This window comes from Polypterus senegalus, chromosome 16, assembly GCF_016835505.1.
Source record: "Polypterus senegalus isolate Bchr_013 chromosome 16, ASM1683550v1, whole genome shotgun sequence".
Classification (NCBI taxonomy): domain Eukaryota; kingdom Metazoa; phylum Chordata; class Cladistia; order Polypteriformes; family Polypteridae; genus Polypterus; species Polypterus senegalus.
Window position 1 is genome coordinate 36,874,878 of NC_053169.1, and position 288,358 is coordinate 37,163,235.

Consider the following 288,358-nt stretch of genomic DNA (forward strand, 5'->3'; position numbering starts at 1 on the left):
GAACGGGGAAGTTGGCGAACGCACAGATTTATGCATCTGGATTTTTTTTGTGCGTACGAATATTTCCACTTTTGTCTGCATGCCATGTTATACTGTGAATGTTTTGCACGGCATTATGCATGAGGCCCCTGGTGTTTTGAAAAAATGTGTCTCAGCTGTTCTGAAACTCCTGACACATAAGGGATCACCAAAGGTTTTCGCTTAGGCAGCGGTTGTCCTTCCTCTTTTCTGGATTGCTTAGAGCATTCTTTAGGTGTCTTCCCTGCTTTGACAAAAGTCCAGCTAGGATAACCACATTTTCTCAAGGCCTTTTTGATAGGAGTTTGTTCTGCTTCCCTGACCGTTGTGTCTGTGGGTATGGTGTTTGCTCTGTGTTGTAGAGTCCTGATGACACCTATTTTGTGCTCTAGTGGATGGTGAGAGTCAAACCTTAAATACAGATCCGTATGCTTTGGTTTACGGTACACATCAAATTTCCCCCATTGCTGATGGATATTTTTACAATCTGGGGCTGGAGCCCGGCCGGGACGCCCAGGAGGACGTGAGGAGGGCTTGTGCCTCCTCCAGACCACGAGGGGGCGTCCGTCCTGGTTCTGTTGGGGGCCGCGGGTAGAGGGCTTGGAAGCCCAGCCCTGTAGGGACCCGTGGCCACCGCCAGGCGGCGCCCCGATGCCGGTTTATCCCGTGTGGTCACCGGCCGGGGACGCCTTGGAGGACCAGAGGAGGGCGTGTGCCTCCTCCAGACCGAGAGGGGGCGTTCGTCCTGGTTATGCAGGAGGCCTCGGGTAGGGGGTTTAGAAGCCCAGCCCTGTAAGGACCCGTGGCCACCGCCAGGCGGCGCCCCAGTGCCCAATTATCCCGGGAGCCCGGCACTTCCGCCACACCAGGAAGTGCCGGGGGGAAGACGACAGGGGACACCCGGGCGGCTTCCGGGTGCGCAGCCGGCACTTCTGCCACACAGGGGTGTGGCTAGTGCTAATTGCCGGGGAGCAGCTGGAGCCCATCTGGGTTCCAATAAAAGAGGCCGCCTCCCTACAGTCATTGGTGGATGTCGGGAGGTAGCAGGACTGAACTGGAGAGAGAGGACGGGAGGCGGCCAGGAAGGCACAAAGACTGTGGGCCCTGGACTTTGGGGAAATCGGTACAGAGGCACTGGGGTGTGAGTGCACGTGATTGGACTACTTTGAAACTGTGTAAATATTGTAAATAAACGGTGTGTGGGTGAAAATATGTTGTCCGTCTGTGTGTGTCCGGGCCAGCTTTCACAAATCTAAGAAAGCTAGTTTGAGCGAAGAGTCAAGGAGGCCATTTACGTGAAAAAGGAGCGACCACCTCTGAATCGAGGAAGGAGCCTAAAGGTACATCTTTCACCATCTTACAATGCTCTGATTGCAGGCATTCCCCAACTCTCTGTGAATGGTACTCATGGCCATTGAGCAATGGACAATTTGCATATCATTGATCACACGGCCCATTGTTAGTCAATGATGCTAGTTTTGGTCATTATGCAAAGGTACTGTTTATAAGGTTGGAGAAACCTGCAGTCAACTGAGACTGAGGAAGTCACTTGGATGAGTGATGTAACGGAACTCCCTGGAAAAGAACTATGTCCAGATGAACTGAATCAACTTCTTTTGAATTTCTAGAAAGTTAATTAGCAGCAAAAACAAGTCACTAATTAAGAAAAGGGTTAGAATGAAAACTTGCAGCCACGGTGGTCCTCCAAACCGGACTTGGCAACCCCTGTATTAGATGGTCATTTATAGGCCATGTAGAGAAAAAGCCTTTGGTTTTTACATGGCCACTGGTCTGTATTCTAAGGGCACTATGGGAGGACAGTGCCCTTCTTGTGTATACCATGACCAAGCAATCTCTGCAGGCTCTCCAGATTGTGAACATGAGATGTAGACACTGTGTGTTCTTACATTGATGTACTTAGCTCCTTTGAAGAAAAGATTAGATTACAGCAACCATGCCTCAGATATCAACACACTGTAGTGTTAAGAAAGTAAAAAGAAACCTAGCTTCATATTCATGACCTACAAAGCAACATGTTACATTTCTGGTATCTGAAAAAAATACTGTAACATAATACAGTGCATTACCACAACAAGTAGATTGTTTGTTAATAAATCTGTGTGTCTTGTCAGAGCCAAGTGAAAAGACAAACAAAGGAGAACAGACAACTTTCTTTGAAATGCCCAGTCACCATGCTGTGACCAACGCCCTAGTGAATTACAGCTAAGCAAACAAGACTGAAGACCAAGGATGGGTACACAGTTAATAAGTACTGTGGCTCTTCAATGGTCATTGAATGCAGGCCCCTTAGAGGGCTTACCTATCCCATGTTGCCTTGCAATGTTTATTCAAATTATGTAATGACAAAGTGTTACTGTGTTTTACTTAAAAACAGGTCCTGAGATGCTTCCGAGGAAAGCGTGGAGATTTACATTTCAGCCCGTCCTTTGGTGAACTTGCTCAATCCAGCTCTAGGCCAAGGCTGACAGCACTGGGCAAAAGGACAGAAGGAGGAGGAGGAGGTGCCTGGCCATAAGCAGGCAGATTCACTTAATCCTGGCCAGTTTTTGGGTGTCAATTTTCCTAGCATGAATATTTTTGGGATCTGGGACAAAAAAAAAAAAAAAAAAAAAAAGGGAGAGGGAGAACATGCAGGCTACCATATACAATTAACTAGGGCAGGATTTGATCTCAGCACATGTAAAGTCTGTCTATTTATTATACCATTACACATGAACCACTAGGGCTAGAACCTTGAACTTGCTCTTAATTGAAAGCTTATAACATGATATTTAATGGTGAAGAAAAAAAAATATATATATACATATATATTTGGCTAGCTGCAGACTCCAGAACGTATGAGGTTTGACCAAGAAGGTGACATGGCTGAGAGAAAAGGAAGAGCAGCAATATCTGCAGAGTGTGAAACAAGCTGCAGAAGCTGATTATGTGATGGGAATAAGACGAATGTCAGCTGCGGTATCTGCTGTGTGTGTTGCTGGATCCTGCTGGTGCTAGCGAACTACGGAGGATGGAACTTTGATATTGGGAGGACTGGTGTGCTTACTAGTTTAAAAATAATTTGCCTTCATACAGATCCGGGTTTTTTCCAACCTTGCACCATTTCCATGTTTTCTGGCTGCATCTCCAGATAGAGAGACTCAAATAGTCATCCATATTGAATTTAACATAATAACCAAACTATAAAGGCTCTAAATAATTTTGTTTTTATTAGCTGGTGTTTCTTATTGCATAGCCAGTGTGGTGGAGGTGGTGCACTGCTTCTCCACTTTAGGCATGGGAGACCCTCAGTGGCTGCAGGTTTTCATTCCAACCAACTCCTGCCTTAATTACGTTAGTGGCTCTTTCCAGTTTCCTTGTTCAATGTCAATCTGGAAACTATAAAACCAGGTTGACTAAATTTGTATTGAAAATTAGAAAGAATCTATGTATGATACATAAGGATAATTTTGTTTTCATTTTCATCATTCCTCTTTTTCAGGTGTTCTGGTTATTTAAGCTGTTGTTTACTAAGGAGTATGACACTGAGGTAACTGCAGCCTTCCAGTACTCAGTGTCTCCTGTGATTGTCATGACAAATGCTGTTAGGATACAATTAAGGGATACAACTCCAGAGAAAAAAATCAAAATTAATAGGAAAATGACAAAACAGATTAAAGCAATGTCAAAAATACAGATATTCCTAAAACTATTGTACATATAAGTATTGACCAACAGCTACTAGACAATAAGGTCAATCAGAAGTAAAATAATGGACTGATTGTGAGGCTGCTTCAAACTTGTGATGAGCAAACCCTAGAGTTCAGCAAAATCATGGAAATGAGCAGGAATTTCAGATTACTTGGTGAAATGCATTGATGGCAATGGGGAAGGAGACACTGAAGTAGTTTTGAGTGGATTATAATGGTCTCTTAGGAGCCCATGACAGTGTGAAACCATCTGCCAACTACTGTATACTGGGCCGATCACTGTGAGCAAAACTGTGATGTAGCACTGCTAACCAATGTGTCCCTCCCCAAGATAAAATTAAACTGTGAGACTTTTATCTCCTTCAGCATCTACTGAGTTTCTATCACTAGGACTACCTAACACCCACAGAGTCTGTGATGTAAGGGATACTCAGGCAGCTGACCCTGTCACTACCCAACCTGCGCTATGTATCGAGGAGCATAATATGCTTAATCCAGCAGTGAAGAAACAACATACAATGAATCTATGCAGAGCAAAAAAGTATTTTGATAATACTCCCATTATGGCTAGCTAATGTACCCCTCAGATGAAATAAATAAATATATATATATATTTTTAAACATATGTGGGGTGCAAATCCAGCTTGAGTACCGGGAACTGGGAAGTGACATCACAAATGCATGTATACACCATAAAGTTTTGAAGCATGTGTGAAGCAGATTGGCAGCACCATGAAGTATTACGTGGGTAGCAATATTCTCATCCAACATCGCTGCTACAACTCTGTGGGGTCACACTAGCCTTGCAAAGCATAATAGGGCTTGTCCAAGTCGGCCCCATGACAAATTTGCAGGAAAAAATTGGTGAACAAGATAGATAGATAGATAGATAGATACTTTATTAATCCCAAGGGGAAATTCACAAGGTCATTAGTGCACCCAGGAAATTCACTGTGAAAAATGCTTCTGCATATTTCACTGGTCAACACTAGATGGAACAAAAACGTGTTCCCACTGGGGGCCTCTTAGGACTTGGAAAGCACTGGGCTAGTGACTAAGGTACTGGACCTTGAACCCTAACGTTCCTGTGTTCCAACTGTATAAAAACACATATCCAGTTTTAAACGATCTATGTACTTGAAGTGCAGTTTAGAATGGTACTTAACTTTAGGAAGGTGCTATATAAAATAAAAGATGTCTGTAAGACTTTTCAGATTAGACTGTGGGCATTCATAATTGTGAATGTAACTGATTTCAGAAGTTCTCAAGTTACAAAAGAGTGAAACCCGATTAGTCACGCAGTAAAATCACACCACTTCTGTCATTTGTTGTATCCTTTGACTTGTATCCCTGGAACCCATATGCAAATCTTTATACAGACTCTGACATTACCATTCTGCAGAAATAACTGGGTTACAGCTGGATGCTTTTCATGCACCTTTGGGCTATACAGTCCTGGACAACTTTACTCTTCAGGTGCTCATGTGTCTAAAGAGGAACATTTTAGAACTTGAAAAATGTTCATAATTTGGAACTGAAGTATACTTGCATATCTTCTGTGCAATTCGGATGATGGTGACACACACAACCACACAGGTGGGATTACATGGACTTTGTTGTATAGGCAGAAAAGATGAACAGATATGCCTAGAATTGCCTAATTTGGTTAAGGTTTAACAATTGGTTGGTTTAATAATAGATAAAAGGTGTAATCATTTGAATAATGTATCTGTTTATTAATTATTCACTGTGTTTTTTTAAGTTTCAATTAGAATAGGGATAATAAGAAGGCATGACAGAATACTCGCAAGAAAGACATACTTAACAGATTGGAGATATAAACCAGACAATAACATTTTCCATCTGAAAATGATATAAGCTATTATGATTCTGGCTTTGGAGAGGCTCTGCAACTAATAAATATGCCACCAGGATAGAAAGTGAAGATCATCTTAACGCTACTGAAGCTACAAGAGTACAAGCTGCAAACTTTAAAGCAGTATTTCTGCTTATGGTATTATACTTAGACATTCTTGCCATGGAATTAGATGCTCATTATTAATTCTGGGTCAGAAGAAGTGAGGACAGACACACTCAATTAGGTCTGTGCGTAGTGTAGTCAGGGGTGAAACAGCACTACAGGCAAAGATGTACCTTAGTGGCTGAAGTCCCAACTGCCTAGTGGACACACTATGGCTGACAATCTTCAATCACCTCAATCCAGGAGAAGGAGCTATAGATTACCAGAGTATATGCTCCCAAATGGTACAGAACATAAGGCTTAGAGGCAGTGTGAAAAGCATATTTTTTCCATGATATTACAAAAAGGAAATACAGTTACAGAATTGTTTTGTCACTTGAATTTGGGGGTTCAAATGTTTAGAAATTACACAATTTGGTAGCATGTGAAGGTAAGGATGATTTAGTGATATCAGAACACTGGCTCTGTGTGCAAACAGAAATGTGTCACGCCTACTGTAAGCTTGCATAATTTAATTCTTCAAACAAGGAATTGAAAATATGCAAACATTTCTGGTTCCACAGATGGGAATCAGATGTACTGTACATTTATCAAAAGACTGCTGTCAGTCATATAATGTAACTGTATTGGTTTAACTGAGCAAAACCCCTTAGTGCCAGCCCTTTCTTTGGACTTAGCAGATCCAAGTACATTCCTTTGAGGTGCGGAGATAAAAAAAAAATGGTTACCTGCCCATATGGTACTCTCCGATGCTCACTGTGAATTATTTTCCAGAGTCCTGAACTGTGCACCATGGGATGTCTATCTGCCCAAGTCCTTTTGATTCCCATATCTTCTAAGTCTTCCTCCTGTCCACTTACGCCATGGACATCACTAAGCCAAATAACTAGTGCCACACAGCATACAACAGTAACAGTAATGTCAAAAGTAAAGAGCACAACGAGATTCTGAGCTGCATGTCCAAGCACTATGCAATTTCACCATTAGCCACCTTAATAAAAGGACAAGTGTCTGTATATCTGTGTGTGTCCAACCTTGATTGAAAGGGATAGCAAGAAAATTAAAGGAAAAATAGGCAAAACATGTAGAAGAAGGGTAAAAAACAAAAGAGCTAATAAAAATGACATAAATGGATCTAAAATATGAAAATTGGTTTTATTGGTCCAGTGTTATATGCTGGCAATGGCACCATGGTAGCGACTCTTTTACACCTGCTCAGGCCAAGTGAATGAGGTTTACAGCTGTAACACAACTGAGTGACAACTTTGTGTGGGGGGCAATGGAGAAGTGGAAATAATGATAAATTTATGTTTACGTTGGGAAACCAAGGCCCTGACATGACTAGCCTATAGTTGGTAAAACAGGCCAATGCGTTAATGACCATCACTTCATTTCCCCAGTAAAACACTTCAACTATTAGAGTGGTCAGTTTGATGAGTGACACCAAGAGGAAGTGATGAAAACGGGCAGCTCTATTAGATGAGAAAAAGGGAAAGGGACCAGTCAAATCAAGTTGGGGAGCATGTACTGGTACAGTGTGTTGCCGCACTCACTACACAATGAAACAACACGGGATCCCGGTTGGCAACCCCCCAGGCAGACACACGGTCCAGTCCCACCTTCCGGAAATGACCCTCTATCTGCCGCAGCCAGGTGTTATGTGGGCGATCCCTTGGCCTGGTCCAGCCACTCGGGTGGTCCCCAACAATGAGGATCTTACAAGCTGGATCACCCTCTTGGAAATGCACAATGCAGGTAATGTGCCTCATTCAGGACTCCATGAGCAACCGCTCATTCGACACAAAGTCAAACCAACGGTACCCAAGAAGTCCAGTCTTTGTCTCAGGTCAAGGCCAACGGTCAAGGTCAGGGTCAAGGGACCAGGTGATGATTATTATACCAGACTAATTGGACAAACCATATATCTAACAAAAATCATGAGGTCCACGTTGAGTACTTAGATTTCAACCCATCTTAGACAGATGGCACAGCTAGTCATTAATATAGTGATAATATATTCAAAAAGCGAGGGACAATTTTTATTAGAAAATTTTTTAAAAGATTCAGCTTAGTTCATCTGTTATACTCATCTTATGTTTTTCTCTTGACTTTTAACAGTTAGAGAAATGTTCTAAAGGTCACACAAGCTACAGTGTAATCCAAAGACAATTAGGCTGCTTTAAGTAGTCATGTCTCTAATTAGATTGACTAAGGGAGTTTGGCGGCTCTTACAATAGAGCAGAGCAAAATAGCAGGCCTTTAAAGCTGCTCTCCTGTTACTGAACTGCCTGTGTTGTCATTTCTTGCAAGACAAAACCTTCAGCTAATCCTTGCTGTATTCAGAACAAACTAGCAACAAGTTTATGTAATCTCCTTGATACCAACTGACAGAGCTGCGGCAGCCATGTACTAATTTTAAACTGCTGATACTTTTACTGTGAGGTAAAACAGTTCAGAGTTCTTCAAGTGTTAAACATAAAAATACTTTGTGTAGCAAAACTAGTGGAATGTCAATCCAGCATAGCAAGGTAACTTTTGTTATTTTTTATCTTTCTTAAGCAAATGAAGATCATTTTAATCATTTCATTCTCTCCCAATGCATTACTTCTAAGGGATTCACCGACTCCACACAACTTTTGTTAACAATACATGATTATCAAAAACTAAGACTTGTACTCTACGTAACCCTTCCTCCAAAACACCTGTGTGGACTTATTTCTTCCAACGTGGGTGGGTGCTTAATATAATATAATTAATTCTTATTAATTCTATTATGTGGCACATTGGACAGAAAAGGAAGTTTCTAAAAAAATGTACATATTTTGTTGTGGACAGTGTACTTACTGCACATAGCACACATTTTAGAAATTATGGGAGTGTGACTTTGTCTTTCACTATTACAGTGTTCTGTTTTGTATTTTTTTTCTATAGGTTTCCCAGATTTGTATGGCTCCTTTCGATACTTGCTTTCTTAAACCTTTCAGGTAAATGTTTCAGATCTCAAGGTGTCTAATAGTACAGCATTTGTTATATATATTGTTTACATTTTTAAATTAGCCCTGTAAAGCAGTTTGTGATATATAAGACAAAAGGTCATGCGTTTACTCCCCACCACTGGGTCACTCTGGGATCTTGCAGCCTTTACTGCTCATCAATAGTGAAAACACTGCATGCAGTTATTATAAATGTAAAGCAATTGCAAAGCATAATCACTCTAAGTGCGTTCTATCCAACTGTTTTGAACCACATTCTCCTTGTTGCAAGGGAGCTGTAGTACTACTGCACCACAATGCCAACCCATTCTAAATGTTACTTAAAGCAAAATTTGCTTGCATTTAGAGTATACATATACTGTATCAAAATGTAACACTGCATTAAATAAAGTAATATAATAAATTTGTTGTATATATAGAGAAACTCTTTTGCGGCTGATGTGGTGGTGGTTGGGGGGTGGGAGAATCCAAAATCAAAAGATTAAAGCTTAAGATATCAACAGAAGTCCTACTTTTTAGGCTGGGAAAAAATTCTTGAAAGGCCCTTAATTAATGAGGGATTATTATACAGAAAATGTTAGTGATCCAATTTTATATGTCTGAATGTATTCATGGTAACTTACTGTTAAGAAATTTCAACATTTCTTGAAATAAAACTGCAAGAGAAGTCTGCATTTCTTTGTTTATTTGAAAGCCTTTTGCAATTATAAAAATCAGGATAGATTTCGTCCCCCACTGATCCTGAAGTGGATTAAGTAGATATGACAACGTTAACATAATCTTTTCATGCAAATAGTTGGTTGCTGATGGTTTTGTATTTCAAGTTTGGCTGACACCTCTGAAATAGAAAAGTTCTGCAAATACTGAAATTATAACCATAAGAAAGGCAGTAGTTGATTGATCAGGCAAAATATCTTACATTTGGCTGAACCAGAAATTATTGTAAGGAAACCAACAAATTTATACTAGAAGATTTACACAAATTAATTTGCTTTAAGTTGTTTGGTCTGATAAGAGTCAATCCTTTAATTGTACTTGGAGAACAGAGAGTTGATACTTGTAACCCCTCACTGTTAAATAAAATGGCATCTGATATGTAATCATCTGATAAATTATAAGCAACTATGCTGGAACAGGAAAGATTTTCCTATAAACAAAAAGTGACCGGTGTAAAAAGTGATCAAAGCAACGCATGATTTACATAAATAAATTTAACATTCAGATGATCCTTACAGTTTAATCTTATTATAAGGAGACCATACTGTGGCCTTTTTCCTTTTCTTTGTGATCATTTTTAATTTTGAACTTAATAAGCAAACAACAATTACAGGAAAAAAAATGTACTAATAGTCGGCAACAGCATCTCCCCCACGCCAAAATTACCCTATAAGATGGATCCCTGTGACTTTTAATTTATCGTTTTGTTGTCCCTTCTACATCACTCAGTGGCACTGAACTATAAAGCAGAGTGTGCCTGCTTTAACCCCAACTTATGACTTACTGTGTAACCATACAGGTACACAGCAACTGCACATTGATTCCTAGGAAAAATGCCAAATAAATACAAATTAAAGTGAAAATAAGGGCACATATATTTATTAATAGTCTACCTGTTCTAATAAATAAGAGCTTTGCTTTCACATGCACAAATTTTAACAACTGCATCATTTTTTCTTGGCAGCAGTGTACAGTATACTTATGATTGATGTGGAAATTTCTTGACATATTTATTTATATTATCTAGCACTTGTTGTTAAATTTAGAAAGTACATGATTAAATCTGAATGAGTCACAATGTAAATAAAAATTACACATCACTGCTTTAAAGCTGCACCTGCTTTTTATTTGTATGTATATACTCCAAACTGATTACTTGAAATGATGCAATTTATTTGTCTTCACAACACCTCTTACATTTTCCTCAACTAAAATAAATAATGTAATTTAATATTGCTGTAATAAATTTGAAAATTAATCCACTTAAATAAATATTTGGAAAGCTGCTTTTATTCTTCCGAGTAGGAGGTCTCCAATGAATTTAATTGTGAGCTTTGAAAAAACTTCAGTGAATAAAATACTTCATAAGGTAAGCAGAACATAGGAGGATTAATTATATGAAACAGTTGGCAGCTGAAGGAGTGGCCAGAGGTATTTAAAGATGTAAATTACCCATCAGAATGAAATGGAATCTTCAGAACACACTATACACATGCTAATTTCAACCCAGCATGCCGACACATTTGAAAATAAGCTAATTGGCAGTATTACTGTATCCCAAAACAGATAAAATGATTTGACAAAGACAAGACCAGTCAATTATTCTCAGTATAACTTTGGGAACATGTTTTAAAACAGACCAAGGAATAACATGCATTTAAAATATAATAAATAAACAAACAAACAAACAACAATACAGGAGATTGCCTTCCCAATTGGCTAGTATATAGTTAGAATTATTGAAAGAAACAGTAAAATTAATATTAGCATTTCAAATAATAATATCAATTTGAAAATAGCACTTAAATAAAGGCTTAATGAGAATACAGTTAGAATTATTAAACAGTGAAATGAATCATTATTAAAATGTTGAATGACAATACATTGCCAATGAGGCAATAGCACTTGACTTTTTTTAAATAAAGACAAAAAAAGATATTTATTTATTTATTTGTAAAAAAGTACTACCTTAAGAGTCTGTAATTTGATATTGTGAGGTATTACTGTTCTTTTTGGAAAGGCAAACGTTAACAAAAAGTAACATTATTTTGCCAATTACCTGTTTTTTATATCTTTATAAATCATGAGTAAACCTTTCAATGCACTTCTATCAACAGGCCCATAAGCCTGATACTGTGAAGTTATATATAGAATATCTACATTTTTGGTTGGATTAAAGCAATTTTTTCCCCTACAAAAATATAGCTGACAGTGTATCATAAAAATCCTAAATTGGGTACAACACACCACACTTCTTTCAAACTAAAAAATATTTTCTAGACTTCACATTTTAAAAATAAATAAGAAAATAAAGAAAACTAAGTAATTTTCTATCCTGTTTGCTGTAGCTATTCCAAAGGCACAAAATGATGAATTATTTGTCTTTGTGGCATCTATACTCCATATACATCTTTTTATTCATAAGGTTTTTCTGATTAAAAAAAACACCTTATTTCATTCCAAATTATCACAAATATAAGCATGCAATTTGCTGAATTTACATTATTCTCACCAGAACTTGGTTATACTTTTATTAGTATATTTTTCTACTGAATACATTCCTTTCCATATACTAGCTTCTTTGAATGAAGCCCTAAGCATTTTTTCTTCCTTTTCGTAATGCAATCTCTTTGTTGTTTTGTGTTGAGCTTTACAGTTCATTAATATAATCAGTGCATTTACATGGATTACTGATTAAATAAAAATATTTACAATATTCTTAAAACTAAAAATGAATATTTAAAAAAAACTTAGTGAGCCTGAAAATCATTAGATATTAATTTGTAAAATCCACAATAAGAACTGAATGTACAGTGGGCCTGCAAACTACATTGTAATTTGATGCTGCCTAACCATAAAACTGCAAGTCAGAACCGCACTTTGAAAAAATTCTTCCTAGTCTTGAACGCTCTCAGGTCCCTGCTCAGTTCACATGGGTAAAAAATTAGAGGCTGGACTGGCAAGCCTCACTCAGTAATTATCAGACACTCTGATCACTTACTGTTTTATATATGACAGACATGAATTTCTCGTGAATACAATCTGTGTTCAGATCAACATGGTCAATTAATAATATAGTTTGAATAACAAAAAATGCAAATTTTTACATTATAGTTACACTTTCCAATTACTGTATTGAAAAGAGACTATCCCTGTGTAACTGGAAAAAAATGTGGATGGAATTGCAAAACTCACATTATGCTTCTAGGAAACACATAAATGCAAATAACTAATACTAACAGTAATTTAAAATGAAAAAAAGGCATAGACATAAGGTTATTGTATTCCTAATAGAAGAAAAAGAGGAGCAAAAATAAGTGCACAACTGAAATCAGCATAATTTGCATGCCTACTGTATAACAATACTACATGTAAAAGGCCATTACAACTAATTTCCAGGTGTTTTAAAACACAAAAAATAACACATGTATTTACTGCCTAACATTGTTTTCTTAAACAATATAAATCACATACTGGTTCTTTGTAAAATACATTTTACTAAGAGACTTTATAAACTGTACACCTTTAGCTTTTTTTATGCTGTTCTTTGAACACTAAGATGACATTCAGTTTAGGCTAAATTGTAACTCTAATCTGGTCTGGTCTGAGTGATTGTAAGATTACTGCCTAAATTGGAGGAAGCAAGTATGAATAGTTAAGTTTTTTCCCTTAAACAGTCTAATAACTTAAAAGTAAATGTATTTTGAACATTGTCAACCAAAGCATTACAAATAATTTTGTGAGATTTCACTTATACTGTAATGTATAAGAATACTATGGCAAGTACACAATTTTGTGTTGTATGTGTTTCAAAATATAATTCACATTATTACTCTCTGAAAGTGTTTGGTGTTATTTACTATGATATTTTAGAAAAATCAAAAAGCAAGCAAGACTATATTTCAAACAATTCCAAAAATATACAAAAGTGCAATTAACATACAGCAAAATACATAACATTAATTATAAACTTGTTTACTCAACATCTTTGGAATGAAGATATACTATATAAAGAAGTGTTAATAAAAAGGCACTTTAGCAATTAATATATGCTGTCTTTAGATATGTGTATTATATAATATTTACACACACATACTGTACAACTGAAACAGTTTCCTCTTCTGGTTTTGCTCATTCTGTGAATAATTTTATGCAGCTCCTGAGATTTGTTTTTTTTATTTAATTCATGCAGGATGTAAAACACTTTATGATCGCATCCCTGAAAAAGGAAAAACAAATGTTCTAATAGGCAGCACTACAACACAATAAAAACTAAAATCTGTAATACCTTATCATGAAACATTAAGACAGGAGATTTTACCCAACCTAAAGATTCCACACTGAACCAAAAACATTTTTTAAATACTGGTTATACATTTTTGGATTGTTGTTCACCATAAAATTTTTAATATGTTAATGTACATTTTGATATTTAAAAGCCAGAAAATGTGCCGAGAACTGACAGGTTTATTTTACCAGAATGGTACAGACAAAGGTTTACAATAATAATGAATAAATATTGAGCATGAAAAATGGGATGATGCAATATCTGCAAACACCCCTGCAACAGCCCAAACATTTCACTTTGAGTAACTGTAAAAGCAGCTGATCCGTGCCTGAAGTGATGTTACACAGTGGAATCACACAAGAAAAGTGGGTCAGTCTGAGCAGACTCCGGGAGCAGATTTAAAGGCACAGATGGTAATACAGACATTGCACCATATTAAAAGCATGCACCTTCCAGTTAATTTTTTCTAGTTAAAACTGAATTTTATGTCTAAATTTAATGAAAATACTTTTTTGTATTTTCTCCTATAATTTGATGCACACAAAATATCTGGTCTATCTTCAAATCGCAATTATGTCAAGAGGATATTGCTCATTTCATTCTAATGAGACCATTCTTAATTAAAATATTTACACCTTTTATAAACTAATTATAAAGTCAGCATGATATTTAATTCTAATGTTTATATATGCCTGTGTGGAGTTTGTGTGGCACTTCCTCCAAGAGCTTTGGTTTTTCTCATTCCTTTATATAAACTCCATGTACAAATTTTCACATGAGTAAGCATGGGTGAGTATGCCATGTGATCGACTGGTGCCACTGTGCTGCTGGTAGTGACTTCCTCTGACCCAGAATTGGATAATTAGGTTAAACTGTGAAAGAATGAAAATATTATCTAAACTATTATTCCAGCTTGATACAATGATCCTTGTAATACTGTAATTTAGAGGAGGTTCTGCAATAACTAGCATGAGAGAGAGGTTGGGAGCATGCACTAACTATACAAAAAAAAATCACCTCAGGATCCCAAATTAGCACCTGAGAACAGCCGTACAATGGGTGACACCTCAGCACCACACTAGTTCAAATGGAATGGAACAGTGTGACGTTTTTAACAGTAGCTGGAGTGCCAATCCTGCCACCAACCCCCGAGTTTTCCCTGCAAGCTGGAGGACTGCTTGCAAAGTGAGAAGAATTATACACAGCACTACAGATTGTATTATAGGGTAACGTCCCTTGATTTATACTTAGAAGTTCTTAAAATATAACCAACACTTCATTTGCCTTTTACATTGCTTGTCCACAGTGCTACAGTATACTTCCAGGCCATCTATCAGGTATCTAATAGTACATGTATGGCCCACACCTGTTTGCTTGTGTATTTTCCTCCCTTTCCTATAATGGCTTTACAATTAAGACTGACCGGTGCTATATTAGCGATTATCCTGTCACAAGCAACCTTTTACTAACCAGGCACCACTTCAAAACAGAAAACCTCATTGAAAATTGGAGAGCAGAATTATGGAAGTTCGTATGGATGACAAGTACTCTCAACTAAATCTGAACATCTCCAGATATGCATACAGTAGTGTACAAATGTACTTTACATTTATAGTATTTAAATGCGTCATCAATTAAAATAAAAAAAACAAAAAACCAGGACACCTGAAACAAATGCTTTATTATGTGATATAACCAAGCAATTGTTTGCTGAAACCATTTAACAACTAACATTTAATCAACATTTTTATTTATCTAATTTTACAGAGCTGATTTTGGCATATTTTCACAAGCAATATGAATCATACTTCCCATTCTTTCACTTAGTAATTTAATTTCATGTAATGTTTTTACTCTCGTTAACATAACATTCACAAACCTGGTTAATCCTCTTAATGTCAAGAAAAGTGTGTACATAACCTGGCAACAATAGGAGCAAGACAAAAAACAGTTCTGGACAGTCTGCCAGTCCACTGCAAGGCCCATTCACAAACAAACTCACAGTACACAGGACCAATTTGAAATTGAAACTAACGAAACCTGAATGTCTTTGGAATGTGACAGAAAAACTAGAGAACCTGGAGGAAAACCAAGTATACACAGGGAGAATGTGAAAACTCTTAATGGACAGTTACTAGGCATGAGAATCGAACTCAGGATGCTCAAATTCATTGCACTGTAGTGCCATCCTTTATGCTTTTGTTTCCATATTTTATTGCACTTTCAGTAAAACATATATGCTATACTATGGAAAAGTTAAGAACAACCCCTATATGATTATGCTAGTCAAATACTGTAAGCCAAGCTAAAACAAATTTGTCTATTCAGTGAAATTAAGAATCCATATACAGGAATTTATATATTTATGAAAATATTCATTTGTTTCAAGTGAAACACATAATGTGAAATAAACAAAACAGCTAAGCAGACATTAATCATCGGTTGTAAATGCACACAGGCTATATTAATATTGAAAGATATGAATTGGCTGTTAACATTTAACAAAAGTAAAATAGGACAATAAATGAGAAAAAGTTATTTTTAAAAGAAATGAATAAAGTAAAACGTCTATTTTTCTATTTTATCTTTATTTATAATTCTAATGTTTTAAACCTTAACATAATGAAGAAAAATAACAGACAGTGGGCAACTTCATAGTCCTCACATAAATATACTAAGGTAAGTTCTCCTTCCACCTTGTTCAGTAAATCCTCAGGTTTTACATGAATTTACTGAAGAATTTAGAATGAACCCATGTCTTGCAAGACTGGACCCACAAGAAAACAATGTAACTGCCTCCATATATTTCAGCAACATATTCTTATTATTTGCTCTAGGCATAATTTACAAAAATAGAATTGAAGAAGAAGTTTAAAATAGAACAGCACTGAAGCAAAATGGTAAGCAGTGCTGCCCCAAGTTCAAGTCATGGCCTGATCATTGTCTGTATGGACACTGCACATCATCTCCATGTCTGTCAGAACTGGCTTTTCCTTGTGCCCTTAGGTTTTCCATGCATACCTTGATCCTAAACACATATATATATATATTAAATAAATGAAATGTCCACTGTAAATTGATTCTGTATGTGCCAGTGTAGGTTTATGTTGACAAGTAATTTTCAATCACCTAGATCTGAGGTGCCCAGGAGATCGATCATGATCGACCGGTAGATCGCAAAGGTAGTGCAGGTAGATCGCGTTGCATTCGAAAAAACATTTTTTAAATGTTAGTCTATATATCCTCCCTATGGCATTTGCCACTTGATTGACATACAGGGCGGCCAGTCTGAGATCTCTTTTCTTCTAACACACTGGTCATCCCGCAAGCACGATCAAACGCGTGAGCTACTGCAAAACTCCCGCTGTGATAGTTAGCCTCCCAATTTAAATTGACTAAAGAAGGGATTTAAAAACAAATTGTTTTGGGAGGGTATGGGCTGGATGTGGAATTGGAAGAGGATTTTTTTCTCACAATGTCACAATCGAAGTGCGTTTGTCTGATCTGTCAATCTATCATTGCTATTCCAAAGAAGGAAAAGGTGGAAAGGCACTTTCGAAATGTTCATAAAAACTACGAAACTGACTTCCTTCCAAAAAGCAATCTGAGAAAGACAAAGGAGAGGGAACTAAAATCAAAGTTAATCGGACAGCCGTCATTTTTCACTCGGCAGAATTCAAAAGCAAAGGCAGACACACCAAAGCATCGTTCCGCGTGAGTCACTCAATAATTAAGCATAAGAAGTCCTTCCAAGAGCTACCTCCTTGACTGCATTATTCGGCTCTACTTATTTATGCGAGTCAGCCTTTTCCCCACATGAAGATTATTAAATCCAAATACTGTAGTGACCATAAATGTAATGAATTGTTATTGTGCCATAAAGGTTATTCAGTTATGCAAGGTAGGACAACATATATTTTATGTACAGTATAAAGTATACTCAGTATATATTTTATATATATATATGTAATTTTTAATGTAGGTAGATCATTTCGACCTGGTCATTTTAAAAGTAGCTCGCAAGCCGAAAAAGTGTGGGCACTCCTGACCTAGACGATGAGCAAAGGCAATTAAAATGATTTACTATATTGTAATGATCCTGAATATATGTTAAAAGATGTTATACTCAGACTGAATAACGTACTAGTGAGAATGCATTACAAGTAATGTATAAACTTCTGGTCAATACATTACAAAAAAAAAAAGACAGCATGTGTGGAAGCTGTGCAAAGAATAAGAGCTAAGTACATTCTGGCACTAGTGCACATATTCTAGGGATTTAAACATTTCAATAGTTGTCAATCTTGAACAGAGTAAGCTACACAGGAAAATATTTCTGGTCTTCAAATTATCAAAGGCATTAATAAAGCTGATCCCTTAGAATTGTTTCAATAAATACTGAATCATGTATTCAAGGGCAGAAATTAAGAGCAAGTGCATTTAGAATAGAAGCCAAAAAGCACTACTATACACAAAGGACCAAAAGAATTGGATACAAAACTACGGAGTCAAAAAATGGGAACCTTGACTTCTTTTAAAAAAATATCTGGCAGAGATATTGGAGAACTTAGCTTTTAGCTTGATGGAGTGAATGATCTAATCTTGGTTATCAAACTTCTTATTTTCTAATGTGTTAGTCTGAACTGGCACTGGCTCCGCACAATTCTAAACTTGACTAAATGGGTTCAAAAATGGATGGACAGGGTATTTTAAATATATAATGAAGTTGAGCATTAGACTGCTGTGTCCCTGTCAGTAACAGGTAAATTGAAGTTGAATATATACGAAGTCTTCTTCAAGAGTAAAACAATTCCAGTGTTTTTAAATACAACAATCATTTGATAATTAACAAAAACAGTTTTGTATTAAATGGCAAAGTTCAGTCTTTATCCTCTCAAATATATGCCAAATAAGACATATGTTTTACTTGTATAATTCAGTTGAGTCATGCATGTATCATCTGAAAGTTGTTACCCCCATTTTGTAAAAGAAATTGGAATACATCAGTCTTTCTTCCTTTGTTTTTATATTTTAGTACAGAATGTAAATATTAACCTAAGATATTTCAATAGTTACCATGGAGTACTTTAGTTGCTGTTATAGCCACAGGCATCTCTAGAAATTAAAATTACATCAGTGCCCAAAACATTATTTCCTTTCCATTAGAGGCTTTGTTGTAAGCAACTGTCAAACTAGATTAGCAAGGTTCATGCTGAAAGTTGCTAGAAGACAAAAGCATACAGTCGAGGGCGCCACCTGGAAACAAAGCTTTGTATAAAAACATCAGAGGAGAACATCTTCCATACTTCCAAAAGACATTTTCTTACAGCTTCTTTCACTTTAGAAAACTAAATACACTATACTGCTATACTGAAATTTTAGACCATTATATAGTCTTGCAAAATAGCCAATAACCAATAATGTAATACTGACAAACAAAAATTTGACTCTCCATATTTCATCCTTCATATCAAAATTTGCAATTTAAATCATCCAAAATAAAACTACATTGCATGATCATAATCTAAACATTGTACCGAGTCACTTTTCCTGCCCCAATTATACTATAAAGCTACCAATCCCTAGGATGGCAGTAAAAAGAAAAAACGAATGATCCAGTTTGGAACAGACACAAATACATTAATATGGATAATTTGCCAGAAAGAAAAAAAAAACCTTTTAAAGTCTTTTACAAAGTTGTTGTATCTATATGTTCACCAATCAGAAGCCTCTTCACAAGAAGAAATGATCTGCTACTTTTTCAGGGTCCTCTCTTTTTGCCTTTTCCTCTCATGAACATGGTTCACCTATTGGCAATTCTACAGGTAGAGTAGTTTTTCCAAGTGCCTCATCCAACTTTTCCACTGACACTGTTCACCACCTTCCTCTTATTTACCACTTATATCTTTTGACACTTTCCTTTCTGCATGAACGATTTTCCCTGTATTTCTTATTGGCCCTCTGAGTCATGTGTCCTCTTCTATGTAGTCCATAGGCTTCTATTTGACTAGACAGGCTCTATTAACCATTTACCAGAAACACTGAAAGGTACAAATACACAATGACCTCAAAATACATGATAGCTGTTACAACATATTCAAAACAAATTAAAAAGAATGTTTATTTATGAAATTTCAATGAAGAATGTGCTTCAAAAAAAAATACTTAAGTAAGCTAGGATTTTCTTTTATTTCATCTTTTCAGCATAAAATGAGCTTAATTTTTGTGGTATTTAGGCTTGGAGATCTCTGTGGCATGAGCAACAAGCCCCCTGAGGAATTTATGTAATTTTTATATTATATTGACTTATTTTAATTTGAGCTTAATTGATAGAGGCCCTGCCTAGCACCAACATATTTTCCTATTTTTAACATTACAAAGTTTTTTTGCTTACCCACCTTCATTAGTGGAGAATGCTGCTACTCACTGCTACATATCCTGAAGTCAGTGAAACTGAAGGGACCCAAGATCTCCCTGGTTATCAGTAGGTGAACTAGCCATTCTAAACTCTACAGCAGCCGTAAAGAAAGGTAAAGCAAAGGGTACTGGTGAAAGTTCATGTTTTCTTGATTGCACCACATGACTGGCAAAGCATAGAGGTTAAACAAAAAACACAAAACAAAACAGGATATAGTAGGATACAGAAATCTCTGACACTCCTGAATGAATGCTACCATTCATTATAGTACCACAAGCATATTTATTTCTACACATTATATCTTCTTGTACACATAAGAGTTTTTTTATGCAGGTGTGATGTTTCACTCATTACACTGAACAATAATGCAACACCAAACAGCTTTCAAGCTAAACAGAAAAGACACTGTGGAAAAGCTGAAGAAACATTTAGTGGAAAATCAGAAAGTGCCATTTAAGCTGTTTACATGCACTAAACCATGTAAAATGGCAAAAGATACATTGTCAATACGTCAAAAAGAGCTCACTACCAACTGCCAGGTTCAGCTTGTTTTGAATTTATGTCTTCGTAAAACAATATACTCAGTATTAATAAAAATTTCCTGTTTTTTTCTACTTCTCACAAAAGTGCTGTATGGCACCATCAAAATGGCAGTTAACTTATGAATTAACAGAATGTCACTGCTTATGGTTAACAAAAGGAGATTTCATTCTCACAAGGTGGCTTTATTGCAGTATGAGTTCAGTAAATTGCACTAATTACATTTAGAAAACTGAATATTGCAGCAAATTGCATTCTGATACTTACATTTTTTTTTAATCTTAGCAAAACATGTTTTGTTTAATGTACGTACACCCACACCATATGAAACCTGAGTGACTTGCTGGTCAGCACAGTGATCACAGTAAGCATTATGAAGTGAAGATTGGCTGAGATATTCCTGACCTGTTGGGCAGTTCTCTGAAAAGCGACAAGCCAATATAAACTAATAAAAAACAAAAACGTGCTTCTGTGCAAACACACAGCATTGGTCCTCTTAAAAGAGAACTAAAATACAGTAAATACATCATATATCACTTTTGAGGATTGATAGGTTTGTCACATCAACAAAACATTATGGTAATGGCTTGGTGATATGAATTACTATAAATGCAAGTCGTCATTTAGCTGTTTTGGCTGTGTTTTACTACTTGCTCACAAGTGTTCCTAAGATATCTGATATATATGCAAATATTCTGAAGTCAAAAATACTTCTGGTCCCACTAATTACGGATTAGGGATACTAAACCTGCACACACATATTGACTGTGCCATCTATTAAAAACTATTTTATCATTCTTTAATATGCGTCTGTATGCACGTTTCTTTTATTTTATTACACTATGAAAGATGTACTAAGATAAGTCTACTTGTTAACTTTTCCAGAGAACAACCTTCTGACTATACAATGTAAATGGCAAGAAAGTATTTTAACTATGCTTCTTTTTCTTTTCTTTCCAATGTGAGTTGAAGGAGGATCGAAGATTCAAGGTAGTTTTACTCAATAATCATGCTGCTTTAGTGAGTGGCAAGGTGTTACACGCTGATTAGTACTCTCAAGAACTTTAAAAGTTTTTAATGTACTCTGCAAACATCACAATAATGAACTTATAAAACCTATAGCAGGGGTGCCCAATACATCGATCGCGGTTGACTGGTAGATCGCAAAGTTAGTACAGGTAGATCGCGTTGCATTAAAAAAAAAAAACTTTTTAAACATTAGTCTATATATCCTCCCTATGGCATTTGCCACTTGATTGACATACAGGGAGGCCAGTCTGAGATCTCTTTTGTTCTAGCATACTGGTCATCCCGCACGCACGATCAAAGAGCATTTCCGGGTGAGTCACTCGATCACTAAGCATAAGAAGTCCTTCCAAGATGCGGAGATGATAAAATTGGCCTTCGTTGAGACAGGTGGCTAGGGAGAAATTCCAGATGAAATTTCAAGACTCCTGGCTGGGGAAAAAGGAGTTTCTCCTTGTCATTAAACATGCAGAATACAAGCAACTTAATAACGATCAATGGCCGCTAGACTTGACATTTTTTCCCGATCTGACCAACATGTTGAATGAGCTTAATTTACAGCTGTAAGGAAAAGAGAACTCCATGGTCAATATGATTAGCTCAGTTAATGCTTTCAAATGAAAAATGCAACATCTGTCCTCAAATCTGCAGCACCTTGATTTGGGGAACATCCAAAGCCTTGCGTCAGAGCTGGAGACGCAATGGAAGGCATGTGCGCAACTTGACAGCATTCACTACACAGAGCAGATTGAAAATTGCCTGACAGATGGTTTCAAGACGCAGCTTTACTTGAGCCAATTGCTACATTTAACTGCTATCCATTTAGGGAAGATGTTGAGGGTGATTCACCTGCATCAAAAATTGCAACACTGCTTCACCTAAAACTCCTCTACAGAAGAGGATGAGATTTTGACACTACAGGATGACATTCAGCTGAAGTCTGGGGCTCTTGGACAGTTTTGGAACTAACTCACAGAGGTAAAGTACCCAAACATGAAGAAATGTGCCACCTCCTTGACTGCATTATTCGGCTCTACTTATTTATGCAAGTCAGCCTTTTCCCACATGAAGATTATTAAATCCAAATACTGTAGTGACCATAAATGTATTGAATTGTTATTGTGCCCTATTTTATGTATAAAGTATACTCAGTATATTATATATCATTTTTAATGTAGGTAGGTCATTTCAACCTGGTCATTTTAAAAGTAGTTCGCAAGCCGGAAAAGTCTGGGCGCCCCTGCTCTAGTCCTTCTATGTTTACTTCTTTCATTTGAAAGAATGAATGTCTACTTTGAAACGGACACTTTTGGTTGAATACTTTAAATCATTTTTGTATAAAGATTATTTGACTAATGAGAAACATTGAGTTCTGTCAACACCAAACCAGTTTTGCATTTATAAAGCACTGTGTAAAAAGTTTCACAGATACATACAATGACTAGATGACTGATACATGACATTGCATTTCACCAGCAATCAACATCCATAAGATAACACTGAAAACAAATACAAATTGGTTACACTAGAAATACCACTTTACTGAATAACCTTCTTTTCAAAATGTTAATTATTCTACAGCTTTCCAAGAATGAAATGGTAATCTTCAAGGACTCAGCTCAAAAGTTAATAAAAATATACATCGGAAGAGAAACAAAACAAGACTGCCATGTACAAGCATGACAAGGCTTTACATAAAACTCTTAACAAAAGCAAATAATGATTGAAAAGGATACGGCTGTCAGCTGATGTACTGATAAAGATATTCCTATGGTTTGCTAGCCAAGAAAATATAAACTGGTAAACCTTCAAACCACTACATTCCAGGCTATGAGCCTTTGGTATTAGATGCAAAATTGTCAATAACTTTAAAATTTAGGAACCTGGCCTTCCTTTTCTGTTAATGCCTTTAAAAACAGTTCTGTAACTAGAAGTTAACACTGCACACTATAAAAGGTACGCAGCAGTAGTATTTGATGTACAGGAACAAGTATCTTTCTCTTCACATAAATGTTGATTTTTTTTTAAATAAGAGAAAAGTGAAACTTATAGTTTTTGTTCAATGATGACACTGAAATTAATCTAGCATACATAAAATGATATGTGGTTTAGAACAGTACAAAACACTATGTTCTTTTGCAGCTAACAAACACAGTTTTATAAATGCAGGTTAATCCCATTATTACCACGATTAAAAGCAAATTGCACTGACTGCTGCTGATACAAATATACTGGAGGTGGCTTCCATTTTCAATCGGCTTTCAAAATGAATGTTTATGCTGTCAATTTTATTTAAATAAATAAATAATTACCAGTGCCCTACAATATCCACATACTGTATTATCATTAATGTATTCTCTCAATTACCAGGTAAAAGTCTCGTACCTTAAAATCTTCATTTAAGAAAATGGGAGATAAATACAAAGCACAAAAAACAGAAAACAACACTTGGGGTCACCCAAGTCACCCAGACACCACACTATATATTTTAACCCAAGTATCTGGGATTATCATTTATTAAATAAATTAAAATGGCAACTTCTTATTCATAACAAGTTAACAGCATTGTTGTATTGTGTTGTATTTTTCAGTTGGGTATTCGATCTTAAAATACTTCTTAATAACACCAATATTTAATTAATATTTGTTTGAAATAAAAAAATTCTAAATTATTTGTAAATTAACTTAATTCTGTTTATAACAGTAATCAGATCACACTGCCTGCAGATCTTACTAACAACAGTGTCATTTTGTGCTTATTCAGTTGGCTTGCACTAATGTGAAATTCATACAACCACATGGACAAAAAAAAAAAAAAAAAACAGGAAGCAGGAATAAGAAGCTCTGAACAAACCATTTCACCTATCAAATACCACTCTATGAGCATTTCAAATGAAAAGAATAACTCTACAAGATGGATTGATGTATTTAAGCTCATCTCTGTAGGAGACACTCCATAAGCAGGTCAGTAAAAACTTCAGAATGTGCAACTGTTTTACATATTTTTTTAATTCAAACTGCACCAAAATGAGTGAATAAATAAAATATTTTGATGTATGCAGGTTTTCTTTAGAGTAATGAACCATATAGGTTATATGTGACTCACGTAAAAGCAGCTACATAATTCCTAAATTTACCTACATTTTAAAATACACAAATATAAAATTATTGATTAACTAATACAGTTTTCATTTAAGTAGCCTTAGATGAGGACTGCAAGATAAAGCTACATTGGCCGGCCTACTAACCATACCTCCTCTATTTTCATGACTACAAATTTTGCCAAGCTGGGCAACAAGACTCCCATGATTATCTGAATTTCTTCCAGTCTACAAATGTTCAGTGTGGTGGCTTGGGATTTGCACTGGTAATCAAAAGGTTGCCGGTTTGAATCCCATAAATGCCAAACGTGACTCTCATTGGACCCATGAGCAAGGCCCTTAAGCAGCAATTGCTCCGTCCTGGGTATGATGTTAATCTACATCCAGCCCTGCATGTAGGTCCTCCAACCTGCAGGGAAAAACCTGGGGGTTGGTGGCACAATTGGCACTCCAGCCACCATAAAAAAAACTCACACTGGTCCCATTCCATCTGAACTTGAGTGGTGCCGAGGTGTCACCCATTGCATGGCTACGCTCGGGTCCCAATCTGGGATCCTGAGTTGGTTCGTCATGTGGTGGGTGCTACAATGTGCTGTCCTAACCTCCTCCTCCTCCTCCTACCAATGTTCAGTGCCTCTTGAAGACACATCTTTTGATAAAGCACACTGTGGGAACTGCTTTCTGCTACTCTGATCTCCTCAGGATATTGAAATGTTGTCCAGACCTAATCACCCTTCAAAAAAGTGATGTTCTTATATTGTTAATTTTTCATCTATCCCTAACTACACTACTAAGCTTTTTAAACCATATGTTAGATTACTTCTTGCATTGCATGTGAACTACATTTCTTGTCAGCTCTAAAATAGAGTGCATAAACCTTGACTTTCATGAACTGATTCTGGTAAAAACTTTAAACAAACAGAAAATCATTAATAAAACAGTCTGTTTATAGAAGAAAAGCATTAGGCTCACCTTGCAAAAGGAATATATGAAAGACTGTACCTAAATGAAGGAAAACAAATTTTGGATTAATACAGAAAAATGTGTTTATATGAAATAAAAACAACTACACATTTTAAGACTTGTCTATCAAAACACTTGATACAATGGTGACAGCACAATTTCAAATGTGTACTACAGTGTAGAACTATCTTATATATGTTTGTAAAATGAAATCCTCCTTCACTAAAAGCTAAAACAAATGTGTAAATTCACTGTTTAAACATTGTTTATGTACAACATAAACAGGGTACTAAAATAACTTAAGAAACAGGATTAACTGAAGTTGAACAAAAATCAAAATGAATAAAAACCTCAATGATGACTCTAATAGACAAAGACTCTAAATCAAAGCTACACCAAATATGGTTTCTGACCAATAAATTGCTTGATTATGCCTTGGAAAGAAACATCAAATTAATTTAAAAGATTTAAAACTATTTAAAAAACAGAAATGTAAATATTTGAAAAATATGTTTTTTTCTTCTCATATGAACATTCTTTCAAACCAAATTTCTTTACTTAATTACATCATATTCACTGATCATTAAATATATATAATTGATTCACTGTGGCAACCTCTAACAGGAGCAGCCAAAAAAAGAAGAAGAAGAAGAAGAAGAAGCAGCTAATGCAAAATTCAATTACATTCGCAAGATAAGAAAAATAATTTTATAATAAATTATTAAAGAGATGAATTTGCTCAAAAAATTAAATGCAACTTCTACAAAGAAGATCCCCGATTTAGTTAACTTGAAAGTAGTATATTGTACACTAAGATATGTATATTTTCCTGAAACTACATTTCTGACACTTGGGATATTTAAAATTCAATAAACTGTAAATGGTTACAAAACAATCATCTACTGAAGCCTTAACATGTATTTTCAAGGTACTTACTACCTACTGTTGCCACAACAGCTGCTATGATATTGTAAAGAATTCTGCTGTGGTAAAATTCTGACTCAGTAATTAGAAAAGTTCATGGCTGGAAAGCAAACGATTTGGACTATACAAATATTAAACAGTATGAATGTAAGCATCATATAAACATGGATTTTCAAACAAAAATAAGTTAATTTATTAGGTTAAAATGCACCACTTTAGAATGAAGTTGTTAACAACTTTCCTGATGACAATAATTTGTAAGGTAGCTTATACAAAGTAATCATAAATAAAAAGCAAATATAAACAAGTCTAAGACAAAAAATAACTTTAGATAAATAAACTACACAGACCCTAAAATGTAACAGTACAGCTATGTGTGATGTCCATATTTAAAACCTGATAAAGGTCAAATGCTGTCTTATTGTTTATTTATTTTTTTTAATTCTGAAGTAATCCTTTTTAATATTGCAATTGTTATCCTAGTGCTATCTTCATGGAGGTGTAGTTTGAGGGGACACAAGTAAGGATGGAACTTTGCACAGGAAGAGTAATGTTGTTTGTTTGCTCTCAGTTTAGTGACAACATCCCATCTTTGTAAAGGGTGCTACAATTAAAGAAATCCTAACAATCTAAAAAAGAATAAAGGAAGATATATACTATGTAAATCTGCTTTTTCTTGAGCGCATTGGCACAAAGAAAGTAAATAGGAACTATGATGTCTGGCACTCTAAAAACTTAAAACTGAATATGAATACTTTGCCAAAGAAGTCCCATTTGACAGAAGTAATAGATATGGTAGCAGATATTAAGGATATAAACCTAGACACTTGCTTTTTTTTGTATGATACACTCCATCCCAGAGTCTTTACAGTAAGCAAATATTTAAAACATGCGGTCAGTCATGGACACGTGAGCTGGTCTCAACATGAAATAAAATGTGAGTGCAGTCCTTTCTGGAATTCGTGGTTTTATTTTAAGTAGTTCATAAAACTGCTAGCCCTCTTACTGATTTTATCATTACACACACAAAAAAAGTGAAGTGGGGAACAAAGGATGTGGTTAGGACCACATCAAGTGAAGCTGCATTTCATGACTTAATTGGGGCCTTATTTTCTGCATCCATTTCTCCTTCCTTTTATCTATACTAATAAAAGGCAAAGCCCTCACTGACTGACTCACTGACTGACTGATTCACTCATCATTAATTCTCCAACTTCCGTGTAGGTAGAAGGCTGAAATTTGGCAGGCTCATTCCTTACAGGTTACTTACAAAAGTTAAGCAGGTTTCATTTAAAAATTCTACACGTAACGGTCGACAACGTCCGCCATGTTAAACTTTCTTATTTAAGTCCCCATCTTTACAAAATTTGGTAGGCGGCTTTCCTGCACTAACCAAAACCGATGTACGTACTTATTTCGGTGGTATGACACCACTGTCGGCCGCCATATTAAACTTTCCAATGGTCTTTGTTGCCTTCACTGACTCACTCATCATTAATTCTCCAACTTCCTGTGTAGGTAGAAGGCTGAAATTTGACAGGCTCATTCCTTACAGGTTACTTACAAAAGTTAAGGTTTCATTTTGAAATTCTATGCTTAGCAGTCATAACGGTCGACAACGTCCGCCATGTTAAACTTTCTTATTTATGGCCCCATCGTCACAAAATTTGGTAGGCGGCTTCCCTTCGCTAACCGAAACCGACATACTTACTTATTCCGGTGGTATGACGCCACTGTCGGCTGCCATATTAAACTTTCCAACGGTCTTTGTTACTTATGGGTCCATCTTCAAGAAATTTGATACGCGGGTTCTCAATGCTAACTGAATCCTACTTACATACATATATACGTCCATAGCCTGCAGCTCGGTCACCGTGCGAGGAGGAGCACTATAACAGTGAAATTCTTAAGCCCTTCACCTATGGTTCTACATGTGAGTTGATGGCTGCCGCTGAATTGTTCAGTTGTTGCTTTCAAGTGTACTGAAATGGCCAAATATTTTACACCTTTGGACAACCGCCAATGCCTCTTAAACATCTTAGATTCACAGGTGACAATTTGAGTAGTGGACACTTTGATGTTTATGAATGTTTAAACTCTCAAAAGCTGGATGCGAAGTTATCAACGAAACCAGTTGTAAGCTTTCAACGCTTGACAGATACCGAATGTCACTTCAACACAACAAGTCCTACAAATACTAACATAATTGAAACAAACCATGAAACTCAAACCGATTATGACAGCAGCAATCCAAGCTGTGAGGTTTGAGGCAAGATTGCTTTTCACATGGCCAACTGTATGTTGCATGCTCAAGAGTAAGCTCAGCGCACAGCTCGGTCATATTACAATCGGAGGACCGAAATGACAACGTGGCATACAAAAAGATTCTTAACAAATAATTATTGATATATTTTCACTCAGTTTAAAAAAAGTTTACTTTTCTTCTTAATTAAAATTTTAAGGCAGTACTTCGCCACTGCGAAGCGTGGGTATTTTGCTAGTACTTAATAAGAACCACCTGATATAGGTCTGAGTTATTATTATGACAGGTCATCTGTAAAGAAGAATGTCTTCTCACGTTTCTAAGCTGAACGCTATTGCTCATGTAGCAGCAGTATGTGGCTGCTGAATGGCCCAGGTCGGTTTCCCAGGTTCAGTATTATCTTATGGAAATGGAATTCACCCTGGTCACATATCACACCCCCTTTTCTAGAGGATATCTCACCCAAAAGATTTTAATTTTAATCCTCTGGTGGTTTTATGACTTGCAAAGGTAATATTTCCATTTGAACAATAAACCTTGGATGTTAAATCACGAGTTAGGAGGTGTGGGAAATCTTGTTCAGTGTATGATCATAATACTGCCTTTAGTGGTAAGCATCTTAAAGGGACACAAGAAGAACAGAGTACAAAGGGTAGACTACATCTGTTGTATAAGGGCAGTGTAATGTGCTTTCTGTTCTATCCACAATGAAAAATTTCCCTATTATGAGAGAGAGATAATTAAACACACTACCTGATTCTGCACAGGGATGTAACAAGAAAATGCAACCTCAAACTTCCAGCTGCTGTGATGATCTGGATGATACTAGGGATGTGGTCTATGTTATACACAAAGTGACATTAACATCAACATTGCTTTAAGTGAGAGAGATTCTAAACAATACTAAGGGAAGTCTGGGTGGTGGTTCCTGGCAGTTACTGAAATGCTCTAGTCTATACTCTATCGATAAAACAAAATGGAAACTTTGCTAATAGCCAAAGTCAATGAAAAGACAATTCCAGGGTGCTGGTCTAAGGGGCAAAGTTAAAAAAAAAAAAAAGCTATATATGAAACTGGCAAATAAAAAGAAAATTTTAAAATGGGCAAAGAAAAGAAATTTACAGTCCAAAGAATATGTTATTTTGCCCACTTTAACCTTTACTTTTCTCTTTTGCTGATGACACTAGTATCTGGCATTAGGCAAGAGAAAACCCTACAGAATTCACTATGCAACAAGATTGAGGAAAGCACTCAAATATTCAGGAAGTTCAAACTCAGTGAAATTCATTCCAATCAATGGGAAGGGAAGAACTAAACTAGTTTTGAGTATTATAAATTATAGTGATCTTTCAAATTTTCCTGTGGGCTAGGAAAGCATCTGAAAACTATATCTGGACTGCATTATTGTGGCCAAACATGCGACTTGAGCTGTGAGGTAGCAGTGATGACCACTGCGCCACCATTTCACAAACAACAAAAGAAGCAGACAAATGATAACCATAAACAAAATACACAAAGACACAAACTAACATTATGCTCACAGAGTTATTTGGGACACTGTTTGGCTGTGCCACACATTTTCAAAATGTCACTTTTCATGCATCTGGCACATCACTTGTGTTTCTGATCTATCTGTGCAGATGCTTTGCACTTCTTTTCTTCCCAACAAGAAAACATAAATGCTTTGTAAATAATGATAAATCCTTTATTATTATTAGTGTACAGGGTCACGTGTGTTTTCGAACTCTGAGAGGTAAAGATGGAGGGGTAGGATTCCTGTAAGGTTTGTTTTCTCTCACCACAGCTCAGCTAGCTACATGGTGTAGCAGCAAGTGAGTGAGCTTCACAAGGATTAGCGTTATGAACTCGGTAGCAGTGCTGGATTTGCACCAGTACTCTGTATTTGCAATTCTCAGTTTGAGTTTCAGAGTACCAACAGTAAATGTTTTGTATACCAATACATACTGGCATACCCACAGTATCTGTGATGCAAGGGATCAGTATTGAATACTTGGGGATCCAAGACATTACCCAATCTCCCTATATAGCGAGGAACATGAAATGATTTTTCTAGCAAGGAAAACACAACATACAATGAAACTATGAAGGACAATTAAGCATTTTATAAATATTTTTATTATGAGAATAATGTACTCCCTGAAATGAAAATATATACATTTATTTTTATTAAAAACACATGCAGGGTGCAAATCCAGCTCATAGTACCTATTGGGTAGTCACATCACAAATGTGTGTATACACCCTAAACTATTTATGTCAAGTGCGAGTAAGATTGTGCAGTGCCTTAAAATATGAAGTAGAGGATGCTTACAGTACATTACTCATACATAATAATGCTGTGCATGCACAATGGGGTAGTATGGCTGCTATAGCTCTGTGATGTCATGTTAACCTAGCAAAATATTATGGGGTGCTGGAAAATAAAAGCTTGTCTAAGATGATGATTATAGAGCAGATTTTTCAGGAAGAAATTTGGTGAATGCCTCACTGGTGAACCAAGCAAATTCACTGCAAAAAAAAAAAACCACTTTGAATTTTACTGATTAAACCTATTTGGATTGTACTATCTAAGGAAGCAACCAACTGAGGACCTATAAAGTGTTTCTTTCTTAACCAACACACTCCAACGTACTTTTTCCTTTTGTGCATATGTGCATTTGGACCTTCCATTTCTTTTTCTATCCAGTTTGCCCTCTTCTCTCCATTTGTAAGAAATCTTCAGTCTCCTGACATCTTGTCGGATGGAATAACTCATGAAAAATATCAATAGACCGACATGTTTCTTGAAAAGACTTTTGCTTTAGTTATTTTTGAATCTAGGATGTATAATTAGGAATGCCAGTATTTTTTAACTGAAGGAATGACAATTCACTTGAACAACAGATTTCAAATGTGTTAACACAATTACAAAGGTTTCTCCACTAACCAATTAGAGTTTAAACATACTTAAATAAGCATGAGCGAAGGGTGTGGTTGTCAAGATATGCATTAATGCTGCAAATATATAATGGTGATAATAAATTGGATCTCTTCAGAAAATCTAATGATTAACTCTGAAAGAGATGGAATAAAAAAAAAAAACAGCAATTGAGAACCCAAATGCTTTTTTGTCTACTAAATTTCAGATGTCAACGTTCTTCACAAAATACTACAGATGTAAAAGTATATATCACTTTCAGAGCAAGCAACCAGATACTGGTTAATTCAATACTTATTTTGATAGTGTGCTGAACAGTAGCAATCTAGCTTTATAGAAAAATACATCATAAATTTACCTTGATAGTTATACAAAAATATTTTCTGGAAGAGTTGGGAATATCTTTTAAATTCATTGACCTGCTAAACAGCAAGGCTGCACTATTTGTTTAGAAACAGTGTGAGTGTGAATTCGACAATTTTATTTTGCTTTATTCATACAGCGTTTTATGCTAGGAAAATGGGATAATAAGTTATTTGACAGACTAAATAAAACGTCTTTTACAATACAGTGCAGTTTCTAGGCATAAATCAAAACTCTGGAAAATAATCAGATTTAAAGCTGACATATCTGGCAATTTTTACATTTTTATTCTACATTTTCTCTATTGCCCTATTATATGTTTCCCTTGAATATTTTCCAAAAAAAGCTCAGCTCATGTCAAGAAACACATTTTAAAAAAAAAAGATAGTGATCTTTCAATGAATAAATTATAAATTGGAACAGCAGAAAATCTCTATTAACTTTAAAATAAATACTATAATGCAAAGACTCCCTACATTTTCTGAAGATAATACATTCTTAAAAATATTAAATATTGGAAAACACTTTACTGTTAACAGCAAGCAAATACAACACAGTATACAGGAGTATAATCATGGTTAATTGACATTTCTGCATACACAGCATTAAAAAAAATTAATATGAAGGCACTAACAATTTGGTTTTCAGTGCAATACTTAAAATATCAGAGACTGCTCCTCATATAGTCAGTAAGTTAAACCCTGTGCTGTTCTTTCCTTCTGCAATGTGAAAAGATGTTAGCCTTTCATACAAATGATTACCTCCTGCAAGGTCTGTCAATAATCTCTGTAGACTGTTAAATTATTATACAGGCAACATCTGCTAGTGGATCTTTTCTTGCCAGAGACTAACTAATGTGACGTATGAAGCAGATACGATTAGTCATGACACAGGCACCCATGGGTGAGAGTGACTTGCTTAACATCAACAAATTTAACAGCAGTCTTTAAAAGGCCATCTGTTGCCCTATGTTAATGATGTCGTTTACGCTGAATTACAATGACAGTGTCATAATAAATCTGTACAATTCTCTCTCCAACATAATGGGAAAAAGTATAGCAAAAATAACATTAGGCATTGTGATACACTACATTTAAATCACTTAGATATCTAAATAATTGCTGATGAAGGAGGGTTTATAATATTATTTGCACCGTTTGGCATTAATTTAATCTACATTTTAACACTTACAAAAGGATGGGAGTTTAATACAAAGTTCTGCATATTTCTGTGCTTTTGTAGTGTTTTTTCTTTGTAAAACTTGTAATTAATCTAAAAATTAAAATACATACATACACACTTAGATTTGGGCCCATAAAAGTATGCTGTAGAGCTGCAGAAATTTAAATGCTGTTAAGTGTCATGACCGGAGGATCCTAATACATCCATAAAGAACCAACAAATGAAACACTGCTATTTGGCAAAAAATAATAGGGCTTAATGTGTAAAAGTCTAATAATTGCAACTTTTAGGAGGTTAATTTTTACATATACTTGTATACTGCATCAAAGCACTAAAATAATTGCGTTTCAAAGTGTTTAAGTACTGTAGTTTAAAAAATGTAGGACAATTGCTCTATTTTATTGTGCAGGTTTTATCTTTATTCATGCTGTAGTCAAGGCAAAAAATAAATATTGCTCTTATTAGTTTTTACTGTAAGTGCTGCTTTCTTTATTTTAGACAGACAGATAAATGAAACAGATGGATGAACTTCTAATTCCAATCTAAAGGAATAACACATGAAAGTCCACATCTTCTGTGACATTTAATTTTTGTTTTAAATTTTACTAAATGCTTAATAAAAGGATAAGTGTCTGTGTGTGTGTCCGTTCAGTTGCTATGTCTCTATCATTCAACAGATGGCACATCTCAAACATTTTTAGCAAAAATGGAACTGCATTTGTCATTTAAATAGTTGGCACATTACAAAACACTAACACTGCTTTTACCAATCCCATACCAAATGGCATAAAACAGAGAAAAATGCATTGTACAATGCACTGCAAATGTTAATGCGGAGGTCTATGTAGATACTTAGATTTCAAACTGTTTTGGACAGGTAGCACAGCTAGTATTACTATAAAAGAAAATAGTGTTGTCATTATGGGTGTATCTTTTTTAACCATTAACATTTGTACAATAGTGTAAGGCTGTAGGGCTGCACAGGACAAAAAACAAATACACAACTTAAAGTCTACAGAAAAAAATAAGTCCTGCATAGTAGTTAAGATAAAGAAAGGTCAATTAATCTGCCAAAACATCATCTGAGTTTGTCTGCACTGACACTCACTTCAATTACCCAATGGTAAACACTTTCACTTTATGTATAGTTACCTACAATTAGATTTGTTATTGTTTATTTATGTACCGTGTCTTTTACAGACTTTGTCTGATGCTCTAGAAGTATTCACTTTTATAGAGTTCCACGACGTAAACCAAACATTTTCTAAATACAAATATGCATATGTTGACTACTGTTGTGAGAGATAACATGTTAGATACTGCAAGGGAATGCAAGTGTTAATTAGAATAAATAAAAAGCAAATTCATTTCTCCTCAAAGATGTCTATCCAGACTTAACGCAGGTCTTTGATATTCCAAGACCAAACATGGTGTCCTTCATCTAGAGAACAAGTACTACAAAGCACAGATACTTCACATTACCATATTAAACAGCATATATGAAAGCAATGAGTCTTACCATGTCATGGCTAAAAACTGTAAGACACAGAAGATAATTGCCAGTCCTTTTTTATTCCACTAAAAAACAGAAAATTAAAGTATCATATATAGTTTTCATCCATAGATATTTCCATTTTTTAATCTGTTACTTAACAATCTAAAATGAGAAAAACACATGGGACAGTACTATTTTTGTACAGTAATATATGAACTGACATTGTTCTATGATTAGACATAGAACCTCAAGAGGTTTAAACTTATTTAAATTCAACATGCTGAATATACTTCTGTTTCAAAGTGTTTCCTTTAAGATCTGTGACTGGTTACTACTGGCAACTAAAGAAAAAAAGACTGTTACCAACAAATCAAGATAGCAAGTCTTATTTAGAGCTTTTTAATAAAACTCTCTCGACAACCAAGTTTTACAAGACAAGAGGAAAAGAAACACTTACCCAGAAGACTGCACAAAGTGTCAAAGCAAAGAACAGCTAAAGGGGGGAGAAAGTACAAAAATATTACATTTTTACTCTTCTTGATTATCAGTGAGTCAAAACAGGTGACACTTAATTTATTTTATGCATAATATGTGAACATTTATCTAGAGTTATTTCCATTTAAAGATAAACACCACTCATTTTTCAACAAAAAGATTCCAATAATACATTTTAATTGCATACAGTGGAACAGTAGCACTGTTGACACACAACTCCAGGATACTGCCTTTGAATTCTCATATGGTCACCATTTGTGCAGAGTATACATGTCCCTTCAGTGACCATGTGAGAATTCTCCAGATACTTTAATTGGAAATTTTTAAATAGCCTTATAATAAAGTAGTAAAGGTAAGTGCAAGACAAAGATTTGTAATAAACAAGTGCGTCCATCCAGGTTTGGTTTCTGCTATAAACCTGATGGAATCTAGCCCCCTCCCAAACCCTTCAAAACCTTGATTGATAAACTTTATGAACAATCCTGGGCTTACCAAGTCATTTTAAACAACATATCTTTGGCAGCCTTTTTGTATATTAGTAATACCTTATCTCACTGACTTACTGTGAAATAAAATGCCTTTACAAATCTCCAAGAGTTTGAGCTCATTTTAAAATCGAGATATCTTGCATTCTGTATCTAGCACCTATGACATGCCACAATATCATCAAACTCAAGTGTCTCCGAACCTGCAAACTATACCACTATGTTATCTTGCCGTCTTAAAATTAAACAGGTAATGTTGTGATGTTTAAGGACACTGCCTAAGTAAGGCCGGTTCACTATTCTGCAGTAGTTTCTCCCTCTTAATGTGTGCATTTTACCTATTGTCAAGTTGAAGACCACTTGGTTAATTGATGCTTTCCTAAATTTGATGAAAAATAATGTATATGGCATTTGACATTTCTATTTATTTTTTTTTATCTATTGTTATACAGCAATTTTATACAATTTTCTTTTTGAAATTCAAAACGAAAAATACACATCATAACATTATTTTTAGTCATTACTAGGCGGCTCCGCCCCCTGCTCGCTTCGCTCGCCGCCCCCTGGGTTTGGTTTACCGTATATACAATTTAAATAGATTGTTATTTTCATGGGAATTGTTACATACACATCATTATTTTCACTTTTACTTTAAAACTTTTGTAAAAACAATACTTCTCCTTTATTTTCGGCCCTGGGAGTGGTTGAATCTTTCTCGCAGGATGTATAACACTGCTCATGTTGTGAAGGGGATTTTGAACACGCACTAAGATGCCAGATCATCTGCGATCTTTCTGCTGCTGGCGAGCTGCGTGTTCTTTGTGTTTCGCTGCATGTCGATCATTTAAAAGCCAGTACAGCAGCTGTCCTTTTGCCACTTCACATGTCTGACACTCGTGTTGTGAAGGGGGGGCTAAACACACGCTAAAGATTTGCAGTCGGATCATCTCCTGGCTTGTTGCTGCTGGCGAGCTGTGTTTTCTGTTTGTCGTTCTTTGCGTCGATCATTTCAAAGCCTGTACATCAGCTGTCCTTTTGCCACTTCGCATCTCTGCCGCTAGCGTTGTGAAAGGGGTGGTTCAACACACGCTAAGGAGAAGCGGTCGGATCATCTGCTGGCTTCCTGTTGCTGGCAAGCTGCATGTTCTACTTGTTGCTTGTCATTGTTTTAAGAGCTGGCAGCACATGATGTCTGTCTGCCAAAAGCATTCCAACAACTGCTTGGTTAGATGACCGTGAACTTGTTTTAAATGTTGTCTCACTGGATGTTAAAGTGTCTCTCGCGGAGCGTCAAACTGTATTCCGAGAAGATTACGTCTCGTCTCCCTCCCAGGATTTTTTTTTTTTATAATAGAGAGATGTTTATGCTCCCTAAATGTGTCGAATGCACAATCTGATCACATGTAAAGAAACTGGATTATTCAAAAGAATTATTTAGAAAACTAGGGGGCTCTGCCCCCTGCTCCCTTCACTCACCAACCCCCGGGCAGGCGCTACGCACTAGGCACTTTGCAGTTCTGCTGCTCGAGTATGGGGAAGCGAATGTTCAATTTAAACAGATTGTTATTTTCACAGGAATTGCTACATATGCATAAAGAGACCTAACTATTTTACATTACAGCGAGTAATTAACCATAGTAAAAAATATTAAAACGTAATAAATTGAAAGAAAATTATGTTTCATGTTGTATTAGAGATATTCGTTAAGTTATAAATTTTTGTTCTGTTTGGCTTTGAAATTAACATGCAAATACTTTTTAAAACTTACACTTTTACTGTAAAACTTCATTAAAAACAATATTTGGAATTAACTTTTTTTCAATATTGCATTGAATTTTGATTCCGTATTTGGAGTTACATCGTGACAACGCAACGTGCAACTGCCCAAGAGTGAATATTGTTTCTTTCACTCTAATAAATAAACTGACTTTTTCGAATGTTTGTCCCTGTAATTTGTTAATTGTCATAGGAAAAGCTATTCTAACTGGAAACTGTAAACATTTTAATACGGATGGCATATCAAGATCTCCTTTGCTATTTAATGTCATCCGCTGAAGTTGCACTACATTACCTTTCTTGTTGCCTGTTAAAATTTTACATGTCAGAATTGTTAGACCAATTTTGAATACAACTAATCTTGGCCTATTGCATAGTCCATCACTCATACATAAATTACGCAATAACATTACCATACATCCATCATTCATCAGTAATTCGGCTGGTGGAAGACTGGATGGCATTAACGGTTGTAGATATTCTATGGGATACTGTAAATTGATGTTTTCATCTTCCGCAACATCACCGCCAACTGTTTCAGCATATTCTATTGATACGCATTTAACTAATTTGATCGTAAAAATTTATAAGAGCTGAGAGCACAGGAACTGTGTCTGACAAAAGCATTCACCAAATGAGAGGTGAGAGGACTATGGGTGTGGGCCATTAACCTGAAATGGTTGAGAGGTGGATATGACTTGAAAAAATCTCTTTGCAATAGTCTCATCTCGTTGGGACTTGAAAAAAATCTCTTGGCAATAGTCTTGTCTCGAGATTTTTTTTTATAATAGAGAAATGTAATGTTTGCTTAGGTTACAGTGAGGAATGTTTCAGATAATCTGTTTTTGAGCAAGAGTTTCGAGTGGCTGGGGGACATTTTAAAATTTGCATGGCACTGAAGAAGGCAACGTTTAATCCTCGGCTAGCCTGACTTTACTTCACCTGCAGCAGGTTAGAAAAGAGTGTTGTGCATGAAGTCCCAGTAATGACGAATATATGAATACAGTACAATACCACAGGGCACTGTTAGAAATTTGGTGCTTATACCAGGAAAATTCAGGTCTGGTGTATGGAAGGGACACTTTTCAAGGTTGGTTCTTTAAATAAAAATTCTACACTGGTGCTCATCTAATCCTCAATTCTTTACAAATAAAGGCTAAATGTGTATCTTTTGTAAGTGGCACTAAGGTGATGACATTCTCCGATCTTATCTCTAATGTCTTCAGTAGCTCTAATACTACCTAGATTAAAAAATGACTGAAATAGGTGATTATCATGTATAGATAGGGGCAACAGATAAGAGCTCCTCCGTCTTAAAATATACCCTACGTCAGTTTTATACCTTTAGTAAATGCTGAACCCTGGATTGCCCGTACAGTGATGATAATTTTGACTTTGATTTTGCATAAAAAGATGCAGAACATAGATGGAGTTTCATGGATCTTTTGAATGAAAAAAAACAAACAAATAAAAGTTTAACGGCAAACAAGTCTGGTGTCTTTCAGGTTGTTACTAGAAAACAACATAGTTTCTTTGTGGAAATTGTTTTATCCACACTGAGCTTAATACAGTCCGGTTTTCAATGAAAATATACACCTATTTTTTTCATTTACCTCTTTGGAGGTAACAGCAAAGAGTAATAGGTAATTTGTTTCTTTCTTATACTTTAGTCAACGTCACTGTCCCTGCCTCCTTGTGTCCTACCAATTTAAAGCAAAAACATTTATAAGCCCCTCCTTTCCTTGAAGTGACCCTAAACTAGATTAGGTAATGTGGATAATGGATGTCAGCTTGTGGCCAGCTTTTTTGGTCAAATTTACTTTGCTTATAAGAAGAACACATGAATGAAGTTTACAAAACAAAACCTTTAAATAAAACAGAGGCCCTGTAACACAAAAAGTATATTACTCCTTCTATACAGTTAGAGCTTGGCCCCTTGATAAATATTATGAGAGTCAAACAGACTGAGACTAACACAGTTGCTGAAGTGCCAAGACTATTGTATATTATAAAGGCTCACTTTAAAGGTTTTATCAATTCATAGACATTTATAGCCGTATTCATGTTTATTTCTTATTTTCAGCAGTAGCAGCTTTGTTCAATGTTTGAAATTCAAGTTTTTTTAAAGGAAAACAAAAAAAAGGGAATGATTATAAACAAAAGTTAAACAGCAGCTCCAGCTCACATAAGTTAAAATTTCTGATGCGAAACCCAGTATTCAACAAACTAATTACTATTTCAACTGTATGACTTTGTACACCATTCATTATTTTCTAAAACACTCAAATCTGACTGTTTATAATTTTTTGCAGCTGATGTCAGTTTTTCACATCGTCTACTGCTTTCTATTTCTATCAAATTAAGCCCCTATTTGCAAACACTGAAAATTTCAATAATTTTTGTCCTGTTAGCTCATTAGTAACTTAATTCCAGTGATTCTTGCATAGGTTTTCATAAAAAAGCAAGAATCCCTTTAATTGCAATCATCAAGTATTAAACAGGTTGACCAGCCTTCCCTGCAAATGCCTTTCTTAGACCTTTTGTGGTATGACGCATCCAAAGGGTGAAGGCTGGGCTTGTCATGCCATGTATTACTAATAAAGTAAATGTCTTCATATGGCTTTTAATCTTATAAAGTGCCATGTAAATGCATTCAAAACCTTGATCAATTTTCTAAAAATAAATAAAAAATATTCTCTGTGATATATTTGTATTTCAATGCAATACAACTCAAAATTATTTTTATGTGGCACTGTTTAAGTTAGGTAAAATCTTAACAGAAAAGGAACTATGTGTTTTGCGTAAGTAATCAATTCCCGTGTTGCGGAAATGGTAAATTTTACACATTTGAAAAATAACTGCCTAATTAAAAAAACAACTGCCCCTCACTAATTGATCAATAAATAACTCTTTTTTCTTTTTTTTTTTTGATAAACACAGCCCACATTTAAGGAATTATTATTTAGGTTGAGAATCTGAAAGATAGCTATGAAAGAGCTTTGCAAAGAAGTTATAGATATAATAATACTAAGGTACTTCATTTTAATTTTTTTGAAACTGCTTTTTTGGTGGGAGTTACCATGACACAAGGACTAGCACATTAGCCCAGACTTTCTTGTCCACAGCAACAGATCCAAGCTGTTTCTAAGGAATTTGCAGGCTTTCTCAAGCCAGCTGAAACATATAATCCCTCAAGGGTGTCCTGGGTTTACAGCAGAGTCTCCACAAGTGGGATGTGCCTGGTGCAGATCTACGGGGAGCCATCAGGGAGCATCCTTACAACATACTCAATTTGCATAAGTTAGGATAAAAAGTACAAAACAATACTGAAGTGTTTGATGTCCTAGTGAGAACTGTTAGTTCAATTATCAAGTAGTAGAAGCACATCAAAACAATGCTTAGAAAATGTTGCCTCTTAGAATTCTTTGCACAACCAAAACAATATGTAAGAAAAGACACAAAGAGCCCAACAATCACATTTCACATAATAAATATGAAATGAATTTATTTCTAGATATTACTGAATAACTCTTCCATTGTAATACATAAAACAACCAAACACACCTTGCTATCAGCAAAAGAAAACTAGTCTGATCCAAAACTACAATCAAGCCACTATATTAGTAAAAGAGATAAGGTCTTAAACAAAACTCAGAACACCATCCCCAACCCAAGCCAAGCCAGAGAGCTGGTTAATAAAGAGAAGCTTGTCATACTGATTAAAGCATCAGGAGTTAAACAGATATGTCAACAGAAGTGCACAAAACTTTTTCTAAAATTAAAGTAAATTAATATATCCTTGTAACTTCATAAAGAAACTGTACAATTCCACGGGAAATTGCAATATGCTAACAGTGCAGTGTCATAGGGAAGGTATCACTAGAGAGTCAAGTTCTATCCAATATTACTTTAAATACACTGCTGTAAGAGGATTTGGAGTGATTGTATCTCTTGCCACTGTTTCAGAGATAACAAAAATTTTAACACAAAAAAGCCTGATCTTAGAATAATCCCATAAAATATGACCTAGCGAGGTTGGAGCTATATGGCATCATTCACAGCTATGATCAAATCTCTGAAATGTTTTAGAGAAATCTTAATCTGGAGTGGTGTATCGGATGTACAATTTTTCATCTGATTTAAAGCTTGTTTGATGAAGAATGAGCGTTGTCAATATCTGAATTCTACCCTTTGCTGGATATATTAATAGAAGGGTCTATTTCGCAATACCCAAGATCATTTAACAGTGAAGACATGGACAGAACTAGAAAGAAAAAAAAAATCTAAAAAAACTACTTATTTTTATGAATTGCTAAAATATTTTTGTCTTCATAGACTTTGAAAAAGGATTAAGAAAGATGACCATATTCTTTTAACAAAGCATCTCAACTGTAAATAGAAAAGTAAGTGCATTAAGGAAATTCTAAAAACTTACAACGACACTGATCAAAGGATACAAATATTTTTCAATACAAAGTTCTTTGAAAGCCCAAAAACCTATGAATTAAATCTATATATATAATTCACTAAGGCAAGACAACCATGGAAAGCACGCTGGAAGGGGCGTAGATTCACTGAGCCGCCGACAAGTAAGATACCTATGGCACACGCAGGAAGGAGCCACACCCACCAACTCCTGGCACCTCTGAGCCACGCTGACTGTTCATAAAGGAATGTTTCTCGTGGAGCTGAATCGCCATATGCAGCGTGTAAAACGGTTTGCAAAGGGTATCCCATGGGATCCTTAAAACAATCCTTTACAACTGAGGTTAAAACACAATGAAGTAAGCAGTCTTCAAAAACCGAGTTTTCGGTTACGACGCACGACTGCGTGCACCATAGCAAACTGTTTTACACGCTACATACAGCAATTCGCATCCGCGACAAACATGCGTCTTCTTAGATGCTCCTGCAGGAACATGGAAAGTCTATGTGAGTCACAGGTGCATCTGGACTGTGCAAAGTTGGGGGTGGGCACATGAGTGATGGCGGTCTGCCAGTTTTCAGTCACGGACGATTGTGTGTTGGTTCGTTCCGTGCATTGTTATAATGTTGCTTTTCTTGCTGATTTATTACATTACCGATTTTTCAAATGTTAATTTTCTCCCTGTGCTTAAAAATCATTAAAAAACCAGCCTGATTATGCGGCGTATGGTACGCTGCGGGTTGGCTAGTATGGTATAATTAAAGAAAAGCTGAAATACAAAATGACTGGTGCAGATGACCTGAAGAAGATAGTGCTTTGATCTTTTGTTTCCTACATCGGTTCAATATTGTGAGTGGGTGAAGCACAATCGGATTGCAAGTAAACTGGAAATTGTTTTTAGTAACTGAAGCAGACAGCAAGGTATATAAAGGAAATGTTTCCACATTTCAGAGACAAGCAGGTAAGTGCAGTATCTCTGAACCTTCTACTTTCCTTCATTCACTTAGATTATAGAGATTTACAACCCAGTAACAGTTGTAAATAGGGTACTGCCATACCACTGTCATCATTTTAACATGAAGTAATCTAAATTTTTATTGTGTACACGTACAGAGGCTTCTGGGAAAGTCTAAAGCAACTTCAACAAAACAAAAATACTTAGTGCAAACCCAGATTGGCACAGCGTCTTAAAGAGCTATTCATGATTTATTCTAATTCAAGTTAATAACCAAAAAGAGATGCACAACAGATGATCTTAAAACTTACAGCTACAAATCTGAAAGAGGTAAGGCCAACCAGGAGAATTAAGGAAAAATGTAGCTTGTGTATGAATGACAGTATAGCTGAAAGCACCATACAAAGAGTTCAGCAAGACAGTTAGATACTCCTATTAAAAATTCGGAAGAACTTCAGTTTGCTTCAGCTAAACAGTGTCAGAGACAGAGATGGCAGTAACTACTGTAGAAGAAGCATTAATGACATCTCCTGTACTTTGATTATACATCCAAAATCAGAATTTTGTGAATGCTATTTCAAATGCTTAAATATGACAGGAATATTCATACAATAAATCACATACATAACATGTTTTAAGGAAAACACCAATAGACTGTTAATACTGTAAAATATGTAAAGACCAGAAATACAAAATAAGCTATATAATAAACAACAAATAAACTTGACAGAAAATATTGAACCTGCCATACCACAGAAATCAGCTGTATTGTAAACCAAAAAAAACAGGCCTCCCGATAATAAATTATTAATTCAATCAAAGGGAAAATTAAACAGAATATCTGTAATAGTCTTAAGCCTGTGCTGTGTTTTACTCCAGTATTTACTTTTTCTTAAATAAATGCAAAACAAAAAACAATGGATTTCATATTAGTATCATTTCTCATTTTGGTCCTTCCCATGCAGAACAATGCTCCAAGTACAGAATTTAAAAAAAATATATTAAATTTGCATTGTTTTCAGAACAATATTGATTACTTGTTTAAAAAATGAAGACAGCTTGTAAGCTGTATTATTTATAGATATCAATCATAACTAGCACTTTTTAGTAGATATTGCAAATCAGAAAAAAAATGTATAGAAAGCGAGAATAAAAGCAAACACTAAAATTTATGTAAAGAAGTATTAGGCAATAGTTTTAGTTTCTTTTGACAAGATGATCAACAATATGAACAAAGGAGAGGATTAAAAAGTATTATATTCTCAATGCTCAAAATACAGAAAGGGATCAGGAAATTAATAACAGTAAACCATTTGAGATTACAGATTACCTTTCATAAAAATATAATAGAATGGAGTAAGCAGACTGCTTTGTGTAAAGTTTACTATTTTGACATTCTTCAATCAAAAATCAAATTTCAAAACAAAGTAAGAGAAGAACCTATACTTACTAGCATAACAATAGTAGCAATTAATCTTGTTGGATCAAACATTCTTTTGAGCTGCTTAAATGGACCCATTAGAAAGCATGTGCTGAAAAAGAAGAGGTGGAAGAAAAAACAAAATGATTATCATGCTGAAATGGAGATTGGCAAAATGTTTACCTAAAATTATGTGTTTTTAGAGTATATAATACATTTACATTCCAAAAACTTTAGCCTTTCCATGACACAAGGGCATGTAAGTTAAGAAATAAATCAAATTTTGATGATCAATTATTTTGTATTTAGCATATTTTTGACTGAAAGCTGCTTTTCTTACGTGGGGAAATCTTGAGTGTTAAACTAGAGGAGTACAGTAGAACATTTTGAGTTTTTTTTTTCCCCCCATAGAACTTCTCAGAATGCTGTTATGACTCAATTGTAATTGGTTCAGATTCATAGTATGACCAATGATTCTTGTATATCTTGATCTTAGTGATATATAGGCACATTATTCTGACCGGTTCACTTTTTTCACATTTTGCTATGTTGCAGACTTGTATTAAAATCACTTCAATTAAATTTTTTTCACATCAACCAACACTCAATGCCCCAGAATGACAAAGCAAAAACAGGACTTTAGAAATGGACTATAGAGATGCAAAAAGCTGAAAAACGTGTACAAATGCAATTCTTAAGGCTCAGGAGCCTCATGTAGAACGGCAAGCGTAGAACTCACACTATAACATGGCGTAAGCACAAAAGCAGGAATATGTGTACGGACAGAAAAATCCAGATGCAGGAATCTGTGCGTACGCAAACTTCCACGTTCTTCCACTACATAAATCCCGATCAGTGTGAAAAGTAACGCAAGTGCACACGCCAGTTGTCCCGCCCCAACTCCTCCCAGAATTACGCCTCTTTGAAAATGTAAATCAATATTAATAGTCCTTAAGCTCAGTGTTCTGTGAAAAGACAATGGCAAAACCACAAGGAAAAATAGAACAATTTCAGCGAATACTAAGTGGAGACAAGGAACAACTTACTATTTATTGGTTTAAACAGTGGTATAAACAAGAAAAGGAAGCTGATCGAGTGACATAGCGTGTCGGAGAAACTTGAAATCTCAAGTTCACGAAGTCCCACAGTGCCCGAAATAAAAAAAAAGTTGCATATCAAAGTCTCCATGAAAAGCCAAGTCATAGCCCACCATCTGAGTGTCACATGAAAGCTTATTAGGGTACAGAGAAAAAAAAAGGCACACAGTGGGGGAAAAAGCACGAAATGTCAACTTTAATCCCGAAACTTTCACTTTAATCACAGTTTATTTTGTCATTAAAGTAGAACATCATAAACTTAACCCTAATCTTAAAATTGTTTAATTTACTAGTTTCGTATATCCCATCGTAACAAAAGTAGTACGTTAAATGCTTTGTTTTGTATTTGATCTTCTATGTGCTCTATGTTTGTGAATCACTACGTGCTTCTTAAACCGGCTTTCTCTACCTCCGACAGGACACAGAATCAATTACATTTATGATATTACAGCTCTCTGAACAACTAAAATACTGAGATGTATATCAATAGTATTTCATGATGATAGGAGTTAAAGCATGTTATTAAACATGGGAACACGGTAGTGCAGTGATTGTGCGCGACCTTCGATAAAATAATTTATTGCAACAGTACTGTCTCTTTCAAACATACTAACCTCCAATTCCTGTCCTACCTTTTCTTTCTCCAAATACTCAATCGCCAACAATCAGCTCTGTAATAGACATTAAGCCATCTGTAAGCTTATAACGCCGATTCTTCAAAACTTTTAAGGAACATTGAAATATCTTTGCAGTACATGTTTAATTATTCTATTCTTCACGCCAGTCCCAATGAAGCACACAAACAATCCATGAATGGAGCGCCAGATCCTTGCTAGCATAGCGACACCGTGTCTTTTAATTATTAACAATATAGATTATTTAAATAAGGTTAAAGTTTTATCTGTATAATATAATAAACATATTTTGCTGCATTTCATCTTAAAAATGATATAGTCATCATGTGTAAATACGCACTTTATAAAGTGGGTCAGGTTGTGTAATATTATAACTGTATCGCAAGTTTACAGTGAGGTAATTGTACTTATAAATACAAAGCATGCTACAAGGAGCAGTTGATGGAGTGATTGATTGCGTTTAGCGCTCTTGGGAAGAAACTGTTTCTGAACCGCGAGATCCGTACAGTAAAGGTTTTGAAGCGTTTGCCGTGTGAGAAGCAGTTCAAATAGGAAGCATGGCTGAGGCAGCATGCGCTTGATGCTGTATACCGATCATTCTCTTTCTGATCAGCTGCTCCGAGTGGTGCAGCGAGAGTAATATGGAAAAAGATCATCCGCTGTGGCAACCCCTAATGGAAGCAGCTGAAAGAAGAAGAAGAAGAAGATGCAGTCAGAGTAACAACGCCAAAGCAGCTATGGTATTTAGAGTAGTTTGACCATTCTGTGGACCATTATATTGTTACAGGTTAATTACAATCAGATGCCTTAAACTAATAAACAATATGCGGTTAATTTCAGTGTATTTATAAAGCCACGTCAGTAATGTGGATCTGAAAAAGAAAGATACACCACACAGGAACAGTAGCATTGCTTTGACGCTGGATGCCGCCAGTCTGCAAAACCAAGCGGAGAACTTGCGTACGACAGGGTATGAGGTACCGTGGAAATGTGTGTGGCTTTACGCCAAGTTTAGGTTTTATACATCGCGATTTGAACGTGGAAACGTTCTTACGCAACATTTCTGCGCGTAGGCACCGTTTATACACGAGGCCCCAGGTGATCCTCAGTCCTCAGTAATACTAAATGGACTATAGAGATGCAAAAACCTGAAAAAAAGTGTAAAAATGCAATTCCTAAGGCCCAGGTGATCCTCAGTAATACAAAATGTCTGCAATTGGAGGAAATTCATTATTACTGATAATCTCCTTAGTAGTGGGCATCCTGAATAGATCATGACAGGAGTATGAACATGTAATGCTGAAGAAGGCAAAAAAAAATCATCTCTGGGAAATAGCAAATAACCCTAAGAAATCTCTTGACCTTTCAAAAGTGTCAGATCATGTGTCCACTATAAGGAAACCCCTAAAAGAATGGTATTCAAGGAAGGGAACTACAGTGGAGACCACTACTCTCCGAGGAAGTATTGCCACACAGCTTAAGTTTGCAGAACACTACATAGATGTTCCACTATGCTTCTGGAACAATGTTCTGTGGACAGTGGAGACAAAAGTTGAACTCTTTGGTGGATATCTGCTATGATATATTTGGATGAAAAAAGCACTGCACACCAATACAAAATCTCATCCCACCCTTGAAATATGATGGAAAGCAGCATTATTGTTTGGGACTGCTTTGCTCTCTCAGGGCTTGGGCTATTGCTCCCATAGGCAGAAAACAATGAATTGAAAGAACTGTCAAAAACTTTTACAGCAGAATGTCAGGGCAATAGTACAACATCTGAAACTTAATAGAAACAAATGTTGTTGATAGTAAAACGTTGGCAGAGGCAACAAGACAATGATGTGAAACAGTGGCATAAATCAACACCAGCGTGACTTAAAACAAAAGAAAGGATGCATTTTGGAATGTGCAAGTCAGAATGCAGACCTTAACCCAATCAAAATGTTGTAGCATTACCTGAACAGAGCCATTTACGCAATGAATCTCAGAAATGTCAATTAATTGAAATAGTTTTGTAAGGAGAAATGATAAAATGATGTACTGTAAGTCTGAAATGTAGATCCAGGAAATTATTCTGTTGAATTAACTACTGCTAAAGCAAGGTCTACCAGGTACTAAATACAAGCGTTTACATATTTTTTACCCAGAGCTAAACTGTGACTGTTTAATCAATATGTTCAGTATTGACAAAAAAAAATACAATTGTTTATATGTTATTAGTTAATTTAATCTGCTATGTTTAAAATTCATTTGAAGTGGTAATTTTAAATTCTTTAATAAATGAATCAGATTCACAACCAAATTCTAAAGACAAAATATTCCCAAATGTCACTGACCAGTTTACAAATGTACTTATTACTTGTAAAGTTATAATCTTGCAATTTGAATTTCATCTTATAAGTACCTACATAAACAAGTAAGAAATAAACAAACACGAGAGACATTAGTGTGACTTTTCCATGGATCACAAGTAGAATCAGCCTTGCTTTATAAATGTAAATTGTATTAAAATTAAATGTAGTGTTTGAAACTGTTAGACAGGACTGAGATAGGTACTGTTCTTACTTGGATTCAAACTTCTCAAATCATTTTCTGCAAGGGTTTGGTGTTCGGAAAAAGTTATCTTCATATATTACCATTAGGAGACACAATTCAGAAAATTAATGTTAACTTTAATTTGTATTTTGATTAGTGATATTCAATTTTACATTTCATAATTGGCAGCTGATCCTCTTTGATTAATAACTATCAATTATTAAAAAGGCATACTGTTTATTAATACAGAAAGTAACACAAGGATACATTTCTCAGAAATGTTTCATTTATGCATTACGCCTACAAAAATGTGTTTTAATGCAAAGTGAAAACATGTCAGAAACTATTTAGATTACTGAACAGCACTTAATGCATTATATTTCTTAGGAGTAGGAGCCCATCTGCATGCTTGGGTAGTCTCTAGCTAAAGATAAGATACTTTTATAATCAGTCAATGTCTCCATGTAGCACTGTATAGTTGAAATAAGATACTGAGGTCGATTTTACAGGGGCAGATAAAATTGAAGCCACAATATTTTATCCATTATTATGAATGCAAGTGACCACTGTTTGTAAGTTAACATCTCTATATGGTAGCAATTAGTTCCTTGCCTAGGCTGTCTGCTGCATTTCAGAATATAAAACATTATGTATGTAGTATTTTTGAGCCAGATGTTGGTGAAACCAAATCAAAGTCTCAACCAATTCAACAGCAGATGTTATATTTATGTTATAGGTATGATTCAGTCAACTTGTCACATTTCTTGCTGATATATCTTCTCACATTATCTTGAGCATCATGGCTCCAAAAAAAGATTACAAAAATAGAACCACCAAAGGAGTATCGAAAATGCTTTTCTTTGAATGTGAAATTTGAAGTTAAAACAGTAGGTAAAGAACCTTATTAAACTGTGTTTAATGGAGAAGGAAACAAAAAAAAAAACCTTGAGTTTGTTTAGATGACTAACATTACTCAACTTAGTGTGTCCATTTTCTGTATTTTGGTGTTATAGGAGTACAAAAAGAAAAATTTTTGAATGCAAAGAACGTAAACAGTTTTTATATTTAAATGTATGGTAAAGTATCAGTGCTACAAAAATTCACCTTATGCAAGGGTTTTCAGGGACAGATTATCTGTCCTGTATGTTCAAATAATACTTTAAATTTGAAACATTCTAATCAGAATTACTGACTATAAGCCCCACTACAAATATAAGAACTTATCTTACAAGGACGGACCCACAGAGGGATAAATTAATTGGACAACGTGCTTGTCATAAACAATAACCCAGTATAAATGAGACTGCAGAAATACTTGAAATCCATTTCCACAATAATAAAAAATATGGGATGAATGGAATCAAACACATTTTTATTAGGTATAATAAACTGAGGCATTTATACATACACTCACCTAAAGGATTATTAGGAACACCTGTTCAATTTCTCATTAATGCAATTATCTAATCAACCAATCACATGGCAGTTGCTTCAATGCATTTAGGGGTGTGGTCCTAAACAAGACAATCTCCTGAACTCCAAACTGAATGTCAGAATGGGAAAGAAAGGTGATTTAAGCAATTTTGAGCGTGGCATGGTTGGTGCCAGATGGGCCAGTCTGAGTATTTCACAATCTGCTCAGTTACTGGGATTTTCACGCACAACCATTTCTAGGGTTTACAAAGAATGGCGTGAAAAGGGAAAAACATCCAGTATGCGGCAGTCTTGTGGGCGAAAATGCCTTGTTGATGCTAGAGGTCAGAGGAGAATGGGCCGACTGATTCAAGCTGATAGAAGAGCAACTTTGACTGAAATAACCACTCGTTACAACCGAGGTATGCAGCAAAGCATTTGTGAAGCCACAACACGCACAACCTTGAGGCGGATGGGCTACAACAGCAGAAGACCCCACCGGGTACCACTCATCTCCACTACAAATAGGAAAAAGAGGCTACAATTTGCACGAGCTCACCAAAATTGGACAGTTGAAGACTGGAAAAATGTTGCCTGGTCTGATGAGTCTCGATTTCTGTTGAGACATTCAAATGGTAGAGTCAGAATTTGGCGTAAACAGAATGAGAACATGGATCCATCATGCCTTGTTACCACTGTGCAGGCTGGTGGTGGTGGTGTAATGGTGTGGGGATGTTTTCTTGGCACACTTTAGGCCCCTTAGTGCCAATTGGGCATCGTTTAAATGCCACGGGCTACCTGAGCATTGTTTCTGACCATGTCCATCCCTTCATGACCACCATGTACCCATCCTCTGATGGCTACTTCCAGCAGGATAATGCACCATGTCACAAAGCTCGAATCATTTCAAATTGGTTTCTTGAACATGACAAGGAGTTCACTGTACTAAAATGGCCCCCACAGTCACCAGATCTCAACCCAATAGAGCATCTTTGGGATGTGGTGGAACGGGAGCTTCGTGGCCTGGATGTGCATTCCACAAATCTCCATCAACTGCAAGATGCTATCCTATCAATATGGGCCAACATTTCTAAAGAATGCTTTCAGCACCTTGTTGAATCAATGCCACGTAGAATTAAGGCAGTTCTAAAGGCGAAAGGGGGTCAAACACCATATTAGTATGGTGATCCTAATAATCCTTTAGGTGAGTGTATAAAGATGATTTCAACTTAAGTAATAAGAAAGGAATAATATATTGCACATTAATATCAATAATTAAAATGCTTAAAATTAAAAGGAGTTTTCAAAAGGCAGTAAATGAACATTTATCTTTATTTAATTATTGGCAACTGCATGATGCCAGGTTCCAGGCCTGGACTGGCAATGTCTGTATGGAGACTACATATTTTCCCCATGTCTGTAAGGATTTCCTCTGGATATTTCAGTTTATTTCCTTATCAGAAAGCTGTGAATGGCAACTCTAAAGTGGTCCAGTATGAATGTGGGCCATACCACACATGTCACAAATCTATGCGGGATCGTGTCCTTTCTTGCACTCTGTACTGCTGAGATAAAATCTGTTTCTCAACGTTTAATTGAATAAGTTTGTCTAGAAAAATTTATGATTAATTTTTTTTGACATATTTAATTGCTCATTTCACTACTGTGATATCTATTTATAAATTTCAAAATTTGTGAAAAGCATTCATACATTTGTTTGCTACAGGCTAGTATGAACATTTTATATATTTAATCCTTTGAAAATTGTCATATTGTTCTATTAAACCAAAAAATAAAAACGATTAAAGACTGAACGATGGAACATACACATGAAGTCACATAGCTGTGCCCTTTCTATAACTGCTTTTTCTAGCTCATATTCACTATAAAAAATATTCTTGCGTTATTTTAACTGTGTAGTATTTTCCCAAAGACAAAAAATGGTACTAAAAATGAATAAAATAGCACAGTAGGGGCTAAAAATGTTTTCTTTCTTGTACTCATCTATAAATAACATGAAGCACCATATAAACACACACTTATTCCCAAAAGTTATAACAGTTAACAATGCATTTACCTTTTTGACCTTCTATCTGGCTCCGGCAGGATCTGAACCTAGGGGGAAAATAATGCTTCCATAAACAGAACATTATCCCCACAACTGTTTAAATGTTGAAATATCTACTTTAAATTCAATGGCATTATTAAGAAACTTGCAATACACTTGTATAGTATGAGCAATATGAATGAATAAGAAATTACACATTTAATGTAATTTTAGAAAGCTACATCTTAAACATCAACAATGTGCAACCTACTAATGAAAATTAAAAAGAAAAATATTTTCCCACTGTGACTTATTAAAAATATATAGCTTATTTTAGTTTAAGTGCAGAGGGTCCCTTAGGACACCATATTCATTTTTTAAGGATGTGTACTGTTCTTAACTACAGTAACTATGAAAATCATTAAATATTTTAATCTGTATGAAACCTTTTACTCATATTTAAAAACTTTGGTATTTCTGAAATTAAGTTTACTGTTGGAAAATACCAGTGTGTTTTCATAGTTCTAAGGCATTTGTTTTATTCAATGTATTATTTATTTTTGTATTTTATATAAAAACCATGCAGCAAAGCTTTATGTTTATCAAAATCTGGATTGTGGAGGTACAGTATGTTTATGAAAAATAGCCTTGGAAATAATTTATATCATTGAAGATGTTTGGCACCTTTTGGATTTATAAAGAACTCCGATTGCTCTGAGAAAACCTGAGTAAATACAAGGAAAAAAGCATCTATAGAGAAAGTGACCTTGTCATAAATCAGTATCAAATCTTTGGTGCCATGAGGCAGCTTATGCCATCCACTAAGCGGTTATCAGTGCAGACTATAAATATCAAATCTAAATATTTTACAGTTATAAAAAAATAAGCATTTTATACAATTTTAAATTTGTGTATCTCGTGTATAAATATTTATTTAAAAATCATATTCTTTAATTACTGTGGTATCTGGCCGGTTTGTCATCCCGGCCAATACCCCCAGGCTGCCAGATAGAGCCCTCCCTGCAGTATGGAGGTGCCCCGAAGACCAGCAGGGAGTCATGGACTTTGTAATTTTTATCCAACACCCTGCTGGATACCACAGGGGCCGCAAGAGGGAGCTACAGGGAGGACCGAAGATTCCTTTGTGCCCTATAACCCGGAAGTGCATCAGAGGAAGAGCGACGTGCTTCCAGGGTGAGAAGAAAAGGACTTGTACCTGACCCGGAAGTGATTGAGAGTCACATGGACTGGGGTTTGGGAACACTTCCGGGTCAGGGAATATAAAAGGACTGTGAGAGCTCCCAGATGGAGAGCTGAGCTGGGTGGAAGGGTGGCAATGCTTCTGGGAGTTGGAGGATTGTATTATTGCGTTTATTTGTGATTTATATGAGAATAGTGGAGGAGAGGGTGCTTTGTGCACTGTGGCGATTTAATAAAGTCGAATATTGGACTTTTACCTGGTGTCTGGAGTCGTGGACAGGGGTTCAAGGGAGCGATAGCGCCCCCTATCTGTCACATTACGCATTTAGCACAGAAAAGGTGTGTACATGGTTATTCCATACATACAGTTAAAGTATAACTTTCTTTAGAGTACAGGCTTCTGAAAGTATATCCAAAAAAGATGTATCAATTTTATTGGTGGACTGTACAGAGTGGTCCAGATCGTCTGGATGTCTTTGATTTACGCGGGGACGATTCCAGTTCGGCGCAAAGATGATTCTTCATGTTGTCGGTTCACACACTTTGATGGTCCGGGATTTTTCGGGTGATTTTCTATGTAATAACCTTAATAAGTTATAGCGTAATGAAAATTGCATAATTAGATCTGGACCACCCTATAAATGGCAAGCAACAACTTTGTAGCAAATTTGTATTGGCAAATACCAGTTTAAAGAGCAGATTTAGATACAACCAATAAAAATGTTTTGGAGAAAGTAGAAAAACTCAGCTACATGGGTAACATATTTAATCTGGATAGATGTGAAGATTTGTACAGGTAGCAAGAATGACGTGCATGAAAAATGTTGCAGGAATTGCGCCCCTTTCTAACTTTAAAAGCCTCGTCTAAGATACTGAATGGATAAGATTATACACGCTAAGTAGTGAGTTGCAAAGTGTGTAGATATAAGACATTACTGCAGATGTCAGGACAAGAAAGGAAGAATGAAACCTTGAATTAAATAAGCTATAAATGATATGAAGGATGTGCATTATAACATGAAAGACAGCATGAAAGCTTGAATTAATTAAGCTATATATTATAAGGAGGGAGTGCAGAGTATTTTTTCACCAAAAGTACTAAGTTGAACTCAAAGACACATATAAAGGAGATATGAAGACGAGGAAGGGATAAACTGAACTCCCTGAGATATGTGGTCTAACCTATCAACCAGTTAAATGCTAACTGGGCATGATAAAGAGGCAAAACATTTGAGAAGATGGAAAAAAACCAACAGATAAAATCCTAAACACCTTATTGAACATTATACTTTCACAACTAAGACCCAAAATCAAAACCCAAGTTTAGGTGGTATACTGCTAGGGGTTTAGTCCTCACTTTTCAGAAGAATAAACTCTAGTTTACTGAGCACAGCCAAGCAGTTGTTTTATTACCTGTTAAATTTCTCCATGCAGTAAAAGCAGACAACTAAATTTATCTGAAACATTAATATTCGGTGATGACCCCAGTCAGAAGCCTTTCCTCATTTCTGCATGTTTAATTAAAATCTAAAGAGTTTCTTAAAAGGTTGCAAAAATATGACTATATACTGACTACATACATACAGGATATACATAAATACATTTTTTAAGATGTCTTTTAAGGAGTTAACTAAATATGTTAAGTAATGGGGACTGCCTCGCTAAAATTTCCTTGTTCTTTGTCTACAGCAAATTAATCTTAACTTCCTTATTTGTAGAATTTGCAATGGAAATAAAGAGACCATTAATTTTTTTCTATTTCAGGAAATTCAATTATGAAATAGTTCCCATTTTAAATGACCAATCCTATTTGAATATTTTATCTGATGCATGCAAAAGCATACATACAAAGTCAAAACCTTATCAAATATCTTCCTTCTACTTTGTAATCAAGAATCTTAAGAAACTGAACAGAAAGGACTTTAGCAGGAATGACTAACACAGAAGCTTCCGTGAACCTGTGGTTAAGGAACTGGACTATAAAAGAAAAGTAAACACGTTCCACTCATCAATGATCTGCTGTACATTAATAGGTCATTTAACCAATCTTTTCTTGAACTTTAGTAAAGGGTACACCTTGCCTTATGAAGGGCCTTAGCTGCCTTGAAAGCTTCCATTTGTAATCTATTTAGTTAGCCAACAAAAAGGTCTCATTTCACCCTCCTTTCTCCTGTATTGAACTTTAGTAAAATAAGGACACTTATATATGTACAGTATTTAAGATAGTTTCTTCCATTCTACACAATGTCATTTTATCATTATTTGGTTTTCTGTCTTTATCATATGCAGAATGTTTGGGTGTTAAAAGGCATCCAGTGCACCATATAGCAGGATATTAGTAATAAACAGTGTAAGAACATAATTTAGGCATCAATTTTGCTAACCAACATATCCAGGTCAGAACTGTGGGGAAGCTGGAGACTATCCCAACAATCATCGTGCACAATACAGGAGCAACATTAGCACATGGTGCCAGTACATCACAGCATAAATACACATACACACCAACACTAGAGTCAATTTATCAATACCAGTTCACTTAACCTACATGTCTTTGGACTGTGGAAGGAAACCAAAGCACCCTGTGGAAACCCATACAGGCATGGGAAAAACTTGCAAACTCCACAAAGGGAGCATGCAGGACGCAATCCCGTCTCCTTATTGCAAGGAAGAGGAGCTACTGTACCTCTGCACCACCATTCTGTCAAAGTGACAATAAAGTACATCTGAATCTATTAATCTGGACAGGGTCGGAGGATACAAACCCTTATCAGTCAGCCACATGTACTATATCTCTTAAGGAACAAATAATACATGGGTAGTTAATGTGCACAGAAACATGATAATTGGTATTAACTGAGAAACTGCATTCAAGAATGATTTTTCAGACAATAATTAGGATTGAAATAAACAATAGTTACGACAAAAATAAGAGCAAAAAGTACACTATGCGACTCAGATTAACTCATAAGATTTAAACTGTGGCATAATCATAGTAAGATCAAAGAAACAATTATTTCATACACAGCAAGTTCCAAGAACTAAGGAACTAGTTTGGAGACAAGATTTGCTTTATAACTTTTAAACATAATTAGATCAGAAAGATTGTATTATTATTAATTTATTAAAAGAGAAAGATGCATTTTAAACAGAAATAATACAGATTTGAGAAAGCCCTATCTCTATTCACACGATCATCCATTTCTACAAAAAAGTTTGGAGGATGTTTGCCAAGAGGCAAGTGATTTTGGATTATGCAACTGCTATTTCAGGTTTTATAAGTCAGATTCAGATAAATTTGTTTATGTTTTTAATCCCAGTTTCCATGGTGGCCAATTAAATTACAATCTGATGTTATTTTGGACAACAGTTGTTGTTGAGAATACATTTTAAAGATATACTACAATGAATTTTGAAAAGTACAGGCCTTTGTGAAATTTACAGATATCATAATATCTAAAGTTTGTTACACTCAAAGAAAAAAAAATGAAATGTTTTTAAGCAAAAATAAGGTAGCAATTTTACCATATAGAGTAGAAACCTGAAATAGTTCATCCAGCCATGTTGCAGATGTGTGTATTTAGTGCTCTGAATTAGATACTTATTAATACATACTCCTCCTTCTTTTCTATATGTGTTCCTAAATGAGGGTCATGATAGAAATCTGAGCTGGTCAAACAGGACATCCTATACCTCTTGCGAAATATGTAGATCCTTTTAGAAAACACCTAGGAGGTCAGGTGTGAGATACAATCCATGAAGTATATTCTGCATCTGCCCCGGGAATCTCTCAGTGACTAAGACCTATTACCTCTTACATGGGAAGATCCTAGGAAGCAATATCACTAAATACCCATAACACCATCATCTGGATCCATTTGATCTAGTGTATCAGGTCCCCTGTTTCTAGAGCCTCACAAGATGTCCAACTTCTAGACCAGCCATCATACAAAGAAAAACCTCTATAAGTTTCTTATCACTTTTACCTATAACCTTATTTTTTATACACTACCAAAACCATATTTTACTTAATTAAATCAGCTGAAAAGAAATACAGAAGTTAAATAAAACATAGATTACTTAAATATAGACAAATAACATGGGATTCAAGACAGACAAGGCAGAGAAACATAACACAGAACAGACTGCTATTAGTTTGTTTAGAGGTCTTATGGACTTTGTTGACTTTATAATCATTTCTGCTTACATTTTCTTTTTTACAATTTCATCACGGCATCACAGTTATCTCAGCTTTGCCATAGTGCACACCCATAGATGAGTGAGGGCTAAACCCTTAGGCTGCAGCTTGAGGCTCTTTGGTATCCAAATAGATAATTTCTTGCAAAATCAAGAAATGTACTGAACACAGTTAAGGATGGGCTTCTTACACACTTGCAATTAAACATGACAGTTGTTCAACTGGCTGAATTTTAGATATCAAGCCTTATGTTCAGTACAATACAGACTGACTCTTAGTTCAAATGATGCATTGTGCTTGTAGTGGAATTCACTCATATTCGGCACATGGCCATTCTTCAATGTCCATGGTGCATAGCTGACTTCCTCAGGACTCGGTCTCACTGCTAGGGATTCATTTAGATGTTCACAGGGATTTTGCAGAGTGTCAAGTTCCAAAAGCTCTAGGGAGAGAACAATATTCAAGTCCAAAAACAGAATGAGTGAACTTCCTGGCCCAACAGAATGGGTAAGGTTCCTGGCTCCCAAGAGAATAACAGGGTTTTCGCAGACTGAGAGTGATGAGATGCAAGCACATGGTTTTAAGGAAACTTCTATTGTATGCTGATTTGATCAGAGTTCATTTCCAGGTATGGCTCCATGGCTGCTTAGATGCACAAACAGGCTCATCAGAGAAACAGAGTTCAACTTGTGATTGTAAGCTAAAGATGAATGTTCTTTTAGTCACCTCTTTAGTTTACAGACATGTCAACTCACCTTTGATAACACTTTTGATCATTATATGAAATTCAAAAGATCAGGTCATACAATCAAATTAGTCTCCTTCTGGGGTTTGGCATCCAGCTTTTTGTATTAGTGTTAAGCTTGTACTTTTAGGACAGAAAAAAGGGCAATGGCCACTTTCTTCAACACTATAAAGTTGATTTTTTAAAATAATAAAAGCCACCTTATATTTCCAAAAGAAGGAGTTTTTAACAAATTACATTTAACAACTGGAATAATTAGTTCATGAAGCAAAACATTTTAAACTAAACATAAAATTAAACACTTAATCTGATATCTATTGTAATTAAATATCTATTTTAAATAAAAGAATGAAACTAACCATTGCAATGCCATGTTTAATAATTTATGATTCAGTTGATTAAAACAGTAAAATTGATAAAAGGCAGATATTGCCTCATTTAAACAGACTTAGCCTTTACATAACACATATTTACTCAAAGTCCCTAGTAATTAAATTTGTTTGTGTTATGATGCCTTTGCACTTTCACTCTGTAAAAGTCACCTGCAACAACTGAAGAGTGGCAGATTTTAATTATATATTGCATAAATGTTCTCTCTCATACTATTAAAGAGTTAGCTATCAGTGCATGCTCCCAATCTCTCCCTCTCTGTTATTCTTTGTAAACTCCAACCCATTCATTTTTAAACCTGCTTAATCTAATTCACAGCAACAAAGGCTGAAGCCTAACATTAACCCAAAATGAAGCAGACCTGGTATAATAATAAATAAAAGACTTTCTCAACTCCAGTTACTTCAAACTTCAAATAAAAATGTTACTGCTGTATGTGGCTTTTGTTGGAAGAAATTTGTGAAAACATGCAATGGAATACATTCACGCTGTCTGTATTGCTGTCTCAAATTACCACACTCCTTCCTAATGTCTGAAATTGGCAATAAACCTATTACAACTATCAGTGTATATGACTACAGTACCTTGCGACAAACAACATTTTTTCCATACCAAAATATTCTCTCTCACAGTCCAAATGGTGAATGAAAGGTTCGCCAAACAATTAAGAGGTTTATTTGTCGATATCCCAGGTCTTCAAAATTCTCAAAAGGCATAAAATATTGTGGTTCAGCCAGACATCTGAATCCTGAATACAGTGATCCCTCGCTATATCACGCTTCGAATTTCGCGGCTTCACTCTATCGCGATTTTTTTCTCATACACGCTTACGTCACTACGCATGTGCTTTCTGAGAACTTTTATCTAAGCCCTACGATGGCTCCTAAACGTGCTGGTTTTTCTAAGCCTTCTGACAATAAAACTAAGCGCCGGAGGAAGATGCTTACTATCCAGGAGAAGGTGAAACTCTTGGATATGATTAAAGATGGTAATACCCTACAAAAGCCTCCTCGCGCATATGAAAAGACAGCGCCAGCAATTGCCTATCAAGATGTTCTTCAGCCGCGCACCCAGACACCCACTGTCTACTATTGGTTTGAATCCTACCTGGCAGGGAGAAAATTCTTTGTGAGTTGTGGTAATCAAATCTCAAAGACACATGATATCCGATATGGTGTTCCACAAGGCTCTATCCTGAGTCCGCTGTTATTCTCAATCTACATGCTTCCGTTAGGTCAGATTATCTCAGGTTACAACGTGAGTTACCACAGCTATGCTGATGACACACAGCTGTACTTATCTATAGCACCTGATGACTCCGACTCTTTCGATACACTAACACAATGTCTTACTGGTATTTCTGAATGGATGAATAGTAATTTTCTCAAACTAAATAAAGAGAAAACTGAAATTCTAGTAATTGGCAATAATGGATTCAGTGAGGTTATCAGAAATAAACTTGATGCACTAGGATTAAAAGTTAAGACGGAAGTAAAAAATTTAGGGGTAACCGTTGACTGTAATCTGAATTTTAAATCGCATATTCATCAGACCACTAGGACAGCATTTTTTCACTTAATAAACATAGCTAAAGTTAGACCTCTTATATCATTGAAAGATGCGGAGAAATTAATTCACGCTTTTGTTTTCAGTAGACTAGATTACTGTAACGCACTCCTCTCAGGACTACCCAAAAAAGACATAAATCATTTGCAACGAGTGCAGAATGCAGCTGCTAGAATCCTAACTGGGAAAAGAAAATCCGAACACATTTCTCCAGTTTTGATGTCACTACACTGGTTGCCTGTGTCATTCAGGATTGACTTTAAAATACTGCTTATGGTTTATAAGCCTTAAATAATCTCGCTCCATCTTATATATCGGAATGCCTGACGCGTTATATTCCAAATCGTAACCTTAGATCTTCAAATGAGTGTCTCCTTATAATTCCAAAAGCTAAACTTAAAAGAAGTGGTGAGGCGGCCTTCTGCTGTTATGCACCCAAAATCTGGAATAGCCTGCCAATAGGAATTCGCCAGGCAAATAAAGTGGAGCACTTTAAAACACTGCTGAAAACACATTACTTTAACATGGCCTTTTATAACTTCACTTTAACTTAATACTGATACTCTGTATGTTCAATTCTTCATAATAATTATTCACAGTGGCTCCAAAATCCATACTGACCCCTACTCTCTCTTCTGTTTCTTTTTCCGGTTTCTTTGTGGTGGCGGCCTGCGCCACCACCACCTACTCAAAGCATCATGATGCACCAACATTGATGGACTGAAAGCCAGAAGTCTACGTGACCATCATCATCAGGTCCTTCCATGAAAACCCTAAATACAAAGAGGACTGTTTGACTTATGTTAGGTAGATTGCCCAGAGGGGACTGGGCGGTCTCTTGGTCTGGAACCCCTACAGATTTTATTTATTTCTCCAGCCTTTGGAGTTTTTTTTTTGTTTTTTCTGTCCACCCTGGCCATCGGACCTTACTCTTATTCTATGTTAATTAATGTTGACTTATGTTTATCTTTTATTGTGTCTTCTATTTTTCTATTCATTTTGTAAAGCCCTTTGAGCTACATTTTTTGTATGAATATGTGCTATATAAATAAATGTTGATTGATTGATACTCCTAGTACTCCTTCAGTGGAAGAAGACAACAACGCACCTGCTGAAGATACTGCACCAACCTCTGAAGACCCTCCTACTGAGGTCATGCCTTCATAGGTTAGTGGTTGTGTGTAAGAACTGTGTGTGTTTGTGTGCAATTAAATGTACAGTACAATAATCTACTATATAAAAGCGTTCAGGATTGTCCTTCTGTCCCGTGAGTGCAAAGCGTAGCGGTATTCCGCTTATTACAGACTTACTACTTGCGGCTTGAGGTATGAAGCAACGCGATGTGAGCAGAGTTCTGGTGCTCTCATCGTTCCCTTGCTTTTGTGCGCGATGCGCTGGCAAAATAGACAAAATTATGTCTCTGGAAATAATTAATGTTGATGGAGTACAAATACCTCACCGCATAGTAAATATCAGGGGAGATGGTGCTTGCTTATTCTCATCTATAGCTTATTTAGTGCATGAAACTCTGTCTTTAGCAGTACAGATTCGGGCTGACATTGTACGACTTTGGACAGGCACTTGAGGGGATAAAAAAAAACGTAGGTTTTCAGGAGATGTTATGAATGGGCACTTGGATGTTCTCATTCCCTACACTTACATGCCTGATGTACACATGAAGCGCACAAAAATTGAGGATAAAAGTCGGTTGCCTTAAAAGGCGAGTGCGCCTAGTAATATGATATTTGTAATGTCTAATATGTCTTATTTTCTCTTATTTTGTCTAATATATTTGGTAATACGAGTGTAATGGTGACTAAAGGGTGTTATTTCATGTCTAGAGGGCTCTAATAATGTTAAAAAACTTATTTAGAAGGTCGTAAACAGGTTTTCTATACTCTAACTGCGAAAATATTCGATTTATAAATAAAGAATCCTACTTCGCGAAAATTCATTTATCACAGTAGAGTCTGGAACGGATTAACCATGATAAATGAGGGTTCACTGTACAGTTCAGGTTGCAGTAAGCTGGAGCATGAGACAAACAGAAACATTTCAAAAACCTACACTCATTCATAATAGGCCAATTTAGAATCAAGAATTTAAGTTAAAATTCTGGAAATGTACATGGGATTTAAATCACTCATGTCTTCGACTAAATTGCTACATGATTTTTAAAAACCTTGTTTGTGTAGCAGTACATGCCTTTTGTAGAGAAGTTCTACATTCAAATGTTAAAATAATTTTGTAAGACTTACATTGGTTGTATTAATCAATTGTAAATTCTGGGACTATACCGGAGCTTGATAAATAAGAGGAGACCATTCAGGTTATTAAGCTTGTTTGGTTTGCTAAAAGCTAAGGTACTTTAATGTCTCTTCTAGGTAAGTGTACTAAAAGCTGCCAAGGCTTTTTCTTCAGCTACACGAGGGAGAGGTGGGTGGGGAGTTGTTCGTTATCCATTATCACTTGTGGTACTGGTAGTGAAGTCTGAAAGAGGATAGCAACACTAAAGTCAAAATTTTAATACTGATTCAACATAAAGTGGTTCCAATCTGAAATGCATTTCCACAAGTGTGTGATTCATAGTTCAACTAAAAGAATGTTGCTGAATTGATTCTAAATTTATTATTTGAGGATTCTGAAATCATGAATTAGGTCCCAGAGCAGCCAACCCTGTTCAGTAATAAAGAGGTTAAATTTGTTGAGCGTCTGTGAGTGTGACATGTCTATTACACCTGGGATGCATTTATTTACTCTTTTCAGCACAGCTTCAAAAGCTGCTAAAGTGCATCTTTTGTGTAGCAGAGTGACTACAATGAAATACAGTACTCTATTATTTTAGAATGTGAGAAAAACATTTAGTTTATGTTCAACAGATTTTAAAGATGTAATCTAACATATTTTTGCCTTTTTAATTGCTTCGATGCATTGCCTAAATAATGAGAATGATAAATTAACTGTTACAGTTTGCCCCTGCTTCCTCATAAAACAACAGCTTGAATCATTGAGAAAATCATAAAAGAAAAGAGGGGGAAACTCCAGATACTTCAGAGAATGGGCTTTTTTTGCTACAATGAAAGACCAGAACTGCCTGGACAGGGTCATGGCCCTGAAAAGAACTAGAAGTCTACATATGTTATTCTTGCCTTTTCAGATGGAACAAGGGAACCAGAGGTCCACCCTTTCTGTACAGGTGATCACAATTCTGTGCATGCACATGCCACTGGACCAAACGTGTGTAATGCTAAGTATTGATTGGTGTTGTGAACCTACAGGTGACTGACTCTTATTTAAAAAAAAAAAATTGAAAATGATAAAAAATAGAAGATATAATCAGTTCAGATGTATTGTCATATATACAAAGTACAAATAGCAAGCACCACACTGCCACTCATCATGAACCTCATTCTGTAAGTTATGTAATATATAATAACAGTAATAGGAGAAAAAAAACATAGCCCCTGCCAAAAATCACCATACCCCACTGGTTTCATGGGTCACGATTTCAGTAAAATAAAACCATACATAGAATGGTATTACAATGTTTTTCATACACTCAAAATAAAGCCTGCACCAGTTTCCACTTGGGAAAGAGAGAAGACAAGGCAAGAGCACAGTGCTGTAATGTGGCAATCTACTGTCAAACCACTGTATCTCAATGCGATTCAGTATGTTTACGAGCAAAGCATATAAAAAATATATATATATAAAATTGTAGTACACAAGGCACATGATTTGATTATACATGTGCTACCACCACACATTTTGAATCCCATAGTTTTAATGGTTTGATGGCAAATGCACACCCAAATCAGGTGATTTCATAGCATACACTCAGCACATTTTTGCACAACTTGTTTGTTACAAGCCATGGCAGAACACAATCCTTGAGGAAACAAAACTGGAGAGACAAAAGAAGGAAAACTTGTAATGTTAAGCTAGAGTGAAGCTACTGGCTATTGGCTGTGTACCTGTGGAAAATGTAAAACTCCACCCACTACAGCCACTGTGAGCAGACAAGCAATCATGAAATGTATCTTTCAATTGGTGATAAAATTTATTACTTATAGTTTATTTATGTTGTCAAAAGCATGTCTCAGACACACAGAAGGCTCCTTTTCTTAAACTGAAAACACTTTCATTGTAAAATGACATTCAATAAATTTTAAGGCTTGTGTTTTAAGATTTGGACTCATAATCTTTCAGCACAAGTTTAAAATTCAAGAACAGGCTAGGTACTTTTATAAAAAAAAAGTGCTTACACTTTAAAACACAATTTCAGGTGGCAAATTAGTATATACCATGATTGTAAAGAAATAACTTTGACTTGAGAAATACCAAACTTAATTTTTAAAAGGAATCTGAGTTCCGGTTGGTTGAGCACCCCCCAGTGGTCACAAAATCTAAAATGTTAAATCCAGTTCATTGGTGGGTTACTGTAGGTGAATGTTACCGGTCTTTTAAAACACGTTAAAATTATTGTTCCTTTTGCTGATGTGTAGCACTTTACCCTTGTCGAAACAAATTTACATTTGTACAACCTGTTTAAAAGATTTGTAAATTTCACAGAATCTAGCCTTGGAAATTAAAAAAAGAAGTTAAAAAATACAATTTTATTGAAACACATACTGCAGTGTAAATAAATGGAAATTAATGCGCATGAAGACTACTTATCTGGCACTCTTGCTCACACAATGCAAGAATTCTATAAAAAAAAAAAAAAAGATACTTATTACAAACATTGTTGTAAGCTATTTGAGTGCTTAAGTAAAACAAAAAATCAGTCAAAGTAGTTCACTGTAGCCCTGCTGCCTTGTAGTTAGGAGGCCCGGGTTCGCTACCCGGATCCTCTCTGCTTGGAGTTTGCATGTTCTCCCCATGTCTGCCTGGGTTTCCTCCGGGTGCTCCGGTTTCCTCCCACAGTCCAAAGACATGCAGGTTAGGTGTATTGGCGATCCTAAATTGTCCCTAGTGTGTACTTGGTGTGTGGGTATGTGCGTGTGCCCTGCGGTGGGCTGGCACCATGCCTGGGGTTTGTTTCCTGCCTTGTGTTGGCTGGGATTGGCTCCAGCAGACCCCCATGAACCTGTATTTAAGATATAGAGGGTTGCATAATGGATGGATGGATGGATGGATGGTTAACTGTATTCCTTATTACCCAATTTCTTCCTATGCAACATCACTATATGCAGATTCTGTACAATATATAGTGCCTAAAGAAAGCAATTTAAATGTAAAATTTTGAATTGAAATAACCATTATAACTGTGCATTTTAAGTTTAGTTTCAAATTTGTTTTCCAAAATCATGACAAAACAAACAATATTTGAAACAGTAATGTCAAAATAATGTATAGCATACACTCGCCTATAAGTCAGGTTTTGAAACCTGAAAAAAATCCATCATAAAAATCAGACCCCAAACTTATATGCCCGTTCAAATATACGACACTTTATTTTTTATTTTTTTTTACATCTTCTTGCTTCCTCCGATCTTGCACCAGCTTCTCAGACACATCGAACTTTGTTGCAGCAGCCCAAGTTACCCATTTCTTTAGCCACTTAAATGACTTTTAAATTTAAAATCAGTTTCATATTTTCTTATGATCGAACACTCCATTGTAGATAAAGGATGCTCTTACGATAAAGGTATATGAGGGTATGAGATACAAAAAACAAAAAACAGTGCAAATGTCGCTTTGGAATAGTTTGGGTGTTACTGCGTGGTCACATAGAAAAATACATAGAAAAAAAGGCAGTGTGCTACATGGTTACTCTCTCAGGTGTGGCGTTAGCATATCATAATCTCTTGGATCAATAATGCGAGTTTTTCGCATTCGACTTATACGACCGACATTATAAAATACCTGAAATTATACAGTAAAATCAAGCCCGACTTATCCATGGGAGAACTTAAACATGAGTATATACAGTACTTCTTAATCGTACAGTTCTATTTTAATAAACAGAACAGAAAAAGTAGGATGACATCAGTATAGTTTTCTTTTCTATTTAGTTAAAGAATCAGCATTGTAACAAAATGCATCTGTTTAGTTTATACATTTGCAAGAAAGTCAGAAAAAATCTTAGCAAAAGCAAATAGTGTAACTTGCCTCAAGGCAGTTAAGCACTATAGGAATTGCATAACTTATGCTTAAAGTGAAGTTTAACCAAAAATGTGGCATTAAAGAAACCCTATTCATTCCACCAAGTACTGTACATACAGTCAAAGTAAAAAGTATGTGAACCATTTGGAATTATTTGGTTTACTGCATGAATTGGTCATAAAAAGTGATCTGATCTTCATCTAAGTCACAGGTACTGATATACATAATGAGCTTAAGCCAGTGACACACAAAAAAAAAATTCTACTCTTTCAGGTCTTTATTTTACAAATGCATTCAAAATTCACAGTGGTAGTGGAAAAAGTAACTGAACCTTGGGATTCAATAAATGGTTGACCCTCCATTGGCAGCAATGACCTCAACCAGGAGCTTCCTGTAACTGCAGATCAGACTTGCACATCGTGTGGGGGGGAATTTTAGCCCATTCTTCCCTGCAGAACTGCCTTAACTCTTTGGTTGTCTTCTGTGTATGGCTCTCTTCAAGTCATTCTACAGCATCTCAATAGGATTGAGATCTGGGCTCTGACTGGGCCACTTCAAAAGGCAGAGTTTGTTCTTCTGAAGCCATTGTGCTGTGGATTTGCTGCGATGTTTGGGGTCAATGTCTTGTTGCATCACCCAGCCTCTTCTGAGCTTAAGTTGATGGACAGACACCCTCACATTATCCTGGAGAATTTGTTAATAAACTTGTGAATTGATTTTCCCCTCAATGTTGGCAAGCTGTCCAGGCCCTGATGCAGCAAAGCAGGCCCAAATCATGATGTTCCCTCCACCATACCTTACTGTAGGGATGATGTTTTGATGTTGATATGCGGTGCCCTTTTTATGCCAAATTAAGTTCTGCTTGTTCCTCCCAAATAGTTCAATTTTGGTTTCATCACTCCACAAAACATTTTCCCAGTACCGTTGTAGAGTGTCCAAGTGCTCTTTCGCAAATTTCAGGCGTTCAGCAATGTTCTTTTTTGATAGCAGTGGCTTCCTTCTTGGTGTCCTGCCATTGACTCCTTTCTTGTTCAATGTTTTGCGTATAGCTGACTCATGAACAGAGATGTTAGCCTGTTCTAATGACTTCTTCAAGTCCTTTGCTGTCACTCTAGGGTTCTACTTACCTTATTGCTGACTTTGCGTTGTGCTCTTGGGGTCATCTTGGCAGGGCACCCACTTCTAGGCAGAGTAGCCACAATACCAAATTGTCTCCATTTATAGACAACTTGCCTAACAGTAGCTTGATGAATATCTAAAATCTTTGAGAGGACTTTGCAACCCTTTACAGCCTTATGTAGATGAACAATTCTCGATTGTTGCTCTTCAGACAGCTCTTTTGTGCAAGGCATGATTCCCATCTACATATGCTTTTTGTCAAATGCTCAAACTCAAACTTCATAGTTTTTTTTATCAATCAAAGTAAGCTTTTTAAAAAGTCATTAGCTTAGGGTTCACTTACTTTTTCCAACCTTCAGTTTCACAGTTTGAATGATTTATTCAATATGGTCAGAAATTCTCTGAAAATCTGTGTATCTTTAGTTATAAGAAACCGTGTTTATTCATTATTGTGACTGACATGAAGAAAAAACCATGTTTTATATGGGAATTAGACATACAGTGGGATGCAAAAGTTTGGGCAACCTTGTTAATAGTCATTATTTTCCTGTATAAATCACCTGCCTGATTTTGTTTGAACAATTATTGCACACTTTCTGTAAATCCAATAAACTTCATTTCACTTCTCAAATATCACTGTGTGTCTCCTATATGATATATTTAACTGGCATTTTTTATCGTAACAACCAACGATTTATACAGGAAAATAATGACTATTAACAAGGTTGCCCAAACTTTTGCATCCCACTGTATACATAATTCCTAGGGTTTCACATACTTTTTATTTTGACTATATGGCAAACTTTATTGTAACATTCATGTCCATAACACATCAATATTTATAAATCTACAAAGCAGTAGAATTATTAATTAAATTAGCAAAAAAGACAGGTTTACTGACTTGTAAAGACATTCTTAATGGCTTAGATTAACCTTCAATCAGTCCACAAACTTTTAAGATACCAGACTGGAGATATGGTATAAAAATACATGTCTTCTACTACACCTCTATAAATACTGTTTATTTAATTCTATCATTACCTCTTTTGGAAAATCAATATGAGATGAGTAGATAATGATGCAAAGTTTATCCAAAATGGAAAACTAGGTAAAGGTAAAGTAAACCTGCATTTTTTTCAATCCTGGACTGAACCCAGCTTCTACTGCACAACACACAATTGTACTGCTGATTTGGCAGACTATGGTTACCTTGCACATAAACAAATGCCTCAGTGAATTACGGTATTACTAAGAGCAGTTCTTGTACACCATTTGTAACATTCCAGGTAAAGGTTTTTGTACAGATTCCCTGACAGTTTCCCCTAATTTTAGATGTACTACATAAAAAGAATAAGGGACTATATTAATTATCATTGCACCAGACTTGCCAAAAATTACACTGGTACCTATGATGTAACACATCCATTTTGAATTTAACTCGAGAATAAAGTGGCCCCACAATACCTAGAATACAGATTACATCGATCAGGCTGGTTAAGTCTTCTATAAAGCAAATTAACCTTGTTTTTAGTGACGTGATAATTAAAAACCATTTGCAGTAGAAAATAAGTAGATTAGATTCCTAGGGTTTCACATGATTTATAGTAGCCATCAGTTTAAATACCATGGTTAATATCAAGAATCCATTATGTTTTTGGTCATTATATAATTCTGCATTCAAGTGGAGTGCCTTGAATTTTTAGATAAAACCAATTTGAAGAGTTCAGTACAAAGATAAATAATAAATGTGTCAGTTTAAAACAAAGACTCATACTGTGAACAATGTGGTTCCATTATACAAAAGCAAATTATGCATTAGTATCAAAAATGTTGTCATAAAAAGTATTATGTTTTAAACTCCAAACTAACTGCAAATAATAATTATGGAAAAAATAAAATAATTTATTTAAAAATTTTCAAGAGGGACGTGTTATCTAAAAAAGCAGTAAGTGCTCATTACTTAACAGTTACATGAAAAAAAAATTAGCTCCAAAAGTAACTGAAAGCAATTCACAATTTAAACAGGAAAATCTGCATCTTCTGGTATCTGTAGTAACTGGCTCAATTCACTTTTGTGAAAGGTAGTGTGAAACTGCAAAGCAGACCCATGTGAGAATTCAGACTGGAAGAGCTTTGTGTCAAAACACACAACACAGAATAAAAGTAGCTGAAGATTGCATTTTTTGGCACATGCATTTCTTTCAAAGCTTGCAGATGTGATTTATGCAAAATATCATTTTCTTTGGTACATGTACACGTTTTAGGCACAATGGGGAGAAAAAGTTTCTGAAATTATATGTACACAAAGTGGATAACTAGTATAAAAGCTGTATTGCTGACTAGAAATTTAAGGTTTTTCAAAATTTACTTAAAATAAGCTGCAAACTTCGACGTAAAATTGTCCCTTTAAAAATAATCAACAGAGGCGCAAGGTATAAATATGAAAAAAAAAAAAAGAAAAAAGGTGTAAAGATATAAATAAAAATAAGAATACTATTTTACACACAATTGTTTAGTCATTTTCCGGTAATGATTTTTGTTGCAGTGAGAAAAATAAGCTTCTGGACTTGCTTAGGGACACATTTGGATTGCTTAGCAGTCATCATCGGTTTTTTTAGCAGTTATTGCATACCAGGCACAGCATCTTAAAATACATAGTGTTTTTGGACTAGTAACAGTAATTTGCAAACATAAAAACAGCTCAATATAAAACTGAAGTATTGTAGTTTGTACAAAAAGTACTGGCATTTACATACAACAGCTAAACAAAATAAAAAACATACTACAAAATGTAGTATCTGATATTAATTCTGTTAACAATACAGTACTTTAATTGTATTTCTTGTGATGCATGTCACTCTAAGAGTGCCCCTGTGTGGTGTCTGAAGGGAGCCAGACACAAGGGAGTACAGTGTGGGCCCCAGACACCTCAATCTTTATAGTCCTCTCCCCACATAACTCTCACTCCCACTCTATAGCACACTGCCTGTGCATGTATCACACAAGGCATATGTGTGTCTCCCTCATATCAGACTATTGGTAGCAACATGGTAGCATTATTTTTGTCTTTTTATTTAAATATGGATGGATGACTGTATGACAAAAAATTTCTGCTACATTTTGGCCATTCACTATGCTTTTAGCAAATGCGAACCATATCTTTTCTAACCACTCTTCAAAATGATCTAATTTTTAGTTCCATCCATTTAACATGTTTAAAGATACACAGTGCAGTGCAGTTTAACTTTTTTCATTGGGATATTTTGTTAGTTTGACTTTGCTGCCATCTGGTCAGTGGTTGAGCTTTTTTTTTCTTTGTAACAGCTGGAGTATTTTTTGTCATAAAGCTGGTCTGAGGCTGGTTCTCAATTTTGTGCATCATAGCACAGCTGTTGTCTGGGAGCATGCCTGAAGATACAATGAGCATCTGCCTTAATTAATTTACAGCTGGTACACGAAGTATGCAGTATTACTCAGAAGCATATACAGTCAAGGCAATCTGGAAACCAAGTGCCAGCATTAATGGGAAACAACCAATCCCGTTTGTGAAAATCATCAACGCACAACCTTGTCACAAATCAGATGGTCCACACAAATTAAATGCAAGCAATAAAGTCGCTTTTTAAGTTATTTAGAAAACTAAAGCATTTTTAAATCATTTTGTATCGCAATAGATGTGAACTTGCATAGCAAAATTTGATGGAAAACAATTCCAGTTTTTCACCACTATTGTACATGAACATATCTTACATTTCCACATTAATCTTACCCATTTACTGCCAGATTACATATGAAAAATGTGGCTTACCTTGCCAATGCTGCAATATTTCCTAGAGTGTAAAAAACACCAAATAGCTTGACGTTGACAAAAAGAAGAGCTGTACCCTATCAATAGTAAAAAAACAAAACAAAACACATTAATGCTGATTGCCACTGCAATTTAGATTAACAAGACATTTAAAAAATATTTTCTATAATCCATTACTAATAAAACTATATTAGACTATAAATACTTAATGTAATGCTGTAGACTCAATGTCTTTCAAGAAAGTAGCACCCTCTACTGGCACGTTTTAAAAATCAAAATCAAACAAGTTGCTCTCCGGGCTGCAATCCTACAAAAACAAATATCAGGCTTTTTGTGCTTTGAATGATAAGCAACATTGGGTACACAACGATGATCCAAACAATTCATGCAAAAAGTGACAAAAATGATTTTATTTCACCTTGAAATAAGCACTATAAAAGAACCATATTGAAAAGTACACATTTGACAAAACAAGGTAAGTGAAAAAGTCAGGATTACTATTATAAATGTAGTTCATTCATTTCTAGTGAAGTACAGTATATCATGGGCATGATCACAAAAATACCCACATGAGGCAAATTTAGAGTCAATTAAACTAGTACACATTTGGGATGTAAAAATTGGAACACCTTGAGAAAAATATACACAGGGAATATTTGGAGAAAAACATACACAGAGAACGTATAAGGTCTTCACATATATTGACCAGAACAGGATTTAAACCCAGCCTGCAGCAGCTCTAACTATTATGCTTCATGCTACTCTAAGCAAATTAATTCTATGTAAATTGTTATTTATAGTTTTAATACAAAAATGGTAAAAATGTAAATGGATTTAGCTTATATTATTTTCAAGTTATTACAAAGGCTAGAAGGATGACTAAAATTTAGAATGTGCAAAAATGGCTTTTTTTCCCCCTTTGGACTTCACTGTATTACTTGTGTTACAAAAACATACTGCAAAGCCTGCAGTTTTAAACAATCATTTTTGAAAATAGCCTTTTGGAAACTTATTATTTTAACAATTCATTGGCCCACAATGCTTCTGCATTCTGCAGTAAATAATATCAACTCCTCAAAGAATTATTATATACTGCTCAAAAGAATTAAAGGAACACTTTTTAATCAGAGTATAGCATAAAGTCAATGAAACTTATGGGATATTAATCTGGTCAGTTAAGTAGCAGAGGGGGTTGTTAATCAGTTTCAGCTGCTGTGGTGTTAATGAAATTAACAACAGATGCACTAGAGGGGCAACAATGAGATGACCCCCAAAACAGGAATGGTTTAACAGGTGGAGGCCACTGACATTTTTCCCTCCTCATCTTTTCTGACTGTTTCTTCACTAGTTTTGCATTTGGCTACAGTCAGTGTCACTACTGGTAGCATGAGGCGATACCTGGACCCTACAGAGGTTGCACAGGTAGTCCAACTTCTCCAGGATGGCACATCAATACGTGTCATTGCCAGAAGGTTTGCTGTGTCTCCCTGCACAGTCTCAAGGGCATGGAGGAGATTCTAGGAGACAAGCAGTTACTCTAGGAGAGCTGGAGAGGGCCATAGAAGGTCCATAACCCATCAGCAGGACCAGTATCTGCTCCTTTGGGCAAGGAGGAACAGGATGAGCACTGCCAGAGCCCTACAAAATGACCTCCAGCAGGCCACTGGTGTGAATGTCTCTGACCAAACAACCAGAAAGACTTCATGAGGGTGACCCAAGGGCCCCATGTCCTCTAATGGGCCCTGAGCTCACTGCCCAGCAGCATGCAGCTCGATTGGCATTCACCATAGAATACCAAAATTGGCAGATGCACCACTGGTGCCCTGTGCTTTTTACAGATGAGAGCAGGTTCACCCTGAGCACGTGACAGAAGTGAAAGGGTCTGGAGAAGCCATGGAGAACATTATGCTGCCTGTAACATCATTCAGCATGAGCAGTTTGGTGGTGGGTTAATGATTGTCTGGGGAGGCATATCCATGGAGGGTCACACAGACCGCTACAGGCTTGACAAAGGCACCTTGGCTGCCATTAGGTATCAGGATGAAATCCTTGGACCCATTGTCAGACCCTATGCTGGTACAGTGGCTCCTGGTGCACGACAATTCCTGGCCTCATGTGGTGAGAGTATGCAGGCAGTTCCTGGAGGATGAAGGAATTGATACCATTGACTGGCCACCACACTTTCCTGACCTAAATCCAATAGAACACCTCTGGGACATTATGTTTTGGTCCATCCAATGCCACCAGGTTGCACCTCAGACTGTCCAGGAGCTCAGTGATGCCCTGGTCCAGATCTGGGAGGAGATCCCCCACAACACCATCTGTCATCTCATTAGAAGCATGCACCGATGTTGTCAGGCATGTATACAAGAACACAGGGGCCATACAAAGTGCTGCGTACAATTTTGAGCTGCTGCAATTAAATTTTGGCAAAATGGACTAGCCTGCCACATAATTTTTTCACTTTGATTTTTGGGGTGTCTTTGAATTCAGGGCTCTGTAGGTTGATCATTTTCATTTCCATCAAACGATGTGGCATCCTTTCGTTCCTAACACATTACCCAGTCTATATCAGTATAGATATCCAGGAGGATTTCTTTTTCCCATTGAGATCTGATGTGTTTTCAAAGTGTTCCTTTAATTGTTTTGAGCAGTTTATATACAGTGACCTCCATTTTGTTTGGGATTAAAACATTTTTTTTCCTTGATTTAACCCCACTGCTCCACAGTTTAAAATTAGAAACTTACAGACTTAATAAGGATACAGTATTTGTGTACATTATACATGGGGGGACAAAAATTTTTGTAAATACCCTAAAATGAAAGTTTGCAATATGTACTTTAATCAAATCAGAATTGTTTGGTTTGTAATTTTAGACTGCAGATCAAAGGGTGTAAAATCAAGGAAAAATGTGTCTTTGTGCCAAAACAGTTGGAGGGTGCTGTAAATATTTAATTATTGCTATTTTAATAATTCATTTTAAGAAAAACTTCATAAAGAAAAACAAAACTAAAAATATCCTTATGAACTGAAATACAATTAATAATATATATATTTAAGAAATTATTATTTTATTTATATCACAGTATTTTCCTTTTCAATGTAATCCTTTTCTATGTAATATTGCTTTTTTATCATTTTGGCTTAATGATTTCTTCTATTCTCTTTGAATAAATGATTCCTTCTATTTTCTTTGGTTAATGAAAAGTGTTTCCTCTTTACTGGTAGAACTCTACCTCTCCAAGTGGATGAAAACTTTACTTCCACTTTGCAACAAAGTATTTTTGAAAGTGACATTCTATATTAGTCCAGGAGGGAAATTGTACTTTCAGGGGTCTGAGTGTAGGATGAGCTTTTGAACTAAGCAATTTTCAAGTTAAGGGTCTTTCTCAAGGCCCCAATGAAGTAGGATCCCTTCTGGCAGGAATGGAATTTGAACCATCAACCTTCCAGATACACATGCAGATCCTTAGCTAAAGGACCACCATTGCAGCAGCAATCAATCTTCTTATATAATACGGTACCGTGGCTGTCCGTTTGTCTGTCCAGGATTTTAAAATTACCTGTAGCTCGCAAACCGTTTGATCTATTGACGTGAAATTTGGTGCACATATACTACATAACTTCTACTGTCTGCTTTCGGGGTGATTGACCTCCGACATCAAAGCTCAACCGAGTAAAGTCAAATCAAGTGTATTCACTGCACGGTTGCATGCAGTCTGCCATTACAGTCACCTGCAGCTCCCAAACAATTTGACCTACTGACCTTAAATTTAATACACATATATGGTCAATGGAGTATGGTAAAGTCAAGTGTATTCACTGCACGTTATCATACAGTACACCGTTACTGTATATTATAATATGTTCATAAGGTCAAAGAGCACAATCTAAAAAAAATATATCTTACTTGAGAAATACCAAGAAGTAGAGATGACATGCTGTCACTTTTTTACTTCCAATACTGATAAACATTGAAATATTAAGTATCTGTTGATACTTATAGCAATCTGATATTTTTTTCATTTAACAATTACTAAGGCTTTAAATGAGCTCCATGAATCAAACCACTTCATTTAAAATGACACCTTGAGAAGAGCCATGATCAAACTGCTCAAATTAACATTCTATTCTCCTACAAAAAAAAAAGAAACACAATGACAAAAAAACAAATACAAAACTACTGCTTTGTTTTAGGAATATAAATGTTATAAATGTGTGTAAATCTAGAGAATTTTAAATAAAGGAATTGCAATTCTAGTATAATACTAACATATCAATAGCAATCATAACAAAAATGATAAACTTTCTATTTACCTCAAAATAAACAAAAATTCTACATACCTAAATTTTTATAACTTTGACATAAATCAAATTGTTTTTTCTAAGTAGATAACCAATAAAAAGAATTCAATGTAAATATGAGAAAAGATTTGTACGTTTAACTCTTTAACTTATTGACTTGGCCGTCTTATCTTTAAAAGCTGAAAAAAAATTGTGATTTTGTTTAAGATCTTTTTTTTTTTTTTTTTACAGATTCCTGTCTAAGCACTTTTTTATTAGAGGCAGTTTCTTTTCTTTTCCTTTCTCAGCTGTCAGTATAGTCCTTTATTTATCAATCACATTAGAAGCAGTTCTGAGAAACCTGTTACTCTCCAGAAAAGTGCTGTCAAATTATCCAAAAATTAAAGGTTCAAATATTTATATTAAAAATAAGTATATATTTGAATATATTCAAACTTGGGTAAAAACCCCAGGTGCCATCTGTATATTTGCACCTTACATGCTGTTTTATATTTATACTATTAATATTTTTACATTTTTTTGGTGCATTTGTAAAGCATGAAGCACATATTGCTTGTGCACTATTTATTAAAAGAGGCATGTGAATATACCCATGAATGTGACACTTGACAACAGAGCCTTTACCAATAACTTAACACTAAATACATTCAATCGCATCAAATGTGATGTAACGTCGATGTTTAGTAAGATGGGCAATCACATTTCAATTCCAGAAGCAAAAGGAAGAATAACTGGGCAAAACAAATGTTAATGACCACGTTTAATGTGATTGAGTAATCACAAGTAATTGCACCTAGGTTTCTTTATCTTTGATGCATACTATTCGACCTTATTTGCACATCTTACGGCAGATGTGTAGGCAGCATATTTAGTTCTGCCTTCATGCCCTCTAAGTGTGAATAAGGCAGTTGTGAGTGTTTAAATTTACTTAGTTTTTCTCCAGCTAGTAACTACATCAGTAATGTCATAATCACATTCACATTAGGCTACACACTAATGGCTTAGTCTTGTTTAACCATATAGAACATTTTAATTGAAATACTTCAGAGCATACACAAGGCGAGGTCTTCCTAAAAGATCAAGGATAAATGAACTTTAAGGGCAAGACCAAAAGCTATACAGCCCACCAACTCTGCTGTAATCTTCCTATCTGTACTAGATGAGCCCATTAAATGTAATCATTAAAATTAAGATTAAAAAAATAACCCCAAAAGAAGATATGGCAATTATATTTCATTGACATTTGTGTCTACTCATCAATAAACAGTTATGAAATAAATGAATGAAACAGAAGACTCAAATCTTAATGAAGAATTTAGGGAGAACCAGAAGAAGGGAATGTTCTATAAAACAATGTTGCTCTATTTCCTCCATTATAAAAGCGCCAGGGTAGGCAAAATATATATTTTTTAAATTATAGAAAACACTTAACTTTAGATGACAATTTCACATGAAAATAAAAGTATATGACATGATTTTGAAGCAATAACTTGAAAAATACAGAACTTATCCTTCAAATAAGTAATTCATTGTAATGTTCCAAGTAAAACCTGAATATTACTACTGTAACCAAACTACTAAAAAGCATCATACATCTTCATTTTTTGTTTAAAACAAATTTATTTCCTGTCTTTTTGTATTGGTTAAAATACCTTAAAATAAAATGAACAAATAAACAATAAAATATTGACTTACAAGAATGGAAAACAGAACTCCAGTACAAAAACAAATAGCAAACCATTTTACTCTGGTGCCAAAGTTTAAAGTTGTCCCATCAAACACCTTAGGAGAGAAAAAAAAATACAAAAAATGAGAACATCAAGCTTACTGTATAGCTATTTAAATTAATCTGACATGAAAAGTAAAGTTTTAAGTATTACTAAACGGCAAAAAAATTACTCCTCACATGCAACTGAAACAATGATCTAATATTATTACAGTATTTGAAACCACGGCGTACAAGGACTACTTAAAACTATAGCAATTTGACTGGCACATTTGCTGTTTGTATTTTTCTAGAAAACAGCAAAATAAACACTACTTGACCAAGGTGTAAATCGTAACACATTACTTGTTTAACATTTTTTTATTAAGTACAAGACTCAAAAATGCACTGCAAATTTCTTTAAACTAAAAAAAAGTGATTTTACTGAATGTGTTAACACAAGATTACTTTCCAAAGTACTCATCAGAAACTGGTATTTTCTACAAAAGACATCCAATCATAGGTCATTGAGCGAGTCTCTTACCTTATCAGTACCATCTGTTGTACATGCAAGCATGAAAAAGGCAAGAGTTCAACAATTATATTAAGTCTTAAAAAAGACATCAGCATTCTGGCACTGCACACATTTACACTGCAGTTGGCATTACATTTTTGTTAAAAAGGTAAAAACATTTTTGAAATGCAAAAATTCTATCAAAAATTGATGATGTGCATAAAAAAATAAAATTAGAGCCACCTTTTACTGTAAAGAAAAAAAGAATACGTCAATATGATAACCAGGCTAGAAAATCGATGAGCACAAGGAATAACAAATTAACCAAAACAGAAAAATGGGGAGTACTTCATACACTTTTACTATCATGTGTCAACATAAAAACACTGTAATTATTATGTTTGACCAATAAAACCATAAGGATTTGTCATTTTAACAGCATAAATACTGACATTTGTCAGATGCCTTCAGTAACTTTGCAATCACGTTAAAGAACTCTATAATTTAATATATTCACTAGTTTGTTTCCCTTTACTCACTCTATGCAGCATGTAGTTTGAATGTGCACTTCTTGGCTACTAAAATCTCTCATAAGTGCAGTTATTTGACTAAAAATATATTATGGCACAGGGAGATAACAGCTTATCAGTTTTTTTGACAGAAAAAAAAGTAGTTACGAATTTAAAAAAAAAAGTTCCAAGAGAGCTAAAAGACAGAAAAGTCATTAAATACCCCAGATTTTACTGCAAACCTACAAACCCCATTTACAAAAAAGTTGGGACACTTTCTAAAAATGCAATAAAAACCAAAATATGTAATTTGGTAATTTACTTGAACCTTTACTTCACAGGGAAAAGGATAAAGAAAATATTTTCAATGTTTTTACAGACAAAACTTATTTCTAATTGTTAAGCAACCACAAATATAGAAATTGATGCCTGCAATGCATTCCAAAAAAGTTGTGACAGAGGCAAGTTTACCACTGGGTCACATCACTTTTTCTTTTAAATACACTTCTTAAATCATTTGGGAACTGCAGTTTTTTCCAAGTGGGGTTTTTGACCATTCTTTTTGTATACAAGACTTGATCTGCTCAGCAGTCAGTGGTCACTGCTGTCCAATTCTCCTCTTCATGATGCTCCAGACATTTTCAATAGCAGACATTCTGGACTGCTGGCAGGCCAGTCAAGCACACGGACTGTATCTCTATGATGCCTTACTTTTGTAATTTATGCAGAATGAGGCCTGACATTGTCCTGCCGAAATATACATGGAGTTCCTGGGAAAAAGACGTCATCTTGACAGGAGAATATGACTCTCAAATTCTAATGTAAGCCTCCACATCAATGGTGCCTTCAGATATATACAGATCCCCCATGTCATAGGCACTGATGCACCCCCATACCATCACAGATGCTGTTTTTTGTACCTTTTGTTGATAACAGTCTGGATGGGGTTTTTCATCTTTGGCACACAGAATCTGATGCCCATTTTATCCAAAAACAAGCTAAAATGTGGACTCTTAACCATAGAACACGTTTCCATTGTCTTTCGGTACATCTCAGATGACCTTGGGCCCAGAGTACTCTTTGCATAATACAATTTTCAGGGAATATTTCTTGATGCAGTGGTGGAATGTGTTAAGTGGAAATGATTTCCCAAAGTACTCCCAAGCCCATGTGACTATGTCCATCACAGTAGCAGGATGGTTTCTAATGTAATACTGCCTAAGGGCAAAAAAAGGCCATGCACATTCAGCAGTGGATTCCACCCTTGGCCTTTACGCACAGAGATTTCTCCCTGAATCAATTCACAGTGTTATTAACTGTAGATGGTGACGGACCTAAACTCTTTGCTATCCTGCACTGAGAAACATTGTTTTTAAATTGAAAGGAGATTCTCTCATTAAGTTCAGCACAAAGTGGTGAGCTATGATCCATCTTTGTTTGCAAAGACTAAGCTTTTGGTGGATGCTCCTTTTATACTCAATCTTGATACCAACACCTGTTACCAGTTAACCTGCTAACTGAGGAACCTTACAGAATGTTGCTTTTATAACCTTTACAGTCTTACTTTACTTCTGTCTCAGCTTGTTTGGAGTGTGTTGCAGGCATTGATTTCTAAATGTATATTTAACAAATAGAATTAAGTTTGTCTGTAAGTACACAGAAAATCTTTTCTTTGTCATTTTGTCTGTTAAATAAAGGTTCAAGTGAATTACCAAATTACAGATTTTAGTTTTTATTACATTTTTAGAAAGTGTCCCAACATTTTTGGAAGTGGAGTTTGTAGAGAGACTGTACCATAGGCCATCTGTAGGGTACATCAAAAATCACAAGGAAAGATCTACAGCAAAGTAAAAATAGTGCATACAAAAAGATTTATGATACATAAAGATGAATAAATTGAAATCTCACTAAACAAGTACATCAGGTGCAAGGTGTCATGTAAACCATTCACTGGAGGTTATCTGGCTTTGCTCTATTCACACTAGCCGCATTACCCCAAATGGCAACTGAATTAAGAGTCCACGAATTGAGCATGATTAAAAGAACTTATCTGGTTTAGATGCATCATCTTTGGGAACTCTACGGTGTACAGACAATGCTTTGTTTAATTCTGGACTGATAACATATGGAAAGTTATGTCAATTGTGATTGTATACAACTAAATATAGGCTCTCTTAAAATATATGTTTTCTGGTCTTTTGTATCTAGTATCTATTACAAGTCACATTTTCTTCAGTTCGTATTTTTACGAACTGTAAGTTTCCGTTTGCAAAAGCCACTTTTAATACATAGTTTCTTGGGTGTGTTGATGCTTTATAGACAAGACAAAGAGAATGTGATAACTTTCAAATACAGGCATTAATCTCAGTTTCACAGTAGTAACGCAGTAAGTCATTAACAGAAAAAAAAAAACAATTAACTATCCAGGGTTTGTTTCCCAATATGTAAATCTGGATTGAGGTACAGCAAATATATGAAAAAGCATACTTTCAAAACCCTTCAAAAAATGTGGGGTTAAGAAGTCAGAGAACATGGAACTTGTATCAGTAATCAGGAAGCAAACAGTATTTGACAGTTTTTCCAGTGTAAAAAAGTTAATAAAATATATAAAATAGGATAAAAATATGCAACACATAGCATGCTATTTATTATCAGCAAACATTTATGTAATCCCTTAAATTATACGCATATAAATACTCCAACAATATGCTATATTAAAAATTAAAAAAATCATAAGCTCAGTTATTGTTCGCAGTTTTACTGCAGGGCTTTAGGTTTATATTATTTTAGGAGGAATTGTGCCTGCAAATGAAAATATCTTGGGGCATAGTCAGTTATTTATTTTTTTTTTATGTACTGTAATGTAAATATATCACTTATTAAACAAGTATACTGTACATATGCACAAGAACAGATAAAAAAAAATGGATTAATGAATTAAGACAATAATACAAGATTAAGAAAGTATTAATTAAAATTTCATAATAACTAATGAAGAAATGACAGCAAGTATTAGACATTTCAATTCACAGAATCCTTCCCTGCCCGGAGTTTGTTCCTGCCTTGTGCCCTGTGCTGGCTGGGATTGGCTCCAGCAAACACACATGACCCTGTGTTATAATATACCGGGTTGGACGATGACTGCTGACTTCCCAATTTAATATGCTTAGGGTTCCTGACAAGATACATACAAGAACAATGACACTATATTTTAAGAAACATCTGAAAACTAAAAAATATTAAATTATTTTGCCACAGTTAATTAAAAATTTCCTTATCTCAATCAATAGGTCATGAGCAGCATGAACGTTGCCTGTCATTTCTGCACACTTGTGTCATTATCATATGTAGGCCTGACATTGGTCCCATTTTTCTTATATAGAGGAATAAGCATTAGACATTTGGTAAAAGGCATCTCTTTTTTAACTTCTTTAGATAATAAGTATGCAAGGCTGACTTTGACTTTCACTTGTTAACAAGCTTCTTCTGAGAATAATCAAGCTGTAACCTATTGATAAAAGCATCACTGAAGCGTAAATGCCGATGGAAGTTTTGTGTTTTGCGATGTGTATTGCTTTTCATGTTCGGATTACCATTTCAAACAGCTCTCTCCAAGTTTTTCTGCAGTATTTGTGAAACATTACTTTGTTATATTCTACTCATTGGAAAGCATTAACCACTCTCTGTTGAACCTGTATAGCTTGAAGGTAGAGTCATTATTTCTCCATATTTATTTTGTAACATTACATCTGGGTCAGGTGATTTTTTTCTGTTTTTCATCTTGTTTTGATATTTTTGAAAATTTAAACTATACTTTCATGCTTTACGTAACTGCATCATACAAATTGTTGCTGGTTGGACTAGCTAGTGCCTCTTCTACACACAGTTTCTCACGAGTTCTAATTATTGGAATACAGTAAGGAAAAAATCAGCCATTCCCACTGTGCACGGCCATGTACAAGACAAGCTGCACTGGAGGCTTGTCGTTTTTATTCTGACATGTGCAGTACCTAATTGGGCATCACAAGTCACCTGCAACAGTGCCCCAATATATTTTAACACATTCGTACAATTGCAAATGGAAGCTAAATTCTTGTACTGTAGAGTCATTTTACTACAAACATGACAGCTCATGTTGCAAGGACTAGCACAGAACTAAGGTCAGACACAGTACTAACATGTATGGTTTGTGCCATAACTGAGCATTACTGGTCTTACTGTGGAGACTACTGAGATTCTTGAAATCCATTTGCACAGTGAAACATCAGATTTAATAAAAACCGATTGAATCAAGGGTTTCCTTTACTGAATGTAATGGATCAACACATTCTTGCACATAGGGATATGACTTCTGTCACCTTCAATTAAATAACAAAGACATAAAAAATTCCAAAATCTGTCTAATCCATTTCCGGGTCGCAGGGGGCCATAGCCTATCCCTGCACAAAGGAAGCAAGATAGGAAACATTTCACCCACTAGTTTTCACTCCTCACTTTCAGTTGCAGTGTGAATAGAGCTTTATAGAGACATGGCTATCAATAGGTGAAACAATGAATAAGGAAGGAATGTGAAAGAGCATTTAAATAAATAAAAACTTACACAAGCTAAGGTTGCCCCATGTGTGTTTGAGAGGTTGTGGCTTTATTTGTTTTTTTCTCTTGAAATTCAGTAAAGTTTTATTTTCACATTCAGAACAAATAAAGTCTATCTAATCTAATCTACATGAACCTTACAATCACTCTGGGCCAAAGAAGAATCATAAATTCAACCTAATGCATGTGTCTTTTGAACATAGGAGGAAAAACAGAACACAAAGGGGGAACAAAAAGAAAAACTTAGACAAGGGGAGACTATGTAAAATCCACACTGACAACAACCAGTGATGGGATTGAAGCCAGAAGGCAGCAGTGCTTAATAATGACATCAATCTAAAAGAAATCTGAACAGCATAATTATTGTAATAATTGAATGGATGAGAATTTTGACTTCTTCAGCATTCTGTTATTCTTGCATAGTAATTGAATAATAGTCATACAATTCATAAACTAAATAGATAAACAGAAACCTGGCTTTACCAGAAAAACTACTGCCAACTGAAATATGAATGTGGAAATGATGCGTGCATGTTGACTCTCTCACTTCATTTGTCTCTTGAGCAAGCACGCCATGTGTGAGCTGAATCAAACAAAGGTTGCTATTCATATTAAGAGGTAGTCCGCTTCTAAATCAGCATTAGACATGTAAAAATGGCATTGATATTGCTGTGATTACATGCAAACCATGTGATCTTAAATAATCTCTAAGAAATGTATACTTGTACTTTCAAGACTAGGTTTATTTTGAATATTTACAGTCTACTTTTTAAGCATATTGGCTAAGTAAATAATAATTAAAGCAACAGAGCCTTCATTGTTTAATATACCGTCACGTCACAGTACGCTTTATTATAAAAATAAAAATGTTAATTATTGGCTGCTACCTGTACCTGCCTTGTCCTTTATGATTCCAAAAAAAGGCTATACAACACTGAACTGGAATATGCGGGTTTCAAAATGGATGGATGGACTGAAATGTATTACGTCATGACCAGGTGTACAACAAACATAAATAATATACAGCAGAATATCTTAAATACTTTTAAAGTTTCCAGATGTTTATTGATGTCAGCATTAGGGTATAAAACTGCATTCTAAGGTATGCTGGCAACCTTTCCAAGGCTGGTTTGTACATACACTTGTTTCTGCTTGTATATACTGTATATCAGATATCCATGATTAGTATCTGAAAATGGCTGGATTATAATATGGATATATATGGACATATATATCAACATATTTGTGGTGTTTGTTTCTAATTTGCAGTTTATTTTTTTTGTCAATGACACACACAGTGGAGTGTCATTAACCCTGCCACACTGGCAGATACCAACAGTATTACTGTAAAAGATAAGCAGAGTGTACAGTAGCGTGGTCAGACCCAAGGGTGTGTAGAAAGAGATATGCTGATCTGACAGCACAAATAAAACATGACAATCATTCCTTTAACACAGTGACATCTGAGGACTTTTTAAAATGTTTTCTTTAAGCTTTAATACAAAACATTCTGATGTTCGCTATTCCCATTAGCAACACAGATGTATCTATATTTTTCCAAACCCATTTAGCCTTCCATTCATTTTAACACATTTAACCAGATCTGGGTGATGGGAGGCAGGAAAATGCGTTGGTACAAGAAGGGGTAAACGGCACACTGTCAACTGGAGGGCACACTCACCTATTCTCTGAATGAGTGTGGGTATAACATGCAAACTCAGTATCTGTAATTTTACTTGAAGATGAACTGAAACTGCACAAAGTTACCGCTAAACTGAAAGTTAAAAGTTCGCCAAGGATTACTATGTATTCCCTAAATCGGCTCCTTTAGTCTTTTGTAGTCCCACCTCTCCTGCAACACAAAATAAGTGTACAAGCTCACTTACTTATTTTGTCCACTGAACGTGGGGCGCTATGTTCTTGTGGTATTACTCTAGAATTCTACATAGTATTGTACCGGTGGCTACAAATAACGCATTACAAATTCTAAGCAAAACATTTTATACTAAATTCCTAAGTACAGTACTGGCATTTGGTTTTATATTAGCTGCATGCCAGAGTAAACAAAAATGTATCAGAATATATTTATGTTACACAGAATTAATGTTAGTAATATAAACACGACTATTACCACCTGTTTTGAAGTGCTATGTGTCGCTTTAGAATGTGCACCCACTATGACAGGCGCTATAAAAAGGCTTATATAGTAGCCTGTTCAGGTGCAACGCTAACGTTAATAGGCTCTGCATATGAAAATATGTACACAAGGAAATATATTTCACTATACGCCAATGAGACAAAATCTGATTCTTCTCAGAATCCTTCAGATGTCAACGTTTCCTTACCTGTGCAGTGAGTCCCTGCTCTTCATCCTCTGCGCCGTTTAGCACACGTCTTAACTTATCCATACTCATCAGTAAATAAATGTGCTAACAAAAACAGGCCACAACTAATTCAAAACAGGCTTAAAACTTTACTCTTATTTTTTAATCAAGTCAGCTAATCTATTCTTCCTGGCAAAGGCGTGTCAAAATGCAAAGGCAAGAGAAAGTTAAACAGGAAGTCACGCGTGCCGTCTCGTTCCGTCCCAGACTTCTTTGACCTCCTATTGGCTGGTCAGGATCCTGTGACTACGTGACGTTTTGTAAGCTTGACACGTGATTCCCCCCTCTTTTTTTTAGGATTGCTTTTTGGATAAATACGGAAAGGCACGTGTTCGGTGCTTTGTAAGAAGCTTTTCATAAATGACCATTTTAGCGCTGCACCAGAATGCTCCTTGCCCGCTTGAAAAGATACTTTCCATTGTTTTCACTGACACTATTTACACCTAACCGTTTTAGGGACGATTGGTTTAGAAAATTCCTGCATGCAGTAGTTTCCGAACGTTTTCAGCCAAGCGCTTGTTCTGTTGAAATCAATGGTAACGCACATAAAACGCTATTAAAAGAAAACCAAAAGAGCATTTTGGAGATATTTTACAATAAGTCAATGCATCTTCCTCAAACTACAGTAGATGCCTTCTAGTGACAGCTATTGAGGGTTACATATGAGTACGTTGCTTTTAATGAAGTGACAAGAATTCGAAAACTGTATTGGTCATTTAGTTTAAATCATGTTATTGTTGTAGTGATGTTTTAGGAGAGAGGCAGCGCAGAGCTCTTCGTCACGGCACCATATGGGATTTGGTTGTGTCCGTGCCATTTTGGATTGATCAATATTACTGAACTTGTTGAACCGATCTTGCCTGTTTTAGATAAGATAGATTTGATAATGAATACTTAAAAATTGACAGTGGTACTTGCCAATTAAGAAAGTAAGTATAGTACTTAGTGAAGTAAATAACATCTGCTTGGTGTGCCAATTTAATTCCCGCAATGCACCTTTAAAGAATATAAATGTGGAACAGTACATTAGTAGCTACTGTCAAATTTCTCCTCTTGTGCATACATCTATACACTGACATAAACGGCTTTCCCATTTCTGGACACAGGGCTGAGACTCCTATTCCGGAATACTGTTGAGCAGCGGTCTCACATTCTGTTGGATATCAGTTATATTAGAAAATCATCGTCCTCTCAGCGCAGCTTTTAATTTTGGAAATAGCCAGAAATCACAGGGAGATAAGTCAGGTGAATAGGCCAGATGATCTAATTTGGGTAATCGCTTTTTTTTTTTTTGTTGCCAGAAAGTCTCTTGCAGTGTGGTTTGGCGTATTGTCATGATGAATGATCCCCTTGTCAGGCCACAATTCCAGTCTTTTTCTTCGAACAGAATCTCGTAATCTCTTCAGCACCTCTCCGTACTAACCCCTACTCTCTTTTTCTGTTTCTTTTTCTGGTTTCTTTGTGGTGGCGCACCTACTCAAAGCATCATGATGCTCCAACATTGATGGACTAAAAGCCAGAAGTCTACGTGACCACCATCATCAAGTCCTTCCGTGAGAACCCTAAATCCAAAGAGGATTGTTTCATTTATGTTAGGTAGAATGCCCAGAGGGGACTGGGTGGTCTCATGGTCTGGAATCCCTGCAGATTTTATTTTTTTCTCCAGCCGTCTGGAGGTTTTTTTTTTTGTTTGTTTTTTCTGTCCACCCTTGCCATCGGACCTTACCCTTATTCTATATGTTAATTAATGTTGACTTATTTTATTTTCTTACTGTGTCTTTTATTTTTCTATTCTTCATTATGTAAAGCACTTTGAGCTACATTTTTTGTATTAAAATGTGCTATATAAATACACGTTGTTGTTGTAAATAGCATTGTTGGTTGATTGGCCCTGTTCAATAAATTCTTGGTGGACTATTCCTTTGTGATCGAAGAAACACACTACCATGGCCTCAAATTGTGACCACGACATGCGTGCTTTTTCAGGGCGCGGGGAACCTGAGGATTTCCATTGCATGCTCTATCACATCTTCTCGCCCATCTTTGAACCTCTTATGCCACTGAAACACACTCGACTTTTTCATAGTATCTTCACCATATGACACGTGCAATAGTTGTAACGTTTCAGTAGCGCATTTGCCGATTGTCACACAAAATGTAATATTAATACGTTGCTCTGAATTTCGATCACCCATTTTTACACCAAAGAGTACACGCAGGTATTATCTTCCCCATAGCTAACAACTGGCTCTATCGGCTTTCAGTTTACACATGTGTTAGTTCAAACATGTTCAAACACGAATGCACATGTGATTTAGATACAATTACGTCACGGGTGACACTACGTAGCCATTCCGGGAATTAAATTGTCACACCGCGTATTCCCATATTCCATCACAAATCCGAGCTCCCGGGTGAACAATGGCCGCTGCGCCTCCCGATTACACTGTTTTAAAATATCTTTAGAAAATACCTGGTTTAAAACCAAACATGATACTTTCTTAATACTCTAGCGCCAGCGCCGGCCGCCGCAATGGATAGATTCCCTGCTTTTTACATGCTTATTTACATCTCAAAAGAACCTGCAATAATGTGAAGAACACCATGGGCTTCATTCAGCGTTTACTTCCATTTGATAAACGTTTAGAACTTGAACATCATCTGCATGTATGGTAATTCCACTCCAGATTATACCTCTTGATCATCTTTATAGCTAACATTTTTTCCCTTTGATACTGAAGGAAATGAAATCACATTACTCTTAACCCATGAATAAAAAGGAATGTACTGGACAATTTGTGATGTCAAGCAAATGCACTAACCAAAGAAGCCTGCTCTACTGTGTAACATACTGACCTCATGCTGTGTTTTCTTGCACATACCAGAGAGACTGCATGTTGACCCAGGGTTCACCTGGATGTTCTCTGAGAGGTGAAGTTTTCTCCCACAGTCTAAAATATGTGTTAAACTGATTGGGCTGGTTTAAAGTTGCCAATCAGTGTGACTAAGTGTGACCAGGAATGATAGCTGGTGTTTTCTTTGTTCAAGATGCGACTTTTGTTAGGGTATGCTGTCAAATGAGTACATTTTTAATTCTGTTTTATGGCAAGATATATTATACATAGTTGTATTAAGCAACTGGTTTGTATTATTTGTATTGTATTTTTTTTGTTCATCCTTCGTTACTATACAAATTCAGGGTACATTTCAACTATTTACAAATATTATTTTACAGCAGGAGCACAGACAGCTTAAGTGACAAGCTTGAAAACAGAAGCAGAATCACTTTTATTTATCATTACTTAATGTACAAGAATTTAGTTTGGCAGCTTTGGAGCTGATTATAACAGAACACAGTATCATATAAAAATACTGCAAATTAAACAGCATGCATAATTAATAGTTGTAGAATAGTACATTTACAAAGGAGATGGACAAATGAAAGTGTGAGTGTGTATAGTATGTACACACACGTGCTCACACCTTCATATGTGAAAGAACACACAAATAATTGTGAGGGAAATGATTCTGGAAAAGAAACTGTAAGTTATCTGTTAGTATTAGTTTCAGTTGATATAAAGTTTAACGAGTGGAATTTATGGAGCAAGTAATGACCTGGGTGGGATAAGTCAGTGGTGGTTATTTTGACATGGTTCATGACTCTAGATGCATGCAGATCTGCAGCTGACGGAAGAGCACAGTCAAATCTCTTCTCATTAAAACTCACAATATGCCGTAATTATTTTTGGAATGGGCCATTACTGAACCAAACCAGACAACAATGGAGAATGTTATCATACTTTAAATTATTTTTTACAGAATTGTACTAGGATGGACAGGGAATTATATTTCTTTAGTTGACGTAAAAAATACATCTGCTGCTGAGCATTCTTTGTTATTCAAGTGGTGTTAATGTTCCAGCTAAGAGAGTTTTTTATAGTTGTGCCCAAATATTTTGAAGGATTTCACCATATTGACTGTAGAGTCATTAATTACTAGAGGGAGAGGTTGTAATTGCTGTTTGCAAAAGTCAATTTCCATTTCTGCTGTTTTGGTGGTATTAACTACCAGGGTTATTTGTAGCTCACCAAGAGAAAAGATAAGTATCCTCCTTACTTTGTGCTGTTTCATTCCCGTAATTAGTCCAATGGTGGTGATGTCACTGTCATCAGTGAACTTAATGATTTTTACTGGAGGGTCAGTGGGCCTACAATCATTGGTACTCAGGGAATAAAGTGGGAAGTAAAGTACACAGCCTCGGGGGACACATATGCTAATATGGAGGCAGTCTGAGAGGTAGGAGCTCATCTGAACATACTGTTTACTGTTTGTCATAAAAGCATTCAGTTCAGTTTGTAGATTAGTTCATAATAGTTCAAGAACAATGGTGTTACAGTAAATGCTGAACTGAAGTATTTGTAGACTGCTGTAGTAAACTGCTTGGCCACATAGTGAGGTGGAGGGCAGGAGCATCCTTGTGGTTAAATGTCCGGGTCCTTAGAAACTACACCATACTGCCTGGCAGAATTGTACTACAGTGCAATTTACATATTTATGCCAAAGAAACATTTTAAATAGATTATTAAGGTACAACTGTTTAGGCATATCCCGATATCTTACCAATCAATATGGCACAGAAGTAATTTCTTCTTGTTCTTCTTTCGGCTGCTATCGTTAGGGATGCCACAGCAGATCATCTTTTTCCATATCTTCCAGTCCTCTGCATCATGCTCTGTTACAACCATCACTTGCATGTCCTCTCTCACCACATCCATAAACCTTCGCTTAGGCCTTCCTCTTTTCCTATCAGCAGCTCTATCCTTAGCATCTTTTTCCCAATATATTCAGCATCTCTCCTCTGCACATGTCAAACCAATGCAATCTCACCTCTCTGATTTTGTCTTCCAACCTGTGCCGACTCTCTAATGTAATCAATCATTTCTAATTCCGTCCATCCACGTAACACCCAATGCAAATCTTAACATCTTTATTTTATCTCTGCCACCTCCAGCTCTGTCTCCTGTTTTTTGGTCAGTGCCACCATCTCCAACCCATATAACATAGCTGATCTTACTACCTTCCTGTAGACCTTCCCTTTCGCTCTTGATGATATCCGTCTGTCACAAATTACTTCTGACACTCGTCTCCTCCCATTCCACCCTGCCTATACTCTCTTTTTCACCTCTCTTCCACAATTACAGTTACTCTGCACTGTTGATCCCAAGTATTTAAACTCCTCTACCTTCACCAGCTCTACTTCCCTACATCCTCACAATTTCACTGACCTCCCTCTCATTCACACACATGCATTCTGGTCTTGTTCCTACTAACCTTCATTCCTCTCCTCTCTAGAGCATATCTCCACTTCTCCAGGTTCTCATCAACTTGGTCCATACTCTCGCTACAGATTACAATGTCATCAGCAAACATTATAGTCCACGGGGACTCCTGTCTAATCTCGTCTGTCAACCTGTCCATCACCATTGCAAATAAGAAAGGGCTCAGAGCCGATCCCTGATGTAATCCCGCCTCCAACTTGAATGCATCTGTCAATCCCACTGGAGACGTCAGCACTGTCACACTTCCCTCGTACATATCCTGTAAAACTCTTACATACTGTACTTCTCTGCCACTCCCGACTTCCTCATACAATACCACAGCTCCTCTCAAGTCACCCTATCATATGCTTTCTCCAGGTCCACAAAGACACAATGCAAATCCTTCTGGCCTTCTCTATAATTCTCCATCAACACTGTTCCACAATATCATTTAGTGTTATTTGCACTTGTGTCTGTACTGGTTTTCACTAATTGAGCATTTCGATCACTTTCACTGAACAAGTGGATAAGTCTGAGAAGGGCCACATTTCCACTAACACCAGGAACCAGAATGAGATCGACAGGGAGGTTGTAGGTATTTTTTACACTAACCATTAGATTGTTGATGATCCTTTTGAGTTTCAGATGTCAATTAATTAAGCACTAGACAAAATCAGGCACAAACCAGGGGTCATAATTAGGTAATTCATAGGGAATTCAGTAACAGTATTCTTCAAAGTAAAGCTCAGTTTTGTGGCAAGCAGTGGTAAAAGTCATAAGTGCAAATGAAAATCAGGACATGCAGATATTGAGAGAAACTAGAAGTGTAAGTCATTGATTGCAAGGGTTTAAAACAGGCATCTTAAAGACAATAAGCAATTTTTCTCTTTAACCAGACATCAAACACATTATTAAGAAACAGATGCCTTCATCACCTGTAAGTTAAAAAAAAAAATTGGAAAAACAGGTAGGCTAATAGACTTTCAGCATGACTGATGTGTAAACAGGTAGGCCTTGTGTGCAAAAGACAACAACTTAGCCAAATAGCTGGAGCTTAGCAAGAAGTGGGTGGCAAAAAGGAACAAAACAGAGAGAAGAGTGTTGTTTATAAGGAGTGTTGAACAGTCCTTCCAAGAAGACAAAAACAAAGAAATGAAGATTTTTGCAACAAAAATAAAAACAAATTTCTTCTATTTTTTTTACTGGTTTTTTTTTTAAACCGCAAAAAATATCTGCAAGGGTGCTTTACTTGTATGAGTAGCTCAAAGCCTGTGATGTCATCAATCCACTATGCTGCAAACATCATTGTCATGATTGTACTGTTATGTACACTGTAAAATGCATTTTTAGGCATATGCTGTACTTTAAGGTTGTTATAATATTTTATTGTATGTTTATGACATTGCCGTGTCACAATTTTGTGCATTGTTTTGAACCAGTTCGCCACCATCTTGTGTGTTTTAAGAGCAGCTGTGGCTATCTTGTTGAAAAGAAATGGTGCTGCAGTGCCCCCCATAATGTTTTGGGCCATTATACCTTGATTTACTTTTCTGCTCCACAGTTTAAAATTAGAAATCAAACAATTCAGACATGATTAAAGTGCAAGTTGCAGGCTTTCATTTAAAGCAGAGATTGCAGCATTTTGATTTGTAAAACAAAGGAAGTTAATCAAAGAAAAATGTGTTTTTGTCCCAAACATTATGGAGAGCACTGTATGTTGCTATCATGTGATGACTGCAAGTTGTGACACATGGTATCTCAAGCCAGTCGCTGTTCTAGATGGTACAAGTGCCGGCTCCTCAATTAGTTCCTTGTAGTTTTCTGCTTTTATATTCCCAAGAAAATTAAATTTTGGCACATATTTTTTTTTAAAGAAAGGGTACAGTATGTGTTGTACCGTATGCCTACCTGTTACCTGGTCAAGGCAATGGATAGATCAACTATGCTGTTTTTTTAAAAACCATTTAAATAACTAATTCTCATTTGGACATTAAAAGGGCATCTTTCAAATATTTTAAATATACATTTATGCTTATTCTGAAGGAATAAGAAAAGAGGAGAAATATATTGAATGAGAGTAAAAAATGTGTAGCAAATACTGTATTTGATTTTGGATTATTTCCACCACAGCTAACATTAAGAATGAGGAAAACTGACATTTTTCAGCTCAAAATAATAAATTCAGTATAAATATACTAATAAAATGAGCATAGTAACATTTATTTATATAGCAAATTTTCACAAAACCAATGTAGCTCAGAGTGCTTTACAGAATAAAATATAAAGGAAATTAATATAAAAATATTATTCAATATGTAACAAAGAAAAAGGTAAGATTGGATGGCCAGGAGAACAGAAGAAACAAAATAAATCCAGTTAGGTCAGAGGAAAAAAAAACCTGCCAGGGTTTCAAGGCCAAAGGACCACCCAGCCCTCAGCGGGCATTCTACCTAACATAGATGTCATAAATCAGTCCTCATGGTTTACAGGCTTCACATGAAAGAAATTGATTATGATAGTCATGTGGACATCTGGGGCACCCACCATGCAATCCACAAATACAGAGGGCAGCATGGTGCCTCGGTCAGGTGGTGGTGGTACTGATTTACCACCACTGAAGAACTGGAAAAGACAGCAGAGAATGGTATAGATTATTATGGATTGCAGAACATAGAGGAAAATGATAATTCAATGCCCATAAAAATGAATAGGGATACAACTAAAATTTTCTTTTTTTTTTTGTAGGAGGATTTGGGTGCACACCAGTGAAATGAGAACAAGCAACAACTATACAGAGATTTTTTTTATGTATAAAAATACTTATTTTTAAAAATTAAACTTTTTTTTTTTTTAAAATTGTGTTTTTCACTGAAAGCAGTATGTGCAGAAATGGTTTGTGGTAGGAAAACTCCAGTTTCATGAAAAGGATTCAGCCCACATACATCTATAAAGTACAGTGATTCTGTTTTTTTTTGTGTTGGAGGATTTGGGTGCACACCAATGAAATGAGCACAAGCAACAACGACACCGAGATTTGTTTTTTATGTGTCTGCAGTGCTAGCTCAGATGACCAGGAAATGCCTGACTATTTATCCTGTCCCGGTGATGATGTCAGCGCCACACACCTACAAATGAAGTTGCATAGTAACATTTCAATATCTGCTGTGTAAAATGACGGTATGCATGAAAACCAATTATAACAGATATACATAAAAACACATGCATAAAAATTGTTCATCTTTCATAATCTTTATATATAATACGCTACCGTGGCTATTCATTTGTCTGTCCAGGATTTTAAATCACTTGTAGCTCGTAAACCGTTTGACCTATTGACCTGAAATTTGGTACACATATACTACTTGATATCTACAATTCGCTTTCGGGGTTATGATTGACCTCCAAAGTTATTCCACTTTTTATCTCTATTTTATTTTATTGCAGAATCAACTCTCAGCAGCGGCTAGCAGAGCAGCCATGCGGCGCATGTGTACGGGTGTCGTTCTCGTCCCTACCACCTTCGCCGTCACTTCTCCTACCTCTTCATATCTTTAATCATTCTTGAGGCAGATTGAAGACTTAAGTGCCAGCTTATGTGAAAAATTAAGGAAAACGTACTAAGTAATTGCAACACAAATACTGTCTTAATCAATTTTAACGCAAAAAGATGCAGATGAAAGAAGAGAAGAAGCGGGCCACTGGGGTGGAGAAAAGAAGAGCTGCTCAGGAAGCAGCAAGCGCATCAACCTCTGAGCAAACAAATGCTAAACGTACAGAGAAAGAGGATGAAAACTAGGAATGCTCAAGTCAAGTGTATTCACTGCACGTTATCGTGTAGTACGCCATTACTGGTATTATATAAAGGTGTAGATTTGTATTCAGACTGTGGTGTACAATTATACTCTTTTACCATAAGGGGTACTACTTGTTCAGCAAGACAGATTTTTCTCTCCAGCATTAAATGCAAACTGAGCACTGCTAGAACTATTAAGAAGCACTTGTCTGAAACTGTTAAATTTTACCAAACATCTTGCTGGCCTTCATTTAGTTTTCTTTAGTTCACATTACCATTCTCTCATCCAAATGATCTCTTAAGCGTGTTTGGCTACAGACTTGCAGACATAACAGTGTTAGAGAATCATCCTTTAGAAATTTTATAAGTACGAAATCTATTCAAAATGGCTTAGTGACAGACTTAATTAGCGGCAAGAGGAACTGCTCAAGAGCAATACTTGCTTCTTTTTCATCTTACAGATAAATGCTGGTATGCTTTGAGTGCCTCTTGTTTCTACTAGGGTATCATTTGAAAACACTAATGATGTAACAATTACTCACCAGTATTTCTGGAAGCACAAATCCTCTCTGGAATAACAAGCTCTTTCTGAAAAAATGTAACATTGTGAAGCTCATCCGAAAAATTGTCCCAAAACTATACATTGGCACACAAATAATGGTAACTCATTTGTGCAACAGTCCCCTGGAAAGCAGCATTAAACCAGTCTACATTTCTACAACATTATCACACGTTTTTGTCAGTTAATCATTTTATCGTTTTTACATTGTTTATTTTTTGTGCTGAAGAGATAACATTTTCCAGTCATTCTTGACTTTGAAATTATTATAAATGAGTTCAAAGAGCAGAACATTTGAAGCTGTTGCATGACTCTGTGGTTTTTCTTCCATGAGCTGCAGTTTACTCCAATGCATCAATTAAATAATTGGTGACTAAATTACTAGTACAGTAATCTCAATTACAAATAATAGACATTCTTGTTGCTGATTAACAGGCAAGTCAGAACAAAGTAGTCACTTGCAGACTTCATTATTAAGAGAGTGACAAAAACAGGAAACTATTTAACAGTTGTAATTTGTAACCCAAATATTGTTTATTTGTGCTCATTTGTTAACAAAAGTTCCTTTTGGGAATAATTTAGCCTTCTTTTTATATAAAAAAAAGAGATTTGGTGATTTTTGTGTGTGATAATCAAATTTAAACATGAAAGCCACAGGCATATCAGAAGTCCTAACAGGAAAAGGGAGCTGTTGTGCAATACCTAAGATATCATTAGCATTCAATGTTTAAAGTATAAAACAATTCTAAAAGAACAAAAGTATTAATTTCTACTTAAAAATGTTTTTAATTATAACCAGATTCAGTGACTTAAAAAATAGACCAATGGAATTTATCTGTTGTGGTGGACTGCCTGGGCCCTTACCCGCCCGGGACGCTTCAGTAATGGAAAGACCAGAGGAAAGAAAATGCACAAGGCATTACCACCCCAGAAGTGCTAGAAGACAGCCCCCCAGGTTGCTACAACACTATGGGTTCCTACAGGGCTTCATTGGAGGTGGAGTTTGGCACAGCCCTGGGTGCTACCAGGTGGTGTTGTGGGGATTGGCGAGCCTTCTACCTCACCTGGAAGTGCTTCTGGACCACACTAACGGGCCACCAGAAGTACTCCCAGGTACAGTATAAAAGAAGCCCACTGCCTTAATTTTAGGAACCAGAGTCAGGAGAATGAGGGGCAAAGTTTGCTGGATTGAGGGGTGGAGGTGAAAGGAGATAAAGACAAGGACAGAAAGAGAGAAGACAAATTACTGTGTTGATTTATTGTGTGCTTTATTATTGGGCTTGTGTAAGGTCCACTGCAGGTGGGAAACATTTGGGAAGAGTTTCCCACAGCCAAATAAAGACCTGTGTGTGTTGCTGAACTTGTGTTTGCGTCTGTCTGTGTCGGGTTTAGGGAGCCGGAGCTCATTCTGCAGGCCAGACTGTGTATAGTACTCTATAAAGTGCTCAAGTATATTCAGTAAATGAAGGATGGAACTTTATGCATAATATTGTATATAAGTAAAGTAAGGCAAAAGAGCATGTTGTACTGTTAAATAATGTCCAAGAAACTGTTTTAAATGTTATTTTTTCATTTTATTGACCATCCATTGTGGGCCTACTGTTTCTTATTGTTCTTTATCCCTTACTGTACTTGCATTTTTCTTCAATCCAAGTATCTACAGTATCTCATATTGTCATTGTACCCTAAGTTATATATTTTTTAACAGTCTTTTGTCCAATGTTCCTATAACATTCTGTAGTGTCAGCATATGCAACAGACTTAGTTTTAGTATTTCCTATTGACTTTATTTTATTGAGATGATTTTTATCAAAGTATTTTTTGTTTCTTCTTTCAATTGTAGAGTCTCCACTTGGAGAAACACAAATATCTGACATATAATCATTATTTTCTGTTGCTTCTAAACAAAATGGTACCCTGTCACAAATGTAGAATTTCTGTAAATTTGGCATTTATCAGATTCTTTAAAATAAAAGACTAAGGACATCCGCTTGGACTAAGTTTTTATTTAACAGAAAAACTGTGGGAGTTGGCGGCACAGTGTCTTAGTGAAATATTCAACCAAACTCAATATTTTTTTCCAATAGACAATATTTATAATAGAATGAGTTGAGGTGAGTTTGGGATAGACTGAGACAGATTCTTTAAATACATAAACAGGTTGTTAAATCTGACACACACGACAGATGGTTTCCTTGTATACGTTTGTATATTAAAGAGTTAAATCACACGAGACATGCACCTGCAACTGGCAATATGTAACCACACTTTACAGGTTGTTCTAATGTACATATGTGAATGGAGCTGCTGGCTACAAAGACAAAGCACTTTCACCTAATAGGAAAAGGAGGCAGACAAATTGTACAAGTAGGAAAGTTCCTGGTTGTTTTTTGAGTTAGAAGCTACATATACAGTACAATAAAGTGGAAAGTCCAAAACAGTAAAGACAAAAATTATGGCCTCTAGGAACAAAGATGAATGGGTCACAGCATTAATTTGTTTAGTGAAAGGCAAGCAGGCTTAATACAACAAGACAGTCACCACTTAAGGAGACACTGCCTGCTTAATATGAAGGAACAATCCAAAGACTTTGGTAGCTAAGTGGGCATACTACTCCACAGACAACAGACACTTGGACATGAACCATCATATGCAGGCTTAAAAAGGAGAACATCCAAATAATAAAAAAGACTTTAAGATCTACACCCCACCAACCATTTATAATTTGCTGTATATTGCTTTTGATTCCTGTATGTCTAATCATTTTCCTTTAATAATAACACCTGATAGGAGCTGAAAACTCAGGAATAAAAGACTATTTTAAGGTATGTGACTCATTTTCTCCTTTTGGTGGATTTCTTTCAGCCTTTTGTTTAGGAAGGCCAAGCGCTGTTTTAGGGTTTATTTTTTGTTCTGCTTAATTTTCTGTAAAGTCTGGTTTCAATGATTACAATTTGTATGAGAAACGCTTGATGTGTGTGTGCACCCTGCAGTGGGCTGGCGCCCTGCTCGGGTTTTGTTTCCTGCCTTGCGCCCTGTGTTGGCTAGGATTGGCTCCAGTAGACCCCCGTGACCCTGTAGTTAGGATATAGTGGGTTGGATAATAGATGGATAAACATTTACTTTGATCAACTTGTTTAACTATATCAGTAATTTAAGTATAATTTGGAGTATATAATAATTAGTAATAATTATATAGTGAAGCTATTGCTCTATTCATACCCCCAAATTGTAGCACTCGGTTAGATAGATGTGTCACATCTCCCCTCAAAATGTTCTCTTCAAAATGGACTTCCTTTCCATCATTTCTCATCCAGTAGAACAGATAACACATCCTAGGAAACCAGTTATATCACCTTGAGCTTGTGCTGGCCTTGGTGACTATTTTTCAAAACGTAACTTTTATTTGAAAGTGTTCAAATATTACATTTGATGAAAAAGTCTGTTATATGGCAATCATCATTAACCCTTTCCTATTCTCTCTTTCTTCTCAATATGTTGCTCTAACCCTTGGTCCTTTGTTTATCTGATGTGACAGATTAGGGCTTTTCTCGCACCCTTGTACCCTCAGACCACTTGTCAGACGCCAGATAAAAAGTCCAATTATTATTTATTATAATAATAATGTGCACAAAGCACCCTCCTCTCCACAATACTCAGACAAAAGCACAATGATCAATAAACCAATCCTCCACTCCCAGACGCTTAGCCACCCTGCCTCCCAACTCAGCTTGTCCATCTGGGATTTCCCACAGTCCTTTATAGTCCTTGACCCCGAAGTGTTTGTCTCTCAGTCCGTGTGACTTTCTATCACTTTCAGGTCAGGTAAAAACTTCTCTTTTTCTTCAGCCCGGAAGTATATCATTTCTTCCGTTCCCGTGACTTGGAAATGCTCCCGGGCTGTATGAAAAATATAAATCCCTGGGCCTCCCTGCAATGACTCCTGGTGGCCCCCATGGTATCCAGCAGGGCTGTGTATTATGACTCCACTGTCCATGATTCCCTGCTGACATTCGGGGCACCTCTATGCTGCAAGGAGGGCTCCATCTAGCGGCCTGGGGGTATTGGCCGGGATGAATGGCCGGGCATATCTCACAATGATTACTCCTTCCAGCTAATGGTCGATGATGTTAGGATGCCCAAGATCCTTTAAATTAATGGTGTCAGACATGGCAAGAAGTAATACAACAAAAATAGTAGAGCACACAAATAGACAGTAATATATTTTGGGCATATAATATGTAACGTAATTGGGAGAGGGCAGCCAGTCGGACCATGGGGCGCATGGTTTATTCTCTGCCAGAATGAGAGTAACTGTTTTTTTTTTTACTTTTACAATGACAACTGGCAGATCCTCTATTAAGTTAACACTCTGTATTTAGATTATTTTATTAGTGTATAAACCTAACTATTGTTAGCATTTGGAAATCTGTGTAAACACTCTTCATAGTGCTTTGTGTAAGAATATTTAATTTATATAAATTAGTATATAATTTTAATGTAGTCTTTTTTATTAGGAATGTTTTGGTTATTTTACTGTTTTTTTTCCTTACAGCACTATATGACTAAAAATGGAAACAAAAATGCAGAGATAATGCTTACTTATTTGAGAGGAGAGCTCTTGAGCATTAATATCAGCTCAGTGGTGGGCAGCACACAAACTGTTCTCTTGGCAACCAGAAGGACACTTTTGTTTCTTCACCCTACTCAGATTAAAAAAATGTAGTCTGTCAATCCCATAGTCATCTAAAAACTTTTGTAAGGTATTTTTTAAAATCTCAGTGGCTATTAAATGCTCCATCATCTTCTTTAGAAATGGCATCTCTCCTTATAGAGTATTAGAGGAGGCCATTTTTCACTTTCATCATCTAATCTGCACATGTCTAAGAGCTCTCTACGACCTGCTAATTTATGATCTGATGCTTTTTTTTATTCTTTTACATGTTCATTTTGGGGATGTGAATGTAAGGATGTCATACTGTCAGGTCTTACTGTGGTCTGAGAAAATTCTGAATACATTTTCAAATGAGCTCTATTATGGAGCAGTGATTTGGCACTTTTTTGCCTTTTTGGTGATTTTCTTTGAATCCTTATGAAACTGTGTAGTTAATACAATGAAAGTAGGATTAATTTCATTGTACACTGTAGGTCTCTCACAGACCAGAAAATGACTATCAAACAAGTGTAATTCATAACAGTCTGTGTGTGCTTCATGTTAAACACTCCGGTACAGAATTTATTTTTTTTTACTAATGTATACCTTGAAACTACTATATAAACAGTACATAGTATATAAATACATCTACTGTAGGTGGTATGTTGTGGTAAGCCAGCACAGGACAGACAGACAGACACCGAATGTTCCAAACACACACGGTTTATTATCCAAGTCTGGCACACAACACAGTACTCTTGCACCAAACACCTTTATATCAGTCCTTTTCTCTCCCCTCCAGACTCCTTCCGCCATTTCGCGTTGCCTTCTTCCTCCAGACTTGGCTCTCTTGCTTGAGGGAGGTGGCCTCTTTTATAATCACCTGGATGTGCTCCAGGTGCTCTGTGACGGCCTTCTGGCAGCACTTCTTGGTGTGGTGATAGTGCCGCATGAGCACCTGGAAGCACTCCAGGTGTCCTTGGTATTCCTTCCGGCAGCACTTCTGGGTGTGGCAGAAGTGCTGACATCCAGGGCTCCTCAATCCTCCAGGCACCCCATTGTGATGGCCATGGGCCTGAAATAGGGTTGAGCTTCCATGGTCGGTTCCCGTGACGGCTGCCCTCTCATGGTCCAGGGGAGGTGTAGTCCCTTTCCTGGTCTTTTCACTGTTCACTTCACCTAGTCAGAAACATGGGAATAAGCAGTGGAATAAAATGGAGAATAATATGATTACCTTTAGATGCCCCAGAGCCTGCATTCATTTGTTTTTAGGAGGAAGCATTTGCTGACAGTCGTGCCTCAGAAGGATACTGGAAGTCGTCAGTAGGTGGCCCTGCCCAGTGAGGTCAAAACCAGTAAAAGGACTGCCCTTTTCAGTCACATGACCCAGTGCCCCTTAAATGTTCATTTCTGCATCTTTAAAGGAAGGAACCTCTCCAAGGACAGGCCTGAAGCATATCATTTCAAGTCAAAGAAGTGGAATGCGGTCAGGTAATTAAGGGTACAAGCTTTTTTGGAGAGCTGTCTACTGGTAAAATTGAACTTTTTTCTTTGATTTGTGCTGTTTTGTTGCTGGGCAGCATGGTGGCGTAGTGATTAGCTTACCGGGTCCTCCCTGCTTGGAGTTTGCATGTTTCCTCCCACAGTCCAAAGACATGCAGGTTAGGTGGACTGGCGATTCTAAACTGGCCCTAGTGTGTGCTTGGTGTGTTTGTGTGTGTCCTGCAGTGGGTTGGCACCCTGCCCGGGATTGGTTCCTGCCCTGTGCCCTGTGTTGGCTGGGATTGGCTCCAGCAGACCCCCGTGACCCTGTATCTGGATTCAGCGGGTTAGAAAATGGATGGATGGACTGTAATAGCGAAGTCTTACCCTGAGCTGTTTTGAAATAAAAAAAATCTTGCACTTTTTATTTTGATTTTGCTGGTATAGTTGATGAACCCTGTGGAAAGAAAATTGTATGTAATTTGGAATGTAAAGCAAAGTGACATACACAATGTTGTGATACAAACATGACCCATAACGGCAGGCCAGTACCTTCATTACCCAGCCCAGGTGAGACACAGCCAGTCCAGCATGCTCTAGACAACTACTTGCCGGCTTTAGTCTGGCAAGGCCTAAAGTGGGGAAAAATGGGTTAACAATTCAACATTTAAAGAAATGTCCCAAAATATATTAAAATGGCATACAAGAGAGGAGATTACCACAAACCCCTGACTTGTAAGCAGAGGAGCAACAATGAATATTTATAAAGGAACACTTCATTTAGCAAAATAGGACAACCAGAGCAAAAAAACGGCTTCCCAAAGTAACCAAGTTTCAATACACAAATGGACTATACCCATAAAATACATAGAATGGAGGCACATTTAAAAAGACAGTACAAATTTAAATAAATAATAGAAAATACATCAAAATATGAAAAACTAGCTCTCTCCAGCGGCTCTGCCCGCGTAGTAGTGAAACAGGACAAACTTTAACAATCAATAAACAAAAAGATATCGCTGGCTAAGTGGAGGCAAGGTACACTCCAAAACGCAGAGGTAGACCGACTCCCCACTCCTGATGTCACGCTTCCCCGAGATGAGAGAAGTCGCAAAATCAACCAGAATGTTCAAGCAAATTCTAGAAAAAAAACCTGATTTTAATCTGTTAAGTCGTTTTCTAGTTCGTGAGCTAAGCAGATGTAAGGTACTCTCCGAGGATGGCGTGGGAGTGAGAAGAGCCCAACCTACCCCTTCCCTCAGCCTGTTGCGTTTCTCTCAGATTTGCAAAAATAAATTGGTACTGCAAGCGAACTATGATACATGGTCACAAAATCAAATGGAATGTTCAAGCAAATTACAGAACAAAACACGATCTAAATCCGTTAAGTTGTTCTCTCGCGAAAAGCGGACAGACATACAGACGTTGAATGTTATATATAGAGACGATCATTCAAAAAATATCAATAAGACACACAAACTCAAACTGATACTTGACATGATTGCAGTAGTGTTTAGTCACGTAACTATGCTGCCAAATGGGTTAGGTAAAGTAAACATAACTTTATTTAAAACTCAAAAAACCAAATGACTATTTAGCATTTTGATTATTTCTGGTGTCACTAAACATTGCCATATGTTATTCTTAGAGTAATGAAATCTAAATAAACAATCATTGCTCTATTAATAAACATCATGTGTAATGTCCACTTTCCATCTGCAGCCCAAACCTAGCCTTTGGCAGACCCGTTTTTCATAGACGCTGAATACAATTGAAGGCCAACTCTGTAGTGACTGGGGAGGCTGAGTGGAGTGGGAGTTTTTTAAGCTTTTCATCTTCAGCTGGATAAAATCAATTCATAGTGGCAAGATAAAAAAAATGCTGAAAATAATGGTTGCTAATATCCCAATGTTATATAGCTATGAAAAAAATAATAAAATGACTCTCAACTACAATAATTATCATGATCATTGTTGCTACTAGATGAAATATTAATTATTTCATGTTTGCTTAGACGTTATTTCTGTATTTCCTGGCAATAAAAGTTTTGTAAAACAGAGTAAGAGAATGTTTCCTTAGCACTTCTTCTATTACATTGGTTATCCTGTGGTTAAGATTTCCATTGCACAACAAAACATGTTCATTACAAACCTACCTTACACATAAAACTGGACACAGAAGGGCTTGGTATTCTAAAAATATAGAGGACATCTATTCCATTTTTTTCATTTTAGGATCTGAGATAATCAGAGGTGCAACACAAATGGGAGAGATATCTAAGAAAGTACAGGAAAGTAGGTTGAAGTGGTATGGACAGGGGATGTGGAGAGACTGATGAATATGTGGGCAAAAGTGTGATGGGAATGGAGGTACAGAGGAAGAGAAAGTGAGGGAGGCCAAAGCAGAGGTGGACAAATAAAGTTAAAGATCTGAAAGAAAAGGGTCTGACTGGCGAGGAGGTGCTGGATGAACTGAGCTGTACATCAAGCTGTACAAGTGCATCAACCCCACATAGAAGTGGGACAAAATTGAAGAGGAAGAAGAAGAAAGCTGGTGGCTCTCAAATAAGCATTAGGCCAGGAGTTTCCATCAAGTCGCCCCTTTCTAAGTAGCTCGCCAAAGGGTTAATGAATCCTATATAAATTCGAAAACTTGATTAGTCAAATTAGCAGTGGGTGATCTTTCCAAAAAATCATATTGCGATCCTTTTAACACAAAATCACAATCCACAATCTGAATTGCAATCTATGTTTTCAAGGTGGCATGCACTTAAGAGAATATCTGGACTCCAAGACCTAAGTAACAGTTTATTTTAAATATCAAACAAAGTTGAATTCAGTTGTTCTCTCGTTTGCTAGCTAAGCGGAGTTAAGGAACACGCCCCAGAGCTGGTGAGTGAGTGATGAAGGCCCCTCCCCTCTGCCCGCCACGTGGATCTCGGATTCACGGAATTAAATCGGTACCACAAGCGAAATGTGATACATAGCAAAATGAGAGGAGTCACAAAATCAACCAGAATGTTCAAACAAATTATAGAAAAAAACACAATCTAAATCTGTGAAGTAGTTCTCTCGTGAAAAACACACAGACAGAGAGACATTGGATTTTATATATTATATATTTGTAAACCTTCAAAATAATGTGCAGTTAAAGTCTCAACAGCATTCTCAGCATTTATGGAGCTTAGTAGAGCCAGATAACTATAAGAATCTTCACCAGGAAGCTCTGAAAATGTCTGCTTTGTTTGGGCCTACATACCTCTGTGAGTCTGCCTTTACTGACATGAATGTCATGACATCAAAGTTCAGAACACGACTGACAGATGAACATTGAAATGACTCCATAAGAGTGAACCTAAGTGGCTCCACTCCACCATACACCTGCCTCTCTTGTTGACTCCATGCAGTGCCAGTCATCTGACTAACTAAAAAACACGTCACACGTGCAACTGGACATGTTAATACTCTTGTGAAGTGAAACAGTGACAAGGAACAAAATGACAAATGAATAAGTCATATCTGTGTATTTGGAATTGCATTGTTTTGTTTTGACAGCATTCATGCTTTAATTCAATAGTGTGAGATACACTAGAAAATGCATACAGACATACAAAATGCACTTGCAGGTGAACTAAATATTTTTTCTCATGTTTTAATGCAGAATATGAATTGTGGACACCAACATTTTGTAAATGTTCAGGCAAAACAAGCTTATTGCTACATAGAAAACATGAGTAGCTCTCGTCCATTTTCATTTTGTAAAAGTAGCTCTCAGGGGAGAAAAGGCTGGAGAGCCCTGCATTAGGCACTAGACAGGAGCCAACACAGGATGGCTTACCAGTCCTCTGAAGAGCATAGTCACTCGTCCTGGGCCAGCTGAAAACTAATGTGGGAGGAAGGAGGAGATTAAACCCATGTGAACACAGGAAGAACATGCAAACTCATCATAGACAGTGGCCAAGCTGGATCCCTAGAAACCTAACCACTGTGTCACTGTGCTATTCTAAGTTATACACTACATTGTATAAAATGCCTGTTTAATTCTGTCTCATTGACCTTCATGTTAAGAGATGTTGCATACAAGATAGTGGATTGCAAAGTTTGTGCTTCCCATGTCTGCAAGTGCAGTGAATTCAGAAAGCATTCAGACTCCTTCATCTTCTGCATACTTTATTGTGTTATACATTTAATTGTCAGTGGCTTAATTTTCCAAATTTCAAAATCAACCTGCACCCAATAACTCATAATGACAAAGTAAAAACATGTTTTCAGAAATGTTAGCACATTTAAGAACAACCAAAAATTGAAATCCTTCTTCATATAAGTATTCAGACCCTTAGTCGTGTTGCTCTAAATTGTGGGCAAGTGCTTCCTGTTCACTTTAATTATCCAATTATCCAGAATTTGATTGGTGTCCACCTGTGGCAAACTGAATTGACTTCACATAATTTAGGATGGCACACACCTGAGTATATAGGATCCCACAATTCTCACTGCATGCCTTAAAATCATAGGAACTCTCTGTAGACCGCCGCAGATTAGGGCAAGCATAAAAATTGTTTCTACAGCTTTGAGTGCTCTCATTAGCACAGTGGCCTCAATAATCGTGAATAAAAAACTTTGAAACCACCAGGACTCTTCCAGGGGGCCAACCAAACTGAGGAACCAGGAAAGACGGACCTTGGTTAGGGAGGTGACCAAGAATCCAATGGCCATGTCAACAGAGCTTCTGATGAGGTGGGAGTACCTGTTTAAAGGACAACCATGTTAGACACACTTTATCAATTGGGCATTTATAGTAGAGTGGCTAACTTCTGCTTGGAGTTTGCGAAAAGACATTTAAAACACTCTGAGAGAATGAGATAATGCTGGAGTGGCTTCAGGACAGGCCTCTTACTGTCCTTGCATGGCTCAACTAAAGCCCAGACTTAAGCACCTTAGCATGTCTGTGGAGAGACCTGAAGATGGCAGTTGCATGTGTTTTACAGCCATTCTAATGGTGCTTGAGGGGACCTGTCAGGAAGAATGGAATAAAATTCCCAAATCCAAGAATGCAATGCATAAGACTTACCCAAGAAGACTCAAAGCTGGAATTAGTCTGAAATACGACTTTCCAAGTTACTGACACTACTGGTTAAATACAGGCCAGGCAGGAAGAGGCAGGTCCTGGTGGATGGAAATCAGAATTGATGTCAAAGGTGGTGAGGTTGTCAGTCATCTGGTCTGCAGAGTTAGAATGAGAAGAGGTGTCAGAACACAGCAGTGCCATCCTAGGGATTAGTGAGAAAATACCACCACCAGAGCCTTTAACTCAGTAGTCTCCAAATCCAGTCATGGAGGGCCGCAATGACTGCAAGTTTTCATTCTAACCCTTTTCTTAATTGGTGACAGGTTTTGCTGCTAATTAACTCCTTTTCCTTTCATTTTAATTGACTTGTGCTTTAAGATTTGTTCCCTGAATGTCTTCATCGTTCCTCTGAACTGCTTCATGTCTGTCCTTAAATGGCACCCAAACAGAAATTAAATGTGAAGTGAGTGAGCCAACAGAAGACCAACTTAGTCAGGGCCTCAAACTTCAACCAATTTCACTTCAACTAGTTTCTTAATTAGGCTCTGATTCTTGTTAATTAAACCCGTTCTTTAATTCTGTGGCTTGTTGCTGCTCTCATGGTACATTAGCAGACATTTCTGAAATTGCTGATTTTCTTTTTTCTAAGAGCGCCATTGAAATGTTTTGGGGCCCTGAGCAGATCCACATTCCTGAGACCTTCATCTTTCTTTATTTTCAAATACTGTATGATGGACACAGTTTTCTGGTCAAGTTTTGGCTCATTTTTTCATCCCATTATTGTTTGGCTGCTATTTTAAGGAAAAAGAAACAATTAAGGGGTCTGAGTCTTCAAGAGCAATACAATTACAATTAATTGAAGAAGTTCACTAGCAGCGAAAACAGGTCACTAAGTTAAAAAAAGGGTTACAATGAAAACCTGCAGGCACTGCGGCCCTCCAAGACTGGAGCTGGGCACCCCTGCATTAAGCTGTCCCCAAGGTGTATGTGTGTAACAATATATTCACTCACTCATCCTAATTTCTGTTTCTCTACTAATCTGGGTTTAAGTGCCTTTTAATGCTGTTCACATTCAATTAATAAAATTCAAACAAGTAGCTCAATTACAAAGATGTCATATCTATTTCTTCTAATTACCATACTCAGGTTGCTGTTGCTCATTTGTAAAAAATGTAAAAAGAGTGTCATTTACGGAGCCATAAATTCATGCTTTTATCCCCTGGTAGCATGACCTAGTGGCTAGAGAAAACTTAACAGATGAGGTACAAATTTATTCTCACACGCCCTTATGGAGTTAGTTGATTTGCCCATATTTCTATTATATAAAAAAAATCCTGGGACGATATAAGACTTTTTATCCTGGGATGAGACGAGACTTTTTCAAAGAGATAATTTCAAGTCCTGTGAGAGGAGACTTTGTGCCAAGAGATTTAACCATGCCCAGGGCCGGAAATAAAAGACAAAGAGTAGAAGACAAAGTAGAACATGGTAAAGAGGTTCAAAATTGTTGCTGCGATACACATGCAGAGCAGGTTAGAGATAAAGACATTGTTCGGCTTTAAAGTTTAAGTTGGAGACTTGTAGATTGTCTAATTTGTGTTGCCATCAGGGAAAAGTAGTGTTTCTTCCCAATAAAGAGGCGTATCCGCGAGAAATAAAAGATGTGTTATTGGGTGAAAGTGAAATCCACAAACACCACAGGCAAAATTTCCGAATCTACAATAATCTGTTCATGTTTGCATCAACCAATGCTCAAAACGTAGATTTACACAATTCAGGACCATACGCTATGAGAATCTGTGGTTCCGCAACAATTAAAGCTACTACAAGTTTAATTTCAAAGAAACCACAATTCGGTCAGGTTTATATTTATGATCACGGATAAGCGATGCAACATAGAATCGAAAGAGTTAAACGATTGGACGTATTAGAAATTCTACAGGCAATAATGGATACAAATTCATACATCCAAAAGTATTGCACTTAATACAAAATTTATCTGAAAACATTTAGGCCAGGATAGGCCAACAGCCCAAGGGTCAGAAGGGGCACTGCAATGACTCCAAGAGTTTGGCTCTGCCATGTCTGACATTTAGCAGATACTTTGTTTCTGTGCTGAAGCCTCTTCTAACTTCTCAGCGCATTCACCTGTTTCTGTGTTCTAAATAACTTGCAAGGTGAGTCTTGACTTTGTACAAAATATCTGCATAGCTTTGTATTTTACATGTAGTTTTTGAAATGAGTTCCATTTTGGCAAGATCACTTGATTGCTAAAAGATAGGTAACTTCACTTGAGGTACAGAGGCATGAAGGACACACATTAATGAATACTTTACTGTGCAGGCTGGTGTTTGCTCATTAGAAATTTTCTGCTTCATAGCAACCTTTTAAGAAAGATGTTGTAACTGATAGTGAAAAGACTAAAACACAGTAAACATGGGGTTCTATTAAACATAAAATGGATGGATGGATGAGTAGATGTCAAACAGCCTTGCTGAAAGCTGAAGGGTGAAAGTCCATCCATCTGTCCTTCATTGAAACTCATTTACTTGAAGCAGGGAGCAAGCATCAGGCACGTGGCAGGAACAATCAATGGGCAGGGTGCTAGCCCGTCACAGGGTGAATACACACATCGGGGCCATGATAGTTAGTCAGTCATTTTCTAACCCACCTGGTCCTGAACAGGGTCGTGGGGGGTGCTGGGGCCTATCCCACCTAGCATAGGGTGCAAAGTAGGAACAAACCCTGGATAGTGCAAACACACACACATACAGGCCAATTTAGCATTAGCGATCCACCTAACTTGCATGTGTTTGGACTATAGAAGGAAATTGGAGCACCTAGAATAAAGCCATGCAAACATGGGGAGGACTTGCAGACTCTACACATGTGAACCCTGCTGCCGTACCACCCAGCCATGTAAGTGTAAAGAGGAATTCTGTATGTATCTATACATTCATCCATTGTCTGGATCCATTTTGTCCCATTCAGTGTCACCAGGAAAAAGTCAGTCACATGCCAAACAGCCACATTTACTCACATTGTACCAGTTTACAGTCACCTAATATTGATTAATACATTTATTATTTATCGAGCTTTTGTGAAAAGATGCTTTTCCCCTGGATAGTGTTATCTATCTATCTATTATATAGTGAATTTCATTATCTACCTATCTATATATTATATATTATATATAATATGATATGCATTATTATATTATATATTATTATTATATTAATAACTAACTGTCCCCCATGGCTTCACCCGTGTAATAGTGAAACAGGACAAACTTTAAAAAACAATAAACAAACAGGTATCAGTAGCTAAGCGGAGACAAGGTACGCACCAAACATTGGCCTGAGGTAGAGCGTTTCGAACAGAAGCTGGCGCGTGAGAGTGAGGAGGACAAAACCCCTCTCCACTCAGCCTGTAGCCGCTCTCTCGGATTTGCGCAAATAAATCAGTACTGCAAGTGATCTATGACACTTACAGCGATGAGAGAAGTCAAAACCCAACTGGAATGTTCAAGCAAATCATACAAAAAAACCTGATCTAAATCCGTTAAGTAGTTTTCGTAGTTCTCTCATTCGCTAGCTAAGCGAAGGCAAGGTACGTGAGGAGGGCTCCACCCGGCTCCCCACTCCTGACGTCATGCTTTGCCCTCCCCTTGGCCTGCAGTCTCTGTCTTGGATTAGCGCGAATAAATCACTCCTGCAAGCGAACTGTGATATATAGCGGTCTGACAGAAGTCACAAAATCAACCGGAATGTTCAAGGAAATTATAGAAAAAAAAAACAAATCTAAATCTGTTAAGTAGTTTTCTCGTGAAAAGCGAACAGACATACAAACGGACAGATAGACAGACAGACAGACATTGGATTTTATATATATATATATATATACAGTAGATTAATATATTGTATATATTATACATTATGGGCGGTGGCGCAGTGGTAGCGCTGCTGCCTCGCAGTTAGGAGACCTGGGTTCGCTTCCCGGGTCCTCCCTGTGTGGAGTTTGCATGTTGTCTGCGTGGGTTTCCTCCCACAGTCCAAACACATGCAGGTTAGGTGGATTGGAGATTCTGAATTGGCCCTAGTGTGTGCTTGGTGTGTGGGTGTGTGCCCTGCGGTGGGCTGGTGCCCTGCCTGGGGTTTATTTCCTGCCTTGTTGGCTGGGATTGGCTCCAGCAGACCCCCGTGACCCTGTATTCGGATTCAGTGGGTTAGAAAATGGATGGATGGATGTTATATATTATATGTATGTGGGACAGCCTGAGACTTTGTGGGATCCCCTCAAGGTTGCTGGATATCATGGCCGGCCTGTACACTTGTACTGTGAGTGCTTTGCAGAGTGGAGGCAGAACCTCTGCATTTTTCCCAGTTGATTCTGGGGTTCGTCAGGGGTTTGTTCTGCTCCTACTCTGTTTAATGCTTGCTGGACCAGGTGTTGGGCAAGGTCATGGGGTCCAGTGGCTGTGGGGCATCTGTTGGTGAAGAAAGATTCATTGATCTTGACTTTGCCGATGATGAGTCAATGGAGGCTCTGATCGAGGCTGTCAAGAGACTGAGTGAGGAGTCTGACTGTCTGCAATTACGAGTGTCCTGGATAAAAACAAAGACCCAGGCCTTTAATGACCTTTAATGGACTGTTAGGCATGGCAATTAGCAGTATGTCTGTCTGGGAGAAACTGGCAACCTTGTCGAGAGGTTTACAGTAGACTGATTGGGAGAGCATTGGTGGTCATGAGGTCGCTGGAAAGGGGTGTCTCTTTGGAGTATCCTTGGGTACCACTAGTTTGAGTTTGTGTCGAATAAGTGGTTGCTCATAGGGTCCTGAATGAGGCACATTACCTGCATTGTGAGGGAGCGTCAGTTATGGCACTACGGCCATGTGGTGCGATGTGGACCGGGCCAAGGTCACCTACGTAACACCTGGCTGCAGCAGATAGAGGGTCATTTCTGGAGGGTGGGACTGGACCACGCGTTTGCCTGGGGGGTTGCCAACTGGGATCCGAAGCTATTTCGTTGTGTGGTGAGTGCGGTACCAGTGCATGCTCCCCAACCTGACCTCACCTGCCCTATCTGTTATATAGTGAAATTCATTATCTATCTATCTATCTGTCTATCTATCTACATGCATTGGGGTTTGTTTGGTTTTTTGTTTTACATTTTTATTATCATTATTTGAATTTTGATTTTCTATGTGCTCTGGCTAGGGTGACTAGTGCGTTTGATACTCAAGTAGCTGTAATATTATTATTATTATTAGGATACAATAAAAGAAGAATTCCCCCAGAAAAAGGCAAACAGCAAAAGAATTAAGCTATGAGAAAAAAAACAGCTATCTTTAGCACACTAATCATGATGGCAGAGACTGGCAACAGGTTGTATGTTGATAGGCAGATGCAAGTAAGAATCATTGTTGTAGCAAAAATGACCTTTTCTATCTATCTATCTATCTATCTATCTATCTATCTATCTATCTATCTATCTATCTATCTATCTATCTATCTATCTATCTATCTATCTAAACATAACTCGTTTGAGATGTGGGAGAAAACCAGAATACTGAAACGAAAAAAGAAATATCAGGAAAAGAAAAATCATTTTTAAGTAACCATTTTACATCAATCCTATAATATGATACGATCACACATTATTTGCATGTGCGTATGTTTGTACGGTATACTTTTTAAAATATACACTTTGATTAACTACAGCATAAGCGTAAATGAACTGTAGTGTTCAAAACAGAAAGAATCCAAAACAATCACAAAGAGCACATTCTCGATCGTATCATTAAAACGAATGACAATAAGAAAAAAAAATCAACAAACACCTTTACAATCTTTAGTGGTTGTCTTTGTTTTAACTGGCAGCAGAATTTTAAAGGACTGATATAAGCATCGGTGGTCGGATTTTGTTAACGCTAAATTTGATTCATTGACGCTTCTGCTGCGCAAAGAGCATACTTGCCAGAACAACAGGAGGTGGAGGCAAATTACAGCGAAAGCAACAGCGAACGGATTGACAGCCAGATACACCTGTTTGTCTTCGCCTTGGAGTGCCTGAACTTCAAACCCGAAAGAAAAGTACTATGCGAATTTTAATATTCTACGTCTTTTGCGTTTGCACCCTCGGGTCTCTGTCCTCGGCGAGTTTCGTGTGTCCTGCGGTCTGTAGATGCACCTTTCGCGATCTCCGGTGCGATGAGGAGAGCGAGGCGATCGGAACTGGAGACAATTCGGACTATCAACTGTAAGTAAGGCTGAGAAACGTGTCATCGGCCGGCGCTCTGCCCTGTATCTGGACACGGTATAAGCGCAAAGCTCTTCATTTGTTAACAGCGCAAGCATTTTTAGCAATATCGAAACAAATCACGGTTACAGTACTGTATACCAGTTCATCTAGCCAATTTCACGTATTTATTCCAGTTCTGGGTCGTGATGGTGTGCCCGAGCAATCCTGGTAGCATTTGGTGCGGAACACTTATCAAACCTGGACTGGACGCTTTCTTAGTCCGTACAATACCTTTTACTTTCCTCGGAAGTTAAACTCTCCAGGTTACGGGACACTGGTCGCTGATTGTGTCAATAGGCTCAGTACATCTAAAATTAAAAAAAAAAAAAGACTTTTCTTGTGTGCAGAGTCTCGGAAGAAACAACCATGCTTAATCTATGGGCACAGGTAGCAAAATCTATTCCTGGCAACACTGTTTACGTCTGGACACACTGACACATACTCAACCAGACTCATATTAGATCAGTTTGGAACTGTCTATTTAATAGCAGTACCCATGGCAATGAAAAATAAAAAAAGAGATTTCCTTAATATCTTTCTGGATTCTCCTAGATAACAATATCAGAAAGAAACAAAATGGGGACATTTTCTTTTGTGTCATGCTTTTCAGAATTTCCTCCCTTAAAAAAATATAAAATATAAAATACCCCTGGTGTTCTCACAAGTGTCTCCTCTTGAGTTTCAGCAGAGATCTCAGTCACACTAAGGGCTCAGAATTTCCAACTAGTGTCTTTTTTTGTTTGGTTTTGTATTGTGTACTCAGTAATACATGGTGACAGGTATAGACAGAGTTGTGTGTAGTAATAAAACACTTAACTAGGATCACAAGTCTGTAGTCCTTCTGTTGGGACCCGTTGCTGCACCCACCACACAACAAACCACCTGGATTGGGACCCGCGTGCAGCAGGTGGACGCCTCAATGCCACACTGGTACAGTATGAGGTTTTTTATGGTGGTTGGAGTGCCAATCCTGCCACCAACACTCATGTTTTCCCTGTACATTGGAGGACCTGCTTGCAGGGCTGGACACAGGTTAACTTCAAAACCCAGGACGAAGCAGTCGCAGGTTAAGGGCCTTGCTCAAGTGCCCAAAGTAAATAGAGTCACTTTTACATTTACAGGTACTTTTACTGCTTGCCGGTACAGAACCCTAGCCTCAGATTCATCACTCCACCCCATAGTAGTCCTTGCTCCTGAATAGTACTATGAGTGGCTCTAATTTATATTGCGGTGCTCCAATAGATCATACTTATTCTGGAAGAAAAAGCAGGCAGTGTGGTATAGTGGTTAAGACTTTGAATTTTAATCCTTGAGGTTGTGGGCTCAAATCCCACTACTGACACCACTGTGTGACCATGGGCAAGTCACTTCATTTGCCTGTGCTCCAATTGGAAAAAACAAAGAAATGTAGCTGATTGTATCTCAGATGGTGTGAGTCACCCTGGATAAAGGTGTCAATCAGTCCGATAATATGAAAAAAAAAAGTCGTTAAAACAAGACTAGAAAGAGATCTCACCAAATAAAACATGCTTTTCAAACTAAATTCTCAACTTGACTCCTTTTATCGCAGGTGTATCTCATGTCTCCTTTCTGTTTAAAGCTGTTTCTCTTAAGCTATTTTAGGAGAAACAGCTATGCCAAAGTTGACTCTTAAATGACAAATAAGTGAGAATCTCTTTTAAGTCTGATGAGCCATTAATGACAAACCTTTGAGCAGTACATTTTGTCAATGGACAGTGAAGAATGGCCCAGTGGATAGTACTGTTATTAATCTTTGGGTTGATGTCTTTATCAAAAGCAGGTTACAACATTTAAGACACAACTGGTTACGTTTCTTGTGTTTTTCCAATTGGAGCTTAGTCAGGCGATGTGACTTGCTCATGGGCTCAGAGTGTCAGTAGCAGGATTTGAACCCTAACCACAGGAAATGAAGCTCAAAGCCTTAACCATTACACTGTACTGTAATATGTGGAGTTTGCACCTTCTCCCCTGCATGACTGCAGTTTCTGTCTGGGTATTCTGGATTTCTTTCAGCACCACAGAGAAATATAAACAAACTAACTTGAGATGCACATCTTCCCAGTATGCTAACCTGCCTATTTTAATTCAGACTCATGGGAAGCCAAAACCTATTTCAAAAGCATCAAGCACAAGGCAGGAACCAAACCTAATTGTGCCACGAGTCCATCAAAGGATACACCCAAGCAAATATGCATGCTTTTTCATAGTAGTCATTATGCATGTCTTTAGAAAACGGAAGTACCTGGAGGAAAACATCACTCAGACATGGGAGAACATGCAGACTCTGCAGTGACAATGCCCAGGCTGGGATTTGAACCCAGGATACTGGAGTGGTGTGGTAACAGCAATAACCACTGCACCATCCTATGTAGATGTGACTCGTTTCCGTTCATTGTATCCTTAGATGACAATTGTGATTGTTATTCTACAATTTATATACTGTGGCAGATAGCCAGAGCCCTCACCCGGTCAGGACGCCTCTGTACTGGAATGACCAGGGGAGAGAAGGCATTATCCAGGGCATTACTTGAGGGCAGCCACCCCACCGCCCCGGCTTGCAGCAGGGCCACAGGTTTGGAGCATGGAATCTCAACCCATCTGTGGCCTGTGACCACTGCCAGGGGGCGCCTTGACCATTGCTAAGCCCTTTAGTGCAGCACTTTTGCCACACCAAGAAGTGGTACCGGAAGAAGGCCATCGAGCACCTGAAGTTCTTCCGGGTGCCCTATAAAAGGGGCTAGAGGATGAGCGGAGACAAAGTAAGAGAAAGAGAGAAGATAATTGTGTTTGTCTAGTGTTGTCTTGTGTGCTTGAACTGTGCTGTACAGGTGAGAAACGGGGAAAAGGAAAAAAAATAAAAGCGTGTGTGTTGAACTTGCGTCCGCGTCTGTCTGTGTCAGGGTTTAGGTAGCAGGACTGCCCTCTGGTGGCCACAATACATACGTACTTATAAAAATTGTGCAATAGCAATTACAATTGAGCACTTAATTATAGTGTTACACTGTATTACACAGTTAAGTACAAGGTAATAACACCTGGTTACTCTGTAATTATACTTGGTAAGTGCAGCATAATTAGGGTCACCTAATCTAAAGTGATACTGAATGAAGTTTATCATCATTGGCATTTTTACTGTAAAAAGTCTGATGTGCTATGCCCCACTGGCCCTTAATGCAGACTGTTTAACAATGGATATTGCTGGAGCAAGTAAGAATTTCCCAGTTCACCGCACATGTTACAGCACTACAGCTACTACTACTAATGTTGCTCACATTGCCTCTTCATATTAAACCTGGTTAACTGTTCTGAAGCCAATGCACTAAAAGTAACCTTTTGAATATGGCTGATAACAACAGATAAGGCATATTTTATCATGAAAGGCATACAGTCTGGCCGGTTGATACAGTAAACACAACTTATAGCTGTTGATATGTAAATTACTGTGTAGTTAGGGTTTACAACAGAAGCCTCCAGTTATAGTTTATATGAGTTTATCTGCTAGGGCAGCATTGTGTCCGAGTACCTAATCTGCTTCATAATGTTCTTACACAGAAAAGAAGACATTAGGCAGCACAGAATCAAAGAAACTCTTCTAATTTACATACCTGTGTCTTGTGCAGAAATAGGGACAAATAAGATTGGTTGCTTCTTATGGGGGGGACAATATAATTTGCATAGCTGCTAGAATGACTAATATGTCTGACAAAGGTGCATAATACAGGGAATCCAGGGAGTTAGAGAGCCTGCGACCCTCATTAACTCTTCTGCTTTCCATAACGTCCACCCTGACAGTTTATTCTATTTATTTCTGTATACTCTAAGTATCACATACTTTTTCTACAAAGCGTTAGGATTAGACCCTCTAGCTGGTTTCTCAATGTCAGGGTAGTAGTCTGGTTCTGTGCTAATTCGGTAAAGAAGCAGCTTTGATCCTTTACCTCTGGATATTTTTCTTCTTCTGGGTTCCATTCAGACAGCCCAATCAGTCTTTGTTTGATTTTTAAAGGTGAAATATGTCAAAGCAACAGTGATTTTCATTTTCTGAGTCATCATTTGTGAAAGTTATGATTTTAACTCTTCACTTCACATTTTGCAGTATATCATAAACACAAATAGGTACAGTATACTTAGTTTACTTTTATTTTTTCATTCATTCATTTTGAATGGGGCAAGAAGCTTATTCTGACAGACAGCACTGGGCAGACTCATTTATACTAGTTGAGTTATCAGCCAAGCAAACCTGCATGTCTTTGCAAGAAAACCAAGGGAACACAGGGAAAGTTTTCAAATTCTATAAATACAGTGATTGGGCCAGGATTTGTAAGTGGGACTAAAAAGCTAATCACTGCTCCTTTGTGCCAGCACAAAATTTACTTTAGAAGGGTTGCATCTAATGTAATGAGGATATAGGAGTTAACAGGCAATTCCTGACAAGTAGTGCCATCTATCATCTCTCTATTACAGTATATAAAAAATCTTGGGACGAGACAAGTCTTTTTCAGAGAGACGACATGTGAATTTCTCAGAGAGAAACTTTCATGTCCTGCAAGACAAAGAGTAGATGACAAAGCAGAATGTCGTAAAGAATTCAAAAACGTTGGCGCAATACACAGGCAGAGCAGGTTAGATACGAGGTGTGGCAGAAACGTAATGAGACTGGCAACACTGCAAGCGATCTGGCAATGCTGCGCTGTTGTCCTTGGTAGAGCACGTGTATCAGTACCCTCCCATAGCTCAGTGCGAGTTTCAACTGCTTCCGTTAACTACGTGATTTTTGTGACTGCTATTAGCGAAGTTGTGTTTTGGTTGTGCGTCACGCAAAATGGAACAGCGCAATTTGGAGCAACGTTGTGCTATTAAATTTTGTGTTAAGCTTGGAAAATTGGCAAGTGTGATGTTTGAAAAGTTAAAACAGGCCTATAGGGAACATTCTTTATCCCGAGCTCAAGTTTTTCAGGGAGGCCTTCAACTTCGAAAACCAATGAAAACATCGAACGTGTGAACACTCTTGTGAGATCAGACCGTCGTTTAACATTAAGAATGTTGAGTGAACAATTACATTTGAACAGATTTACCGTTCATCAAATTTTGACTGAACATTTGCACATGCGGAAGGTCTGTGCCAAAATGGTGCAGAAAAACCTCACAATTGAGCAGAAGGACAATCGAAAAAACGCATTCCTGTGGTTCCCCAGCCCCCTTATTCACCTGACCTCAGTCCGTGTGACTTTTTCCTTTTTCCTAAACTGAAAAATGTCCTCAAAGGACGTCATTTCGGGACTTTAGAAAACATCCAGAAGAGTGTAACAGACATGCTGAAGACCATACCGGTTGAAGACTTCCAGCGCTGCTACCAACAGTGGGAACAACGTCTCCATCGGTGTGTAGCTTCCCAAGGGAACTACTTTGAAGGGGATAACATTGATGTTTGAAAAAAATAAAAACTTCGGTAAATAAAAAAAGCAGTCTCATTACTTTTCTGCCACACCTCGTATAATGGAAGTACAAAAATTCAAAAGTCTTCAAAAAAATGATAGTAAAGATCACATTAGCACAATCAAACAGAAATTATTACTCGGTGAAATAACAGAACAGCGAAAAGTGATCGAATATATTGCTCAGATTTAAACTTTAAGTCGGAGACTTGTAGGTCGTCTAATTTATGTTGTCATCATGGAAAAGTAGTGTTTCTTCCAAATGAACAGGCATATCCATCCATCCATTATCCAACCCCCAATATCCTAACTACAGGGTCACGGGGTCTGCTGGAGCCAATCCCAGCCAACACAAGGCGCAAGGCAGGAAATAAACCCCAGACAGGGCGCCAATCCACCGCAGGGCGCACACACACACACACACACATAACAAGCACACACTAAGGACAATTTAGAATTGCCAATATCCACAAGAATTAAAAGATTTGTTGTTTGGTGAAAGTGAAACCCAGATACGCTGTCATGCTTGGGTCACAGAGTTGCACAGAAACAGGAGATTTTAGAGACAGAAACATTATTCAGACACTTCAAACAAACAAGTCTCTTTCAGGAGTGAATCAAGCTCTGTATGTAGTTGGAGGGGACAGTTCTGTCTCTCAATTAAAAGAATAGAAAATCTTCCTCTTCATGGGGGCATGTCTCAGGTGTGGGACCCCCAACAGGAGCAGAGGATGTCTGGGGGAGAAGAGAGACAAGGCAGTGAGACAAAAGGATAGCTGCTGTACAGGCTTTTAAATGTTCGAAGCGCCATGCGAGATGCAGATCACATGGCACGGCAGCAGCAGCAAGCCACCAGCTGATTGAGCAAAGAGGAGGTAAAAAAAAAAAAACACTGCATTTCTTTCCCATGGTAGCACTGTTTATGAGGGGGTCTCGGAGGAGCGTCCGCATCTCCTTGGGGTGCATTCAGCCTCTCTCTTCACAATGCGAGCGGCAGGCCTTAGGTGTCGGGGGTTGGCGAGCGAAGCGAGGAGGGGGCAAAGCCCCCTAGACTCAAAGTATAAAAATTTACATAACATTAGTTAAGTGGAAGAAAATTATTGTCAAGAACATCTCATTTAAATAATGTGATTGTATTTGCTGTGAAGGAGAACAATTCAGCGGCTCACACTCACATACCACTTGAGCATGCTGATGGAGATGGGCACTGGCAACATCAGGTGACAGGTAAAACATCTTAAAGAAAGGAACATCATGACCTGCCTGCACAGGGAGCAACAAAGAAGAAATCGATGAGCTCACCACTGACACTCAGCATTTGACAAAATTTTACAAAACTGACAAAAGAGACTGGAATAAATGTTTTATGCACAGCAGGAGCAGAGTTCTACAGTATGGAATCTTTAAATCTTTGTGATGGTCACAAAAATAAAAAAACTGGGATTAGAATTTCCGAGAGAGAGGTTGGGGCCATGCGGCAATAGTGCGTTGCTGCACCCTCCACACGACAGACCACCTGGATTGGGACCAAAGTGCAGCAGGTGACACCTCAGCACCACACTGGAACAGTGTGAGTTTTTTTTTTAGGATGGCTGGAGTGCCACTCTTGCCACCTAGGCTGGTTGCAGATTAATGTCATGCCCAGGACAAAACAATTGCAGGTTAAGGGCTTTGCTCACGGAAAGTAAAAAATATACATTGTTTTATTTGCTAAGTGATCATTTTCTATTAATTACTTTGTTGAGTCATAAACTTAAGCTGTTCATTGCCTCAGAAAATGCCAGACCTGCCTTCTAAGCAGGTCTGGACCCACTGGATAGTCCTCACCCTAGGCAGCCTAGCCCCAAACTCAAATGGCAGGTCTCTAGTTTTCAAAAAGCAAAACAAACGTTGACCAAAGGAAGGACAGGGAAATAATAAAACGTCTGGTCTTGAAACCAACAAAGCAAAGTTCCTTTATAATTTAAAAACTTAATAAAAGAATTCAAAAATGAGCATAAAAAAGGCAATGCAGGCAAATAAGAGCAAAAATAGGTAAAACCTAAAGCAACCAAACTCTATACTTCCACAAACCAATAAGCACTACTTTCAGTTGTAAGCAGGGGTCAAAAGGCTAAAGAAAATCTGAAAATTGCTGTGACTGCAGCTTACCCTTAAATACCAGTTGGGACCAGCACCACATACGGGAAACAGAGCAGATAACAAGAAAAACTGTTCTAACTAACTAACTAACTAACTAACTAACTAACTAACTAACTAACTAACTAACTAACTAACTAACTAACGTGGGCAATCCAGAAGCAAATAAGTCCCATAAATACTTCCACAATTGACCACTAGAGGGGGAATTTACCATCAAAACCCCAGCTACACACAAAAAGGGCCTCAAAGAATCTTTATAAATAAAAAAAATGTACTTTAAAAAAGAATGTTCTGCAGTACAAGAAGCTCCATAGAGAACAAAAAAAGGACTGGCTGAGAAGCCAAGGCAAACACAGTCCTAATACAGAATTCAAGGTTCAAAAATTCAGTAATCAGATGAAGGTACCAAGCACAGCACACACTCCATCCCCTAGCACATTTCAAATGAACCATCAGGAAATATGGGATATACTCCATATTTATAAGGTGAGGCCAGCTCTTGGTACTGACTGGCAGGTGGTCTCGTCTCTTGGAGAACTCAGGGAACATAACACAGGCATTAGTAATAAAGCAGAAAATAAACAAAAGTAACATTAACATAAATACATGGTACAAAAATGAATAAAAAAGGCAAGAAATATGACATTGAACCCCAGCCAAGGGAGAAACTCTGGCTAAACCATAATAAAATCACTATTTTTAATATTAACACAATGCAAAATGTCAAAGAAATTAATAACAATTACATCTATCCTCTGAAGCAGGATAGTGAAAAAACTGGAGCTTTCCCCTGGAAGCATTGTGCACAAGGCAGGAACAATCCCTGGATGGGGCACCAGTCCATCACTGAATCCAAAAATGTAAAATAAACAAAGATCGCAGTTGAACCAGGGAGGAGACCATGGATGAAACATAACACTCACTGCTTTCGGTACGGCCTTTGTTGATTTTGTTAATTGTTTCTCATACCGTACTTTGAAGTCCTAACTATCAATCAACCCTTTTTAATACCTGGTTTTGGTCCTGAGGGCATAAAGTCGCAACAATGGCAGACACAAGGCAGCTGGTCATCACAGGATAAACACCTTCATGTCCACAGATGCACACTGTTGAGATGGGGCAAGTTAGACTCCCCTAATGTGACAACATATTTTTGCAGTGGAGTTCCCAGTTAAGTTGGATTTTTTTGGTCATTAAAACAGGTGACAATTGATATAACTTTGCACTTGCTAGATGTTGCATAATGTACTCCTGTCCTACTATTGAACCCGTGCATCTAGTGACTGTGGTGGGCTACATATTTCAAGGTACTGTTCAAAAGAGCAAGGTTAAAAATGGTGGACTGATTTTTTCTTTTTTAATGGTGGAGCTCATCTCAGTTCTTTTCTTATTTTTTTCCTGTCAGAATTTTGACTCATCTTCCTTTCCGAGCTATTTCAAGTCACACTTTTGAGGGTCTGAGAAGTGTCTTTAGAATGTAAGTAAGCTGCATGTTTTTCTTTTAGCTCTGTTAATTCATGAGAGAATTTTCTTTAATCCTAATGACATGATTAACTGAGTTAGTGTGCTGTTTGTGGGTGTGTGACTTAATGATAGAGCTAAGTTAATTATTTTATAAAAAACAGAGTGGGTCACAATAGTTCAAAATGCCAGATGGTCTATGTAAATACAGCAGTTGCTTGGGGTGGCTGGTCTGGCACAGAAAACCATGGATAAGCATTCTTCCCTTACCTCCTTCTACTCTGTCTCTCTCTTTCTCAAACCACTTTTCCTCCCCCCTTTCTTCTTATTCCACTTTTGACTCCCAAGTTCTTTGGTAGAGTAACTGGAAGGATCTTGTAAGCCTCTTCTGGGAGATGTTTCCAGACTGCCTGAAAGTCTTCCAGGATCAGGAATATCCTCAGGTAACATCAGATATTCCAGCATGTCCTGAACTCCAAACTACAATAAATTGACCAATCAACTTTTCCAGAGTCTGGTTAGTGTTATGTATACTGTATAGCAGAGTGATATGCTTAAGGAAGCATTGTCATGTTCTCCCTTGGCTCTGTCCTTTTTCCTTATTTTTCATGTTACCTTTGTTTGTTCATTTTCTCGCATTTATTTTTTTTGATAAATGAGTCGTGCCCCTAGTTAGTTAATTTACCTTTGGTGTAGCACTGCTGATTGACTAGGCTTTGCTTTTAACCACCTTTCTCTCTGAGTAGGTCCTTATAATTTAGGATTTATTGTTAACTTCTGACTTTTTTTGTCTTCTGCTTGTGTTTAGGCCAATGTATAGCTGCTCATTTTAGAATAATTGTTTGACATTGAGGATTGATATAAATTCATATTTTTTCAATAATTAATGTGGTCCTTTGAAGGTAAATTATTTATCTGTTTGGAGAACCTCATCCATCCATCTCATCCATTATCCAACCCGCTATATCCTAACTACAGGGTCACGGGGGTCTGCTGGAGCCAATTCCAGCCAACACAGGAAACAAACCCCGGGCAGGGCACTCACACACACACACCTACTCACCAAGCACACATTAGGGACAATTTAGAATCTTCAATGCACCTAACCTGCATGTCTTTGGACTGTGTGAGGAAACCGGAGCACCTGGAGGAAACCCACGCAGACTCATGCAGGGAGGACCCGGGAAGTGAACCGAGGTCCCCTAACTGTGAGGCAGCAATGCTACCCACTGTGCCACCCAGAACCTCACCCATCTAATTCAAATTCAACACCTGTCTGAAAGAAGCAACATGTCCCCAGTCACTCCAGTCCTGCCTCCTGCCAGGCTGATGGCCTTCCACTAATCCTCACCTACTTCTTCTCAGTGTTTGAGACCCTGAGCTGTCCCCATTTAAAGATGTAGACATATAAAATATTTCACTTTTTTGCACAGTAGAATCAGGACATTTTTAATAATTGTTTTAGTTAGTCATGATCTAAAATAGAACATTTGTTTATTGAAGGATATTCTCTGTATCTGCCTTCATTGGGCTCAAGATAATAAAAGAAAAATGTGTTGCTTAGTAACTAACAGTCACACAGTTTTTATATACTTAACAATCTCACAATTGTAAAATGATTGCTAATGATAAGCAGAATCTATACAGTTTCAGAATATTTACATTTAAATTTACAGGGGGTCCAGTTCCGTTCCTACAACAGTGATGTAACCCGAAATTAGGTGTAAGTCGAAACACATCCTATCCTAAGTCACTTACCTATTCTAACACATTTGCAAAATCATAATCTAGAACATAAAAATACAACTAAGCCACAGAAAAAGGAAAAGGACATAAATATACTGTATTGTACACTGTACTGTTGGAACAGAAAAAATGAGTGTACAAAAAAATCCTTACCTTTATTCTTTCTCATGTCTCAATTTTTTTAAGTTTTTATGGGAGTGAGCGTTGTAAACTTGAAACGTTGTATGTCGAGGACCCCCTGTATACAGTGGTGCTTGAAAGATTGTGAACTCTTTAGAATTTTCTATATTTCTGAATAAATATGACCTAAAACATCATCAGATTTTCACTCAAGTCCTAAAAGTAGATAAAGAGAAGCCAGTTAAACAAATGAGACAAAAATATTATACTTGGTCATTTATTTACTAAGGAAAATGGTCGAATATTACAGTGGTGTGAAAAACTATTTGCCCCCTTCCTGATTTCTTATTCTTTTGCATGTTTGTCACACAAAATGTTTCTGATCATCAAACACATTTAACCATTAGTCAAATATAACACAAGTAAAAACAAAATGCAGTTTTTAAATGATGGTTTTTATTATTTAGGGAGAAAAAAAAATCCAAACCTACATGGCCCTGTGTGAAAAAGTAATTGCCCCCTGAACCTAATAACTGGTTGGGCCACCCTTAGCAGCAATAACTGCAATCAAGCGTTTGCGATAACTTGCAGTGAGTCTTTTACAGCGCTCTGGAGGAATTTTGGCCCACTCATCTTTGCAGAATTGTTGTAATTCAGCTTTATTTGAGGGTTTTCTAGCATGAACCGCCTTTTTAAGGTCATGCCATAGCATCTCAATTGGATTCAGGTCAGGACTTTGACTAGGCCACTCCAAAGTCTTCATTTTGTTTTTCTTCAGCCATTCAGAGGTGGATTTGCTGGTGTGTTTTGGGTCATTGTCCTGTTGCAGCACCCAAGATCGCTTCAGCTTGAGTTGACGAACAGATGGACAGACATTCTCCTTCAGGATTTTTTGGTAGACAGTAGAATTCATGGTTTCATCTATCACAGCAAGCCTTCCAGGTCCTGAAGCAGCAAAACAACCCCAGACCATCACATTACCACCACCATATTTTACTGTTGGTATGATGTTCTTTTTCTGAAATGCTGTGTTCCTTTTACGCCAGATGTAATGGGACATTTGCCTTCCAAAAAGTTCAACTTTTGTCTCATCAGTCCACAAGGTATTTTCCCAAAAGTCTTGGCAATCATTGAGATGTTTCTTAGCAAAATTGAGACGAGCCCTAATGTTTTTTGCTTAACAGTGGTTTGCGTCTTGGAAATCTGCCATGCAGGCCGTTTTTGCCCAGTCTCTTTATTATGGTGGAGTCGTGAACACTGACCTTAATTGAGGCAAGTGAGGCCTGCAGTTCTTTAGGTCCTGCAGTCCTGGGGTCTTTTGTGACCTCTCGGATGAGTCGTCTCTGCACTCTTGGGGTAATTTTGGTCGGCCGGCCACTCCTGGGAAGGTTCAACACTGTTCCATGTTTTTGCCATTTGTGGATAATGGCTCTCACTGTGGTTCGCTGGAGTCCCAAAGCTTTAGAAATGGCTTTATAACCTTTACCAGACTGATAGATCTCAATTACTTCTCTTCTCATTTGTTCCTGAATTTCTTTGGATCTTGGCATGATGTCTAGCTTTTGAGGTGCTTTTGGTCTACTTCTCTGTGTCAGGCAGCTCCTATTTAAGTGATTTCTTGATTGAAACAGGTGTGGCAGTAATCAGGCCTGGGGTGGCTACGGAAATTGAACTCAGGTGTGATACACCACAGTTAGGTTATTTTTTAACAAGGGGGCAATTACTTTTTCACACAGGGCCATGTAGGTTTGGATTTTTTTCTCCCTAAATAATAAAAACCATCATTTAAAAACTGCATTTTGTGTTTACTTGTGTTATATTTGACTAATGGTTAAATGTGTTTGATGATCAGAAACATTTTGTGTGACAAACATGCAAAAGAATAAGAAATCAGGAAGGGGGCAAATAGTTTTTCACACCACTGTATTTGTGAGTGGCAAAAGTATGTGAACCTTTGCTTTCAGTATCTGGTGTGACCCCCCTTTGCAGCAATAACTGCAACTAAACATTTCCAGTAACTTTTGATCATTCCTGCACACTGGCTTGGAAGAATTTGTGCTCTTTCGTCTGTACAGAACAGCTTCAACTCTGGGATTTTGGTGGGTTTCCTCACATTAACTGCTCGCTTCAGGTCCTTCCACAACATTTCGATTGGTTTAAGGTCAGGACTTTGACTTGGCCATTCCAAAACATTAACTTTATTCTTTTTTAACCATTCTTTGGTAGAACAACTTGTGTACTTAGGTTCGTTGTCTTGCTGCATGACTCACCTTCTTTTGAGATTCAGTTCATGGACAGATGTCCTGACATTTTCCTTTAGAATTCTCTGATATAATTCAGAATTCATTGTTCCATCAGTGAAGGCAAGCTGTCCTGGCCCAGATACTGCAATACAGGCCCAAACCATGATGCTACTACCACCATGTTTCACAGATGGGATAAGGTTCTTATGCTGAAATGCAGTGTTTTCCTTTCTCCAAACATAATGCTTTTCATTTAAACCAAAAATTTCTGTTTTGGTCTCATCTGTCCACAAAACATTCTTCCAATAGCCTTCTGGTTTGTCCATGTGATCTTTAGCAAACTGCAGACGAGCTTCAATTTTTTTTTTGGAGAGCAGTGGCTTTCTCTTTGCAACCCTGCCATGCACACCATTGTTGTTCAGTGTTCTCCTGATTGTGGACTCATGAACATGAACATTAGCCAATGTGAGAGAGGCCTTCAGTTGCTTAGAAGTCACTCTGGGGTCCTTTGTGACCTCGCCGACTATTACACGCCTTGCTCTTGGAGTGATCTTTGTTGGTCGACCACTCCTGGGGAGGGTAACAATGGTCTTGAATTTCCTCCATTTGTACACAATCTGTCTGACTGTGGATTGGTGGACTCCAAACTCTTTAGAGATGGTTTTGTAACCTTTTCCAGCCTGATGAGCATCAACAACTCTTTTTATGAGGTCCTCAGAAATCTCCTTTGTTCATGCCATGATACACTTCCACAAACATGTGTTGTGAAGAGCAGACTTTGATAGATCCTGTTCTTTAAATAACACAGGGTGCCCACTCACACCTGATTGTCATCCCTTTAATTGAAAACACCTGACTCTAATTTCACCTTCAAACTAACTGCTAATCCTAGAGGTTCACATACTTTTGCCATTCACAAATATGTAATATTCAATCATTTTCCTTAATAAATAAATGACCAAGTATAATATTTTTGCCTCATTTGTTTAACTGGTTTCTCTTTATCTACTTTTAGGACTTGAGTGAAAATCAGATGATGTTTTAGGTCATATTTATGCAGAGATATAGAAAATTCTAAAGGGTTCACAAACTTTCAAGCACAACTTTATATTCATCAGATGCTTTTACCCAAGTGCATAGAGACACATAGCAGGTCAATGGTCTAAGTGCATATTAAAACTTAAGTGCCAAGTACAATAAAAAATACTAAAAGCAACTATGGTTTATGTTTGTAAGGGCCAAGAAGCTGTTACCAGTACATTAAGCAAGCAGTTGTAGGCTGCCAGTCCTTCTATGGAACTCTGCGTGAGTACTTGGCTGCTGTGTGTGGTGTGACAGTGGAGATTATAAAGGATGACACAGACCTATATATGACCCTATATATGTTTAGACTGTATGTCCTTCTACTAAGATGACAACAAAGGCCAAGGACGGCTCAGAATCCTGCTGACTTCTGCCCAGTAGTCATACAGTAGGTGATAGTCAGACTTCAAGAAGGACCTTTCCACTGACAGAGCTCTACTTACTGTTGTCAATATGTTACAGCAGGCTAGAGCTACCAACATGTCATCTGTTCTCATCCTGCTAGATTTCTCCTCTGCCTTTGACATGGTCATCCACCATGTCCTCCTTGCCATCCTCTCTGACCTTGGCTCAACTGGGACTGTCCAAAGGGAATATGAGTTCTACCACTTGGGCAGATGCTGCCATGTGTCCTAGAAAGGAGAGATGTCAAGGATGCATCAGGCAAGCATTGGAGTGTCCCAAGGCTTGGCACTGATCCCTCTCTTCTTCCTCCTATATACTGTACCTCCTAACTAGGTCCTTTCATCCAATCCCCTGGATTCACTTATCAGTGCTATGTCGATGATTTACAGTTGTACCTGTAATTCCCTACAGAGGACTGCACCGCATCAGCTAGAATCTCTGTACATCTTACTGAAATTGCAATCTGGATGAGGGAACACCATCTCCAGCTCAGCCTGGCAAAGATTGACTTTCTTGTTATCCAAACTCATCCATCTGTTCAGCACCACCTCACTGTTCAGCTCTTTTTAGATCACTGCATTAGCTCTGTGTAGTTAAGTTCAAATGATGCTTGCCTACAGAAGAGTCAACATGTCAAGACTTACATATACAGAGAGACTTGTGAGGTCCCATGCTTCTTCTCGAAAACTCAGTTCTGCTGACAAAGAGCATCTGGTGGTGCCACCACAGTGTGGCATTAAATCTCAATTCACACTCTTTTCTTGTGTAGCTCTTAGCTGGTAGAATGAACTGCCCACCTTCATTCAAAATACTGATTCCCTCAATGTGTTTAAGATGCATTTTAATAACTCTATTGTTTGGTGAATTTCTGTCTAACTGATATTGACTATAAAGTTTTCATAATCTAGAAGTTGTAACTCGCTTGTGTTTTGTTCTGAGCTGTACACTTGTGGTGATCAATTTTGTCCTATAACACTTGTTTTCTAACAGTCCTTCAGACTGATGTATACTCAGTTATGTTGACCTGTTTGGTAAGCTGCTTTGGTTAAAATCATCTGCTAAACAAATAAATGAAAATGTAAACGCAAGTTCCAGAGGCGAGGAACACAGGATTAGGTTTTCCATTTAAAAGTTGTAGACATGTACAAGTCCAGTGGTCTTCTCTCCATCAATTTGGGCATTACATGGTCCTTAACTTGGTTGAAATAGAGCTGGCTGAGTGTGTACTTCACCAGGAGACATGGGGTAGGGACATTATGATGAGTAACACACATCAATCGCACTTATAGATATAAGAATATATAGGAAGGCAGGAAGTGTGATGTAGTGGTTAAGGCTTTGGACTTCAAACCCTGAGGTTGTGGGTTCAAATCCCGCTACTGAGACTGTGTGTCCATGAGCGAATCACTGGACCTGTATGTGCTCCAACTGGAAAACCAAAAGAAATGTAACCAGTTGTATCTCAAATGTCGCAAGTCACCTTGGATAAAGGTGGCAGCCAAATAAGTAAACTTAATGTAAGAAGGTGTAAGTTCAAATTCTTCATTTTGGCCTTTTCTGTTCTTTGGCATTCTTTGCTATGGAATTACTTTTTATTAAATAAAGAGTGTCATAGATTTTTTTATGTGTATTCAGTGCTATCCCACAATTCACATCATTAATGGATTCCGATTTTAAAATTAATCCTCAATAAAAAGAACAGTGGCCTAAAGCAAAGAAGAAATGGACTTAAGGGTGGGGAGACAGCAATTGGTCTTAAAGGAGGAGGGTGTGTAGGCTATGGCCAAAGGAGAATATCTTTTGTTTCAAGAGCACTTCGCTCATACATTATTTTTATTTATTTCTGCTCTGTTTTTGAGACTCAAGCAAACAGACTTAAATCATAATTGTCAAGACAAGCAGATGACGATTGATCAGGCAAAATTTCATAATTGAGCAAAAGTAGAAAAAAAACCCACTATGCTTATATTCTTCTTCAGAAAAAGTCTTTCCTTTACTTTCTGAGACCTTCGATTGGCTAACTGAAAAGATTACAATATTCAAGCTTTCGAGGCAACTCAGGCCCCTTCTTCATGAGGCGAGCTCTTGTCCTCCTCTTTACATCTTTCTCCAAGTTTACCAGACTGAGGAAGGGAGGCTTCTTTTAAAGTGCAGCTCTTGACTACTTCCAGGGTCACAAACAACTGGCAGACCAATGGTTCTAGGTCATCTTTGACCTTTGGGAAGCAGGCATCCATCTACTTAACGGGCCAGGCACACCTATATTTGGCTGAAACCTGGGAGTGGCATCCTGCTGCTGCCTTGCTCCTAGGAGGACTAAAGTTTTATACTTCACACTCAGAATGCACGCATCATGGCATGTTTGATGAATGGGTCGATGCGGTGAAGCAAATCATCAGACTTAAATACTGACATGTGAATGTATTCATGGTGCTCTCATCATCCATTTCTCACACAGGAAATGCAAGCCTTGCATATTCCCTAACGAAATGATGTGATACATTTAAAGGTCTCACATACCATCTTCTGTGTTGCTGTTATTTTTTTTGGCACCTTCACAACAGCACCAGAATTCAAAAAAAAAAAAATTATCTTTAACATCTTTTTTCTCTCAACTCCCAACACAGCAAACCTGGACATTGTTTTCTCACCGCGATGATTTCTTACACTGCAACCTGGTGGAATCCTCCAGATTTACTTAAAGTACACACGCAATTATAGTCAGTACACTGTTGTGGAGCAGCAGCGTCCTCAATCTCATATGTCACATAGCGTTAAGTATATCCATGGCCCAAAAAGGTGGTCTCTTGTCCTCCTTTGTCCACATTTGCTACTTCATCTCTAAGCAATCTCAATTTCCTGGCATTCAACCAAAGCAGTGCTCCCAACCAAACCCCACAACAATAGTCAAAATAATAGAAGGCAAGGGTCAAAGAACCATAAAGCCAAATAAAACCCAGAAACCAAACACCAAAGAGCATAACAAAGGCTGACAGTCAGAAAGGAAGGAGTTCAAAACCAGAAGATCAAACCTGACACTGGAGCCTACTAGTTTACAAGCTAACTTTTCTACTAATGAAAACAAGGAGTTTATAACCCCTGAGGGATAATCTGAATGTGTGCTCAGCATCATATTTATATGTAATGGTCCTTGACGTCACAAGCGCAACAACATTATCACATGACTATTACCATGGCATCATGAAAATAATGAAAACCAAGAGGTAAAAATTACTTACTTAATTTCAATTCAAAACATAAATAAAAACATAAGAATTAAACTAATTAATACAAAAATACATACAGTACTTAAAATTGTATCAATCTATTGTAAAAGAGGACAAAGACAAAATAAAGATTTGGGATGACATCGTGACCCCATATATTGTAAAGGCAAAATAAATTACGCTTTTCAGCCAAAAAAGAAAGTCTCTGAAGACATGAGTCTGAAATTGGACTATCTAAGACGGCAACAATTTTGGGTAAATACAGGAGAGGCAGGAAGAGGTGGGTCCAGGTGGATTGACACTTAAAGTGACATCAGAGGTGGTGAGGTTGTCAATCATCCAGTCTGCAGAGAGAGGAGGAGGCGCTAGAATACAGTTCCACCCTGTGGATCGGTGAGGAACTATCTATCTATCTATCTATCTATCTATCTATCTATCTATCTATCTATCTATCTATCTATCTATCTATCTATCTATCTATCTATCTATCATAAAGTGCCTTTCATTTCTTTGTATTTATCTTGTAAAAAGAGACTGAATTAAACAAAAAAGAAGTTGTCTAGATGATGGGACTGATTTTTTTTTTTTGCAATGTGATATTGTAGTTATATTCAGGTTGGGGAAATTTTAGGATTCATTTAGGGGGACCACAATTTGGAAATTAATGGGGCATGGAGGAGGTGTGTTCCTTTTTCTCTGTTTAGCTGGGCCCCTCCCTGGATGTAGACAGCCTAGTTAGAACAATCCAGAATACTGTAAGAGTAGCCACTGGGTTACCTAAAATGGGTCATGGTTTGTGAGACTGACACTCGTATAGTAAAAATTTTGCCATGACCAAAGCAGTATGAATTGCAGGTCAATGATCCTTCCAAGTTTCATTCAAGTGCTATCTGATAATTTCATCCTGATGTGGAAGTTTATAATGAATGGAACAGGACTGCATAGTCACAACTAGTAGAAGTAGCTCAAGATATTTTGAAGACTTTTTTTTATTCTTTCCTTCGTACTGAACATAATAGGCAGGTGAAATAAGATCTGATGTCTTTTGAGGACTACAAATGAGATATCTAGCAGCTAAAGTCTATTTTCTATGCCTAGCGAGAGATGAATGTATGAAGTGAACCTCTGTCAAATCCTTCAGTTGACCACATGACGAGATCTTCTTTGTCCTGGAAATATATTACAGTTTCCACTTAATAATAAAAAAAAAAAAACTTGGAATGGTTTTGTTATGGCTTGAGCAATGTGTAAATTTAGAAAATCTCATGGCATTTCAAATTGTGACAGAATGTTTCTTATTTTAACTTTGTGATTTTTAAAAATCTCTTCTTCACACTTCAACAGTGGAACTTCTGTAATTGCATTGATATCCCTTCACTTGTATGGCATTTGAATATATTTTGGGACATTTCTTTAAATGTTGAATTGTTATCCCATTTTTCCCCACTTTAGGCCTTGCCAGACTAAAGCCAGCAAGTAGTTGTCTAGAGCATGCTGGACTGGCTGTGCCTCACCTGGGCTGTCTAATGAAGGTACTGGCCTGCCGTTATGGGTCATGTTTGTATCACAACATTGTGTATGTCACTTTTGCTTTACATTCCAAATTACATACAATTTTCTTTCCACAGGATTCATCAACTATACCAGAAAAATCTAAATAAAAAGTGCAAGATTTTTTTTATTTCAAAACAGTTCAGGGTAAGACTTAGCTATTACAGTCTCCCATTCCAAATGAAATTATTTCATTTCAAGAAAGCAGTCATGGATTTATTCATACTGATGTCATATCCATGGAGCAAACTATCAAGACATGTAGTTGAACATAACCCAGGTTTAGTACACAAAGCACAGAATATATGAAAGTAACTAACAAAATGCAACGACCCAAAAGTGAACAAAAAATACCATAAAACAAGAATATGAACTCCAACTTGGGGAGAAACCCTGGCTGAAAAATAACAGCAACAAAACATCCATCCATCAATTATCCAACCCGCTATATCCTAACTACAGGGTCACGGGGGTCTGCTGGAGTGAATCCCAGCCAACACAGGGAGCAGGAAACAAACCCTGGGCAGGGCGCCAGCCCACCACGGGGCACACACACCCATATACCAAGCACACACTAGGGACAATTTAGAATCGCCAATGCACCTAACCTGCATGTCTCTGGACTGTGGGAGGAAACCCACACTAACACGGGGAGAACATGCAAACAGGCCGTCAGTTACTAGAATGATCGACACAGGCTCCAGACTTACCTCATGGCATTTTAAATTGTGACTGAATGTTTTTTCTTTTAACTTTGTGATTTTTTAAAATCTCTTCTTCACACTTCAACTGTGGGACTTCTGTATTTGCATTGATATTTCATTCAACGTACAATTTATTAGCATTTCAAAAACAATGATTTAAATGTGGAGATTATTCATTATTCAACCCCTCCAGTTATCAGTGTTTTAGCCTGTGCAGGAACCTTTCCAAATGCATGGCATAATACAGACAGAAAAACACACATGTAACTGTTAAGCCTGCCAGCAGCCACAAAAATAGCACCAAACTTATCTGTTGGCATCTATTGGACGGGCCAGACACTTTTCACCTCTTATCAGGCTCGATCAACTCATTAACTCATTTCTGTTGGTGCAGCTAGTCAGTATTGGCAGGGGTGTCTATTTTATTGCACATTATTTTTAATGCAGTCCTGTTGAAATGGCTGGTGTACATAAACAGGAGCTGGTATTTTTTTGACGCATTCCAATTGCCTGGGGCACCTAGGTCATCGTGGTTAACTCAGCCGATGAGGATGGATGAGTTTGGACAGGCCTTTGACCCTGATATCCAGGCTATGAGAGCAGGACATTGACATTGCACCCTCCCGGTGAAAATGGCTTTTGGCAAGAATTTAATTGATGCACCAATTTACTGGTATAAGCAAGTTGTTCAGCTAAACCACTATGGGATATTTTAGCAAAAAATGCATGTTTTTGCATGTTTTAAGCATACAAATGGATAAGAAAAAAGTGGGTTGTGCGAGAGGAGTTAGATGAGAATTTTTTCATGGATGTTTTTCACATTGTTTGCCGTTGTCCAGCACTGATCACTACTAAGTCCCGTTCTATTAGAATCCTTGTACTTTCTCCACAAAAACATGAGATTAAAATTTTTTCTTGACAACAACTACAAACTAGTAACATATACAAAAATATCATTTTTGTGTGGAATATTCCTTTAAGGTACTGCCTCTGTTTTATGTATTTGTTTTTATTTGCTTTAGGTTTTCGCCTTTTATGCAAAACTAATTTTTGCTTTCATACTTTAATAAATGTTTACAAAGTACTTATCTTTGTTGACCAGATATTTATTTATTTATTGGATATTGTAGATATTTATAGTAATTTATTTGAACTGTAAAAGCCTGAGCATATTTTGGGCCTGTGCAGGCTGGAGAAGCCTGTCTCTTCCCCGAGGCTAAAGGATTCCTGGGGTAAGGCCTATCATTAGGCAGGCCAGTGAAGGTCCTGGCTTGGTATTGTGGAAATCTTTGTAGGTCCTAACCCTTTTTTGCTAATTTATGTGCTTTTGAATCACATCTATATTACTAGTTTTTAATGTATTGGTTACAACATTTATTTCTGCCTTCTAATTATGATTTATGTCTCCTGTTTTTCTGGTTCTGTGTTATGTGTACACTTCTTGTTTGACAACTTACCACTCTATTCTTTGACTACGATTCTGATTACACCTCATGAGCTTTGTCTATTAAATTGTTTCTTCTTCTGCTTGAATTCTGACTTCTCCCTGCCATCTTCCGACTCCATTCTCTCTCAAAACTGCAACTGATCTGTATAGATAGATAGATAGATAGATAGATAGATAGATAGATAGATAGATAGATAGATAGATAGATAGATAGATAGTAGATAGATTGATACTTTATTAATCCTAAGGGGAAATTCACATAATCCAGCAGCAGTATACTGATACAAAGAAACAATATTAAATTAAATAGTAATAAAAATAAAAAAAATAAAAAAATGAAAAAAAATAAAAGTATAAGTAGTACAGCAACAGTATCAGGTGTAAGGCAGAAAGCAGCCCACTCCAGCACGTACTCACCCAAGACCAAAATACATTTGCTAAATTCCCCCAATGTCAACATCTTGTGAAGGACACTGAAGCAGCTTCAGAAATCCCACCTGGATATACAAATTGTGGCTCGGCTGCAAAATGAAAGCATGTCAATGGGGTAGTGATTAACCATTGAGTTCTGTGCTTTAATGTAATTCTTTTGCCAAGTAACAAAGGGCTTTGAATTAAAAATAAATAATAAGAGTCACACAAGATGATCAATTGAGATTAATTACTATTACTCTTTTCATTTTTTTTTCTCCACAGTGAAATCTCACAGAGTGACTTCCTTGAAAGACTAGAGCAACATTCTTTTAGCAGCTTGCACAATCTTTCAGAAATGTGAGTAGTAATTTTCTGTTTAAGCTGTCCAAGAGAAGCCTACTGTTGCCAAAGTCATTTTTATTAATCCAAATTAAAGACTGGCAGTATTAAAAGTAATTTTTTAATCTACAAAATTGAAAACAATAACTTAATATTAAAATACCTAATTTTCCATCTATTCCATTTCACACTGCAGTTTTTGCAGCTGTCTGCTAACTCGAATGTGCCTATAGGTGATACAAGTTTTGGATCTTTACTTTCTTTTAAAGAGAAACATATTTTATGACCAAATAACCTGCACAGTTATGATGAATATACTCCTTATCTAGCTAGGCAAAAAGTTTTTAAATCAGTCAAATTGTTTGTTTGCAAGTACTGTACGTGTAATATGTAAATCTTGACAGTAAAATGTATTTTTAAACACACAAAAATGTAGTTGCACCAGCAACAATTATTTGAAACAAATGACCCCATAAATGTAGAGATGGTCGGAAAAGGGTTGAGTTGTTGTGCTGCAGCCCTGTCCGTAGTGGAATACTGATATTCAAGCCATGAGCACAGCAGTGGGAGAGCTTCTGCTTTTTATGCAGGCAACATTAAATATGTTGGTACTTAGCAGAATAAGAAAACAGAAAATTATATTAGAACACTTAGGAATGTTTTAAAATTCTTAGATCCCTTTAAACTGTAGTTATTTAGACACATACTGTATTATTTTTTATGGAAACTAACCTTTTTTTTAAAAAAAAATGGAAGAGTTCATATCCTGGGTGCTCCTTGCATGAGGTTTGCATGTTTTCCCGTTGTCTGCATGTGTTTCCTCCTACAGTCCATAGACATACTGTACATCTTAGGTGAGCTGGCGTTGCTAAATTGGCCCTAGCATAGGTGTATTTACCCTTTGATGGAGTTTGGGTTGGGGTAGGGTTGATCGGATAGGCCACACCTGCCCCATGACCCAGCCCAGGCTAAGTGGATTAAAAAGATGGATGAATAGTGCTTTAAATAAAAGTAGAAAAAACATAATGATCTGTCTTCAAATTAAAATCATTGCTATTTCTACATTGTGGTGCAGTGGTTAGCTCGGCTGCATCACAACTTCAGAATCCTGGACTCAATCTCCAGCTTTTTCAGTGTCTGTGTGGAATTTGAACTTTCTTCCCCTTATATCCATGACTTCACCTTTGTTTTTTTCTTAACTATAAATTTGCCTGGAGTTAATGGGTTTGTATGCGTGTGAGTGTGTACTTTGATGAGTTGACATCTTGTCTAGGGTTGAGTCCTGACACATCAGATGATGTTGAAATGGCCATGTATGAACTGGCTTTGAAGCTCCTATGGAGGCTGGAACATGGACATTGAAACATGAGCTGACTACACACATCAAAGCAGTTATTCAAAGGATCTGTAGAAGTAGAAGACTGGTTGGTAAATATAAAGAATGTCCATAAAGTAAAATGAAAATTTAAAAAAGCTACAGATCAAATACAGAATAACAGATGAATATAATTAACAAAGCCAAAAAGGACAAATCTAACAACCGCAATCAAAAATAAGCTAAAGATCAAAAATCCAAAAGGTACCCAAATCACTAAATGATACTGAAAAAATCCATATATTAAGCCAAAGGAACAATCACTGTATGCGAAAAAGAAAGTGTAAAGGCTGAACAAGAAAGAGCTCAGATGGGAATTTGAAGAGGTGTGAAGCAAAATTCTTGAGCAAAGCACCTTCTGAGACACTCAAATTCATTTCCCATGCCCCTACATCACATGACATTTGGTCAGTAATTGTTGCATAGCAACAAAGAAAGATGGGAGGTGCCAGGGTCTGTAGGCTGATAAAATTAACGACTGGGCGGAGCCCCAACGGTCCTTCAAAACACCAACCCTTGAAACCCTGAACTGGATTAAGAAGGTTTGATGAGTATTTTTGATGGCTTTAACTTGGAATCCACTTAAGACACATAAAATGCTGAACATGGTTTACTCATGCCAATTCATTTTTCTCCCTTACAGTTCTATTCAAAATACCAGACGTCTAATGGACATCAGTCAAGGAGCCTTCAGCAACCTTCCAAAATTAAGATATCTGTGAGAAACAAAAATTAAATTCAGCTTTTGAAAATTAAATATTTGACTTTAATGTTAGTTAGTAGAATGGTGTCTTGCTTTGATTCAAAGTTGGATTCAGATAATGGATGGAATGATAAATGGATAGAGTAGATCTGTGGTATAATCTTTTTAAAACCGTTTAGAACATTAACTGTCACTGTGGTAGGAATGTTGCCTTTGGTAATTCATTTCACTTTTTGAACACTTGTTAAATAAGCATGCTGTGCAGACTTTTAGCCTACACATGGGAACTGTCTTCATTTAAGCCATAGTAAAATATAATGTGACATTATAACGCACTGGTGAGGCCTCATCTAGAGTATTGTGTACACTTTTAGTCTCCAGGATACAGAAAGGATATAGCACACAGCAAAAAATTAAATCTAAGCAAGTGGAAATCATTTATATGATGACATTAAATCTTGTCTTCCTTATTGTAAGAATTATCAACTTATCAAACAATTTGTATTTATGATTATTTATCTTACTTTTACTGTCAAGTAAATTTTGCTTACCCATTAGAAGATTTTGTTGCTAAATGAATGCAAAACAACTCCCATTTAAGGTTTTTTGCCTAGTTTTTGCATATGCATTTTTTGCAGTACAGCACTACTATAGAAAAGGACCAGAGAAGAGCAACTAGGCTGATTCCACAGCTACAGGGGATGAATTACGAGGAAAGATTAAAAGAGCGGAGCCTTTTCAATTTAAGCAAAAGAAGATTAAGAGGAGACATGATTGAAGTGTTTAAAATTATGAAGGGAATTAGTACAGTGGACCAAGACTGTTACTTTAAAATGAGTTCATCAAGAACACGGGGACACAGTTGGAAACTTGTTAAGGGTAAATTTCACACAAACATTAGAAAGTTTTTCTTTACACAGAGAATCAAAGACACTTGGAATAAGCTACCAAGTAGCGTGGTAGACAGTAAGACTTTAGAGACTTTCAAAACACGACTTCATATTATTTTTGAAGAATTAAGTGGATGGGACTGGCGAGCTTGAATGGCGTGTTCTCATCGGGATTGTTCTAATGTTCTAATAAAAAAAAAAAAAAATGAAGTCTGCACTGCCCATATGACATAGAATTCGATGAAGTGGGGTTGAGAATGTTATGTCGTGTATGTTATGGCAAAGTCAGTGCTCTTGAGCAGGTTTTTTCAGTACTGAAAAAATAAATTGAAGAAATCATTATCATTTAATACATTGGTACAAAGGTTGAATGTGTTATCTTATTGTTAAAATTTCAACAGAGCAACACAGAAAAATATCATTATGATCCAGTGTTGCTAGCTGAAGGATTAAAGTGAAGATCATGTACTTTATATGCTTAAAATATATAAAGAGTTTTTAACATTTTTGCTAGAAATTTGAATGCAACTCAGCAAATTGGGGCTGTACAAGTTTATTATAGCAGCATTTTAAGGTTGCTTTAAAGATTAAAAGTTACTTTCAAAAGTTGTATTGGATCTAAGGAAAGTGTATCTTCTTGGACTTCATATTGAAATAGTGTTTTATTATCTGTGCTGAATACAGTGGGGTAGGTAGAAAAAAATAATACAAACATTAATTAATGTCATTGTGGGGGTACATTGATTATTGATTTATATTCTTAGTTGTTATTTTTTTGCTGCATGTTTTGCTTGAAAGATCTAAAAAAGTTTAAATAAGCAACCAAGATGACATTGATAATTGCAGATTGCATAAGGAGACTTAATTTATCAGTCTGCAACCAATAAGAGTCTTTAGTTGATAGTTTAATTGGACAGATGTGTGTCAAAAATAAAATTAAAGGTACACAGCGCCAACAGTTTCTGCTTGCCATTTGCTGCCCCTGATGTCTTACCCCTCAGTTTAGCCCCTTGACATTTTCACCTGTAGGCCTGTGGAGATCATTGTAGACAAAAGGAAAGTCTGTATCCTGTCTTCACTGAAGTGGACCAGAAACTGTTGTCCTGATGATGAAGCACTTTCTGTGTCTTCTCCTTCTGTTTATATGGAACACAATATCAAGAATGAAAGAGCCATCCACATGGCGGTCCCAGAAGGAGCCTTTATTAATTTAGATCCAAAGCAGGTTCCATAAATTACCATGAAAAGATGATAGCAAATTAGTAAAATACCAATGAACTTGTGATTTTAAAGCGACTCTTGTTGCATACAATAACGAGACTAACATCAGGTTATCTTGACCTGTCAGTATCTTGTGAGGTAGCCTACTATACATTCAAGATTTCAGTTTTGTCCACATATTAAAAACCCTTTTAAAGTCTAAAGAAGAAATTTCATTTATAAAGGACCTCTCCCAGAGTGAAAAGGTACTTTAGCTAGTAATGGTTCTACAAGGATCCACACAATCCAGAAGGGTACCATTTAAGAATCAATATAATTAAGAGTATATGTGCAGTATTCTTCCGTAATGCTTGAGCGCCCTTTTATTGTCTGTTGAGTGGGGGCATCTGGAATAAAAGAGATTTTTTTTTTTTAGTTGAAAGGCACCTATTGAGTATTTTGTCAATGTAAAAATATTTGGTGCTTTGCATAATTTTGTTTTTAGCTGACGCGATTTTATATTTTAAAAGTTTCACTTTACTGCTTTACTTTCACGCTCCGGTTAAAGGTTTATTTCTTTGGGTGAGATTTTTTACAGAGAATTTTTTTTTTTGTTTAAATTTTAAATGTGTCACATCACAAAGCTGAAAGCCTCCACAGGCTAAAATGATTCTTATGGAAACTTACCTGGTTGCTAGAGTCTGCCCAGATGCCAGGAAGTGAAAAATGGCAGTGCAGCGACATGAGCTGCTTTGTCCTAGATCAGGGGTCCTCAATCCCAGTCCTGGACAGCCGCAGTGGCTGCAGGTTTTTGTTCTGACCTGGTTGCTTAATTAGAAAGCAATTCTTGCCAATAAAGCACTAACAAGCTATGAAATTAAATTAACTCTGCTATGTCAGGTCCTTCTCATATCCTAGATTTTCTTTCCCTTTCTATCATGCAAATGATTTGAAGGCTAAAATGGACGAGTAATTCTCAGTCCTTCACTTTTTTCTCTTCATTTTTCTTCCAAGTATTTAATTAAACCCAATAGTGCAGATAAATACACAAAGGTGTAAATGTAAATAAGCTAAATGGAGAAATGCTGCTCTCTCTTGTCATTTGCATGTTATTGATAATAAGGAGCAATTAAAATAGCTGTTTAAGACAAAATTAAGCAATAAGGGCTCAAAATCACTAAAGTGAAGCAGAAGTGTTACTTTAGCAATAAGTGCTTTTTATTAAGCAACTGGGTTGGAGCAAAAACCTGCAGCCACTGCGGCTCTCCAGGACCGTGATTGAGGACCCCTGAACTAGATGGATTCAAGCAGTGAACTAGTGCTCGTCAACGGCTAATGTTTGATATTCTGATTTTAACTCTTGCTTTTTAAGTTGACTCAGTTTGCTTATTAAAGTTTTGCCTCTAGTTATTGAATAAGATTTTCTTAGTGAATGACGTTTTGCAATGCCATTCTGACTTTGATTACAACTAAACCCTCTGATTTGAAAAACTTCTTGTGTGCTCTGAAAAGGTATCTTTTGTTTTCAAAGTACTTTCGCATTTCTTGAGAAAAAGAATTCAGTTTATTTTGTTTCTGAAGTAAATGTGCCAGAGGAAAACTGGGGATGGCAAGTTTGGAAAAGAAAATCTACAGTGTGAGTTTTTCAGAACATTTGGTGTTTTTCCGTAGCTGGCATTACAGCGACTCAGACGTGTTCAAAGTGTTTTGTATGCAGGCATTTACATCTTTGTCTCTTCTGAAAGAAATTTACATGTGTATACAAACATCCATCCATTTCTGATCCAGTCTTTGGTTAATTAGAGCATTTTCATGTTATATTTTCATGTTTTTTTCTTCCTTTTTTTCTTTAACAGAAGCATCTGTAACACTGGTATCAAAATATTTCCCGATATGACGAATATATTTTCCCTGGAGTCGTATTTTGTCCTGTAAGTTACCATTATTGTTAATATTATTGCTATTATTATTATTTTAAAAATTAAATGAAATAATAATATTGTGTCACTGTCGCTTTTAATGCAATAAGTAAATACAAATGTTTTTCCACTTTAATAACTAAAAATGCTTATTCCATTAGAAAATGGAAAGTTTCTGGAGCCTAAGTAGGTATTATGACTAGACACTGGTTGGGACTGCAGCCCGTCACAGCAGCCACTCACACACTCCTCCATGAAATAGATTAGTCATGTAGGGCCAATCGAGAGTTCTTTTGATTAATCATCTCAATGTATGATGCTATGTTATATGGTGAAAGGTAACATTCAACATTCATTTAATTCCTGGTGAATTTGCCTTGCTAGGGACTGCCAATCCATTTAGTGTTTGTTCCTGCATTGTGCCCAATGTCATCACAATACGGTTTGGCTCATCACAAGCTAAAAATGGAATATATGGGTTTAGAAATTAAATAAATAAATGAATGAATAAATGAATGTGCAATATTCTTTTAGAAGAGAAATGTTACTTTGCACTATATTGCCTTTTCTTTCCACCCACCTTTTTCAACATTAGTTCTGTAACTGCCCTTTGGATGGGAATCTTTCTGTTCTCCACAAAACAGACTTCAATCTAAGTGGTTAATATGAAGAAACTCACAAGTTTACAAATTTAAAATAAGAATAAAATCTAATATATTGATAGTCTAATGATTAATGAATCAATGAATAGAAGTTCTTTATTAAAATGGTTTGTTTGTTTTTCTCAATTTCAGGGAGGTCTGTGACAATTTACTTATAAAATCCATTCCATCAAATGCCTTCCTTGGAATGAGTAAGGATCAAGTAACAATGTAAGTGTAAGAAAGGTAAAGTTAATCATTTTTAGACACAACGGTGCATTGTTTTTAAATGACTTGTAATTCCCAGTGACAATTCTCTGTAATGTACACAATACAACAAATTCAGAAAGTTAAAGTTAAAAAGTTCTTAGATTTGTCACTTCACACCATAAGATATGTGATTCCTTTTTAGGAACTTGTACAAAAATGGCTTCAGGGAAATACAAAGTCATGCATTTAATGGAACCAGGCTTGAGAAAGTGTACGTATGTCTTGCCTTTTCAGCATTTTTCTTTAAATGTGATGATCATTTCAAAAATATATGGTGAAAGTTTTCTGTTTTTATCAAATTCCTTGAAATTGTAATAGAGGACTTGATATACTGTACAATGCAGACTATCCTGAATTAACGTAAAATAAACTTGTTATATTTTCAATGTATAATACCTTTAAATTTCAAAAGCAATGAATCTTTTGCCATTCTATAAAGTATTCTGTTATTTGTGTACATATTTCTACTGGATTGGCTTGCAGTAGGCTGGCTGGAATAGGCCCCAGCTTTCACAACTCTCAACTGGATTGCATAGGTTCCATAATGGATGAAGGGATGGATTTCTTAAGGCTACAGTGTACACAAATATAGTTTTAGTAGGACATAGCAGGATATACCCTCAGCCATTAGAGGCCTGATTAGTCCCTTGAGCTAATGGAGCTCATGTTTGGTTAAGACAGTTGCTTTCCACACTCTAAGCAGGACGAGGACCCACATTTGCACCCCAAGAGTCCAATGGGGATGAACTGTGAAGGAGTACTAAATGAGAAAACAGAACCTGGATATATAATACAGACTTCATGAGCAAATATGAGCATGCTCAGAAAACAGGGGACTGAATAGAAAAAAAAAAAAACAAGTTCTAGAAAAAATTTATGAAACTGAAAACCGAGTCACATTCTCAGTAGCTTTTCTGATTATGCTTTGTTTTCTTGTGTGTTGATTATTGTCTCCACTCTTCTCTTCACAGGATACTGAAAGGCAATAAAAGACTACAAAAGATACACAATGATGCATTGAAAGGTGCAGTAGGCCCAGATGTGCTGTAAGTAAAAGATGTCTTTCTGTTTAATCCTCATTGGACATGTTGATAATGCGTAGTGCTGCATGCCTGGAATGGATTGGCCTCCTTTCAAGTGCCTGATGCTCCTAGCATAAATTCTGCTTCCAGAAGAAAACAGAAAAGAACAAGGCAGGTTTTATAAAGACTGTAAAGGCACATGCTTGCTTTATCAGAGTGTTTAGACCCCACTTCAGTTCCTGGTTAGGAATCCCTCTTCTGCAGTGTGTGTATGTCCTGTCACAACCCACAGATGTAATATTAACTGGACTAACATGCTAGAAGTGTAGGTGTGCCAATGATAGGAAAACATCACATCCAAGGTCGACTTCTGCATTGTGCCCACCGCTGCTGGGATAGCTCATACAGCAGAGTGTGGTAAACGGAGATCTCGTATTCATTTCTGGTTTTATTTCAACTTTTAAGGAAAAAAACAGTGATTTAAGAGACTGCAGAAGAGTTTGCAGAATCCACTCTTTCATTCTTGTTTTTATTTGTTACTCATTCTTCACCATTTCATATTAATAACAGTTTAATAAATGATAAAAAAGATAAAATGGAGGTGGCTAAAGAATGGAATGGATTAATTTACAAGTAGTTTTTGTTTCCAATTTAAATACTAATACATGTAGTACTAGGGTGTTGTACCGTGTTAGCCATTATGAATGTAGTGAGAAGTCAAGCAAAATGACACCTTTTATTGGATAACTAAAAAGATTACAATATGCAAGCTTTCGAGGCATCATCTTGCCTGAAGAAGGGGCCTGAGTTGCCTCAAAAGCTTGCATATTGTAATCTTTTTCTCACTAAATATTAATATATGTGATTGTAATGGATGGTTGAATATAGGTCAGTATTTCCATAATAATGATTCTGATTTAGGAAAAACTGATGATAATCTGTTCCTGTAACCCTGAATTGCACAATCAATGTATGGATAAAGATTGAATGAATGAATTAAAAGGGAGCCGGTAGCATACTCATGGATAAACATTTAGGACCAAAAATTAAGACGTAAATTAGGTTTTATGTTCATTAATGACAAACAACTCCGAAATCCTGAGAAAATGAAAGACTTATTACCAGATGCATTTTTATGCATTACTTTTCCACAGACGTTATTGACATTTCAATAAATTACTGTTAAGTTTTATACTATTCAACCACATTTACTGCAGGTAGAAAATATATATGTAAAGTACCAAGGTGAAAGCAAAATGTGGACTTTTGCTTGTTTTTTATAACGGATTTACTAATTTTAAACACTCCTGAACACAATGTGACCTTCAGAGTGATGCCTGTGTGTGTGCCTGTCTATCTGCCTCTAAGAATGTAAATCTATGTGCATGACAACATAAACGTGAATCACCCAGCACAAAGGAAACATGTCATAGTTAATACCTATGTAAAATGTTCAATCCAGTCAATTTTAAGGAAAATCGCTCCAGTAGATTTTACTGTATAGAGAAAACTACTGTACATATGCCACAGGTATGGTACAATATACATACTGAGGTGCTGCACTGTGCTTGTCTGTGCCAATTCTTGCTCCTTTAGGTAGCTAACTGGCCGTGGAAGTACAGCTTGATCAGCCACATTAGTTGAAGATTGTGTGGCCTTGGTAGGCTCACCGATTTTATAGGCTTCCAAGCAGCTGGCACTGAAGCTGCTCATTTGAATGATGGAATTCCAGTGTTGAAGTCAAACAGCTATGCCTGGGAAATCTATAGAATGCATGATGCTTTTAGGCAAAGCATGAAATATCTGTGTTACTTTAATCTGCTACATACTTTCCCTAGGCATTGTATATAATGACTTGCCGGTTTGCCTCTTAGCTTTGCATAGAATGCCTAGGAAATGTTTGACATTTTAATCATTTCATACTTTGACATCCAATTTTCGACTTTCTATAGATTTCCTAGGCATTCTACACAATGCCTAATTTCCCACATTGACAATAACATATATAATATACAGGGAAAGTATTGTGAGATCAAAATTGTCTGTTCAAATTTTTAAGAAACTTACATATTTTAGGTATTCCTAAACATGATTTGTCCACTTTCAAAGTGATGACTTTCAGTCTGTGAGGATGTGAGTCTGGTGACACAATAACTCAAAATCAAATTACTCCACCTAGATGAAACTTCACACAGTTATTATATTAGATTGGATAAACTTTATTAATTCAATGGGGAAATCCAGACTCCTCCTTGAACCGTCACCTTATCGTGGTGGAGGGGTTTGCATGTCCCAATGATCCTAGGAGCTATGTTGTCCGGGGCTTTATGCCCCTGGTAGGGCCACCCAAGGCAAACTGGTCCTAGGTGAGGGATGAGACAAAGAACGGTTCAATAAACCTCTGATGAAGAATAAAAACCTTGGACAACGTTTTCCCTTGGGGCTCGGCCGGGCACAGCCCGAAGAGGTAACGTGGGTCCTCCTCCACATGGGCTCACCACCTATGGGAGGGGCCAAGGAGGTTGGGTGCAGTGTGAGTTGGGTGGTGGCCGAAGGCGAGGACCTTGGCGGTCTGATCCTCGGCTACAGAAACTGTCTCTTGGGACGTGGAATGTCACCTCTCTGAAGGGGAAGGAGCCTAAGCTAGTGCGCGAGGTCAGAGGTTCCGCTAGATATAGTCGGACTCACCTCGACGCACAGCTTGGACTCTGGAACCAATCTCCTTGAGAGGGGCTGGACTCTCTACCACTCTGGAGTTGCCCCGGTGAGAGCGCCAGCAGGTGTGGGCATACTTATTGCCCCCACTGGAGCCTGTGCATTGGGGTTTACCCCGTGGGCGAGAGGGTGGCCTCCCTCCGCCGGGTGGGGAAGGGTCCTGACTGTTGTTTGTGCGTATGCGCCGAACAGCAGTTTGGAGTATCCACCCTTTTAAAGTCTCTGGAAGGGTTGCTAGAGGGCATACCTTCTGGGGATTCCCTCGTTTTGCTGGGAGACTTCAATGCTCACGTGGGCAATGACAGTGAGACCTGGAAGGGCGTGATTGGGAGGAATGGCCCCCCCGATCTGAACCCGAGCGGTGTTTTGTTATTGGACTTCTGTGCTCGTCATGGATTGTCCATAACAAACACCATGTTCAAGCATAAGGGTGTTCATATGTGCACTTGGCACCAGGACACCCTAGGCCTCAGGTCGATGATCGACTTTGTGGTGTGTGTCGCCGGACTTTGGCCATATGTCTTGGACACTCGGGTGAAGAGAGGGGCGGAGCTGTCAACTGATCACCACCTGGTGGTGAGTTGGCTTCGATGGTGGGGAAGATGCGGTCAGACCTGGTAGGCCCAAACGTGTTGTGAGGGTCTGCTGGGAACGGCTGGCAGAGTCCCCTGTCAGAAGTAGCTTCAACTCCCACCTCCGGCAGAACTTCAACCACGCCCCGAGGGAGGTGGGGACATTGAGTCGAATGGGCCATGTTCCGTGCCTCTATTGTTGAGGCGGCTGACCGGAGCTGTGCCGCAAGGTGGTCGGTGCCTGTCGTGGCGGCAATCCCGAACCCGTTGGTGGACACCGGCGTGAGGGATGCCGTCAAGCTGAAGAAGGAGTCCTATAGGACTTTTTGTCCTGTGGGTCTCTGGAGGCAGCTGATAGGTACCGCAGGCCAAGCGAACGCAGCTTCGGTTGTTGCTGAGGCAAAACTCGGGCATGGGAGGAGTTTGAGAGGCCATGGAGAACGACTTTGGACGGCTTCGAGGAGATTCTGGTCCACCGTCCGGCGCCTCAGGAGGGGAAGCAGTGCAGTGTCAACACCGTATATGGTGGGGATGGTGCGCTGCTGACCTCACTCGGACGTTGTGGGTCGGTGGGAGGAGTACTTCAAGACCTCCTCAATCCCACTAACATGCCTTCCAATGAGGAAGCAGAGCCTGGGGACTCTGAGGTGGGCTCTCCCATCTCTGGGACTGAAGTCACCGAGGTGGTCAAAAACTCCTTGGTGGCAGGGCCCCGGGTGGATGAGATACCGAGTTCCTTAAGGCTCTGGATGTTGTAGGACTGTCTTGGTTGACACGCCTCTGCAACATCGCATGGACATCGGGACAGTGCCTCTGGATTGGCAGACGGGGTGGTGGTCCCCTCTTTAAAAGGGGACCGGAGGGTGTGTTCCAACTATAGAGGGATCACACTCCTCAGCCTCCCTGGAAAAGTCTATTAGGGGTTCTGGAGAGGAGGGTCCGCCGGATAGTGAACCTCGGATTCAGGAGGAACAGTGTGGTTTTATCCTGGTCGGAACAGTGGACCAGCTCTTCACCCTTAGCAGAGTCCTGGAGGGTGCATGGGAGTTTGCCCGACCGGTCTACATGTGTTTTGTGGACTTGGAAAAGGCATTCGACCGTGTCCCTCGGGAATCCTGTGGGGGTGCTCGGGAGTATGGGGTACGGACCCCTGATAAGAGCTGTTCGGTCTCTGTACAACCGTGTCAGAGCTTGGTCCGCATTGCCGGCAGTAAGTCAGCCCGCTTCCAGTGAGAGTTGGACTCCGCCAGGGCTGCCCTTTGTCACCGATTCTGTTCATAACTTTTATGGACAGAATTTCTAGGCGCAGCCAGGGGGTTGAAGGGGCCGGTTTGGTGGACTCAGGATTGGGTCACTGCTTTTTGCAGATGATGTTGTCCTGTTTGCTTCATCAGGCCGTGATCTTCAGCTCTCTCTGGATCAGTTCGCAGCGGAGCTCCAAATCCGAGAGCATGGTCCTCAGACGGAAAAGGGTGGAGTGCCCTCTCAGGGTTGGGGGAGAGATCCTGCCCCAAGTGGAGGAGTTCAAGTATCTCGGGGTCTTGTTCACGAGTGAGGGAAGAATGGAGCGTGAGATCGACAGGCGGATCGGTGCGGCATCCGCAGTGATGCGGGCTCTGCATCGGTCTGTCGTGGTGAAAAAGGAGCTGAGCCGTAAGGCAAAGCTCTCAATTTACCAGTCGATCTACGCTCCTACCCTCACCTATGGTCATGAGCTATGGGTAGTGACCGAAAGGACCAGATCGCGAATACAAGCGGCTGAAATGAGTTTCCTCCGCAGGGTGTCTGGGCTTTCCCTTAAAGATAGGGTGAGAAGCTCAGTCATCCGGGAGGGGCTCAGAGTAGAGCCGCTGCTCCTCCGCATCGAGAGGAGTCAGATGAGGTGGCTCGGGCATCTGATCAGGATGCCTCCTGGACGCCTCCCTGGTGAGGTGTTCTGGGCACGTCCAACCGGGAGGAGGCCCGGGGAAGACCCAGGACACGCTGGAGGGACTATGTCTCCGGCTGGCCTGGGAACGCCTTGGGATTCTCTCGGAAGAGCTGGAAGAAGTGGCCGGGGAGAGGGAAGTCTGGGCCTCTCTGGTTAACCTGCTGCCCCCGCGACCCGACCTCGGATAAGCGGAAGAGGATGGATGGATGGATGGATGGATGGGGAAATCCAGAATTAAGGTTAGGGTTAAGGTTATTTATTAACACTACAACATGCTATATCTTATTGATTTGGAGAAAAAATGGTTCCAGTGTAATTTGCTCTACAGAATAAACAATTTTGTACTTTTTACACAAATTAGCCTGAAATATTTTAAGGCTGAAATCACAGTATTATGTTTTAAATTGCTTCTAAATATAAACCTCATTGTTTGAGAAAACATATCCTAGCCAAAGTAAAAGTGGCATTAGTTAGGTACATTTTTCACTTCATTAGTTAGATATTAAAAACAAAAATAACAAAATGTAGTGTAACTTCTAAATCAATCAATCACACACATGGCTGGGATTAGCCTTATTCACTTATTGTGTGAGTATACTTGAGTAGGCGCTGAAGGGCTGACACAACCTATCCAGTCCTGTCTATTACTTTGCACGTTGCGGTCCCCATGAAAAAGCAGGCCTAGAAAGTGGATGAACAATGAAAACGAACTACTTCTAAGAAGAAATGCAACACTTGTCTGTTTGTTTTAGACTGTGTAAACTTTTACAGTTAATTTCCATTTTACTATTTTGCAGAGATGTCTCTTCCACTGCACTTGAGTACCTCCCATTGTATGGTCTGGACTCTGTTCGCATACTGATAGCCCATTCGTCTTATTCACTGAAGAAACTGCCACCTTTAAATAAATTTATCAACCTGCAGGAGGCTCATTTAACGTATCCCAGCCACTGTTGCTCCTTTAAGAATAAGAGAAGGAACAAGTAAGTACAACTAATCATATATATATATATATATATATATAGTGATAAAGATACATTATTTACTGAACTGTGTAAAACAGTACTCAATTGGTATCCTATTTCCATTATATGCATATAATTCTTGTGTACATGCTGTAGTACAGATAAATAGATAGAACTTTATTTTTCCTCAGGGGGATATTTGGCTTTTTGCAGGAGCTCAATAAATTCATAAATAAATAAATATCATAAACACAGTCCTTGAATCTCGCAAACTGTGGTCTTCCTGACAGATAGTTCATCATCTAGGACACCATAAACTAATCCACCTGCATATCTGTGAGCTTACCCCTTAACAGGGATGGTTGGAGAATTCAAAAAACATAATCCTCGCAGTGCTGCCAGCTTTGTCCCGGTGGGAATAAGCCTTATGGAGCACATCAATAATTGATTAGATCTTGCAGATGTTGTCTAAGTGTATTCCTTCAAAACTTTCCCATTACTAACTAAACCAAGTAATAATATCATTAAATGAATTTTTATATGTTTTATTTCATTTGTCTTATATTGGATATGGCACAATAATTTGTGCTGCTGGCTCACAGGTCCAGTGTCCTGAGTTTGAATCCTTTACCCGGTCATGTCTATGTGATATTTGCACATTCTGCTATTACCTGTGTAGCTTTACTCCCATTTTGGTCTGAAGTCTCAAAAAGACAATGTGGGTTAGGTTAACTGGTAAATTCCAATCGACCCTGTGCGGTCGTAAGTACATGAAGGAGGGAACCTTGTGATGGCCTTGTCTAAAGCTACTTCATTTCTGCCTGATTCTGCTATAATAGACCCCTCTGCATCACTGAATTGAATTAAGTAGGTTTGAGAATATTATGTTTTTTGTGTAATCTTGTTCAGACAGGCCTTAGATGGAGCCAGTTGGGAAATTTTAACTATGCGTTGTGAAGATGACAGCAGCTCAATGGAAGTGTAAGTACTGCACTCTGTGAGTAACAGTTTTGAAAAGTATGATTGGTTTTTATTTAAAATTTAACAACTACTTCATTTTTTGTGTTCTAGTTTATTTTTAAATAAAAAGTAAATTACTTTTGTCATAGAAGGCCCGGGTTGACTGGCACCCCAGCCACAATGGATGATTCCTTACCCAGGCCAGAAAGCCATTTAAAAGGAAGGTTAGGAATGGATGGGCATCACAACCAGGGTTGGTCAGTGGTACATTAACCAGATGGGATGTAATTATGAGAGAAGGATAGAGGGAGACTGCCTCCTGAGGGTTTGTGGTCCCTCACTACACTGGATGGCAGTGGCCCTCTGGTATGAAATTGGGGACCATGAAGAAAAAGTGTTGTCATTTCTACATGATACGACCGAAATGTATGTTAATCACCTTAAATGAGAGTCTGCAATTTGCACTTTAATTGCATCTAAATTGTTTGATTTGTAATTTTAAACAGTGAAGCAGAAGGTTAAATCTGGGAAAAGTCTGTCTTAATCCCAAACATTATGAAGGGCACTGTAATAAGCAATATTTTAGCAATAAGATCATACATTTTTGCATGTTTTGTACATACAACTGGATAAATTACCTGTGATACGATAAAAATATTTCTCAGCCATCACTACAAACCTGGGTAAGTAACATATACAAAAAATATCATTTTTGGGTGAAGTATACCTTTAAAGTTATATTTCAGATAAAATGGAAGAATCTTATTTGTTAGTCTCTGATGGATAAAATGGTCAAAGTCTTTCTCGGATCTGATAACTTGTGGTCAGATATCCAGAATAAAGAGGATAACAAAAACTCAACAAAATAAACAGAATGATAAATACTCTGGTCTTTCTCTTGACATTCGTATACACAAGGACACCCCGTCGATAGGCACTGAGCACCAGCATAGCACAATTAAGTCCTTCATCCCCTCCTCCTTACCCTTCTCTACAACCTCTGTCCTCTGTTTCTCTCACATGATGGACCCTTGTTTATGTCACCTCCACACTCTTAAGTGGACTGGATTTCTGAACCTGAAATGGCTTTTAAGGCCAAACCTCCTGCTGTTTAGAAACAAGCTAGTTAGAAAATGCCTGACCACAGACAAATTCTGAGGTGAAACCCCTAATCACTTCCAGGAGTAGGAACTGTAATCTGGAAACCACCACACTGTACTCCTAGAGTGTGATCTAGAGACCCCCAACTGTTGAGGACCCACTTACTGCCATGAAAAGCTAGGAAATCTCTGATAAATTTGTCCTGTGGCTCCAACTTCAGCCCGTAATCCCCATCCTGACTAGGCACCACTCTTCAATGGATAGACAGATATATTTTAAATAGCAATTAGTAGTACTTTAAGGTTAGATGTAATTGTACTTTTTCTTTGTTATTATGTGATCTTATGCGTTTTAGTAATAATAAATCATTGAAGCCTTCTCAAGCTTGTTGGCCCAGTTCTAAGTTGCTTGCAGCCTTCTAGTTCTGTTAAACTATTTTAGGCCTTTTCCGATTCTGTCAGTATACAATGTCATTCATTCCATCTGAACCTCATTTGATGCTCCATTAGCATGTTGTGTGCTCTTCTTTACATGTGCATGAGCTTTCTGCTTTGTTACCAGACCTCATTCATTTGATCTCCTTGATAATACTTGTGTTTTAATACTGTTGTGATCTCTTTTAACAGTGTGTCAACCTCACCATTCAATTCATCAGGACTGATTGGAGGTTCAACTCTAGATGAAACCCTGATGGTAGACTCACAATACCCAGAATATGATTTTTGTTTGACACAAAGGTATCTTCATTGCACCCCAGCACCGGATGCCTTTAACCCCTGTGAAGACATCATGGGCTATGACTTACTACGGATCCTTATTTGGTTTATTAACGTCCTGGCCATCATGGGCAACTTAACAGTCCTGGTTGTTTTCGTGACCAGCCAATACAAGCTTACTGTTCCCAGGTTCCTGATGTGTAATCTAGCATTTGCTGATTTTTGCATGGGCATTTATCTTCTACTGATTGCCACGGCTGACTACAGAACTAGAAGCCAGTATAATCAGTATGCGATAGAATGGCAGATGGGTGCGGGTTGCAGCTCTGCTGGCTTCTTCACTGTATTTGCAAGCCAGCTGTCTGTGTATACCCTGACAGTCATTACCCTTGAAAGATGGTACACCATTACTTATGCCATACAACTTGAACGGAGGCTGTCTCTAAGACATGCTCTGTTCATCATGATGGGGGGCTGGCTTTTCTCAGTAGCTATGGCACTCTTGCCGATATTAGGAGTAAGCAGCTACATGAAGGTGAGCATCTGTTTGCCGATGGATATTGAAACACCACTCTCTCAGAGTTACATCATCTTCATTTTGCTCCTTAACACGACTGCCTTTGTCATTATCTGTGCCTGTTACATTAAAATTTACCTTGCTGTAAGGAACCCTCACTATGTCACCAAACACACAGATGCCAAGATTGCCAAACGGATGGCAGTGCTTGTTTTCACAAACTTTACCTGCATGGTACCCATCTTGTTCTTTGCCATCTCAGCTGCCTTTAAGGTTCCACTGATCACAGTCACACATTCAAAAATCCTGCTGGTGTTCTTTTACCCGATTAATTCGTGTGCAAACCCTTTCCTGTATACTGTTTTCACGAAAACATTCAGACGGGATGTTTGCATTATGCTCAGTTGGTTTGGATGCTGTAAAATTGAGGCCAACATACGTAGGATGTCTTTCTACAACAGCGGGAATTATACAATGAGGAATAATAGCTCAGGAACGGCAAACAGGAGTTCGCAGTTGGTGTTGAAAATGGCTGCATTCAGCTCTTATCCTTCTCCACAAGTGAAACAAGAATTGGTCTGCAAGCAAAGTTAATGAAATCGTTGTCAGCATGGATGGACAATGAATATTTCATTGTTGTATATTTGGGTGCATTTAGGAGATGTAACAGGAAACCTAAACACAGCAGTAGTTTCTTCTGTATAGAACTGCTCATTATGCAGGACTAGCTACAATGCGAACCATTCAACCGTCAAACAGAACCAATACAACCTGAGTGGAGGATGTCAGCGACTGATTGACATCAGAGAAGAAGAGAACTAAAAGTCCAGTATGATGCACATTCCAGACAAAAATAAAGGCAGCCCACCATCCATGCATTGAGTAAACAGCTGCCATTTCTAGGCCGCACTGCTTCTCTCTGTACAATTTAACAATACAGAAACAAAATGAGTGAAGGGAGCGCACAGGCCCAAACCTGACAGCACTCAATTCACTTGGAGCAGTGGTGTCTAAGACATTACAAATATAAACTTCAGAAATGCATGATCCGTTTGAACGAATTATGTAATTTTTTATAACAGATTTTTTTTTTTCTTATTTCAGTAGCTATTTATTTTTCCTGGTATATAGTTTAATGAACCAGAACCGGAAGGGTAGAGCCAGACAATAGTTTTCATCTATTCTACGATGTTCAGTTCCATTATTGACTAGATTTTAAACTTAACTTTTCTTCTATTAGCGTTTAAACCACTGACTACGGAATGTCACGTTCTCTGAGAAAATAAAAGTCAGGAAAAAAAATTAAAATAATCTGTTTGAATGTGTTAATAATTTGTTTTTTGTGAAGATCCTTTGTAAGTTTGTGAGCTCTTCTAAGTTCGAAAAAGTGACGCTGCACTGGACTTTCAGCCCTTAAAATTGTGGCTTCCAGTCCATCACCTCAGCCATAAGACCTCACTGATCTTCATACTTAGACCTGACTAAGTGTTCACCACTTAGTTTAACAGATTTTATGTGATTACTCCCCACAACCCCAAAAAAATGGAGCAGATCAGGCATGAAGGTCATAACTGACAGAAGTCATTAAAAGTGAAGAAGATGGTTCTGCTTACTGTTGCTATTGTTCTTTTAAACTTTATTTTTTATTGTATTAAGTTTAAAATGGATATAAAATGGATGCCGAAAGAGGAAAGTGCAGACTACTGACAGATTACTGTAATTACTGTAACATTTCATTTAATTTTCTAACCTGCTAAGTCTATTGGAGCCTACCTCAGCTCACATAGGGTGAAAGGTTGGAACAAACCCTGGACAGGGCTCCAATCCATCACACCTCTCTTTCTCTCTCTCTATATATACTGTATACATACAGATATATATATGTAGAGAGAGAGAGCACACAAATGACTAATACATGTTATGATGGTGTTTTTCATTAAGTTCACAAATTATTCATATTAATACTCATACAGAATTATAGCAATATAAAATAGGCATAATATACATAATTACACAGTAAGTATTGTGTGCAGTGTTATGATATTCTACCTAGTTACCTTAATGGTAGAGCCAGTCCATACATACAAAAAATAAAATGAATTAAAGGCAGTATGATTTTCAGTAATGAATAAAACCAAACCTCCAATTTTCACAAAGCAAAAACAATACAAAGTGAATTACGTACAGTTGAAGTCAGGTGTTTACATATACTTATGGTGAATTCCTTAAAACTCACTTTATAACCTCTCCACAGATTTTATACTACCAGACTATAAATTTGGCATATTGCTTAAGCCATCTACTTTGAACAGGGTAAAAGCAGCATTTTCCAACAACGTTCACAATCAGAATATTTCACTTTTATTGGCCATATCACAATTACAGTGGGTCACAAGTTTAACTTGAATCAAATGTTTTAAGTTGCCTTCCACAAGCTTCTCAAACTAAGATACTGGAATTGTGGTCCATTCCTTCAGATAGAACTGGCGTAAGTGAGACAGGTTTGTAGGCCTCCTTACTCACACATGCTATTTCAGTTCTGCTCACAAATTTTCAATCAGATTGAGATCAGTGCTTTGTAATCGCCACTCCAATACCTTGACCTTGTTGTCTTTAAGCCATTTTGACACAACTCTGAAGGTATGCTTGGGGTCATTGTCTATTTGGAAAGACCCATTTGTGACTGAGCTACAACTTCATTGCTAAGCTTGTAAGATGTTGATTGCAGTACATCTACATCATTTTCCTTCCTCTTGTTGCCATCTATTTTGTGACGTGCACCAGTCCCATCTGCAGCAAAGCACTGCCACAACATGATGCTCCCACCCTCGTGCTTGACGGCTGGGATGGTGTTCTTTGACTTGCAAACCTCATTCTTTTTCCTCTAAACGTAATAATGGTCATTATAGCCAAACAGTTTGATTTTGAATTCATCAGACCAAAGAACATTTCTCACTGCAAACTGCAGTCTGGCTTTTGTTATGGCGGCTTTGGAACAGTGGCTTCTTCCTTATTAAACAGCCTTTCAGGTTATGTCAATACAGGACTTGTTTTACTGTTGATATAGATACTTGTCTACCTATTTCCTCCAGCAACTTCACAAGATCCTTTATTGTTCTTGTGGGATTGATTTACACTTTTCCTGCAAAATGCGTTCTCCTCTAGGAGACAGACTGCATCTCCTTCCTGAGTGGTATGACGGCTGTGTGGTCCCAAAAGCATTTAAACTTGCGTATTATTATTTGTACAGATGGGATATGAAACGTTCACATGCTTGGAAATCGTATGAACTAAATTTGTGGAGGTCCATAGTTTTGTTTCTGAGTTCTTGGCTGATTTTGTTTTAGATTTTTCCATTATGTCAAGTAAAGAGGCATTGAGTTTGATGGTAGGCCTTAACATACTGTACATCCAAATACTGACTCTAGTTAGGCTAATTGGCTATCAGAAGCTAACTATCTAATTGCCTAAAGGCTTGACATCATTTTCTGCAATTTTTCAAGCTGTTTAAAGGCCCAGTTAACAAAATGAATGTAAACTTGTAACCCACTGAAATTGTGATACCTACTCTCTATATATAAAATCCTAAGCTAAAAGTGCAATGATTTTATGTGACTTTTTGTCACGCTTTAAATTGGGCTAATTTTACAAACTACATATATATGTTTAGTATCATTCTTTTCAGAATTTATCGAACTTTAATGTGATTATGTTAGATTTTCAGATTCTTATTCCGTTTTTAAATTATAACCTAAACAATATCAAGAACTCACATCCTGTGAGATGAGACTTTGAGCCAAGACATTTAACCACACCTGGGGCTGGAAATAAAAGACAAAATGTAGGACAGCTGCTGTATAGGCTTATAAATGTTAAAAGTGCCAAGTGAGATGCAGATCATGTGGCACGGCAACAGCATCAAGCCAGCAGCTGATTGAGTAAAAACTATTTGTTTCTCCGTTTAAGTGGGGGTTTCGGAGGAGCAACCGCATCTCCTTGGGGTCCCTCTTCACAACATGAGCGGCAGAGATGCGAAGTGGCTGGTGCATAGTGCAGGCTGGGGGGGTTGGCGAGCGAATTGAGCAGGGGGTAAGCCCCCTAGTATTCAATAAATATTGAAATAATTTGATAACGCTGTTGGAAAAAATGACTTTTTGCCCTGCAGTAAGTAGGCACATCAAATGATATGCCAAATGTATAGTTTGTTAGTATAAAATCTGTGGAGGGTTATAATGTGAGTTTTAAAGATCTCACCCCAAGTGTATGTAAACTTCTGACTTGAACTGTATGGTATAGTTCAAGTATGCAGTATTATGAGCTGTACTGTTTGCTACATTTCTATTTGCTTTCCTGAGTACTCATGTTTCCTTCCACATCCCAAACGTGTGCGTATTAGATTAATGGGGGACTTTTTACTAGCTATATGTGAAGTGAGCTTGAGAGTATGCTAGCAGGACCCCCAAGACAATCATCATTAACCTTTCTGTTCCTCTAATCAAGAAGGTGATGCCATGGAGGGGTAGCAGGAGGACAGTACAGTTCCCCTTGACCAGTGTTTCTCATCTTGATAGGTGGCAAGTTGCTATTGTTTACAATGGCTATGGCTTGTGCACTGGGTTGCAGCAGGTTGTCACTCTATCAGTCATTCTCAATCCAACCCCTACCACCCTCTACTTTCTGCTGATCATGCTCAATTCAGCAAGTGGTACCCCCCACCCATTCTGACAAACATGCTTGATTCACCAAGGTTTTCCAACTTTTTGTTTTTTAATGTGTTACTGGCATCAAATTCAGAATAAGCATATTTTTTCAAAAAAAATAACATTTCTCAGTTTCATCAACTGATATGTAGTCTTTGTACTATTTTCAATTATATATAAAGTTTACATGATTTGCTACTCTTTGCATTCTTTTTTTATTTACATTTTATACAGAGCCCAACATTTTTTTGGAAACTGTTATACAGTAGATATCCTGAGGTTAGGAACAAGAACATTTCTAGGAAGAATTTAAACTCACATTCACTGCTAGAGTGCATAATGAGAAGAGTCAACCATGTACGGATGAAAAAGATAATCCGGATGAATCCAGGGGTAGACAAATGAGATGGAAGAGGTACATTCAAAGGAAGAATCTTAAAAAGTTGTTCACAACGGACCAGGAGCTAACATGTACATAAAGGTGCCAGGGTCATAAAGGTCACACAAAGGGGCCTGGTGATATGAAATGATGGAGTACAGCATCAACACCAAGAGCTCTGAACATAGTGCAGTTGGTTAAAAACAGACTTTGGATGACCATACAATAAGACAATACTGTATTCTAGTCTAGATGTAATAAATGTATGGATAAACATTCAGCCTCTGTCAAAGGTCAAAGATGGTCAAAGTCGGGCTAATTTACTTAAATGATAAAAGGAACGTTTTCACTAAGGTACTGATGTGTAGAACAAATAACAGAGAGAAATTAAATGTAATACCAAGACTTCTAACTACAGGGTGGCACGGTGATGCAGTGGTAGCACTGCTGCCTCGCAGTTAGGAGACCAGGGTTTGCTTCCTGGGTTCTCCCCGTGTCTGTGTGGGTTTCCTCCAGGTGCTCCGGTTTCCTGCCACAGTCCAAAGACATGCAGGTTAGGTCCTTGTCCTTAAATTGTCCTTGGTGTGTTTGTGTGTCCTGTGATGGGCTGGCGCCCTGCCCAGGAATTATTCCTGCCTTACACCCTGTGTTGGCTGGGATTGGCTCCAGCAGACCCCCGTGACCCTGTGTTAGGATATAGTGGGTGACTTCTAAATACAGTTGATGCCTGCACATGGATACCATCAAATAATAATGTAAAATGATTATTCTTAGCAAACTGAGACTTATTCATAATCAAGAGTATTTCATTTTTTTCACTTTGTAATTTTCAAAAACTGGATGTCAGCCATAACCTGACATCATTCAGAGAAGCACTAATAAATTCATATTTGATTATTTACTGATGGTCCTAGCCCTCTAAGAGCCTCTGCCAGGAAGTTAAAATGACAACTTCAAACATGAGCCTGTGGGGTATTGTTTTAGACAATTTCAAGGTCAAATATGTTGTTAGTTTTGATCCTTTACCAGGGACTGATTGACAGCAGCAGCTCTCTTATTCAATCCAGAAGTTCTTATTTGTGTTTGTTGCTGGTTTTATATACATTTTCATTTAGGTACTGCAAAAATGCATTTATTATTTATTACTTAAGACCTTACCAAAAGGTTCTTTTGGTGGGAATGACACTTACAAAGCATTAGTAAAGTAACTGATCGTCTGTGCAGTGTAACCTACTAAAATAACTTCTTTGGAACGGTCAGAGGTAACTTAAGTGAAACATATGCCTCTTGATACTGCATACTTAATTATAAGACCAATGACAAATTCATATTCATAATGAAGTTTAGCAGCATATGAAATGCCATTCTCCAGAGATAATGTACCTATTTGCTGCTGGATTATAACTGTAATTAAAACTAAAAGAAGCCTTTCTTAAGGTCTAGTAACATAATAGTAAATTAGGAAACAGGAATTTTTGCAGCAGCTAGTGTTACCATTTTATATATACATATACAATCGAGAATATTTAGCCTTTAAATATATAAATTGAAGCACACATTTTAATATTTCAAATAGCTGACGCAAATTAGTTTAGTTTATTACGTACACCTACCTTTTTATGAACAGCCTGAATTAAGACGTGTTACACTAATCAGATTTTTTTTATTAAGTAAAATCATTATTATTTTATAAAAAGCAAAAAACAATGAACTGCTCTTTTAAATTATTTATATAATTTTCGAGGTACGTTGCTATACTCGTTATTCACGGCGCCGGAGAGTGCTGACGTATTGTATGTTGACGTGACAATACGTATCCTGTTATAAACCTTTAACCTTAAAAGTGTGCAGTACTTGAGTCTTTTACAGGTTCTCAAAATCGATCGGCTACTGGGTTGGCACGGTAGTATACAGCATAAGTCAAATGCGTAGCAAGAGAAATTCCGGGATCCAATAAGATTCGTTTTAAAAATGTTTAGTGAAAATAAAAAATAAACATCACAAAAATTCAGGAAAAAGTACACACGCAAAAAAATAAATCGTTTCTTCTCTTTTTCGTTTCATTTTTCGCTTTCTTACGGACTTAAGTTTCATTCCATACAAATGTACGTTACTTTTCTATGATGGATTTACATACGCTTCAGTATCGTTCTTTAAATTCCTATCCTACACTTGCAGATCATTCGTCAAATCATATGATAAAAAAACTGTATACCATTGTTTTATTTGAGGGCAAATCTTTACAAATCACGCTTCCAACAGAGAGACTAAGTTGCTCAGCCTATCTTTCCAAATATCGTATAAATATATGGCGACGCTCCGTAACGACGACAGCAACTCAGTTTTGTCACATTTTTACGACGTCAGCGGAAGTAAATGTGACACATCACATCCGGTCTACTTGACTTGTCAAATAAACCATCGCCAAGTCCCCGAACTAGACACCTAGGGAAGGGCTGCACGACAGTAGCTGTAGTGTTGCCTGAAAGACTGGCGGTTGGCGATGTGTCGTGTGTTCGCTGTGTTTTGGGGTCTCTTTGCAGTTTGGGACAATGCTGCCGCTGGTAGGGGTGCAGCTTCCTCGTTGACTGATGACATCCCATTCAAGATTCACTGGCCAGGAGATCAATTCACTTTGGTACAAGACCTAACACTGTATTTGTGCTTACATTACTACATTCTTAAGGACTATACGCGTTTAGTTGGATTGTTTGCTTTAAGTTTTGTTGTTGATATTTAGTGTCACCGTTAATTAATTTACACTCAGTACAATTTACATGTTTCTGTTAATGTCTTCAATAAATAAATTCATATAAGACATATCTTAGGCTTAAATGTGGATCTCGATTTTGTTGTGTCTTTATTATGGAGTTCATGAAATGCATAATCGAGAGGATTAGACCATAAGCATCTCTTCTTGCTTGTCTTCAAATAGATCGAATGCCCCATGCTTATAAAATGGATTAATGTAGTTCTCTTTTGTTGTCCTTGAAATTTACTTCTCAAAAAATGGATTGTCTGCTCATTACAGTTTTAAATACTTGTATGCTTTTACATGAACACACATTGTGTGTAGTTGTCTGCAAACATTTAGCATTTGTGGTTTTTCTATGACAAAAATTGTGATGGTTAATTCATTACGTCGTTTAGGAATTATAGTCGGCTGTGAAATCTAAATTAATTAAACAGTTTCCTTTATGTCGGATCCAACGGACAGAATTGTTATTTTATGACATATGTATAGAAATAAGCCTAAGCAGAAGGTATTTTGCAAAATTTAATGTAACAGCTTAGTTATCAGAAAAGCATCAAGTTAACATTTTTATATTGTAGCCCACATCTGGGATCCTCTATAAAGAAGATGACTTTGTTATTATGACAACAGCTGATAAAGAAAAATATAAGTGTATGCTTCCATCACTGGCCAGTGGAGATGAAGTAAGTGGGAAAAGAGTTTTTTTTAGTTATTTATTTTTTCATTGAATTCTTATGTTTTATGACCGCTTTTAAATTCATTTTCTGTAAAATAAGAACTCGACTACATCACATTTTAAAATTATACTGTAAATTGTCTGATTTTTACTTTTACATGTTAGACATATTTTAAAATTTGCCATTTACAAATGCTTGGGAGTACATTTTTATGATAAGCCATTTATTCTGTATATACCTGAATCCCATTTTAAAATGATTTTTTGTAAATGAGTGTATTGTTTGAGGAATATATCATTGACACAAGCATTGTGTTTTTTCCTTTTTATCTTCAGAATGAAGATAAGGTGTACAGTGGCCCAAGTCCTGCTAATCTCTTAAACCCTCTTTTTAAGCAAAGCAGTTGTTCATACAGAGTAAGTTTTAATGTTCTCATATAGTTTTATAGATTATTTTACTAAAAGCACTTTTGATTTCTCTTTTATGTAGGAAGATCACTTTTTAAATTTGTATAATATTTATTAGTTAAAAATAAAACGATTTTAAAATTGTGTAATTTATAATATTGTGCTAATAGATAAGAAATACATCATTTAACAACACGTACAACATTGCTAATACTCAGAACCCATGGGTAAAAAAAAAACTACTATGGTTTCTAGTTTCTAAGAAGATAATAAGAATCTAGTGCAGCAAAACTTTTGCATTAGCAGATTATCATGAGGTGGTTGTGCTCACATATAAAAAACAGAAACTTTGTGAGTTACGTCTTAAGATGCTGGGTTGGTGATGAGATACTTTCTCAGCTCTAAAGAAATGTGTTACAGTATCAAATGAAAATTCAACTTGTCACACTGAGAAGGGTTATAAGATTGTGTTAAAGCAGTGTGCCCCTATGGAACCGTGTTAAGAAAAAAATATACTCACTAAACAAATTCACAGCCTTACTGTCCATATTTCCAGGTTATGCCATCTTGCATCTTTAGAAAGTCAAAAAGGGCTTGTGACGATCATAGGCTTCCTTTAGATTTTAAGTTGAGTTTCCTGTGAAATGTATTACATCTGTATTTAGTTGCATGCAGTTTTAAAGTAACTATTTATATGCATTAATATCTAAAGTGATATAACAGCCGTGGCTCTTCTACCATGTACAGCTGTATTTTGTAAAAGGGGCAAAGATAAAACATCTGTAAATGGATATAATATATGCCATCATAACTAAACATAAAAAGCTTCAAGGTTATAAATACATTTTTAAAGACATTTGCATTCCCATTTCTGCGATTTGCAATGTTCTCAAAAAAGTTGCTTCTCATAGAAGTTCCTAGATGTAGAGATACAAGAAAAGTTAACCATGTTGGTGTTGGCAAGAATTGTTGGAAAAAAAAACTGTATACACTTAGAAGGGTTTAATGCTGACCTGGAGATCTGCAAAATGGTATTTGGCTGTAGTATCTTAAAGTCACTAAACTAAACAGGGTTAAAGAAACAGACACATAAAAGAGCCAGATTGAAATTTACAGAAGGTTACTTAAAAACCCAAGGTGTTTATGGTAAAATGGTCTGTGGATAAATAAAATTAGATTTATTTGAAAGTGCAAATCAGCCTTTTGTTTACTGATAACATATTATGGGCCTTTAAGTAAAGGAACACTACCTATTATCAAATATAATATATGTTCATTAATGCTGCAGAGCTTACTGTTGCACTGGAGTCCTTGAACATGTGCATGGTATTTTGAAGATTTCTAAAAGCATTTTGGAGCACAGTATTCAAATCAGTATATTTAAAACTGAGCCTTCTCCTTCAAAATCCTCCAGAAGCTTAATAGTTGTGTAAATTAATCCAAAACCTCAATCGATTGGACTGTTCTGAATTGGCTAGGAAAGAAAAAAAACAATTATCAGAATCAGAAAAACTTTATTAATCCCGAAGGAAATTACTTTAAAAATGTAATGCAAGAAATTAAAACTGTAGATGAACTGTTTAATGGACATGCTTTTACTATTGAAAAATTAAAATAATTAGAAATGAAAGTTTGAGACGAAACTTCCGAGGAAAGATTCAGCAAGTTAACTGATCATGCAAGAACAATAAGCGCTGGTTATCCTTTCTTAGGTACTTTAACCTGCCATGGATTAGAGCTCCGTCTAGTTTCGGGTTTCTGAGGTGCCTCCAGTGCTGTCTGCATCTGCACCACTTTCCCCGAACTGGACAGTATAACATAAGTGAATGGAAACACTTCATATTGATTTTAAATACATTGTTTTTGATAGTAACACTGTGCTTTACAGCTGCATTATCAAATCTTCTTGGATTCTTTTTTTTTTTTCATTTAGTAAAATACAAAATAATCCAAAAATTTCCAACATTATATGTTTTACTTTCTAATTGGTATGTTGGTGTTTTGAAAGGTTTCGATTGTAGCCTTTTTCAAAATGAAAACATAATTTTCTCAGTTTCTCAAAGCTGTTGGCTCCAGAAATAGAAATACAAGCTAGAATTATTGAATAACCTATTGTGAATCCTTTTATGTTCTTGTAAATGAAAATGATCATTCTTGCATTGTTATATTTAGATAGAATCTTATTGGACCTATGAAGTTTGCCATGGGAGGCATGTACGGCAGTATCATGAAGAAAAAGAGACCGGGCAGGTAAAGTTTAATTTGATTTACAATACATGCAGGTTTTGGGTTACATCAATTCTGTGGATACAAACAAGTGCATAAAACCAACAAATGTTTCTTTTCCACTGAACCATAATTATTTTTCAAATAGTGACTTCTGTTTTTTATTTACAAATACAGCAAATGGGCTTTGACTGTGTGGCAATTGTCACTGACGCTGAGACATAGTTGGGTACAGTCCATACTTTCTCACCATTTCTAGCCAGTATGTGATTTCATTCACATGCTGCACAATAGCTGGGGACACACACCACTGGATAATAAGCATAGTCGCACGTGAATAGCTTGAGTGGCAGCGGGTGTTTTAGCTGAGTGGTAGAACCTGATGCTAGTGGTTCTCAATGTTCTAATCACAATACCAATAGTGCTGTTTTTGAGAGTATAGTCACTAATGGGAATGTTACAGCCTGAGCGATTCCTTATTTAAGACAGCATTTGTCTAATGCTTAGTTTTATTCCACCTCCATGAGGTAGCGTACCATTTTCAAAAACTGTAGGATGTTTAAGCATAATTTTTGTTATTTTATACTTACCCATGGCTGAGTTCAAATTATTTTAATTTTATGATTTAAAGGAATACTCCACCCAAAAATAATTTATGTTATGCACGTCATGTTATTTGCAGTAACATTGATTCATTTTCATTTTATTAATACATTAGAAGCAGCACCCAGTGTTGCTCAGGTAGAAATTTTAAGCTGTGGCCCATTTGTGTGGTAGTTTGGCTTCAGTCTATTCGGTGTTTCACTTGCTTTGATCCATCAGTTGCCGCTGTCCTTCAAACTGTAGTAAAAAGGACAAAAAAACCCAAAGGTAACCACCGGGTCAAGATGTTGGGTCAGGACATCAGTCTATGGTTTTCTCCTGATCAAATGAAGGTGGTATGCAAATTTTGGCAGAGATTGGTATAATGGTGTTTGGATTTGTATACTGGACACATACACTTGCGTACTCAGATTTTGAGCATTTATGTTTTAGATTTAAAATACTTGTCTGTTACTTAAGTGAATAATACTTTCACATTTTTGCCAATTTACCAATAATTGAAATTTTTCAATGCAAGTTCTGACTTTCATTCGAAATTGGGCTACAGACGTCCAAAGAAACAAAATTTGTTTATAACTTGAGACATGCCTTTGTATAAATATGAATTTAAAATCTTTTTAAAGCTTTAGTAACTTTTGTTTTTATAAACAAAATGTGTACTCTCTGTTTTATCTCTACAGAAAATAAATATTCAGGAATATTATTTAGGAAACATGAAGAAACAATCTGAAAAACCTGGCAAGTATATATAATGCAAAGTTTACTCCTTCTCATTGTGCATTGCGAGAGTATATTGAAACACAATTCCCCTTTCCTTTATGAACCTTCCTAAAATATTTCTATGCTGAGCATCTGTATCCAAAACTGAACAATACTATTATACAATATATTTAATATATCAGTGATTAAACCATCTGTAAGAAAAAAAATCTGAGCTACATAAGTATGTACTGTTTAGTTAATACTTAGTATAAAATGCAAAAGAAAGACTTTTAGAATGAATTTCTACCAGTTTACCACGCATCTTTGAAAATCCCCATCAGTTCTTTCAACCAACTGGTAACAAAATTTAGAGGCATGGTTAGATAGTGGACACTCTGTTTGTGGTTATTTCACTGTAGAGAGTTCTAGTTAATGAAATAAAGTTACGTAAGTGGGAAAAAATAAACACTAGTTTGGACTGAGTACTAGAACTCAGTAATTTAAAAGTATACTTGTATCTCTTCTAGTGTGTCTTCTCTGTAAGTCCAAGTTTGTTAAAGTAGAGATCTTTACTATTTCAAAAACAATTTTTCAGAACAAATTTTTTTCTTTTTTTTTCACTTGGATTTGTAGATTCTTTACCAGTTTTGCACTCGAGTGACAATACAGGATAGGATACAGAGTGCTTACTGTATAAAATATTAAAGATGAACTGTATAAAATTGTAAATCTCATTAAAGTAAGATTTGCTGACATCTATTACATTGTCAGTAATATGAGAAGCCTTTATAAGATTTTAAAACCTAAAATATAAAGCTGAACATAGAATCTTAATATTCTTATATTAATATATCACCATAGAATAGTGTGTAACATCATGTGCTTTCTAGTGCTCTGCATCAGCTGTGGATGCCTTTTTTTTTTTTAAATGTGCAAATTCTGTGTTTGTACGATTCTCCTTTAGGACCCCTGCTTTCCCACAAGTACCCCAAACCATCTTGGTTGCATCGATTAACATCAGTAAACGTGTGTTCTCTGTAACAATCTTTTCAATTTTTATTTTAGATTTCTGCCTTGGGTCTTTGCTTGTGGTGTAAATTCTGGTTTTCTTAAACGTTAAACAACAATGCACAAAAAAACAGATCATTTTTCAACAGATTAAAAGTTTTTTTATAGATCAATAAAAAAATCTTTTAACATTATTTATACTTAAAGTAGTTACTTAAAGATCTGCTTCAATCTGTAGACAGAATTTAATGGATAAAAATAATTTACTACAATGTTATTTGAAATTGTAAATCCATCAATGCCAAATCGGTCTGAGGTTGCAAACTTTGTTTGCTTCACACCAAGCAGATGAACAGTGTGTCACTTGAGTGCTGATAGAAAGCCAAGCAAACATAAGGAGAATGTGCCAACTTGATACAGAAGGCATTCCAATTAATTTTTTTATGTGCTAAAGCTGTCTATAGCAGTACCTTACCAGCCCTTTATGTTCAATAAGTGTTGGAATACAAAATGCACAGCAAAGGCATCTCATACCTCAAAAATATAAAAACAGGTTTTAGAATATTCCTCTAAAAGCTTTAAGTTTAAAGTAATCAATGAGGGTTATAAAGTATGCATTTTGCAGTTGAAAAACTAACAAACAATTGTGTGACATCTTGTATTCTTTTAGAAAATAGGCAGTAGAAAAATATAATTGCCTTCAGTAGTAAAGTGGCTTTAATAACTGTGGTTTAGGATTAATGTTATAAAATATGATCTTCATGAAAACATCTTCTTTCTAGTAAGTTTTGCCAGTAAAATATAGTTAAAAAGGAAGTAATGTTGTATTTTGGCAGTCATACTGTGTTTCTTTAAATCTGCATTTTTTTCCACATTTTTTCTGATGATGAAATGAAATTTAAATTGTAGGAGTGGAGTCAGAACAAAAAGAAGAAGATAAAGATCCAGAAAATTCCCAAGAGTATGAAAAAGTGGCAAGTGGGATTGTAATAATTTACCTCTTCTTCCTGAATAGTCTTAGTACATTCACGACAACTTCTCAGTTTACTTTATGATATAGACATGAATAATTCTAGAATCACAAAATTGGAATATTAATATAGAGCCTATCATGAATTAATAATTTAAAATTACTTTTGAGGCAGTAAACAGTGTTTAAGGAGCTTGTTGGTTAGTGGAGCTGTCTTACAGCATTTGCTTTTAAAGCTTAAATTAAAAAAGGAGGAAAATGCTACTACAGTACTTAATTTATCTACCCATGCATTAATTACATACTTTTGAACATATTTTTGCCTAACTGGGATTCAGTGCATATATTGAAAGCAATGAATGATAGTCAAGAATCAGCCATTATTGGGATTCCCGTCCATCACATAGCACACTGGCCATGTATGAGCCAGTGAGCCATAATTCAGAATAGCTTCATATTTGATGAGTGCTAAATATTTGAAACATTCACACATGCTCTTAATAGACATAGTTAGAAAGTGCCCTGTAAATAAATGTCTATGTCAGTGAAATATCTCAGCTGTTTTACATTTTGCTGAGTTTGTTTTGTGCCGCTTACGGTACTGCTATGTTTTTTTATATTCGGCTAGCTCTGGTTGCTGGTTGTGTGTTCGTATGTTTATTAAATACTCGCTGCAGGGTGAATACATGATAATAGATATCTTCAATCCATCATGTGTACACTTTTTAGGCACCCAAGATTAGTTACTGTATTGTATTTGACATGACCCTAAATATAGTACCTAACAAAGATGCAGTTAACCTTTTACTTTTGTATATATTTACTTATTTTTCTTGACCAGAAGGAGAACATTACTTTTAGGTATTCTTTGCAGCTTGTTGTTTTACTAAAACCTGGTCAATTAGTTTGTTTTCTTATGTAGCACTATTTAAATGTATTTATTTTTTTGTTTCCTTTCTTATTCACCATTGGTAAAAAGTTATTGTTTAAGAATTGGCGCATGTAATGTCAATAATCATCTGTAACTATTACATTAATTTGGAAACTTGTTTAGCGAGTTCAAGAACTTGATGGGCTTAAAAATCTAATGTTAAATCTTTCTTGTACCAATCTGTCATTTTTGCATCTTGTAGGTTCCCAGTTAGTTGAAAATTTGTCAGTTTTCAGTTTCACTGCAGGTTGACAGATGTTGCTGTATAAATCCCTGCACTGCAAAAATTGTTCACATGTGCTGGTAAAGTAGGCTGGTGTTGGGATATAGGTAGAGATTGTTCAAAAAGGGAAGTTTAGAGTCTAATCCTTCACACCTGAGCAGCTGCCTTGTTTGTTGTTCCCTTTTGCACACATGTACTTTTTTAGCTTCTTTTTCAGATTCACAGTATAATATATGGATGGCTGTTCACTGCATTTTCACTACAGCAAACTATCCATTCAACTGCTGATGACAAATGAATTTTAAAAGTTGACCGTCATGAAGACCCTGGTTATGGCTGCGACCATGGGCATCTCTTACCAGACTAGCAGCACTATAAGAGAGGGATTTGAAATGTAGGAGAAATCAGGACTGATCTCCCTTTTGTTAACTGGATGTTTTTGATTAAACTGGGAGAAGGACAAATGGAGCGTAGACAAGCTTTTATATTGATCTTACATACAGTTTTTCAAATTCTCATTTCAGTAATTCAATTACCTGCAAAATATTGATGTGGTATTTTAAAGTTACTTTCAATGTTGCTCAATGATTTGTGATATTTCTAAGCAAAGAATTCTCTTAATTAAAATGCTTCATAATGTATTCCTAAAAGAGTATCTAGCCAGAATTATCAGTACAGGATTTATTACTGCTCTACAAATTACCCTGCAGTTTTGAATTGTGCGCCAAATGTTGTAGAGTGGACACAGGACATGGTTTACCCCTTTGAGATAGTAATTTGTTAATCTAATTTTGAACATAATTGTATATAGCTGTAGAAATAGACAGTAAAAACAAAATGCAAAACAATGTACACACTTGAGGAATGTACATTCAACTTTATACCATTCCTAAAGAAATGGAAATAACTGTATAGGGTCAAAATATGCACGATATTTTTGCTGTAGGCAAAAAAAATGTACATAGAATATATGATAATCAATTTATCATGAAGAGAATCTATTTTCTAATTTTATAATATGCGCTGTAATAATAATTGATAAAAAATGTTTTAATAAGCACCATATTCAGCAAGTTAATTTTTCTCCTTTTTTTAACCTGATTTTGCATTTGCAGCTACCAAGTACTATAAGAACTTCTTTTTTAGAACATGTTTCCTTTTCTAACAGTTTAGACAGCAACATTGTATCCAGTGTACTCGGTATGAGGCTTATTACCTGTTTGTAGAAACACATCACCAGGATTTCTTGATTATCTAGAGTTAAAAAAACATTCTAATGTAGATCATTTTTTGGTGAAGTAAACATATGCTTCCATTTAGTCTCCAATTCAAAAATGTTTAAGATAAAGATAATTTATAGGTAAATGCCTGAATTATGGAGCATTTAGGGAAAGGGCTACTGTGCCTACTGAGTTTATACATGGCCAAATCTGCACATTACTATGCTTTATAGCTTGGACCAAAATTTAACAGGAGTAGACATTAAAATGCTATATGGTGTATATGTAAAGGAAGCTATGGATAATTCAGTTTTGCAGTGAATTTCACATTAAGCAGTAGGCATAAACCTGCTTAATTCAATTTAGGGTTATGGGTGCAAGAGACTATCCAAGCAGAACAAGACTGAGCAAGGCACTAAATGATCCTGAACAGCATGCCAGTCAATTACAGGGTTCACTCATGCATAATCTCACACTCACACAGAATTTATTTCTGATATAACCTCAATTATTATATTAACCTTGGCAACAAAACCCTTGTGTTCTTTCTCATTATTAAATTATGTTATTTTATGTTTTACATGTAGTTCATCTGCAAATGTAATTTGAGTGGTTCAAAGACTGGTAACAGTTTGCTTGAAATTAATGATTACCGGTACCTAAATTCAGCCATAAAATCAACTTTCTTAATGTTCATGTTTCTAAATATTTATGTATATGCAGATTCCACACAAAAATATTGAAGGTCAGCTAACTCCATATTATCCAGTTGAAATGCGGAATGGAACACCATGCATTCTGAAACAGAATCAGCCAAGATCTACCACAGTCATGTATGTTTGTCACCCTGATGCTAAACATGAGATCCTTTCAATTGCTGAAGTAACAACTTGTGAATATGAGGTGGTTGTGCTTACCCCACTATTGTGTAATCATCCTAAATACAGGTAATTATTATTTATTACCTTCCTACAGTTTATTGTTCAGTACATACAAAATGAACCAATTATTTTATCCTTAGATAAAATTTGTTCTGCATAGCCTATTTAATGTTAAATTACAATTGAATTATTAAGAATTCTTTAAGTGCAGTTTCAATCACCATATTTATGGACATAAAGCATATTAAGTGTTTTACTTGAAAGCGTATTATACAAAGTGTCCAACAACTGATTTTTTAGGAGTTTGAAAAGTAGTTTTTTCAGAATAATATTTTATATATAACAATAAATACTTGTAGCACTATAATAAAATGTTTAATTCCATTTAGATAGCATACTACAGTATATATTTTTTTCATAATAGAAACCTCTGAAAGAAGACAAACCTATGGTCACTAATTCAGTTTTTACATGTTTATGAAACAGATTTCAATCATCTCCAGTAAATGATATCTTTTGCAAGTCAATGCAAGGTTCCCCACTACAACCACAGAGTTTGACACGGTTAAATCAAGAGCAGGAAGAGCTGTTGAAGCCATTGTTTGGGTTTAGCAAAGAGAGAGAGGTAAATTATTTTGTATACCTTTCCTTTATTGTTTCACTCCTGCAACCTAGTCACTATGAGCTTTTTATATTTTCATCTTCCCAACTGTGTTTTACATTTTAACAATACAAGAATATCTGTTTCACATGTTTATTGTCATGAAATAGAAAAGTGCATTCTTACTAAACTGGTGCGAACCTCACATTAATTCAACCTGCTGAATTTTTGACTGCTGGCAGAACAAGTGGATCAGGAGCATTTTTTATGTAGAGTTTTCTTGTATGGTACGGTCCTTCTTCTTTCATGCTCTTTGTAGATAGATATATAGAGCATTATTTGTCCTAGTGGGGAAATTTGGCTTTTTTACAGAATCGTTTTAAATAGAAAAATAAATATCTCTATGTATACACACATACAATGGTCTGAACACACACACCAGAATGTCTACAAAGGAATTTGACAGTTACAGTTACAATGAGGCATCATAGAGGTGTAATGTTGTTTTATATAAAGGAGCCCCAGTAGCATTTCTTGACACGCTTCTGTTGAATGATGTTTGGCAAAAGAACTCTGTGTTAGTATGTCAGAGAGAGGATGTGCAGCATTGTTCATAATGACACTTAGTTTTGTTTTAATGCTGTCCTTTGTTGCTACCTCCATGGGGTCCAGAGTGTGCCTCATAACTGATCCTGTCCTTTAAAGTAGCTTATTCTTTAAATTAGCTTGTTAAGTCAGTGCACTTCTCTTGAAATGATTGTGACACTAGAGGGCGCTGTCGCTCTTCAAACCACACAGACAGACATCCAAGACTCCAGGTATATTTTTATATTTTTATTGATTTTATTATAATCATTCCATACAGATCAATTTTTACAAAAATAGGATTAAAAACAAAACAACCCCACCCCAACCCTGAGAGAGAGAGCATGGCTATTGGAGTAAAACTTAAAGCTGGTCAAAATACATAAATTGATGAGTTTAATAGGCAGATAAAAAGAAGTATTTTTTAATTATTTTCTTCAGTCAAGTGCACAAAAGCACCACCACCACAATACACAATAAATCCAATAATCAATAAAAATACAATAAATCAATCCTCCACTCCCAGCTGCTCCATCACACTAACTCCCAACTCCGGCTTGGCTTGTTAGGTTTCCTATAGTCCTTCAAATAGTCCTTGACCCGGAAGACTTGTATATCTCTTCAGCCTGACTTGGGAGTTCTTCCAAGCTATAGGGAAAATAAAAATCCTTGCGTCTCCCTGCAGCATCACACGGTGGCACCCACGGTACCCAAATGCAAACTCCATCTCCCATGATGCCTTGCAGGAATCCGGGGCACCTCTATGCTGCAGAGAAGACGCCATCTTGCGTCCTGGATATGTCAGCTGGGATGAGCTGCCGGCCGTCTATCACAGATGTTACCAGCCCAGCACACCACAACATAGAAAATCATACTACAGAGGCTGTCACTACACACATTAAAGGAACACAGTCTCTGAAGGAAAAAAAAGAGCTTCCTCTGCTCTTTCTTATATAGATAGTCTGTGTTACACAACCAGTCCAGCCTGTCATTGATGTTTTCACCCAAGTACCTGTAGCAGTGTACCACTTCTACATCCACTCTCAGAAACATGACCGGACATAGAGGCTCTTTGATGCGTTGAAAGTTAGTAACCGGTTTCTTGGGTTTGCTGATGTTAAGTTGCAGACAGTTCATTTTGTGCTGAGAACCAAAGTTCTCCACCTGACTCCTACGCTCTGTCTCATCCCCCTTATCAATACACTCAATAAGCAGAGACTTATTTTTAGAATTTCTGCAAGTTATATGACCTGGTGTTATTTATAGTCTGATGTGTACAGAATGAACAGAAAAGGAGATGGGACTGTCCTTTGTGGTTCTTCAGTGTTGCTCAAATCCATATCAGAAATACACTCCTTGGGTCATCTGCCTGACAGATAGTTTTCACTTTACTCATTTATGTGTACGTTTCTCATTCAGATCTCATCTGCTTCAGAAACATTCCTGCATCTGAACTGAGAATCTTTTGGTTATCCTTTCCACTAACAAAATACTTTTATTGTGTCTCTCGTGGTATAAGGCATTCTAATTCCTACAGAAAACAGAAATGACACTTTCAAACCAAACATGCATATGCAGGTCAGCCAGCATTAAATTGGCAATTACATTTCAAGGTGAATCAATAAACACAGTGAAAAAAACATCTTCACTTTCATTCTCTTTACCTAGGTGTTATAGAGCTACAGAGACCAGGTCACCTTATCCGTTCCAGGGGATTCCCATACCATCATAGGCCTATGGACATATAATCCTCAACACTAGAATCCCTGAAACCTGTGAAAATATTTGTAATGCCAGGCCACCTTAATTTTACTCGCACCTCCTCATCACTGCGAAAATTGCGCACCAATATCACTTTTGTTTTGCAGATGTGTCAATCAGCTGCAGACAGCCAGCCTGCTCACCCACCTCCCACCGGTGCAGCTGAAGTCGGACACAAAATACTCACAGCTTAATGTCTGTTTATCTGGGAGCGAGGTATCTGCAATTATATAGGAATATAAAATATTGTTTTTTGAAATGTATACATTTCACATGTGTTCTGTGTCAACAATGAACTGTGTAAATGTAGAATGACATTTTTTGCCTCAACTCATAACTAAACAGAATTTTTTTTTCATATCTCTCAATTATATAAAAAAAATCTTGGGTTGAGACGTGATTTTCTCGGAGACACTTTAATGTCCCACGAGACCGAGAGGACAGCTGCTGTACAGGCTTTTAAATTTTCAAAGTGCTGCGTGACAAACGGATGACGCAGCAGCAAGCCAGCTGATTGAGCATAGAGGAGGTAAACAAAAAAAATAAATACTGTATTTGTTTCCATTTGTTTCCCATTGTCTCACCATTTAAGACAGGGTTTTGGAGGAGTGACCGCGTCTATAGGGTCATTCAGCCCCTCTCTTCACAACGTGACTGGCAGAGACACGAAGTGGCTGGCGCATAGCTCGCCCCAGGGGGGTGGGGGGCGGGTTTGCGAGGGGCTGGGCAAGCGAAGCGAGTAGGGGGCAAAGCCCCTAGTTTTATAGTAATAACGACAAAATGTTGATGAGAAGTGAATAATGTGTAAAGACTGAAGTCTAAATATCATCAAATAAACACTTTCACAAAAGGTATAACAAAACAAGTGTGCTTTTATTTAAGAATAAAACTGAAGAAAAAGAAATGATTCAATTTACATGTTGCTGTCAATGTGTGAAAACTGACACCCAAATATCAGAGACATCATTGCAGGCAGAGAACACATGAAATGTATGCATTTAAAATAACAATATGAAGTAAAGACATTTGCACGCATGTCTGTGTTTTGTGTCTTTCACAGTGGAAATGTGGCAGTCTCATAGATATCTGCTTTGCTGATGCAGGGGTAAGAACAAAAGGGTCAAGAATAAAAGTGAATAAAAACCGAATTAAACAAAAAAATCGCACATAAAATCAGATAGGGGGCAGCATGAACGTGACTGAGAGAATAAAACTGAATTAAAAAAACACTAACTTTTGCAAGTACCAAAACTTTATACAGGCTGTTTAGGCTCTAACATATGTGAATTTTTTTTTTTTGGTTTTTACTCAGTTTTGTTCTTGAATAAAAGCACACTTGTTTTGTTAATTTTTTTTTTTTTAATAGACTCAAATCTAATGTACGTTTTTATTATATAACTAGCAAAATACCCGCGCTTCACAGCGGAGAAGTAGTGTGTTAAAGAACTAATGAAAAGGAAACATTTTAATAATAACGTAACATGATTGACATTGTCATTGTCATGAGTGTTGCTGTCATATATATATATATATATATATTGTGAAGGCTGGCCCCGGCACAGACAGACGGACAGCATATTTTGCTCCACACACTGTTTATTGACACTATTTACAGTTCAGTGCACTCACGCAACCCCAGTGCCTTCTTGCACCGATTCCCCCAAAGTCCAGGGCCCACAGTTTCTTGTGCCTTCCTGGCCGCCTCCTGTCCTCGCTCTCCAGCTCAGTCCTTCTTCCTCCCGACTTCCACCAATCACTGGAGGGAGGCGCCTTAAATAAATCCAGTAGAAGTACAATAAGCCCTCCTCCGTCCTCCAAGCGTCGCCGGGCTCCTACCCACCGCGGACTGGTTCCGATAGTCCTTCAAAGTCCTGCCCGAACTCTGGAACTGCTCAGGCCCTACGGGGCTGTCCAGCTTGGAAAAGTAAATCCAACAGCACCAGCAGCCCCTGGGTTGGACAGGCCCAACAAACTCCTCTCCCAAGCTCGGCGAGGCTCGCTCCGGCAGCGCTGAATGGATCAACGGCCATGGTGCAGCTGGGATGAACGCAGGCCCCTATAAGAGCTTCCATGCCCATCAACCGGTCCCAAAAAACCAGGCGAGGCTTGCGTCTGGACATTAAAGGAACCCTCCTCCGACCGGAAAAAGGCTGGCCCGTGCCTTATAGTATCGTGTGTACAACCTCCGAGCGCATCGATGTTTCACCGTCCTGGCGTCTACCCTACTCCCAGGTCCAACACGGCACCTGGACATCGAGGCTCTTCGGCTAACAGCCGGGCTTCTCGTTTGGTGATGTAAGTTGCGACTCTTTGTCCGAAACCAAAGCTCCACCGACTCCTCGGCCTGGACACTCCCATCAAAGCCTCAAGTCCAGAGGCTTTTTTGTTTCGCAGTTGCTGGCCGGCTTTCGAGCGCTTGTCCAGCATGAACAGAGGAATGTCCTGCCCATCATGGGGCCCTTCTCGGTCCAAACCAATCAACCGGCGTCCTGCTCTCGAGAACGGCTTTCACCTCGTTTTCGTCTTCTTCATTCAGCCTCGTCTGGTCAGAATCCACAAACTCAGATCAGCCCTCTTTGCGTCCTTTCACAACGACAGACTATGCGGTTCCGTGGATAAGGCATTCTAATCCAGGGAACAGAAACGATCACTTCAAACCAATGCATATTAGCAGCCCCTCGCTTAAACTGCATCTCATCGGATCCCTGTTGGGAGGTTGCAAACACGGCTTCGTCTCTTCGTCCGGCGTGTTGGCGAACCCACCTTGTCACTTAGCGTCAGACTCCCACCCACCGGATATCGCCTGGCCTCGTCCAACCAGAACCCTAACCTGTGAAATTTTGTAGCCGGCCACCTAACCGCTTTCTCCATCCAGTCCTCACACTGCGAATGCGGAACAATACAGCTCTTTAAAGTCTGGCAGAGTGCAAGCCTCAGACACCGCCGCCACCCTGAGAGAGGCAGCTGAGTGGAGCAACCTTCCATCAGCTAAGCGTCCTGCTCTCGGCACTCCCTCTGGCCCAATGGGATAAAATTTGTTTTGAAATGCTTCTCCATTGGCCGCCTCTGTCAACACGTGAACGCATGAGAGACGACATTTTCCAACCTCCTACAGCTGAAACGGAATTTTGCCTATCGCAATTATATAAAACCCTGCTGGGTTGCGGGACGTGCCTTCTCAGAGCGTTAGTCACTGCAGCGATCCGAGAGGCAGCGCTGTACAGGCTTTTAACTTTTCAGCTGCCTCCGTACCGCGACCGCAGCACATGGCCAGCGATTGAAATGTATGCATTTAAAATAACAATATGAAGTAAAGACATTTGCACGCATGTCTGTGTTTTGTGTCTTTCACAGTGGAAATGTGGCAGTCTCATAGATATCTGCTTTGCTGATGCAGGGGTAAGAACAAAAGGGTCAAGAATAAATATATATACACACAAACATATATATACATACAGTACATACATATACACACATATATACAGTGTATATATACATATACATCCACATATATACATATATATGCATACATATGTATATATGTGTGTGTGTGTGTATATATGTGTGTGTATATATATATATATGTGTGTATATATGTGTGTGTATATATATATATAATACACACATACACACACACACACACACATATATATGTACATATATATATACATATACAGTACAGGCCAAAAGTTTGGACACACCTCCTCATTATAAAACCATTTCAGGTGACTACCTGTTGAAGCTCATCGAGAGAATGCCAAGAGTGTGCAAAGCGCTAATCAGAGCAAAGAGTGGCTATTTTGAAGAAACTAGAATATAAAACATGTTTTCAGTTATTTCACCTTTTTTTGTTAAGTACATAACTCCACATGTGTTCATTCATAGTTTTGATGCCTTCAGTGAGAATCTACCAATGTAAATGGTCATGAAAATAAAGAAAACACATTGAATGAGAAGGTGTGTCCAAACTTTTGGCCTGTACTGTATATGCATATACATATGTACATAAAGTATCTATTTATCTATCATATATACACATATATATATATATTAGGGGTGGGACTCGATTAAAAAAATTAGAGGCTTTGTAATTAATTAATCTTGATTCTTCGCATGTAATTGCACACATAAATTTACCCCAAAGCGCAAATGTTTTTTTTTTAATTTAAAAGGGTTTTAGTGGGCGACAGAATCAAATAATAGACATGGACATGAATATTGTAAACTCAAGCTCTTTTAATTTCTGAAAAAAAAAAAATGCATTTAAACTGCATTTCAATTCAAATCAGAATCATCATCCCTGGCTAAAATTGGGCAGACTTAAAAATAAAGCGGTATTCTAAGTACTTTAAGTACATGTTCAGAATGGTATTGTCTTTAAATAATAATAAGAAAAATTTCAACATAAAGTGCAGTTTTTCATCTTAAAAAAATAAGGCAAAAACATAAAAGTTAATTTGACCAGCTTCACCTTTAAACTCTGAGTAACCTTAGCCAAAATTATTTTGTACATTAGGCTAAAACAGTGTGATCATTGAACATTTTGTAATTAGATGTAATTAAAATTACTAACAGTCATGGAAGTCCAATGATCCCCAATAAGAGCCAAAAAGTCAGCTTTCTGTAATGCATCTAATGTTGCTTGCTTTTCAGTGTCATAAAGCTGTTGAATTTTACTTGAAATAGTCTCTCGGCACAGCAGTTGAAAAGTTGGATGACCTGACGCTAACTGTAGCATATTTTCTAACCCCCTATCTTCCAGCACTGTTAGTGGTCTACAGTCCAAAGCCATCCATTTTGCGAGAGAATTTGTACGTTTGACCGATGTTGACTTACTAATTTTGGTCCTGAAGTCAGTCATTTCATCAGTTTTGGGCTGCCGACACCTTTTGTTGGTACTCAAACTTGTACTGCTAGTGCTAACAGCATACACAGTTTCTGTGTTCGCTGTAACATGTTTTGCATTTAGATGGTACCATAAGGTTGAAGTGCCTCGTTGTTATGCAAACTCCTTTTTGCACAGTTTGCACAAAACCACGCTTTTATCAAGGCTTCCGTCGGGTAGTCTTTTGAAATGAAATTTTCCTCCAATCAGTCCTAGCAACGTGCTTTCTTCCAACTCTTATATTTTTGTAGCTCTGATGTGTGCATCAATGTAATCGGTGTACCAGGAAATCATGCATTGAGAGAAGTTCCCCTTTGCTTGTAATGCAAAGTGTGATTAAATGCATTATTTTTTAACGCGTTATGGAGCACATGCATCGAAGCTTCTCAGCTGTGCTTGTGCTAAGAAAAGGAAACATTTTGAAAATAACGTAACATGATTGTCAATGTAACCTTTTGTAAGTAGTACCTGGAGGATTCAGAGTGTGGAGAAACTCTAGAGACAGCGTGTGTATTAACTTGTGGATTTTTCTGTGAGTATTTGGTGGCAGCGTGACATAGTTGCTTCCACAAGACCGCGTTAGCTGCGGAGCTCAGCTCAGAGCGAAATAAGGTGAATGGGAGGGGAGATGATGACGTGACTCCCCACCGCCTTAACTGTCAATCCCCCACAAACACAGTCTCTCGGAATTTGCATAAGCACAGCCCTTCACCAGCAATTTTAACTTAGTTACAAAGTAATCAAAACTCTCGTTTATACTCTGCGTCCTCTCATTAAACTTGTATCCCGCATTAGTCGTGGGCATGACAAACGCCAGCGGCAGCCTGTCTATGAACTTAATTTAAACTTTAGGTTCACACCGTGCTTTGTTTCCGAAGTAGCTGCAGTCATGAATATGCTTGTATGCGTCACTTTGCATGACAAACAGCAGTGGGAGCGTGTCTGTAAACTTAATTTAAACTTACGGTTTACACCGTGCTTTGTTTCCGCAGTAGCTGCACTAATGAATATGCATGTATGTGTCACTCGCTCGCTTCTTATTGTTTCGCTGCCTTCTCAATTGTATAATGCATGCAATTTTCTTCAGCGCTTTTTGGAGCTCTTCCTTGTTTTCTACGTACTGCGCTTACAGTCAGTTCACGTGATTACGTGGGAGGTGTGATGATGTCACACGAAACTCTGCCCCCACAGCCATCGAGCTGAACTCCATTACAGTATATGGAGAAAAATAGGTTCCAGTTATGACCATTACGCATAGAAATGAAACCTGCCCAACATTTGTAGGTAAGCTGTAAGGAATGAGCCTGCCAAATTTCAGCCTTCCACCCGCATGGGAAGTTGGAGAATTAGTGATGAGTGAGTCAGTGAGTGAGTGAGGGAGGGCTTTGCCTTTTATTATTATAGATAGTAGGAATAAAGGCAGCCCATCATTTAAAGTGCTAAATGCGGGGATGAGCCAGGATCGAACCGGCAATGTCTCGAATACAAAGCAGCATTTCTTACCCCAGCGCCATCGGAGCAGATACCTGTTAGACCGACACGTTTCCACTCTGAAAGACGCAAACACACACACACACACACACACACACACATACGTGCAAATGTTTTTACTTCAAATGAATTGATATCTGGATTTTAGTTTTCCCACATTGACAGCAAAATGTAATTTGAACAATTTCTTTATCTTCGGTTTTATCCTTGAATACAGTAATCCCTCGCTATATCGCGCTTCGACTTTCGCGGCTTCACTCTATCGCGGATTTTAAATGTAAGCACATCTAAATATATATCACGGATTTTTAAGCTGGTTCGCGCTTTCTCGGACAATGTGTCTTTTAATTTATGCTACATGCTTCCTCAGTTTGTTAGCCCAGTTGATTTCATACAAGAGACGCTATTGGCGGATGGCTTAGAAGCTACCCAATCAGAGCATGTATTACATATTAACTAAAACTCCTCAATGCTAAAAGATATGCTTCCAGCGTGGCTTGTTTTGTTTGCTTCTCTCTATCTTTCTCACTCTCTCTGCCTGACGGAGGGGGTGTGAGCAGAGGGGGCTGTTTACACAGTAGCTGTTTGCCTAGAAGATAGGACGCTCCTCTACAAAATGCCGCTTTATCGCGGTGCTTCTGTATACTTAAAAGTACGTATTGATTTTTTGATTGTGCTCCTTTGAAGATAAGATATGTTTGCATTCTTTTAATTGTGAGAAAGAACTGCCATCTCTGTCTTGTAATGAAGCACAGTTTAAACGTTTGACTAAAGGGTGTTATTTCATGTCTAGAGGGCTCTAATAATGTTAACAGTGTGGGAGAGTTTATAAGGGCTTCAAATATATAAAAATAACCATACAAACATATGGTTTCTACTTCGCGGAAATTCATTTATCGCGGCAGAGTCTGGAACGGATTAACCGCGATAAACGAGGGTTGACTGTACAAGCATATCTGTTTTGTTAGACCTTTTGTGAAAGTTTTCGTCTGATATTTAGACTTCAGTCTTCACATATTACACACTTCACATCAACATTTTGTCGTTATTACTTTAACATGAAAAAAGAATTATGTTTTAGTTACGTGTTCAACATTTCTTGTCTCGCAAGATCATTGTAGGCAGAGAACACATGTGAAATGTATGCATTTCAAATAACAATATTATTTTCCTATACAATTCCAGACACCTCATTCCCAGATAAACAACTGTGAGTATTTTGTGTCTGACTTCAGCTGCCTCGGTGGGAGGTGGGTGAGCAGGCTGGCTGCCTGCGAATGACTGACACATTTGCAAAACAAAAGGTGCTACCAGTGTGCAATTAACACAGTGATGAGGAGGTGTGAGTAAAATTAGGGTGGCCTGGCATTACAAATATTTTCACAGGCTTCAGGAATTCTACTGTTAAATTGTTCGTTGGGTCTGCCTTGGAATTTTCCCCTAGTAGGTCACGCATGGTATATCCACCCACAGGGCACATTGAGGGCAGAAAAGTATATGACACTTGACTCTGAGGTATTTCTGTATTGCTAAGCTCCTTACTGTATTAATATATGCTAAATGTAGTCAATATTTATATATTGTGTTTTTTTCTTTCATTACAATGTGCATATTTTACAATGAAAGCGCACTCCTATTTTTTGTGAATTCATGTATTTTTGCAGGTCCCGTTTATTCAATAACATTTAAGGTTACCTTTTGTATCACATATTGCATTATTAATGTTATTTGACAATCAGTTTTAACTTTATGTAGGAGGATGTGACTGCATTTAGGGAAGAAAGATTTACCAGTCACAAACCTATCAGTGTTGGGAGTCAGCAGCAAGTAACTGTTGGGACAACTCATATCTCCAAGTTGACTGATGAGCAACTGATCAAAGAGTTTCTCAGTGGTTCTTATTGTCTTCATGGGGTAAGAACACATCCCTTTTCATAGTAACTTAATTAGTTCTGTTGACCTTGGATCTGATCTTTCAGTTGTGCATATGCAGTTGCCAAAAGTGTAACGTATGTAAAATTAAAGAGGCTTTGTTAGAAACACATATAAATTCTAGATGGAAGTAATAAGTTATGTCTATTGAGAGAGTTGTTGTATTTATTTTACTTATTAAAAAAATATATTTTTTGAAATGTTGATTATTTAAATCTTGAACATGCACATGGATATAGAGACTATTGTTAAATGTACAGAGTACAGTGAACACTTTACTTGCATTTGCTAATCAACATGCAACATGATGCTACTTTCCAGTACTGTACTATAATCAGTAAGTAGAACTACCCTAACTAAATACTTCTATCTTTCTTACCTGAAAAACTTTGTAACACCTTTTTAATTACCAATACAAGTTAAACTCAACCATACATCAATTCAGAACCTCTATACAATATAATATATACTCTGGTAAGGTCATTTCAAATTATGCCATTTTCAGCCAAGGACAAGGTGCATCTGTGCAATATATACAGCTTACAAAATATTTATTCTTTTTTTTTTCTTCAAAGGGTGTAGGATGGTGGAAGTATGAATTCTGTTATGGAAAATATGTTCATCAGTATCATGAGGTTAGTTATTCTTTCTAATTTAACTAGTAGTATTTGGGGAACATTTAAAAATTTTGCATTGTCAAGACAACCAAATAAGCTAAATATCCCTTTTTTATTTAAATCTTAAAACAATGCTTTTAAGCACACTTGTGAGAAAGATGCCTGCATTTGAAAAACTGTAATTTTTATTAAAGGCGGGGAGAAAATTAGTAAAGTATGGTATTGCAAGATTTGCAATGATATATCAGTGCATTGAGAAGAAGAATCCAGATTTTGTTTTTCCATTTTTGCCCCTTATGTAGGTATTGGAATCTCTGCATCAGTGTTGATGATTCAGGTCTGTCATGAAAGAAGTGCATTTTATTGATACATTCATAACATAATACATTCCAACAGATGTAACATCATAAACATTAGTCCTGCTGCAGAAATTTCTGTACCAAATGCTTTTCTCATGATTGGGGCAAGCATTTCAAATCTGGAACAGCACAGTGGCACGTTAGTGCAGCCACCTCATCGATTCAGCATCCTGTGATCTTATTCCACAACCAGATATTATCTGTCTAGAATAAACATGTTCTTCATTGCCTGCATTGGTATGTTTCCCCAAGTACTCTCAAATTTCTTCACACATCCCTAAAGACTTGCAGGTTAGGTTAACATTTGATTCCAAACTGCTTCCCTATGAGCACGGGTGGGTGTGTGCATGAATGAGCCCTGAGATGGACTGGCACACTGGCTAGGGGTATTTCCTGCCTTGCACCCAGTGTTGCCAATATTGAATCTGGCTCTTGTGACCCTGACTTGGATGGGATAACTATTTTAAACATGAAACTTCCTAATTTCAGTTATTGGTTGACAGCCCTGCTGCAAGCACAGTTTTTTTTTCTATTTTTTTTCATGTTTCACAATGATTTTCTAGTAAAACATTTAGAATAAATTAAGAATGCTTTCAATGAGCTTTGAATACTGCATAACTATTAGCCACATTTTGGTCTACAGTTTTGCATGAAGTGGCCAAGCAGAAGCTTTGAGCAGGTATCCCTTTGCCATCACAGCAATGCCCCACAGTGCTTTGGTATCATATTGTCACATATGCACTTTGTTCATGAAACACAGCTAGAGAATTTAGTTGCAGACAACAACTGGCGTATCTAAAAGTAAATTGAAAGTAAAGCAGGAGAAATATGAATGTAAATAAATTGCACTCTGAAATTAAATATATTTCCTTTTAATGGTATTATGTTTATTGATAGCGTATATAATGCATCTTTAAATTATGTCAGTTTAAATGTTGACAGCAGAACATTTTTAACCAATACTGTATGTTTATGCAACATCCTATAATGAAAACAGGATTGGTAAAATATACTTGAATTGTACTTGCAAGAATCTTTTCAAAAATCACCATTGCCTGCACAGTTAATCTGTGTAAAAAGCAATACTCCATGTGGAAATTAATCATAGTGTATTTTATTCAGAGAATGAGCTTTTAAAGTTTATAAAGTTTCTGCAACCTGAGTTTGTGTACGAAAGCCAGTCTAGCAGAATGCATCCTTAATATTCAAAATATTTTAAGATTTTTTTTTTCTTATAAATTAAGAAGCTTACAGGTTTTCTCAATCATTGCAAAGCAATTTATTTTTTTCGTGGTAATTAATGCATTTCTGAAAAACTAGTCATTTAAAAACTTGCAGTTCTCTAGTACACCTGAAAGTGTCCAAATGCAAAGGGCTTAAATTGATCAATAAGTTAAAATTACAAAAAAAAAATGGATCCCTGTTTTACTGATTGCTTCCAATCTGCACTGAATGTGCGGAAATTGAGAAAGTATTTAAGAATTTTAAAAATGCTAAGAAAAAACTGCAAAGAAATAGTTCAAAACAATGTATTATTTAGTTGCCAGTTTATATACTTTTAATTTAGTATCATTATTTAAACATAGGCCTTTTTTCTGCTATCATTCTGTTTACTCACAAATAGGATTCACTGTGTTTTTAAAATAAGAGATTTAGAAACTATTTAGAGTAGGATAAGCACAAACACACAGGACTTGTAAGTATTTCGAGGTATGTAGCAAAATATGAAGCTGGTCTAGTTGTATGGTCACCTCCTTTATACACTAAAATATCTTTCTGCCAGTAGATGGGGGTAAAGAGCTAGCACTGCCTTGTTTGCTTTCAGTGGGCAAATTTACATTAAACATAGATGGCCTCGCTTGATACGTTTATTAATAGACTGACTACCTATATAAAGCAGTGTAGTCAATAATTAAATGTTCTTAATCATACACTGTATTGTTAACTGAACTATAAAATACTGTGATAATACTTGTTATGAAACAGTGTTAATGTAACAATGACTTTCGCATTTGTTACTCCTACAGACTGTAGATTTTGCTTTTTACAGATGTGCTTGAAATCTAACCATTCATATTTGGTTGTCATGTGACTGACTTTTGCCCTCTCTGGCTCCTATGTAGTGCTGTAGCCACACTTCACTGTCATAATCTCATTTTTCAGTCTCTTCATCTTAATGGTTGAATCTATCTGAGAATCTGAATATAGTGAGGGTCTTAAGAGCATGAATCTAATACAGATATTGATAACTGTTCCCAGTGGCCACTACACTAGCATTTTAAGATCTGTCCATGTTCACATGAGTTGAATTGCTTTAAATGTATTGTTTTCCACATGGCCAAAAATATGCTTCCACTGTAATACCAAGCAGCATTTACTGTATGTTTGCTGAGCATGCAGGTTTGTGCACTCTGGGATAAACTTAAGACCATTCAAATTCAAGTTGTCTTTTCTGCCAGTTACGTTTAGGATTTATTTAGCTGTTCAAAAAAATCTTTTTCTAAAAATAAAATTATCAGAAATTCATTAATGTAATTCTAATGTGAGCACTCTTGACCTGTGCTGAATCGTTATAGTTTCTTTGCTGTTTTATTCTATTTGAACAACCACTTCAGATAGGACTCTTTTTTTTGTATACCTTGGTGGAGGTTGGGTGTTGAATGTCATGGGTGGTCTTTGAAACATATTATCCATCCATCCATTACCCAACCTGCTATATCCTAACTACAGGGTCACGGGGGTCTGTAGTAGTAAACGTGTAGTAAATAGTAGTAAACCCAGTGAACCCCAAGAAGGCTGCCGGCTCAGATGGAGTGCCTGGTAGGGTGCTCAGAGCATGTGCCCACCAGCTCACCTTTATCTTTACCAAAATCTTTAACCTCTCCCTAGCCCAGGCAGTCATTCCATCCTGCCTAAAATCAGTCACAATCATTCCAGTGCCGAAGAAGTCTCCCATCACCAGCCTAAATGATTCTCGCCCTGTGGCCCTCACTCCCGTAATCATGAAGTGCTTCGAGAGACTGGTTCTCCAGCACATCAAGGACTATCTCCCCCAAGACTTCGATCCCTACCAATTTGTATATCGCACAAACAGATCCACAGAAGACGCCATTGCTGTAGCTCTCCACTGTGTGCTGAGCCATCTGGAGCAGCAGCAGAGCTATGTCTGGATGCTCTTTGTGGATTACAGCTCAGCTTTTAATACAATCATTCCTGACGTTCTCATCACCAAACTGGTCACTCTTGGCCTCCCCCCTCTCACATGTGTCTGGATAAAAGACTTTCTTACCAACCGGCTCCAGACTGTGAGACTTGGACCCCACCACTCCTCCATTTGCACACTGAACACCGGCACCCCGCAAGGCTGTGTGCTGAGCCCCCTTCTGTACTGTCTCTACACCCATGACTGCAGTCCGGCCCACAACAACAACCTCATCGTCAAGTTGGCTGATGACACCACAGTGGTCGGACACATCTCAAAGGGAGACGAGGCAGCTTACAGAAAGGAGGTCCTGAAGTTGGCAGCCTGGTGTTCAAAGAACAATCTGGCTCTGAACACCAGGAAAACCAAGGAGATCATTGTCAACTTCAGGAGTCACAGCACAGACCTAGCCCCCCTTTACATCAACGGCGAGTGTGTGGAGAGGGTCCATACCTTCCGGTTTCTTGGCGTCTTTATCTCTGCCGACATCTCCTGGACAGACAACATCACAGCAGTCATCAAAAAGGCTCAGCAGCGGTTACACTTCCTGAGGGTCCTCGGAAAGCACAACCTGGACTCCAACCTGCTACTGACCTTCTACCGCTCGTCCATCGAGAGCCTGCTGACGTATTGTATCACAGTATGGTACGGCAGTTGCACCATGGCAGACAGGGAGAGGCTTCAGCGAGTAGTAAAGGCAGCACAGAAGATCATCGGCTGCCCTCTCCCCTCCTTGATGGACATTTACACCTCCCGCTGCCTCAGCAGAGCAAAAAACATCATCAAGGACAGCTCCCACTCTGGCTCTGATCTGTTTGACCTGCTGCCCTCAGGGAGGCGCTACAGGTGCATCACAACAAGGACAGACAGACTCAAGAACAGTTTTTTCCCAAAAGCCATAAGCATTCTAAACTCAAACATTCACGGACTACACAGTCTAACCCCCCAACCCCTGGACTTCCTTCTATCCATCAACTGTGCAATATCCAATATCTAAATGGTACTGATAATAACTGTGCAATATCTGTATATTGTACAATATCATTACTCTCAGGGTCCAACATCCACTACTCACTGCACATGATCATCTTTATTGTGCAATATTTAAATTATGTGCAATAACCCAATAGTGCAATTATAATTATATACAATTATAATAAGTTATTTATTCTTTCCAGTATTTAAATAATGTTCAATAACTCTGTTTAGTTATTATTCTTTCCATTTGTATATAGCGTCGCAGAACTTTTTTTTTTGCAACTTTTTGCACCATTTGTTTATTTGTTTATTTACTTGTTGTGTTCTACATACAGTATATGTCTGCACTGATGGAGCTGCTTTTAATCTCATTGTACATGTGTATAGTGACAATAAAATGCATTCTATTCTATTCTGTGCCGCCCAACATATTATTGTATTTTTTATTTTTTTATTTTGATTGCATCCAGTTTTGTTATAGTGCTTAATTCTTTAAAAAAGTAAGCTATAACCCTGTTGTGACCACATTTATTTCTTTTTACTTGATTAAGGATAAAGAAATCGGAAAAACCATTGTGGTTGTAGGGACTTGGAATAAAGAAGAACATAATTCATGGGCCAAAAAAAACATTGCTAGATCGTATCAGTTAAAGGAGGATGGTTTACAAAAAGTAAAGTAGGTCAAATTTTGATTCAAAGTTCAAAAAGAATGTGGACAATTACTGTATATATTTACCATATTCATTTGTCAGTACTTTATTCAAAACTATTTTTTTATTTTTAATGCTTCTTATTTAAAATATATTTACAGAGTTGTGTCACATTTCTATGGGCATGGAGATGTCTGTGACCTGACAGGAAAATCCAGACAAGTTATTGTAAAGTTAAAGTAAGTATAGCATTTAACACATTGATAAAATAAACTGTACAACAGTTTTATACTTGTAAAATTTGACAATTGGCCCACACTTACTTTAAAAGAAACTAGATAACATGTTAGTCTTGGTTTGTTAAATATTCAGTGTTTATGTATTATTTATGTACCATCTTTATCTTTCTAGCCGTAACTGGATAGTTGACCTAAAATTGAAAATGCTTATTCTTATTATTCAGGTGCAAAGAGTCAGAATCCCCGCATGCCGTTACCATCTACATGCTTGAGCCTCAGACCTGCCAGTACATTCTTGGAGTGAGTGTTTTATTTTTCTATGATTGATATTTACAAATGTTTGTTTGGTACTGAAGGAATACTAAAGAGGTTAAAAAAAAAAAAATGGTTTTCAATTCTTTACTTGGTAAAATTCAGACATTTTAAATGACATGCCATGTTAAACAATTTTATTTCATATTCTTAACTCATTATCATTCAAGCTTATTTTGTTTGTGTGCATAGTACTGTAGATGGATCAGTTGCTGAAAGGAGGCAGTGTGGTTATATGAAAATCTACTATGATGAAGTTTACACTGTAGAGTATTCAAAGTAAACTCTCATCTGTCAATTCTTCAAACCCATATATTTGAGTTTAAGGCGGTGAAAAGCCAGAGCCTAATGGCAATGTTGTGTACAACGTAGGAAGGAACTGTGGATGAGTAGCCAGTGTGTCAATGCGCTGGCAAAATTTAAAAATCATGAAATGCTGTATAAAAACCTCTAGGAATATAAAACTTAATAAAAATGAAAAATATTGTGATTCGTTTAAAATAACACTGTACATTTGACAGGTTAACACTGTTGGCATCAGTAGGACTACCTCGAAACATCTGCCTTCTTTATAATTATATTATATATTTTTCTCATACTTGTGTCGCAATATGATTATGATGAGTTTCTGTTTTAAAATGTGAATTATGGCAGTTTTATTATGCAGTATATCATATCTATTATATAAAAAAAATCCTGTGACGAGACAAGAGTTTTTTTTGAAGAGAGTTTTCCAGTTCCCGCGAGACGAGACTTTGGCCATGAGATGTTTTCAAATTACACCCTCCTCTCAACCATATTCAACCACGCACACGGTACTCTCACCTCTCATTCATGTGAATGCTTTTGACAGGCACAGTTCTTGCTCTTTCAGCTCTTATAAATTTTAATGTGACTTTTTCAAAGAGATTTTTTTCTCCCCCAAGTCCCTCGAGACGAAACTTTTCCTCACTTTAAGTTCCCAATTAAAGAAGTATTATGTCCAAATCTTATTGAAGAATTTCATCATGAAGGGTTATCAACAGTAAAAATGAGTACACAGGCAATTGTAGCACAGGGAAACAATGGAGTCAAACGAATTAACACCAAAAATGTCGATTAGTTACACAGCATATTGGTTAAATGAGTATCAATAGACAATGCGAAACAGTTGGTGGTGATCGTGCAGAAGATGAAAACATCAGCTTACAATATCCTGAAGAATATCTACAACAGTTAAAACCGTCCAGTCTTCCTCCACACGAATTACTGTAGAAAGAAGGATGTATCCAAGAAAGGTAATGTAGTACATCTTCCGCAGATAATATTAGTCAACAAAGGAGATCTTGATATGCCATTCATATTAAAACGTTAACAGTTTCCCGTTAGAATAGCTTTTGCAAAGACAATTAACAAATCTCAGAGCCAAACATTCGAAAAAGTTGTTTTATTTAATGGAGAGAAAGTAATGAAATTCAGTCACGGCAGTTATGTTGCGTTGTCACGATGAAAGTCCAAACACAGAATCAAAATTCAATGCGATATTGATTAAAAAAATGTTTTTACTACAGTTTTACACTAAAAATGTAAGCTGAAAAATTATTTGTATGTTAATTTCAAATCCAAACACAACAAAATCGTATTACACAACGAATAACTCTTAACGCAGCATGAAACATAATTTACTTTCAAATTATTATGTTTTACTATTTTTTAATATCGTTAATTACTCGCAGTAATATAAAATAGTTAGTTCTATTATGCATATGTAACAATTCCCATGAAAATAACAATCTGTTTAAATTGTACATCTGTATCCCCATACGCGAGTGGCAGAACTGCACCCTGTAGCGCAGGCCCGCCGTTTGGTGAGTGAAACGAGCAGGGGGAGAAGCCCCCTAGTTTTATTAAATGTCTCGGCTTAATCTTTGATTACATTGGTTTATGTTCATGCAAAATTCTCAATTCAATATAAACCAATCATGAAGCGCTCAGTAGGTGTAAGGGCATGTTTATACTTCACTCTGAGAACATTTACGCGCACGCATCATGGCTGCCATGCATTTCCAGCATTCATTTGATGTGTCCTCGGATCAGGTCCTCAGAAATTAAAGCGATGCATGCACGAGTTGCAGTACCAGCAAAAAGTCAGGGGGCGCAGTGTGATAAAAGTTGGAATGTGACATCAGACTCTCTGTTTACTATCTACATGCGACAGAAAGTCGTTATGTGGATCCTACGGGATCGATTTTGTAGAGCAATTTCTCAGCTGTGCTGATGTTTGTAGTGCTCCACATGTGGGAAAGTATTTTGTTGTGGAAATGGCAACAATGAAAAATATTTGTTCACTGTATATCACTGCACAAACACAGCAATATTCTATGGTATCCCCTCTACCTGTGGTTTCTACATTTTGATTCTAAACCACTTTTATGTATCAATCGTCGTGACTTTCACACATTTATGATTAACACATATTTACACTCAAAAAACTTTACATTAATAACAAGTTAGAACTTTTAAGTAATAATCTAAAGCATGTGTTTTCAGAATTGTTAATAGTACTTTTTGTTTCTTCTTTAGGTGGAATCTCCAGTTATATGTAAGATATTAGACACTGCAGATGAAATTGGAATTCTGTCTGTACCCAGTTAAATTATTTATTAAGTGTTCGAAATCTTGTCTATTAAACTGAACAGAATTTTTATTGGATCCCATGCCTTAAATCTCTCAATATGTTTTAAAACACTGCAGGATTTAAAATAAGAGATATGCACTCAAATGTTTATTCTTTGTATATAATGTCATGTAAATAAATGGATTTTTTATTCAACAAAATTGTTGTCTGCTCATACTTTGGTTGAATAAAATATATGAAGTATATTTTGCTGAGTTTATTAAAACACAATACATATGGGATCATTCTTTTTTAAGAACTGGGAATATTGTCTTGTGGTTCACGTAGATGCACCAGAGTTTGAATCCCAGCTCATGCACTGTCTGTGTGAAGTTGGAATATTCTTATTATCTCTGTGTTGGTTTTTTAGCAGTTACTCCAGCTGTCCTTACACCTTCTAAAGACATGTTCAGCAGGTTAATGCAAACCCTAAAATGACCAGGAATGAGTGTGCATATGGGTGCCCTGTAACAGACTGCCATCCTGTCATGACCAGGTTCTTATCTTGTGGATGTGTGCTCCACAGAACGCCAAACTGGATAAGAAGTCTTATTTAAATAGGAGGATGGACTTCGATCTGTATAACTGCCCAATGTTTAGTCTACACTTTGTGGGTGTAACAAACTGGTTTCATATATTGAATCTCATTTTTATTTGGCTGTAATCATTAAAATATATAATAATTATCCTAATCATATCTAGAACCGTGCACAACACATGCTTTTGATTGCCCAGGTCAAACGTGAAAAGGCATTCAGCTAACACCATCAAAAAGCCACAAAAATGTATTCACCCTTCAGGGCAAAATTTGACTCCGCAAGTAATGTTTCAAGTAGCTTAAAGATAAAAAAGATTGTTAAAATTATGTACAATTTTATTCAAGGAAATAAGGTAAAGTAGTAGTGAAATCCTGATCTGACCACTGACTCACTGCTGATGAGTCATTTTCTCTGCTTGTAGCACATCTTGCAGGAGAAATGTGAAAATGAAGTTCTTAATGTGAAGACTGCTGACGTAGAGTTTACACCTTTCTTTGTACAAAAATGTGTATCAGATTACTCTTTGCGTCATAAATAGATGAGTAATAGGTAACCTGTGCTACTGTGGTATTATATTTATTTGCCACATATTACTCACTTGAAATATGAGAGCAATCCAGTCTATATAGTAATTAATAATAAATTTCATTTTACTTTGAGCCTGACTTAATGATATGTGGTGATTTTGGAGAAGAAAAATCTGTTCAAGTAGAAAATCTGTCTGTTTACGGTGTGAAATATGTTCTCAGATTAGAATATATTTAGTAAAATTCAATGACTGAAAATTGGGCATTGGCTTGCCTGTTTCTGTTGGCCAGTCCTATTTTCCTCCCAGCCCACAAATGAATTTCAAATGGTGGGTTGGTTAGTTTGTTTGATCCTCATGCAGTGCCACAAGTTATGACTTTTAACTATTTGTCAGAGGTAAGTGATTGGCTCTTTCATACAATACTTTTTTTTTTTTTGCTTATTTACACTGTAGTATTGCTTCTTTCTTTTCCATACACTCCTTTCTCTGTCCCTTTTGTCTATTTGAACTCCCATTTGACTATCCATCCATCCATTATCCAACCTGCTATATCCTAACTACAGGGTCACAGGGGTCTGCTGGAGCCAATCCCAGCCAACACAGGGTGCAAGGCAGGAAACAAGCCCTAGGCAGGGCGCCAGCCCACTACAGTCCCATTTGTCGCAGATAACGCTCTTGTCCACCTCTTGAACCCTCAGGTACCAGTCCAGACACCGGATAAAAGTCCAAGACTTTTCTATTAAATAATAATAACATGCACAAAGCACCCTCCACACTACTCATAAACTAAATCAACACAACAATAATACTCTCTCCTCCTCGCTCAGACACTTCGCCCCTTTACCTCCCAGCTCAGCTCAGTCTCATGGCTTTCCCACAGTCCTTTTATACACCCTGACCCGGAGGTGTTCCTGCCCAATCAGTCCACAGTTCCTTATTCTTATTCTTTTCTTCAACCCGGGAGCACGTCGTTCCTTCCTGTCACGTAACCGTGACGTACTCCCGGGTTATAGGGCACATAAGAGCCCACGAGCCCCCCTACAGCGACTCCCAGTGGGCCCAAAGGTATCCAGCAGGGCTGTGTATAAACACTAAATAGTCCATGAGGCCCTGCTGGAACTCGGGGCACGATCATGCTGTCAGGAGAGCTCCTCCTGGTGGCCTGGGGGTGAGGGCCAGAGTAAGAAGCTGGCAATACTCCACACTAGTACTTTTTAATGAACATGAGGATGGACAATGGCAACATATTGCATGTTTGTCAGCCTCTCAAGTGTACACATTCACTCTAGATAAACAATTTTTCCTAAGGGGTAATTTAGCTTTTACAGAAGATAAGAAATGGTACAAACACCACCACCTCCGCCCCAAACACAGACAAGAATTACAAAAAAAGGGAAAAAAAACTTGTGACTTTTCACAGTGAGTCATTATACCGTAAAGGTGTATTGCTGCAGGTATACAGGAGCCCCAGTTGTGTTTCATGACACATGTTTGCTGAATAATTTGTTGGCTTAAAGTACTCTGTGTTACTATGTCAGAGAAAGGATATGCAGCATTGTGATTGTCATAGTGGCACTTATTTTGACATCGTTCTGTCTTGAGCTACCAAACTGAACCTGCCTTCTTAATTAGCTGCTGATTTGGTGGGCTTTTCTTAAAATGACATTACCAGTCCAGCACACTACTACAGTGTAGAAAATCACAGCAGCCATTGCAGAGCTGTAGAACATGTTACTGTACTACCTACTGTGATAGACGGATGGCTGTTCAATCCGGCTGTGACATCCCAGAACAAGAAGAATTGAGGAAGGCAGGCTTTTCTGGATACTGCCTCCCCGGGACGCTAGGTGGCAGCTCCCCTGGATGGCAACGGTTCCCCTGATTCCCTCAGAGCATCCTGGGATATGGAGTCCATTTCCTCAGCCCTGTTGGGGGCTGTGGGTGTTGCCAGGGGGAGCTCACAGAGAACCTGGGACTTGTATTGTTACTACAACCCGGAAGTACTTCAGAGTCACGAGGACTGAACCCCGCAGTACTTCCGGGCTATTTGAGAACTGAGGATGTGGCATTTACCCGGAAGAAGAGAAGGAGTACTTCTGGGTCACAGGCTATTTAAAGGACTATGGGAAACCCAGCAAGGGGAGCTGGAGTTGGGAGGTTGGGTGACGAAGCTGCTGGGAGTGGAGGATTGTTTATTGTTATTGTATTTGTGATTATTGATTTGAGAATTGTGGAGTGTGCAGTGCTTTGTGCACTTTATTAGAAGAAAAATATTAAATATTATACTGAGTGCTTTTACACGTGTGTCTTGGACATCTGTCTGTTGGGTTTCACGGGGAAACAGCGCCTGTAGCATCCACACCACATTAAAACACAGTGGTCTCCTAGTCTCCTAAGAGAAAAGAGTATGCTCTGCCCTTCCTTATATACTGTAGTTTCTCTGTTACTAAGCCAGTCCCATTTCTTATTGATATAAGCTACCAAGCCTCAAGCCTTTGCAGTAAGGAGATTGTGGGTTCACTTCCCAGGTCCTCCTTGTGTGGAGAGCGCTTTGAGTAGTAAGAAAAGTGCTATTTAAATGCAAAGAATTATTTTTGCTATTTCCACATCCACTCCCAGAATAGTGAGTAGGCGTAGAAGCTCATTGGTGTCGCAAAAGTCAAAAAACAGTTCCTTGGTTTTCCTCATGTTAAGTTGCAGACATTTTCTTTGCACCAACATACAAGATCCTCCACCTGACCACCACCCCACCACAGCCTGGCCATTCTTCTGTCTTTCCAGGAGGTGTTCTCACTGAAGGTTCGCACAACAAAAAATGTGTAACTAGTGCTTGGAAAGTTAGCCAGTTCCACTACCCAGAATCACAATTCAGTTATTATTGAAGTCTGCTGGACAACTTTCTTTTATTGCTGTGAAAGGAAAACTGAGCGACAATCAAAAAAAATTACCCAACATTCTAACCAAATTCTGACAAGACCACCTTTTGTAGCTCTAAAAGTGTAATTATACTGAAAATTGGCATTATAACATCCATCCGTCCATTTTCTATGCATGCTTTACTTACATCAGGTGCTAACTGAACCATCTTGTGGCCAACTACATATGCAATATGCATATGATAAGTAAATATGTGCATATTTTGCCTAAAATAAGAGCAGTATCTATCTGCTGCACATTACATACAAGTTGTGATCAACAGTTTCACGACCAATGCTTGCTGACAATAATATGAAGAGCTACAAGGCAGAGATAGTGTAATAATATACTGTATATTTCAAGGTCATAAGCAACTTTTTGACTTTTGGATTCTTCACCTTCAAAACACATTCCTAAGATTCTGTGAAAGAAAGAAACCACTTATATTATGAATATTTCTTCTGATTAAAACCCAGTTTTTTTTTTGATTTAATAGTATTTAATGTAAAAATGTACCGACATATCTCTCTATTATATAAAAAAATCTTTCGATGTGACAAGACTTTAGGAGATGTGAATTTTTGGAAAAGATTTTTGTAAGTCCTGCGAAACAAGAATATTGCCATGAGATTCTTTCAAGCCACGCCCTCCTATCAACCATTTACAAACAAGAACGCGGTACTCTCACCTCTCAGTCTTGTGAATGCTTTTGTCAGACACACTTCCTGCACTCTCAGCTCTTATAAATTTTTATGTTTTCCTCACTTTAAGTTCCCAATTAAAGAAGACGTATTATGTCCAAATCTTATTGAAGAATTTCATCACAAAGGGCTATCAACAGAAAAAATAAGTACACGGGCAATCCTAGCACCTAGAAACGAGGAAGTCGAATGAATTAATGCCAAAAATATCAATTGGTAACACAGCAAAATTGTTAAACGCGTATAAATAGACTATGCTGAAACAGTTGGTGGTGATCATGCAGAAGATGAAAACAACAACTTACATATCACGAAGAATATCTACAACCATTAACACCGTCCGGTCTTCCACCACACAAATTAATGAGAAAGAAGGATGTATCCAAGAAAGGTAATGTAGTATATCTTCCCCGGATAACATTAGACGCCAAAGAAGATCTTGATATGCCATTCGTATTAAAACGTTAACAGTTTCCTGTTAGAATAGCTTTTGCAAAGGCAATTAGCAAATCTCAGAGCCAAACATTCAAAAAAGTCGTTTTATTCAATAGAGAGAAAGAAACGAAATTCAGTCACAGGCAGTTATAAGTTGTGTTGATGCAAATGTAACACTTCAAATGAAAATTAAAAATCTGTTTAAATTGTACATCCACATCCCCATATGCGAGCGGCAGAACCACAAAGAGGCTAGCGTGTAGCACTGGCCCAGGGGTTGGCGAGTGAAGCGAGCAGGGGGCAAAGCCCTCTAGTTTAAGATAATAATCAATTTAGCCTGCTCCAAAGACACACTAAGATCAGTCAAAAAGTAAACTCAATCTGTAACACTAACATCCAAGCTGACACGGTGGTCCAAGCATCCTGGTTTACTAGTGCCTTTTCCAGGCCTATCAGAATAGGCTCTGGTTCCATTCAACCCTGAAATGAATTAAGCAGCTGTGAGAATGTTAGCAGCCACAACACACTCCCAACGATATTACATCTGGAGTGCCTTGATAGTCTATATTTTATACTTAAGATATTTTCATGGTGTCTTCACTTTCCGGTCGCACTGATAAACAGTTGTGTGGTCAGAAAAGGCAAAACCCTACCTGGCAAAAACTGGATCATCTAGCAACTTCAACTTCAATTTTTGAGGAACAGCACTACTTTTATGGAAAGCAACATGTACAAGTTTTTAAAAAAATAAAAATAAACTGCTCTGTGACCCTTATCTGTATCAAGTGAATTTGAGAGCGATATGTTACTTTTTAATTTGAATGGATGCGTCACTGTGGTTTAATTGAACAGTAATAATGCTTCACAACATGCGGCATAATGTAAAACTCGCAAGTCTGCCTCATCCAATTCAGGGTTGTAGAGAGCAGACCCTGACAACATGCTGAATCTGTGAGGTAGCAGTGCTAACCACTGTGTCACAGAGCAACTCTTAGTAGACTGCAGATATCTTGAATTTCAGACTAAATCACATCAATTATAAAGTAGTATGTGGGTATTGTAAGTATAGCGAGATTTATGAAGTATGCGTGTTTGCTTGTGAAAGTGTTTATGTTTGTGAAACCCATGATCAGGAACATGGCAGATGGGCCAATGCTGACCTCTACAAACAGGGCTCTATTATTTGACACTAAGGGAACCAGAACAATTAATAGTTAACTGAAACCATTTCTCTTAAACTTAGAAAAAATACTAATATGAATATAGTTCAACAAATACTTGAAAAGGATATTCAAAATACAATTGCAATCATTAATTACTGTATGTAGTTGAAACTATACCTACTGAACACACAGAAATAATACTATACATAAGGAATATTTAAGACTTTATACACATTAGAGTGTAATGAAAGTTAGGCCTACAGAAATGATTTCTTTGATAAAATAGAAATTCCATAGCTCGATGCACAATGACAAACCACTAAAGGTCTCTGAAATTCAACATGCTTCTTATTCCTAGCAGAGTCAGAAAGGTAAAATCTCAGATAGCTATCCAAACTAACTTTATAAAGATCTATTTGCTAAACTAGCTTGGTTAACATCAGCTATGCTTAAAGAAGCGCGGGGAAAAATATACTGCCAAAAGGAGTACATACATTTTCTGCAATCTTACGGAAAGTGTTAAAATATGTTAATCGATAGTCATCTTTACATCAATCATTAGCTGGAAGATTTAATAATGTTAAAAAGAATGTCTTTCCAAAGTTGGTATATCTTTTTCAGAGTATTCCAATATATAATAGCACATTAAAAAAAAACAGATAATCTACCAACGTATGTCAAAGTGTGCATTCTAATAAGGTGATCTACGCCAGTGCTGGGAGGACGAAGTAGAATTTCAAATACTAAACTGGTTTCACCCACAAACAATACACAGTCTTCAACAATTTGTGCAAAGAATGGTGTAATTCAGTTAACACATATATTTGTCTTGAGATACAATACTAAACTACATTCAGGACAAGATCCAAATTATAAATCTGCCTCACTTGGTCATATATTTTGGAACGCCCTTCGTTCAAATCAGTCAGTGTCAGATACTCTAATTACATTATTCGGAGTTACAATAAATGGGACATTGTTCCACAAAAAATCTATTGTGATAAGTGGATTTGTCTTTTCAGGGCTTTGGCCCTCATTCAGCTAAGCATTGTATTTTGTATGCAGTCTGCATGTTTTCCCGGTGCTTTGTTCCACATCAATAAAGTAAATGTACTATATTATGAATTTCCATTGCTTTTAGCAGTTTAAGTACTTTTCCCACCGTGCTTTAGAATCTGCAATTTTTGTGGGATTCTGGATACAACAGATTAAGCAATTCTGTGCTAGGCCATGCCAATAATAACCAAAGCAGAATGCAACAATCAATAAATAAATGTTTAAAAAAACCAAATTTCAAGTTGTGCAGAGTACTTACATAGAAGCCACAGAAGACACAGCTTGGATCAGCTGTTGATAGTAAATTGTCTTGTGCTGGGTCTTTTCACCTAGTGTTATATTCTGAAACTCTTCGCAGGAAAAAAGTGATTAGAAAACGGATATACAGTATATTTAGGATTCGCTGTTCATTTGACAAAAATATTAATAAAATTGGGTTTGTTACCTCAAAAGACAAGATAAGGGGTTACGCTTTTTTAAAACAGGTACACTGGCATCCTGTTTTGAAAGAGTCCATGCTACTATACTTCTTGAAATGTAAGAAAACAGAACTCTGAAAACACCATTGAGATTCTATGGTTTTTGTACAAAGTACTGAATCATTTTCAGTAAAATATAGTACAGGTATGACTGCTCAAATGTGCTTTCAACTGAAATAAAATATATTTGATATAACTTTTACTGCACTCTTTATATGTGCTAGAAAATACTCTAATCTAGTGGTTCCCAAACTCAGTCCTGGGGACCCACTGTGGCTGCAGGTTTTTGTTCCAACAAACTGATCTCATTTAATTAGCTGGTCTTTTTTACTCTTCTCTTATTCTGCATTCATAAAAACACAACAGTATGGTTTTTACATTTATAAGACATTTAGAAATATTTCTATTTTTTCTAAAGCTATAAATGCTTACCTCACTTTTGTCATTTTCCTTTTATTTCCCCCTTTTCCTGTGTAGTTTGCTCCCTTCATTTAACCCTAATAGTGACAATTAACAACCAGCATAGCAGACACCCGGGATGATGAAAGCTGCAGCAACTTCAGTGTCAGACCTGCTAATTAGTAAAGAATCAAGTAAATAACCAGAACACCTGGAAAAGCAGAATGAAAATAATGTTAACAATTTAAAAAAACTACATATTACCCATATACAGTAACTACTTATTACATTTGAATAAAAATCGACCAAACATAGTTTGTAATTTCTACATTGACTCCAAAACAGTGACTCACTTAATTAGGCTAAGAGTCCAATGAAAAACAGAAGTTGGTTGGAACAAAAACCTGCAGCCCCTTTGGATCCCCAGCACCAAGTTTGGGAAGCACTGCTCTACTCTATTGACTTTTAGTTTCTTTTTATGAAGCACTCTTCACAGTGTGATATCTTACGGCACTGCACAGATTTTCAACACAAAAACACATCATATACAATTAAAAATATAACATACGTAAAATGGTTAAGGGTGCGCGTTAATGGGATAAACAGAAAGTATTAAATTCAGCATAATGAAAATAAACCTTTTAGGTTCAGAGATCGTGCAGAAAGTTCAACATAAAAGTTTAAAGACCTTCCTGAGTCTGTTCTATCAGAAAAACGTACATTCATCTTATATCATCAAGCAGAACAATAAGTAGATACATCATTAGGAGAGCTAAGTGAAAAGAAACTGACACTAAGCAAGCAGTCAACTGATAAAAATTGTTTTTTGTTTACTTACATTTTGATATAATCCTGTCTGAAGAAAAGTTCAGTGCTTCTGCCTCCTGGTGAGCAAAGATCATGAGACTAGAAACTCAGTTGCTAATAAAAGCAGTACACCAACTCACAATAAACTTCAAACTCACTTACAAAAAATAATAATAAAAAAAAAAATGAGCTTTATCCTTCAAGAGTGTCAATTCTCAAACAGCGCAATAACAAGTTAGAAAATATTTGGAAGGCATAACATTCAGGATATTTTGAGGTTTTGAAAGTTGGAGCATTTTTAGCTTTTGTTTGAGAGAAAAAAATTACATTTTTATTTATTATACATTTTTGTAGCAATGACTTATATTCAAAAATATCAGTGATGGAAGAATGTTATTACATGTATTAGTGTAGTGCTCTTTATTTTAAATAGCATGGGTTAAAATATGGCTGGGACATCTGAGGTGTCATCAGCAGACACATTCAAATGCTATTTTAGAATTCTCGTTTCTTTTTAATATACGCTATGATACCCAGAGCAGTATTCTCTAATTTTAATCATCTGTAACAAATGAACTGATGATCTCAATGGTACTACACTGTTATGATATACTGTTAATCTACACTGAAAATGATTCACACTTAATATTGTCAATCTGAACCAATATAATTCTTTTTAGCTTATTGATCCCACAATTTTTAAGTTGAGGCAAATCATTTAGAGTAATTGGGTGCAATTCACTTGTTTTTTTTTACTGAAGTAAATCTATTTTTTAAGTTGTTCTTCTTTTTTGGCAGTTGGAAAGCCATCAAACTGGAAAGTTCGACCGAAAGAATATACAAACGGTCCCTCAAACACAGCACATGAACAACCTAAAATATTAAGTTAAATGAAGTAGGGTTTTTACGTTTATTCCCTCCACTATACCTTAATTTGGTACAAACACATTTTTTACTTTGATTGAGATCTGAACCCAAATATTTCAAGCTGCAACACTAAATGACTAATCTTAAGTTGCTTGAAAGAGAAAATTTACGTTGAATGGACAACATCAATGTTATACTTTTTTCAGTGTACTCTCATGTACATGTACCATTTTATCCTTACTCATCTACGCCTTGTTAATTTATCTGGTATTTTTACTTTGAAAGGTATACCTGCTCGCTTTGCACTCAATAAAAGGCACTTTATAAAACAAAGACTGATTAACTGAACGGATGGTTCATTCCCCGTCTATTGCAGTAGTGCATAAAATAAAGACTGGTTAATTGAATGGCTGATTTATTTTTTATCTATTGCACTAGCTGTAGAGTTATGCTGTAAATATTTTTGACCCTTCAGTCCCAACTGAACTCAGAGTGCATAATTTGACACTTTATTTCTATTTAATTGCTTTTAATATGGTGCTCTTCTTAGCAGTCAACTGACAACCAATGGCAAAAACAACAACTATGTAAATATACCTGTAGATATAACTTCACTAATTCAGTTTCAGAACCACTCAAGAACTGGACAGTCTCCCAGAATCCTCCAGGGACAGATAGGAACTCACATGAAAGGTCAACATTCTATCACAGAACACAGCTACAAAAACCCAGAGAGACAGACACATACTCACTAACACTGGGAAAATGTAAAACTGACAATGAACCCAGCATTATTTTTGGGTGGTATGGATAAAAACTGAAGTACTTAGAGAGAATCTCATGCAGAAAAAAAACCAAAAAAAAAAAAACCTTGCAAACTCTGGAGAGACAACGATTGGGCAAAAAGTCAAACTTGGTCATTCAAGACTGTCAGGTAGTAGAACTAACCACTGCACCACCAACACACCATCTCCTCAGCTAAATGTATGTTCCATAATTTTTAAAAATAACTTGATCATGTGAGTGGAAATACAATAGTTAATCATGTGTCATTTCTTTGTTCCACATCAATAAAGTAAATGTACTGCATTATGAATTTCCATTACATTTAGCAGTTTAAGTATTGTTCCCATTGTGCTTTAGAATCTGCAATTTTTGTGGGATTCTGGATACAACAGATTAAGCAATTCTGTGCTAGGCCATGCCAATAATAACTGAAGCAGAATGCAACAATCAATAAATAAATGTTAAAAAAAAACCAACAAATTTCAAGTTTTACAGAGTAATCACATAGAAACATTTATGAGGATTTTAAAGGAAGGCTCTTACAATATTTCCTGTAACTGTGCTTGTATATTGTATGTTTCTTTAGCTTCACAAGTATAAAGCCAGAAGTTCCACAGCTTTGGTTAACGTAACACAATTTATCTCCCTCGCTTCCAATTCTGCTGCTACATCCTGATTTAGTAAGGTGACTTTTCCAATAATTATACATAACACTGCACCTAGATTTTCTTTTGAAAGTGACTATTCAATCTCTTTTGAGGTCGTTCCTGAAACACACAGAGTATCTGGGCAATCTCTGCAGTGTTTTTACTGATCAACATATTGCTAGCAATTGTTCATAATCAAGAGTTTCACTATGGTAACTGTGTATCAAAACCAGCCTATTCTTTCCAGTGCACTATAGTTAGACATAATTATACTAAATATTAATACTTAAGTAGCACATATTGAACCATTATCTGTTTTCTCACACCAGTAACCCTTAGTGCAAAAAGAAATGGCAAGGTGGTATTATGTCAAAATAAAATACAAATGACGTTCTATTCCTTTATAGAAATAACCAAGAGATAACACATGAGAACCAAATACATGAGCTACATCTACAGCTTATTTCTCACTACTCTACTGTACACAAGTTCATGGGCATACAACACTGTAGAGTATATACAAGTATTAAAATACATTTCTGAATTAGTTCAAATTAAAGTTCTGTCACAAAAAAAAGAAAAATATTTCCCTCGGATTAAATTGAAAATATCACATTAATCTACTTGTGCTTTTATTCTAATATACTTTTATTTGTGGACACTACACTGTGCATAAAAACAAACTAATGTTGTGTTAATTCTGGGATTTTTCAATTAAATATATACTGGCAGAACATAAAATAGTACAATATAAAGTAAAGGAGGGTATATTAGATTTGGTAAATGTGTAAACCTTTTAATACACTATCTCTGAATGACCAAGCTGCAAAAATATCATTGAAAATGTAAGCTTTGGAAGTTATGCTACAATACTAATTTTGTAATCTGTAACATCATTAAATACAGGTAATAAACTGGTGTGCTTCTTAAAAAGGCCACTGCATGAAGTATTAGACAACTAGCTGAAGTGTACAAATAAAGGGAAAATTATTAGCCTTAAAAAAATACAATTCTGTTGTTAATAAATTATTTTGTCGCTTTATGTATGGAGTTTGTATATTCTTCATTAGTGCAAATGTGCCCCGAGATATCCAGATGTCATCATGCATCCTGAAGACCTGCATAATCAACTAAGTAGAACAAGTGTGCCCTAAAATGGGCTGGTGACCATCCAAGGTTGTTGTTTGCATGGTACCAGTTCCTCATGGCCTTTAAATTAAAAAAACAAAAACAAAACAACAAAACACAGTGTAGGAGAAAGGATGGATGGATTGTTGCATGGACAAAAATGTGCGTAGCTGCCACTATCATTAAAATACATGGTTTTATGATCATTTTGCAAGCTAACAGTAACAGATACTTTTTTAAAGAGCGATTCTTCATCATTTATGAAGGTGTTTTCTATGAATACGTTTAAGAGCACCATTGGGAAGTACGATCTGTTCATTACAAAAGTCACATGTATCTAAGACTGCCAATGTACAAATGGCCATCGTAAACGTTTAAAACACTCAGAAGGTAATGCATTTGTAATACATTTAATTGGTAAAAAAGAAATATGGCAAATCCACATATACAGTCTTAGTGAAGAAAATGACAGCAAAATCTGATGCCATTAAAATATACAGAGGTTATAATGAAATATGCAATATTAATGTAAAAATATACTTCTGGCAGTCATCCCTCATATATTTTTTTGCTTATTGTTTGTTTTCAATAAAACCTGTCATTATGCTGTACATTAATACATTCATTCTGGTAAATAAAACTATACAAGTACTAACAGAAACAGCAACTCTTGCCTCCACATGGCTACCCCATTAAACAGAGGGAACTGGGATTTGCTTGGATGAAGGGCTTTCAAAGTCTTGAATCAAGTCCTTCTTTGTATGGTAGTGCATGGCAACATATGATTTGGCAAACCCAAAAGTAGAATTGACAGGCTGTAGGCTGTTTGGGGAGCTCACTCCTTGTGAGGGGCTGCTGTTATAAATACTGTAATATGGTTCAATGCGGGTGTTAATAGGTGTGGAGCTGCTCTGAGCTAGGGGCTGGTGTCCACCTGTTGCTTTGGGGCTGAGCACGCTCTCCTTGGAAAGGCTCGGACCACAAGCTTGGTCAACTAGCTTTCTCTGTGGCTTGGGAGAGAGCATATAAGCCGAGTTTGTTTCATGGTGAGAGGATTTGTTTCTGTTTACCTCTAAACTGCCTTTACCGATAGCCCTAAGTCTGGTCTTCTGTTTGCAGCAGAGAAAACCAAGTGCAACATACTGAATGCACCAAAGAACTCTTCTTCTAAGTCCAGCACTGTTACGTGAGTAGATAAAAGGGTTTATGCCTGATTTAAGGAAAATCAGCGTAAATCCACAGAACTCAAACTGGTACAGAATGAAGCTGCTCTCTGGAGACAAAACATCCTGAATTAGGGAGATAGCCATTGGCAGGCAGCATAGCAACACTGATAACACAATGACAACACATGTGACTACAGCTTTGGAGTCCTTAGCTGTTGCAAGGTTAACAGAAGACACAAGCTGAAACTTCCCCCCCACAACTGGCATCTGGCTCATTTTTTTGGTATACGGGTGTGTCTGCACATGCTGCAGCTTGTTGTAATTCTGGTTTCTATACAATGCCGGGACTGTGCATTGTACACCATCAAAGCCGGTAGCAATGAGAGGCTGAGGGCTGGAGGCATGCACTGTAATAATTGGACATTTCCGAACCTGGGCATTCTTCCTTAATGCTTGTGCGATCATGACATATGATACAGAGACAATCCCTACACAAAATGCAAAGTCAATGAGGTACAGATAAAGTATAATTTTACCATCTCCACTAATCAGTCCAAAGTGTGGCAAACATGCCTTGGACTTCCAAGGGTAAGTCCTCATAGTCACCAAGGTAGCCAGTGTGAAACTTGTAGTCCAAAGAAGAATGGTGAGCATTAAAGTACATGGAAAAGATGCTGTCCGATTCGGTTGCTGGCCAAGCACCATGCGGAGCCGATGAAGTGCAATAACGGCCACCGTTTTAAGTGACATTATTATAAATCCAGAACTTGTCAAGTGGAAGGTAAAACAAAACTCCTTTGAGACACTGCTGCCTGTGTCAAAAAACAGTACAAATGCAAACATTGGGGCTGTAACACAGCAGATGAAGAGGTCGCAGAAAGACAAGTTCAAGATCATAAAGTCAAAGTTAGTCCGTAGTTTTCTAAAGGCTGGGTCAAAAAATGAAAGAAAGACAATTAAATTCCCATAAGATCCCAAGCAAAATATGATCACCAGTAAAAAGGTGCACATAACTAAAGTTGAAGTGTGAATGAAAGTTCCATTTGGAGAAAGCAAGCCCAGTGTACCATTAAACGGCTCAGGTAGATTCTCATCCGCCAGGTCAGGAGTCTTATTGGTAAGATTCATGATGTCCCACAAACAGCTCACAAAGCAGATATATTTCCCATTTGCAGTTCACAAGGTTACCAATATTCTTTGTTTTTTGATTTTTTGCAATGATGTTTGGCACTTTGTACCTGCAAAAACAACAAAAGACAATGCAAGCTTTTAGATGTCTTTTTAAGATTTTGGAAAGTTCAAAAGCACACTAGTACTTACTGAAATGAATCAATGTGGCTTCTTCCCACATCCTATAAATCACACCCCATTTCCGAAGGCAATTCAAATAAGGTGCATGTTGATGTACCACCACAAAAAAATGTCTTTTCAAAAATGGTAGCATACACAAGTTAAGGCTTCATGAATTAAAATTATAAACCTTACTAAGATAAACAGTTAAATTAGTACCTTGGTTTTACAGGGCTCTCAAACTGCCTCTATTAATAGTTAAAATCACAAAATGTGTTACAAACTGTAAATTCATTATTATACTGGATTATTTTAGCTACAAAACAATAACATTTTGATTTAAATTCTTTTTAGTTTTTGTAACTAGATAAGTGCACTGCAAGAATACCAACAATAAATGTCCATCTAAATTCAGAATATACTGTATACAGTAACCATGTTACAGTATGAGCAAAAAATTGAAAAGTTAAGGAAATACTCATGTGTTCTGAAGTATTCAAATATATGGTTTTGACTCACTTCATCATTTTTGAATAATCCTAACAAAACATCTAAAATGATGAAAATGGGTGCACCTTATGTTTATAAAAATTGAAGACAGTACATAGAAACATCGTGTCTGCAAAAAGGTTTAGTTTCTTACTAATTAGGTAGCAATGCAATGGAGTTAGGAAGCAATGGCATGTGCCAATGGGTCTGGGATAGGCTCTGTGACTGGATTAGGCAGGTCTGAACATGGATGAATAGATGCTCAAAGTAGCAACTTCACTTTTGTGTGTGCAGTGTTTATTTATATATCTATGTATGTATTACTGAATGTTTTACAAAGCTACTGCTTTGAAACTTGCCACTTAATTCAGGCGTCTTCTATATTTCCACAAAACTAGGTTGTATGTCTCTTAATTGCAGACTTTTTGTCTATGTTAAATCTTATAATCTCCATATTATTTCATTATTGGAAGTTTGATAAACAAACACTGCATTTCACTGGTAGTCAATAAAAAGAAAAATAAGTGATAGGTGAGTCTGACCTGGGTAGTATGCAAGTATTTGTTGCACATTTTAACCACATCAAAAACATATATATTTAACTAGTTTAAAGAATGTTAGACATTGTGTGGGTGATATAAACAATAATATTACTGAAAGACAGGTGGTACGTCATAGACGCATAATTAAACCCCTGCTTTACTTTCATTCCTTCTCACCATCTCTATCTGTTTATTTGCCTGAGTTCACAAACCAGATAGATTCAAACATCTGAAATTAGGCAGAGAAGAAAAACCAGTGAATGCTTCTCTAAAACTGGATTAGGGGTAGATGATATGGCCAGAAATAGTTAGCGTGTTAAAAAAATAAATAATATTGAACAATAACCATAGTTATTGAAATGCACCATAAATAAAGCTTTATGCACACTAGAAAGATTAAAATTAAATATAAAAGAATGCACAATTTGAATGTTTCAACAATTCTTGAATTTTCCTTTAAATAAATGAATGAAAATAAATACACATTTGAATAAATAAAACTGAAAACATAAGAGCTATAAAGTTCATAGGCTTACATATTTATACATCACAGTATCGTAAACAGTTTGCATGCTTTGTGATGAAACTCAGTTGTAATGTGCTATTAGTAAAAATGTATTCATAACATGTCTATCATACGGTGGTGCAGTTGTAGCGCTGCTGCCTCACAGTAAGGAGACCTGGGTTTGCTTCCCAGGTCCTCCCTGTCTGGAGTTTGTATGTTCTCCCTGTGTCTGCGTGGGTTTCCTCCCACAGTCCAAAGACATGTAGGTTAGGTGCATTGGTGATCCTAAATTGTCCCTAGTGTGTGTGTCCTGCAGTGGGTTGGCGCACTGCCCAGGATTTGTTCCTGCCTTGTGCCCTATGTTGGCTGGGATTGGCTCCAGCAGACCCCTGTGTTAGGTTATAGTGGGTTGGATGATGGATGGATGGATGTCTATTCCATCTCATATCACTTTTCCACTACTCTAATTTCCCGGCTGGGCCACCTAGCCAGAATATTAATTAGCTTGCCTGCTAATTAGCCAAAGTTACCCTTAACTCTTCTTCTGCTCCATTGCTAGCTAGTTACTGTAGTTAACAAAGAAATACACTAGGACCTCGGACTTCAAATGCCTAAGGTTGTGGATTCAAATCATGCTACTGACACTGTGTGACCATAAGCAAGTTATTTCACCTGACTGTGATTCAAATAGAAAAACAAAAGAAATGTAACCAATTGTATCTCAGATGTTGTTAAGTTACCTTGGATAAAGGCATCAGTCAAGAAATATTAGGTCTTTGGAGCTGCTTACTCTTGAACATGTTATATACAACTGGACACAAGTAAAACATTACTGATTTTCTTAGTGACTTATAATTCCTGATTTTCTTAGTGATTCAGCTTTTGTCGGTAATCACTGCAAAACATAGTTTTATAGGAAAATGTATTTGTTTGAAATGAAACGGGTAATCAGTAGGAATATTGTGAAATCTGAGTATATTTTGCAATGAATCGCCATAATGGGGTAAAGGGAACACAGCATAAAGATTTTTTGAAGTCTGAACCAATGGCTTCTGTATTACAAATCAAAATATTAGAAAACTGCAATAGGCTGAGAATTATTTATATCAAATTGTTACCTTCCCTTAGAGGAAGGTAGATTACCACTTAGAAGCTCACATGTTTAAGTTTTAGAACACGCCACAAATGTTTCTGCACACAGCACTACATTTCTGACCCTGGTGCACGATAACATTAATCTCTCAAGTCTACTCTAGTGTTCTTGGTTTAAACTCCTGCTTTCCAGAGAAAGTTCTGTCTAAGAATCTTCCTCTTACAATCCGTTCTACACAGCTTCTTTCTTCTCAGCAACAGCCCACTCCATGTTGCTCATTTGGAGCTCCAGGGTGTAGTTGCCAGGGTGCAGTCATATATGCTTGCCCTTTTGTGCAGTTTCCCCTTTAGGTTTCCATCCCTCAAAGTTTCTGGACGCTAACATTGGCATAGGTCCTGGCCCTATGTGTTACACTGATGCATTAATGTATAGAGCATGGAATGCCACACATTTCCCCATTAGAAATTCATGTGGCAACAATTAAGACTAATGTTTCTCAATTGCAGTTTATAGCATCACAAAGCAAGAAGGGGGCCAGTTTTCAGTGACATGATGTTGAGCTGTAGGCCGACAGAGTGAAATGGAAAACCAAGATGAGAGCAGGTACACTTTTAAGAGTGCCAGTAGCCAAAGGCAATAAACAGCACATGTTAGTTATTGAGCTCTGCATCTTCATTGTGCTTTGTCAAACTTTTCTCTTCGCATTTTACAATGTGATCATGTCTCTTTTTTTCTGTCTAGGACATCATTCTATTGGCTAGTGGTGCTATTCATATGTCCAGTCAATCGCTTCTGCTGCATGCTTTGTCTAAATGAAGCCCATTCTCAGGACAGTGCAGACCATATATATGTGCATAATATCAGTACATATTGAAAAATAAAGATTTTATTGACAAATACAAATCATGTCGGCTAATTTTATTTTTTTCTATAACATCACCAAATTTCAATCAATTTCAATTTGAAATTTTAGGGTATTTGTTTTTTTTTCTATTTTAGAGGTTTTTAAACCCTAAATATTGATATATAAATATGTCCTTTCTTAGTGGATTCCTACAGGGCAAGATGTATCATCCTGCCAAATTGCAGCTTTTTAATTAAATGGGAAATAGTGTTTTTGTTAACGACTGAGTGAATGAGGGAGTAAGTCAACTTTGCATCATATATATATATATATATACACACAGTATATATATACTGTATATATATACATATACAGTATATATACATATATATAACATACTTTTACTCTTTCTTTAAACATTTTTTAAAGGAAATTCAATGGTGAGGGAAAGCATTTTTAATTAAATTTTAAATGTTGAGTCTCATATCTTAGCAAAGTAATGGGTTTATAAAAAAGCTTTCTAATGCAAGGGACCTCAGTCAGATCGATCTGTGCTGCCTGTTACTTACTTCAGCATTACAGTACTACAATTTTAGGTTGTGCTCCTTACTAGTATTATAGAGTAGCTGAGATTCTAAAAGTGCACATGTATAGTTCTTTTTTGTTATTATTATTGCTAAAATTACAGACAAAGGAAAAAATAAAGTTTTAATGTGTAATCTTAAGACAGGTTTTATTTCCAGTTGCATATTGTTTTTGACTGCGGTGGGCTGGCGCCCTGCCCAGGATTTGTTCCCTGCCTTGCGCCCTATGTTGGCTAGGATTGGCTCCAGCAGGCCCCCGTGACCCTGTAGTTAGGATATAGCAGGTTGGATGATGGATGGATGGATATTATTTTGATCTGCATTTAAAAAAAAAACCAATTGATTATACATTCTAGAATTTTTATTACATCAATACTTAGTAGTAGGACATCATCTGATTAATTTGCAAATGGAAACACTTGGTGACTGTAAACATCCATAAATATAAGTTTATTAAGAACATACAGTGCATCCGGAAAGTATTCACAGCGCATCACTTTTTTCACATTTTGTTATGTTACAGCCTTATTCCAAAATGGATTAAATTGATTTTTTTCCTCAGAATTCTACACACAACACCCCATAATGACAACATGAAAAAAGTTTACTTGAGGTTTTTGCAAACTTATTAAAAATAAAAAAACTGAGAAATCACATATACATAAGTATTCACAGCCTTTGCTCAATATTTTGTCGATGCACTTTGGCAGCAATTACAGCCTCAAGTCTTTTTGAATATGATGCCACAAGCTTGGAAAAACTATCCTTGGCCAGTTTCGCCCATTCCTCTTTGCAGCACCTCTCAAGCTCCATCAGGTTGGATGGGAAGCGTCGGTGCACAGCCATTTTAAGATCTCTCCAGAGATGTTCAATCGGATTCAAGTCTGGGCTCTGGCTGGGCCACTCAAGGACATTCACAGAGTGGTCCTGAAGCCACTCCTTTGATATCTTGGCTGTGTGCTTAGGGTCGTTGTCCTGCTGAAAGATGAACCGTAGCCCCAGTCGGAGGTCAAGAGCGCTCTGGAGCAGGTTTTCATCCAGGATGTCTCTGTACATTGCTGCAGTCATCATTCCCTTTATCCAGACTAGTCTCCCAGTTCCTGCCGCTGAAAAACATCCCCACAGCATGATGCTGCCACCACCATGCTTCACTGTAGGGATGGTATTGGCCTGGTGATGAGAGGTGGTTTCCTCCAAAAGTGACACCTAGCATTCACACCAAAGAGTTTAATCTTTGTCTCATCAGACCAGAGAATTTTGTCCTTCAGGTGCCTTTTGGAAAACTCCAGGCAGGCCGCCATGTGCCTTTTACTAAGGAGTGGCTTCCGTCTGGCCACTCTACCATACAGGCCTGATTGATGGATTGCTGCAGAGATGGTTATCCTTCTGGAAAGTTCTCCACTGTCCACAGAGGATCTCTGGAGCTCTGACAAAGTGACCATCAGGTTCTTGGTCACCTCCCTGACTAAGGCCCTTCTCCCCCGATCGCTCAGTTTAGATGGCCGGCCAGCTCTAGGAAGAGTCCTGGTGGTTTTGAACTTCTTCCACTTACGGATGATGGAGGCCACTGTGCTCATTGGGACCTTCAAAGCAGCAGAAATTTTTCTGTAACCTTCCCCAGATTTGTGCCTCGAGACAATCCTGTCTCAGAGGTCGACAGACAATTCCTTTGACTTCATGCTTGGTTTGTGCTCTGACATGAACTGTCAGCTGTGGAACCTTATATAGACAGGTGTGTGCCTTTCCAAATCATGTCCAATCAACTGAATTTACCACAGGTGGACACCAATTAAGCTGCAGAAACATCTCAAGGATGATCAGGGGAAACCTGGATGCACCTGAGCTCAATTTTGAGCTTCATGGCAAAGGCTGTGAATATTAATGTGCATGTGCTTTCTCAATTTTTTTATTTTTAAGAAATTTGCAAAAAACTCAAGTAAATTTTTTTCACGTTGTCATTATGGGGTGTTGTGTGTAGAATTCTGAGGAAAAAAAAAAATTTAATCCATTTTGGAATAAGGCTGTAACATAACAAAATGTGGAAAAAGTGATGCGCTGTGAATACTTTCCGGTTGGAGTATATGCAAGTGCAACTGAAATGACAAGCAACTTATAAAGAAGTTCATTATAGTAAGTATCAAAAAAAAATTGTCTCACTATAATTACATGCCAACCCTATGTAATTTTTAAACATAACATACTTAAATGGTATATGCAAAATCTCTTACCCTACAAATACATGAACATCAAGAGTGGAATAACTCTCAGTGAATGCATTTGCATAAAGAAAAATATTCTGATTTTATTCAGATTACTTACTTATGAGAATCCAAAACAAAGCAGTCTGAATATGCTTATAACAACCCCAAAATAGTAAACATATAAATCTTTTTCTAGTTACTACATTTTAAGCCAGTGTCTGTATGTACAAAAATGTCTCTCTGTTGATTATGCTTCTTGCCAAGCTTGGCTTTGAATATCATCAAATCACTGGCTCATGCAAGCATATGGGGAGAGAGAGAGAGAGACACGCCATAATCAGACATCGATAAATACACATTTCTTCAAATCTGGGTATGCAACCCAGAATAAACATCTAGGTGGATAAAAAATATTCAGAGTGCTCTGTTATACTTTGCACCTCCCATATTTTGGGGAGATGGTTAAACTGGATAAATAACAGTGACTGTGGGGATGCAACAGTCTTTCTGTCAAATGGTCCAACTGCAGTATGCAGCTGGGTTTCCCTGTCTCTGTTCCTCTACCAATCATGTCAGTTTGGCTGGTGTCTTCACAGTGGTATGTAAATTCTCCAGGAAGTTCATGTTCATCCATTGCAAAGATGGTTGGATGCTTTAGGACTCCAGTTGGAGGAGTTCCAAGAAAGCTGATTAGCTGAATAATGCAAAGCTATGTCTTGTAGCAACACCAGCAAAATTCAATCAAAACTAAAATGCTTTTTACAAGATGCCTTTTTTCACTACTTTCCCATTGCCCACTGTCAAGTGGCATATAGCAATATGTGACAGCACCTTCACTTATACAAATCACATTACAGCAACAGTCAACATACAGTATATGGTAAACACTTATAAAACCTTGGTCGAGTCCGAGGCCCTCTTATCTGCTGAGCCAGGAATACTTTGTCATACCTTTATCATATTCTGATAGGACAAGTGCAATTCACTGTTCAATGTGAATTCACCTGTCACAAAGTTCTCTAAAAACTCTCAATTAGTTTTGTGGATCCTTTTCTTAAATAGCTTCCCTAAGGCTATCACTGGATAAGGTGAAAAGGTGCTACAACAAAGACATATCAAATATAAGTTAATTCATTATGCTATTTTTACTGTTCAAACTTAAATCCCACTTTAAACCCCACCATTGCATTTTAAATAGCTATACCTTTAACTTTATTCATTGATTCTTTTATACCTACTGACTTAAACCTGATTCAGTTTGTATCGATTCATAGTTTAAGTACATAGAATGTTTGTCTTGTAATTTATAATTTACTAGCCAACCCGCGGCGTACCATACGCCGCATAATCAGGCTGGTTTTTTTAATGATTTTTAAGCACAGGGAGAAAATTAACATTTGAAAAATCGGCAATGTAATAAATCAGCAAGAAAAGCAACATTGCAAAAATGCATGGAACGAACCAACACACAATCGTCCGTGACTGAAAACTGGCGGACCACCATCGCTCATGTGCCCACCTCCAACTCGTCAATTGAGTCGTTGTCGTCTTTGCACAGTCCAGATGCACCTGTGACTCACGTAGACTTTCCGTGTTCCTGCAGGAGCATCTAAGAAGACGCATGTTTGTCGTGGATGCGAATTGCTGTATGAAGCGTGTGAAGCCATGGTGCACGCGGTCGTGCGTCGTAACCGAAAACTTGTTTTTAAAGACTGCTTACTTCATTGTGTTTTAACCTCAGTTGTAAAGGATTGTTTTAAGGATCCCATGGGATACCCCTCGCAAACCGTTTTACATGCTGCATATGGCGATTCACCTCCGCGAGAAACATGCCTCTATGAACAGTCAAGGTGGCTCGGAGATGCATGTGGCCTCTACGACAGACGAATATAAATGACGCCATTTTTTCTGTGTCGTCGCGTCCGAGTTGGTGGGCGTGGCTCTGCAAGTTGTTGTCGTATCCAATGGTCTCGGAGTTGGTGGGTGTGGCTCCTTCCTGCGTGTGCTATAGGTGTCTTACTTGTCGGTGGCTTAGTGAATCCACGCCCCTTCCGGCGTGCTTTCCATGGGTGTCTTGCCTTAGTGAATTATATATATACAGTAGATTGGATTATCTTGACTTGTAAAAATCACCTTATAATGGTGTATTCTATGACAAACACCATAGAAAATAAAGATTAACTGCATGATTGACTGCTAAGTCCCTTATCATATGTGCAAGCCCTGTGATGGGACAGACCATGCTTTTACATAAAATGTATTATAAATTATTTACTAAATTCTTATATACACAGTTCAGCTACCCATATTTATTAAGCATGACAGTAATTTTTGTGACACCATGGGCTAAAACAGTCGTGGGTATCATTAGGAGGGATAACTTTTCTGACCTCTACAGTCTCCAACCTTAATTTTAGCAATCAAAACACTTTCGTACCATTCTTGGCTTCACACATTCATTTATATTAGAATAATGCTGCACAATTATTAGCTTACCTTTGTAAACTATAGCTTCCCAATTAAATTGTTGTCAGCTGCTGTTTAACAGAACAAGTAGAAAATGCAATGCTTTACATTTTTGCAAAGAAAATTTAAACACAGGATAAAATTGCATAGTACATTTTGTGTTTTTCTCATGTGGTATAACTGCACTTGTATAAATCTTTTATAATGTGGAAGGAGTAAGAATACAGAATTTCAGTTTATCTCTCATGGTTCCTCAACCCCACATTTTGTGCTATGATTTCTCAGAAGGCTAAAAAAATTCAATATGTTTCCTTGGATCCATACTAACTTCAATAGATGTACTGTATACTGTTATTCACTGTTTTCATTCCTACCTATTTAACAAATTAACTGTTCATTCTTACTTCTAAATGATCCAATTTAATTAGTCTTTTCCTTCTCATGTTTTAAGTTCAGAAATATGTGCTAGTATATTTACATGTAAAATGAATTTGTAAATTTGCATTGTTTTGCTATATCTTTAAATGATAACTTTCTTTTACCACATCATCTTTAATTCGCCTATTCCTGTAGAGTTTACTTCCTTAATTGTATCCAAATACTGACAGTTAGTTACGAGAAGTGCTGATACAGGTGCAAATGACGCTGAATGTTACGACAGAGCCGCCACTTCAAAGTTACATTCAGATCTTTGCTAATTAGCAATAAAAAGGCTTAACTAAATGGTCCTCCAGTTCAGTCCTGCAGACCACTTTCACTGGACTGCTGCCTATTAAACAAGCAGTCATTTCTCTGTTTCTGCCTTTTTTGTGTCACTATACTGTAGTAATTAAAAAATCAATCCATCCATCCATTATCCAACCCGCTACATCCCAACTACAGGGTCACAGGTGTCTGCTGGAGCCAATCCCAGCCAACACAGGGTGCAAGGCAGGAAACAAATCCCGGGCAGGGCACCAGCCCACCGCAGGTAATTACAAAATGGTTTTGCTAAATTGTTAGGAGAATGTAGCAAGCCTTTGTGTATGTGACATTAATTATGATTCATTTTACATTTACATTTATTTGTTTGCGCCCTGTGCTGGCTGGGTTTGGCTGCAGCAGACACCCCAGTGACCCTGTATTAGGATATAGCGGGTTGGACGATGACTGACTGACTGACATGACTTTATTTGTTTAGCAGACACATTTATGCAAAGCAACTTTAAAAGAAGCTTTTTAAAATTTTGCTCTTTTTTACATTCTGGTTATTTAAGATTTTCTTATGAATTAACTCACAAGTGAACTTTATACTGAAGTAGCTACTTTTCTCTAGTACTTAGTATCATGCCCCTGTGTTTGTACTGCTCATCACTATAATCAGTATTTGGATACAACTGAGAGAGTAAACTCCACATCAAAAGGTGAATTAAACAGAATGATATTAAAAGAAAGTTAATATTTGGAGGTATGAAAAAAATGAAAAATTCTAAATTTTGTTTAAATTTAAATATACTAGGCCATATTTCTAAATGCAAAAATATGAGAAGAAAAATACTAATTAAAGAATTAGATCATTTAAGAGTAAGATTAAACCATTTTTTTAATCTGGCTGGAAAACCGCAGCCACAGTGCTACCCCAAAACTGAACTTGGGAACCCCTGCCCCAGATTTTTCAATATTCATTTTTCTATCTAATGTTTTTTTTTTTTAATAAATTATATTGTGTTATCATTAAATTAAATAGTACATATTTATAAAGAATGTCAACATTTTAAAGTATATACATGAACTGCAATTGTAATACATTCACTGTATAATGAATTGGTATGGAATGACTTTCTGTGTAACATACAGAGCACAAACATCAAACCACTAAAGAAATCAACCTCTTCACCAAAGGGAATGAGAAACATTTTGTCAACGCTCTTACTGTTTCACTGACCTTGGGTACCAAAATGCATACCATTTATAGTGTGGCCTGACTGTTAACAGGATACAAGCACATTCTTTGCTTGCCCATATGTTTGGAACATCACACATTTGAGTAATTTATTATTGTCATTTAACTGGAATTAACAGTTTTGCAATCAAGGAAGAAGATTACTGCACTCCCTTTTCCAGTCATGCTAGTGTTTGTCTGTTTAAAGCACACAACTGAAAAGGAAATCTGAAGCCATAGTTGATGCACAGCTTAACAAATGTAAGCTAATTTCCTGTTAAGTTAGGGGCACATTCTTTTAGCCAGATTATATCTTTATGATTTCCACCCCAGTTCTGCCAATATACTGCTTCACTTGCATGCATTTATCACCTGCCCCACATCTCTCTATGATGTACTGCATCTCTTAATGGGCCTGCTCAAAACTGCTCAAAAGTGGGGGATCATGGAAATTCTGTGCAAAAGACATCCAGCTGGGATTTTAGATGGAAGGCCGAGTGCAATATAATTAAATTATTATAATTACTTCACAGTGCAAATGCTGATTTACTGTGATTAGCACTTCAATAAGAAAGCATGAAAAGTATACACAATGCCAAAAGGACTATAATCAAGGTCTTTCCATTACCCTAGATGAGATGCTGGTGCATGCACACTGTTTGAGTTAAATATTCAGTAAGGTACTCAAATAATAATTAATGGTGCTAATTAGTCAACATCTCTATAGTCGAAATAAGGAAGGTATAGCTGGCACCTGTATTAAGATATGAAAGGCCTAATATTAACAACAAAAACTAAGCATCCATCACCCCACAAAAAGACTGGATGATGCTGGTGCGTACCAATATTACTGACAGGAATTGATTCTTGAATTGATTCATAAAAATATAGTAACGGATGTAACATAACACTGCACGGCAATTATTATGGAAAGCAATATGTTTTTTTTTATAATCTACTGTGGCTACACACATCAACGTTTCGATAAAATGGCATTGAATGCTTAACGAAGGCAAATGCAATTATCTCCGCAGTAACTCCTCGACATTAAATTTCTGAACATGCGTTAGCGCAACACCGGGAAGCAACGATGACAACGGACAAGTTCCCATAACGCAAGAGTATCGGATGCTGAAACATCGCAACCTGCCCCACGGTACGTGACTGCCTGCATTGTGCTCTCAGGCACAAAGCTGCCCTGCGGCGCTGTTTTCATCTCAGGACGTCCTGGTGTCCCACTCGGTTCCTCATCCTCCGGGGGTCTGAAGAGGCCGCTGACTGCGCCGCTCTCTCGCCTTCATCGGAAATGAGCCGCGAAAGTGGCGTTGGCGCGCGCTTGTTTTCTGGTGACTGTCAACGTCTGGCGGTGAAGCCGTCGTTTGGGTGACATAAACGCTTACAACGGGACCTCCACCAGCGCTCGGTGTAAACCAGCCAGGGATCCCGGGGAAACGCAAGCGAGAGCTTGCCGTACGTACTCACCTCCATGGTCGGAGGCTGGGCTTGGTCTTCTACATCAAATAGCTCTCCCCTTACGCTGCATCTGCTGGTGCTTGTCTTCCGCGGAAAATGCAGAGAAACGGCAGCTGCTGAAGTCATCGCCGACGTGAACCTCATCCATAAGGCTTGGGGCGAGAAAGCAAAAGCAGCCTAGAGAGAACGAGAGAGAAGAAGGGAGGGAGGGGTCAAGAATGGAGGGGGTGAAGGGGAGAGGGAAAAACACAGGTAGGGAGAGAGCCAGAGCTGGACTGGAGAACTGAGATCAAGGTGCAGGATAAAGGAAGCAATCGGGAAAGAAAGGGGGAAGGTGCAAAAGAGTTAACGGGATGAAGAGGGACTGATTGAAAAAGCAACCTATTGAGAAATTGCAGGATGTGAAGAGGGATATGGTGAACAGTGAGTAAGAGATTGGACGTGCGTTGGGCGAATAAGAGGAAAGAAAACACGAAAAGGATGACAGAAGAAGAACGGAACGGGGAGGAAGGAATACGGCGGCTTCTTAAGGGGATGGACAGCGATCTTCATCGAATCGTCCGACTATTATATTATATTATTATATTATAATGCTCGCTGCACTATACCAGTCATACGTTTATTACACTAGCTTTAATTTTAGCCGTGCTGCACACAGAGATTATTTACGAACAGCTGGTAGATAAAACTAGAAATGGGAGAGCACACGATTCTTCGTTGTTTTCCTCCTCGTGTAGTGGCGCATGTATAGGGACACGTGAAGAAAGGCTTCTAGTGCTCACGTCACTCCTCTGCACTCAGCCTCTTCAGCTCAATGCAGCATCTTCAGAGCAGAAGATGCGGCCTCAGTGCCAAGTGCTCCTCATCATTCAGCTGTATTAAACTGTTTAACATGCAGCATGCTAACTGTAGGACTGACTGACCTATAAATATTTAAAGTAAGTAGTGTTTCCAGTTATGTTGACAAATGTTTTGGCTGGTCATAGCTGAAGGAATGATATCTTTATGAGCTTTGTTTTTTTTTTTTTCTCATCTAAATTCTGTTTTCTACCAGCTTCTCATCTGCAGTACGTTTCTATCCGTCATTAATTTTATATTGTACATATACATGTACATTTTATATTGTTTTATATGATTACATAATTCCAATGATACAAAATACATTTTTTTACGGGTAAACATTACACAATTCTAGGCAGGTTAAATACATTTTTCACATTAAAAACAAAGTGGTTTCCATTTTACTGTATTAAGATTTTTTTCATGCATCAAATAAGCAGATATGATACTATAAAAAATAAGACAAGACAGGTGTGTTTCAAGTGTATGCAGAAAGCCCATATGTCAGCAAACAGCATATTCAGAAAAGTAACACTCTGTGAAGAGTGAAGATACTGTGAGGAGAAGCTGGCATAGCATATTTGGTTTCCTGGCTTGACCAAAGTATGACAAAAGTGTTTTATGTCACTAGTTATGTTACAGAAAATAGTCCAACGAGGTCTGGTAAAGCAGCAGGAGGTAGTGCTGGGAGTCAAACACATCCTAAGGCAGCCAAATACAGACACATTCAGAAAAACATACTAATAGCAGCAATCCTCCACTATGCATTTGAAATACGAAAAGGAACACATGCTTTTCGTTAACATGTTTATACATTATATGTTACAAACCCTGTCATGGAATGTGATATTGTTGCAGTGAGGCAGCGATACCATACAGACTTACAGTACAACAAATAAGCATTCTGAAATCTACTTAATCCAGTTTAAAATCATAGGCAACTAGAGCCACTAAACAACATTGGATGCAAGGTACTAACCAACCCAGGATGGGATGCCAGCCTCATATGGGCCAATTTTACTCTCTTAGCTACACCCACACGAGACCAATTTGAAATTGACAGTTCAACATGTGGGACTGCTAGATTATTATGCATTCTAAAAACTGATTTTTCTTATAATTTACAGTTTTAAAATTTTAAGGTTTCAGATATGCAGTTCGCCGGCATTGAAAGAAAAGGGACATAGCTGCTTATATTATGGTTTTGCAATTTACCACAAGACTGGTTATATTCACTGCAGTAGGCTGGCACCCTGCCCGGGATTTGTTCCTGCCTTGCCCACTGTGCTGGCTGGGATTGACTCCAGCAGACCCCTGTGACCCTGTGTTAGGATATAGCAGGTTGAAAAATGACTGACTGATAACTGGTTATATTCAGGTTCACGTTTATTATCATGTGCGCATAGTACAATTAAATTCTTACTTGCTTGTCTTGAATTATACAATTCCAGCAAAAATGCAAACATACCAAAAATACATACATAAATACTTGGTAGAACAGTCTAATACTCTAGTAACTGAATTACATTGCTGACCCAATAGCAGTCATATTTATTTATTGTTATTTAAATAGCTGGGGGATAATCAGTGCCCCAGCACTAACTTAATATTGATAGCAATACTGCATTTTCCACTTCACCACAAATAGCTTTTTCTTAGCATTATTGTATATATTAACCCACTAGAACACACTGTAAATCTGCCTAATTTTGCAACATATTTTTTCAGTGATGCCATATCAGTTAACAAGATGACTAGATGTCACATTTGAAATCATCGATTTAAAGGTTTTTAATGGCAGAAGCACCATTTACATTTTTACAATTAAAGTAACATCATAATGATAGCTAAAAAAATGAAAAGGATTTTTTTACTGTATTTATTCTGTGCCTTATTGTAGCCCTGAATCAAAATAACAAAACAGAATTTTAGATAATGAAGACACAAAGAGTTTCTGCCGGTGTGTCTGTTGTGCCCAACAAGCCAAAAACTCCCATTCCTGGAGAGTTCACCATTGAGGCAGCAATGTAACTTAGTATACCACCATCATAACCAAGAATACAATTATCAGTGTTTCTTTTAGACTTGTTTGGTTTTGCAGCTATTTCTGAGCAATCATCAAATGAAATGCACAAAGACTTGACATGTCCACTTGGTGAGATCTCATCTGTTTTCAACCTTCTGCACTTATTGGATGTCTATACCATACCATGTTAACATCTTTCAAGTGAGCCCTGACTTTGGGTCTGTTATATTTATTTTTGTGATCGAATGTTTATAAAACTAATAAAGTGTGCTAAACAAAACACTTTCAAATAGTTTTCAATCAGAAAGATACAACAACAGTTCTGAAAATCAGGTTCAAAAGAAAAGGATCTAAAACCAGATTACCCAGTAATCTTGCAGCCGACAACCAAAGATCCAGCTCTCAACCAGTTACTAAGCAGGCTGCTGTGCTTTGATATTGAAGTTGGGTGACCTGTTCATCTGCACATCACACAGTTCAAGCAACACCAAACTAAACAAAGAGGTTTGTTCAGAAGATGAAATATGTGATCATTTTCAATGAGAGCCAGAACTAATTTAGCAGCAGTTGTGTCCAAGGAGGATAACCTTTGCAGAGCAGACGAGGAAGAGCTGTGATGTCCAGGAAAAGAGAAGAAAAAAATTAGAGGTGAAAAAGAAATACTAAAAGAGAGAACAGAATTCAACAAATCATGGCATGGTAGACCAAAAAGTAAAGATAGTGAGTAACCCCAGAACATGTGAAAAAAATGCCAAAGAAATGTAGAGAGTACTAATACCAATTAAGATCAGGAGCCAGAACCAGAGAATAGCACACACCAGGAGTCATATACAGACAATGCCCACATTTAAATTATGTTGTTAAAGATGAAGAAAAAGATATTTTAAATGAGGAATGAAGATGGTAAGTTGAAATGGTCATTCATCCAAATTAAATGCAGTAGTAAAGGCATTTAGGACACCTTATGCAGATCTGGAAACAGGTCTGCCACTGGTCTGAAACTGGGAAATAAGGAAAAAAAAAAGAAAGAATAGACTATCACAGGAAATATTCAGGCTGGAGGACCTACTGTATCTGAGGTGAAGATAAAAGACAAAAATGGAACAGAAATAATGGACCTCAGTAAGTGTTTGATTTATTGTATATAGTAAACAATGTAGTACTACCAGTTTGTTTGTCCTTGGCAAGATACAATCTCATAAAGGTAGCACAGGTAATTATAAAGAGATGAAGTAATCAGTGTATGCAGTAAACAAAAGTAAATGTAACAGTGTGTTACTTTTTTGGAAGTGGGAACAATAATTTAGAACAGACTTGTTCTATTTGAACAATAAAATACACATTAAAGAATTTGACAGAACAATCATTAATATGCAGAACCATCACTATAAAGCAATAGGTGAGTAAATATCTGAATGCCAGTATGTGGAACACAAAGAAAGTGAGGAAAGAAGATGGCTAAATGGAAAAGCTTTTTTTTGTTAGAGGGACTGAGACTGGAAACAAATACTTATTGTGAAGTACTATATAAAAAGCAACGTGTATGTTATTGTGTTTCTGATTAAGTAGAGAAAAGAATAATAATACAACAATATTGTTGTATTGTGGATGTAATGTATACTAATCTTCCTATAGTTAATGATCCATTCTAATTGCTCTTCTGGGGTCTGGACTCTTTCAGAATCGTGAAAGACACAAAAGGGTTTCCAGTGCACAATAATAAGTGCAAATTCACCTCTCTCTCTCATACATCCTGCATCTTATAAACTGATACAAAATTACTGTGTGTGCAAGAATAAAAAGAGAAAATTAGAATTCTGCTCCTGTATTACAGAAATGAGGTACAAGAACCGAGGCAAAAGGGATCTCCATGGGAACAAAAACCAACATAAAAATCAATTTAACTTTGTTCATGTAAATATCTCAGAGCCCCATCATTTACAAAGCAGAGGGCTACTGGTGAAAGAATAACAGACACTTCATTTATACTCCAGTTTTCCACTCACACCCACAATATATACAGTGTAGGTTAACTGGCAGATTCAAACTGCCCCCTGTGAAAGCGTGAGTGTTTTCGGGTGTAATGGGTCCTGCAATAGACTGGCATCCTGTCCAGGACTGTCTGTTTCCTGTGTTGCACTTGGTGCTACAAAGATAGACTATAGCCCTCCGCGACTCTGATGTAATGTAATGTCATTATTTAAAATAAATAACAGACTGGGTGATGATTAATTTGACACATAAAACTAAACCAGTTTGTTATAACTTCTTTAGTTAAAATCGAAGAGCCTGTGCATTTAATGAGAATAATTAACTAACCATTCAAATACTATAATATAGGTTTTGTTTTACTCTGAAGTTTGTCAATTTTTATTAAAACATTTATATATAATTATAAATTGACTTCAACAAACACTCTTAATTGGTCCTAGTTAGCGTATTTTTTCATTGATGTTCAGCATTGGCATTGAAGGAAGGCCCTGTAGTTAATTCATACCCAATGAGATATGATCTCAGAGTAAGAGTGAAGGAGAAAGGTGTCACAGTTGTTAGCATTTTTTGTCTTAAGTTGTCTAATTAAAAATCAAATGAAATTGCTGACTGAAGCAGACTCAAGTGCATATTTTAGATAGTAAAACATACATGCTCAATGTTGTAGGTGTTAAAGGGAAAGAGCAACATGTTTCAAATGTGCAGAATAACACGTGCAAATTTGTTTTTAAGAAAAGAAAATATATTTGTTGAAGAAAATGGCAGTGCAGTCTTGAATTAAGGGTTCAAATGAGCTGTATGTGCCCTCATTATTTAAAACATACTATAGTGACAAACTAATGCACATTGATCATTACAATAAAAATAAGAATGTGTTAAGAGATGTTTGGAATTGTCCATTCAGATGTCTGATGCAGGCTTCTTGTAGAGTTAAGGATTTTTCCATTTATTTTTAGTAAAACACAAAAGAACATTAGAACAATCTAGACGAGAACAGGCCATTCAGCCCAACAAAGCTCGCCAGTCCTATCCACTTGTTTCCTCCAAGAAAACATCAAGTCCAGTTTTGAAAGTCCCTAACGTCTTACTGTCTACCACACTACTTGGTAGCTTATTCCAAGTGTCTATCGTTCTTTGTGTAAAGAAAAACTTCCTAATGTTTGTGCGAAATTTACCTTTAACAAGTTTCCAACTGTGTCCCCGTGTTCTTGATGAACTCATTTTAAAATACAAGTCTCGATCCACTGTGCTAATTCCTTTATAATTTTAAACACTTCAATCATGTCACCTCTTAATCTTCTTTTGCTTAAACTGTAAAGGCTCAGCTCTTTTAATCTTTCCTCATAATTCAACCCTTGTAGACCTGGAATCAGCCGAGTCGCTCTTCTCTGGACCTTTTCTAGTGCTGCTATGTCCTTTTTGTAGCCTGGCGACCAAAACTGCACACAGTACTCAAGATGAGGCCTCGCCAGTGCATTATAAAGGTTGAGCAGAACCTCCTGTGACTTGTACTCTACACATCAAGGCGCTATATGACCTAAAGAGTTACAAGGGTGGAACCTATCCAAGCAGCACTGGGCACAAGGTAGAAACTATCCTGGAGAGGATCGGTCTGTTGCAGAACATTAAAGAAAATGTTTCCACCTAATTTGTATAACAACTATTGTTCACTCTTACACGAGTAGGACATCCTCTAAGAGTGTGTACAATGAAAGGTTCAGTACACACACTTTTATTATTTTGTAACCAGTAACGGCGTACTGCACGATAACGTGCAGTGAATACAATTGACTTATAGTTTCCATTCTCTTTCTCTGTACGTTTAGCATTCGTTTGCTCAGAGGTTGATGCACTTGCTGCTTCCTGAGCTGCTCTTCTTTTCTCCACCCTAACGGCCTGCTTCTTCTGTTGGCATATTTTCGAATTGAAACTGATTCACTTAAGCTGGCACTTAAGTCTTCAATCTGCCTCAAGAATGATTTAAGATATGAAGAGGTAGGGGAAGTGACGGTGAAGGTGGTAAGGAATGAAAACGGTGCCTGGACGCAAACGCCGCACGGCTGCCCTGTTGTGCGCTGCCGAGAGTTGATTCTATAATAAAATAAAATAAAAATAAAAAGAGTAATAAAAATCATCACCCCGAAAGCGGATAGTAGACATCACATAGTATATGTGTACCAAATTTCAGGTCAATAGGTGAAACGGTGTGCGAGCCGCAGGTGATTTAAATCCTGGACGGACAAAGGAACAGCTACAGTAGCGTATTATATAAGAAGATACTTGAATCACTAAATTACTTTGAATAAGTGAGAGGGCATTAAGAATAACAACATTTCTGAAACACTGCTGGAGTGCAGAGCATTTCAATTGTTGCTAATGTAGAGCCATGGTCTGTAGTTGGTAAATAATGACAAAAAATACTTTCAAATTAAACATCTGTATGTTGAAGTATTTAATCTCTTCATCTTCATCCATCTACAAAGTCTGCTGCTATTTTAAACATTGATAAGACAGTTCTTAATGTTGTAATTTCTTATTGATGAGTGGCAAATGCTTCTTTTCATGAATCCAGGCTATCTTGAAGTGAACTTGCATATTGGTGGTTTATGGTTAATGTAGGTCAAGCTAATCAAAATTTACTTCATTTAAATGAAAATCCTTGTCAGCATCCTGGTGAGAAAGTTCAGTGTGTCATTCACCCTCACCCATTTTCAGAATGAATCTTCCTCTTCTTGCTAGTGCTCGTGATTAACCTAACTGACAGACTGGGCCATTCTTGAGCACAGACAAGTTTAAGAGGCAATAGCAGCTGGTGAACACTTCTAAAAGGTGGATTCATTATACTAAATCTAATGGCTAGATAATGTGGTGGGTTGACACCCTGCCCAGGATTGGTTCCTGCCTTGTGCCCTGTGTTGGCTGGGATTGGCTCCGACAGACCCCCGTGACCCTGTGTTCGGATTCAGCGGGTTGGAAAATGGATGGATGGATGGCTAGATAATACAGAAACATAGCCAAAATGGAAAAAAAAAAATGTTGGTATTCAGTTAGTGACAAAGGGAAAAAATGAGCAGGTAAAAATACAATTAATATACTGAACTGTCAATCTCAAAAATCAAACAAAATTCAACACACGTTAAGGCCCAGGAAGAGGTTCAAACACACCAGACTGGGTTAGTATTATGTTTACGTACAGCAGAATATTTGTCAAATAACTTCAAGGGACCACTAAACTAAAAGTGAGATGCATGACCAAAGATGAATTGCACAATAGAAGTATGGTAATCAACAGTGAAATGGTGTAAGATAACATCCTCTCGGCCATTATATGCTTTCTGCAACCACTCATTTTGAATCTGGTTTATCTGTTTAAGAGCTGGCACGTAGCCCCTTTACTTGAGTGCCAGGTAGGAACCAAACCTGGACAGGATAAGGCACACACTCACACACACACATCCACTCATATGGGGTCAGTTTAAAGTGAGAATCTTGTACAGAATATAGTTTTTCAGGTACTACACAGTTACATACATCACAATATTCTGTTCTCTTAATTTTTTGCTGAGAATTTTTAAACAAAGGCTGCTTTGTTGCCCATGATGAGAAAAAAATAATTATACAAATCTGATGAATGGAATAAAAAATGAAAAAATAAAATGTCTGTGGTGTAAATGCAGAGAAATATGTGGTGTGTGGGTGGAATGTTGAAAATTATGATGTTAGCGTCATCCACATAGTACGCAGGTCTTTCCTGTATGTAAGGACCATTTCCTTATTGGCACGCAGTATAATCACTTACTATGCAAATTGTATTTTGAATGACGTGCTTTTATTTTCTCGATCAATGCACAGAGACGAAGGATAACTGAAGAGAACACAAAGTGCAAAGGCAAACACAACCGTTAAACCAAACCCATCTGCACTTCTGAGCCTTCCTTCCGCACACTCGGCTAGCATCATCTGTCATTGTGGGCATCTTTCTGCCAGTCCTCCCTGACTTTACTATTAAGTGGAGGACATCATTCCAGCTTCCTGGGCCATTTACCCTTTGCTGATAACCTTTGACAAGGACATCTTGTAGCTTTTTTGCCAGATGTTGAGGACCTACTGTATATAACACTCTCTCTGTCTCTCCCTTCCTCTCCCTCGTAGAGAGGATAGTAAAGCACCCCTAGCATGTCTTAGGTTACCCACATTCTAGAAACCTTGGGAGTTTTCTTTTACTTATACAGAGCGCTCCTTTTTCTCTTACACTGTGATGCTCTCAATGCTCCACTTCAGGGAAAACATTTCTTAGAAAAGGATCTATTGACCACTAGCAGCTCTGGTCCTCATGGCATACACCTTAATGCTGGGGTGCTCTTTAGTCTGTGGGGTTTTCATGTGGACTTTCCATCATCCTTTTTCACCTTGGTGGCATCTGTGATCGACATAACCTCAGCCAGCCAGGCACTCCATTACAACACCATATGTGTCAGCTACTTGGCTCATATACAGTACTGTATATATTGTACTGCTACTGTGTTTTTCATATGCTAGTAACAGATATCAAACATTTTGATTTATTTTTTTTAAGACTGGAGCTTTAGATTACCTTCTGTGATGGAAACTACAGTCTATATTAACTGATAATTAATGTGAAAATGAATCCTTCTAATTCTTTTACTAAATATTTGGGTGAAGGCAGAAAATAGTGACTAACTTTGCCAAAGATTCTAAATGTCTGAAAATAATGTTAACAACATACTCTGCAAAAACAAAAGAATATAAAAAATGCTGTCAGACCAATCATGAAAGAAACAGAAATCCAGTTACATTCACAGTGTCTTTTTGTCAGTTTCTTTTTTGTAATATAATGGCATGATTTCAACATGTTGGTTGAGATGCAGCTTTTCAGTTACCATAGTAACAAGATGCTGAGCGGCTGAACTAGGGCCACATCTCCGTCTTTCATTGGCTAAAGTGGTAAGAGAGAAGCGGACAAAAAGCAAATGGGCAGGAGACTTCTGGGAGATTGGGGGTTTGCAAAGGAGGATGCAGAGATTTGTAACAATAATGGGAAGAGAAATTGGAATTAGAAGGCTAGGCATTGATAAAAGAGAACAGAAACACAAAACAATGGATCTTACAGGAATCAGAAGACTGAAGAGCTACAGTGTAAAATGTGAAATATGAAGTTATTATATGATTTAATGTACAGGTATAGAAATAAAACATTTCTTAAAATGTCGACTACGTGAAACAACAGTTTAATCTTTTACTCTCAAGACTTCCCATAAAAGCTAATATAACTCACTAATGTTCTTTTCCATTTCAGGGTCACATGGAACTACAACTAGAAAAACAACAAGTGGGAGGCTGGAAGCTTTGTTGACCCAGAGGCCTTTAAAGGTTTAAATCTCTGTAGGCAGTGACACATAGTAGGCCTTAATACTTTTTTTTTTAAAAAAAGATTAAATTAAGTTTCATTACAAATGCAAGTGTAATAAAAAAACAGTACACTTAAAATATTAGTCTAACCCACAAATACCTTAAACTATGCAAATGCAAGGCCAGTCCTGCTTTCTTTTGGAGGATGTTGCCTACACTGATCAACAATAAGAGCTAATCTAGCAGTCTAACTAAATCTGGAGTGCAACTCCAAAACTGCTGCTGCTGGGGACTCCACTTCAAATCATTAGTAATGGATGGGTCACTGTTAGATGCAAGAGTGAATCAAGAGATGCACACTGCCAAGGGACATTATAACCAAAGACAGAGGAGTTTAGCTGTTCACGTACCTTACAGGGATGAATGTCAACCCTAATATATCTTTTCTGGCAGGCAGATTGAGAAATATCAGTGGTGTAACCTTTGAAACCCATTCTCAGAAGAAAGGAACGAGTGATATTATCAGATTCATTTATTAGTGTTACGTAAACACAGGTTGTCACCAGGAACAGAAGCTTACAATTTGTGTTGCCTGTCTGATGCATAAGTTAGAGATCTCTGTGGTTATGTGGAGTATAACGTATCCATCTGCCCACATTTGAATATGTAAGGTAAGAGTAGGCTACCAGTTTCACCAGATATATTGAAAAAGCCTCAATGTACGATCCTCAAGAGCACAACTGACATGGTGGTCTCCTAAGAAGTAGTTACATATGCCAGTCCAGGTTAAAAACAAAGGAATTTAATAGGTTTATTACATAACACAAGTTTTCGTGTAGCACAGAGATATAGTTTTATTGGAAATTGTATCAGTATCCTTTTGGGAAAGATATCTTGTGTATCACAAGCATGTTATTGAAAGATGAGCAATGTATTAGAAAGGACAAGTTAGTTGAGGATTGTTTAAAGTGGGGAATGTGAGGATAATGAATTTAGAACAAGTTCATTTCAGCATGTCAAAGTAACTGTCTAGAAATATTAATGAATAGTTACAAAAACAATAAACTTAACAATGAAGTCACCTATGTTATACATAGTTCTAACAAGGAGGGACTACATTTAGAATTGGGAGGAGAAGAGCTTGGAATTGTCAGTATTTTTTATTGAACATTTCTGTCTGATCCCACTAAAAATATTTTCATGAGTAAAATAAGTGAGCAAGTGAAAATTTTCACCTATCTATTTTGCTGATGTATTTTGTAATTTCACCCAAAATTGACTTTTGGGTTGTCTCTACATTGTCAATATCAGAATTTAGCACTGTTGTCACTTACATTTGAATTGTTAGGTTCTTATTCAAAGCAATATATATAGCCATTTTGCAATGTATACTGTATGTTCAATTTCTAAATCCATCCATTTTCTAACCCGCTGAATCCGAACACAGGGTCACGGGGGTCTGCTGGAGCCAATCCCAGACCAACATAGGGCACAAGGCAGGAACCAATCCTGGGCAGGGTGCCAACCCACCGCAGGGCACACACAAACACACCCACACACCAAGCACACACTAGGGCCAATTTAGAATCGCCAATCCACCTAACCGGCATGTCTTTGGACTGTGGGAGGAAACCGGAGCGCCCGGAGGAAACCCACGCAGACACGGGGAGAACATGCAAACTCCACGCAGGAAAATGAACCCGGGTTTCCTAACTGCGAGGCAGCAGCGCTACCCACTGCGCCATTTCTAAATCTCATTCTCACATTATTTGAAAAGGTCTGCCTGTTAAATTAATTTTGTCTGTTAACTAATGTTAAGGAATCAGACAGTCCTACGGTAGTCTCCCTGAAGCCAGACATATAAAATATTTACATCCTGAGATAAGCATGAGTGAATTCTGCCCAAAACTGCATGGGAACAATTAGACAGCTCACTGATTGTCACATTTCTAAACCAACACCCCCTGAAGGTGGCAGTGTGGTGTTGTGGTTAAGGCTTGAGACTTGGGTCATGGGTTCAGATCCCACCACTGACACTGTGTGACCCTGAGCAGGTCACTTCACCTGCCTGTGTTCCACTTGGAAAAAGAAATTAAATGTGACCAATTGTAGCTCAAATGCTCTAAGCCTTTGGATAAAGGCGTTGGCCAAATAAATAAATGTAAATGACGCTGGCTGTCAAAGTAGAGGTGGCGATTTTGAATTCCAAAGAGTAGTGCTGCTCTTGTTAAGCTGGTACGACTGACAGAAAGCTTCTGATGACAATAAACCATTTACAGTTGAAAAGTTTCCTAACAAAACATTAGACATGTGAATGTGTGTGCAGAGACCATATTACACATTTTGAAATTAAGCATAACCTGATGCAGTGAAAAAACTTTCTGTTGGCATTTGACTGCAACAATGGAAAAATGGTAAATGTGAATAATACATTGTCACAGGTGCTGTGTGTGCTCTCTGTTGTTCAGCGTTACAGCGAATAGTGTAGGAGTGAATGTTAGCTTGAAAGAAGTGGCAGCTATATTCATGAAAATATGAATTACAAAATAAGCATTTGAAGTAAATAACGAAGAGCCGCAGGAGTGTCAGATTTCAGTACTCAAAACGCCAGTCTCAACAAAACTGTGCAACAACACCAGTAGTCTGACTACATGTCTAAATGAATAACTAAAGAAATTTAACATTACCATCTAATTGCAATTGCAAACATGCCATGACAAGTGTAATAGAATAATTGTTCACACTTGACAAAACAAAGTTTTGGGGACCGTCCCCGTATATTGTCTCCCAGACAATTTAAAGAAAAAAACTGATTCAAAGTCTTTTACACAGTGAATGCCATTTACTGAACAAGATGGCGTTTATATACAGGAAACCAGAGACATGTGACAGGAAATGGTTGGCAATGTTGACATGGAGGTGGAACTGGAAATTGTGTCATTGTTGATGGCCGGAAGTGACATTATCGCGGCCATCTTGGAACCCGGAAGTGGCTTTCTTATTTTTCTTCTTGATGTCTGTTGGCAAAAAAGAGAGTTCAGGTAAGCACCACGTGACAACCCCTTATCTCGCGATGTTTCACTCACCTTTAGGCTCTTTGACTGCCTCCTAATCGCACATGTGTGACACAAGGTAGCTGCAACATTTTCATTTGTTGTCTATCCATAGACCACAATGCTTATCTAAAGTGTGTTTGCTGTTGTTGTGCCATATAACGATACAATAGTCAAAATGGCAGTAAGTTATCATGGCCACTTTGAGGCACTTCTCAAACGTGCTTTTTATTTTCTCCCAGTGTTCAGGCTTTTGTTCCTGTTTTCACTCTGAAACCCCGGTGTCAGTTTAAAATGCAAGGGCTGGAGAAAATGGGGTGGACATTTCAGGAAGTAGCCCTGTGGGTGTAGCCTTTGCAGCACAGGAATTGACCGTTATTCACTCCACACTTTTTAACAGGTTGTCCCCAGACATGTATTCTCATTTGACAATCACTTGTCGCCTTGGGAGACAAGTCCTGTGGTAACATGCGTCTGCTTCTTATCTGTTCCTGAAGAGTGAAGAGCTGGCCTGTAACCTGAACACTTGATGATTTAGATTTTTAATAATGTAAAAGGCTAGCTTTACATCTGCAGTCAGTCACAGCAGAAACAATCTTTCTTTCTTTCTTTCTTTCTTTCTTTCTTTTTTGACTAAGTCTGCTTTCTTTTTCTGTTAGGCTGATACTATTTTTTGATGGAATGGAAGCAGAGCAATTTTTTTTTGTGAATTTCCCCTTGGGATTAATAAAGTATCTATCTATCTATTAAATTTAGCATGCTAGTCACTTAATGATGCTGACACATCTGATTTTTGTGCGTACTCAGCATCTGATGCCTCTCGTTTCAGTGTCCAAAAATAGATGACCAGCACTGATGGATTCTACTTGCCCTGATGCCACTTTTCTATTATTGTATTGTCCCGGTGAAGCATCACAATATGTTTGGTGCACAGAGAAAATGTCCAAGTGTGAATGCAGAAAATCAATCTTTAGCGACATGTGGCACTTGATGGTTTTGTATGCTTGAAGAATGTTGCCAAACTGCTGGCTGTGCTGTAGTTTGGTGCTCTGTAGTTGCCAAATAAATTCTCAACAACATGCTTGAATGCCTTTCTTGTGATTTCCTCCACATCTCTGCTTGTCATTAATGATATGTCTGATTTGTGTCCTAACAAAAATGCCTTCCTTAATCTAGGCGTCAGCGATTCATTGAAACATCTGTCTCAAATATTGAAATCCTTCATATCTCTTACACAATATTTTTCATTAGTCCAAGTTTTATAAGAAGAAGAGACAAAAATATTGTTGTGTGCATCAAAAAGTGGTTTATGTAGAACACATTTCTGTCCTGGAACCAAATGCTTACGAAATGTCCAGTTCTTTTAAATGTAGTGAGACTGTTTAGCATGGTCATCCCATTCATAAGTGATACAATGGTACTTGGGATATCTGAGAGATGTCTCCCCAAAATGATGAATCTTAGTGATTAACTAGCAGTTTTCTGATGGACGTGCTTTTCCCAAAACCCTTCTTAAGAAATCACTTTACAAGTAAGCATAAACTACAAATTATTCAACTACGCCCCTGAAGCCGCCTACAATGCACCACAAGATGATTGAAAAGCAATCAATTACACAATAGTACTTTAATCTTGCTTTTCTCTCAAAAAGTTGTGAAAAGTCATACGAAGTACCCATAGCATCATAATTCAATAACACAGTAAGACATAGTGTATAAATAAGTACAAAATCGAAAATGTATTGCTTCTCAAACAAATGAGTTCTGTCACAATCTGAATTTATCATGTTCTGTGTTGTGATCGCTGCTATGGTCAGTGCAAGGGGAATCCAACTTCAGAAACATGCAGGGAATAACAAGTAGGTTGGTGAGCATGTAGATTTTGAAGGATTTAATGTGCTACTTTAGATAGATAGATAGATAGATAGATAGATAGATAGATAGATAGATAGATAGATAGATAGATAGATAGATAGATAGATAGATAGATAGATAGATACTTTATTAATCCCAAGGGGAAATTCACATACTCCAGCAGCAGCATACTAATACAAAAAACAATATTAAATTAAATAGTAATAAAAATGCAAGTAAAAACGTCCTTCTTTTTTATGCTGCCTCCCCAGCACACCACCGCGTAGAAGAGGGCACTCGCCACAACCGTCTGGTAGAACATCTGCCGCATCTTATTGCAGATGTTGAAGGACTCCAACCTTCTAAGGAAGTATAGTCAGCTCTGTCCTCTCTTACACAGAGCATCAGCATTTGCAGTCCAGTCCAATTTGTCATCCAGCTGCACTCCCAGATATTTAAAGGTCTGCACCCTCTGCACACAGTCTCCTCTGATGATCACGGGGTCCATGAGGGGCCTGGGCCTCCTAAAATCCACTACCAGTTCCTTGATCTTGCAGGTCTTCTGGTGTAAGTGGTCTGAGTCGCACCATTTAACAAAGTCTTTGATTAACTTTCTGTACTCCTCCTCCTGCCCACTCCTGATGCAGCCCACAATAGCAGTGTCATCAGTGAACTTTTGCACGTGGCAGGACTCCGAGTCGTATTGGAAGTCTGATGTATATAGATTGAACAGGACCGGAGAAAGTACAGTCCCCTGCAGCGCTCCTGTATTGCTGCACACAATGTCAGACCTGCAGTTCCCAAGACGCACATATTGAGGTCTGTCTGTAAGATAGTCCACGATCCATGTCACCAGGTGTGAGTCTACTCCCATCTCAGTCAGCTTGTCTCTAAGGAACAGAGGTTGGATGGTGTTGAAGGTGCTAGAGAAGTCCAAAAACATAATTCTTACAGCACCACTGCCTCTGTCCAACTGGGAGAGGGATCGGTGTAGCATATAGATGATGGCATCCTCCGCTCCCACCTTCTCCTGGTATGCGAACTGCAGAGGGTCGAAGGCGTGGCGGACCTGTTTGATGGGGTTTGAGAAACACTCAATTAAATTAATGGTCGCTCTTACGATGGAGTTTACTATGTTCATGCTTTTGTGAAACGCACACCTGGACTGTGTTCCTATTTTAGATTATCACAGATGATCCAGTTGTAGTTGAGGTACTTTCCAGCTTCATAATCATTACTCTGCCTGACACTCTTTTCACCTCCAAAACACTCTTGACATACTGTTCCTTCAGAATAACCCCTACTCCATTTCTCCTCCCATTCACACCATGATAGAACAATTGGAATCCACCTCTGATCCACCTGGCCTTACTCCACTTCCATTTAGTCTCTTGCACACACAATATATCAACCTTCCTTCTCTCCATCATATCTGCTAACTGCCCCCCCTTACCAGTCATACTGCCAACATTCAAAGTTCCTACCCTCAGTTCCACTCTCTTTACTTTCCTCCTCTTCTCCTGCCTCCAGACACGTCTCCCCCCCTCTTCTCCTTCAGCCAACAGTAGCCCAATTTCCACTAGCACCCTGTTGGCTAACAGTACTGGTGGCGGTCGTTGTTAACCCGGTGTTCGACCGATCCGGTATGGAAATTTGCATTGTTGTCCGCACATTGATTTGGCAAAATTGTACACCGGATGCCCTTCCTGACGTAACCCTCCCCATTTATCCGGGCTTGGGACCGGTGCAAAGAAACACACTGGTTTGTGCATCCCCTGTGGCTCGGTTAGTTGAGGTAATGTTTATGTATATTTATAATAAGAGGAATTCACAAAAATAGGTGATTGCAATAAAATGGTATGTAATAGGAAAAATGTGAAGGTGAAAGGCCAAAATCTTTAAGATTCACCCAAAAGTGTTCAGAAAGCACAATCTTTGTTTGTCCCTAGTTATCATTTTATTCTGGTTTGTTGAATTCTTCCAGTAATTTTAAGTTTTTACTCAACTACACAGTGTACAAATATTTTATTATATTCTTATTAATCTTAAGGTTGGCTCAGTACACTCTTAAAAATAATGGTTCTTTGATGGCACTTTATGACTCTTTACTGGGTTGTGTAGTTCTGTTGCTTGACAAAGCACCATTTCATTTTGGGAAGCGTTCATTGCATATAAAGATGGTTATTTTTGCTTAAAAAAACCTCCTAATATGTAGAAAAAAAATCTTTAATGTACTTGTATGAAGCAGGTTACAATCGGAAGGTTGCCGGTTCGAATCCCATAAATGCCAAAAGGGACTCTGCTCTGTTGGGCCCTTGAGCAAGGCCCTTAACCTGCAGTTGCTCCGTCCTGGGTACGACGTTAATCTGCATGTAGGCCCTGCAACCTGCAGGGAAACAACTTGGAGGTTGGTGGCAGAATTGGCACTCCAGCCACCATAAAAAACCTCACACTCTTCCATTCCATTTGAAGTAGTATGGTGCTGAGGTGTCACCCGCCACATGGCTGCACTCGGGTCCTAATCTGTTGTGTGGTGGGTGCAGCAATGCGCTGTATCAGTGTGTGCTCCTCACCTCTCTCTCTCTCTGGAACCTTTATGTGGATGGGCCTTTTGGGAACAAAAAATGATTCCACTATGGCATCGCTCTGAAGAACCAGTTTTAAGAGTTTATGGCGGTGCAGTGGTTAGCAGAGCTTTCCTCACAGTCCCTGGCACTTGGTTCTGTACAGAGTAAACAGATTTTCTTTGTAGTTTGTGTGATATTTCTTCAGGCTTTCTTTTCTACAGTTTACATTCCTATTATGAATAAGCTAATCAGTTTAGCTAATCAATTAATTATTGTGCACAAAAAGGGGTTGTGCTGTGCAAGATTGGCTCCTACATTTTGAGGCTCTCTGGGGCTCTGTAAAGAAAAATGGATGGACGACAGAATTGATTTTTGAGGAGCTATGCTCATTTTAGCGGTTTGGAGCAATTTTTAAAGGCAATGTGTTTTAATATTTCAAAACGTTTTGATTTTTAAAATGATTTTTCAGCTTGTCCCTGTAATTTTCCACAACTTTCTGGTACTAGTATAAAAAAGTATTTGGGCAAGAAAAACAATTTTGGGAAGTTTTTGTTTTTAGTAATATAACAGTACATAAACAATTTCACTTTATGTCATAGATTCTAATTCAAGTTAAAACAACACTCTATGTCTAGTTAAACGTCAACGTCAGATATGGACAAGCAAAAGATGTGCTGCATTTAACTCTGCAATATCCCTTTACAAAAAGGAGGGAGCTAAAGTGTGAATATGAAATCTCCACCAAAAGACACCCCAGCTCAGAATGGGTCAGTCACCTTAATCTCGAGACCGGCTCATAACATATTCTACAGATTAAGAAGACTTGCTTTACTCAAAAACATCTCTGTTGAGTTCGAATTCAGGTAGGCCAATCTCTATTTAGTCAGAATATCCATCCACTCACCCGTCTTAGCTTAATTCAGTGGAAGGGATACGCTACATAAATATGTTTATTAAAGAAAAGGGACTTTTTTTGGAAAATATCACTATGACATATATAGAAAAAACAACTCTGATAAACAGAAAGACCACCATGATCTAACAAATGTTGCACTGGGAAATGGTGAGGTGTTGCATGTTGCTCAGACATGAAAGTAAGAATCTCACTATGCTTCATATAAGTGACAAATTTGAATGTGAACATGGAAATTGCCCCATATTTACATTTTGCAGTCTTTCCAATGTTCACATATGTGTATAAGCCTTCAATACAAGTGTGACAGATAGGGGGCGCTATCGCTCCCTTGAACCCTTGTCCAAGACGCCAGACACCAGATAAAAGTCCAACAGTAGACTTTATTAATTCTGCACAGTGCACAAAGCACCCTCCGCTCCACAATACTCATTAAATACAATCACTAATCAATAATACACAATCCTCCACTCCCAGACGCGTTGCCACCCTTCCACCCAGCTAAACTCGCCATCTGGGAGCTCCCACAATCCTTTTATATTCCCTAATCCGGAAGTGTTCCAATCCCCAGTCCATGTGATCTGCTATCACTTCCGGGTCAGATAAAAAAGCCTTTTCTTCACCCCGGAAGCACGTCATTCTTGTCCATGTGACTTGGACGTACTTCCGGGGCGTAGAATAAGTAACCGTCGTTACTCCCTGCAGCGTCATCTAGTGGCCCCCACGGTATCCAGCTGTGGATAAAGACTCCAATGCCCATGATGCCCTGCTCGTCTTCGGGGCACCTCCATGCTGCAGGGAGAGCTCCACCTGGCGGCTTGGGGGTATTGGCCGGGATGAACGGTCGGCCATACACCACACAAGCATCAGTGAAACAAATCAGTATGGTGTTTAGATGTTATGGTGCTGTAGTATGTCTAGCTCTAAGTCAGAACCAAGATTATGTTTGCTTGTTGGAAAATGACCGACATTTGTGCCAGGCAGTTCACTTTGCTTCCTTCTTTGTTATGAATTCTGAGAACATGTTTACCTTTCCAGCCTTTCAGTGCAGTTTGTATGGGAAAACAGTGAGAGGCGAACAGGACTACACATTTGGTATTTATAAATTTAGAGAAACCCTATGATAGAATTTCATGGTGCACGCTTTTTGAAGTTGACATTGTGCAATGTGGCACCACTAAGAATATTGTGAGAAGGAAACTGGAGCGCTGGAGAAAAGCTGAGTATGTTAGCATTAATAGGAAACATACAGCATACCTGAGATGTAAGGAACAAGAACGAGACGGAAAAGTTACCCTTCAGGCTTGAAAGGGTGGAAGAGTTCAATCCATAGCAGACGATAGAGAGCTAGAATGCAATCAGTTTGGAAAACCTGAAGAAATGTATTGGGAGTGTTATGTGGCAGGAAAATTGGCACAAGTGTGAAGGTAAAGGGTATAAAACAGTGGTCAAACCAGCACGCTTGAAAGGAAACTGGAGGTTACAGTAATGAGGACATGGAGATGGACGTGTGGAGTAACAAAGACAAGATCAAAAATGAGAGGATCAGAGGTACAGTTAAAGCAGCGGAAATCTCAAATAGAGGAAAAAGAAGGTTAAAGTGGTATGGGCATGACATGAGAAGAGAGGTAAACAGAATTATGGATAGAGAAGAAGCAGGCAACCAATGAGAAGCAGATAGACTGTGTGAAGGGAGATCTATGAGAGAAAAGGGTATCAGAAATAGAAAACATAGGAATCGAGGAGTCTGGCTCAATATAGCGGCCCCAAATGAAAGTGGGAAAAGCTTTAGAAGAAGGAGAAGAAGAATGTAGTTTGGACCCTACTGTTCTGTCTCTGTTGCTTTCCTGTTCATGCAAACATAAAAAAATGGAGGGAAAACACTGAACATTGTGGCTAGTGAATGTCTGGGAAACGCTTCTGTTTTGGGGTTTTTCATTTTTTTTTATTACAGCATTCCTACAGTCTGTAGGTTAGCAATATTTGTGTCAGCGTTGGGCTTCCTGGCACTGTGTGTGTGTATGTGTGTGTACAAGAACGGGGTTTCCACTCAAGTACTTGACGTTACCGACAAGTTCTTTCTAAGCTCTAATGCTATTCGTCTGTTTTGATGCCTCTTTCTCCTGCTTCTGAAAGCACTGGGTACGCGTGGGCCAGACATGTCTGCACAAAATTTTTTTTAAAATGTCAGGGATAAGACAGATGAGGATAATAATGATCAAAGAGAGCCAAGCAGTACCGCTACATACATAGATAATAAACACATAGTACATATCTTGCTTTTTCAGAAATGGCCAAATTATTCCACCATAAAACAGAGAGAATACAAAATAAAATATTATGGAACCCCAGGTTGCAAAATGGTTCAACCATGTCCAGTAATATGTTTCTATAGCAAGCTTTAAGGTAACAGTCACAAACATAATGGTATAGACAAATGTGCCAAATGTCCAGCTCCCAAAATTCTGTCCAGTACTGAGGGCTGATCTTTCTTCTCCAGTAAAAAGAAACGGACCAAAAAAGAATATAAAACCATGGCTGAAGCCTAGGAAAGTCCAGTACAAAAATGGTTTGTGGGAAAGATGAGCGTTTTTGCTTATATCTTTATACAAAACTGGATTGTTGTGCAGCACAGAGGGAGGCACTTTTTGCTCAAACAGGCTGTAGGCCAGAATTGGTAGGGAAGTAAACGAAATATTGTAGAGTGTTAAATGAGCGCTGTCATACAGAGTTTGTTGGGTAAACAGGCAGTAAAACTGGAACAAGACCTGTGGCATGACACAGCAGACATTCTTGTAGAAAAAGTACTGTACAAGGGTCGTTATTCGGATATAATAGAAGTGGCCATGGACCAAGAGCAACTTTGAGAGGAATCTGAATCGTGCAAAGGCATAGTCACTGTTTCTAACAGCTTGTCTTCCCTCTTTGCCCATGATGCCAATGCCCACATGGGCCTCCTGAATCATGCTAACATCATTGGCTCCATCTCCTATGGCTAACGTTACAGGCCTTTGTGGGGATGTTTTTAACAGCTGGACCACTTTTGCCTTTTGGAGTGGAGCCATTCGACAGCATAGCACAGTTGAGCAGTTACTGCAGACATCCATGAAGAGCTCTTCGTTCTCTTTTAGTATCAGAGAAAGGCTGGCGCCATCCACAACAAGGCTATGTTCGGTGTCTGGGTCCTCTTTCACTTGGTTATCAAACTGAGCCATCTTTTCAGCACAATCAGCTTCTGTATCTACCTGAACAAGTTCCAATATTTTCATGTTTTGGTTAAAATGGCCACAGGAGAGACTGATGCTGACAGCAGTTTCGTATTTGTCCCCCGTTAACACCCATACTTTGATTCCTGCCATCCGGAGTGCTTCAATGGTCTCCTTTACGTTATCTTGTAATTTATCTTCTACACCGGTAGCCCCTAGGAGTTCCAAGTTATCTTCAATAAAGTTAAACACACTATCGAGTTTCTCCTCCCTCTGTACCAAGGCAGTTTTGGCCTCATAGAGTTGCTGGTTGATCTCTAGATATTCTTTCTCACTGAGGTGTCTACAAGCGAAGACTAGAGTCCGGAGTCCGTTCAGTGCAAACTCATCTACGTGAACCCGTGTTTTCTCAGCTTCCCCACTTTTAACAAATGGAAGAATAGAGGATTCAGCTCCTTTTGTAAAAAGTAACATTTCATCTGAAGGGCCCTTCAGGATGACACTCATTCGCCTTCGCTTTGAATCAAACTCCAAAACATGAAGCAACTTATACGTCTCCTGTTCTTCAAACACTTTGATATGCATAATGTCTCCATGGGCTCCGACGAAAGACACGCCAATTCTGTTTGCAGCTTCGACTAGTGCCTTTTCATCCGGAGATGTTGCAAAGTACTCAATCTTTGATGTGATACCATTTTTCTGAATGTCTTCCAGATGATCCAGGTTATCGGTGTTAATCTGTACGGTGTGACACAGTGCCACTGATCTCAAGAACATCACCTCCTCGCATGTGAAACTGGAAGGGGAGCCTGAACCCTTGATTACATCTTCACCAACTAGCATCCCATCTCTCAAGTGATATTTTACTCCATTGATGGAGCATTCTTGTAACTCCATTTCATTTTCTGTCAGTGTTCCCGTCTTGTCAGTGAAGACGTATTCCACTTGGCCCAGTTCTTCATTAAGATCCGATGTATTCACTTTTGCTTTCTCATCATTCTGTTCATAGTAAAAATCAATATCCCAGCTAATGAAAAAGGAGCCAAGAAACTTTTGCATTTCCACGGTGACATAAAGTGAAATGGGAATGATCAAATTGTAAAGAACAAGGAAGGCAAGAAAGTCCGAAATAACTTGTTCTCCATGGCTACGCTGTATTTCTCTGGCAGAAGGTTTGTTATACCATGGCTGGTGTATGCTTAGAGCAGAGTTCCAAGAGTACTTTAAGATGGTGCAGAGGAATGCCAAAAACAAAAGAATCGCCAAGTAAATCATCAAAAATGTATTCATTGACTTGTCCACTACTGACCGTTTGTGTGACTTCGTTTTGTAATTTAAAGCCATTTTAGTCTCCATGCCAGTGTACACAACTGCACCAAATATTTCCTTGGTGTTTTTCAGTCTTGCTCCACGCAGGAGGAGGTTTTCTGGACCTAATGGCCTTACAATGTCTTCGCCTTCATGAGTAACTCTTATTCGACCTATAAATCTGTAGAGATCTGCTTCTGGTTGCTGACATTCCACGATGGCTTTAATCGACACTAAACTGGAAATTGACTGCAAACTAGCAGTCTCTGGAATAGCAGTGTGAGTCTTGAGATTGGTTTCTCCATCCAAGCTTGCAGTTGTGACGCTGCATGTTCCCTCGTCATTGTCAGATGCTAATAAAACCAAATCTGCAGGGAAGATCTCTTCTCTGTTCACACGAACAATATCCCCGACTCTTATGTTTTTAGATACGGTTTTCAGAAAACCGCTCGATCTGATAACACAGACCTCGGCATTATTGACTTCATTATCTGCTTTATGTAGCAGAAAGTCTTCGTAACCCTGCTTTATTGCTGTTGTTACAATGACAAAGAATAAAGGAAGTCCGCTGGTAACAGGACTTGTAGGGGTGTCTATCAGAAGCTGTACAAGAAGTATAAGAAGAAAATAAAAATTGGCAATTTTTTTAAATTGTTGAAACAAATTCTTGGGAATAAAATTCCACGTGGTATACTTTGATGATGTCACCTTGTTGTCAGCAAATTTCTGAGTATCATCTTCAGGAAAGTTTGCAGCCACGTATACTGTTCTGGTGTCGCTTTGCCGGGGAGTGGAAAGATTCAATCTCCTGCGGATCTGCTCAAACATTCTAGGCAATTGCATATTTAGCTGAAGTTTTTAAATAACATTATCATCTATCATTCAGTTGGTTTTCAGGTTTTTCTGTTCATTAGTTGACGTTGATGGTGCAATATCATTCATGTGAGGTTGAGTCAATGGCCATTTTGGCCCAGCAGCCCACAAGGTTTACATCTAATATAACACATGAAAAGAACACATTAGTAACATATTGAACATGAATCTGCTGAATATCATCTAACTCCGAACAACAGTGCTATCATATAGTGTGTACTCCACATTATAATCCTATGTCCAGGCACAATAAGAACAACTATATTCAAAAAATAAATTCAAAAAGATCATCTAAAATGGTCAAGTAACTGGATTAACTTGTGTAGCCTTTAAATTATAACTTGCCAATCGAACTTCTGAGTTTCTAAGGGGTGACCTGAGCTCAAAACATATTTATTACTAAGTACATACAAGCGCCTACACAAAGAATTCACCTCTTGGAAGTTTTCACATTTTTTTATGATACAACATTGGCTAACTGGGATTTAATTTTAGCTTTTTGACACTGATCAACAGAAAAAAAGACTCTTTAATGCCAAAAAAACAGATCTCTGTAAATTTGTCTAGATTAATTACAAATACAAAACATAAACTAATTGATCACATAAGTATTCACTCCCTTCAAAAGTCAGCATTTAGCAGATGCACCTTCAGCAGCCATGACAGCCTCGAGTCCGTGGGCATATGTCTCTTTCTCTATCAGCTTTGCACATCTGGACACTGCCATTTGGTACATTTTTCATTGCAAAATTTCTCAAGCTCTGTTGTATTTTGATCTTGAGTGATCAACCTTTATCAAGTCCAGCGATAAATAATCAAACTGAATTGAGATATGAGCCCACATTTATCATATATCTCGGAATTATGCCTGGGAATTGAACTAAAAGTCTGACTAGGATAAGAATTTGTCTCCCTTAGAGTAGGATATGACTAGTACCGTATATACTCGTGTATAAGTCGGGTCTTGAAACCCAAAAAATCGATCTTAAAATCAGACCCCAACTTATACACCCGTTCAAAAATACAACACTTCATTTTTACATCTTCTTGCTTCCTCCAATCTCGCATCAGTTTCTCAGACACATCAAATTTTGTTGCAGCAGCACAGTTACCAATTTCTTTCGCCACCTCAATGACGTTTAATTTAAAACCAGCTTCAAATTTTCTTCTGATCGTGCGCTCCATCATAGATATGGGATGCTCTTACGATAAATGAGATACAAAAAACACAAAACAGTGCTAACGTCACTTTGGAATAGTTTGGGTATTACTGTGTGGTCACGTAGGCACAATACATAGAAAAAAAAGGCAGCGTGCGCCATGCTTACTCTCTCAGGAGGGCGTTAGCATATCATAATCCCTTGTACCAATAGTGGGAGCTTTCCGCTTTCGACTTATACGACCAATATTATAAAATACCAGAAATTACATGGTAAAATCAAGTCATGACTTATCCGCCAGAGAACTTAAACACGAGTATATATACTTATGAAGCGTCCTAGACCAACTCCCAGCAAAGAGCAGTAGTTCATGTTTATGAATGACATCACGATTTTATGGCACTCATTAATGCATTATGTGGTTTCCTTAGGAAGCGTGACGATGCTTTGTAGTTATCTGGTATGAACATTAAGGCTTCAGCATAATAATTCTAATCATAATATTCAAAGGGATGTGATTAGGGCGGCACAGTGGCACAGTGGGTAGCGCTGCTGCCTCACAGTTAGGAGACCCGGGTTCACTTCCCGGGTCCTCCCTGTGTGGAGTTTGCATGTTCTCCCCGTGTCTGCGTGGATTTCCTCTCACAGTCCAAATACATGCAGGTTAGGTGCATTGGCGATCCTAAAGTGTCCTGTGATGGGCTGGCACCCTGCCCGGGGTTTGTTTCCTGCCTTGTGCCCTGCGTTGGTTGGGATTGGCTCCAGTAGACCCCCTGTGACCCTGTAGTTAGGATATAGAAGGTTGGATAATGGATGGATGGGATGTGATTATGTTCAATTAAAATGCTGCTCTACTCTAGGCTACTCTACAACGACATCAAGAATAATAGTGTGACAAGCACCAAGATAGAAAGACTGAGACGTGCGCACACACACTGAAATCAGAGTTAATCCGGATAACCAGCATATTTATTTAACTATTGTCTTGCTGGATACACGTCTGGATAAAACCATGAGTGAATTTGACTTAAAACTGGTTAGGAATAACTAGACAGCTCACCGAGTGTTACAGTTCCAACCCAGTCTGACGCCTCATGAGTAGGGGTGGTGATTTTGAACTGAAGATATCAGAGATGCTGCCATTAACCAGACTGACAGACAGCCAAGCTGGAACCAGAACCATCTACAGCCAAAACGACTATGTTTTAAAATGAAACCTTTCTGTAACACTGGATAATACATTGGCATTTGAAGGCATCAATGGACCAGTAGCGAACACAAACGATATGTTGGCGCTGGTGTCGTGTGTGTTCTCTGTTGTTCCATCATCATCGAGTCCTTCCATGAGAACCCTAAATCCAAAGAGGACTGTTTGACTTATGTTAGGTAGAATGCCCAGAGGGGACTGGGTGGTCTCATGGTCTGGAATCCCTACAGATTTTATTTTTTTTCTCCAGCCGTCTGGAGTTTTTTTTTTGTTTTTCTGTCCACCCTGGCCATCGGACTTTACTCTTATTCTATGTTAATTAATGTTGACTTATGTTTATTTTTTATTGTGTCTTCTATTTTTCTATTCTTCATTTTGTAAAGCACTTTGAGCTACTGTTTGTATGAAAATGTGCTATATAAATAAATGCTGTTGTTGTTGTTCTGTTGTGTTATGACAATAGTGTAGGAACGAATCTGCTGCTATCCTCAGGAAAATATAAACTGCAAAATATGCACAGTGAGCTGATAATGAAGAGCCACAGGAGATGCGGATTTCAGTACTCAAAACACCCGAATCCACAAATCCACCTAATGACCCCAGTAGAGGCACAGATGAGGCGGCACAACATCCACCTTCTGACTGCGTGTCTACACAAATAACTAAAGAAATGTAACATTGCTGTCTAATTGCAAACACAAATGTGCCATGACAAAGTAGCGGCCGAGTTTTACCGTGTTGTGTGGGTATCCATAGACCACAATGCTTACCTAAACTCTATTTGCTGTTGTTATATCATGCAGTGATGCAATAGTCACTTTGACTTCGGTTTATTTATTTGGTCACCATTGAACAGAACTGCACAAAACACCTTGCTTGTTCATACAGGTATGTCTTCGTTGTCCTCGCCATCCCAGTCACGACTCTCGATGTCCGGTTACGGGCATCACCACAGGTTTGAGCACAACGGCAGGATCACCAGTCACTTGCAGCTCACTGATTCATGCGACACACACACATCTTTGGGATGTGAGAGCAAAACCAGAGCACCTGCAGAAAAGCCCAAGCAAACTCAGAATAGAGAGAGACCACCAGACTGGACCTGAGCTGTGAGGAAGCAGGGTGGGCAGCAAAGGTCCAGCCAGGTCATCCATACTCCGCTCTGCTAATTTAGCTCATAGGTTTCAGGCAATATTTTCTATAAATATGCCCTATAAAGTGTAAAACTTGGACAAGCAAGACCATCTTTTTTTTTTTTTAAACATGTTAATATTTATACATCACAAAATATTTACACCAGGGCAAATAGATTAGTGGACAAAATATTAGAATTCTTTTTTTTAGTTATTAAAATTATTAAAATACCAACCACTGTATTTTCTTGTTTATGATTGGATTTCAGTTATAGTGGATTAGAAACCCTAGCATTTCATTATTGGACCTCATTTTTATTGAAAAGAAAAAAAAAAACAAAACTTATTTTCTATGTAAGCAAAGTCATCTTCTCTCTTTTTTTTTTTTTTTTAAGAAAAATGCAGTTTTTAACCAAACCTTTTTGCAATGCAGACGTCAGTCACAGCACTCACCTCATTGTGGACACATGAGGAATGGTGCAAGTCCAAGGCTGATGGGTGTTTTAGTAGGAGCTCCTAGGCTGCTCCAACCCTTTCATGTGATTACAACTAATTAGTTGAAAATGTAAGCCAAGGACAGTTCCATAATAGTGGACATGTTGATCTGTTGCTGTGGACAACGATTGCATTATATTTCATTTCTAAAGTTTTAACCAAAATCATTTTATGGTGCTTCAAGATGGTACAAACCTGTGTTTCAGGAAATGAATATTGTGGCGACATCATTCACATTTTCTCATTGTAGCCAACCAACATCCAGTCCTGGGTCATGGAAATGTTTGTGCCAATCCCAGCAGCACTGGGCATAAGGCAGGAACCCACCCTGGATGGGGCAGACTCGAGCACTTGTTCACACTCTGCGATACCAGCCAGTTTTTTTTTTAAATGACCATCCATCTTAAAATGTGCAAGTCTTCACTAAATGTGCCTTCAGATGAGGACAGGTAGACGTCTCTTTTCTTTATCTCCCATTCTCGTCTGCTTTCCCTTGGGGCCAGTGGGGTGAATGGATGGACATCACAAAAGAAGCAACGCCAACGATACAGCAGATGTCTACACCAGTTTAGAAGACAGTGTTCTCTCTTGTGGTTTCTCACATCTCAGAGTTACATTTCGATCCTAAGTGCCTGAAAGCAAACAGAATCACTTTGGCCACCCGCACTTTTCAGCTGTGCTAAAAAGCCTCTTTGGACTTGGGAATATTCATAAATTGCTTCTTAAATATTATCATTGATACAACAAAAGCTGCACATCCCATAACTGCATGTTTCAGAGTCCAGCTACTTCGGTTTATTTTATTTCTAGGTGTCTTTCAATGCACTCAAGGACACCTTGCAAAATACATTAATAGCAACAATCACAATATAAAATGAATAAAATATTACCGGAACAATAAAACCAGTGATAATACAACATTAAAATGAAATATAACAACTAAAATTTATGATATTTAAAGATGTTACAAATGTCTTGTGAGAGAGAATTTCAGAGACAAGGGGCCATTTGGCTGAAAGCTCTAAACCCCGTGGTAGTCGGGCAAGCAGGAGGTATAAGAAGACTCATAGAGGAGGAGGAGGAGGAGGAGGAGGAGGATCTAAGAATACAGAAAGGAGTAGAAATATGAAGAACGTCAGAGAGATACAAAGGTGCTAGATCACAAAGGGTCTTATAAAGCAGAATCAATGCAGTATTTAACAGGGAGCCAGAAAATCTGGGGGTTGGTGGCAGGACTGGCACTCCAGCCACAATGTGGTTGAGGTGCCACCTGCTGCGCGGCGGCAGTCTGGGTGGTTTGTCATGTGTTGGGTACGGCAACACGCTCTAATCAGTGCATGCCCCTAACAAGTGAAGTTTCTGGAGGAGAGGAGTAACGTGTTCAATGGAGGGGTTCTAATAATGTTATGAGCAGCAGCATTCTGAACCAGTTGGGATTTGTAGAGGAGTTTATGAAGAAGACCAGAGAGAATGGAAATACGATAATCAATATGAGATGTAACCAGAGCATTTACAAGAATAGCAGTGCTGTTAGCTGTAAGAAACTGGCGTAGGTGGCTAATATTACACTGACAGAAATATGCGGACTGAGTGATAATTAATATGTGCTTTATATTTTAAGGTACATCTGAGAATGACACCTAAACTCTTAACCTGGGAGGATGAAGAGACTAGAGAATTATCAAGTCACATTTGGCCAAAGCAGCTCTAGTACTTACCCGAAGAACCTCTGTTTTATCACTGCTTAATGTGAGAAAGTTAGCAGACAGTCAGAGAGGGAAGAGGCTGGGAGAGTGGAATCAGCCTTAGGAGACAGATAAGAGCGGGGCGTCATCAGCATAGCAGCAGAAACAAGTATCAGATTTCCTAAAAATATGACCAAGAATCACGAAGGTAATTAACAAGTAGAAGGAGCCCTAGGGAACACCACTAACAACTGGGCGGACTTTTAATAATTGTGCAAACTGACTATGATCCGAGAAATGAGATTTCAAGCAGGGCATGTGGACTGCGGATGATACCAATTGACTCCAATCTCTCTAGGAGGATATTGGAAGAGATTGTGTCAGCGGCAGAGCTCAATCAAGGAGCACATGTATGGTTAACAGCTGCCATCAGCAGGACATTGGTGATTTTAACCAAGGCTATGTCTATACTGTGAAATGGACGAAAAGCAGGCTGAAATTGTCCAAACAGATGGTTATCAGTAAGGTAAGGGTGAACCCGCACAGCACCAGTTTCTTCAAGTGTTTTTGAAAGGAATGGTAAATTTGAAATCGGATGAGAATTATTTAGGTTGTGGGGATCTGCACCAGATTTCCTATGAATTGGACTTATCACAGCCGTTTTGAGATGTAAAGGAACAAGACCAGATATAGAGGAAGAATGCATGCTGTTAGTTATTAAAGAACAAAGAGAAGGCAAGCAGGATTTAACCATAGGAGTAGGAAGTGGATCCAAGGTTTCGATTTTCTAATAATACCAGATATTTCCTCCACAGTTTAAAACTAGAAAGAGAGAGAAGAGAGGAGATTCATAAAATGTTCCATGTGCAGAGTTTCCTGAAGAGGTCAACTGCTGGTAGATATTTCCAATCTTAGTATTAATGTCAAGTCAAGTTGGGGAGCATGCACTGGTACACTGCATTGCTGCACCCACTTCACGACGAAACAACTCAGGATCCTGGTTGGCAACCCCCCAGGCAGACACGGTCCAGTTCCACCTTCTGGAAATGACCCTCCATCTGTTGCAGCCAGCTGTTATGTGGGCGACCCCTTGGCCTGGTCCATTAACTTGGGTCCCCAAAAATGAGGATCTTACAAGCCGGATCACCCTCGGGGAAATGCGCCACATGGCTGTCGTACCGTAACTGACGCTCCCTCACAATGCAGGTGATGTGCCTCATTTGGGACTCCATGAGCAACTGCTCATTCGACACAAAGTCAGACCAACGGTACCCATGGAGTTTCCGGAGAGACACAGTACCAAAGGAGTCCAGTCTTCGTCTCAGGTCACTGGATAATGGCCATGTCTTGCAACCATATTGCAAGACAGGAAGCACCAGGACTCTAAAGACTTGGACCTTCGTCCTTTTGCATAGATATCGGGAGCGCCACACACCCCTTTCCAGTTACCTCATGACCCCCCATGCTCTTCCAATCTGCCTACTGACTTCACAGGAAGAGTCAACAGAGACATGAATGTCACTGCCAAGGTAGGTAAACCCCTCAACAAGGTCAACACTCTCTCCGCAAACAGACACACTGCTGATGGCTGTGCCCAAGAGGTCATTAAAGGCCTAGATCTTGGTTTTTATCCAGGACACTCGCAAGCCCAGACACTCAAACTCCTCACTCAGTCTCTCGCGTGCCCCGATCAGAGCCTCCATTGACTCCGCGAAGATCACAGCATCGTTAGCAAAGTTAAGATCCATGAATCTTTCTTCACTAACAGATGCCCCACAGCCGCTGGACCCCATGACCTTGCCCAACACCCAGTCCATACAAGCATTGAACAGAGTAGGAGCAAGAACACACCCCTGACAAACCCCAGAATCAACTGGGAAAAACACAGAGGTTCTGCCTCCACTCTGCACAGCACTCACAGTACCAGTGTACAGGCCAACCATGATATCCAGCAACCTTGAGGGGATCCCAAGAACCCTCAGGATGTCCCACAGGGCAGCTCGATCAACTGAGTCGAATGCTTTGCAAAAATCGACAAAGGCTACAAAGAATCTCTGCACTCCATGAGAACCCTCAGTGCCAGGATGTGGTCAATGGTAGACTTCTTAGGCGTAAAACCAGACTGTTCCGGTCGCTGTAAGTGAGCAAGTGATCATGGATCCTATTCAGGATGACCCTAGCAAGGAGCTTACCTGGCACCAAGAGCAGTGTTATCCCTCTCTAGTTGCTGCAATCCAGGCGATCACCCTTCCCTTTCCAGATAGGGACAACAAGACCCATTTTCCAGTCAGTTGGGATGATGCCAGTCTTTCAAATGGAAGCAAAGATTGCTCGCAATGCCAGGAGGACAGCCTTACCACCAGCCTGGAGAAGTTCACCCCGAAGACCACAGATCCCTGCAGCCTTCCACCCCTCAGCTGGTTCACCACCTGTGCAATCTCAGTGAGATTGGGTGGTTCACAGCTAATCGGAGGATCAGCCTCAAGAACCATGGACCCAGAGATATCCAAAGTCTTAGCCGGAGGATCAGCTTTGAACAACTGCTCAAAGTAGCCAGACCAGAAATATTTTAGTATTAAAAAAGGTCATAAAATAATTACATTGGTCAGTGTAGTAAAACTGAAAGATTGTCAGGTGGGCAAAAAATGTTGTAGCATAATATGTAGATTTTTCCTGCAGGCAGAGCACCCTTATGGTAACGAATGTGTTAATCACACATGTTCTTATGGACGTCAAGTCTCGTCTTTGTACAGAGGAATTCCAAGTGGCGGCCTTTAGCTTTAAGTTGCCATAATTCTGGGGAAAATCAGAATAGGAGAAAGAGACAGTTTGAGTTTTCAAAGGAGCAAAGTCATCTAAAAGACTGTATAGTCCATCATAGTTTCTGATGACTCCCAATGATGCCGGAGCGGAGCCAGTGAGCTGCTGTATGTACGTGTCCCATCGTTTGTGATGGATTGATGTCCCATTCTGGGTTTACCTGCCCATGGGGTAGACTCTCTCCAGCCCCTGACACCCCGTATAGTGCTGTCTTCCATTTACCTCAGAAGTCGGAATGATGTCACACCCAAGTTGACCACACTCCAGTGAAAGATTTCGACAACCAATACAGATGCGTCCAGAAAAAACACGTTTCACTCCTTCTGAATGCAGACAACTACTGAACAAGTTGATCACAATGCATTACGTGGTGTTTTGCACATCCAAAACAACGTGTCCATGGATAGAAGTTGGACAGTACTGTGTGTACGACTGATTCAGTGAGACACAAATAGACAGAACTGCTAATAGACAGGGCCATACTAAGGATTTCACTTCTGTTGATGTGCTGGGCAGCCATCTTGGTTCTCCCAACTTTCCAGGTAAGAAATACAAATGTTGGCAACGTTCCAGTTGAAACTGCCTATTTGGAACTTGAAATTTTCCCATTTCAAATGGAACACAGCATTAGGTAAAGTTAGTCGGAAACTGGAACAAAGGATAAGATACTCATGAAGCACCTGCTTATGAGACATAATGGATTTGCTATTTTTAATTCTTAATGTTAAATTAGGACGGAATGCTAAATAGTTAAATACACACAGAAATGGAAACAAGAAAGAGACAAACCTTTATAAATGCACGCACACACTCACTGAACAAATTATTAGCTGCATATTAGCACTGGACTCCTTGGGCTCTCATATTCAGCCTCAGTTCTTCGTGGCATGGACTCCACAAGATGGTGGGGACATTCCTTTGAGATTCCGGTCCCTGTTGACATGACGACATCACGCATCTGCAGTGTTCTCAGTTGCACACTCATACTGCAGATCTCCCGTTCTATAACACCCCAAAGGTGTTCTGTTGGATTCGGAATCCTCTGACTGGGAAGTCCACTGAAGAACACTAAACTCACTGACCTGTTTGTGAAAGGAGCTGTCAGATGACTTCTGCTTTGTGACATGGCGCATTATCCTGCTGAAATAGCCATTAAATTGAGGCCATGAAGAGATGCACATGATCAGCAAAAATACTGGTACAGACCTCGGCATTCGAGGAATGATTAATTGGTATAAGTGGGCCCGATGTGTGCCAAGAAAACATTCCTTCACACCATTACACCAACACCACCAGCAGCCTGGACTGTTGACACAAGGCAGGCTGGGCACATGGATTCATGCTGTTGGCGCCAGATTCTGACCCGACCACCTCTGTTATTCATCAGAGCAGGCTACGTTTTTCCAATCTTCAGCTGTCCAGTTTTGGTGAACTAGTGCCCAGTACCACCTCAGCTTTCGGTTGTTGGGTGACAGGAGTGGAACCCAGTGTGGTCTTCTGATGTTGTTTGGTGAGGTGTGTCCATCAGGAAGCATTCGATTCACAAACATACCATGACTGATGCTGGGAAACACACTGTGGTTAGGTCATTCTGCTTCCAGTAACACCTTAAAGCCACCATAGTGACAAACTGACAACAGCAACAACAGAAAACCCTTCAGCATCCGGTCCACATTATGCTGTGCCAGAAGAGCCCTCCACCAAATGAGTCACAGTAGGATGAATGTTGCTGTGGCAGTTAGGATGCCATTCATGTCTTTCTCTATTAGTTGAGGTGTTCTTGGTGTTCCTCAAGTGCCTGGGTGGGGTAAAACGTTTTATCATTTTAAGAAAAGTTTGTTTTAATAAAATAAACCAGTCAATGTGTAACCTGCAGCTTTCACCCAAATCTCTACAAACAAGCAACTTTGTCCATGTTACTCAAGGCACAGCGAAATAAATACTTTCTACACAGACTAAAAATGAAGACAAAGGAAATAATAATAACAAGTAACAACAACATTTATTTATATAGCACATTTTCATACAAAAAAATGTAGCTCAAAGTGCTTTACAAAATGAAGAATAGAAAAATAAATACACAGTAAGAAAATAAAATAAGTCAACGTTAATTAACATAGAATAAGAGTAAGGTCCGATGGCCAGGGGGGACAGAAAAAACAAAAAAAAAAAAAAACTCCAGACGGCTGAAGAAAAAAAAAAATCTGCAGGGGTTCCAGACCACGAGACCACCCAGTCCCCTCTGTAAGTAAGTAGAAATGTACACTCACCGGCCACTTTATTAGGTCCCCCTTTTGCCTTCTCTTCATGGCAGAGATTCAAAAAGGTGCTGGGAAACTTCTACAGGGATTGTGGTCCATACTGACATGATAACATCACGCAGTTGCTGCAGATTTGTTGGCTGCACATCTATGATGCTAATCTCTTTCTACATCACATCCCAAAGGCACTCTACTGGATTGAGACCTGGTGACTTTGGAGGCCATTTGAGTACAGGGAACTCATTGTCATGTTCAAGAATCCAGTTTGAGGGGATTTCAGCTTTGTGACATGGCACATTATCTTGCTGGAAGCAGCCATCAGAAGATGAGCACAATACGGTCATAAAGGGATGGACATGGTCAATAACAATACTCAAGTAGGTTGTGGCATTTAAAATGATGCTCAGTTGGTACTAAAGGACCCAAAGTGTGCCAAGAAAATATCATCCACACCACTACACCACCTCCACCACCCAGAACTTTTGATACAAGGCAGGCTGGATCCATGCCTTCTTGTTGTTGTTGCTAAATTCTGACCCTACCGTCTGAATGTGGCAGCAGAAATCGAGACTCATCAGACCAGGCCAAGTTGTCCCCAAGCTCTGTTGTCCAATTTTGGTGAACCTGTGTGAATTGTAGCCTCAGTTGCCTGTTCTAAACTGATAGGAGTGGCACCCAGTGGGGTCTCCAGCTGCTGTAGCCCATCTGCTTTAAGGTTCAACGTGCTCTTCTGCATACCTCAGCTGTAACAAGTGGGTTTTTGAGTTACTGTTGCCTTTCTATCAGCTTGAACCAGTCTGGCCATTCTCCTCTGATCTCTGGCATCAATAAGGTATTTTCACCCAGAGAAACTGCTGCTCACTGGACATTTCCCTTTATTGGACTATTCTCTATAAACCCTAGAGATGGTTGTGTGTGAAAATTTCAGTATATCAACAGTTTCTAAAATACCCAGACCAGCCAGTCTGGCACCAACAACTATGCCACAATCAAAGTCACTTAAATCACCTTTCTTCCCCATTGTAACGCATGGTTTGAACTTCAGCAGGTCATCTACATGCCAAAATGAATTGCGTTGCGGCCATGTGATTGGCTGATTCGATATTTGCATTAACCAGCAGTTGAACAGGTGTACCTAAAAATGTGGCCAGTGAGTGTATATTGCAGTGTATATTTCAGAACCATTTCTATAAGTTGAAACCTTACAGACCACAGTGATAAATTTAACATAAAGAAAAACGCACTGCTGCCTACGCCACTGTGATATCATCTCCTGTTGAATTCTGCTCTGTACTTGTAATATTATATTGTACTATTATATCGTATTGAGGATTATTGTTCTGTATATTGTATCGCATTTACCCCCAACCTTCCTGGAAAGGGGTCTCTGCCTTTCCCAAAGTTTCTTCCATTTTTTCCCTACTAGGGCTGTTTTTGGGAGTTTTTCCTTGTCTTCTTAGAGAGTCAAGGCTGGGGGGCTGTCAAAAAGCAGGGCCTGTTAAAGCCCATTGCGGCACTTCTTGTGTGACTTTGGGCTATACAAAAATAAATTGTATTGTACTGTAACAAACTTTTTTTGTCCAAAAAAGGCCACAGAGGATAATAATGCAATGCAAAATATATGCCACGCCGACACTTTTCGCTTAGTCTCAGGAACCTCACACAGGCTGTCTCTTTCTTGTTAGACCAAAAGAAAGAGACAGTCTGTTGCAAAATATCCCATGTCAACAAGAGTGCAGAGGCAACATCATACAGGCATAGCCAAATTCTGAGTCAGTACTCAGTAACAAGCGTCAGTGTCGTGTGTGTTTCAGAGGGGTAGTAGAATACTATTTGAGTTTCGTTGCGCTTCTCCAAGTTTTCTTTGTGATAAACAAAAAGGGTCAGAAACGGTGTCAAGTATAAAGATTTAAATTAAAAAAGATTCTGGATTATTTATCATCCAGCAATGATATCCCAGAAGGTGTTTTTAAAAAATATTTGATGTAGAAAATGTGATCAAGAATACTGCTAAAAAAATTCTGTGCAGACAAAAATGATTTTTTTGGAGAAAAAAAAACTTGCATCTAATGCCTCATTTTCGAATAAAACATTTTTTGCAGTTTAAGAAGCGCTGTTTTTTGTGTATATTTTCTCCATATTTGTTATAACAAAACTTCAGTATAAGAATATATATTTTGTCACACATGTGCGATTAGGAGGAAGCTGAGTGGACCAAGTGGAGGTAATTACCTGCCAGCCCCAAACCTTTTTCGTGTGTGTTGAGATGGTTTCTTTCAGTGGCGTAGTCGGCAGGATAATGGCCTCCCTTTGGGACCGGGAGCCAACCAAAAACAGTCTACACACCCTCATCTCAACCAACTGAAGAACAATCAGATAGGAAAGTACGGTTCCCACGTCACCGAGCTGGGGTTAGTAGGTATGTGTTGGGGGAATCTGGAGCATATTCTGACCCAGAAACCTCTAAAGAGAACCTGGGACAGTAGTCAGGGTACCTAAAGGCGAAAGGGACAGGTTCAGAAAGGAATGCAGTGGAAACTTACTATGGGCTCCCAAGGATGGGGACCGAACCCAAAAGCCCCACAATGTCAAAATCCTTTGCAAAAGGTGGGGGTGCCTCGTGTGGCAGGCGAGGGATGTAATGAACTGGGAATTTAACCCAGAGAACCCTATAGAAGAACAGGCCTTGGCACTTTGAACGAAAGGCATGTGTTGGCTAAGGTAAAAAAAAAACAATGGCCGACGAATAGTTGAACAAGTGTCCTGTGCTGTACTAATAAATGCCCTTCCTCCTACGCTCACCCAGCTGACCTGGGGACAATCATAGAAGAACATGATCTCCTTGCTGGGGATCATTGACAACCTTCAGGTGAAAACCTACTTGGGAGATGCTGAACGGAATATCCCTGTGAACCTGGATGGATTTGTGTCCCTGATTTTGAGTCCCATTCCTACATTGCAGAGCATGCTTGGGTGAACTCTGACACACAGCGAAGGGCAACACAAAGTGACAAAGGGTCTGTGGAGAGATACGGGTGATAGTGTGCTCTCACTAATCCTCTGGCCTTTTCACATACGGGAGTAGTGCTAGTCAATGGACACAAGGTTGCTTCTTTGTTTGATTCTGGCAGTAACATTTCTATTGTTGCTCGCCGTCTAGTGTTGCCACGACAATGGCTCAAGGTTAAGACCAGTCTAACCTGTATTCACGGGGACGTCCGATCTTATGAGTCCATCTGTTACATCTGCCATAATGGCGTCTTGAGAAAAATGGAGGTGGCTGTACTCGAAAATCCTCCATTCCCGGAAACAACTGCGGTATAACACCCACTAATCCCACAAGGGCACTAGGTCTTGTCATGGACGTCGAAACACCATCCTCAGCTACCTCCACTCCATATTCACAGCCAGAAGACAGATAGAATTTGGCCTCTAGCGATGACATGGAGATGGCCAGGCCGTCACAGCGTGATACGTCATCTTCAAGTGCTGCTCTGGCTTGGGATGAAACTACTCCCCTTGAGGTCGGATGTGACCCAGCATACCCTGGCTTCATTCAAAAGGGAGCTAAAAATGCACTAGTTTTGATAGATGGCCAACGCACACTACATCCCATGCTACAGGGTCCCCCACTTTGTGTTAAATAACGACCTTTTGTATCAGATGGCAGAACACAAAGGGAAGGTATGGTCCCTGTTGTTAGTTCCACAGACGAACTGGCTTATACTCACCGTCTGGGTCCCAAGAAAACAATAGTGCAGATTAAGCTCCAATTATTTTGGCCTGGGATTAATGAGGAGGTCCGTCGCTTTTGCACGTCCTGTCCGGAATGTCAATTGCGGCAGATTCCTAGTAGGGACCATGCTCCTTTAGTCCCATTACCCTTAACTGACATCCCCTCGAGCGAATTGATAAAGCTGGTGGGACCCCTAGAGCCCTCGGCCATGGGACATAAATATATAATGGTCCTGGTAAATTATGCTACCCGATATCCCAAAGCTGTTCCATTGCGCTCAGCAACATCAAAGACTTTCGCACGGGAATTAATACGGGTCTTTGTGTGAGTCAGCATCCCTAAAGAAATCCTGATGGATCAAGTGACGCCTTTTACCTTGGAGACATTCAGGGAGACCGCTAAGTTACTAAAAATAAAACATTTAAAGACCTTGGTATATTATCCTCAAGCCGATGGTCTAGTCAAGAGATTTAATCAAACTCTCAAACAGATGCTACGTAAGACAGTCAATGAGGGTGGAAAGAACTGGGATGAGCTCCTCCCCCTTGTGCCTTTTGCATATTGGGAAGTCCCACAAGCCTCCCCAGGGTTCTCACCCTTTGAGTTATATGGACGACAACCCCAAGGTATACTGGATATATTAAAGGAGGGTTGGGAGGAAGAGGCCCTCCCCTCTACAAATATACTGGAAAATATCGAGCAATTACGCAAAACAGATTTGCAAAAATTAGACCTATTCTAAAATCTCACACGGAGAAGGTGCAAGCAGCCCGGGTCTGTTATTATAACCGTGGTACATCTCTTTGAGAGTTCCACCTGGGGGATCGAGTCATATTGGTACCCCCTTCACACACTAAATTACTGGCACATTGGCAAGGTCCACGTGAAGTTAAGGAGAGAAAGGTTGATTATTTGGTTAAACAACCAATTCGTCTGCACAGCGAGCAGATTTATCATATTATTTACTGAAACCGAGGAAGGAAAGGGACCCCGATCCCTTCTCTGGAAAGCCCCGCTCACTCTTCGCTCATAAATTAAACCTTTAACTTCGGAGATAATCTGACTTGCCTACAATGACAGGAGCTTGAAACAGTTATCCTATCTGTCCCAGAGGTAGTAAGTGAGAAGCCTGGACGAATGACGAAACCCAGGTTTTAGTCTGAGCACGCCTGTATCAACTTCCCGAAGCAAAAAACGCAGACGTGGCGCTGGAGATCAAACGAATGCTTGATCTAGGTGTGATAGAGGAAAGTTATAGTCTCTGGTCTAGTCCTATTGTTTTGGTCAGAAAGCCAGCGGAAGTTGGAGGTTTGCAATTATTTCTGTTGGCTTAACCAAGTCTCCCAATTCGATGCATATCTGATGCCTTCTCGAGCGGCTAGGTCAAGCCAAATTTTTGGCTATCCTAGATATGACAAATGGGTACTGGCAGGTTCCCTTGACGGAGTGCGCAAAGGAAAAGATAGTTTTTATTACCCCTAGCGGACACTGGCAGTACTGTGTCCTTCCATTCGGATTACATGGGTCACCTGCGACCTTCCAACGTCTGGTGGACAAAGTGCTCCTTCCTCATAATTTGTATAGTGCTGCCTACTTAGATGACGTTGTCATCTATTCCAACACCTTGAAAGAACACCTACAGCAGGTCCGAGCTCTATTGTGGACGCTAGCTGAAGCTGGTCTTCATATTGATCCAAAGAAATGTTACTTTGAATTAATCGAAGCCAAATAATTAGGTTGCCTAGTGGGCCTGGGTACAGTAAGGCCACAGTGCTCCAAAATAGATGCCATATTAAATTGGACCCATTCGATGACCAAGAGGCAGGTACAACCCTTTCCTGGCTTAATGAGCTACTGTTGCCAGTTTGTATCCTGTTTGTCTGAGAAAACGTCTTTGACCAATCTTACAAGGAAGGTGGAAACCAAATCATGTGGTATGGGATGATACAACAGATGCTCCATTTAGTGACCTCAAACCAGCCCTTACGTCAGCTCCAGTGTTGAAAGCACCTAACTTTTCTCTACCTTTCATACTCCAGATGGACGCTTAGGACACAGGTCTTGGAGCCGTGCTGAGCCAAAGCATCGACAGAGTGGAACGTACCGTACTGTGCCTGTACCTGTAACATACCTTTGTCGGAAACTGTTGGACCGTGAAACCATGTACTGTATGTGGTAGTGGAGCGGGAGGCTTTGGCAATTAAATGGGCGATTACTCAGCTGAGGTACTACCTCTTAGAATGCGAGTTCACCCTGGCAACAGACCATGCACCTTTACAATGGATGTCATTACACAGGGACTCGAACCCACAAGTCACGAGGTAGTTTTTAGATATACAGCCTTACAGGTTTTCAGTCATTTATCGTCGAAGAGTACTACAAGCCCTTTCCTGGAGCTACATCACGGACCGGTACGGCCACCCACTGGGTCTGGGCTGGGGGTTTTAGGAACAAGCTGACTGGACCAGGGGATGGCAGGGTGCGCTAAACTTACTTCTGTTATCTCCACAGGCCAGGCCACCAACAACGTCACTTCCGGCGACAAGACTGACGTCACTTCCGGTGCCTAGAACATCACTTCGGGTTCTGGCGTTAGATGACATCATGCCCGGTTTTGGCTTTTAAAGCTGCCATCATTTCACCACTAAAGTCAGTTCAGTCTGGAACTCAACGCATGCACATCAATGCCTATTTCAATCCCTTTTTGCAGACAGGGACAATATACGGGTGGGTGCCCCAAACCTTTTTTGTGTGTTGAGACTGATTCTTTCACAATTTTTATGGTCTCATGAATTTTATTACAACGAGATTGGAGCTGCATTAATTTCAATAAAATGGCAGCGCTCATATGTGAAGATGTTATTTTGATTTCAAAAAAGCAGCTAACACTGCAGCTGACGTAAAGCTGCCACATCTCCTTGCTGAATGTCGTGATGTTCAGGCAGCCCTCCCTGCAGAATAAATCCAACGTAATAAGTCACGCAGCAACACCTTCAATACAAACAATCCATTTATTGGCATTTTTTATTGAATCATTCAACATTACATCTATAATCTTCACTGCAGTTTTTGGCACTACCCTATATAGTGGTTAGATACTTCAGGGTTTTAAGCAAAAACTTACCCAACTTACTTAATTTAAAATAAACTCATGAAATAGATGGAAGAGCCCTAATTTGCTTTCATTTGCTTAAGCACCACTTTTAACGAAGAAAGCAAAAAACACAGCATCAGTGCCATTTTCTGCTATCGTGTCTGACTTGCACATCAAACTCCAAGCCAAATGCATGTGTAAATGTAATTATACTTGATGTGTAAAAAAAAAAAAAAAAATCATTCTTCAGTATGATAAATAAATTAAAAGCAGCCAAACCAACTAATTATTCCTGGCATATGAAAATATTTCACATAACCACTATATAGTTTACACCACTAACTAATGTAACTCTTTACACTAATGTATCATTCAGATGTTCATTTTGTAAAGATTACATTTTTGTACAATATATTTGGCTAGTGCTAGGTTTCTACATTTTGTACAAGTTCTTTTACACCTATACATAACACATAATATGAAAAAGAACCAGCTGATGGCATCATCATCATTCAGCAGCCTGAGAAATGTTGCAAGCAAACACTGTACAAGAATATTACAAACTTGGCAGACTAAAGTCCCTGCTAATGTTAACCTTAAATATTAAGTATATGAGAAATGTAAAGGTTGTTGCTAAATGCATATACAAATTTCTCATTTCAAGAACTTAAAATGTTTTTGGTCAGTGACAAAGATAGACTGCCTCAAGAAAGAAATGTTAATTTAAAAGCCGCTCTTCCAAGGAAGAATTTATGAAGCTTATGCTGCTAACAAACTGATTAGCTGAACAAATGTGAAAGGTAGATTTTACTGTCTGAAGTTCTCGTTACTTTAAAAAACAAAAAGTAAAAATGCTGCTCTTCAAGTGTCTATTCATACAGCATCGAAAAAAAAAAAAAAACCTTTACGTTTCTTAAAAAAAACCCAAAAAAACGTTATGTAATGTTTTTGAAAGCATTTACTTTCTGGAAGAGTGCTACTTTTTGTCACAAACGTAATTTTTCATCATTATAAAAATGTACAACTTTAAAACATGAGCAGTTAACTTGTTTAAACCCTTCGAATGGGGAATAAAATGCGTACAAACTCTAAACAGATTTAAACAACTGGGAAATGAGAAGTCCATAAAAACTTCATAGTTATTGCATGCAGGTTCGTCATCCACCATCAGCGCATACCAAATGCGCTCAGATTTGTTATGCATAATAGCACGGGGACACCAGCAAGTCCGTGAGAACCAGCAGCTGATCATCCGTAAACTGCTGCTTGTGCTCCTGCCAGTTGTCGTGATGTGTTCTTCGGAAATTTGAAAGGGTCTTCTTGACAGTCATCTGTAACGGCAAATGCACTGTGAGGTCTTATGTAGGTTTGACTTGAAAAGAGATAAAAAGGTTTGATATTTTTCTCATTAACACTAGAATTACCAAAGCCTACGAATAAACTCGTAGATCCGTCCCACCTTAAAACGCTTCTCACCTCTCCGTCAGTATCTTTTGTCCTTTAAATGTGTTGATAAGCAGCAAACAGCAAGCAGTCTGCTATCACATCCCCCACCGGCACACAGTTTTCTCAGCTCAAGTCTGTTTACCTGCGTGTCAGTTGCTTACAGTTGTATACAGTGAGAAGTCAAGCAAAATGACACCTTATATACATACTTTATCATTATTTGGAATACTTGGATTTCATGTGTGTTCCATGTCTACAATGATCTATGCACAGTAAATACATCATTAAAATAGAAACGTTTTTCATGTTTTAGTAATAATTGACAAAATATAGACATTAAGTGCATAATGTGTGAAGCCTGAATTCCAAATATCAAAGAAACACTTTCACAAAAGATACAAGTATAACAGTACAAATGCGCTTTTTTCCTAGACTATAACCGAAGAAAAATAAATTAGGTTAGTGTTGTGTGTTGTCCCGACTTCTAGGGTAGTATACTGGTTAGACTTGCTGACTCCAATTCAGAAGGTTCTGGGTTCGAGTCTTAACATCTCCCAAAATAAACGTTTTGAGTAGTGAGCTGTTCTTATTGTTAATATTATACAATAAAAGTATACAGATTTGCGTCAGTAACAGCCGCTGTAAATGTATAGTACTTGTCAAAGTTAGTGTCTTTTTTTTTGTTTTACTTTATTTACTTATCTTCCTACAGCATAAAGGCACAAGTATACTGCAGAGCTTCCTCTGTTTGATCGTCAAGGCCTTGCTCACAAATTACATGTGCAATGCCACAAAAAATACCTGCTGACACTTTAGTACACAAGCAATGGCACGAGAATGCAGTTAGACTTTTTTTGGGCACATACACCACGCTAGTGTTTAGATCTGGACGGTATAGCGTTGGCGAGCTCTGTAAGCCATGCTGTTTCTTTGAAGGACAGGTGATTGGCAGGATGACACCGGACTTCGTCCTGCATTCAAACGGTGCCATCTTTCTCCTTTACGCCTGGTGCAACTGTTCCAGACACACTCCCCCCCCCCTTCCGATCTGACTCCATTTTCAAATAAAGACGCACTATAACAGAGTTCAGATCGGAGAAAACAGAAGCCCTCCCCACCAGGTGCAGCTGCGTTGTTCTTATATGTGAGTGGACGTTTCTTGCGGGAGGGCTTCTGTTTTCGCACTAATGCAATATTATTTGAAACCGAACAGCGTCAGATCGGGTTTGAACACACGCTGGCACTGTTACAGAAGGCGTGAGCTTATTCAGTGCAGCAACATCAACGCACAGTACATGCAATTTTATTTGAAAAAGAACAGCATTAGATCAGGCGTATATTCAAACCCGATCTGACGCTGTTCGTTTTCAAATTATATTGCATTAGTGCAATGATGTTTTCACAAATATTGTCTCTTTCTTTCATCTTGCAGTTTGTAATCAGTGACCGCATTTTTTTTCCTCCGATCTTACCAGTCCCCACATGTTGCTGTATGCTGTTTCTTTTGTACTCCAGGACATGCAGAGGACAGAATAGTACAAAGCAGTAAGTTCAGCGCTATACGCAATCATCAGATTCAAATGTTAACAGTTTACACACATGCAAGGATCGTCCTTCCTACATTTACAACGTGTGTACCTGTTACAATGTACACACTTCTCTTTATGCTGTGGTTTCTATTACACACCTGAAAGAAAGAGACAATATATGTGAAAACATCATTGCACTAATGCAATATTATTTGAAAACGAACAGCGTCAGATAGGGTATGAATGCAGCTGACGCTGTTACTTAAGAGTCAGATCAGGGGCTTATTCAGTGCATTATATAGTTTATGCCTACATTTTATCATTTACTACTAAAATATGAAAAACGTTTCTGTTTTACAAATGTGTTTACACAGATTACTGTAGAAACGGAACACACATGAAATGCGTGTGTTCCAAATAATGATCTATTATTTCCACTCTAAAACTCCACTTCAGTCCCAGATAATCAATCAAGACATGAGCTGGGAAAAGTCTGTGCACGTTCTAAGTCGGTGGGGGGATGGAATAGCTGGCTGCTTGCAGCTTGTCTTTATTGGCATATTTAGAGGACAAAGGACGCTGGTGGAGAGGTGTGAATGGATTTAAGGTGGGCCGGATCTACGAGTTTTTTCGTAGGCTCTGGTAATTCTAGTGTTAAATCGACATATCAGCATCTAAATGTGAAGCATCTCACTAACGCCAGGCTTTTACTCTGCCATCCACTTCCCCATCATTGAGCAACACTTAATCCAGTTTAGGGTTACATAGAGGCAGTAAAGATGTCAACTCATTCCTGTACTTACCTGCTTCTGAAACACACACACACCTTGTGTCATATCCGTTAGAACCTAATGTCTATGGTGTATCTCTCTTTAACTCATTTTAAGAAAAATGTAAACGTAAAAAAACAAACAAAAAAAAAACCATCAATATGATCTTGGGATTTTTAAATATTTATATATGTGTATTTTTTTAAAAAAATGTTATACCTCAATTGGCTGAGTGTCATTAAGGTGTACACTCAAATCCATCAGAAGCTGGGGCATCCAAGTTGGTACATCATAAGGGCTTGACAATATACAGGCACTCAATCCTAGGACCCCCGCATGGCGTTTAACCAGGTCTGCAAGAGAATGCAAAATAAATAAATAAACAAATACACTTATTATTTAAATGTGGGAATTATTGTGTTTTTGAAGTACAAATGAACAAATATTTTATGTTTCATTTGGCTTATATACAGAGGCAGCCATTCAAAATGTAGCATGCAAATTCAATAGTATGTGAACATGAGCGTTTTTCAGACTTGCATTCACACAGAAAATAAAACATACATTTCTTTTGAATAAAATAAAAACAGTAATAATAAATGGGCAAATTCCTGGACAAAACCACAAAATTCGTAACTGTAGATGGGAGCACTACTGTACATAAACAAGGTTGATTACATCTTGCCTGAAGAAGGGGCCTGAGTTGCCTTGAAAGCTTGCATATTGTAATCTTTTTAGTTAGCCAATAAAAGGTGTCATTTTGCTTGACCTCTCACTACATTCATAATGGCTAAAATGGTTCAACACTCTAGTACTATAAGCAGTCATTTTCCAACCTGCTATATCCTAGCACAGGGTCACGGGGGTCTGCTGGAGCGAATCCCAGCCACCGCATGGCGCAAGGCAGGAACAAACCCTGGGCAGGGAGCCAGCCCAATGCAGAGTACTATAAACATTCTATGAAAATATATATCTTACAGGACAGTGTGTAATCATCTTAATGTGCTTGATCTGATATGTGTATTATTCTGTGCTTCACAAAATGATTTGTGATCCTTTCAAAAATGTACTATACTATGGAAGCTTGTTCTTGCTACTCAAAAACAAACTTTTATTGCATTATTCTGCAAAAATATTGCGCTACTTTGCAAAGATATTGCCTGGTGTGATGGTGTCATCAAGTATGCGCGTATTCTGATCATATAGTGACTGCTAGTGATTGACAGATGAAGGATATGCATATCATGCAATCAAGTGACAAGAACTGAACAAACGTTACAGGTTGCCATACACATGTGCCTTGGTAGCATCTTCAAGGTTCCTGTGATTTAACACAAGAATCCCTGAAGCCCACAAAAATACTTGTAATCCCAGCCCACCTTAAATCCCTTCGCACCTCTCCATCAGCATCTTTTGTTTTGTAAATGTGTCAATCAGCACAAGCACCCAGCTCTCCCATCCCCTCCTTTACGAAGCTCAATTTGAGCAAAAGGTTCTGCCAGCTCAAGCCAAGGCTCCTTATCTGCTTGTGAGGTTCCTGGAGTTGTATAGGGTAAATAATAAAGTATATTGTTGTTTGGAATACATGCATTTCATGTGTGTTAAGTGTAGGATGAAAGGAAATGCGAGGCAAGAAATGCTGAACACATACCTAAAGCAGAAACTTTTTCCATGTTATACTAATAATGATAAGAAGTGTATAATGTGTGAAGACTATAGTTAAAATACCAAATAAATGTGCACTTTTATTCAAGAATATAACTAAAGAAAAAAAACATAATTTACATGTTGCTGTCAATGAGTTAAAAACCCAACCTCAAATGTCAAATTGACAGGGAGTTTATACATATTCTTAAATGGTGCAGAGGTAAGACCTGCTGCCTTATAACCCAATGATCTTGGGTTTGAGTCCAGGCACTCCAAGTTTTGAGTAGTGAGCTGATATTATTATTATTATTACAACAATATAATATAATATTACAATAATACTCTTTGAATCTACATGGCTCAAGTTGTTGAAAAAAAGGATGGATGTTATTTACTTCACAGCACATAAAGGACTACACGTTTTTGTTAATTGAGAAGTATTACCGACAGTTTTCCAGTATTTAGTATTAAAACAATTCAGCACACTCACAGATTCTAATCAATCCAAAAATGCACAGGGACAACATGAAAACCTCATTCAAACTCTGGCACTGTGATACAGGAATGGCAGCTCTTTGCTATCACTCGGCCTATGTTAAAACATCTATAATTAATTTACTTAATTTTTAAAACTAAACGTAGGCCTACAACTTTTGTTCACTCCTTGTCACTTGATTGCACGCTTAACCTCTCCCTCAATGGGTGTCACCAGACGAAAGTAGCAAGCACATTCCCAGTTTAACTGGGAGCAGTAGGCAATATCTTTGTAAAATAACTCAATACTTTAACAAAATAATGCAATAATTATTTTTTCAGTGGTGAATATAAGCTTCAATATTATGCAACAATGCAAACATCACTTGACCTTACTAAGAAAAATGCAAGCAATCAATCAATCAACATTTATTTATATAGCACATATTCATACAAAAAAATGTAGCTCAAAGTGCTATACAAAATGAATAGAAAAATAGAAGACACAATAAAAAAATAAACATAAGTCAACATTAATTAACATAGCAGGGCTCTAGAGTGCGACCAATTTGGTCGCACGTGCAACCTAATTTCTCAATGGTGCGACTAAAAAAAATCAAAGGTTGCACCGGTGCGACCAGCCGTTCGAGGGGGAAAAAAAACGAAACTCTGTGACTCTTAAAGTCTCCCTGTTGTTCAACAACAGACACACATTAGGCCCATATCGTGGTCTAAACCAATCAGAGATAGTGAAGGGCGGATCCCGCCCCCCTCTGATTGGCCGTGGTCCAGATATTCCTGTACGTGTGTGTACGTTTGAAAATGCATGTGATGCAGTCAGACAGAGAGAGGTGAGTAGCCCATCAGGTAAACAGTGGATGTAGCCGCGGATTATGAGAGAAGATGAAAAGAACGATTGACAGCTTTTTCGTTAAGAATGTTAAGTTAGGGCCTGATCCGTCTGAAAATCATAATCAATGCTCTGACACGGAGCCATCAACCTCCCAAGTTATAGCAAGCCCTGGTCCGGAGACGGCATTAGATAATGAGCCACATACGAATCAAGTCCGAGCCCACTGAAATTAAAAAGGGTAAAGTGTATACATTTCGAAAAGAGTGGCATGACCAGTTTCCCTGGCTAAGATACAGTAAAGCCGATAATATAATGCACTGTATTTACTGTAAAGAGTGTGGGAAGACCATGGCCGGCATTAGTGCATTTGTGACTGGTTCTAATACATTTAGAATTGAAACGCTGAAAAAGCACAATGCATCTATAAAACACATTACATGCCGCAATAAATGCACTGCTCAAGTGTCCCCTCTCCCCGCTGCCTTTCAGCGGCAGGCAGCAGCAAACAGATCATCAGCCGAGATGATAATTAAGTTTAACGTTGCCTACAATATTGCAAAAGAAGAACTTCCCTTCACTAAATTCAAGTCCGAAATAATTCTTATGAAGAAAAATGGCTTGAACGTAAACCCGACGTACAGCAATGATGTCGCGCGCCAATTTATAGGAGTCATCGCAGATACATTGAAAAAAAGACGTCTGTGCAAATTGCGAACAGTGCGTACATGGCGTTCCTGATAGACGGAGACAGAGATATCGCCACAAAGGAATGCGTCATTGTGTACGGTCGTATCTTGCAGAGAGGAAGACCGGTGAATATACTTATTGGACACATTGAGGTCGAGCATGCTCATGCCCAAGTCTGGAAGATTTTGATGCTAGAGAGAGTGTGGCCAGCTGGTTTAGTCAAGGCCAAAGATCAAGAAGGCCAAAATACAGGAGTTGGCCATCCGAGGGGCATGTGACTGCAATGGAGGATAGTCCATAAGACATTGAGCAATGAGATGTTCAGTTTGAAGCCCTTAAAACACTTAATTTAGATTTTCTTTTTAGTTAATTTATCTTGAGATTTTTTAAGTTTAAAGTTCAGCTCAGTAAAGCACTTTAAGCACCAACACTTTTTCAGTAGAAAAATTCTTGTAGAATTGTGCTTGCCTTCAAATAAATAACTTTATATTGACCAGATTGTTAGTTAATCATTTACAAGTCAATATTGCCTATATGGACAGCGATTAAAAAAAAAAATAAATAAATAAAGTGAACTTGTAAAACTCTGGTGTTAAATGTGATGCGGTTGAAAATCATGCACATTAGAAGTGGGGAAGCAGTGCAGTGTCAACACTGTATATGGTGGGGATGGTGCGCTGCTGACCTCGACTCAGGATGTTGTGGGTTGGTGGGGGAAGTACTTCGAAGACCTCCTCAATCCCATTAACATGCCTTCCAATGAGGAAGCAGAGCTTGGGGACTTGGAGGTGGGCTATCCCATCTCTGGGACTGAGGTCACCAAGGTGGTTAAAAAAAATCCTTGGTGGCAGGGCCCCGGGGGTGGATGAGATATGCTCGGATTTCCTCAAGGCTCTGGATGTTGTAGTACTGTCTTGGTTGACACATCTCTGCAACATCGCATTGACATCGGGGACAGTGCCTCTGGATTGGCAGACCGGGGTGGTGGTCCCCCTCTTTAAGAAGGAGGACCAGAGGGTGTGTTCCAACTACAGAGGGATCACACTCCTCAGCCTCCCTGGAAAAGTCTATTCGGGTGTTCTGGAGAGGAGGGTCCGTTGGATAGTCGAACCTCGGATTCAGGAGGAACAGGGTGGTTTTCGTCCTGGTCGCGGAACAGTGGACCAGCTCTACACCCTTAGCAGGGTCCTGGAGGGTGCATGGGAGTTTGCCCAACCAGTCTACATTTGTTTTGTGGACATGGAAAAGGCGTTCAACCGTGTTCCTTTGGGGAATCCTGTGGGGGGGTGCTCCGGGAGTATGGGGTACCAGACACCCTGATAAGGGCTGTTCGGTCCTTGTACAACCGGTGTCAGAGCTTGGTTCGCATTGCCGGCAGTAAGTCGAACCCGTTTCCAATGAGAGTTGGAGTCTGCCAGGGCTGCCCTTTGTCACCGATTCTGTTCATAACTTTTATGGACAGAATTTCTAGGCACAGTCAGGGTGTTGAGGGGGTCCGGTTTGGTGGACTCAGGATTGGGTCACTGCTTTTTGCAGATGATGTTGTCCTGTTTGCTTCATCAGGCTGTGACCTTCAGCTCTCTCTGAATCGGTTCGCAGCTGAGTGTGAAGCGTCTGGGATGGGAATCAGCACCTCCAAATCTGAGACCATGGTCCTCAGCTGGAAAAGGGTGGATTGCCCTCTCGGGGTTGAGAGCAAGATCCTTCCCCAAGTGGAGGAGTTCAAGTATCTCGGGGTCTTGTTCACGAGTGAGGGAAGAATGGAGTGTGAGATTGACAGGCGGATCGGTGCGGCTTCCGCAGTGATGCAGGCTCTGCATCGGTCTGTCGTGGTGAAAAAGGAGCTGAGCCGTAAGGCAACGCTCTCAATTTACCAGTCGATCTACGTTCCTACCATCACCTATGGTCATGAGCTATGGGTAGTGACTGAAAGAACGAGATTGAGAATACAAGCGGCTGAAATAAGCTCAGTCATCAGGGAGGGGCTCAGAGTAGAGCCGCTGCTCCTCTGCATTGAGAGGAGTCAGATGAGGTGGCTCGGGCATCTGATAAGGGTGCCTCTTGGATGCCTACCTGGTGAGGTATTCCGGGCACATCCAACCAGGAGGAGGCCCCGGGGAAGACCTAGGACACGCTGGAGGGACTAAGTCTCCTGGCTGGCCTGGGAACACCTCGGGATTCCCACAGTTGAGCTGGAAGAAGTGGCCGGGGAGAGGGAAGTCTGGGCACCTTTGCTCAAGCTGCTGCCCCCGCGACCTGACGTTGGATAAGCAGAAGAGGACGGATGGATGGATGGATTGATTAATAAAAGGTAAGTTAACTTTTACAACTATAATTATCTCCTACAATCATACTTAATAAAAAGGCACACAGTATGAATGTCCAAATTATTTCTTAGCATTCACATATTTTCATGTCAGATATGTTTCTTTTCTAGTCTTACAGTTTAATGTAAACTGAAAGTATAAGGAGGAGGTGGAGGTGTTTGACACCAGCAAGTATACTTTTTGTTGTCGCCACTGCACTTTACACTACCTGCTGGAGGAATGGTGTCCATCACTGCCCCAGGGTCTCTCTTTCTCTTTTTCGGAAGGCGAGTTTTACAGAGTTTCTCAAAATGAGTCTGCATGGAAGCATCCATGTTCAAGAAGTTGCACTGCAGCAGGCCACCGAGTGTGGTGGCGGCAATCTCCCTTACCTAGAATGCAGAGTTTGGAGAGACAGACAAAAAAAATGAAAAGGTTATAGTGACAGCAGAGTGGCTGCACATCACTGTTGTCCTTTTATAAACCCATATGAGAATCTCTTTAAACTCCCATGAGTTTGTTCTTTCAACATCAGCAGGCAGCAGCTCAGTGGGAATACATTAGTGTCTGCATATACTGCAGAATCCTACAATACAGTATATACACTTTAACTGGTCAGCACAATGCCAAACCAAGGGAAGATCAGTAAAAGATGTACAGACATAAAAAATGATAAAAAATGAGCAACCTATTTACACAAATTTATATCACATTTACTTGGCTTTGCTTGATTAAAATGTTTTTAGTTTCTAGTATGCAATAAGTAAGGCTGCATGAGTTAAAACACAGGTAACAGCATCCAGTCTACAGATGGCATTTTCCAAGTAAAGCTTTTAAAAAAACTCAGTTCAAATTGCTGTTAGATTGTATCTGCTTTTACCCTTTGAAATAGAAAAAGAACAAAAAAAAAAAAACAACTTTAAAAAAATAAAATATTAATGATATGTTGCCTGCTTTACATTATATAGTAGACAGGCAGTGTGATTGTGGCATACTAATTAGGGCTATGGACTTTAGACCCTAAGGCTGTTGGTTTAAATCCCACTACTGACACTGTATAGCCATGACCACGTCACTTCAACTGTCTGTGCTCCAACTGGAAAAACAATAAAGAGATACAATGAATTGTAGCTCTCGAGTCACCTTGGATAAAGTTGTCAGCCAAATAAGTAATAACAATACAGCAGTATTATTTTTTGTAATAGTAAGTTAAAAATCCAAATTAGCACAAGCTCCTCCCCATTCAGGCTGTCCATAACATATGTAATGATTTACTTCAGGAGGTATATAATAAAAAGGAATTGAGTTGTGTCATATATTTGAAATATTAAAATGTGTGCTTCAATTTCAACATTTAAAGTATAAATATTCTCAAATGCATTCGAAATGTGTCATTTCTCACCCTCTGATAGAGGTTCTTATAGGGCTAGAGAATAAAAATAACATCATATTCATAACTGTTGACCTTTAAATAGTCTAAAAATGATACCCTACTTGCTTAAGTTTGAAATTTGTAATTTTTAATCTTCTGGGAATAGGTCTTAAGAGGGTTAGGATCACCATTGTAGAACCAAACATCAAAAGTATTATCATATTCAAGATCAGCAACCTCAGAATACCATAAAACAGAACTCTACATGCCTATATTGCCTATCCCGATTTTTTAAAAAGTTTGTGCACAGGGGTAACTTTGACCCCTTATTCCCATTCGGCGGTGATCCCCTTGGGCTGGTTGATGTGGCATGCACAACTTTCAAGTCCCCCTGATCATTTTTGCTATAGACATCTGTAAGCGTACTCTGCCTAAAAACAATTTTTGGGGGGGTCTAGAGATCCAATAATAACGGGGAACCCCAAAAAACTTGACAACTTGCATAACTAGACATCAAGACGCTTCAAAATATAAATAAAAAAAAAGATGTGATTTCAAATGCTCATAATTGTTACGAACACAAAAACATAACTATATTTTTGCTTAATATGTATTCTATTGTTCAAGTATCTGATTAGTGTATTAATTTTCAATGCTCACATCACAGACAAATTTTTTACTCAACCTTCAGAATATGCATAAAGGTTTCAGATCCTACAAATAAATTTAGGGTAACTCAATGCTGGAGCCTATCCCAGCCATACTTGTAGTAAGGCAAGTACCATGCCTAAATGGGACACTGGTCCTTCATATGGTGTATACACCCACACATAAAACATTCATATCGATGTCAACTGATAGATAAAAAACAAGGCACACAAAAAACAGACTCTGCATGGTCAGTGAGTGTTCTGGAATTTGAACCTAGTGAGGCAGTATGGCTAACTACTTTTTTGCCATACAGCTTTATGACATAAATAAATCTAACATAATCAATATTTTTTTCCCCATTGATAAGTAATTTTTAATAAACAAAATTAAAAAGCAGCTTCATACTAATAACAATGTTCTAAACACTGAAGCATACAGTAATACAGTACAGTAATACATGGAAACTACAGATTGAAATCAGTTTGCTGTTTCTTTTTTAATTGGTTTAGTACGTTTTCTATGTCAGGTAAGTAACAGAATGGAGCCTGCCATTGCGGTAAAGAAAACAAAATTGCTTCACTGGCAGCGATACAATGTTGCCTTAGCAACAGCAAGATCAGCAGATACCTCGTGGTAAGTGGGCTTGTGCTGAATCAGGAGTGCACATTGCACTGGACCTGCATGTGTAATTATACACATTATAAAAACAGTGTGGTCTTCTGGGTCACTTGGAAACAGTTGGAAATTGTGCATTATGAAGGGGCTAAACAGCAGTAAGTTATAGTTGAGCCACATTGGTTGGATTTTGGGATGCAACTATATCACCCTGGTACAACATTTACAAAAGCTGTAAATATCAGAAAGTCTTAAAACTGTGTATAACAGTCCCCATATGGACAATGCATTAAAATGACAGAATCATAGGAGATTATCCAGAGCAGGTACTCGGTTAGTTAAAGAGTCAAACAGATGCGATGGAATGGAAATAGCAACATCTTTAATTGAACTTAACTTGAGGAGCAGCGAAGGCACAGTACCAGTTTTCTTTTCTGGTACTGATTTTGAAATACCCACTGATATTGTTAAAAATCCAATACTTTACCCACACATTTTCGTTTCCTGAACACTTCTGGGTACATCTTAAGGATTTCACCTTTTCTTCTTATTTACTGTTTAATTGCAACTATCTATTTTGGGATTCCACCTCATATTATAAGCATACATATACACTACAACTGTAGTTAACTGAATCAAATAAAAAAAAAAACAAACTGTGAAATAAACGTGGCATTTAACAGCTACTAGGACAAAGTGTGAAAGTGGCCACCTCCCCTGTTAATGTCAACCAACCCACTGTGCAGCATCAAACATAGTCACTTTGCCAATCTCTTTAAAGTGAAAATATAGATTTGAAATGGTTGTTTTTTATTTTTGTCATTTACTCTACTCATTGAAATATTCGAGCACTGATTCTTCACCTCTTCATAACATAGAGTAAACGTTAACTATATTAATCAAAAGTTGTAACTTGTGCAATTTGTGAAGTATTGCATGTCTAAAAATAATGTAAATAACCTACTAAAAGCGTAAGACTTCATTCTTTTTCACAGCTGCATATCGAAATTTTAAAATTGCATTGATAATGATCGGGTCAAGGGTGTTACGAATTATGAGGTATGAAAGACAACCAACGAATCTCCTAATATTTATACAAAGAAATGTAAAAATAAACAAATATGTAAAAAAATCATATTTCAAAAATCAGTTTTAACACTTTTTAAAAAGTGTATTCCAAAGAAATCTTAAAATAGTGTTTATCTTTCCTTAAAAATTTTGTTCTGACCAAAGAGAACAAACTGTCAGCTCTCCTGTGTGTTCTTGTTAAAGACTGACAACCCAAAGAAGCATTAGTTAAGAAAATAGTAAAATAACAGGATTTAATTCTAAGTTCCACTACTTAAAAAAAAAAATCAGTTTTAGTTCCCCTAAGTTTACATACCAATTCAGCTATCATTTAAGAAGCTTGTCTTTTTCAGTTTTTCTTACCTCGAGCTGTTCATCTTCAAGTAGTCTGATAACCAGCCACTGAACATCCGTCACTGTTTCTTCATCATTTAAAAAGGTAAAAAGGTTGTAGAACACCATTGTTTGGAGGTAGGTGAGTACAGTGTATCTAGCATGCCAGGAGCTACTTCCCGCTGTCTATACAAAACAAGACAATAACTTTGAAATGTGACCAAAGCAAATTATAAATCACAGATAATGAAATAAACATCAATAAAGGTCATTTCTGATGCCTCCCATATTTCTCCCTGTTAACTGCAAATTAATATGCACACATAAATAATATTATATGGTTACCTATTGCTGATCTTCAAAGCTGTGTTTTAGTGTGCAGAATAGACTCATAACCAACTGCAAGTACAACGAATTTGTTTTTTTCCATAAAATATTTTGAATGCATAACCGATTTTATATACTTTATAACAGCAATCAATATGAAGGTGGCATCCAAAAATGAACAGTTCAGATAACCAGTGTCATTTATTAAGAAAAATAAAACCCCATAAACAATCAAATAACACATTTTCTACAGCATACTTCAAAGTAAGCACCACTGCCAAAGTAATTCAAAATCAATTAATGACATGAACACATGTGCCAAGAGTAAAATGTTCATGGTTCCAGGGATAATTAACATACATCTGCTTCAAACAGTCTTTCATTTTAACTGCTATTAATCTTTTAAAAAAGTTCAATTTTAACAAACATCCACAGGCTTAAATCACAGGTTATACAGATAGTATTTGCATCAACCATCGATCAAGTTTAAATATTGGTTTAATGTTTATGTCTAATGGCATGGGACTACCTAACCTTTATTTTATTACTGAATGGCAAATACACAAGTTATAAAGACCTGGACAATGACACATATGATGAATACACACATGCCTGGTCTGCAATAGAATTAAAATCTTGTTGTACTTCTTTATATATCCTGCTGTATGCCCAAGTAAATAAAAGTTATCATCAATATACCAATAACCTGACTGTCCATTAGTTACTCAGAATACGGAACCAACGCAGGATGCACTTCAACAACAACAACAACATCATTTATATAGCACATTTCCATTCAAACAATGTAGCTCAAAGTGCTTTACAAAATGAAGAAAGAAAAAAAAGACAAAATAAATAAGAATTAAAATTAGGGAACTAATTAACAGAATAAAATTAAGGTCCGTTGGCCAGGGAGGACAAAATAAATAAATAAATAAATAAACTCCAGACGGCAGGAGAAAAAAAAAATCTGCAGGGGTTCCGGGCCACGAGACCGCCGAAACCCCCTCTAGGCATTCCACCTAACATAAATGACCTCAATCAGTCCTCATTGAATTCAGGGATCTCATGGAAGAATTTAAAGATGACGGTCATGTAAACTTCTGGCCTTTAATCCATCAATTCAAGGCAAAAGAAGCTATTATCTCTTGCCCCACTACATAATAATTACCTTTTACCACTCTCTCAAATCTACACAGTATTTAATCTTTGAAAAACGTCCAGGATTAAAACACTTAGAGAACTGCACATAGATAAAGTTTTTTCACCTTATAAACAATTAACTTCCCAGCAACACAATTTTTCCACTACTTTCAAATCACAAACTTTGCTAAAAGGAACCTACCCAATTTTCCACACCTCCCATCCATTTCTATTCCAGAAGAAATACTGATCAGTCTTAAAGACTCCCGACAGCATTTCAAAAATATATAAAAACATATTTTTTTCAAAGATCCTAGGGTACAGTGAGGAAAGTATGTTTCAGTTAACATCTCAGAAAAGGAGTGGAAGGCAGCAATGCATAGAATACATTCTATCTCCAATTGTGCAAACCATTAAGTCATTCAACTTAAAATCTTTCATTAATCACATTTATCTTGTTGAAAATCGTCCAACATGTATCCAGGGCAAGATCTAACCTGCGTACGTTGCAATCTAGCTTCAGCCTCACTGGGCCACATGTTTTGGAGTGCCCCAAATTAACATAATTTTGGACAAATATCTTTGAATGCCTATCAGACAGCCTTAGCGTGACAATCACTCCTGACCCATTAACAGCTGTGTTCGGTGGACTCCCAGATGGGCTTAAAGTGAAGGAGGACAAATTGTAATTGCCTATACCACACTACTAGCACAACGACTTATTTTGCTCAACTGGAAGAGCCCCAACCCATGTTTTATAAGTTAGTGTGTAACTGATATACTGTACTATTTGAGAAAAAAAATTAAAGCTTAGAGGATCCATTCAAAACGTTTTTTAAAATATAAAAAGGATCCAATTAATAAACTTTTAGTATAAGCATTTATATTCTGGGGGCAAAATTGTTCCTTATTTGTTGTTTTTAAACTTTTGCCCTTGCTGCTGGCTTTCCTCTCTTTCTCTTGGGTGGGCGTGGAATTCTGTTTTGCTAAGTTCAACCTGATTGTATGTAATGTTATTTTCTTTGTTGTGTAAGTTAGACTTGATTGCTTGGGATGTTATCTTCTTCTTCAAAAAAAATATGTTTAATATGTTTCATCTACTGTTTCACCATAGGTATTGTGCTTACTGCAATATTTTATTTATTTGTACTGTTCTGTGTCTTTGTTGATGTGTTTTTAATGTTATGTTGTGGTCTCTTTGTAAAACCTGCTGACAAACCAAATTTACCTCTTAGGTCAATAAAACGGAACTGAATTGAAGAAGCCAAGGGGCATGAACCAGAACATGACATGGATACAATGGGCAATTCAGTAAAACAGGAACCAACATGGGCACCAGAAAAGTACTTATACAAGCTGATGAACACAGACTTAGGACAAACAGTGCCCTGAAAGACAATTCTACAGAAGGTCCCAAGTAAAAACTGATGACTGTTGATGAAGTGATAGACAAGTTGTTGCAATGTAGAGGACAACATGACTTCTGGGTGGGCCCACACATAACCATACAGGTAGTCCCCAAGTTACGGACATCCGACCTACGACTTACGAAAGGGGCCACAGCTGCGACGCATGCGCCTCAGTAACTGCCCTTCCATCATCTTTGGCCTGGGGACGCTGAAAGCGGTGGCTGGATGGAAGCTGGAGAGGGACGATTTTGCTGCTCGCGCAGTGTAGTGTCCCTCGGGCGGCTCCCGGTGACCCGTGGTCCATAGTCACCGGGGCCACAGCTATTGCTCGTGTGCAGGACGGAGGCTTGATGGGGCGGTTTGCTGCCCGCCCACCATGCCGCCGCAGGTACTGCTCCTGATTGGATGCAGACTGGCTAGAGCGGAGGGGGGTGTTTCACTGCCTGCTCACCACACACGGCTGCCCTGTTTGTTCTCGGTGGGCGGCTGGTAATGCTGCAAGCATTGACCCAGGTGTGGCTGAATGGAGGCCACTGAGGGTAAACAGGGCGGCAGGGGGTAGCATTGTAGTGTGCCTCGGGTGGCTGCCTGTTGAATGGGGGCGGTGGTGGGCGATTCACTACCTGCCTTTGGCTGCACCGTGTTCGTTCTCAGAGGACGGATGCTACAGCATACTGTAGTGGAGGTGACTGTGTGGTGGGCAGGTGGTGAACTGCTTCTCGCTGCCCTCATGCATTCTCAATAGCAAGCCTTCTTGTACTGTTACGCACATAGCAGGAAGTTGTCTCTTGTCAGTACATCGGATGTGTTGACAACGGGTGCCTTCCTGCTGTGATAGCGTGTACAGTGCTGTGCAGAAGAACTCATCTTAACCTTTTGTCTTCACCCTTCAAGAATGTCTCTGAAACAAAAATCTGATGCAAGTGATAGTGATACAGTAAAGAAGAGAAAAACCATCACCATTGAAATAAAATAGAAATAATAAAAAGGTCAGAGAGAGGTGAAACTCCACCATTCATTGGCAGAGTACTTGGTTACAGTCCGTCAAAAACAGCATTTATTAAAATAATGTACCTGTTCCGACTTACATACAAATTAAATTTAAGTACAAACCTATAGTTCCTATCTCATACGTAACCAAGGACTGCCTGTTGTGATGTATGGCCGGCTGTTCATCCCGGCCAATACCCCCACGCCGCCAGGTGGAGCCCTCCCTGCAGTATGGAGGTGCCCCGAAGACCAGCAGGGCATTATGGACATTGGAGTCTTTATTCACAGCCCTGCTGGATACCATGGGGCCAGCAGGAGTCACTGCAGGGAGGCCCAGAGACTATTTGCCTTATGCCCAGGAAGTAAGTCATAGTCACATGGACAAAGAGAAGGATGTGCTTCCTGGGTGAAGAAAAAAGGATTTTTATCTGACCCGGAAGTGTTCCAGGTCACATGGACAGAGAGGGTGACACGCTTCCGGGTCAAGGAGTATAAAGGACTGTGGGAGATCCCAAACGGACAAGCTGAGTTGGGAGGCAGGGTGCTAAAAGTCTGGGAGTTTGGAGGATTGTGATTGATTATTGTTTGTTTGATTATTAGAGAATTGTGGAGAGGAGCGTGCTTTGTGCACATTATTATTTTAATAAATAATAATTGGACTTTTTATCTGGTATCTGAGGGTACAAGGGTGCAAGAACGCCCTTATCTGTCACAGTGGCATAGTCGGCAGGGTCTTCTAACGTCTATTGTCTATTGTTTTCAAATTTTCTGTGGACAGAACCTTAAAAAGGCAGCGTCACGACAGGCAGAGAAAAATCGCCAAACCTCACCTTTATCAAGTCCGTCATGGGGAAGAAGAAGACAAAGCAGAGCGCCACCAACAGCGGAGGTCTAGCGCTCGACATTGCCTGCGCTCAAGACGAGCCATGGAGCGGCTACGCTTCGGGAGAGATTTCCGGAGGAGGACGTCTCCGACGAGGTATGTGCCGGGAATGTGCTTGAGAATCTTTTTAAATTAACACGTTATCCCATGTACAAACCTCCCAGATGTACATCCGAAAGCTCTGCGGGAGGCAGAAGACAAACCCGAAGGCGATGGTGTGCTCTCGTTCAGGCAAACGAGTAACCCAAAGGACTTCCACATGTCGGGTGCCGGCGAAGGACACGTGACCCACCCCGAAGGATTATGGGAAGGAGAAGGTCCGTGTTCAACTGCTTGTGGCTTCACCCAGGGAAAGATGGACTTGGTTATTCTGAAGGGGAAAAGGGAGGCGAGCGAAGCACCGCTTTCCCTACAAAAAGGTAAGGAGGTCCGGGAAATGACTGATCGGTCCGTAGATAAATCGATACAGACGGATCGCATTCAGCCAAAAGCAGCACCGTGGACCTCCGAAAAGAACTCCAAATCCCAGATTCCCTTGTGGGACCTGTCTGAGCACGTGCCAGGAGCGGGCGTGCTTATTGGCTCCCAGCCGGAGGGTAAGGCTAGTGATGGCTCGAGCCTGCCTCCGGCTGAATTATGTAACTTCTTAGACATGCACGAGCTGGAGAAGTTGCTTCAGGCCGTGCACAATTTCTTACAGGTTGTGACAACAATAAAGAAAATCGTTGGGGAGCTGGGAGCAGCGGCTAATGCGCCTTTAAGAAAGGTAGATGAATTTTTATGCCGATTTGGTCGGGAGTCTCCTGTAGTGATCGATTTGGCGGTACAGGTAGATAAAGCCGGTACCGTATATAATGAAATAGGGACGCAAAGTGACACGGGCCCGCGTTTAATCCATAGCGGGTGCCAAGTGGATGCATGCCCTACAAGAGAGGCCGGAACATTTACAGAGTGGCCGGGGGAAGGGCCGGTCGAGCCGGAGCAGCTGGATGGTGCTTGGAACTTGAATGGAACTTGAAGCCTGTCCAAATCACCCAAGGGATTTTCACCTTTTCCTTGTCATTTTTTCCCCTAGATTCCCATCACTGTGTGAGTTAAAAAATGCGTGTCCAAATAAAAGTAACTTGGATGTTGTTTGGAGGACAAAACAATACAATATAGACAACTGTTCATAGTGAGTGCAGCGAACTAATGAAGTCCTCTTTTAATTTGACAAGACAGCAACCAAAAGATAAACACTATGCAGGACCAGAATGTATCAGAGGCTCACTCTCTCATGATTTGACAGAAAAGGTCACGAGCCAACAAGGCACAGCTGCCAGTATTATGGTCAATGAACTGCTCCAGGTCAGTGAGGATTTCTCAGTTCAATATAAGCTCCAGCGATCAGAGACTCCTTTCTATTGAAGTGGTAAAGGCAAAGCTTTATTCTTGGGAAGTTCTAGTGTGTTCCACAATTTTTAAAAGAGCTGTAAACACAAATATAGAGTGGCCTGTTTACATGAAAACTTGGGACACACTAACAGTCTCGTGTATCAGACAGTCAGCGAGCAACATTCCCTAATGTCCTATACAGCAAATAATGATTACATTTTGCACTGAAAGAAGGGTTTAGGATAATAAAAGAGAGTGAGCTACTGAAGAGGAAAATTAAATAATTAGGTTTCCTTACTGTTTCAAGACAGGATAGAAAGAGAGAACATCTCTGTTAAATATATTTGTTATGGGGACACAAAGGTAACAGACATCTGCTGGGGATAGCAGGAAACATAAGCGAGGAAGTGCTCCCAACAATAGTAAGTCTTTGTTCCTTTCTGTTGACACATCACCTTTAAATTCAAACAAAAAAAAACATTATCCCGTCCATGAAATGAAAAACCATCAACATTCCAGATGCTTTAATACTTGGAACAAAGTTGATGGAGATGGTTGGAAGGATGATGTGGTGAGCTGTGAAACTACATGTGGCAGAAGGTATATGATGATTGCATAGGACAGATGATAGGGATGGACACAAAAAGACAAAGATTGTGGGAATAAGAGATTTCTTTAAAAATCAATGTATGACATGCATAGGCCATCAGCTGGCAGTAATCTCTGTTTCTATGAAATGTAAGCAACAACTGACTGTTCCAAAGCAGTGTAATAAGACGTTGGTGTTACTGTAGGACATTAATTGTAAGTGACAAGACACCAAAAAGGACAATGGGAGTCCCACTATTTATACGTACATAAGGCTTTCATGACGTCCTAACTATTTAAGGTCAAACAAGAACTCAAGGCTGCCAGGGGGCCACTGTGGCCTGGTGGACAGGACTCCTGACACTTAAAGTGACCCCGGGGATTGCTGATATTCAACCAGAAGATGAGTGTTAATGATTAAGTCAAGAGTGTATAAATGTGTTATTCTAAAATATCAAAGGACAGTTATAGAGGTAAAAACTCTAGTTGTTAAATCTGAAAAATCCTTATTAATATAATGAAATTCATAAATCAGGAAATTATTCTTTAAGAAACTTAACAAGGCTAGAGCTGCACAAGCTCACAAACCATTCAAAGCACATACATAAACAATATTTAGGAGTCTATGTGCTTCAGTCATTGTCTTCTAGAGCCAGTTCATGTTGTATATACTTGATTTTACATTTATACAGAAAGTTTTTTTGTCACTACATTTGACAGCAATAGCACAGTAATATGGTCAAATACACTCAAGACACATTTCACTGTTTACCAAATATTCAAAGCCCATCAATACAGATTACCAGTACTGTTGCAGTGTAAAGTAATGCTTAACAGATTATTACACCATTAACTTATGTTACACCATTAACGTGTTCTCTGTGTAAGACTTCTTAGTGACTGACATTTTTCTGTCATAATGTACAGTACTGCTAATTTATAATGCTTCAGTAAATAATATATGCACCATTCCTATATGTCAGGTGAAAAAGAAAAAAAAAATCTGAGTTATGACTTGCATTGATTATCCAATTGCTTGCTCATGCAATGATAATAAAATGTTGAGCTTAAGATAAAAGAGGAAGTATAGCTACAGGAGAGCAAATGGCAACATAAAACCAAAAAAAGGGCAGCCTTTAAAAGAGACATGAAAAAAAACACCCTTTTATTGGTCTAGCTTCTTTAAATACTGTTTATTTGACTTTTCACTAGCTGATAAATTATTGCATGCTGTAAATTTATTGGTTTTCAAAATATTTTGAACTAGACTTTATTGTACATTTGTTTGTACATATTGATATTATGTTGTTTCTGCTCACTGCATTTAAAAGCACATAGCAAAAACCTCACATTTTCTCCCTCTATCCTGCGGTCATGAAAAAAAATGATCAGGCCTTATCAGCCAACGATTATATTTAGGAATGAATACAGTAAATGCACTTATTGCATAAAATTGGCTTGTGCTTTACATTCTTATTTCTATAATTATCCCCAAAAAGGAATTCAGATAATATGTACAAATATCTTGATACTTATTTACGGGGTAATATCAAAAACACCAGCTTGCAGACAAAGCTACAATTCTGCCATGTTCATTTTACCACCTAACTCACATGTTATATATTTATCAAATTCCTTTGTCCTATTTGGCATTCGGTAGCCAGTGTATTTGTTTGTATTTGAATGAATGATTGAAAGTGGTACCTTTTTGTTGATCTTGAATAAATCTAGGCGTTTTGCTTGAGATAATGTGAAAGACCATGCGCATTATTTGCAATACTGGACAAATTTGTACCAGGCTGAAAATGTTTTGAAAGGTTACACTACTGCCTGAATTCTGCACAAATGGAAGAACTCACTGTCATCTGTATACATAATTATAGTTAAACTTGTGACACAATATTTTGATATCACTGTCTTACCTGGTTGAGAACTTGCAGCACCAATGGTATTTGGTGTGGATACAGAAGCCCCTGAGACATAAGTGATAAGCAAGTCTTGGCATCTCTCTTCAGCTCATCATAACTGTCATCATTCTCCACAGGAGCAATCTGTGATAAGCAGTTTGTAAGAAGAAAGGGCTAAATTAAATATTTTAAAAGTATACTAAATATCTTTATATATATAATTTATTTATATTTATATTTCAAGGTATATACTCTTATTTTGAAAATATAGCTGAAATCTTTAAAGGACTGAGAAAGCAAAAAGGAGACAGACATGAACCTAAACATCCTTCATCTGTTTTCTTATGGATAGTTCATGAAGCCTGAGCTATATACAGTCATATGAAAAAGTTTGGGAACCCCTCTCAGCCTGCATAATTTACTCTAATTTCAACAAAAAAAGACAACAGTGGGTACATTACAGATACCACAAATAGACACTTTTAGTGCGGAGGAACTCGATAAACCTCTGGCGTTATCAGAATTTCTAGATGCTATAAAGTCACTTCAAGGCGGGAAAGCAGCAGGCCCTGCAGAATTTTATAGGAAATTCTCCGCTTAGCTAGCTCCTCTCCTATTAGCAACATTTACAGAAGCCAGAGACAATCAAACTCTTCCTCAAACTTTTCACCAAGCATTAATCACAGTTTTTCCTAAACAAAATAACGACTTATTACAATGTGCATCATACAGACCAATTTCACTTTTGGATAATGAAGTTAAAATACTCTCAAAAATCATAGCTAGAAGGATGGAGAAAGTGCTCCCTTCGGTAATATCACAAGATCAAACTGGATTTATCAAGGGTCGACACTTATCTTCAAATCTTCGACGCCTATTTAATATAATATACTCACCAAAGTCAAACACCCCAGAAATATTATTATCATTGGATGCAGAAAAAGCATTTGACATGATTGAATGGAAATACCTTTTTACTACATTAGAGAAATTTGGGTTTGGCCCGAACATTTGTGCATGGATCAAACTATTGTATACCAATCCAGAAGCTTCAGTTTGTATCAACAACATTTGTTTAGACTACTTTAAACTAGAACGTGGTACCAGACAAGGATGCCCCTTGTCACCACTGCTGTTTGCAATCGCCATTGAACCACTGGCAATACACTGTTGAAATGCTGATCAGATAAAGGGGATTATCAGAGAGGGACTGGAACAGAAAATTTCTCTCTATGCAGATGATATGGTACTGTATATATCAGACCCACAAAATTCTGTGCCTGCAGTCTTAACAGCACTTACAGAATTTCAAAAGATCTCTGGTCTCAGAATTAATCTGAATAAAAGTGTACTCTTTCCAGTGAATTCTCAAGCATATAATATTAGATTAGACACCCTACCTTTTATCATTGCAGAACAGTTTAAATACCTTGGAGTAAACATCACAAGTAAACATAAAGCTCTTTATCAACAAAATTTTGCTGTCAGCATGGAAAAAAATAAGCAAGACTTGCATAGATGGTCAACGCTTCATCTCACTCTAGCTGGAAGAATTAACACTGTTAAGATGAATATTCTTCCTAAGCTCCTTTTTTTATTTCAAAACATTCAATATACATCAATAAATCATTTTTAAGCAATTAGATTCAACAATAACCTCATTTATTTGGAACTCAAAACATCCACGTATCCAAAGAGCGACCCTACAAAGACAAAAGGCAGAAGGTGGCATGGCTCTACCTAACTTCCAGTTTTATTACTGGGCACCAAACATACAAACTATAAAAACCTGGACACAAATAGATGAACATACACAGGCCGGTCCAATAGAACTAAAGTCTTGCAGTACTTCTTTATATTCCTTGCTCTGTGCCCCAATAAATGCAAGTTATCGGCAATATACTAATAACCCAATTGTGCTTCACTCACTCAGAATATGGAACCAATGTAGAAAGCATTTTAAGATGGAGAATCTTTTATCTGTGGCACCTCTGCAAGAGAACCACCTCTTTCAACCTTGCAAACATATGCAGTTTTTAATATCTGGAAAACATTTGGGATTAACTTGCTTAGAGATCTTTATATAGACAACGTCTTTGCATCCTATGAACAATTACAATATAAATTTAACATTCCAGCTACACATTTCTTTCTCTATCTTCAAATTAGGAACTTTGTTAAACAGAACCTGCCCGATTTTCCTCATCTTGCACCCCCTGTCCACGCTGGAAAAAATATTGCTCAATTTCAAGGACTCAGACACCATCTCTGCAATATATAAAATTATTTTACAGTCCCTCCTTTCAAAGATCCAAGAGGACACTGGGAAAAAGATCTCTCAATTAATATATCAGAAAAGGAGTGGAAAATAGCAATGCAGAGAATTCACTTGAGCTCCATATGCGCAAAGCATACAATTATTCAACTCAAAATTACATATCGAGCACATCTGTCTCACCTAAGACTCTCCAAAATGTTTCCAGGGCAAGATCCAACCTGCGAACACTGCAATCAAGTCCCAGCCTCACTGGGTCACATGTTTTGGGCCTGCACCAAATTAATGTCATTCTGGACCAAAATTTCTAATTACCTTTCAGACAGCCTTGGTGTCACAATCCCTCCTAATCCATTAACAGCTGTGTTTGGTGTTCTTCCAGATGGGTTTAAAGTGGAGAAGGACAAACAAACTGTGATTGCATTCACTACACTTTTGGCACGCAGACTTATTTTGCTAAACTGGAAGAATCCTAACTCTCTTCTTTTAAGTCAATGGGAAACCAATGTTTTATACTATTTGAAATTGGAAAAAATCAAATACTCAGGGGATCTGTACAGATTTTTTTCAAAACATGGCAGGATCTAATCAGTAATATTTTAGAATAAGCTCCTAAGACACAGAAGAAGTAATTATTTCTGTATTTCTTTTTCTACTCCATTCATCTCTATTGGTTTATCTAATTCATCAATTTAGGTATGTTTACAAGCCTTAAGATTTACTCCGTTGGCCTTGCTCTCTCTCTCAGGGGTGGGGGTCGATTTGCTCTCAATCCTACTTTTTGTAAAAACTGATTGATTTGTATGGAATGATTGCAATAAAATTAATAAAAATTTTAAAAAAAAAAAGATAACAGTGGCATGTCTTTCATTTCCTAGGAACATCTGAGTACCGGGGTGATTTCCGAACAAAGAGTGAAGCAGTATTTAGTTGTATGAAATTAAATCAAATGTGGAAAAACTGGCTCTGCAAAAATTTGGGTCCCCTTGTAATTTTGCTGATTTGAATGCAATTAACTGCTCAATACTGATTACTGGCAACACTAAATTGGTTGGATTAGCTCATTAAGCCTTGAACTTCATGGACAGGTGTGTCCAATCATAAGAAAAGGTATTTAAGGTGGTCAATTGCAAGTTGTGCTTCCCTTTGACTCTCCTCTGAAAAGTGACAACATGGGATCCTCAAAGCAACTCTCAAAAGATCTGAAAACAAAGATTGTTCAGTATCATGGTTTAGGGGAAGGCTATAAAAAGCTATCACAGAGGTTTAAACTGTCAGTTTCAACTGTAAGGAATGTAATCAGGAAATGGAAGGCCACAGGCACAGCTGCTGTTAAACCTAGGTCTGGCAGGCCCAGAAAAATACAGGAACGGCATATGTGTAGGATTGTGAGAATGGTTACAGACAACCCACAGATCACCTTCAAAGACCTGCAAGAACATTTTGTTGCCGGTAGTGTATCTGTACATCATTCTACAATTCAGTGCAATTTGCACCAAGAACATCTGTATGGCATGGTGATGTGAAAGAAGCCCTTTCTGCACTCACGCCACAAACTGTGTCACTTGTTGTATGCAAATGCTCATTTAGACAAGCCAGATTCAATTTGGAACAAAGTGCTTTGGACTGATGAGAAGAAAATTGAGTTATTTGGTCATAACAAAAAGCGCTTTGCATGGCAGAAGAAGAACACCAAGAAAAATATCTGCTACTTACTGTCAAATTTTGTGGGGATTCCATCATGCTGTGGGGCTAGTTCAGGGACTGGGGCCCCTGTCTAATTTTGTTTTGATGCATATTACATATTTTCTGTTAATCCAACAAACTTAATGTCACTGCTGAAATACTACTGTTTCCATAAGGCATGTCATATATTAGAAGGTAGTTGCTACTTTAAAAGCTCAGCCAATGATAAACAAAAATCCAAAGAATTAAGAGGGGTTTCCCAAACTTTATCATATGACTGTAATACTAATTGATTTATTTAAAAAAAAAACACACACAAAAACTCCACACCTTAAACAACAGTGGAAGGAGATGAAGCTGCTCCTCAATAGCTGTAGAGAAGGATCTGCCTGCACTTGCCATGAGCCATTTGAGAACTGTAACAACATAACACAATTGAATAATTAAATGTTAATACGTCATTATTTTCTTATAACCGCATATTCAAAAAATATTTATTGTGAATAAGAGCATTTCCTAGGTTGCAATAAACATTTTATCTAAAGACTGCTGAATGTGGCAACTAAAAAATAAAAGCAATTCAGGTTATTTATATTAAAAAAATAAACATGCTGTTTTAACAGCAAAACTAAAACTAGTTTTGTTCTGCTGATCACTGTTACTGCATGTTCTGAGTGTTAATGAAAAATATTATGAAGTATGATTCTTTTTCAAATATATGTAACAAAATACATTCCATTTATCAAGATGAAATTCATCAATTTTTGTATCAATATTTCTATAGCTGATTTAAATTGAGCAAGAAAACTAATTCATGATTAGAAGGAGGAAAAAAACAATTTCACCTTTTGAATGATTAAGAATTAAAATAGTTTATTATTATTAATCATTCTTTTCTGATCATTTTTTTTATTAAGTTGCATGGTGGAACAGTGGTTTGTGTGCATTCTTCTCTAATGTCTCAAAGTCCTGTGCAATAAGGTAATTTGTGATTGTATGCGAGTGTGAGCTGTGGGCATGGATGACATTGAGCCTGACCTCAGTGATGCTCGGATAGCCTACAGCTTCTCCCCCAGCAACTTAGAATAAATTAGGTGACTATGAGATTTTTATATTTAATGTTATTAGTGATAATTTATTATTTATTTTATTTATAAACATTTTGAACAAAGGTAGCAGATCCTGGAACTCAAAACTTAACACACCTCAAAAATCCGAGTCTTAATTACTAATAACTTAATAAATTTGTTCCTCACCAGTTTTCAATAGTTTAATGGCTTGTGTCCTTTCATCTTGTTCTCCAATTCCATTCTCCTCAACAACATGATTTTGAATCTCCTCATCTGCATCCATAAGAGGTTTCAACTTCACAAGAATTCGGGATGTAAAGTCTGATATACGTGGAGATGATGTTTGCAGTGTTTTAGGAAGTGACACATCAATCATAAAGATGTACGTCAGAACACTAGAGATGTAAAATGAAAAAAGGCATTTTTTTTAAAGAAGAAAATGATAAAAGTAATGATTTAAAGTGTATAAAATATACAGACCTTCCAATTCTTTCTCTGACATTTTTATATACTTGGGTGAGTTTGGGTTCCAGATATTGAAGAAGTCTGTGAAGAAGCTCAGGGACTCTCCATTCTTGCTGAGCCAGTCCCCCTTGAAGGACATAAAGTCGACTAATAAAAGACAAAGAAAAAAAATCATAAATTAACACTGTATATCTGAAAAGGAACTCAACATCGCAAAGTAAAAAAGAAACAAAATAATTTGCCCACTGTAATTTTCTCTGACTGGCACTGTGGTGAAACATGTTTTGGGGTTTCATGGTGATGTGCAGTTTTTATTAAAAATAGTGTGTTCATGCTTGGAAGGGCTTAGGTTCTGGGTTTAAGGGGAAAATGCTAGGTACAGCAATCCAGGCATCACAGGTACACACATATTATACAGGGTGAGCCAAAAAGAAGTACCATATTTCAAATGTTTATTCTACAAAAACACTACAAGATAAATTAAACTTCATTATGATACAAGAAAGTATACACAAAATAGGTTTTTTCCACTGTGTTTCAAAAATGGATGTCTTCAAGGTGGTGGCCAACATTAGTGATAAATAACTATTTTGGCAATTTCAAGGGGAATAACGGTGATTTCGTGGTGAATAGTGTCCTTGAGGACTTCAAGGTTTTGAGGTCAGTGTGTGTGTGTATACCTTCAACTTGAGATAGCCCGACAAGAAGAAATCGCATGGAACAACATCAGACGAACGTGAAGGCCACCTGACATCACTGCGCAGGGAGATCAGCTTCCCCGGAAATATCTCCCGCAAAAGTTACATGGATCTCTGCGACATATGAACTGTTTCTTCATCCTGTTGAAACCAGGAATCCACCACATCCATTTCTTCCAGTTGGGGCTGCAAAAAGCTATCTAGCATTTCAATCAAATGTTCTGAAGTGACGGTGACGATTGCTTCCCCCCTCCTCAAAAAAGGGCCTACAATGCCAAATTCTATAACGACGCACCAAACTGTAACACGCTCACTGTGCAGGGGTCTCTGATGAAGTTCATGAGAGGTGGTTTCAGTCCAATAGCGAAAGGTTTGCTTATTTACTCAACCTTTCTCAACGATGTGTTGGAAATGACTAGGGCCGAAGCATGTTTGCGTGCTGAACGTCTAGGAGACTGCAAAATTAATGCCCTAACAGCTTGGATGTTTTCAGGCATTCGTATAGTCCAAGGACAACCTGGAGATTTTCTGCTCAATGTTGTACCCCTCTGTCTAAATTTAGCCACCCAGGACAACCTGGAGATTTTCTGCTCAATGTTGTACCCCTCTGTCTAAATTTAGCCACCCACTGAAGAATTGTTTTCCAATTTGGGACATAACTGTTAGGAGGAATGCTGAAGTGCATTTGGCAGGCGTGTTGCGAAGTGATTAGGGATTCGTTGCTTCTGAAGAGCGCTTTGACAGCGTAAGCATGGTACGCACCAGACCAAAACAGGTTGCCAACTGAAAACTACAAGGGATCGCCTGTCAAAAGACCCCCACCCCAATCCACTCTGCTGCCCCTATCTAACGCAATGACCAAG

The 288,358-nt window shown here is 37.9% G+C and overlaps 6 protein-coding genes across 10 annotated transcripts in view; 2 read left to right on the forward strand and 4 right to left on the reverse strand.

Annotated features, from left to right (window-relative positions):
- Nucleotides 1-9,908: 9,908 nt before the first annotated feature.
- Nucleotides 9,909-85,568, reverse strand: sft2d1 (SFT2 domain containing 1). Of its 3 annotated transcripts, XR_005630840.1 has the most exons (9): nucleotides 85,314-85,568; nucleotides 77,343-77,429; nucleotides 71,342-71,418; nucleotides 44,508-44,589; nucleotides 35,378-35,413; nucleotides 34,945-35,003; nucleotides 25,765-25,794; nucleotides 20,106-20,216; nucleotides 17,925-19,748 (listed from the first exon to the last, which is right to left on the reverse strand). XR_005630840.1 is itself a non-coding variant. In XM_039738023.1 (8 exons), exons 1-8 carry the CDS (start codon nucleotides 85,380-85,382, stop codon nucleotides 13,599-13,601), a joined length of 480 nt encoding a protein of 159 aa, XP_039593957.1. In that variant the 5' UTR covers nucleotides 85,383-85,568; the 3' UTR covers nucleotides 9,909-13,598. The 3 variants fall into 3 exon arrangements, 2 of the variants coding, with proteins under 2 accessions (XP_039593957.1, XP_039593958.1); XM_039738023.1 differs by lacking the exons at nucleotides 17,925-19,748; nucleotides 20,106-20,216 and adding an exon at nucleotides 9,909-13,638; XM_039738024.1 differs by lacking the exon at nucleotides 17,925-19,748 and having other exon boundaries at nucleotides 20,041-20,216.
- A 26,868-nt stretch (nucleotides 85,569-112,436) lies between these two features.
- On the forward strand, nucleotides 112,437-153,331 carry LOC120516972 (lutropin-choriogonadotropic hormone receptor-like). Its single transcript, XM_039739012.1, has 11 exons — nucleotides 112,437-112,489; nucleotides 121,531-121,602; nucleotides 134,809-134,883; nucleotides 136,884-136,958; nucleotides 140,890-140,964; nucleotides 141,747-141,824; nucleotides 142,006-142,074; nucleotides 142,835-142,909; nucleotides 148,900-149,085; nucleotides 149,977-150,048; nucleotides 151,755-153,331. The coding sequence occupies exons 1-11, from the start codon at nucleotides 112,437-112,439 to the stop codon at nucleotides 152,953-152,955; spliced, it is 2,031 nt and encodes a 676-aa protein (XP_039594946.1). The 3' UTR covers nucleotides 152,956-153,331.
- A 6,495-nt stretch (nucleotides 153,332-159,826) lies between these two features.
- On the forward strand, nucleotides 159,827-190,472 carry erlec1 (endoplasmic reticulum lectin 1). Of its 2 annotated transcripts, none has more exons than XM_039737981.1 (14): nucleotides 159,827-160,078; nucleotides 160,774-160,878; nucleotides 161,208-161,288; nucleotides 163,452-163,529; nucleotides 164,789-164,846; nucleotides 166,728-166,804; nucleotides 169,886-170,109; nucleotides 170,530-170,668; nucleotides 181,122-181,280; nucleotides 181,874-181,933; nucleotides 187,006-187,130; nucleotides 187,266-187,343; nucleotides 187,568-187,643; nucleotides 190,218-190,472. In XM_039737981.1, the coding sequence occupies exons 1-14, from the start codon at nucleotides 159,944-159,946 to the stop codon at nucleotides 190,287-190,289; spliced, it is 1,467 nt and encodes a 488-aa protein (XP_039593915.1). In that variant the 5' UTR covers nucleotides 159,827-159,943; the 3' UTR covers nucleotides 190,290-190,472. The 2 variants fall into 2 exon arrangements, with proteins under 2 accessions (XP_039593915.1, XP_039593916.1); XM_039737982.1 differs by having other exon boundaries at nucleotides 166,728-166,792.
- A 12,694-nt stretch (nucleotides 190,473-203,166) lies between these two features.
- gpr75 (G protein-coupled receptor 75) lies at nucleotides 203,167-220,600 on the reverse strand. The gene is made up of 2 exons (XM_039738730.1): nucleotides 217,347-220,600; nucleotides 203,167-205,167 (listed from the first exon to the last, which is right to left on the reverse strand). The coding sequence occupies exon 2, from the start codon at nucleotides 205,055-205,057 to the stop codon at nucleotides 203,456-203,458; it is 1,602 nt and encodes a 533-aa protein (XP_039594664.1). The 5' UTR covers nucleotides 205,058-205,167; nucleotides 217,347-220,600; the 3' UTR covers nucleotides 203,167-203,455.
- Nucleotides 220,601-238,032: 17,432 nt separating this feature from the next.
- Nucleotides 238,033-241,293, reverse strand: LOC120516973 (probable phospholipid-transporting ATPase IF). Its single transcript, XM_039739014.1, has one exon. It carries the CDS (start codon nucleotides 241,291-241,293, stop codon nucleotides 238,033-238,035), a length of 3,261 nt encoding a protein of 1,086 aa, XP_039594948.1.
- A 17,534-nt stretch (nucleotides 241,294-258,827) lies between these two features.
- The window catches only part of psme4a (proteasome activator subunit 4a), a 173,720-nt gene continuing 144,189 nt past the window's right edge, over nucleotides 258,828-288,358 (reverse strand). For both annotated transcript variants that reach the window (XM_039739140.1, XM_039739139.1), the window contains 8 exons: nucleotides 286,813-286,944; nucleotides 286,519-286,727; nucleotides 285,593-285,678; nucleotides 281,317-281,445; nucleotides 272,711-272,866; nucleotides 268,871-269,033; nucleotides 262,894-263,027; nucleotides 258,828-260,260 (listed from right to left, as the gene is read on the reverse strand). In XM_039739140.1, the coding sequence (XP_039595074.1) occupies nucleotides 260,126-260,260; nucleotides 262,894-263,027; nucleotides 268,871-269,033; nucleotides 272,711-272,866; nucleotides 281,317-281,445; nucleotides 285,593-285,678; nucleotides 286,519-286,727; nucleotides 286,813-286,944 (1,144 nt within the window). In that variant the 3' untranslated portion in view covers nucleotides 258,828-260,125. The remainder of the gene's footprint in view (nucleotides 260,261-262,893; nucleotides 263,028-268,870; nucleotides 269,034-272,710; nucleotides 272,867-281,316; nucleotides 281,446-285,592; nucleotides 285,679-286,518; nucleotides 286,728-286,812; nucleotides 286,945-288,358) is intronic.

Bases quoted from the DNA above. Each gene is read 5' to 3' on its own strand.
- erlec1 (XM_039737981.1), top strand. From the start codon at position 159,944: ATGTGTCGTGTGTTCGCTGTGTTTTGGGGTCTCTTTGCAGTTTGGGAC. The intron at 163,530-164,788 runs GTAAAGTTTAAT...TTATCTCTACAG, and splicing joins AAGAAAAAGAGACCGGGCAG to AAAATAAATATTCAGGAATA. The intron at 187,344-187,567 runs GTAAGTATAGCA...CTTATTATTCAG, and splicing joins CAAGTTATTGTAAAGTTAAA to GTGCAAAGAGTCAGAATCCC.
- gpr75 (XM_039738730.1), bottom strand. From the start codon at position 205,057: ATGAATCTTACCAATAAGACTCCTGACCTGGCGGATGAGAATCTACCT.
- LOC120516973 (XM_039739014.1), bottom strand. From the start codon at position 241,293: ATGTTTGAGCAGATCCGCAGGAGATTGAATCTTTCCACTCCCCGGCAA.
- sft2d1 (XM_039738023.1), bottom strand. From the start codon at position 85,382: ATGAGTATGGATAAGTTAAGACGTGTGCTAAACGGCGCAGAGGATGAA. The intron at 44,590-71,341 runs GTAAGCCACATT...CTTCTTTTTCAG, and splicing joins AATATTGCAGCATTGGCAAG to CACATGCTTTCTAATGGGTC. The intron at 25,795-34,944 runs GTAAGACTCATT...TCCTTCATTTAG, and splicing joins CAGTTTTTAGCCATGACATG to GTACAGTCTTTCATATATTC.
- LOC120516972 (XM_039739012.1), top strand. From the start codon at position 112,437: ATGAGGAGAGCGAGGCGATCGGAACTGGAGACAATTCGGACTATCAAC. The intron at 141,825-142,005 runs GTAAGTGTAAGA...ATTCCTTTTTAG, and splicing joins AGTAAGGATCAAGTAACAAT to GAACTTGTACAAAAATGGCT. The intron at 142,910-148,899 runs GTAAGTAAAAGA...ACTATTTTGCAG, and splicing joins GCAGTAGGCCCAGATGTGCT to AGATGTCTCTTCCACTGCAC.